General features: G+C 49.5%; 11 protein-coding genes across 20 annotated transcripts; 4 read left to right on the plus strand and 7 right to left on the minus strand.

Annotated features, from left to right (window-relative positions):
- Positions 1-514: 514 nt before the first annotated feature.
- LOC143428503 (spondin-1) lies at positions 515-112,605 on the plus strand. The gene is made up of 7 exons (XM_076903434.1): positions 515-718; positions 6,376-6,610; positions 85,579-85,892; positions 86,457-86,636; positions 105,363-105,535; positions 111,510-111,874; positions 112,162-112,605. Exons 2-7 carry the CDS (start codon positions 6,376-6,378, stop codon positions 112,371-112,373), a joined length of 1,479 nt encoding a protein of 492 aa, XP_076759549.1. The 5' UTR covers positions 515-718; the 3' UTR covers positions 112,374-112,605.
- Positions 112,606-124,427: 11,822 nt separating this feature from the next.
- On the plus strand, positions 124,428-131,055 carry LOC143428349 (galactoside alpha-(1,2)-fucosyltransferase 2). 3 transcript variants are annotated; one of them, XM_076903151.1, is made up of 4 exons: positions 124,428-124,856; positions 124,975-125,093; positions 125,934-126,288; positions 126,363-131,055. In XM_076903151.1, the coding sequence occupies exons 2-4, from the start codon at positions 125,021-125,023 to the stop codon at positions 126,901-126,903; spliced, it is 969 nt and encodes a 322-aa protein (XP_076759266.1). In that variant the 5' UTR covers positions 124,428-124,856; positions 124,975-125,020; the 3' UTR covers positions 126,904-131,055. The 3 variants fall into 3 exon arrangements, with proteins under 3 accessions (XP_076759266.1, XP_076759265.1, XP_076759264.1); XM_076903150.1 differs by having other exon boundaries at positions 124,437-124,856; positions 125,665-126,288; XM_076903149.1 differs by lacking the exon at positions 124,975-125,093 and having other exon boundaries at positions 124,437-124,937; positions 125,665-126,288.
- Gas8 (Growth arrest specific protein 8) lies at positions 128,737-130,567 on the minus strand. Of its 2 annotated transcripts, XM_076903140.1 has the most exons (7): positions 130,362-130,567; positions 130,030-130,291; positions 129,699-129,959; positions 129,463-129,630; positions 129,307-129,393; positions 129,022-129,231; positions 128,737-128,952 (listed from the first exon to the last, which is right to left on the minus strand). In XM_076903140.1, exons 1-7 carry the CDS (start codon positions 130,517-130,519, stop codon positions 128,737-128,739), a joined length of 1,362 nt encoding a protein of 453 aa, XP_076759255.1. In that variant the 5' UTR covers positions 130,520-130,567. The 2 variants fall into 2 exon arrangements, with proteins under 2 accessions (XP_076759255.1, XP_076759254.1); XM_076903139.1 differs by having other exon boundaries at positions 128,737-129,231; positions 130,362-130,552.
- Positions 131,056-131,233: 178 nt separating the features above from the next.
- Positions 131,234-135,916, minus strand: Fbl (pantothenate kinase 3 fbl). 6 transcript variants are annotated; one of them, XM_076903146.1, is made up of 10 exons: positions 135,892-135,916; positions 134,209-134,386; positions 133,691-133,869; positions 133,437-133,610; positions 133,191-133,358; positions 133,030-133,106; positions 132,774-132,950; positions 132,561-132,696; positions 132,359-132,472; positions 131,234-132,260 (listed from the first exon to the last, which is right to left on the minus strand). In XM_076903146.1, the coding sequence occupies exons 2-10, from the start codon at positions 134,348-134,350 to the stop codon at positions 132,207-132,209; spliced, it is 1,221 nt and encodes a 406-aa protein (XP_076759261.1). In that variant the 5' UTR covers positions 134,351-134,386; positions 135,892-135,916; the 3' UTR covers positions 131,234-132,206. The 6 variants fall into 6 exon arrangements, with proteins under 6 accessions (XP_076759261.1, XP_076759260.1, XP_076759263.1 ...); XM_076903145.1 differs by lacking the exon at positions 135,892-135,916 and adding an exon at positions 135,301-135,446; XM_076903148.1 differs by lacking the exon at positions 135,892-135,916 and adding an exon at positions 134,956-135,192 and having other exon boundaries at positions 134,224-134,386.
- Positions 135,902-143,031, plus strand: LOC143428350 (ubiquitin domain-containing protein 1). Its single transcript, XM_076903152.1, has 5 exons — positions 135,902-136,052; positions 141,293-141,503; positions 141,941-142,300; positions 142,385-142,503; positions 142,593-143,031. Exons 2-5 carry the CDS (start codon positions 141,422-141,424, stop codon positions 142,752-142,754), a joined length of 723 nt encoding a protein of 240 aa, XP_076759267.1. The 5' UTR covers positions 135,902-136,052; positions 141,293-141,421; the 3' UTR covers positions 142,755-143,031.
- Positions 136,206-137,078, minus strand: Rtp (MORN repeat-containing protein retinophilin). Its single transcript, XM_076903153.1, has 4 exons — positions 136,938-137,078; positions 136,663-136,846; positions 136,482-136,591; positions 136,206-136,410 (listed from the first exon to the last, which is right to left on the minus strand). Exons 1-4 carry the CDS (start codon positions 136,945-136,947, stop codon positions 136,262-136,264), a joined length of 453 nt encoding a protein of 150 aa, XP_076759268.1. The 5' UTR covers positions 136,948-137,078; the 3' UTR covers positions 136,206-136,261.
- On the minus strand, positions 137,160-141,028 carry Mms19 (MMS19 nucleotide excision repair protein). Of its 2 annotated transcripts, XM_076903137.1 has the most exons (9): positions 140,889-141,028; positions 140,397-140,635; positions 139,985-140,317; positions 139,311-139,905; positions 138,950-139,231; positions 138,152-138,873; positions 137,814-138,071; positions 137,589-137,753; positions 137,160-137,505 (listed from the first exon to the last, which is right to left on the minus strand). In XM_076903137.1, exons 1-9 carry the CDS (start codon positions 140,983-140,985, stop codon positions 137,305-137,307), a joined length of 2,892 nt encoding a protein of 963 aa, XP_076759252.1. In that variant the 5' UTR covers positions 140,986-141,028; the 3' UTR covers positions 137,160-137,304. The 2 variants fall into 2 exon arrangements, with proteins under 2 accessions (XP_076759252.1, XP_076759253.1); XM_076903138.1 differs by lacking the exon at positions 140,397-140,635 and having other exon boundaries at positions 140,889-141,014.
- Positions 143,032-145,718: 2,687 nt separating the features above from the next.
- Positions 145,719-148,018, minus strand: LOC143428347 (heme A synthase COX15). The gene is made up of 5 exons (XM_076903141.1): positions 147,825-148,018; positions 147,612-147,738; positions 147,248-147,380; positions 146,536-147,160; positions 145,719-146,366 (listed from the first exon to the last, which is right to left on the minus strand). Exons 1-5 carry the CDS (start codon positions 148,005-148,007, stop codon positions 146,112-146,114), a joined length of 1,323 nt encoding a protein of 440 aa, XP_076759256.1. The 5' UTR covers positions 148,008-148,018; the 3' UTR covers positions 145,719-146,111.
- A 513-nt stretch (positions 148,019-148,531) lies between these two features.
- LOC143428498 (xaa-Pro aminopeptidase ApepP) lies at positions 148,532-151,057 on the plus strand. The gene is made up of 7 exons (XM_076903428.1): positions 148,532-148,548; positions 148,630-148,676; positions 148,780-149,941; positions 150,015-150,341; positions 150,421-150,551; positions 150,638-150,813; positions 150,890-151,057. Coding segments are annotated over exons 1-7 (1,968 nt in total). The 5' UTR covers positions 148,532-148,546; the 3' UTR covers positions 151,013-151,057.
- A 72-nt stretch (positions 151,058-151,129) lies between these two features.
- On the minus strand, positions 151,130-152,159 carry LOC143428508 (PRADC1-like protein). Its single transcript, XM_076903440.1, has 3 exons — positions 151,984-152,159; positions 151,750-151,889; positions 151,130-151,666 (listed from the first exon to the last, which is right to left on the minus strand). The coding sequence occupies exons 1-3, from the start codon at positions 152,066-152,068 to the stop codon at positions 151,220-151,222; spliced, it is 672 nt and encodes a 223-aa protein (XP_076759555.1). The 5' UTR covers positions 152,069-152,159; the 3' UTR covers positions 151,130-151,219.
- Positions 152,160-163,567: 11,408 nt separating this feature from the next.
- On the minus strand, positions 163,568-182,478 carry LOC143428014 (uncharacterized). Its single transcript, XM_076902580.1, has 3 exons — positions 181,758-182,478; positions 166,310-167,023; positions 163,568-164,881 (listed from the first exon to the last, which is right to left on the minus strand). Exons 1-3 carry the CDS (start codon positions 182,173-182,175, stop codon positions 163,605-163,607), a joined length of 2,409 nt encoding a protein of 802 aa, XP_076758695.1. The 5' UTR covers positions 182,176-182,478; the 3' UTR covers positions 163,568-163,604.
- Between the last annotated feature and the right edge of the window lie 19,508 nt (positions 182,479-201,986).

Genomic DNA, 201,986 nt, shown 5'->3' on the forward strand with positions numbered 1-201,986 from the left:
ACGCGAGAAAGCCTATTATTTATCGGTACGATTCTCGTGGCAAGTTTCAGCCAGTGTCGAGAGAACGCACGCGTCGTTTCGAACAGGCGAATGACGGTGCGCGGCGCGAACGCGACCGCCAATGGGAACGCGGGACGGGTAATCGGGTAGCTTTGGCGGCGTACGGTCAGCCGCCGAGTGGCGCGGTGCTCTCGCAGTACCGCGACGACCCCCGAGCTAAAAGCATCGTTGTGCCCGATGTTGACGGTGACCTGTGCGTGAATCGTGTCGTGAAACGTGAGATCCTCATTCCCCGTTTCGTTCTCGTGGCCCGTGCTCGCGGCCAAATTCGTGCGCGACCCGCGTCCGTGCGCCACCTCCTCCCTCTCTCTCTCTCTCTTTCTCTCTCTCTCTCTCATACTCTTTCTCTTTCTCACTTCCCCTGTCGAACGAACTCTCGAAAAGTTACGCGAATTCGCGACGGAACGCTCGCCACCGAAAACCGACCTCGCGACATTGCGTTCTCCCCTCTCTGCTGCACCCCCTCGTTTCTTCTAGAAAACGAACCCCTTTCGCGGTTATTTCTATCGACGACGGCTGCCCACGAGTTCTCAAGCCATGCCTGTGTGTGATATGTGAGGTGTGTTCTCTCGCCGTTCTTCTGCATCGACATCGTTCGTCCTGTTCGGAGGGAGAGAGGGAGCGACGAGCTGAGGAAGCCTCGAGTATCGAGAATAAGGTAACAAAATTCTAGCGATCGATTTTGTAATTGCTCTCTTTTAGTTTTAAGCGCATTAACCAGAGACGACGATAAATTATGACGCGCTTTCCTTCGAGAACCGTCGAGTGTTTCCACGCGCGTGTAATCACACTTGCCTTCCGGTGCCCTCGCCTCGGGGCTTCCGCGAATCTTCAACTAAAGGCAACTTTGGCTTGTAAACAAAGTTAATGGAAGACGTACCGCGCTACGTGGTCAGTCGCGAACACTTGGAGCGGTATAGCAGTCACCGGCATGCAGTGGCGCATATTCACGTCTGTTTCTCCTATCTCATACTATCGTGGAAGATCTGGACGCGTTCGCCGGGTGGTCGACTTGTTTATTGCGCAACGTCTAAAGTTAAAACGGGTAGAACGGGGAGACACGCGTAACGGAGGAGATTATACGGTCGCGCAAATAAAACACTTCCCTCTTAATGTCCTCGCAACCGCGAACCAGACACGTTTCCCCGTTCCATCGGCACGATTTACGTAATTTTGCCATTTTTGAGCTATCGATCCACGCGAGAAAGTCGAACGCTCTGGTAATAAGTGTCTACCGTTCCACGAAACACGGGCGAACACCGGAAAAGCGCAACTGCGCGTGCTGTTCTGCGGTAGATTTGTGGATTTGTTACCGGAGGCTTGTAACCTGAAACAATTATGTCGTAATTGGACCATCCTACGTGCACGCCTCTGTCAATAGACTGTACGGTTAGATGGTTGCACTGCATTATTGCCACGAATGTACTGCATTATCGGGCACGTTTGAATTTCGTGGCTGGCAATGGTAAGGGGACGTTAAAAAAATAAAAAGAGAGAAACCTTGAGCTTAACGACCGAGCGACAGTTTCGATCGCATTTTTCCCTTTCTCCTCGTAATCGCTTCGCGATCCGGTCTCGAGCATCATTTTATCCGACTCCACGTTTCCGACGGGTTGAAACTTTGTTTTTGCAATCATTTTCATGTTCCCGGAGGCGTAATTACCCTAGTTTGTAACGTGTAATGGGTTCGAGTGGTCGCGCACACGACAATGTCGCGAAACGTTTCTCGATTAAAAATTTTCCCGCTTAAAGCGGTATACTCGTGCTGGCTCGCGGCGACATTCGGATAAACGCGTGTAACGGAATGATCGGTAATTTAATGGAAGAAAAGTTTATCGAGCGCCAGGGAGATCTTGCCGTGAATTTGCAGTATTTTCCATGAATATTGTCGGATCCGCGAAATTTATAACGCTCCTAAATGGTCGATCTGTTATTTCATTACGCGTGTGACAAAATTAAAGGGAAGAGCTGCTTACGATCGTAATAGGTGTCCATCAATTAAACCATTTATCTTGGCATTTTTCTCCCGACGATGCAGGCGTTCGAATACGCCTGTTATAATAACACAGATATTAATCGATTCTCAATCAATTATTACCCGTTCGATATTATAGATTAGCCAAAGTGTAACGCTTCGTTGCCGCTCTCGTTATCACCTCTCCATTTAATTATCGCGAATGTATTAATTAATTGTTGACGCCGTTAGTTCCTGCGCCATTTCCCCGACCCCTTAACGCGCCTTTGTCGCTAACCCCCGTTTATCTACGTCATCTCGCTATTAACAATTACCGTGTCTCGTGACCGGTAAATTGGCAAAAATATCCCTCGCGCCACCCTCGAAGCAACAGTCGCTGGTAAATTAGTGAAATAATTGCCAGGCAATTTGCTGGCGCATTTTTGCGGGCAGACATAGTTGAACGCGCACATTCCGTCCGGTTTGGAACACGTGTTCCTTGGCAAACAGCGGTTGGATCGCGGTGGAAGTGGAATAGGGAAGAAGCGCAAGGGTCAAGAACGGGGGATGGGGTATTATGCTTTCGAGGAAAGTTAACGACTCGTCGAAGAGCCAGGGGAAAGAAGTTTCGCCCCCCCTTCCTGCGCTTTTAAAACTCGCCCACGCCAGACCGGAAGCGGTCGAAATCGGTCCGGTTCGCCGATTCTTCGTCGCGGCCGAAACTTTTGTAACGAATCCGAGGATACGAAGCTCTCGTGGAATCCGATTGAAATTGAATATCCAGCGAGAGAGAAAGAGAGAGAGGGACAACCTTGCTTTTCCTCGGTTCCTCTCACCTCTCGCTTCCGGTCCCCGTGCTCCGCCAGACGTCTCGCTTTATTATTGCCTCGACTACGTGGCAGACGGTCGCTGCTTATTCTCTCCATCGTTGTAAATCCTGCTTCGAACGGCAAGTCTAACCGAAAAACTTTTTCGGTCTTCTTATTCAAACGTTACTTAAAGCATGGCTGCAAGAAGAAGTATCGTTCGCAGCAGGACTCTGGGGGGCCGATCGAAACGTTCCTTTCTTGCGACTTTGAGTTATCTTCCCCTTCGCCAATCGTAATCGAACAGACGTAGACTGGCCGTGATAGCTTGATGGACGTGACACTTGAACCCTTGAAGAAAACGTGTAAATCAGCGTTGGTTCAGCACCAGAAACTTGCAATCGTACTCGTGAAATAGAAGTTTGTCGTGCTCGCGACTGCATGATGCACCGTGATCGTTTTATCACCGACAGAACGTTGCCAGAATTTTTCTTTTTATTTAATGGAAGCGCACCGCGCGGTTCCGGAAGTCCGCGCGCAGCGCGAAACAGAAGACTGTCCTTTAAATTCGCGTGAAATCTCTCCTCGCGGTCGACGAAGCGGGCGAACGGATGCGGAATCGCTGTTGCTTTTTCGTTATTTACGTGCCAACAAGTAATCGTGTTTACGACAACTTGTTGCTTACTGGAAAATTCTTGCGACTTGGCGGTCGCGGGACCACCGCATCCGTTTGTTCGCCAAGGTAAATCGCACGGTACCGCGCACGCGAGCTTCCCCGCTCAATTTGCCGCGATTAACCGAACGATTAACGGAACTGTTTCGACGATGGATTTTTACGAACGGAAATTGGCTCGCGGGACAAACGATCGGACGCGTAAACGAAATTCAGCTGTTATCGAGCAGCGTTTAAGTTGCAGGGTGTACCAAGGATGGTGGGCAACGTAACGCAATAAAATGTAACGAAAACGAAACGAGGGAGTGGTTTTCAGTTAGGTAATTCTCTATTGCACCAGCTCGTAACAGTGGAAACCTCTCCGTCCGGTGACAATAAACGAGATACAACTTCACCGGTGAAATAACGTCCCACGGCTCCGTCTATTTTCGCGCGAAAATGTCCCCGAGATCTGCGAGTAATGCGGAGAGCTCGTGCAGGGAACACGATCGTGGATTCGAGGAAATATAAATCGTAATTTCCAATTTTTTTTCTCTCTCTCCCTCTGTCCCTCTCTTTTTTGGACCGTGGAACGAGTTAATATTCTACTTAAATTGATTTTTCTGCAGGACACACGAGAGAGCTCGCGGATTCGTACTGAGTAGCGCGTTTATTTTTAATTAACGCGCGGCGTAACGATTATTATTCGATTTATCAGTGCAGCAGCTCGGATTTTTCCCCGATACTGCTAGTTGTATTTAATTTTCGTCTCAACGGTTGGCTTTCATTATCGTTTTTGTTCTCCATTAGTCTGATAATTATTGTTCGATGAATATTTTTAGTGTGGAGAGAAATTCGTTTGGAATTTAATGATCATCTGCATCGCGACCCTCGTGATTTTAGCGTTATTTGCAGCCTGCAAGGGATGAACCGAGGTCCGGACGTGTTAAATGTTCCTGTCGACTTTTAAAGGCTATGTATCGGTTTTATTTTAGTTTCTTGGTAATTATAGTATTTTCCTCTGATTCTGTAACCAGTTGCCGGGAAAACGCACAACTTTCGGATGTACGCGGTTCGTTAACGAGCTGTGTTAATACCGTAGCCACCCAGTTACTCGAGTTATTTATGTTTGCAAAACGGATTAACACGTTGCTCGACTCTTTCCAAAGTTTGATCACCCGTCGAACGACGAGCGAAAAGGTTTTGCCGGTTGCTAAAATCAGCCATCCCATTTTGTGCGATCACAAAAATCGTTAGCTCGACCAGTTAAGCCGAAGAAGGTAGAGTCGTAGTTCGAAATACAAAGCTCTGTTCTGGTTCTGATTAATTAATTCTTCGGTAGGATTTCGAACCCAGCGATAGAATTGTGGTAGCGAGGTTGGAGTTTCATCTAGTCGGATCGCTTACCAGCGTTATTTAATCGTGGTTTGATTACGAAGCTCAAACGACATATTCCACGCACAAAATTGGAAAAGTTTGGCGAGCGGAGGGCAAATTGGAGAATATGTATTTTTCTATAATTAAATTGCGCCGCGTCTATTCGGATTTTTGTTTTCCGTCTAATATTAAATTTAGTTGGCGAACAAATGATGGCTCGAAAACTAGTGCTGTTCGTTTTCCCGTTACCATTGTCCGCTCGACGAGTTGCAAACGCGCGCAACACGACGAACGCGGAAATGATACCTCACCGCATAATGGAACTATTGATATTCGATTCCAGCAGAGTATTTTTCACGCGGCAGGCAAATCCGAGAATTGTGCGAAAAAGTTTCCTCGCGTATCGAGTTCGAAAAACAACGTGTCCCGTGATACTAGAATCCCTTTTACAAAAGTTGCGCGTTTTCCATTCACGTCCTCCCTCCTGTTCCCTTTTACCGCCACCGGAATGTTCACCCTCCTCGAATGATCCTCTGCTTTATGAAACTCATTTCTAATATACCAACGAAAGGCCGTCGAATATTCAAGAGTAACGTTCGCGATTATCTCGAAATTGAACGTGGATACGTTTGATGATAAATTCGATTGGGAAATTCACGGTCAACCGTGGGAAGATCGGGCGTCGTTGCGGAAAATTTCGCGCAGACGACACCTGCGCGAATTTTGGACGAGCAGAGCCGGCTCGCAGCGATCGGAAGCGATTCGAATGCGATTTGAATTTTGAGTACACTCGCGAATCTGCATATGTAAACACCGCAGCCGCGCCGTTGCATGTCGGCCGTGATACGATCGCGCTTCGTCGTTCCTCGTGTACTCGTATACGTGCAATCATGCCACCTATACAATGTGTCCCGTGTTCATTCAACGAGACGATCCGAGGTCTTCATTATTAAACCACCGCGCGATTCATGCGATTCACCGAAAAACTCCGGTTACATTCTCTCCCCTACAACGCTCAATTTTCCCGGTTTACCTTCCGCTAGTTTTGCCCCCTCGTTTCATTCGCGAATATTTTTCTCGCGCCGATCAAATTCATCGGATACCCAGTGCGCACGATATTGCAATTAAGACCTGAAAAAAACCTTTCCAATCGTCGCTTTACAACTGATCGACGACGTAAAAACAACTCTGTGGGGCGTCGTCTATCTCGATGGAGACAGATTCAGCCCGTGAGTCGATTCCTCTTACAAAGCTTTGTCCCATGTAGGAACATGCGAAACCGAGGACATTATACATGTCCCCGCGACACGTGGACACATTCGTCCGATCGGTTGTAATTGAGATTGGTACTCGGACGATCGATCTATGGATCGCTAAACTTTAAAGCGCCTCGAAATTTATGCGACTGTTCGCAATTTGCGATCATGCAAATCCATCCGTCCTAGTTCGAATCTACCAACCGCGTACGTACCTCGAGAGGGTACCTTTCTATCGTTCTATTAACCTAATTGTCGATCAATTTTCAGATGCTTCACAGGATGTGGCTGCAGTGGTCGACGCTGCTGTTACTCTTGCTGGAAACACGGCTGCTGTTCGTGGTCGGGCAATGCGGATCGTTCGCTCAGGACAGGCCGGAAAAAGAGGAGAAACAAGATAAGCTGGCGCTGTATAAAGTCACTTTAAGGACTTATTGGTCGAGGGCGCGATTCCCACGGCATTATCCGGAATGGAAGCCCCCGGCGCAATTCGGCAAACTGATCGGTGAGACCGTGAACGCATGCTCTGATACACTTTTAGGGGAATCGTTTAACGAACGGAGTCGTTACGATCGCGACGTTCACTCGAGACTCGTAGAATTCGTCTGGGGCCCGAGATTCCTGCGGAAATTCGTTCCGGTTGTTTCGATGATCGGCGAGTGGTTATTTCTGAGCCGTGGCGCGTTTCGAGCAACGTCAGCCACCGGAACACGCCATTTCCCAGGTTTATTCTCTTCGACCTCCTTTCTCAGCCGGCGTGAGCAACGATAATTGGAGAAGTTAGAAATTATCGAACGACGACGCGCACGTTGTCGTTTCCGGTTGGAGTTGCACCAGGAGCACTCCTTCGTCGAATGATATACGGAATCCGGTAACAATGACGCGTGATTTACAACGCTTATTTTAGGGTCCTCGCGAACCAAGGACGGTTCGTTGTTCGATGGAAAAGTAGACGACAAGCGGTACATATAAATTTAACAGTTAATTTCGACAATATCGTCAAACAACCGCTGCGACTCGTTTAACCGACGTTATCCAGAAATAAATCACCGGGTAACGCGTCCATTCACCGTAGCTTCGAACGTTTCGACGCTACGAGACGAAGATATATAGCTCTACGCGCTGTAAAATTCAACAAGAACGTTCCGATCGGTGCGATGCAATCCCGCGCTGAAAAAGGAATTGCATGGATCTCTTCTTTCGGCTGACTGGCGCGATTCAACGCGGTTCGGCCGACCTATAAACAACGAGGATATTTCAAACGGTAATGCGAGGAAGGGAACAGGTGTCGCTAGTCCCTGACGGTCTATAAATTTTCTTCGCCGCTCGTAACCTCGCAGTTTTGCGCTTTCGATTTGTGACTGCGCGACCGCACGGCAACCATCGCGATCGATGAGAGCGGATCCAGCGGCGAATGAATCTACGCGAGCGTTCGCTCGTTCGTCGCCGCGTTGCATTCGAATTAGGGAGGTCCTCGCGATGTTTGGCGAAATTTCATTTCGCTTTAGACACCGTCTTTACGTCATGACTCAGGGTTGAAGAGCGACGCGGAAGGGGGATGAAGTTAGGGCGAAGGAAACGGAAAGGATGGAAAGGTGGATACGCGGGGAATGCGAATGCCCAGCATTTCCTGGCTCGACGACGGCATTTTGTTTTGTCTGCCCTTCGAACGGATTCCACGCCGCGAGAAACTTGCCGTCTCATCTGCCACGAATTTTTTCTACCCTTGTCCTCGAGCCAATCGACCAGTCAGTTTAGCGTGAAAATTCTGCTACCCACCGCTGACTTAGCGTTTTTTTTTTTTTGTACCACGTATCTTTCTCACGTGGTTTGGCCAGTACAGTAGGCCAGTATGTAACATGGTTAAAACCTGGCGCTGCTATTATAGTACGGTGAACAAATTGCCGCAGCCTTGGATGTTCTGTAACGTGGTATATAAATTTGAAAGAACAGAAGAGAACTGGGTGTTCCCCACTTGCGCACGAACTTTTGTGTGGTCAAGCGCAGTTTATGGTCATGCAAAAGGTTTGTTCTCGCGCTTTAGGACACGTACAGTATGCAATGAAGTTCATAAAGCACAAAACGCATTCTCCGCGATGCGTGGGACCATACCTGTGCACATCGCCTCGACGAGGATAGTTTGTCTGGCTATGAACGCCCGCCACTACTGTGCGCTCGTTACCCAGTCGGATAACGTAACGCTTTCGCTGCTACTGAAACGTTGTTTACGTACAATCATCCTTTCCGATGTTTCGAAAACCCTGCTCATATTCTCAAGCGTACCCGTTCGCTTCGTGTCGATAACTTCAGAGTTCGTTTGCTGGAGGAATAAGTCGACGCGAAGACGGCACCGGAACTAGATCGCGTTCCCGCTGTTGAAGCGAGAGGGGAGGATAGAAAATAGAAGGTGCGAGGTGCACGACTGGCGATAAACACCGAATAGGGGTGGCAAAGGGTGGAAACGAAACGGCGAGACGAACTCGAAACCGAAGCGAACGGAACGTGGCTACAAAACGTAATCGAAAATCCTTTACGGCGATTCGTCGTACGACGTGCAACCCCTGCTATCGGGGGTGGGTGGTGTTTTTTCTCCCCCTTTTTCCATCCTCTCTACATTCCGCAGGACTTCGACGAGAAAACATTTCCAGGATATATCCTGCGTATACAGACGAACGGGCACGTTCGATCGTTAACGGGCGACTAATGGAATGGAATTCACATCCAGATCGTCGGTTCCATCTCACGACCTTCGTCGACCCACCCCCGCATCGGGGATTGCTCCTTTCTTTTCCTTTCTCTCGACCTTTTTCCTCCCCGCTCCCCACTGCACCCTTCCAGAGGAATCGTACAATCGGCATCGACGTTCTCGTTGTTTTCCACCTGCAATCCTTAAACCGCCAGACTTAATTCGATTTTTTTCCCTCTTGTTACTTTTTTTTCCATTCCTTCCTCGGCTCCACCCTCCCCTCCTCCGACGCTTCGTTCGTGTTTCCCGTGAAATTCTCTCTTTACTTGTTCACGTCCGCTGGCAGACTACACTCGTGCAGGACGCTAAGAAATATCGACGGTCACGTATACCTGGTCTTCGTTATTCCCCTCGATATTGTTCCGCTCGGATGAAGCTCGACAGCTTTTGCATTAGGCGAGATTTTGTTCGCAACGCGAAATCGAGAGATTCAGGACCGCGGACGCTGGCAGAAATACGAGCAACGAGCGATGCTCTTTGCGCGAAAATTAATAAAACATCGCGAGCCCCTATCTCGCCTGGCGTTTATTTAAGCGAGATCGATTCGCACCAATCCTTGCCCCGCGCGATCGTCCCTCGACAGCTGCGAACTCGAAGGGAACAATTTGATATCCGAATCGATTTAACCGACTTCGATTTTCCATCGATTATGCAAAATACGTAACGCGAGAGGAAACTCTTGGCGTGTTTGCACGCGCGCGAAGATCGAACGTTCGCCTCGATGGGAAAGGGTTGATCGCGTAGTCACGCGTGTCCTCGGATCGAAGCGGACCTTTTGGTAGGCACGAGGGAATGCAGACACACCGTGGCGGGAAGGGAGGAGGCGGATAGAGGAAGTGGAACGCTTTGCACCACAGAGAGTTTTCTCTTCTGCGGAGGCTCCAAGGGCCGCTTCTAATTATTCTTCTCTCGAGACACCCGCTGCGCGCACAGTGTTCTCGTTATTTTTTTTTTATTTATAGCCGGGGAGCGACGGTTTGGAGCTGCGCGAAGCGGAAGGACAGAGAGAAGAGCCGGGAGGTAGGAGAAGAGATACAAGTCGAGAGGAAGAGTGATATAAGGGAAGGGAGAATAGAGGAGGACAGCGGGAATAGAGAGACTCGGGTTGTGCCCGAGAGCGAAGGGGACCTAGGTAAAGAGGAGAGGTATTTTTAGCCTGAACCGAGAGAGTCAGCGAGCCTCGTTTCGTTCCCGTTTTCTCCCGCCCTTTCTCGTCTACCAGCTGGACTCCGAATCGACGGTGAAAAGCGACAGGATCGGGAAAAAAAAAAAAAAAAAGAATGATGCACTTAGCAGCGCGTTTCACGACGCTGCCGCATTCGCGTGTTGCTCGCGCGTTTCCAGTTTAATTGCGCGCTCGCCTCTGTCTTCTCCGTGTTACATATTTCGAACCACCAACCACCTTTGTTTTCCATTCACCTTCTCCTCTTCTGGGTGCGAATCCATCATTTTCGAGGATCGTTGGACCGTCCATTTCCCTTTTGGTTTGCGGCGTGGGATGTCTGACGTGATACGGTTCCATTCCACTTGGGGAATCGGGGCAAGAAGTGGCTGCGGCTGTTCGGTGGCCGGCCCACGAGAACCGGAAGTAGTAAACGCGTGACAAGTAGCCTGCTCGGGGAGAAACATCGCTGAGGCAATTTTTAGAGTCCAAGAAATTCCATTCTCTCTTCCTGTTCGCTCGAGCAGACGCACACGGTTAAAAGTATTGGATCGTTCGCTTGTTCTTACGAATAATATTTACACGCTGCGTCGCTGCAAATCATCTGAAATATTTAGGTATTTATAAACGGCGGGTCGTCGCATCTCGCGCAGCACTTCACGCGGCTATTCAAAGTGCAAAGCTGCTAGAGTGAGTAAACCTTGCACGTTTCGAAATGTGACTTTTTTTTTTTAGCAAGGGTTTCCTCGCTCGACGAAATTCCGCGCCCACTTTTGTATCAAAGAGGCGATTCCACGCGCGCGTTTTACCCTAGCCGTCTCGACGCCGCGATATTCCCGCGTGTCTCGAGTCGCGATGCAGAAATGAAAAGGGTTCGTACACGTACCTACGTACGTTGTTCGTTCCTTTTTCGGTGGCTCTCCGGGTGTCCTCGTGCGCTACGCGGTGCGTGCGTCGACTAGCGGATATAAAAAAGCCGCGGCTTTCGCTACTTTTCCAAGGCAACCGGCCGTGGACGCGTTTATTAGGCCTGGCGGTTAATTAAAGCGAGACGCGGGGGCAGGTCCTTGGAATTGAAATTCCCGCGTAATATGAATAGGAACGCGGGGGATACGAGGAGAATAGCGGAGGGAGCAGCGCGTTCCTTTCGTCGTCGGCTCGTATCAAAGCGGTACATCTTTCCGCAGCATCTAGCTGTTTCGTAATTGCGCGTCGTCCACCGGGTTTTTCTTCCGCCCCTCCATCCGCTTTTCGTCCCGGTTAACAAGCCGGCGGTTGATTTCTTTAATCGAGCAATCCAACTGGAGCCTGGTCGATTTTTTCCACCGCGAGAGACCAAAGAGTTTCTTCGTTTCGCGATTAAAATGAAGCCTGGCTCGAGTATGCCGCGTGCACGCATTCGATTCCGCGGAAACGTTTAATAAAGCGATTATCCGCGTGTTTCGAGGAACCGATCGCGGCGCAGGCGACTCGAAATCGTCGCGAAAGGTATGACGCGCGAGCTTGCCCGCGCTCGAGAGGCGTTCCAATATTTTTAGCCGATAATAGGGAGCCCATCTGGCTGGTTTCATCCGTCTTAACGAGTCCCCGCGAACGTCAAACGCGTTAAGCCCCATCCTTCTTGCCCCGATCGGCTAGCTTTGCTTGGTCGATTCATCTTTTTAGAGCATCTCGATCCCCGTCGTTCACCGTGTACCCGCTTTTCCACTCGCGACGCCTCGTTTGTCCGTCCCGGACAGTTTGAAGTAATAAGGAGTGGAATTCCGTCCGTCGAGCGGCTTAGCGCTGTTATTTCAGAGCCCGCTGGTAGCATGGAAGTTATTAACTCTTTTTATTCGCCAGATCGTGGCATCCGACCGCGAACAGTCTCGATCGCGGGGTTCTGTTTCAACGTCCGTCGCGTTCGTTCATCACTCTACACGTTTTCGAGATCGACTCAGAAATCGTTAGGATCCTCGATCGACCGACAGAGAGGCTGAGCGGTTCACTTTGAAAATTAGTCGCGTTTCAGCTGCTCATATTTCCCTCGAACGCCAGGAGTTCCTCTCCTGGTTGGAGTCCCTGTCATTATCGCGAGCTCAGAAGCAACGGACAAGTCGTAAAGGGTGGTGAACGAGAGTGGCGGCGGGGTGGGAATATGGGTGGAGAGGCGGGTAAATAAATAGGGAGAAGAACCCGCGGAGATAGAGCGGGTAGAGAAGGAGGCGAATACGACGGAAAGCTTTCTGTAGCAGATGTACTACCCGCGTCTGAAAACCATCCCCCGTGGGGCTTTTGTTGATTTAATAAACGCAAGCCCTCAAGCTCACCGCTTCGACGACGCATTGTCGTGCCCTCCGCTCGTTTTATCTCCTCCTTGGTGTCTCCTTTTTTTTCCCTCCACGACTTATTTACTCTCTTGCTTTATGCACGCGTCTCGCCTGTCTTCCTTTTCCATTCAATTTATTTACTTCGCGCTCGTCCCTGCCTCTCACCCCCCTCGCTGCTTCCCTTTATCTGTACAGGATACATCGAGGTAAATTATTCCATTCGACTAATCGTCGATTAAACAATTCGACGTTATTTTTTATTCCCTCTCGTTCGAAGAATTCTAAGCACAATTCTGTATAACCGAGGGGATACTGCACGCTGCGTCTCGTGAAGCAAGCGCAGAGTTGAAGCGTCGAAGGAGAGGAGGACCGTTCCAGAGGAACTGTCGAGGGTATCCTGTCGGTGGCCGTTAGCATCCCGTGGAATGTGTAATTTCGTTGATGGCCCGTGATTTTATAGAATTTCCCGCGCTTTACCCGTGAATCCGAATCCGTTTGTGAATTTCTGGTACGCGCGGCAGAGTTCAAAGGTGGAAGAGCAACCGGTGTCAAGCGCTAATTTCCTGTGAAATTATTCAAATACCTTTCTCCGGTCGACCATTTGATGGTTCTGCCGTTCCACGTTTCCAGCGGCGCATCGAATGCCCCTCTCTGCTATTTGCATCATGAGCTTCGTATTAAAACGTCTCGCGGGGTCCCTCTTCGGTACCAAGATCCGAATCGTGTACATACAGCTCGAGAGAGAGAGGGACTCAGATTTTGTACGATCGGTGGTGAACGGTCTATTAAACGAGGCTTGTTGCATATTTCGTCAGTTTATCCGTACTATTTTATACGGCACTCGTTTGTTGCTCGTGACTCGTTGGATGGTAGCCGGATCAATGGTGGCATAAATCGAACTATCAATGACGATTTAACGGGACGCGGATAGAATTTCGTATCGACGATTAACCCGGTTATCCGTCGGTCCACGCTCGATGCTGGGTTCCGATCCGTCGATATCGACGGGGATGGCCGACTGCACGGCGTTTAAAAAATTGCTCGCTCTCTGTGTTTCGTTGGCGCGCCTCGCCTGGCCTCGCCTCGCTTCGCACACGTCCGTACACCCGGACGTAATTCGCTGGCGAGAGGGGAAATAAAAATTACGTTTCAATGTTCGCCTGGCGCCGGCAATTATTGCAATTTGCCCGGGCGTTTTGCTCGGCAATCTCGGCAAATTGGAAAGCCAGCTGTCAATCGACGGACGTGCGAGCGCGCGCGCGCGACGTCGATAGTTTGAATAAAATCGTGCTAACCGGGTATCTCGTATCGATTCGCGCGATCTAAGCTCGAGAGAGATCTTGCGAAAGAGTAGAAAACGGAAAGAGGTGACGGAGGTGTTTGTTCGGACGACGTTTAAACGCGAAGATCAACGGGACACGGTCGAGTAAAGGGGAAGGTGGTATAATCCCTGGAATCGATCGACGAAGAATCCGTTGACGCGTCCAAGTTTCAGCGTCCAAAGGAAAAAAGTGGAAGAACGAGGAAAATAGGAGGGAGATAAAAAGTGGGCGTGCTCGTTGCTTTGCTTCGCTTCGCGCGGATTACTTATATCCGATTTCACGTAATCCTTGGAGCTCTTTACCGTGTCGCTTCTTGCGTCCACCGTAACGTATCATTATAGCCCCCCCGTTAAAACGGAAAAACCAACCCCCCTCTCTTCTTTACACGCGCGTCCTGTCTGTGTGACACAGTTTCGAAGAACGCCGATTATACGAAAGCTCGCGCGCGTGTTGGGTCGCGAGGGAACGAGCGAACGAACGAAGTAGCGCTTGGCTAACGGCGAACAGTCTTCCGGGTATTTGGCGTTACCACTAACAAGGATTAAGCTGAATTTGTCCCATTTACCAAGACCGTTCTTGTAACGCGGCGCATTTCTGAATCCACCTTGCCCTCGTCGAAAGTAAAACACCCGGGACCGACTGTCGAGGGCGATCGATAGGGGCGCGCGATGCACGCGTTTGTAATGTTAATGCGGCGTTGATCGTTTCTTTCAGCCGGTCGACCCGTAAACGAGTCGTAAAATTAAAGCGCAACGAGATCCCCAGACTCGTCTCTGTACTTCATTACCGGTTTATTACACCTCGTCGTAAAGTCCTAAGAGGCATCCTTCTTTCGCGCGATACCCGTACTTTTTCCCATCTATTCTACCTTGTAAACAGTCGCTCGAGGCAACGCCTGGATTCGACGATACTCGAGTAACGACGTTTACTTTATCGAAAAACTTGGCTGTCACCGATCGTTTCAACCTTGTTCTGCTAATCATCCCCCGGTTCTACTCAGCTCGAAATCCCAAGTCAATCCACGGAGCTTTAATTAGACCCTTCCTCTGTGAATTCTGAACCGCGGTGACCGTAATCCAGGCTCACGAAAATTCCCGAATTAACATCTTCGCGCGAGCCTCGAGGGGGTCGTTAACATTCTTCGGGAATCCCTTCGCGGATCTCTTCTCGCCCTTCGCAGGAAAGTGGCCGAGGCGCGTGTTCGCGTGTGCGTACGCGCCTCGTTTCCCTCGCGTGAACACTTTACCAACGCAGGCGTGAAAGCACGTCTGCCCGTCGACGAAGGTCGAAAACGTCGTCCCCAGGGAACACGGGAGGCCGGAGTTGCCTCTTTTTTCCGCTGCTTCATTGACCAACGTTCATCAAGCTTGATTGCCGGGACTTTTTACGCCACTGGCAAGACGTGCACGCTGTGCACGCGTGAGTGTCTTCGAAAGACTTGGAATTAAGCAGTGGACGCGCCAAGCTACGTGTCTCGAGGTGAGCCTGCGAGATTCAATTTATTCGGGGGCGAATTTAGTTATTCATAGCGTTGGAATAAAGAATCCATAAACCGGGGTGGAAAAGGTGGCCGCCCAACCAGCCCAGTCATTATTCTCGGAACGTACGATTTTTCGTGGCTGCGTTTCACCGGATCCTCGGTGCTTTTCTTCCGACTCTGCGCTCGATTTCATGAATAAATTACGAGGGGTTGCGTTATGACGGCGCAGCTACTAGGTGCGAGCAAACAGACCGCGGTAACATCAGAAAACAATCTTCCGTTGGGCTCACCTCGCGCCAGGTTCCTTGTTAACCAATAAAGTCGGCTGAAAAATTTAGGGATCGCGATGGGTGCGAGTACGATCAGCAGGGGAGAGAAAGAGCGAGAGAGAGAGAGAGACTTAGCGGAGGCTTAAATTATGCAAAGTGCCTCGATAACTCGGCTTCCGCGGCTTCGACGTCGCTGGGCCACCTCGACTGGATTCCACTTAATATTTCTTTCAAAACTTGCAAAGCTACCCGTCCTTTGACCCTAGTTCCAGGCTCTTACCTCGTCGAGCACTTTCACTAGGCAGACTGCAGAGGATCGCTCGTAGCCTCGTTTGTTTCAAGCACTGGCCCAGAACGCCGTCTCGAATCAGCTGCGGAGCGTAACAAGAAACGGAAGAGGGAAAAGTGAGAATGACCGCGACCGAGGTACGAGGAACAGATTGCGTTCTCCTGGTAGCGAGCGTCTGCGCGGTCTTAGAAGGGGTTGAACGCGTGGAGTTAAGGCACGTCGCTTACCTTATGGTTGGGGGGTTGGCGAAATTGGAGAAATTCTTTTCTTCCTCTTCGATCTACGGGTACGATCGTTCTTCCGTCGTTTCGATCTTGTTAATTGGATGGCACGTGCCCAGAAACATCTCTCCGACTGCTACGGGGGACAAGTTTTCGGAGGCGTCGAGCGAAAACGTGTCTGCTCTGTTTTTCTCCCCCGCTGGCGCGAGAGCAATTAAAAGTTTTATCGGCGTAGCTCGTCGTTCGGGGGAGGCAAGACGAATGCCATCCCTTTGGTGCAGCAGGCGAGAAGATTGCCGGTTAATGTAGCGTTATAAAACGGCCCGGTTTTCGTGGCTCGTGCGAGAATTTCTACGTCACCCTCTCTCTCTCTCTCTCTCTCTGTTTCTCTCTTTTGCGTTCCTTTCGGCTGAAGATCCTATCCCCCGCCCTTTGGGATGAGGTTTCAACCCCCTGGCTGGAATAGTCTGTTCGCTACGTGCTTCGAATAAGACCCACGCTATCATAGAACTTTTGTCCAGCAATAAAGATCGGTATATCATCGAGGTTTTAGTGAAATTAACCAACCAGTCGAATCGAAGCGCGGGATCAACGATGTAGCGTTGCTTGCCGTGGTCTTCAACGGCAGTAAATTCGAGTCGAGCAAACATACGGACGCGGTTGGCGCGATCTTAATAAAATCATCGCCTCCACCAGAGAATAACAAACAGTTGTACTCGTTTATACTCACGCAGGGTATATTCTTATCACTCTGGCTGATTTTATTTGAACGCCCTGCCCCGTAGAACACTCGACGGGATGTACTGTTGGCGAACACATCGGGATAATGTCCGTCGATGTTGGCTGAAAATGAATATCGATTCGAAGGCGTTAAGCCGCGCTCGCCAGCTGCCAGGATATAGAGGGTTTAAAGAGGAAAGTCTCGAAGCGAGAAAAGTTTAATGCGCGATTCCCGTTGCGTGCCTGGGCACGCGCGACCCGCCAGACAAAGATTGCTCTCTCTCTCTCTCTCTCTCTCTTTCCCTCTCTCTGAGATAGAATCGGCCTCCGGTACATTTGCATAAGAATTGAACAAGCCGACACCGCGCAGGAAACATTTTTCCGCGCGGGACTAGGAATCGAGCGAAACGGAACGAATCGCGACAGACGGAGAAATTAAAAGCGAACGCTCTCTCCGGTGATTGCCACCCCCCTCTGCCTCGTAATTCCGACTAATTAATGGCCGCGACGTCGATCGTGCGAATCGTTTCACCGTTCTCGATAATCACTTTTCCGTTCGTATACAAGATAGAACGCGTGCAAGGCGCACAAAGACTCCCTTAACACGGTTTCATCCTCCTTGCTTTAATACTTAATTGCGCGATATTCAGTCGCGTTCTTCTTCGTTCGAAAAACGTCGCAAAGCACTCTCTCACCGCGAGCAAGTTCGCTCTCGGGACTTTACCCTGTTGATACGGATTATAGAATCCAGCCAGCACCAGTGACAGGGAAATTACTTAAGTATACGCAGGTCTCTCGTAAACCAGCTAGTACGTCTCTGGACCAACATTGAAATTTCCATGAAAATATTATCGCAGCGAGCTGCGCTACATAAATTATAGCGCATCCGCCATCTGGAAGGACATCGGGCCTGGCAAGTTTCAGCCTGGGTCAGCCAGCGCTTGGAATTGCAATCCGAGCAAGAGCACGATCCATTAGTCGAAATCGTCTGGCATTCTAATTCTTGTCGGATAACTGACTATCCCAACGGGGAAACAAAGAGCAGCTGTTTCGATATTTCCACGTCAATCGGCTTCTGAGATGTTCATCTTCCCCAGGAGGGAACAAGCGCCTCGTTAGCCCCTGTTCGTTCTTTTTCCGTTGCTTTTCATCCCTCGAACCAATCGCTTCTTTCAAGGCCAGTTGAGGGGATAAGAAAGAAGCTGGGGACGATTTGTCAAAGTACTGGAGGTACAACAGTTTCGATATCGAGGAGATCGACGAGCGCAGCCTAGCTCTTTTAAATATTCTTTTAGGAGAAGAAGGATTGGGATAAAGTTCACGGGTACCTCGCGCATGATAACGCCAAAGTCCCGCGGGAGGGCTCGTAAGCTTCGTTTTAGTATGCTAACCATAAAGCCGCGATAAAATTTCGGCCCCCCGGAATTTATTCAGGAAACTGTCCCACGGCTTTCGCGCGCGAGGAATTATCGAAAGTTTCGAAGTGTAAAACGTCGAAGTTCGCGGCGCACGTTTTTCTATCTCCGCCGTCGCACGGCGGCTACGGATTCTGGGGACGGTTTGTCGCGACCTAATCGATTCGATTTCGAAAAAAAAAAGAGAACGCTGACTAGTCCAGCCTGGACAGGAGGGCGAGTTCGATCTAAATAAATTAGAACTTCAATCTCTGGGATCCGATGTGTTTTCACTGGGAATCCGCGTCCGATATCGGACTTTTATTCGTCCGCTTTCGTCCACGACTTACCGATACCACTCGAACGATCGTTAACTTGACGAACGATGGAGCGAGAAAAAGAGCAGCGCGGGGAGGTGAAAAGGAAGGGAAAGGAAAATTCAGCGAATCGCGTCGTTGAATTTAATGTCGGTTTCGAGTGGCTGGAAATGGAACAGCGATGTCAAGAGGGTGCGTTTGATCACGAAAATGCCCGAATCGGCATTTACCTCGTCCCTACTCGTGACCCGCATCGATTTCATCTCGAGAACCGAAAAGGAGGCTCGTTAATTATGCGAGGCTTTCGTTGTTCATTCGTGGATTACCGGGATTGCTTCCCATTCATTTTACTTGAACTAACACGAAGTAGAAATCAGCTGAAAGAAGTAAATGTATATATATAGACTCGATCGTGTATCGCGATGATAGCGTTAATCCTGTTTCATTTGCTGCGCTGCGATATGAAATCGGTGAAAATAATTAAATGGTGGACTGTTCGAGGAAAGTGGCGGTAAATATCGGCGAGAGTATAAGCTCGGTGTAAGTCGGATCGTTGCACGGCTACGTATTAATTCGACGGTGCATAAATTACGGCATTAATTAAATTAAATTTGCGGCACGTAATTGCACGCCTGAAAATGTTTAATTTCCCGTTGAATCGATGACCTATTGCCAGGAGGGATAAACGATTCGAGTACAAATACCCTGGCAAGGATTATCGTAAGAAGCATTACGAATTTGGTGTCGTTCGTTGCGATCTACGGTGTTAATCTCTCGTATTTGGATACTTGCTAACGAGCCTTTACGTTCGTTCAAATTATCCACTCGTTGCGCGCGATGAGAATTATAACACGCGACATTCGCCGCACGTATCGCGTGAAACAATGAGATTCGCAAACCGAGAAATATCGGGAGGAATGTGATACGAGTCGGTGGATAAAAATCGATCATCCGAACACTTGGCCGGGAAGAAAAACTTGCCGCTACGTGTCCTCGATAAGAAACGTCAGTTTGAAAATATTCCGCCCCGACAAAGTTCACTGGCACTGGTACCGAACTCCGTCGCAGGGGTGCAACCCTTCGGTTCCAAGGGGCACGTAGCCCTCCACAAAGCGTGCTCGCGCTATTGACTGTTCAGATTCAAAGGGCGTGGATGAACTTCGAAAGGGGTGGTTAGAGCTCTAAAAAGGGCACAGAGATTCATCTCTCACTCGGTGACGCGAATAATAGGAGGGTCAGCGCTGGTGCTTCACCTCGGCGGGGTTCGACGACTGGCGTTCGTTTGCCAGCTACTTTGCGAAAACTTGCGCAGAATCTTGAAGGGTAAACCATGTCATTAAGGATGTAGATTAGAGGCCGACGGTGGTTGCCGTCGGATCTCGTACGACGCGTCTAGTAGGTCGCTCCTCGAGGGTACCAGCTGTGACGTCCTCTTCCCTCCCGTTTGTTCTCCGCGTGTCTCTCCACCGTAACCCCCTACGAGAGTAACTCCAGCTGCGTTGCAGGGAATACCGTTAGAGAGAGGCTGTAATAATAGCGATGAATTGTTGATAGCATCGTGCTACTCTGTATTTATGTACAGCGGCATCCCTCGAGTCGCTACCCTTCGTGAATTCCTCTCTCATCACGGTCAGGCGGGTCCACGGATATCAGTCGCCCCCTCTGCCTCTATCGTCGACGCACGGTTCACGGCTCTTTCTCGTTCGTAAAATATGCAACAAACGGTGCTCTCGTTACGACGAATTCATCGTGGAAATTTGTACATCGACGCCAGGGTGACGCGCGTCGCGTACGCGAAAGGGTTTCCGGTGAGGGTGCATTTTTGATGGGACGCCACGAGCGCCGGGGTTGGATACAGCGTTCTCGTATTCTTGAACCTGTGGCAGCTCGATACTGAAACTGTCCGGTCACGTCGCTAATCGGTCTCGTCTTCCTTGGTAAACAATCAACGCGACCGGACGATTAATCGATAATCTTGACGTTGATAGAGCCTGACAGACCCTTCTCGTTACCGAACCGACACGCGCAGACGTTTGACGTTGCGCAGGGTGCTTCTATCACTCGCGTAACAATATCTAGTCGTGTTTTATTATCCCAGAATTAGAAGAAACACCAACGGTAACGCACGAGCCGGAGGGATGATACTAAATATGCGGCACATGTTTCATATCGGAATTCCTTGGGGGGTTCTACGGCATCCTGGCTAGCCACTCTCTCCGTAGTATGCGTAGAGAGTCGGCGGCAAGGCAAATAGAGAGGAGTAGACGCGGAGCAGAATTCGATATCATAATCACAATAACAAACCCCCAAAGGCATTCCCTTTATTCCCTGCTCGAAGGGTAATACGGCGGGGGCGCGCGTCTCTTTCGAGTTACGATAGAAATCAAAGTCGACTCGTAGAACGTTTCCGCTCGTCAGCCTCGAATCTCGTCGGCGTCTAAGTAGCTTAAATCGCGACGTTAAGTGAACCGTGCCCTTTCCGCTCTGTTTCCGGTTGTCGCTCCTCCCTCGCTTTCTCATCCCCGTGGCGAGCAGAGCACGATAATTGATCGTGATATCGGTAGGGGCGTCGCGTCTGCGGCTCCTCGCGCAATTCCAATCTTGGAAGTGTTCGGCGCGTCGCAAAATTCCGAGATTACGCTCGTCGACGGAATTATAACGCGCTCGTGTACAGCGCCTCGACTCCGCGGAAAATAGAGGAAGTTTGTCGAATTGAACGAGCCACCGGCTCGCACGTGATAAGTTTCTAAACGCGATGAAATTTTGACGCGAACCACGCGAATCGTGCGGAATAATCTCTGGCGGAGAGCGCTCGAATCGTGGCTGGTAATGATTTTTTATTGCTCTCGAACCTGTTGCTTCCATTCGAAGTTTTGCAATCGAGGACTATGCGTTTCGCGCATTCACGTTGGCTCTCCGCCTCAAAGTACTCATCGTCGCTTTGATTTTCGAAGTCTCTCTGTTCTTCCTGCGATTGTCGAACAGAACGGTGGTAGGACACAAGCACGACGAACAGAAGATGTATCGTCGAGATTCTTAGCGCTCTCGCAGAAGCAATTACGGTCCAGGTTGCCTCTTAGTTCCTGGAGGAGGATTCTTTTTACCGAGAAATTCGACTGGCAGTCGAAAGAATGCGATTTAAATGCAAAAGAGACGGAGAAAGGTCGAAATTCAGCTGCACGAATCAAGAGCGGACGTAACTCGGGCCGAGTATCGTCTCTGATTTGCGCGAGTAAATCGGCTTACGCGGCATCAGTCCTCGTCGACGACGTCGCCTCGATGGATAATGCGAACGGTACACAACGTCGCCGAGATGAGTTCCAAAGGCAGTTAATGCACCAGTAACCCTTTAAAGGTTCCAGTGGCCCTTTTCTCAGGTAACTGTTTCTTGTGTATATCTTGGCTCAAAAGCGCCTTCTTGAAACGAGACGTTCGATGGAGCTCTTGCAATTATGGAATACAGAGCTCAGCCTCCGGACGGTCTTTGACGATCCCGTTCCAGTTTGCCAATTAAACCTTGCACCCAGCCGACGCTTCTCGTCCCCGCCTCTCTGTCGCTCTTCGTATTTTTAACGTCGACACCCGACCAATATTCACGCGAACGACGCACCCTTTGAAGGTTCCTTTTAATCCAAGACAGAGGAGACAGCTGCCTCCTCGAACGGTTTCAAGATTGGCAGAAGTAATTAGACGTTCTCGCGTTTGGCGAACGAAGGCGAAATCTGGGTCGACGTTGCTTCCTAACTCTTCTTCTAGCCGTTTTCAAGTATCCCTTAGCAGTTACAGCGACCTGAATTTTCCACGTTTCCTTGTAAAACATCGTGATCGTTACCCATCGCGACTGCTCGTCTTTCGTATCTCGAATCGAAAGGGGGTGGCGACCGCGCGGGTACAGCACTCTGCCAGTGATCGAGCTCAGAATTTCAAGCGCCAAGATATCCGCGAAGAGTATCGAGGATCGAGAGCATCGATGCGCACCGCCTCTTCGTTCAGGAATTCAATTCCCGACCCTGCACGTTGTTAACTCGCGCGAGGCGCGATCGCTCGAAGGATCATAAAAGGGGAAAGATTTTCGCTAGGAGGAGGAGGAGGAGGAAAAATTAGTCGAGTCTGCGGGTTTCCAGCTGGCGAGCACACGCGACCTCTCGTTGCTCGCTCGCTCCGTTGAACCGTCGAGCAGGTTGCAGTGCCGTTCTCGGCCAGCCACCAGGCTGTGCATCGGCTGCTGTAAAATCATAATAAATATCCAGCCGAGAAAGAGCGGTAGTTGTCGTTCATAGGAGAAGTTACGTAATAAAACGGGAAAACTGGAGGCGATGGAAAAGCGAAACGCGTCATTGCCGGGTGCGATTCGCTCGCGATTTTGGTCACGTTGTCATCGAATGGCGGACACGGAATTTACAGCCAGTTGCCCCGTGTAATCTTCCAGCGATACGCGTCGATCCGTTGATTGGCGAGTTTACGTAATCGTTTCAGGGAAGTTTACCTTCGTAAAACTTGGTCAAGATCTCGTGGGATCGCGATGGATTTTAAAGGACTGCCCGTGGAAGGCATACGAGACGTAATTTACTTTTAGGACGTAATCACGCTCGCTGGTTGACGAGTCCAGGAGGAGTCGGATAGAACGTAAAATTCTCAGTGTATTATAACGAGGAGCATTTTTGAGACACCGAAGGCAACGAAATCTAGAAGGATGAGGCTCGTTACTTCACCGCAGCGAGCAGCTAATCGTTCCAGATGGCTCGCGTGGGAACCAGCCGCCTAATCGCGGGCTAATTCAAAGTTATCTCGACGGGAGTCGTCTAGTTAGCATACAGAGGCGGTTATTCGGTGGATGTGTAGCGTCGACCTCGAACTATCTCCGAGCTGTAGTCGGCGAAGGGACGCGTAGCGTCGTGTGGCGTCGATTGGAGTGGCCGCCAACGGGGTTCCGTTGAGGGTCGTTAAGAAAGCCGTTAGACCGATGGAGTAGACGAGTAGAATAAGGGAAATTTAAATTGGGCTTCTTGCTGGAAGAAATGAAACGAAAGAGAAACCGAAAGGGTCGAAAAGGGGAACGAAATGTCGCGGCTGGGAAGGAAATTGTAACGGTCGAGGAGAGCAGTGAGAAAAGTGGCGAGGTGACGGAATTCTGAAGATAAATCGGGTGGGAGGGACAAACGAAAACGCGAACCGATGCGCCAGTGCACCACCTCTATCCACCAAGGAATTATAAACAAATGGTCTCGCTCGTAACACTGTTCCACTATGTCGGCTTCCTCGACCAGCTCCCACAACCTTTCCATGCCGTATAACGCGTTATTCGGCTGGTTACGAGGCACTTGCGACCCGCTCGTATCCAGAACACGCTCGTCCAGGTAGGACAGCCCGCAGTGTCCGCGCCATCGCCACCCTATCGGCCACTATCGTCCTCGAGGTATCCGGCAACTGCGTCCGTGGCTAACGGCGTCCGCGGCAGCCATTGTGGCTGCATAACGTGCCCAGGATATCGCGAAGGATTCCATTCCTAGGAAACTACACCACATAAACTGAAAAGAATCCAAATCCGTGGCATTTTTTGGAGAGCGTTCCTCGACGTCCAGCAATCACGGCTTGGTAAACCGCCCGCAAGACGTACGAACGGAACGTTTACTCTGAAACAAGGAACGTTTCCACCAGTGTTAGACAGTCGTATAATTAGCCAAGAGCAACAACTTGCGCCTTGAAGGATCCACGAAACGGAACAGCTGCAACGGTAGTTGCCAGCTAGGCGATAGATCAAGGGTGTACAGCGCGGGGATCACGTCGACTTCCGGCCGGAGGTAAGATCAACGGGAGCGGTAGTCGTTGGCCGCAGGATCGTGGGGTAGCGCGCGTTAAGTAACGCGCATGCGAGCCTGGTTGATGTAAAGTTACCGAGGAGGAGCGACGACTAGAGGGAATAGAGGGAGCTCGCCAGGATGCGCCTGTAGAATTAATACGTAGAGAAGGATCCGAGGGTCTGGCTGTGCATAGTTGGCTGCGTGCAGATATGGTTATGGCGCGTGCGGTTCGAAATTGGTTACATGCATCAGGGGATGCAACACCGCCGCGGCCTGGCGTCTTCCATTCTCCTCGTCTCTCTGTCCGATACACGGGCCCGTTCACGATAATGCCGCCCCTCTCCTTGCCTCTATCGATTAAGCATTATCTCTTAACTATAACGCCGCTGGAAGCCCGCGTTTCTCGTTAGCCTGCGGAGCTCTAGTGCCCTTCGCTTCCGAAACCTAGACGTCCCTAGACGTCCCTCGAGACATTCGACCAGATTCCGTTCCAACGGAGAACGGAATCGTGATGACCGTTCGCTGTTGGTGACGCTATCTCTCTCTCTCTCTCTCTCTGTTCGCCTTTCCTTTATCGTCCTCTGTGTCGGTTGGAATTGCTCTCGATAATTAGAAAACCTTCTAGAAGCTAGGAATTTAATTCTCGTTAATAGAGGGGGATGTTCGTTTGAAAATTATCTGGCTAAAATTTTATCTCGCGCTGTGTTAATTAAAGAGCCTCGCTCTCGAGGAATCTTTGACCCGCTAGAAAGTCTGGTCCCGTTCCATCCAGCGCGCGGCTGTTAACACGTGCCTGCACATTTATGACAAGCGTACGTCGGATGCATAACTTCCTAAATTCGCGAAAGAATATTCTTTGAGCCGACGAATTCGTGTCGCGAGAGGGGCCACGGGTTCGCTACGCTCGAATTCCGTTTCCGTACTGGTGAACAGTCGGTTCGCGGTGTCCTCGCTCGTTTTCCCACTATCCCGCAGACCTTATCGTGCTCATCGTCGCCGTGTTCGTCCTCGTCCTCGCCGTCTTCGTGCTCACTGGGTCGAGTGCACAGTTAAGAGGGCCTCGTTTATGTATAATAAGCTCAGGTTAGGCATCTACATCTTCTCAAGGCTTCATTTAAATACGACTCGTCTCTTCCTTCTGTTCTTCGCCCGCTTTCTCTCTCTCTCTCTCTCTCTCTCTCTCTCACTCACTCTCACTTTAGATAGATGAAGAAGCCGAGAGATCTCGTCGAAGGAACTCTTTGGCGAATAGACCATAAGCACCAGCACTCGGAAGGAATAATTTTAACTTCGTGTATAATAACTGATTCGAGATGTAATAGAAATAATCGAATCTAACAGGGAGTCGAAACTCGCCAAGTAGCTCGATAATCCTAGGCCAAAGGCAAACAGAGGATTCGAGTGCCGTTGGATTAGGCTCTGGTGGTTCCCAAAGAAAAACGAACCATTCGTACGATTAGAATTCCGCTCTGCGAAAGCTGTTCGAAGAGGCTCAAACCATTTCAGTGGATTTGAATTCTGCTCGTGGACGGTAGCTGCGGGAGAAAAAAAAGAACCGACTCCAGATTCACTACTGCCGCTGTCCCAAACGAAATTCCACCTCTGCGTTTTTACATCTACGTATTTTCTTTTTTTTTTTTTTTATTTTCTAACCGAGCTTTCCATCTCTTCGACTTAATCCAGACTTTCCTAGGCGGAATATTTTCTGGCTACGTCGATAACACCTTCGTGGCGGTATTTTCATAATAGACAACGAAAAAATGCGTAAGGGTTTCTCCCTTTCTCCGTTCCCCATCGAATGGACGAAGGAAGGAGATTCGTTTATTTTTTATCGCTCGCGATCACCTCCCGCCATGTCCTTTCTCTCTGTTCCCATCGACTTCTCAGCTGCTCGACTTTCTCGCCTCTTTCGAGTTATTAATTCGATCCCAGCAGATAATGTCAAGGTTACCAGCAGCCTTACTTTTATTTCAGAGATGATTAATCACCTCTACGTGCTGCTACGCTTGCTCTTTTTTATTACTCGACCTTAATGAACCACTTAATGTGACCGAGTAAAAGCGCAAAAAATCCGTTGATTACGTTTGCGAAAGAACTACGAGCGAAGTAACGATTGTCTAGCTCGTTTTTCGATCGAAACGTAACGGAAGAATATCGAGCTTCCGATTCTCGATAGAAGTCAAAAGTTTCCGTGGCGCGAATACTTCTCCCAGTCATCCCAGTTTGTATGTAGGTCTCCCCGTCCGCTTTGAAACGACGAAAACTCTTTCTCGATCGAGCAAAGCCTACAGGCGTTCCCGCTGAGCCTTCGCAAAGTCCCGGAAACCTCGTCGACGAGACAGTTTCCCGCACTCGTTCTCCGTACCGACCTCAGTGATTGGACACTCTCTAGCCGCGTTTCGCAAAGGTGGCGAACAACGCTGGAAGAGTTTTCGCAAAGGGTTGGCTTTACCCGGAGAATCTTTCCATTCTCGGATGGATAGAGTAAATCAAAATAATAGTAGACAGTGAACAGGAGGAATAGACTTGAGCGTGGACAAATGACGGAGGGAACGGGTCCCGAATTGCGTCGATAGTCGTTTGAAAGCTTTCAAGGGCTTCCCTGTCGATGACGTTCTTCGCCAGACGGAGGTCTATCGATCCTTTGAGTGGAAATTCTGACGCTGACACGGTCGGAATTCATTATCGCGTAAAAGGGAATTGTTCTTGCCGCTTGATAGCGTAAAATCGTTGCCCCGCGAGTATATTCGATCAAAACTTGCTCCGATAACATCGTCGAGCCTTCCGTTGGAGAACTTTTCAGATTAATTCGCGGACGAAGAATGACGATGCGCCGCGTGTGGATCTTAATAGGTGATATCGCGCGCGGAGGAGGAGAATAAAGCAGAAATACAGCAACGAGTGGTATCGATGTGTGGCACCGGGGAAAAAAATATTCCGCGAGCGTGGTTATATCCGCGCGGGAAGTGTCGTTATGAATTTTATGCTTATCGATTCGCGAGATATTGCTAATAAAAGGCGCCAGTGATACCTGCACCGCTGCTCTTCCATCTGGTTTGCGACTCTTCCATCCGTTGTTCGCACCTCGAGTCACCCACGCGGTTCCATCGTAGCTCTTCTCTCACTGATCGATCCGGGGCGGTAACACCCGCTATCGTAACGAATATGAAAAATCGATGCCTGGCAACGATCGCTTCTCGTTAAGTCCGTATTGCTACTTTCACGTAAGCTTTATCGGTACACGCGCTGCTTGGAGACTCGTCTTTTCGTAAATTATTTGGAAGAACCTGTTCAAGTTTCGTGTCGCGGAATCGTATCGCGTCGAATTGGATTCAGGGACCACGTTGACCCTTAAGAGACTCGCGGAGCCGAGATTCGTTCCTTAACTAAGTCAGCAACACGGGGCACGGTGCTCGAGGCGAGAAAACGGGACGGTTGGGCAAAGAACATTGGCCACGAACAGGCGTAAAGTGACAGTCCTCGAACGAAGATGCTCTCTCGACCGCGAGCACGAGTATGCACGCTCTGTTCCGGTTCTATGTACGCCCGTTCCCGTTTCCCCGTGCGCTTTTTTCCCTTCCGCCTTATTCTACCCGGGACGTAATGGAAGTTCCAACTAGAACAGTCGAGTTCGACCTCTCCTCGAGGGAGCGCGCGAGATTTCATCCCCTCCGGCATGGAAGGAGGACGGGAATCGAAAAAAAGAGGAAAGAGAGAAAAAAGAAAAGTCTGCACACGCTCGAATGGCTAAAGAGCAGTTCGCTCGTTTCCCTCGATCACGTCGAGTCATTATTTTATTTTCATAATCCCGACGACGAGCGATGCGCTGTTCGAGTGAAAGTGTATCGAGACAGACGTTCGATCGAGAACGGGATTGATTCAATCTCGGCTTGCCCATTTTAATTCCTCCCCTGGCGGGATCCTCGCGGAAATCCTCCCTTGACCCGACCTGGATACGATTTCTTCGCACAATTATCACGAGCAGGTTCTTTCACGTGCATTCTGGCTATATCCGATACTTTTCCCTCTCTTAGGAGGCAGCTTGTAACGATTGGACCCAGCGTTTGTTCCAGCGATCTCGTGCTCCTCGAGAATTCAGCTTGGTTCCAAAAATCACGATAACAGCTAGTACACAGTTGGACGTCCAGATCCCCTGTTTACTCTTTCAGCCACCCTCGTTTCGTATCGCGCGAGTGAGACTCGAACCAGCGTCCCAAAAGTGCTCGACAAGAAATCATTCGGTCCCAAAGGTCTCTATCTTTTCATCCAGCCCCTCTGAATCTCGCTTCAAGACGAAAGCATAAGGGGACGGAAGAGGACAAAGAGGCGAGCAAACATCAGGCGAATAGAAGGCCTCTCGCGGTGCCTACGATCCTTGGACAGGTTTTCTCTTCCGGCCAGCGCGAGGGTGCGTTCTTTGAGTTTCACCCCTTTTCGCCGGACACGCGACACGCGCACCCTCGCCGTCCAACCCAGTGGCGTTTTTGGATCAACGAAGCGTACTCGAGCCGTTTCCACTACAAACTTTGCGCGTATATATCTCTCGTTGTCGTACGATCCTCTTTGTCCCACCCGTGATTATTTTCTCGATTCGTAGGACTATAATTACAATCGATGCGATGAAAAGCTTCCCTTTTGTTCGCATTATTAATGACCCTCCAGTTTCGAGGGGAATAAAAAAAATCACGCGGCCCGCCATTTGTTTCCAAGCAGACAGAACCGGGTAATTCTCGTTGAAATGCAAATACGTTTTGAGTAATGCAATGCTCGCTGTTAGGTTAACTGTGTCCTCGGTTACGCAGCAAGAATTCCAAGGAAATAATTTCAGAACGTAGCGCAAATAGAGTCGGTTTGTTTCGTAACGAAATTTTCAATTACCCGTTTGAAGAGCCCCGTCGGATTCTGATTTTGTTCTATTTCGCGCGACCACCCCCTCTGTCTACGCTTCATCCCTGCCCGTCCGTTTCTCGTCTTCCCGTCCCTGCTGCTCGCCGCACTTTTCTCCGACTCTTTTCAGAGTCTCAGTTCCCTACCGGTTTCTGTCTAGTTGGCCCCGCATTTTTTCCCCCCTCCGGTCTTGCCTCCGCAGCTTTCACGGGCTGCATATAAAATATGCACGGTGCCCACCATCCGCCGTGCGGCGTCTACCTCCGTCAAATTGGATTTCCCAAAAAATGCCCGCGGACTGTATTCAACCCCCTCGCCAGCTCCTCCCCGTTCCACGGGTTTTTCCCTTCTTCCACCTTCGCCGCGAGACGCCGTCTCGCGAAGCAGACTGCGAGCATTTTCCCTGCCGCGCCGCCCCTTTACGAGCTTGTTAGGCGAAACTGCGTCGAGCAAACCGTCGTTCCCGTCGCTCTCCTTCGTTCTCGAGCACCTCCCAGAAAGATGAAAGGGAAAATCGAGAGGGATTGATAGAAGGAAATTGGACACTCTCCGCCGAATACAAACGATTGAGCGCGCGACGGTTGCTGGAAGAGGAGCCCTCCTGGTTCCACCCCCATTGAGAGTTTCTTAACGAGCGGAATCGCGCGTCGCGCGATTGTTACGCGATTGTTGCGCGATTACAATCGGATAACACGCGGTGGCTATTTTTACACGCGACGAGTAACCCCGCGTCGCGATTCCTCGAGTCTCCTTTCGCGGGATTCGAACGGGATGACAGATGAGGACGCATAACGCGAGGACGCCGCGCGTTACGTCGCGCATCTGCATTTCAAATCCGGCCAGGCGTCGAGGAAGTTTTTAACAGGATCAGGGTAATACGATGAAAAAAAATTGAAGCGCCGCGGAGCGTCCGACTCTCGAAACGGATTGTGCCGGCAAGCAGGCCGCGGATCGTTTTTAATCCGTTTTTCTCGTACGACGAGAACGCGTATATATGCACGCGACGTGCGCCAGACGAAGAAGCGCGAACCGTTCCGCGATTTTTCCGCACGCTCGACTTACGTTTTGTTCCGGTGGAATATTTTTGCCGGCGACGCGAAATTTTTAAAAATAGCGGACGCTCGCTGCTACAAACTGTGCCACCGTTTCCCGCCTCGTTTGCTTGCCACGTGAATATATTACGACACCGGTTGACGAAAAGCAGCTGGTCCTTTCGCGGATGCTCCAGTTGCCGTCAAACGAAAAATCGACGGTAATGGTCGTCGTCGTTCTCGAATAAATTCATCGGTCTTTCAAACGTCTGACAGGTCGTTGCACTGCGTTTCACTATTTTTTCGGGCTCCCGATCGTGACTGTGTTCGATGCAGTGTGTTTGCGTTACGCACACGAGCGAGAGTTCCGAAACATCCGTTGGAATCGCGATATTTTTCCGTATGCGTACAAATATTTTTTGTTCTCTCCTTTTTCCTGCTTTTTTTTCCCCCGACCGCAACGGCTGCGTGGTTTTTTATTTGCCGCGAATAATTTAAGCAACGGTTCTCGAAAAGCCGTGAAAATTGAACGGTCGATCGTGATCGCGCAATTTGTACGAAGTATTGCTTGGCGAAAATTGAAACGTTTCCAGTCGAGAGAGTTCATCTCGAGGCTTATCGTTCGCTGGCCAAGTTTCATGGTCGGCTCGCGAACGTTCTGCTTAGTGTTTCTTCCTCGAAACTTTCTCGTTAGCGCTGGCTAGCTGGATTAAAAATGAAATCAACGTTGAAGAGACTTTGGCAATTAACGAAATCGACGTTGAATTTTCGCCGTTCATTTTCAAGCACTTCCTCCTCGAGGCAAATTCGAGAAAGAATTTCCGATCGTTATCGGGGGTGCACATTTCGGACGGAAGTTGGATGAAACACCCCGTGTGTTTGCGAACGAATCGGAAGGAAAATGCCAGGGCAAACTTGTTCACCGAGTTTACCCTTAACCGACCCTTTCCGCGAACGCAAACTATCCTCAGAGAATATCCCTATATAGGAACGCACACTTCCTCTTCTAACGTTATACGCGTCCGTTCTCGCGCTATTCATCAGTCGTTGGTTTTCACGCGAACAGAGCAAATTTCGATCCTTTTACCTCGAGTTCTCGATCAGCGGTCGACTCTCGATCTCGTCGAGCGGTGTCCCGCTTGTAGGGACAAAAAAATACCAGTCGAAGAAAAGTCGGACGTTAGTCGAGTTGGGGTGGTGGGCCAAGGAAAGAGAATAAATTTGAATGCGGTGCTCCAGCAACGGGCAGAGGCTACGCTGGCTGTGTGGCAGCGTAATCGAATGATATTCAAATTTAAATGGCCGGCGCAATAAAGTGTTTAAGAATTTAAAACTTTATTTGACTTTCAAAGTGACTTCTCGACACTCCGCCAGCCTCGCCACCGTTGATCCACCCTCGGCAACGGCCGACCCCCGACTTACCAACCGCGACCCCGGGAACCTAACAGTTCGCAGTTAATTTCGCATTTCGTCGCTTTTACCGCCTCCCCGAGCGCTCGTTCCCCAGAGCTTCTTCTGGGTTCTTCCTACAGCAGCCCACGGGACGTTAATGGGTCCACCGAGCGGAAATGGCGAGCTTGTTCTTGCGAGTATCGCGTTATTTCCTCACCTCCGTCAGACACCGCTTTCTTTCACTGGCTCTCCGGACGCTTCGACGCTCGCTCTGGTTCCGGCTCTGATTCTCCTCGCGAATTCATTAACCACGCTTCCGCTGTCCACCGTTCTACGAGAACTTGAAATCGTAAAGTTGTCGTTCCTGTATTTTCTTCGTTTCAATCGTTCCCATTAGCGGGTGCCACGACGCGCGTACACTCGTTTCGTCCAATTTTCGGAAAATTACTTTCCACGATCCCACCCCAGCGTAACCGCAGAGACGAGCAAGGTCGAAGGAGGGAACCTCGAGGACATCCAGCCTATCAGCGTGATCCTGTTGCGCGAAATAAAATTAGAACACGTCCGTGATCGGACGTGACGATATATAGACGCAAATAAAATTATTCCTTATTATGTTACTTCTTACCCTGTTCCGGGGTCTGGATGCGTCTGTCGGGAAAGCTCGGAGCGGACGCTGATTGGCTCCGACTGCAGCCTTCTCCCTTTTACTTTTCACCCCGTCGCCCTTAGTTGGATTCCTTCGGGTTCGAACGACGACCTTCGCTGAAATATTTCCGCGCGCGCGACGAGAGGCAGACGCCCTCGGAATTTTTCGACGTCTCCACCGTTCGCTTCTACCCTCGCTTCTTCCCTGCCTATTTCTTTCTCCTCGTGCCGTTGTCGAACCCCACGCCAAGAACAGCAAGAATCCTCGCTCGTTATTGTAACGGATGCCTCGATTACAGAAGAAATTTAATTTCACCCGGCTTGATTAAATCATCCCTTAAAAACGTGCCTCTTAGTGGCCGTCCTTGATTGTGCTTCCTCTAAAGCATTCTTCCTTCTTCTTCCTCCTCTTCTTTCTTCCGACGTTCCACCATCTCGAGCATCGATTTTAAACTAAGAATTCTTCTTTCTCGAGGCTCGTTTCGATCATCATTCGCGATGCACTAAATTATTCGTCGTCGCAGGGATGATTCTTCGAGAGAAGAGGCGGACGATGGAGGAAAGCCAGCAAACGGAAGTCTCGGTTGACCCGAGGGAGGAGGCCGGTTGGTAGCAATCTCGAGCGGCAGGGTTCAAATAAAAAGATTGGAAGAAAAGGCAAACGAGCCGGTAGCGGCTTATTACCGTCTCGAGACAACTTCGCCCGGCTGTGGAGGCCGCGCGGAGAGGCAGGCATCGGGTAATTCGAGGGTGAACCAACCGAGGCACCAACCGGACGAGGGCGGCTGAAACGAGATCAGGGCCGGGCACCGCGGTGCATCTCGAAATCCCGCGGGAACCAGACACCCCGTCTCCCGTTTAATTTCACTTCCTTATCGCGGACTCCATATAATCTGACGGGCGCGGCGCAATTCTCCGCAGATCCTCGAGATTCCTCGCAGCTGTGTTTCGTCTCGAGATTGGCTGGAAGGGAAGAAGCGGGCGCTCGCGTCGAACGCGGCAAGCAGACGACCAGGGGGACCTTGGCTTTGGTTAACGTCGGCAAAATGGCACCCGTGCTCATGTTTATGTAAGACACCTCTCTTATCTGCGCTTATCGAGTGTCCTGACGTTCTCGCGGACTCGTGGAAATTAAATTCGCGACGGGTGGTGGCGCGAATGGACTCGAAAGCCGATCGCTTGGCGTCGCGACGAAACGTAGTAACGTATTCTGTAAACCTCGAGTCCACGAGATGACGCCTGGTCGGGGTGGCGAGGCGTGACTTAAAAACCAAGAGATAAATTGAAATTCCTGGATGGGAGCGGCGGTGAGGGTTCACGGCGTTCTCATTTGCTACGCGGCGTAGACCGGCGCCGAAAAACGAGACGTCGTCGAAGGGAAGTCGACGGGAGAAATGAAAGGTGGTTGCTGGAGCTTTCGAAACGTCCTTTAGGAGAGGAGAAGGCCTTTACGCGTGGCGCACAAGGGATGTTCCCATCGTCTTCTTGAAAACGGGAAACCGGCTTTAGAATGAAATCGAACGGCATAATAATGGAGCGAGCCGAACGGACGGGTTCAATTTTCAAAATGGATTCGCCCGTACCCTCTCGCGTTGCTTCGCGAGACAGGAACGAGAGCGATGCTCGTCGCGATGCTCGTTGATTCATTTGAACATCTCGACGGACACAGACAAGCACGGTGTTTTACGTGCATCTCGCTAAAAAGAAAATCGATTACTTTACCCGGGAAAACAAGTTCCGCTCGAGAGAAACGAAGAGGTAAAAAGAGAGAAGGAAAAAAGAGGGAGACTCGATGACCTAAAAAGGACGCTTCGAAGGGTCGCTTCGATTCGAGCATCGGGCACAATTCGTCGGAACTGAAATCGTGCACATTTCCAGGGCAGATTTCGAGAGACTCCGTTCTCTGCAGCATCGTTTAGCGACCGAAATTCGGCCAGAAACACGACGACCACGATAAACAAATTTAATCGCTGGGCTTACACGCTGGGATTACTCAGGGATCGCGATCGCGATTCGGTTTTCGCGCGCGCCTAGATTTGTCAAGAGGCCTGTGGCTACGAGCGGAAATCCGCGCTACGGCTGCGAATCGAGTTTATTCACGACGCTGTTGGGATCCATGGATTTTCGGAAAATCGCGCTCACCGTGGCCAGAGCTTCTCTGGATTCGAAACATCACGGATGGTCTTCGCGATTATCGTTCATCCCCGCTATCTTCCATTTCCATGGACTTATCGTTGGCTACGGAATTGCGATGCTAATGCGTCTCTACCCTCTCGCGAATGGACCAGTTTGTACTGGTGGATCCTCGAGAGCCTCCTCGAGATAACCTTCCTTCGTCGATACATCTTCCACATCCCATCGAATTCCCCTGTTTCATCAAACATTCTCGCCTGGGCGGCTGAGAAAATCCGGCCGTCAACAAATTGCTACGAAAAATATATGACGGAGGAATATATGAACCGCATGGTCGGGTGAATTATTCACCGTGTCGCGGGAATCTTCGTACGGTCGCGAACCAACGACCACCGTCGATGGTTGGCGCAATATCGTCGCATAAATTTGACGATCTATACACGGTGATGATTCCACGTGGCCGCGACGAAGAGGGTGAGATCGCGACGCGAGTGAATAGGAGTTAATTCGAGAATTCGAAACCAACGCGGGATCAGAGCCGAGGATGAATACGGCGGAGAACACCAGCGTCCGAGCAATTCCGCATCGTCGAGCAAATTGCACGCTTGTTGACGTCACGTCCGTTTCCGTCGCCAGCCGATTGTTATTGCTTTCGAATGATAGCCGACCGCGATCAGGAAACGCTACGCCGCTTCCTGCGCCCTTCCGTTTCGCCCCCTCCCACTTTTTATTTCCACCTGCTTATTTCACCCCCGCGGTTTTACGCGTCACACGATCCCCGACGATAACGAGTTTGATAATAGCGACCCGTCGACGAGCCTCGCGAATTGGTCGCGTACCAACGCGTCTCGAAATAAATCACGCGAACAGAGCGAAGTGAAGGCGGAGAAGAGTTTCGAGCTTCATTCTTAAACAGCGAGCCGTTCGCCAGACAGAAGTTGAAATAATAACACGCGGAGTGGCTCGTAATAAGTTATCTCGTCCACTCGAAAATTCCCGACATTCTTAGAACGCCAGCGGAGCACGAGCCGCCTTATTCTTCCTTCGACCCGTCGATCCGCCTCGCCTCCCTTTTTTTCTCGCCCTTCTCGAGTAACTCACCGCGTTCCACGGGCAACGGCGCACCGTCTCGCTGATAAATTATTCCCCGTCCTCCTCCCAATGTGCAGCTGTAATCGAATTGACGAACCCAACGGACGAAGTCGAACTCGTTTCGCTCGAGTTTACGCGGGACTGGTTGTCCGCGAAATTAAGTCTCCGGATCGCTAATTGATTTACGATCGACGAGCGTGGCGCGGATAATCGTGGCGCGTGGTCGACACCGACGGCCTGTTATATGAATCAAATCCAAACGTTCTCCGTCCTCCTCCACGGTATGCTCAGACTCCGCAGACTATTAACCAGTCGCATGGGGAATACATTATCGCGGATAGGGGTTGGAATCTAATGAGCCGGCGGGGCAGTCGACCTTCAAGAAAGATAATTCGAATCCCCAGGACACCGAGCACCCCGTCAAGGGGCGGCGGGTTTATGAGATTTGCAATTCACTTTCCCGCGCGCACAGACTGCCACGGGCCAATTTATCTGCGCGCGGATATCTCGGTCAATTAATGAAAGCTCGGAATATTCAACATCGGGGGCTGCGCACGCGGGGGTGGGATCGTTAAGTGGCCGCCAACCCACGGTATCAGACGTTACTTTCGAGATTCAATTAATCACGGGAACAGGGCGAAATTTATCGTTCCGCCGCTGGAGACCTCGTAATACCGATGAGGTCTCACTCTCAAGCCCTCGATCGATTTATCGATTTATCGTGCCCCGCGCGCGATGCTGCGTTATTATTTTCGTTGTTGTTTAGCAGTTTCCGTGCGATTTATGACGCGAGGGTGGCTTTTTCGAATAACAAGGCCGAGTCCATCACCTGTACGAGATTATAAATCGAGTCGGAATCGTCGATAAAAGTCCGACAAATTGCTCCTGTACCCGGCAACAATCGCCTTCGACGATAGGAAACGCCTGACGGCAGTCGATTCCCTAATATTTTCGCGGCAGCGAGGGTCAGCAAACGGTGTTGGTAAGCCAATCGACGTGTTCCCTCCGTAATTGGTCGGTTCTGGTACCTTTAACGGACAAATAAATTTACCCCGAGCAAGGGAGGGCCGGACGAGCTCTTTCTCCGGCTTCGTTAATTGAAGATCGTACAATAAAGAAGGCCGAAGTCAGTCGACCCTCCGCGTTTCTTTTATTTACGATCCTGCCAACGTCGATGGAACGAAATCTCGAAAGTTGAAACGTTATGAAGTAAATAACGAGGCAACACCGCGCTAGGCCTCTGAAATGAATCCGATTTAGTCGGATCGTCCGATTTCCAGGGCTAATTAAGGATACCTCTCCGCGCGATATCCCCTTTTCTAATCAACGTCCACTGGGAAATTAAGCGGACCGAACACTCTCGAAACTTGAATAATAAGAATCCATTATATCCGCCCTTGTTCTCTGGACGCTGAACAAGCGTCGCTAAAAAATTCAAGAGGAACACCACGCGACTTGGCCCATCTTTTCCGTCGTCTGCGCCTTCGCTTCGCAAGTCGTTGGATTCGCAAACTGTCCTCGACCCTCGTCGAGGCCGTCCTCCGCGTATTCGTTAAACGGGAACGCCCCACGCATCCCTGGAGATTCCTCTTCTCCGCGTTCGCTTCGTTTCCACCCCTGGCTCTCGTCGAACGCCGTTGACTTTCGTGGCCAGAATCCCTGATCCGCGGTCAGGTCGACAAATTTCACTGGCTGACGCGAAAATGATAGCTCTCACCGCCCCCTTTTGCCGCTCGTGTTTCTTAGCTTTCCCTCCGCCGTTTTGCCACGACCTTTTTCCCTCTGACGTCGAAAACCGCGTATCACGGGAGTCGCGAGTCGCCATAGGGGTTGAATCGTAAAGTTCGCCACTTGGAGCAACTTGGACCAACTGGTTCTCCACAGAACGCGATGTTCGTCGATGAAACGAAACAGATCGTTATTTCACCGTGATTTCGAGGGATTCGTGCTCGATAGAAGAATCGGAAGATTCGATTTACGAGGGTAGATCTCTCCCAGATCGATCGAACGATTTTTCATCGAGCAATTTTTTGATACGTCGATCGTGTGACGCAGGAACAGCGTTGGAAAATCGCGCGACGTTTCGATTCTGTACGAATACGAGGAAGGGATGAAAAAAAAAAGAAGGGAGAGAGACAACATCGTTAACTACGGAACGGCAGCGTTGCAGGTTTCTGCAAATAGCAGTCCGCGATCTGGCAATATTTTTTTAAACGGTGGCGCAAGCCCCGGTCCTCGAAGCGAAATCTATAGTGACTGGTGGTGGCTGCGCGCAACGTTCCCGAAAACAATGTCGCGTCGACTCGCTTGTTTATGGAACAGTTTATCCAGGAGACGACAGCCGCGAGCTTGCAACGAGAATTTGATTTCCCGTTTTGTATATTTCATTCGAAACTCCCGTGCCATCCGCGCGTATCCAACGTGTACCGCCACCCCTCTTCTTCCGTTAACCCCCTCGTCGAACGGCACCCCGACAATTGCCTGTTTTATTCGCCGCGGCACGCTCGTGTATTTTCGGATTAGCTTAATGAAAATCGCTTCGTCGGGCGTATTAATAAGGTTACAACCGTCATAGGGCTTTGGTCGATTGGTTTCGGTTTGAATTTTCCATTTTAAATGATCGCCCAATCCTGCACGCCCCCTCCTCTGGTCTCTCTCTTGGAGCGACGCCGTCATCAGAGGCTGGCAACGGCCGGCCCGTCGGGATAATTACAACGCGCGAAATATAAAGCGAAACGAGCGGACAAAGGGCAACGGAGACAGTTTCGAAACGGGCAAAAGAATAAAACGCGTGTGACAATTTTTCCAAAAACCGTTCATTTGTTCCTTCGTTTATTTATTCCTGCCTGTCGGCAAAAATCAACGCGTGCCCCCCCTCTCGCTTCTCTTCAAGGCGAAAATTACACGGCACCCTTTGGCCGGCGCAACGCACCGGTTTGATAAAACAAAATTCAAACCAGGGACGAACGGCGCGAATTGCGATTTAATCGAAGTGTTCGATGTGTTCAAATGTAATTTATACTGTTCGCCTTTGCCATCAATTTTGTCGAGGCAATCACGCAGCTGGGCCAATGCGAATCGAGCACGCTCGACCCCTGGCAGAAGAGTATGCTTTCAAAGAGAGATTAATAAAAATATCCTAGCACCAAGCGTGTCTTAAATAACCGTTAACATAAAAGGCCACCGCTTGGGGTGGCGGATCGTTTCGAAAAGGCTAGCACGCTATTTTCCATCGGTCTACTTTCGCCCGATCGATCGTCCTTTCCCAGGGAACTTTCTCTATCGGGCTTTACGCTCGTTTCCGCGGGGAGACGAGAACTTTTTGAAAACACCCGTACCGAACCGGAACACCCCTCAGCCGGAAAATTCGCAGCCACGACTCGGATTGACGTACACAGGAGGAACGAGACGACGTTGCGGTAGTCGCATCATTTTTTCTAATAATTGTCTGGCAACACGGTACACAACCGCGGTTCGTGTCGCCATTATTGTCCTCGACGTTGACCACCACGGAGATTGATAGACACGTTCGAAACGTGGTCGAGTAATCCGCCTCCTGGGGGATGGTTTCTGGCAGGCTTTTTTTCTTTTTTCGCGGACAGATGAGGGTGGTGGTAAAGGACAAGGGAAGAATGGGGGGAAGTACTTGCTGTACGATTCTACACTGCGTGGCGAAAGACGAAGGAGTAATTTATACGGTTATCGTTGAAGTGACCACTCGTTATATCGATAAACACGTAATGTCACGCATCGATGGAAATGCGGGCGGAAAATCACTGGCATTCACGCCCCTCGATGACCGACTGTTTTCAGATGGAATATTCGACACTCGCCAATTTCTTCCGCGCAATCAATAGCCATTGTTCAGAATTCGTGTACAATTTGCCGCGTGCTGGCGTGCCCCATCGCGGCCGCTATTGATTTCTGCATTCTCACCTAGAGAGCCTCTCGAACCAATTCGCTCGAGTACTCTCTCCCCCTTTTTTAATCCCTACGCAGGCACCACTCTGAACATTTGTGCCTCGTGCGATCCCTCGATGAAATTCGAGAGTTCTCTGCGCGGATCCTAAAATCACGGTGGCTTCATCGCGACGATCGCACTCGGCCAAATTTCCACGCTGGGCGTTCCCCCCCAAAACTTGCGCATCGACGCGTCTTCTTCCACCGCCCGCCAGTTGTTTGCATAGCTGGGAAAATTCGCCGCGCAGGAAGAAGCAATTAGAAGCGTATTCGTAGCGCGCGACGATTGCACAGCTTGGTCATCCTCACCCTGTCTGCGACGCCGCACCCCCGGCGCAGCTCTGCGGCGCGCGTAATCCCGCCGAATGAAATGAATTATTCATCGACGTGGGACAAGGCGAGACTTGCCCGAGGCGAGAAGATGAGACCCCGTGAAAAATACTAGAATCCGTTTGTCCCGCGGAATCGTACGGAACGCTCCAGTCGCCCTCGTTAATTCATCAACCCTTCGGTCGCGACATTTTTCGCCCGAGTTCCACCGAATTCCAACTTTCCCCGTTTCCCGTCCGAGGAGCACGATCGAATGCGGAGTTACTCGCGAAGCGTACCGCTGGAATCAGCGAGGTACGAACAAAGGGAGAGAGAGAGAGAGTAGCTTCGTTTCAACGGGGAAATTGGGTCTGTTTTTGTTAAAGGAGGAAGATTTTTAACGAGAAAATGGCGCTCTGCCCTAGTTGCATGCTTTCACGACTAGTTTCCAGGTGGTTGGAGGTGGCCTCGCCAAGGATAGAGAAACAATTCATCCTCCGAGGGGAGCGAGCAACTGCGAGGAGGAGGATAATCCGCGAAAGACGGTGAATTACCTTTTCGAGATCCGTGACTTGGACTCGTGATCGGGCGGCGAGCAACGCCCAGTTATAATTGCGAGAACAATTCCATACAATCGAGCGGTCTATTATATCGAATCGACTGAAAATCGTTAATCTTTTCAGCCATTAATTCCACGATTTTCTCACCCTCTCCCTCTGCCCTCATAAAATCGTCGCTCTGTCCTCGTAGAAATGGATTCATTTAAATCAATCCAGCTTACCTTGGAGCGAAAATTTTGCAACTTTCGCGGCGTTTCACCTCGAGCCTTCCAACGTCCCTTCTGGCCACGATCCCAGGAGAAAGACAGTATTCGAATCTACGTTAGAGGTCGTCGTAGCAAAAAGTAGATCCAACTAGGAAAGATCCTCCCCTGAGGGCAATTAGAGAGTCGGTTCGGTCGAATCGCAAGAACGGTTCTTTGGCAATTAGGGGGCTAGACCGTACGAGCCCGATATTCGCGTAACTCGGCTCGATAAAAACGCCACTGGCCAGGTTCGTGGGTGAGGGGTGGTTCACGCGCCTGATGCACCTTCATCCCTTGCCTTGGCGCTCGGTTTTTCGTGGGTACCAGACGGAGGCTGCGCGTGGTCGACGAAAAGGGTCCACGGAATCCCTTGTAATTACCTTTTCCCAGGTAACGAGCGATCGGAAGTCGAGTTTCGTTTCTCGAAGTTATTCGAGAAGGCGAGTGAATGATATCGGGAATACGATCGGCTCGGAGAGAATGTCCTTAATAAACGCGGGTTTCGGTCGTTGTCTGAAAAAAAGGAGGACGTGGAAATATGGGTTCGAATTTTCCCCGGGACAGGGCGACGCAATTACGTCCGAAACGGGCTTCGAAGAGGGGCTTCGTAATTGGACGGGATGAGAAAAGATGCCGCGCGGAGTCTCCGTGACGATTAAGTGGCGGCCGTTTGCGACCACCGCGTCTATCTGGAATTTCGCTAAGAAGAAACGACGATCGCCATCGTGGCTCGTAATACCAACCGACTCCACGGTTGCGAGGGTCGAACCACGGGCCACGCTCTTTTCGATAATTGAATACCGTCGCGAAGACTTTGCTAGAAGCGTTTGTCATCGTCGAATCATACAGAGCGATCAGCGATCAAGGAAACCAGAATCGTGGCACGCTGAAAGACCGGATAACTGATTAACGTAACAGTGTTCCCTTTGTGGTTTTTTTTATTCCCACGGTTAACCGTCAGAGGGAACAAAGCGACGAAGAACAGAGCACGGTGTTACCGTTTTATCTGGCTCAAAGGATGCGCGGATGTAAAGCGAGCTTTTCCATCTTTCCGGTTGCTCGCACCGCCCCGGGCCGGTGCGATGCGCCTCGCAAACAATGTATTTCATGCAATCTCAGGTCGTCTTTAACAATATCAATTGCGTTGGCTTTGCGAGGGAACGTTCTTGCCGCGTTCGCCAGACCACGGTTCGGATGTTTCGTTAGCTAAACGCGCTTCTTTGCCGTCGTTTCTCGTAGAAATCACCCGGCCCAACGTTTCTTCCCGAGGTTCTCTTAGAATGTAATTGGTCGCAGGGTGGATTCGAGCTAGAGCGCGCTAATTAGAGCGTACGATCCTAATAAAATCGGTAAACTCGAATCGTCCCTGGGAAAGCGAGTCGAAATTCAAAGGCTGCATCGCGGGGGAACGTTCGTACGCGATGCTTTTAGTCCGAGTAGAGTATTTAAAAGCTCGGCTACGAAGAAGCCAGAGAGCCAGAGGGCGAGAAACGAGGCCGCTGCGTTTCTCGCGGAATATTTTACGGCTGTGCGAGCGATGGATCCGAACTTTGAGAGGGTTTCGGGTCGGTTCGTTTTTCTCGACCGACAATACGCTTGCCTGGCCAGTTCCCTCGATCTTATCCACCACGGTAGACGTATAAATATGAACATAAAATGGGCAGCAACGCCATCGAGGGTGGGATCGAGTTATTCGAGGGGCAGTGGCCGCGTCAGCTTCTGTACTACGACCTCGTCAGCAGTCCCCACCGGAAGCGATGCTTCTTCGCGCGCGACACTTCCACCCACGACTAATTTCCCATTAGAACTATCGAGAGGAACGACGGCGCTGTTTTCGAAATCGAGAGTGGCGATCGCGGCTGTGGAACCGGGTCAGAAATAGAGGCGAATCGAGGGCGAAAATAACTCGCGAGTCGTGTAATACGCTGGCGCCATGAGTCACCGTGAAACTATTATTCGCTCCGCGAGGAGAGTCCGTCATCGGTGCGGATCCACGTAATCGCGTATCGCGCGTCGAAGCGTGGCGTCGGTTCCGAAAAGGTGGTCGAATTTTGTAATTCGACGGTGTATTCTTAAAATAAACGTGACACGCGAGAGGCAGGGTGGACGCGACGCTGGCGAACGGCCCTCGATATAGCCGAGTGATTCACTTGCCGCGTGCGTGCCGCGCGGAAACATTGATATAATTAGGCGTTTATTGTCCGTTAATAGGCGGGCATCGAAAACGCGAGCGGACGGCAGAGAGCGCGTAAGGTCCGCCGGGTAAACGCGGCGTTGATCATTTTGTTGGACCGTGGGCGGCAACGAAAATGCGCTCTCCCAGGCAGGGTGAACCCCTTCGGTTGTTAATTCTGTCGCATCGAACGCGAAAGCTCTCCCTTTTACGATCACCCAACCGCCAGCCACCCCCGACGAGCGTTTTGTTCGCGTGCTTCCTCGTTACGAAAGCGAGACAGCCGCACAGGCTCGTGGCGCAGTCTGTTATCGTGGTATCGATGTCGATGTCGTTATCGAGTGGCCGTGTAACGAGCCCGAAGGGAGAGCCCTTTGCGTAATTTAGCGAAATTAGCAAAACTGCTGTCTCTCTCTCTCTCTCCCCCTCTTTCTCTCTCTTTTTCTTTCGTCCGTCCACCATTTTACTAGGTAGATAGAATACATTACCCGTGACCGTTCTCACCCCCCCATAGAAACGGCACGAACGACACCGCGACAGCCAAGTCCGATAATCACGCGCGAAAATGATAGGAGCAGGATCGAAGGGCGATGGCGATTCAGCAGGATCGTTAACGATCGACTGCCGCTTCCGGGTAACAGGATTAACGGAATGCCGCTGAGCTATTAAAATCTTGATAATCTTGTAGCCGTGCCATTATCGACTGATTCGCGGCATGCGCACCGCGGGCCTCGCTCATGAAATTATGATTCTTGATAATTACGATCGATCGGTTGGTAAACATTGGCTACCCTCCCCGGTTGCTTTCCTCGAGTTACGAGCCGGACGTGTGCACGCATACGCGGACTATTTGTCACGGCGATCAGAGTCCCCACCCTCCCCTGTGCTTCCGACGAGATATGGAAATTACTGTTTCGAGAGGATATCTATTCGTACGGATCGCAGTATCGAGAGTGACGCGAGAATTAACGCGTTCGAAAAATCGAGGGCCTCCCTTAAGAAGCGAGCCAGAGAGGAAGACGCGTCTACGAGCGTGAATCGACGCGCGAAACGGAAGGGACGCGACAGGACACGAGTTCCTGGTGGCTCTGGTCGAGGGCCATATCTCTCTTACACTCGAACGCGAGTGAATCCCCACAAATTTATACGAACAGTTAGTTCCGGGCTAGTTTCCATCCCTTTTGGTCGTGATTCGAGCTTGGCTCTTGCACTTATCCGCGATCGTGGCTCGACCTAGGCGAGTCGCTGCCTCGGAAGGTTGAGCCAGGTCGGTCGTAGGTTAAGCCGGGATAAATACAGTCTCATAACTCGCTGCAGCTCTACCTCTTGCTTCCCTCCGCCAGTTCCACCACGCTCCGCCATTTCGTTCGTTCTTTCCAACGTGAACTCGGCTCCATATTCTGCTCGCGATCCTAGAGATTTCGATCGAGTCTCCTGGTCACCGTTGTCTTCGAATCCTCCTTCTGGTCGGATTTTCAAAATCCTCCTGATCTCTTTCGGTCTAATTCTCCCTTTAAATTGTTCTCTGTCCCCAGTACTTTAGTTTCAGCGCGATCGTTCGCGGCTTCAATCACCTGTTCGCTCTCCAAACTTTCCCAATGCGATCTCCGATTTCTCGATTGCGAGAAGCGAACGCGATACCCCCTTTTTCGTTGCACGTCCTCGAGTTTCGAGCTACGTTCGACCAGGATCGACGAAATCCCAGTTATTCGTAATTTTTGGTCAGAGTTTCGGTATAAGATCGCCTCTTGGCGCGCTGGTCGATGCGTTCTGTACCAACGCGACTTCTTGGACTTTGAAAAGTGTTCGTTAGCGTGCACGGAGTTGAGATTCGATCTGTTTCCATTCCGGTGTCTCCATTGATAGCATCCCTTCGTGGCTCGTGAGGCGAGCAACAGAGTCGACACGAACGGATTTCCTCGTGGCAGCCGCTCGGACGTGGCGTTAGGGTGTTCTTGGCACGATAGGCGAGCCGCTCGAGCGGAAAAGTGGCGTTTGAGGCGCGCAACGTGCCCCGCAAGACAAATTAAGGCTGGCCCGGGGTCTCGACGGAAAACGAGCGGAGATTTAACGACGTCAAAGTGGCTGCCAGCTACTCGACCGTGAATTATGCAGAGTTTCCTTGAGACTTCTTTACCGGCTCGGCTCTAGCCGGTCTATCGAACCGGTTTCATTTGGGATTATGCTCGGACGATTAAAGGCATCGAGCGCATAGACGCGCTCCTGTATAACGCAGACCGCGATTCCTCTGACGTAGACATTTTTCACGGTATACATTTCTAATTACACCTCGCTCACCTGTAATTTATATCTACCACGGTTTTTGCCTTCCGCGCTCTCTATACCCGCGTTTCGATTACAGTTTTCTAATTACGCGTGTTCCAGCAAACTACCCACCACCACTGCATCGTATAAACGTTTCGCTGTGCGAACAAAATCACACGCAAACGAGTTTCTCCCGGAAGCAACCCCGTGATGGAATAATCGAGCGTGCGAGCGAGCGAGCGAGCGAGCGAACGAGCGAGCCAGCGAGACGGAGCGTGGAGGGTGGCGGTTTAATTCCTCCTGGTTCCGGGACGCGCGCGAAAGGAAAACGTTGATGGAAACGCGAGTCTGGGAACGAGGCTTGTTTCTTTGGCCGTTGGACCGTGCGCGCAGCCTGTGTAAAACCGGCATAAAGCTCCCGTTTAAAATTAACGATTCCAACTCACTCTCTCTCCCTCTCTCTCTTTCCACCTTTGTTCCAAGCTACCCACCCTCCCGCGGAGCCGTCCTCTTTTTCCTCGGCTGGTTCTAAATAAAATAAAAGACCGTGGGCGAGGCGCGCGTCAAAATTTCGCTGCTCGCGAGCAGCTCCGACTGACCCATAAACAAAAGCGAGGGCAGAGCCCAGCCTGGGACCGTGAGGAAACGAGCTATTAAATTATTTAACTCCCGCTAAATTAGATCTTACCGAGGAGCGCGAGCTGCGCGTTGTTCCGCCTGCGGAAGAACCGGGTGGAGCGCCGCGAGCTTCCGCGCCGGCAAAAATCCCTCTAACCCCCGTCTTCCACTTGCGAATAAAACGGATCCAATTTACTCTTGCCAGCCGCTTGGTGGCCCCTCGCGCAATTACCGATACCAATTCCAACGGGGTTCCCTTTAAGCGCTTGTGCCGTAATCGCGCCGCGAAAAAGGCTGCTCCACGATTTTCTGACGCGGCTCGCGTACGATCGGTTGCTGCGTCGTCGTCGAGTATCGCACGAAGCGGTTGAAAAATGTAACCAACCCACGCGCGATCGTTGAATCTCGCTGGTTGGAATGTCGAGGATGACATAAGGGTCGCGGCTCGAGGACGCCCTCGCGGAGGATGTCTCCGTGCACCTCAAGAAATCTCGGCCGTCGGATGGCATTTAGCGAACGCGGCGTTGTACACGGGTCTGGCTGGCGAACGAGCACCTCGTTGCATTCCGTGCACACGTCGGCGCATATCAAAACCGGGGGAAGGGCGGGTTCGGTATGCGGGGGACCGTTTAATTTAATCGCCGCCAGAGATTCCTACGGGGTCAGAAATTATCCGCTGCTGTCGCAGCATCCCGGCCATTCTCCTCGTCATCTTACAGGCAATAATACGGGCCTTCCCTCGAGAAAGTTTCCGGCTGGCTGCAGCTGCGACCGCGCGATTCGTCCTCGCGGAATAGGAAAGTTTCTCTGCTCGTTTGTCAGGCATCATTCTTCCCTGCGCATATATTATTATGTACACGCTTCCAAAAAGGACGTAGACTGTAAAAAGGTGGAGCAAACCTCGCGGAAACCTTTGGAACGTTCACTCCCAGGTTCGCTTTCTCTCGTTACTCGCAACCTGATATCGATGTTACGTAATATTTCTGCCATGTTACGTAAGAACATGGCAGAATTTCCATCTCTCCTTATTTCATACAATTGTCCCGTGAAAAATGTGTTTCGATCAGTGATTCATCCCCCAGACCCTTGTTCCGGGTTTATCAGAAGTTCTATCCCTGAATTCGGTGCGAGGAATGGCAGTCGAACGATCACCCAGATTCGACTATTAGGCTTTACTTACCGAGCACCCCTTGCGAACTTCCAATCAGTTCATTGATTTCCTTTGTAAAGAGGATCAGCCGTCCGGATTGCTGAACTACTGCGGAGCAGGATTCGAGTCCAGGATCCTGGTTGGAACCGTTGGAGGGATCCAGGCCACCTCGCGTCGTTTCACAATCGAGAGTCGCTCGTCGTTGGATAAATTAGACGAGAGGGCGATGTATATCGCGAACGAACCAAGGCTAACACAGTCATCGCACACAGATATAGCCATCGACAAGACAATGAAACCGATGCATTCTTTATGTTCCCACGTTGTAACTAACGCGGGTTGGTTTCAGGAGGGTGGTCCCTAAAGGGCGGCCAGGTGTTCGTCGAGGCTGGTTGGGCGCTTGGTAAACTCCTGCCCTCCACTGCTCAGGGGGCGAAATATTTCATGAAGGCGGCCGCGTTTTCGTTTCCCCGCGCGCCCCTCCGTATCAAGCCGCCAAGACTGGAGAAATCGGCGGCCCGCTGCTCGCTTCACGAATATTTCATTCCAACTACGCGCGCGCGAGTCTTGCTCCGGCCTTCTTGATGGAGTGCCTTTCGAATGGCTGGGAAAAAATAATTCTCTTTTCCTAAATTATTCCGATCCCTCCGACGCGAGGCTGTTCCTGGCTGGCATCTCTGGCTGCTCTCCTTCAAATTTACGAAAGGACCTTCGTTACCTTACGCGTATACTCGCGTATTCTCGTCGCGTATCCTCGAACGCGCAACTATTCGCAACGAATTTTTTCTATGGGTACACGCTCTAACTTCTCCTGACTAACTCGATTTCTATTGGACGACGATTACTCGATGACTATTACGCGTTTCCAACTACGAGCTGGAGACTTCGTTTCCCAGCTGTTTTTCCGGAAAGTACCTGGCAAAAGCGTCGAGAACAAACGGCGAACTATATCCTGTCTCTAAACAGAGTAACAACATTATCCCCGAGCCAATTTACGCGGGAAAGTTTTGACGCGGACGGTGATGTACGATTTTCCATGGCCCCTCGGGTTAGCCTGCGAATTCCGCACGTGCCACGGAAGTCTTTCGCCCAGCTGGTCAACGATTACACGCGCTGGATCACCGGGAAATACGTAGCTCGCGCGAGGAAACGCTCGTCTCGAGGCAGCCTCTTCAGCCAGTAGTCGTAGCGAGACTTCGATCAGACGCGGTACCGAAACGAGCATCGATCCTCCGTCGCCAGGTCGTCGAGAGATTTTACGACGAATCGATGATGACTCGTTCCGATTCCCCGGCAAGAAGCTACGTCGATCCGCTTGTCGTCGAGGAGCAGGATCGTTCGACAAGTTTGGAACTGCCGCTGATCGCCGGATTATCGACTTTCGACAGCCACCGTGGAATTTTTGCCGAGAGGAACTGCACGCTCCAGTTTACTCTCGCGAAAGGAGTTTACGACTATTCAGGAGTCCTCGACTGCGCTCAGCTCGGCTCGATGGTTAATCAAATAGCCGGTTAATCGCGAGAGACGCAGTCGTGAAGGGGAATTAGACTCGTTACGAGGCTATCGTCCGTTGCAACGCGGAATCCACGTTGCGAAATGGCTCGTACGTATAATAAGATGAGTAAACGTAACGTGACCCGGGTGGCCATTACGCGGCGCTTAGCCAGAGGTGCAGTGGTAACGGTCAGGCTGAGGTCAGCCACGCGTGCTGGTATATCTTCTTACTCCAACGAATCGACTTCGTTTCCCCGTGGTCGATGCGTCTCGTTTCTCGATGGTGTCGAGGCGGTTATAAAAAACGATCGACGGTTAATTATTTATTCGAAGCAAAGAGCGAGACAGAGAGAGCGAGAGGGACAGCGGTGTCTCTTTGACCGCGCTGATCTGCACAGGTCCCGATACCTTTCATAGCCGGCTGGTTGGCAGTGTAGCAGAATTAAACCATTAATCGATATCGGAAAGTGCTTGGGGCAATATTGCTGCTCCGTGGAATATGGCGGGAACGGTCGTTACTCTGTCAAACGTACCGAGCAGAAATCGTGGCCGTTTCTCCCCAGCCACCGTGCTTGCAGCAGAATTTCTTGGGGCTTCCTGCGAGGAATTGGGTAACATTATCGAGAAGCCAAGAACTCGCTAGCCAGGCCTCGAATCTCGTTCGATCGCACTGACGTTGACACGAAGATCGCGAGAGACGTGTGTCCGGTGTGCCAGCGTCGTCGATCGACCCGACAAGAGGTTGCCTCTTCAAAGGAGACTCGAGCGGCGTCCATGCTCCATCGATGGCTGAAAGTCCTTGAAAATAGAGGAGAATCCTCCCCTCACTTCGATCCTGAGGAATAATCGCGCGTCAAACGGTACGGTTTTCTTAGCGTCGACGAAAAAAAGGCCAGCCTTCCGAAGGGAGTCGATGTTAAAGTAGTCGATGCAAAAGTAGAAGAGATCGAGTAGGAAGGTAGTGATAGAGCTCGACGGTTGGCCAGCCAAGCGTGCCAGACTCTCTATCCCGGATGGAAATCGCGTCAAGGCTGCACTGGCTAATACGAGGAAATTACAAGGAGAGCGTCGATCGCGTTACCTGTGACCCAGTTGCGAAACTGCCGATCTCGAGCGATTCGACCGCGATCGAACCACTCCGAGTCGCTGGATTAATATTGGCTGGACTCCTGTTTTCGCGTAGCCCGCGATAAATCAAACAATCGTACGGCCGGAACGGCGTCCGATCGAAATTTCCGCCGATTCTGCGGACCCAAGCCCTTTCTTCCAGCTGGTAAACAATAGCAAGCTCCTGGACACCGGCTGCCCTCCGAGTGGTGGCTCCTTGTTTGCGCACGGTCTTAACGGGAACGATTTGGACCTCTCCATTGGGCGGATGAAACAATGGACGGAACGCTAGCGGGGAAATAGAGTCTTTGTTCGTCTCGATTGAGAGCCGTTGTATCTCTGTCATCGATGGAAAAACCGGTTCGTTGGAATCTGCTTAGTCGAAAATGAAGAAATCTGAATTTGCTCGATCGCACGAGGCGAGCGTCGTTCGAGGACACGTTCCTCGAACGGAACGTACAAATCCCTTGGGAGATTCGGTTCGCGACAGGCCCCTCGGGCTTTTCAATTACAATTTGTCACTCGAGTCGGCTACACAAGCTGATCCTCCGTCAGCTTTAAAAGACAGCACGAAAAGAGGCTGCCACGGCCGAAAGAACGCACGAAGAGAGGAGGAGGCGGAAGGGGAGGAGGGTGGCAGAGGAGGCATGTAAATGCTCCCGACACCGATGCTTAAGGCGAGCGTCGGGGACGCTCGAGAGCTCATACGGGGGTGACAGGCGACCCTAATATTTTCTTTGGATGGTGCTTTAAGGCACGCCTCGCCACGGCTGAAGAGTTGAAGTGCCGGTACTCTAACCGCGGCAACGATACGCGATACTCACGGAGCTGCGGATAGCTGAAGAGTACAGAGTGTTTCAAAAGAGCCGTCGAGATGTTGCGAAAGAAACGCGGCTTTTTTTGAATCTTCGCTCGCCTTCTGCCTTTTATAGCTTCATTCAAACGCACTGACGCGCGTTACAAACCACGCATCCATCATTTGGGATATCTCTGAATACAACCAGCGACCAATTACGAACGAAATTATTCCATCTGGTTTCGCGCGACCTCTTCGCAGTCGTTCCATTTCCCGCAAGGGGGTGGAATCGACTCCAGAGCGCGGCGTTTCGAAACTTCCGATTCGACAATTGATAAAACGATACTTTTGAGGCGAGCTATATTCTTAGAATCCGTCGAGGGTACTCTTGACGGAAAAATGAGTACCAGCCATGGTCCGTTTGCCAGCGTCTGCTCGCCTCGAGTGGACCGTTCCAGTGCTCGTCTTTCATTTCTTGCTCAGTGATGCAAAAAATATTTGCAATCGTCGTCGTGCGGAACCAGTCGACCTCTGTGGGTTTCTATATACCAAAATTCAGATCCCATCATCCCCAGCCGGTCTCGCTCGGAAGAGACTCCTTCAGTCTAATAAAAAACACTCTGCTTTCTCTATCGACTGGTGACTCTAATCTCTCGATGAGCTCGATAGAAAATGAAGCGCCAGAGCGCAGCTGACTCGAAAAACGGACATTTTTCGGACGATTCCCTCTTGGAAGGGGAGGGACAGGGGGATAGTTGGCCAATAAATTCGTGACGGCGGAAAGCTGGCTGGGGTGACGCGAGCCGAGGGCCCTGGGCAACCCTCGTCCCGTCTGGCCGATAGTCCCTTGGATTTTGCCGAGGACACCGAGAGCACGATTGGTCGTCGACGACCGCAACGCGACCGCCATCACCGCGATCATCGCCATCCTCTCCGAGTTCCAGCACGTTAATGGGTATTGCGATTGGTCCGGAAGATTCGATCCTGATTTCCCCAGGCCTACCACCCACCAAGGTGAATTGCTCGCCGGCAGTAATAACGAGGATATGCGGCTTTAAAGCCGACTCGTCCGTACCCGACGCGCATTATTGCTTGGCGCGTGACCGATCGAATTGGCTCGCGACATTAAATGGACAGCGCACGAATTACCAGTTATCTAATTCTGCAATCGCTGCTGCTTATTTCGTTGGTTACCGTGGTGTTGGTGGTAAATTAGATTCTCCACGCGTAAGAAGAAATCGAACGTCAGAGTATTGCGCAGGATTAGCTACGTCGCGGTGGATGTCCATCAATCTGGTTGCATTTAACGATCACGCGGTATTATTGCGTAAATCAGGTATTCCATGATCGCGATGTCTCGTTGCAACTGGTTCATTAACTCTCCTATACTTTGATCGATACGCGAAGATTATTATCCAACATCGAAACTCAGTAATTAAGTCTTCTTTCCCTCTCTCAGCTCCTTAGTATATCCTGCTGCGATCGGTAGCCAATTCGAAGCGCAATCTCGCCGCTTTCGAGGAATTTCGTTCGCCGAAAATTCACGTGATCCCCGGTATATCCGTTTATAACGACGCCGTCTAATGTTATTCATGGGCTAGGTCGATCGAGCGCTGTAACAAGTACCGAACGACGATCCTCGAGGAGCGTCCTGGCAAGTATCCTGGCGAGAATCGAGAGCAGATTGTCGCGCGCGAGAGGAACAGCTGGAGTAGACGCGCGACACAGCCGCGACCGCGTGTTACCCGGCCCGATCGTATCGCGGAGGCGGCGAAATTTAATAAAGCCGATTAGTGAATTGCCACCGTGAACCCTGAGCGAGAAAGCGTCCTCGTGGAAGGTAGAGGAGACCCGTGTAATGGCACGATCCTCTGCCAACACTCGAGTATAAACAGCCCGTCCGTTCGAAGAGGACCGGATAGGTGTTTACGGTCCTCGTCAATTAGTGGAGTCCGCGAACTCACCCCGATCCAGGGATGTTTTTCGCGTAATAGTTAGGTAGACGGCTCTGGTGATTAGTTTCGTCGTCGCTGAGTTAAAGGGCACGGTTTTCCCTCTTGTTTGATGTTGGATAACGTTCGAAGGGCTGCTCGTCTCCTTTGAGTTCGCACGCGGATTCAACAGCGAAGGGGAACCCTCGCGGGAGCGTTTAGAACGTCAGGTGATCCAGGGTACAGGGGTTGAAACCGTCCGCGTCCCTTTGAGCTCCCCAATTCTCGAGTTACAAAAATCCTTGCATCCCGCGTGAATGGTTAATGAGAAATCCATTGATGGGATGCTTTCAAGGGAGCGTAATCGTAACGACAACACGGTATCGATCAACGACGAGCCTCGTGCGAACGATTGAAGCCACTCGACGGCGAAAAGAGGCGAAACCGCAAATTGGTCGAGCGCAACGCGACGTTCGACGTGACTGCACCGTGGCCTGACACTCGAGCACGCGCGCGATCGATACACACCCCCTCGGCTCTCCTATCTAATCGGCGATTTGCAATACCTACGTACGATTTCGAGGGTGGCGCGAAGCTACAAATTACGCGAGCGCCTCCCCCAGTCGAGATTATCCTCCGAGCGGTCGATCGATGTTTATGAAAAACGATCGTCGAGTAACGCGCGGAGTAACGCTCGATTCGCATAAACTGGCGAACCGCGTCCCTTCGCTCGATTAACTATCAAACGCCGCGAAGGCTGCATCGTCGCTGCTGGTCCCGTTTCCGGTATCAAACAATTCGTTGAACCGTGATCGTCGAGTCGCTCGTCGTTACGTGAACTTCCTGGTGAACTTTCCGCGACGAGACGCGAGCCGTTTATCAGCGAAACAGCCTCGCATAGAGGATACTCTCGCGTCTCGTCGGCCTGAGCCCATCGGGAAATCATCCCCCAGGCCCTCGACTCGAGCTAGTCACCCGTCCCTCGCACCCTCCACCCCTCCTCGTAGTCACGCGAATTGCTCCTCCAGCCGTGCTCGCCCTTCGGCGATTGATACACGGAGCTTAAATTATACATGGACCCGAACCCCGACGCCGCCTTAGGCGGGCATCGTGCACGGATCCGCGTCAGATTCCGCGCGATCAGGCGAGCAACGCGCTCGATCGCGACGCGCCCACCACTTTTCACCCGATAATCGAACCCTGCGTCCGTCGATCGATCGACGCGGTTCATTTGAGCGGAGAATCGAGCATCCGGTATGTTCAAAGCTCGCGAACGTGTCTCGAGATCGAACTCTAGAGACGAAGGAACAAGTTCCCGGTGTATTCAGCGTTGAATTCTTCGAACGAAATATCGAAGGGGGTGCAAAAAGCGTCGCGGAGGGAGTGCAGGTGACCAGTAACGCGATGGTTCAGACTTTGGTCACGATTATCGTAATCCTTGCACGCGATCGTCGATATCCGGAGCTAGTTGCGTCAAAGAGACCGCGTTCGAGTGGAAACCGCAAGGTACACTCGAATCGTTCGGGAGGAGACTTCCCTGAGGACACGAGACACCCATGCGCAGACTGAAACGCTGCAGCTCGACAAGATAATTTATCGTCCTCGAACGTCAGGGCTATTGTACGACGTCTCCGTTAATTCAGAAACTCGACTGGAATATCGAGGATAATCCTGAAGGGGGGAAAAACCGATGGTTTTCTGCCGGCGCTCGCAAAGTTGGTGCCCAGTTTTCGTGGTTCGCGGTCTCGAAGACAGGACTTTGTCCTACATCCGTGGGAATCCGGTGAATGTTTGAAACTTCCGCCGCCGCTGGAAGAGCCCGAGGAGAGTAAAAGCTCCGTGCGGATCGCGGTCTAGCTTTTTCTCCGTGTCTCGAGGCGGGACGATAAGCAGAATGGAGCGATGTTTGGTTAGACATCGATCGCATAACGCGGAGCCATAGACGGAGGTTATGCTGACGCGTTATGGTGGCTGCGTTAAGAAGCACCATTCAATTAATTCATCAACCACGAGGCAGCGAACGGTGCAGTGTTTGCAAAGGGAAGTAGAAACACCCGCGACGACGTTAACGTCGCGTAATTGGAGGTTGGGCGCCATCTTTCCGGCGGGGAAATCCTGACTGGCACGTTAACAACGATGACTGACGACCCGTCGACTAGACGAGTTCTCCTTCGCACCTTTGGCAACGACGCTGGCGTCGTTCCCCCGTTGTCGCTCGAAAGGGCAAGCAGGAAGAGGTCTCATCCGTTACCTCGCATCGACTAGACGTCGAGGTTCACGCGTACGCGCGTTGCACCCCCGTCCACCCTCGTCGAGCTAATTTTGCCTGCGTGGATTGATCGCGTCGACGTCTATCACGTGGATTATATCCTACTTTCTCAGACGTTATCGAATTTACGATGGAAACGGGGCAAACCGCGAGGGGTATCGTGGTGACGACGATTCGACGATCGACGATAACACGTCGATTGGGTGGTCGCGAATTCGGCAGCCGTAAGTTAAGACGATTAGTCGCGGATTACGCGGCCCTCGTCCGAATAGACCCTCGTAATGGGCGCATACCGAGGCACATCCAGTGAATTTCGATTAAAGGCGGATCATCGAAATCGCGCGGGTTGCGGGGAACCAACAGCCGCGTTCATACACGCGCGCACCGGTTCGATTATAACTTTAAATTAGTTCCGTTAAGTTCGTTACGCGATTACATATCGCGACGCATTCTTAGCACTTGGGCTAATTAAGCTGCCACCCCGGCGCCGTGGCTGCAACCGGCTCAAGTTTTTCCTTGGAGCACTGATACGCGTGCTTTAACGTCGTCGAGATAGTTGCCACGGAGGCTACCTTTATTCGCGACGATTACGAAGAGATAAAAAGATTTCGTTGCAGGGAATTATTCCATTTAAGTTTAATTAGAAGAGATACAGAAGGCGACGAGGAGTTTGAAATTCCATCAACCTGAATCGAGGGTTGATCGAGAGACGCAACCTCGTTCGAGGGACGATTAGGCTTCGAAGAGGCAGGTCTAAAGAGTCGAACCTACGTATGTAAACCGTACCCTAAATTTAGCGTATACCAAGCTACACGAGCCACGTTCAAGGGGACCAAATGAACGAATACGAAAGTAGACTCCATCCATCATTCACGCCCCATCGAATCCACCTTGTTCATTGAAACACCATCCGCGTTTACTGGCGCACCCTCGCCAGCGAGAATCCTCGCGATCGGTAGGAGCCGAAGAGAACTCGAGATTCAAGAAGATCGACGAAGAATCGAGTCTCTGTAATTGGCAAAAATAGAAAGACAGAGAAAAAGTGAAAAAATTCTTTCCTCCCGCAGAGTAGTGTCCGATTCGTCGACTGAAACGTCGAAGTCACAGGGCGGATTTTCGATTAACCGAACTATCAAAATCAGGAGAGACGGTGTCGCGCGGTGCGGCTCGCGAGCCGCCAGCACCCGCCACGGGCCCTGGATCACAAGTTTAAATTAGTTTTGTCGAGTTGGCCGCGCGCGGCGAACCTGCAGCCCTAATGCGCGTTGCCGGTGATTTTGAATTATTGGATGTACATAATTCCCCCGGTGACGGATGCTGGTGACGTGGGATGGGGGCTGAGAACAGGGCGTCTCCGCGCGGTCCTTCCTAATGGATACACACCGAAGTACATCCCCCTCAATTTCGATTAAGTGCTCCATCAAAATGGCAACCCTTGAGAGAGCAAACAGTTAGAGGGTACCGTCTGCGTCGCGCCTTGTAATTGGTTACCTCGACGATCCTGCCCACTACCAGCCAGTTCCTTCTTAATTGCGCTCTGCTCGAATTTTTTCATTGCTCGAATTATAGACCAGCGTGGATAACTGAGTCCTCCGGGCGACTCGCGTCTTACTTGGCTATTCTTTGGATCGTCTGTCGCAGGAGCGAGGATATTGTTGGAGGAAAAAGTCACGTTGGAGGGTGAGAAGAAGGGAGAGAAGGTGGAACAGACGAAGACAGCCGACTTTACTTTCGAATCTTTCGACGTGGCCTTTTTTTATCGATGGAACCGCAACGACGCCTGGCCCAGGGTCTTTGCTGAAACCGAACGGGAACCGCGTCGCTGTAGCCTGACTCCGCAACCCCTTTCACAGATTTCTCACACCCCCCCAGGCGAGTTTTGATTTACGATCGTCCATCGACCTTCCACTCCGCGACGTGGCACCGCCCTCGAATACAAATATCAAGAAATTTATACAGCAAGTGTGCAACAGTGGCGGAGGAGTTCGCGTTGGGCAGATATTAGTCGACGCTGGAAATCAAATACACGAGAGATCATGGAAATAGTAGAAAGAGACGTGGAACGGTGTTCTCTGTTTCAGAAATAGCATCAACTTAGTAGTAACTTCTAGTCTATCGTCTAACATGCGAAGCGAGACGAAGAGTGGCTGTTGAACCATTCACCCCTAAGTTCATCCAAGAAAGCATCGTTCCTATGGAATCGCTGGCTGATCCTGGATCTGCGAAACCCAGCCAGGAGGGGTAGTCGCGTCTGAACGACGGTAAATACTCGCGCGACTTCCCGTTCGGCATACGTGGAGCGAACCCCGCGTCAGATGCCCTCATAAGATGATGCAGCGAGGGGGTTGGGTTGTAATTATTTCTTGGGCAAATATTCCTGGCCGCCTGGTTGGCTGACCCGGCCGCTTGTTTCGCTTTTATTAAACTCTCTCGTCCAGTCGTTCCCGTTTCCCCTTCGCCGTCGCCCCACGGGGTTTTAATAAAAGCCGATATTAAAGGTATTAAGTGTGAGTAGTCACCGTGGGGCTCCTGCAGAAACACAGCCGAACCGCTTTCAATTTCTTCCATTTATCCTTCTCGCCGTCTCTTTGGTCAACTCTGTCGAATTATCGCTACCTTTGCGACTCGTTAGTTTGCTCGCGTTTTTATAGGTTTGTCCATCGATCGCGTACGCGTGCGTTTCAAAGTGCGCTCGTTTGACTCGCGCATACTTGCGCGCGTATTCTCCTGCGCCAATCGTGAGAATCGAAATCCATCTCGCACACTCGAGCGAGCCAGAATCGTTTCGCCAGGTCTGTCTCTCCCTTCGAAGGCCTTCAGGTCGCTGTCAACTTTCCGTCGAGTCTATCAAAATACCATCGATCATCCCCTCGGTCGAACAATTTCAAAAATATCCATCGAGCGTACCCGAAACAGCCGAGCGTGTCCCCTCTTGCGGAAGGGACGGTCCACCCTTTCCACATGGGACGAATAGATTGCCCAGAAAAAAGACTATCAGCCTAGTTTCTTTCCTCCCCTTTGACTCGAAAGTCTCTCGTGAAACCGTAGCCGCGGGTGGAACTGGCCGACGATAAAAAACCAACCCTTTTTGTCTATCTTCGGTGCCAGCCAGGCCCTCTTTCACCCGTACCCCCCCTCTTATCTGTAAATCTTCTGCCGGCATCTTACTCGGTTGGATTGCACGTCATTAATATCGAGCCGAGAAAACGGGGGGATGAAGATTAAACGTGTAGCCAGTTCGAGGCGAGGTTCGATAAGAAATCGCGGTATAGATCGCACTCCTGCTCGATATTTCCACCGCTTTTAGTATCGGGTATCCAACGATAAATCATCAACGGGTGTAATCGTAATTCGACACGAAGCGAAGAACCAAAAATCGTGCTCGATCCACGTTAGAATAACTCGTGTAAGTGGAGTAGATCGCGTTTGGTCGGACGTCCGTCCATCGATCGATATCCAACCGTACGTTCGACCAGACGATCAATATTAATAATTCGACTGGAGTAGAAGTCTGAAACGTCAGACGTGACAACGGATTTAGGAGAGTCGCGATCAGACGCGAAGCGTACAGTTCCATCGAGGAGCAGGTCGGAACCAGCGACTACAATTTCCGCGTAGAGCCCGCGGAATTCCATTTTCGCGGCGAACAGTTGCAGACGCGGCGGATCAAGGGCCGCGTTAATTTCTCGGTGGAAGATCTCGATTAGGAACTAAACGCACGCTGTGTGTACACACTCGGTGGCTGTTAGTGATTCGGTTACAAAGGCTGTCGGAGGATTCGCGGGCTCAGACGGATCCCAGCTGGCTCACCCCCGCTCGGATCAAGAGGTCTGCGCGCGTTCGATGAGCATTCGAGGGATGCGCCGCGCCGGCTAAGGGGGGAAACCCGCAGCTTCGAAATCAGCCAAACGAAGAGGCACCGCCGCGGAGAGCTCGAGGGAAGCTTGTTAAATCGGTAGAGCAGCGCGAACAAATGAGTTTGAGATTCGAGAGATGAGAAAGAAACGATTCGCCGGAGAATTTTGGATTTCCAACGTGGATTCCAGTGGAGATTCGAAAAGTAGATCCAAAAGAAGGACTATGCAAATGGAGACAGAGATAGATAGTTAAGGGATAAAAAGAATTTTGGATTCACAGCGAGAGGGGGATGGAAAGACGACGGGAGAAGAACGCGAGGGGCGAACGGGCGAGGGAGGATCGACGGGCTGTGGAGTAGGAAGCAGACTCCCATGAATCACTCAGCGAGAATTGACAATCGACAAACAAAACCCGTTTCGAAATCCCACTGCGTTCGGGATATATACCCTTTTCTTCGACCGATTCGCGCTCTTTATTGCTGTGTCAGCACTGTTGCCAATGGTTTTGCCTTTTATTCGTTTGTCGCCGGCTGGCTGGTCCTCCTGGTGTATCCCACCGTGTCGTTGCCCCGCACTGGAATCTCGTTGGCGGACGAAAAATATGCTTCGCGCGATCCTCTTCCACCACCCCCGTCTCTCCGCGCTCGAAATGAAAACGTTCCCACTTTCAACGTTATTGGACGCCATCGTCGTCGACCCTTCGACCGAGCGTTCGCGAGAGCTTCGTTAACCCCTTCGTTAATGTTATCTCCTCGATAAATATCCTTAACCGGTCCCTCCTCTCCGCCCTGTTGCAACGGGTCCGCGTTTCAATGCCAAAGGGGACAATGCCCACAGAGAGGATTGCCTGTATCCTCCAGCTCGCGATAGTCAAATGAATTTTTTATACAAATTCGCAGGGGTGAAAAAGTAACCGTGGCGCCCATCAGCAAAATGGATTCCCGCGCGCGATCTTGTCCCTCTTCCCTCCTCAACAGCGGGATCCTCTTTTGCCCATAAATTCCTGCTCGTCTGTCCGCGGTCTGCCGTCTCCGATCCCCCTTTTCCGACCGTGGCGTCCAACGAGAGAACTGTCGTCATAAATTTTCATCGGTGTACTCGCTCGCGAGAGTCAAGGCCAAATAATTTATTCCTCCGCCCTGTATAGTGGCCCCCTCTCCCTCTCTTTCCCTCCCTCGTGACGGGACCCGGGGTATCATTCCCCGATGCTTGGCCAATTGTTATGCAGATTGAAGTAACACCAGCCCGTCAGTTACCGCGGCAATTTCGACTGATACTTAGCCGGATGGTGTTACCCGGATTCAAGCCAGCCTGTAAATAACGACGTTTCCGGTTCGACGGGCACCCCGGGAATCCGGTCTTAATTACTCCAACGACTCGCTAATTAGTCGATTAATCGTGGAACGGCTATTCGAACGGATCCCCAGGATTTCTTCCCCGGCGAAGTTTCACGGAGGGAATTGCTACTTGGAAATAATTATCCGAGACCGGCAACGGGATCGTTCGAGGTAGCATCTTGACTGCGAGGGAGGAAACTGGGTCACCGTATATAGAATTCGCTGTTCCGTTTGTAATTGCCAGGATGCTTATTGTCGATCGACGCAAAGACGGGTCCCGTTGTCCTGAGGGCGCTGGCATCCGCGTTTAATACAACCACGGACGTGTATTATCCTGCAGGGTTAATCGCGATCGTATTAACGAAGACGCGTCGGACCATTCCATCGCGAGCGTCGCGAATGAGTATCGATCTCCGCGTTGTTCCTCTCTTTCTGTAACAATCGTTGTCAGTTAATTAGCTCGCTGGCGCTTGCGATTCAACGCGAAGGTGCGCGTTCTTTGATCAGGCAATTATCCGTCGACGCTCGAAACGTTTCGTGGACCTCGATCGTACTCTGGTATTATTTTCGTTCGATGAAGACCAAGTATTAATTCGACGGTACGAAAAGATGGTCCAAACACTGGTAAACAAGGCGACAGTGATTGCCAGGCGATTAATTGGCTTTCACGTTGAAAATCGACGGCGTCCCGATCGGATCTCGTTTGCCCGCGAAAGAAGCGTCCCACGAAGAATAGCGAAAGACCCCAAGGGACGAAGATTAATGACGGCTTTCGTCAGATTACGCGTAATGAGCGGTCCGTCCGGTCCACCGTGAAAAGCGGTTCGATCTAACGACTAACTGGGACCAGAGATTATTTTGTGTCCCTTAAAATGGCACTCCAAAGGGGAAACCGGACTCTGGCCAACGTCTAGATAAACGTGCCTCGCAATTTTTCGTTTTTATGAGAGAAGGGGCCTATATCTGGCCCTATCCAGACTCCTTCGATACTTCCACGAGACTGAAGAGCGATTAATTCCAACCGATAGCGAACGTGTTGCAACGGTAAACTATTATCGGTTAGAAACTACTCTCGAGTCAGAGGGATTCGCACCTGAATCGCAAAAACGACGGGTATAACCAGTCACAAAGGAGCTCAAAGGAAGTTGAAGCAGGTTGAGGCAGTCACTCCCGCCGAGCCGGATCTTAATTACGCGGCGCGTGTGCATGGCAGAGGGTGGGATGGGGGAGGACCGTGAAAATCGGGCCGCGTTGGCGCGCGTGCAAAGAGGGTGCGCCGCGTCGACAGAGGCCCGTTTGGGCTGCCTAAAAATAGCCAACCGTTCGGGTTAATTTGCCAGGAGCCGGGAAAAGGCTCGCAGAGGAAGGGGTTGCGTTTGAGAGTCAGTTGCGTGCGCCCTCGCGCCCCGCCGTTTAAACTTCCGATGCTGCGTCGAAAAGTCAAAGCCACCCGAACGTGTGGGCAAGTTTCGGCTGTGTTTCTACAGAGAAGGAGCGAAGGGTCGCTCGATGTTCCGGGTTCTCGCTTCGTCGCGTCCCACGTGCCTCTGGGACAGCGTCTTTCGACGTTGATCGACCGGAAACCAGTCCAAAAGTCGATCGAGAGGGGTTGGCGTAACGCGCGACCATTTTACCTCGCGCGGAACTTTTGGTTTTCGTCGAACCGCGGCTAAATGTTGACTTCGTGTCGTCATATTTTTGGACGGTTGCAGGAAGTGGTCCGAGCTTGCGGGAGTCGATGGCGATTCGGTGTTCCTGTCGAGGGAATTTCCCGCCGGAGTCAGCTTCCATGGGGACGCAAAGCTGTCGCAGACAGGGATCGTTCTTGATGGCGTTTTGGTGACAGTGTTTTGAAGGATGGCTCGTGACGTTGGATCGTAAAGGGCAATTAAAATGGCAAAGGATCGATGAACAAACTCTGCCGTTTATTTCCACTTGTCGTATCGCGTTCGTGTCGCCCATGATCCATTCTAAACCCGTCTGCGGAGATAAGTCGGCTTAAAAATCAAAGACCCGATGGGTCGCAAATATTTGCGACGTCGCCTGGGGCGCGTTGATCGAAAATAATCATTTTCGTTTGCCAGACGGGGCGAGAAAGGGACAGAGGATCGCGAACAAGATTTAATTATGCAAACGAGCGGGAGGCGCGGTATTCGTAAGACGTTCCACGGTAATCCTAGCTGACTTTATCGACTACCCGTCGTCCTCTGGTGAGCACGCTCGCTAATTACAAGCCACGGGAGAATGATGTTTCGCCGTTCTCCTTGCGTGACGGCATTATCGCTTTTATTAGAGAGCTCGTCGCTCCTGGTTAATCCGGGGAGCCGCCTCGTAGCTACTGTCAAATTTAACGGCTACAAATTCCGCGGTACAAATCGCAGCGGCGCGAGCGACGTCGCCGGGATGAATTTCCATTTCGCGCGAGCAACGGCCATTTTACCAGGGTGAAAAGCTGAAAATGATAAAGTACGAAGAAGGACGCGTCCAAGAAAAATAGCGGGGAAGAAAGGCAAACTGAAACAGCGGCGGGGTCCACGACTCCAGGTAGACTCAGACTCGAAGTAAATTCGTAGACGTGCCACGGCATCCCCCGCCGTGTCTCGAGACTTGGAAGGGGCTCAAGGGCAACGGAAAGAGAGAAACTTTTCCACTCGCTCGGGATGCTCCGCTCGGCTAACGATACAAAACGAGCTCGACCTTCCGCAGTAAATCCGTCGCGCCAGGAAACCGGAAGCGGAGGGTAACCGAATCGTCCATGGTAGAGCTCGAGAAAAAGAGAAGAAAGAACAGCAGGGAGAGGAAAAAGAAGATCGTTGTTAATCCGCGAGCGATTTCGTCGCGAGGGAACGACAGGAAACGAAGGACGACGCGTGACGCATGAACCGGAAGTCGAGGACGTGTATCTGCCATTTCAGCCGGCTCGCTTTGTTCTTTCATCGATTAAAGAACATGAGCTTGTCGAGCGACGCTGTTTCGCATGCGAATGCGAAAGAAGATCGTTAACGGACGCGAATATGTGGTCGAATATATCAGAGAAATAACGCGCGCAGACAAGAACAGACTGATTGAGTTAAACGCGAGTTACTCCGCGAAAGTCGAGGACTGCGAGCGTATTAGACAAGACAGAGCGGAGGAGGCGCGCAGGAAGGGACGTTTGGATGATCCCCACGGGAAAAGCAGACCGATCTTTCGACCACTGATCAACGACGACTCTCCTGCTTTCGTAGTTTCGTTCCGCTAGTTTACTCGAATTTCTATAACCGTTCGAAAATCTTCTGATACAAAGACAACCGATCGATCCTCTCCTACACTTTTCGTCGTTTCCAATTATCGAGTTGACGAAGTCGAACGACGCCAATTCTATTTATTAATTATCCCCGCGTGGTGGGCAGCCATTAACGGGTCGCGCGGTCCAAGCATAGAGAGGAGACATTTCGAGGCGGGAGTTTATAAAGTGACGCGCGAAACGGGAGTCGAGCCCAGTAGGGGAAAACCATTAACGTTAAGGGGTTGTTGCCTGGGGTGGTGTCCGCGTACGGAGGCTAAGGGTAGACGAAACCTCCGACCAGCCGTTTGTCCGCTGCATAAACAACCGACGAGTCAATTTGCAGATGACCGACTCCACTCACCGCCTCCGTCGAGCGATCGATCCCGCCTCGCGACGATTATTTCGATCCCGAGCCGGTGTTAACGAACGCGTCAGTCACCGCCGCATTAAACGAGTTTCGAATACTCCCGGTTACCCTCCCGATCGATCGAAACTTTAAAAGCGACTGAAATTTTTACGGCAGGAGTATTATAAATGGAACGAGGCTGGAACGGCTCTCGAAATAGCCGGGATTTACTCGAGCTGAAATTTCGGAGACTAAATAACATCCGACGGTTCCCAATTAATTTCCAGTTATTACAAAAGTTATCGCGTGATTCAGATGCCTCCTCTGTCGCTATTAATCGTAGAAAAAGACGCGAGGATGACTGAAACTGAAAACTCGACGAGTGTCGGATTCAAAATGGAATTGAGGATGCTCGCGATGTTTCTGAATCCTCGAAGGCGTCACGATCGAGTGAAAGAAACGCGTGCAAATTAACCTGAACCCCTGTCACATCGAAGATGGGATCGAGAGTCGAAGGGTCGTCGCTCAGAACAAACCAATTTGCGGCAGCAAACAATTGCCGCGAAGATGCAAGTAAACCGATTGGTGCACGGGCGCAGATTTCCCTTTAATTCGTCTACGAGCGAAGGAAACGCGGGTGGGTTTTCAGGAGGCGTGTTCGAGGAAATGAAAGAATCGTCGGACGATGGTTGAAATACGATACAAACGAGGTAGAACCGCCCCTGAAACGAACCAAGTGTCTCGCGTTCACGTAACCGTGCGCGCGTGTTCTAATCGACGCTCCCTCGATGTTTTCGTTCCTTTTTCCTTGTACGTTCTCGCTTCCCGGGGTGTTTCCACGCCAAGTTCGCGCCGAGGGAGCACGGAGTTCCTTAAAACTTGCAGTCGTTCTCTACCCTCCTTCTCCCGTTCCGTCGTGGTTCGAGGTTCCCTCGAGAACCGGAGAAAGAAACGCGTCATTAGCGCTGGCGCGGCAAGTTTTGATCACGTTCCCGTTGGAATTCCTCCCTCTCTTTCTCTCTCTCCCTCTGCCAGTTTCTCGCAGTCCCCCACGTTCCATCCCCGTCGCCACGAAACAAACCGTCCCCGTTTCCCATCGAATATGTAATTCAATTGGCCCGAGGGATTACGCGAATTAGAGGAGGGGGCGGACTCGATTTCTTTTTGAGACTGGTTCAAAGCGTTCTTTAATTATCATCTCAAAGGAACCGCCTGGAGTGTGCACACAGCCGCGCGCAGGGTGGAAGTCTTAAGCTTTCTTCGATCTCCTTTATCTCTACCGCATGATTCTTTCGCAGTTGAAGTATGCTGATCGCTGGTCCGCGAAAGCACTCTCGATGAAGGGGAGAGACAGTTGCAGGGGGCAAGCTTCGATAATTCCTCTGGTTCGAAACGGAACTCGAAGATAGACGGAGACAGGATGGAAACGAAGTGGAACGCGACCTCGATTCTTTTCATCGCGAGTGTCGAGCTTTCGCAACGTATCGTATATGCCTCTGCATTAGTCGCGATCGCAAGGATCGCGCAGCCGGCAGCGAAACGATCGTTCGCGACGCGTCCCCATCGAGCACGATGATGGATAAGCGCGACGATGATGATGGCGGCTGGAAACGTTCGTCGTGGAAAAAATGTCTTTTAAGCGGGTTCACGCAAAAACCTCCAGCGAACGGGGGTGAAAAAAGTCTTGCATGGGAGACTCGAAGGGTGGTCGTCGACCTCACCCCGTCGCTCGCATTACCACGCGAATTCGTATATCGATACGCATATGAATAGTCGTTTAGACCCCTGTGCGTTTCGCCGTAAAGACCGTTTCGTTGACGGGTGCGCCAGTGAAATATTACCCCTTGGCGGAGACAATTTTCGAGAGAGATTTGAGCACCCTAATGCCGCGAGACTGTGGAGGTTGGAGATGGATCAGTGAAACGGGAGACAGTTGATATTAAAGTCCAACGGTTGAAAAAAGGTGGGCAGATCGAGGAAGATCGAGCAGATTTCTCATTTTTCTCGCCGCGGACACACCCTGTAGACACAGACGGCCGCGGTGGAAAGGGTGGTAGCGGACGCGTCGGACGCAATGTGGCCTCTTGAAATATACAGGGGCGTGTGGGCGGAGGGACGCCTATAAACCGCGGCTGGAGTTTTCAATTGCTTCGTTCGCTCTTTTATGACCGGGCAGGGCAGCCAGTGTCGCGTCACGTGTGCGGAAAAATTCAAACGTGACCCGTGGTCCGGCCTCGACCGTTCCAGGGGGTGCACGCAACTTCCCCGCTGGCTGAAGCGCCGTGTCGAACGCCTCCTCGCGCGTACCCGAGAGAACGAAACGCGAGCGTTAAAAACTAGGTCCAATCGCGGCTGCGAACGGTTCATGAACTATGGAAAGCCTATCCCGCCGACACGGTCGACGGTTCTAATTAAAAGTGGGGACGCGCTCGTTTCAATTGCAGGAAGTGGGTGTTTGATGCGCTACAATCTAAACCAATCGCGCGAAATGAATTTCCTGTAGCTGGCGCGAGGCATTAAACGGTACGTGTACCCGAACCGGGTCGAAGAATTCGCGAGTCGCAGCGGCGTATCCGTGGATCGCGCCGCGGCGGGGGACTGTTTAATTAAACGGTGGGACGCGTCGATCGAAATTTGCCGAGCGTCGCGGCGACGTAACGGTGAACGCGTCGGGTCATGCGACGTCCTAGCACCAACGATTTCGCAATAATATATTCGAATCGACATACGCTGCATTACCGTTAATTGCGACGAGAACCAAGCGAGCCCCCCGCCCCGAGACCAGCATATTAATTACATAAATGGAATTAATGGATCCGCGTACGATTTCCGACAGCCGCGGCAGCCCGATGCAATTAACAATTACGGATATCGGTTGTATCCGGTATCGATCGACCGACGATGTTTACGCGAGCTCTGTCCACGGTGCCGTGGACCTCGAAGACCTCCATGGAACACGCGAAAAACCGAGGAATCGACGACGTTGTAACGGTTACAAACGAGAACCAAACAGATTTCATTTTCGTTCGCGACTATGGTGGAAGGACATTAGCCAACCCAGTTCCAACGTCGGAGAGTATCGCGTGCAACATCCAACTGTCTGCTCTCACGTGTCACGGGGGAAGGTTTCCTTTATCAAAACTTGCGCGAACTTGCGCGATATTACATTACACGCGACTGCGTAGCCGCGCGTTCCGCGTTTCCAGCAATTCCCCGGCGTTTCGCGGAGGTGTTGCTCGCAGGTTGCCCAAAAATACCCGACCGTTACCCGCCGCTGTTAATCTCCGCGTAATCGTTCTCCAGCCGCTGTTCTGCTACCCTGGGTGAAATAATAACCAGGGGAACCAGCCACGAAATTTCGACTCGCTGGTAATATTATTCAGCCTAGCAGCCGGCTTAACGCTCGTCACGATCGACAGATCCGTGATCAATTACGGCTACCGAGGACTGTCGCGCGAAAGTCGTCCGTCGATCGACGTATATAGGCGAGGCAACGGTGAATCGAAGAAAGGGATCGTCCGGTGATATATCGTGGCCAAGGCTGTCCGTATCGAGGAGGAGGGAACCCCGTCGACATAAATCAGTGTCGAGGCGCGACGGGCTCGATGAGAACGTAGCGACAAATTGGAGGCTGGAAGTTTCGTCTTCGATTTCATTTCGTACACACGGCCGCGCGGAGGCTACGTGATACTCGTGGCGGAATTTAATTTGTCCAGCCGGAAGTAATCGAGGCGGCTGGGCTCGATCCTCGCGTCGAGCAGCTGGCGAACCGTCTGATCGGACGCTGACTCGATCCACTGTCGCGGATTTCTACTGCTCGCGAGACGAGGATTCGAAGCGTTTTAAGGATTATTTGTGCTTTAATTGGGACGACGTCGCATCCTCGAGGAGGTGTCCTCCTTTGGAAATTGAAGTCGCGTTACGTTTTCTGACACCAGGCTGCATTTTTCTTTTTAACGAGGCGAGCGTCCCCTTTCCAGCCAGGCAACGGCTTTAAATCATAAATATCCCGACGAGACAAGCGACCGTAACAAAGAAACGTCGTCCGGAAGCGCGCGCGGCCCAGAGAAAAATGATCGTTGACGGTCAATTTTTTAAACGCTTCGAGAGCATACAAACGATGTTGCTGCTGGGTGATTGTACGAGATGTACAACGCGAGAGACGAGAGAAAGAGAGAGAGAGAGAGGATTCGCGTAGGATGCCATCCCCTCGCGACGAGGACGAAAAGAATTCTGAAATCGTCTCTCAATCGGCTTCACTCTTGTAACCGATGAACTCCGCCGGGATAGGGTGCCGTGATAATCCACCCTCCTCCTCGAATCAATCCCCGTGATCCTGTTGCCGGTCGTTGTCAATCAACGTTGCATTATTCATCCCGCGGAACGAATTTATGAGTGGCGAATTGCCCCGTTGTAATCTCGGAATCCATTTAATGGATTCCTTCTCTTCTCGACCCGCGCGGCTGAGAGTGGAGAGAGGAGAAGGCTGGCCCGACTAATCCTGTCCGGTTTTAATCGATTTCTTTATTAGCCGGCTACCGTAACAATAGCAGCGGAAAACGGAGGAGAAATTTCTGGCTGATTTGTTTCATCCCAGACGCGATCGAAGAGGGACGGAATTTAAAATTGTAACAATTTCGAGTCGCGACGAAAAATTCTGAGGGGGTAGTCTCTCGCGTGAACGCAAGATTTCGCGTCGTTCTCGTCGTCGTCGTCGTTGGCGTCGTTGCCCTGTAGCTGGTTTAATTGAAATTCTTAGTCGAAGACGAGGTCCGGGCACGTCGAACCGCGCGAGGCTACGCTCGTAATCCGACGCGGTAACTCGCAGGAAGAAAAATGACGTAGGAAGCAAGGATGAGGAAGTAAAAGGAGAAGTATCGGGGGACAGGCTGGTGGTGGCCGGTGAGAATAAGAACGAAGGAAGGGGCTGTGGTTCTCGGATTGCAAGAAAGGGTATTTTATGTTTCTCCCGACCCCTGCCGCCCGGTAAGCAGCAGCGGTCTCGAGGTACCACCCTAACATTTCCAAGGGTGCACGCCATCCGAAACTTCGTTTCTGTCGCGCAGCCAGCCTGGCCACTCTCCGCCGTTTCTTTTGTCCCTTCTTTCGTGGAACTTTTCCAGTCGAGATTGCCGCGTAGAAACTTCAAATGGATGCAGTTCCTCGTCGACTAGCCCTACCCTCGTTTACTGTACATTTGTATTTCCAAAGTTTCCCTCCTTCAGTCATCAAATGGAGCAAACGAACCTTCGTGCTTCCATACGCAACCCTGGAGAGCATGATATTTTGTAATTTGGAGGCTCTCTCCTTCTCTCTGTCTTTCTGGTAGTACCATTGGCAACGTAAACGGAAGTGATTCCGTAAATCCACCACAGGGCCATTTCCGATCGAACATCGAGGAGGAAGAGCACCCTTTGGCGACCCGGCAAAGGGTTTCTCGTTTCCAAAAGTCCCGTCTGACGTTTCGCGTTACAGCACCGCGGCGTGGCGTACACGACTACGAGGGCTCGTCGAGGGAGAGGCAACAAAAGCAGCCGGGAAACCGCGCCCGTGCGGATTCCCCAAATAATTCCAAAGCGAACTTTTATAATCCGTCGAAATTCTTGGCAGAGATTCCACGCCGCGCGGAGGAAAAACGGCCAGTGTTGCAACGCTGCTTTTGATATTCGAAAAAAAAGAAAGAGAAACAAAAAAAAAAAAATGCCAGCCTTTTCGCCGGAAATTCCTTCCTCGAAACTGGAACTACCGCCCCAGCGCGCGGCGCGCACGCAACACACACACACACCCCCTTCCTCCACAGAAATCGAACGGTGCTCTTCGACCGCGCAAAAATCCGTCCGATTTTAGGCTCGCGTCCAAAACGCTTCGATTCGAAGTCTGTTAATTTGACCGCGACAGCCTGGCCAGGCCAATCGATCCGCTCGTCCGGAATTAAAGCGACGCGGCGTTCTGTCGCGTGTCCGGCAGATGTTCCGCGAAAAATTCCCGCGCGACAGTCGTCCCGCGTTCCAGTTGACGCACGTGGACGGTGATCGATTCCGCTGTCTACCGCGAGTAAATTAAACGTACATACGGGAACATCGCTACACCTAATAATTGCCACCTCTGATACGTGATAACAATTATTATTAATTTTCTTCTCAAACTCTCTATCTCTATCTCTCTCGCCTGAAACTAAATTTATCGGAGCAGCAGTTGGAGGGAAACGGAGGTCGCCTTGTAACGCGGTCCACAGTTTGCTCGCCTTGATAGAAGATCCGTGACACGATAAACTGTCCTGATTCTCGCGGCGGTCCGAGGCCGTTCCCGAGTAATCTGCAAATCAAATACTCGAACGCCCCCCGCCTCCACGAGCCCGGGAAAAATCCTACCCTCTCAGAGCGGACCGCAATTAAGCGATATCAATTACTGAAACCGACCCACTTCCAACTGTTTATGCATCTCACTGGGCCACGCTTTCAATTATCGAGCAGTATCAGTTCCCAGTTACTGACTGCACCACCTCGATTCGATCGCCAATCTGCGTCGATCCGCAGAGAAAAAGACGCGAGAGAGAGAGCGTCTGCCCTCCAAATTTCCCGCGGCTAGGCGGATCGAGCATCAACCCTTGGTAACGAGGCGTGGGCGGCGAACAAAGCCGTGGAACACGGGACGTTTGCACCGCCTCGAACGACGGGAGTATTCCCGTTAACGGTGGCGGAAGGGCTACCGGGATACGCGTGGGCGCGGTGTCTACGTGGGCGTACGTGTACTATTCACCTTATTCACCTTGGTACACGGCCGGAGGGGAAGCGTTCGCGTAGAGGTGTACGCGCGCAGGAGGAATGTCGGAGGAATGATGTATTGCGTCGCAGCCGCCTCGCCAGACGAGAAATAAATGATAGAGTTCTGGGCTCGGGGGCGAGAAACAAAATTCCCTCGCTCGTATCCCGCGACCCGTACCGATGCTCCGCCGTTGCTACGCGTCACGCGAACTTTGCTCGTTGAAAAAATGATCGCAGCCAGTCCGCGAATGCCACCCCTCGCCCTCGGTGTAATTTTCAACTTGGACCCACTGTCGAGCTCGCGGATGGTGGTAACCTTCCGAAGAGCTAGACAGGGGGTAGTAGCGGGTGTGTTTTCGAAGGTGAGAGAGAGATTGCTCAAAGGATAATGAGCGGGGGGATGGGAAAAAAAATTGGGAAAAATTGGACGGTAATCGAATTCGATCTCGTTGGCCGTGTTCTCGCGGGACGGAAGGGGTGGAAGGGGCTGGAAAATTGGTCGGATGGCGGGGGTGAAAAAAACAAACGCGACGTGGCAGCCGGTCGGCTTTGTCGTTGCGGTTTCAATTTACTTGGTAACACGGCTCTATCGATCCTCTCGTCGCGCTGCTTCGTACCGTCGTAGCCGACGCTTACTGAAATAGAAAAACGACGAGTGGCTGACACGCTAAGAAATTTTAATAATCTGACGCAGGACTCTGTCACTCTCTCTCTCTCTCTTGAAGGGGTAACGGTTCATTGGAAAAGTTGCGAGTTCTCTGGCTTAAGAGACTCCACTCGATATCGATCGGTCCTCTCCGCGCTAACGATTTTTATTACCGTTTCAAGTATTTTATTTGCTCGGCTGGAAACAAAGGGTGGCTGTTGGTTGAAAAATACGCGCGACGGGGACCCGATTTTTTCTCTTTTTCCCAAGCATTCCAACTGTCGCGCGTCCCCGTTCGTAACGCGGGTATCCATGTTTCCGCTCCACACCTCGTTAACGCGCGGACAAAAGGCTGATTACCCCAGTTGTGTATCGCAGCGAACTCCACTCGACCACTCCTGCTGGCCTCTACTCCGCCAACCGATCGGTCGATTGCGCGTACCACTGACCGATTCCATTCGATCGACCGCTCGTTCGCCTGTTTGCTCGCGACGTAATCGCTACTTTTTTGGGCGACTTCGAGGCAACCTCGAGGTCCAGCATCGACGCTCAGTCTCGTTAGAGGCGACTTTAACCGTTGAGACGGACGCTGCGCGAAACGTACGGGTCCGTATCGTTGATGCTAATGGGCTCGACTCGACGTAGTCTCATTAGTTTGAAGGAGGCACGCGCACAATGCTCGCGATGCGTCTGTTGGCCTCGTGAAACGCCGTCAAGTGTTATCGAGCTTAACAACGACTCCGTAGACAACAACTCGGCCCGTTGCGCAATCCGCAAGCGGAGCAACTGTACTCGAAGGAGTCCCTTTCCACAAGGCGAGGCAATAATTCGTTCGTACGGGACGCTTAAAACAAGGCCCCGTTCCATCATCCTTCGCGGCGATGAATTCCCAAACACCCGTCTCGGTTCAGCGGCGAGAAAGTTGGACGTAACGCGGGAAATATGGCCCGCGAGCCACGGTTAATACTCCTCGTAAAAAGCCTCCTGGCCGGATGGTTACCTTCAGCCACCGCCGATCAATTACCAATACCGATTTATCGCCAGGGTTATCCGACGCGAAAATCTTGCCGCGATGAAATTTTCGAAACTCGCCGCGAAGAAGTTGAAGCGCGATGAAAAAAGTTGGCGATCGTAAAAGAAGAGGAAAAGAGGTAAAGGCCAGTCGACTGGGGGGTGGGGGCAGAAAGTTAGCCGGATATTTACGTTCCGCGAGCGGAATACTCGCGAAAAGGAAATTGATCTTTTAGCTTCCAATAATCGAGTGGAGGGGAGATAAAAAAAAAAAGGGAAAGAGGAGAGAGCCGATGGAAAAGCGGAAGGAAGGAAGTTTCCGAAATAGTTCTCGGTTTATTAATTTCCCAGCTGTATTTATCGAGGGGCGCGTGGAGAGGAAAAAAAAGAATTCCCGGACGCGGAGGAGGATGAAGAGCGATACCGATGCTCCGATTGTATCGGCTGGAACGCGCTGAAACGCTTAATTGAAAAGTGCTCTCGCGTTGCAGCTAGGAACGCGTGCCGCGATATCAATCGCCTTGCTCCTGAACCGTATCGGGGTAAACGTGGCACTGGCTGTAATAATGAAATTCCCGGACAAAAAGCTGCCGGTTCGAACGGTCCGCTCGCTCTCGAGGAGCGACGATTTTCATTCGCGTCAACGGGGATTGGCAAACAGCTGTCGCGGTTATCGTTCGATCGAAGAGAGACGCACGCGCTCCTGGGCATCGTACACGTCGGATACTTTGGTTAATTGATCGACGCGACCAACTCGGAATCGACAAATTGAGACAGCTTTTTCCGGCTCCGACTATGATTCCCAGAGCGATGTTGACGTTCCAACGGACGAATACGTATCGTCGGACCGCTGGTGTCATCTGTTGAAGGGGATGATTCGCGAATTGCGGTTCCGTCGTTCCCGTCGCTCGTGTTTTCCGGTTGGCTACTATCGTGACGAACTTTTCGAGAGTCCACTTCGAACCGTGCAAAGCTTCAGAGCGTTCTATGAAACGACAAATGATAGATCGAAGAGAGAAGGGAGAAGAAGCCAGGTTTTATCTCTCGTTTGATTAACGGAGGAATCAAACGCGCGGGAGTAGTTTAATCGCATAACACCGAGGCTTAATCTCGCGATACCAGAGTGGATTAACCGTGAGACCACTTCGAGGAGAGATACATTTACATTCCGCTGCTTAATTAATTCGACCGCGAACCGTCGTCAGCAGTTCTTCGCGCGGCAATTAATCATCCCCTGGTCCGAAAAATGTGTCTTCGTTGGTCAGACGTTCGCGCGAGAGAGGGTCGGAGAGGGAACATGACTGATTCGTGTAGAATAATTTTCCTGAATAATGCATCGAAGCGATAGAGAGAAAAGGAGGGTGGATGGATGGAAAACAAGAAGGTAAACGGGACGATCAACAAGAGTAACAGCAACGAACGACGAATGCAGAGAAGGAAAACATCTGGAAGTTTGGAGACGAGAAAAGACACAGAAAGTCACTCGGTCACGTGACCAAGGAGGAAGCGGAGGACAGGGAATCGTTGGCGGGAAGAAAGCAGAAAGAATGCACGCACTCTATCCTGCTGGCGAAGGAAATTGAATCAAGCAAAAGTGTCCCGAAGAATTGTGTCTTGGAGCGGAAAAAGAAAAATGAAGAGAGAGGAGGATCGATACGAAAGGAATTCGAGTGTCGAGAAAAATTGTGTAAAAAACGAACGCCAGTGAAATGCGATTTCTCAGATGAGATCCTAGGGCCTGCGATACAGTCGAAACTAGTGCTACAGAGAGTAGAAGGGTTGCCAGGTTTTCTTAACGATCTTCGAAGCTACGATCGATCTTCCAGAGGCCACTGGATAGGGTGGTGGATAATTTCTGACCAAGAAAACGTAAGACAGTCGTCAGGCCTCTTCTCTCACTTCGACCGCAGCGTTTCGCCGCCATTACGTGTTCCGTCTTCTCTCTGACCTTCCTCCAACTCTCTATTGACAGCTGTGCCAGAGAATTGGGTCGTTTCGGGGCGGAGGGTTGGTCTCGTTATCGCGAAAGCCCTCTGACAAACACACAGAGAGACGCTAGACCCCGACCCCCTTTGCTATTTCGATCCTGTCGTTGCTCGCAACGACAGACAGACGGCTGAAGGTGAGAAAAGCGACCCGTGTGTGTCTACACCAACCAAACGAATGCGAACGCGCGTCGAAACCTCTGCTAATCGCGTGTCGTCCGAGGAAAATGTCGACGTCCACGGATGCCGCGAGGTAGAGCAAGTCGACGCGAACGTCGAAGCAGCCACGGTCTAATCCGACTCAGGTTTCCACAGAAAACACCAGTAACGGCGTCCATCGAGTGGATTGATCGCGTAACACGCGTGTGCACCGACCAACGACAGGACTGAATACGTCGATACTGCGAAATCATTTCGCAAATGGCCTCTCGCGGGCGAGGGTCGCGGCTTTCAGTCCGACTGGAGGGTCTTTTGAGACGCGCATCGCCAATGGATAATCCAGAGCCGTCTTTGTCGCGATGCTTGGCTCGAAACCTCCGAGGTAGGCGACACGGAATTCCCCGCAGCATTAATTCCAGCGGAGGCACGCGTCGATACGATTGTTCGCGCGCGAGCGCAGCCTCCATTCGAGGAGCCAGAAGAGAAATCCTATTCTAAGCTGGCTCGTGGGACTGTTCGTAAATATTGCAGCATCTCGCGGTCCGATCTACGTGCCTGTAATTCCATCAAATTACCGGGAAGTATCGTTACACCCGATAAAGTACGACTGGCGGTCATCGAGAATTCAGGTCTCGACTCTGGGAAGAAACTCGTTCGAGCGTAAGTATGTAAAGAGCGATGGAAGGTAAATTTGCGTACAGTGGCGGCAGGTGCTCTCTGCGGGGTATCGCGCGTTACAGGGATCAAAGGCGGACGGCGGAGTTGCAGCCTCGAACGTAAGAAAACAGAATGCATAATTGGATGTACTCCGGGTCGACCATCGTGCCCGATTGGCTCGAGCTGACCGAGTAACGCGTTTGAGCCGGGCAAACACGTCCAAGGATAATTCATCGATCCTGCGGAACTTTCTTTGAGCAACCGTGACGTCTGTTGAATCCATCAAAGATGGATGGATAGATGGCTCCTGCGCGGGGAGTCGAGGAACCGTCGACCTCGATCCGATAATTCATTTAGCAAGAATTTCGTCGACGGGAAGACTCGAGAACGCGGGACCAAGCAACAACCAGCGGGATTCCTGTCTGCTCTCTTGAAAAGTTTCGCTTCCGCCAATTAGCTAACGAAATATGTACACCAGCCCACGGGGAATTCAATTACCGAAGATAAATCGCGGTTTCTCGCGGTCGAGATTCAGGAAAGATAACGGAGCGACCCAGTTCGATCCTCGATTGGCCGTGGCCACGGTCGAAATCGACGCGGGGCCACGGAATCGGCCAGCGGTCGAGGATGAACGCGATACTTTGGACGCGAGCAAATAATTGGAGCGCGGGCGATCGGTCGGTTAATTGGACGGTGGCTTCACGGTGGAAAGTGGCCATCCTAGCGATCGTTAAATGGCACAGTCGACTTAAGCTCTCCCTGGAGATAAGACGGTCTCGCGTCGAACGAGATCACCCGTTTACTTCCCCTCGATTCTTTAAACGAGACGAACCGTGATTCCTCCTCGTCGACCGCGATTAATCGCAGCTCTAGACGAAAGGTTATTCGCTATTGTCGTTCATTCTGACGGAGGGACATTGCACGGGGAGCGTCCGCGGAAACTGTGACGAGCGGACGTTTTCTTGGAGAGATAAACGACGATCGGAGAGAGAAGTAGGTGCAGCAATTGGTCGCTGTTTTCGGTACCGCGGCTGAATGGCGAACGGGGAGACGGTTACTCACCTCTTCGCGTTAATTTCGTCGCTGTCCGGACGCGGACGGGGCAAAACGAAGGGGAGAAACGACACGACGCGTTTCACGGAAAGCCCGTCTCAAAGCCCGCGCGGCCTTTTCCCTCCTCCGTCCCGTTTTCCCCGTCTGTCGGCGACTGTTTTACGATTTCGCTGTGAGATTAGGTCACTCTATAAATACCAGGCGCCAACACGACCGAAACTGACCGTCCGAGGGAGCGTTGCGTAATTATCAGAAGCGTCTCCGGTGCGCTTCGACGTCGTGGACGGTGCCTCGAGAGCACCGCGCCGACGACGACGCTCGGCAAAGAGAAATATTCATCGACGCTACCTCTGATCGAACCGGAACCCGATGAAACGCTACATCGACGGACGGACGCGGGGTAAACGCTTGATTTTTAACAACAGCCAGTAAACACGGGAATTTTATCATTATCCGTGATCGAACGGTTCGCGTATTTTTCGAATTATTTGCCGTTCGTTATTGGAGCCCCCGTTTCGATAGCGCGGTTCGTCGAAACGTGCTCCGATTGCACGGAGTCTGGGCGAAATTTTGCGTTTCAGCGGAACGGACATCCGCTGAGATATTATTTCGATTTTGGTAGGAGAGTCAGAACGGGGGGGGGGGGTATGATTCCTGGGCGCGCGATTCGATTATCTTTCAGGCGATCGACCAGGGCGGCGGGCAGACGAATCGCGACGCCATCGATGAATATTCATCGTCCCGTCATTTATAAAGCTTAATCGAATAACCTGCCGAAGCGGCGACAATATCATTTTAATCCATTGCGCGAACTCTCGCTACCAATGACCATCAACTGATTGCGCTTCGAGGATCGGGCTCTTATCGGCCTCCCCGGTTAACTCGGTTAATCGCTCGCATTTTTCACGCTCGAATATCTCCTCCACAATTCCTTCGCCTTATCGATCGCTGTTATCGTAGTCTACATCCGTCGCGCTTCTCCCCAATTGTCCTCGCGGAATAATAGGAAACTCGACGCGAGCGATCTAATTAATGAGCGCGTGTAAACGGCGAAAATGTGGATAGAGAACCGATGCGTGCGCCAATGTTTCTCCTATCGATTACGCCTACGTGTGCGTGTTGCCTTGTTCGTTTGTCGCTGGTGAAACGACATCGACGGACGCGAGTGCGGGAAAAACGGGCCGTTTTCATCGCCAGTATATATAGCCCCGACGACACGGTCGACGCAACGTGGACAAAAGGCGTATCCAGCAACACCGGAGGATACACCGTCGTGGCTGGTAACGATATTAAACAAACCGCGCCCCTGCGTTTCGCAGCCCATGGAAAACGTAGTCGACGTATCGATTTAGTTAATCGTTAAACTCGTTGAAACGAGTCCCCCCGCTCTCCACGTGTACGCCCGTCGCGCGCGCGGATCGTGACCGAATATACTTTTTCCAATTTACTCAATTTTTCCCGATAATATCGTGGATGGCTCTTCCGTCGAATTTTCCATACAATTTCCACGGTACCGAATAATGGTATTAAACGGTGGCCTCGTTGTTCGAACATCGCTGCGCGCTTCCCTCTTGCAGCTGCTCGTCGCGTCGCGGGTATCGCTTTCAACGGCACGACGGTCCGCTAATTGGACATTAAGCGAGTCCTGCCTGCCTGTCTCTCTCCGTCGCTCGTCTAATTGACAGGTTCTAAATTCGTAAATATTTCGCTTCGTTAGCGGACCGGCCAATTAATTGGAAAAATCGCCGCGTCGCGCGATTATACGTGGCTTCCTCTAAACGATACACCCAGAAATGAATTCGACGAGCAGTTCGCCAAGCAGCCTGGACGAAGGTGCGCGAGGTCGCGCGCGACCCAGAGCAAGCTCAAGTTAGCGGGGACAAACTCGGCGGATCTAATTAAAAGTAATAATTAATGCGACCAGGAGGAAGCGTGGTCCGCGCGGTGAATATCGCGAGGTCTCGTCGCGAAATAACCAACAGACTCGCGACTTACGGGAACCTTCATTTCCTTGGTCGTCGCGGAAGCACACTTGACCTGAAAAGAAGAAGAAAAAAAAAATAGTAAAAAGTGTGCTCCCGACGAATCGCTGCCACGACTGATGTCACCGGTGCGAGGGACGAGGGGAACGTAATTCCACCCGTTCGCCTTTCTCTTAACAAAGAGTTGAAAAATTCTCGCCAGGCGAAAAAAGCTTGCGCGATATTGAATCGAATTTGCATTTTATTAGCAGACGCCGCGGCGTCGCCTCGCTCGACGACCATTCAACCTGCGGCGATTACTTTCGAGCGCCATTTTGAATCCGGGATTAAGAGCTCGGGGTGAACCGCTTCGACGAATCGTTTTTTATACCTTTTCAATGAATCGTGCGTACACGGTAGCGGGACACGAGCCCTGGTACGGTTCTTTAACGAGGGCCAACCCCAATTTACGAGCCACCCCACGAGCACGATGGAACAAAGGGAACGCGAAACTGTAGTCTCAGACACAGAGCCGCCACTCGTCGAAGGTACTCCAACGAAGGTGTATCGAGTTTCGACCTGGCCCTACATGGCGGACTCGTACGGATCCGTTATTTGCGAAGCCATTTCGCCGTCCATCCAGCTGTCCGTCGTAGGTCGACGGGATCGGCTAGACTCTCTGGTTCTTTTCTTTTTTTTTTTTTTTTCACCACGTAGCCGGTCCTTCCACACCGTGAACGAGACAGGATGTTTCTTGGGGACGGACAGGGTAACGAAGCGGCGTAATCCTGCCGCGACACTGTTTGACTTTCAGCTTGAAAAGCCGCGCTAACGAAGTCCTCGCGACTTGTGACCCCTTTCGTCGAAGCTTCAAAGCGGACGCGAAACTCTGCCGACGAGACAAACGAACCGGAATCGTTTAGTTAATTTCGCGACACCCGTTGCGTGTCGAGTGGGAACTGGGAATTGCAGATGTTTTTTCTACGTTTCTTCGAAAACACTCGAAGAGCAGGAGACGTATCCAATCGTATTAAAGAATCAACGCGAGTCTACGTATAGATTCGGTAATAGCAGAAAGTCTCCAGTGGACGAGGATCGTATGTTCCATGGAACGAGGATTAAAACTGGGTTACCGGACACGAGCGTTCGCGAGGGTTCACCTTCGATCGTTAATCCATAACTATCAAAAGCCCTCGCTGACACCTTTTACGACCCTCGAGCACCGCTGCACGCGCTTCGAGCCAACGAGGCGTCCGCTAACCCCTCAGGGGTGGCGTTCAATTTCAAACGGTCGGGTTAACTGCGAAAACATCAAGTGTTTCCGGTAGCAACCCTCTTCTTTTTCGTCGCGCTCGCTTCAGCCGTTCCGCGACGGCAGGTATCAAGGGTGCTGGTCTGTTCAGTGAAAGACATTGAATGAGATACCCGCGAGCTTTCGATTACCCGTTTCGCACTTGCCACCCATTCGTCTATTCTAATCGCACCCAAACAGGACGTGGAACCGAGTCAACCAGTCGTTATTCATCCGCACCAGATCTTCGCTAGCTCGCTTCGCGCGACACCCTCTCGTATACCTTTTGAAAGGTGGATCGATTCGCGAATTTTCTCGCGAAACCCACTGGACGGTCGGTTAATCCTCGCGGAGGGAGCGTGGCAAATTTGCCACGACAAATCCGGGCAAAAGAACACCGGGTGACTGGTGACCGGGAACGTTTGGCTTCCCCTGTTAATTCGCCGACTCGGAAACGAGACAAGGCGGGCGGGGGCGCGATTGCGGTGGTATTAGGGCGAAAGTGGCCGGCACGGGTGAACAATCCGCAGGCATTACGGGCCTGGTACGGTTTCGGATTCGAAATCCTGCGAAACGGCCGGGAGGAAGCGTCGCCGCGGCTAATGCGTGCCATTTAAACGTTTCACGGGACATTGTGCCCGGAACACGGTACTTGGCGCGAACACGCCGGTTCGTTAGAGCGCCGTTTGTTTGCACGGCTTCGTGGGACACTCGTTCCGTCGGCTCGCAGCCTGAACGATCCGCCATCCGGTTGTCCACCCTGGCTGGGGGGTGGTTGCTCGAATTTTACGTCACCCAGCCGAGGCCGCGACGAAACGGGGACGCGATGGATCGTTCCAGTCGCGGGATAATAGCGTCATTTATCATCGTTTCGAATCGAGACCTGACAAGCTACGAGTTTTCCCCGATAATATATTAAATTTATCAAGAAAAATATAATACGCGCGCACGGCTCGATCGGGTGCCGCGATTTCGAATGGGCATCCATTCGTCACAAGGATACGTCGCTGGGAAACGAACGGTGGAATCAAACAGAGAGAGAGAGAGGGGGATCGAGATCAGACGGGGTACGATTTTTACTGGGTAATACATTGAATCAAAGAATTTATGGGCCCGCGATGCGCTGCGACTTTGGGTGTATCGTACATCAAGGCTGTACCGAAGGGAAAAGAGTGTCGGGAAGGGAGTGAATCGAACGGGACGAGAGATTCGAGCCTGTTACCAGGGGAATGGAGAGAGAGCCGACGTGCATAATTTATGCGGCTTTACGGCAAATTAGTTATTGTGCCCAATAAATTCGATGGCCTGGTAACTGCATTACGCGTCGCGTTCCGTCGATGCCTTCGTACGCGAGGACGCGCCATCCCCGACGCTCTCTCCTAGACCGTTCGTCGATGTTCGCGTTAACGCGCGCAGAAACGCGTCGATACTTCGCATTGTAACGCTGTCACTTTGTCTATCTTCTCGCGGATGTCCTCGATCCCCTCGCATAATGCATCGTGTCACGATCGGTTGATTCTGTGACCGACGACAAAGGGGTTAATCGAACGCGATAAAACGGGGACGAGGCAATTCGTTTTTCGTTTGAAACGATTTTTACGAAGTTTCCTTTCAGCGTTGGCAAACGCTGTCGTTACACTACCAAGCTAGGTGTCCGTCGCCCCAGGCTGGGCCAGCGTCAAACACGTGTCACGAGTTTGTTCGATGCAAACTAATTGCCGTTTCCGATAAATTCATTAGTAATCCAATTATATCTGGTGCGGCCCCTCGGCTCTAGAAAATCCAACCGATCTCCTTTACCCCCGCCCCAGTACGAAGCGTCGTTCGGTTACTTGTTCAATAATCGCTCGTTTCCCGTGGAATCTGGTCAAGTGAATTTTCATTTCCTCTCTCGACGACGCTCCCTAATCCCTTCGCCTGGCTCTTGACGAAGGGTAACTGCCGCTGGATCCCAGTGCCATGCAGATTTTCTGCCTCGAAAGTGTCTTTGAGAGGCGCGCCAGCCTTCATAGCTCGTCGTCGAATTATTATCCTCCTCGTCTCGTTCGCCAACGTAAATTTCAGCGAGCGATCGATGGAAAAGTTGGCAAGTGGCGGCGTCAAAACAAGAAAGGGTCAGCGACCAGTGATCCCGGCGCTGTGTGCACGCGAAACAACCACTGGCCGCCGGCTGCGCAACCCAGGCAACCCGGAGGAAATTGGGTTATCCGGTTCTCCGTGAACACGTCTCGGTTGCTCGTGTTTCGAGCGGCTGCTGCCGCAGCTAAGATGACGTCTAGGCTTCGCACGTGCCGCACGACCGACTCACCAGCGGCTTGTTACAAAACTTCTGCCAGTTGGATCACCTACACGCGAAGATTCCCGACTCCGTTCCTGGTATTCCTCCCCCGTCTGTCTTTCAAACTGTCGTTCGATTTCCATTCCTTTTTCTGTACGATATCGTGACCATTCCGTGAGACGTTCAGCTACTCTGCTCTCGCGTCCCTGGATACTATTCCAACTGTCGCGAGAGGGAACGTTCTGTCATTCGACGACAGAATAGAAACAGCGTTCTCCCGTCGTCGACAGTTAACGATCGTCTTCGTTAATTATCGATCATTCGATTGAAACTCGAACAAGCCTGTCGCAACGACGCCGGATACGCGAGAGACGCGCGATTCATTTGGTCGAACGTCCGAGCAAACCGCGCGAGGACGTCTTCGAGGTCGAGCGGGCAATTTCTAATTGATCCTCGTGCAAAATTCACCGATCGATTACGCGAGTCACGTTCCTGGGGTGTTCGATTATTAACCAGGCCGGTGTCGGCGAGCCGGCATGAAAATTTCAGTAACAATCGCTCGAGGGGTGAGTCGAGGGCCGATCGAACTCTGCTCACCGCCGAACGTGTGGCCGCACGTGCCACCGGATTTGTCGGTATTACCCACGGATAGTTCGCCGTCGCTGCCGGAATCTGGAGGTCCTGCGGAGGTCCATTAAGTTACTCAAAGACGGCTGAACCCGGGAGTTCGTTTCGGTCGGGACCGGATAAGGCAGAGTTTCCTTCCGCGCGTACGAGATATCGCGAGCGCAGGGGGGTGAGAACTTTGTTCACAGGACTTGGACGGCTACCCCTCGCCTCTACCCCCGCCCCTAACGGATGTGACTTTGCTGAGCTATTCGTAAAACCTGAACAGAATCTGTCGACTCACCGCCCCGGACGCGTACCAGTTTTCCACGACTTGGTCCCGCGCGTCCTCGCGCCCGTTTATTTTTCCACCCCCACTTCCGCTGGAAAGTTTCCGCGTAAAAATGTCTCTCTATCCACGCGCGTCCTCGTCTGCTCGCTCGATCCGCTCGATTTGCCTGCATAATTTCGTTCGCGACCATATTCGCTGCTCCGTGTTCCTGGTAATCCGTTTAACGCGCGACGGTCACGATGGATTCGCGGAGGAGACAGGAAACGCGCGACGACCTCGAACTGATTCCGCGAGGATCGTGAAGGACGGAAGAGTCGTACGCGACGGAAGAGGGCGATCGTATCGAATGGCAATGGTCCATAGACACCCGTGACACGAGGCTAATTCAACGGGCGTGGGGTATAAATTTCTTTGCCGTGTGCAGCCGGAATGCATAATCGTCGAACGAGCTGATGGCGGGCCCGATTCGGTCGAAGACAAATGATTCTGGCCTGGAAAGTCGCCCCAGACGATTTGTCAGGGCGAGCTCTCCGTTGTTCCGGTCCTCTCTCTCTCTCTCTCTCTCCCTTTCCTCGTCCTCTCCGATATCGGAGCCCTGGGTGAAAACGAAAGAGACCCTCTCGCACACCGACACGGCTACTAATTAAAAAGGTCCCGTATTGTCGGGGACGAGGGCATTGTTCGGACCAGATCGAGGGTAGTGGAATTCCTGCGAGCGAACAGTGAAAGCAGCTTTGTTCGCGGGCACGCTCCGGCTACCTGGCCCTGATGGATTTCGAGCGGAAAGCCTCGCGGCGCGGGCCTCGACTCGATCGTACGCCGCGGTTCTTTTCCATTCAGACACGCTGCCGGGTGCTTAATCGAGTTTCTTACTTACTCCTTTCGGAGCAGCCACCTTTCTCTCAGCTGACCCACCCCCCGCTTTCGAAGCATCGAGTGATTGCTCGCTTATTTGTCGGCTAGTTTCGCCCTGTTTGTTTCGTCACGCTCGCGCTCGTCGCTGGCTGCAACTTGTTTGGCGCTGGCTCGAATTTCGGGCGAAGAATGGCCGGAGAACGGGCGGTTATTCATTAATTTAATAACCTAACACGTCTGGCTCGTTTCGCGGGATAAATGATATTTTATTCAGTTTTTTGTTTTCCCTCTCCGACAAAAGAGATCCCAGGTTGGAGTAGAAAAAAAAGCGGAACGGAATAAAACAAACCGCGTAATCGTTTTCATCGAGGTCGCGAACAATGACGAGGCGATGTGGTACGGGATACGCGGGATATAATCTGAAATTTATGAAGCGCGGAATAAACGGGGTATCTGGTTTTTTTCTAGCGACGTTATAAAATTCAGCGACACACGCGGGAACGGGATACGTCACTAACGAACATCTCCCGGCGAAAAACAAAAAGTTACCCGTACACGTATGTGTGTATATTTATTCTCTCCCTCACCCCTTCACCCGCCATCGCCGTGGCGAGCGTTTAATCGCGACGATGCCTCGTGATCGATTTATCAGCCACGGATATGTTGCAGCGGAAATAAACACCACTCGCCGATGAATATTCAAATCGACGTCTTCTAAATCTTAATCGCGTACGTCAACCAATTTCCCGATCGAACGTCGTCCCTCTTCCCTCTCTTTTTATCTCTCTCTCTCTCTCTCGAGCACTCGTCGTTTCTCGTCGAAGCCTCCAGTCCAATACCTTTATCCCTCGCTAATACTCTCATCGATTAACCCGTTAACCTAGCCGAAACGTGGCGTTACAGTCCACTTTATCTGCTAATGATGTCTCCTATCATCGAGAGCGAAAAGGGAGAGAAGCACGTCGCAGCTGATCGCGACCCTCGAAAGTGTCCAAGATTCGAGTGAACCCTTGCCGCGTGACGTTCAACGGAGAATTTCCGGCGCACGGTCCATTTCCCCCGCGGTTTTCCCTAATTTTGCAACTAATTAAGTCTCTTTGAAACTCGATAGAATAGAGCGGCGGGGTTGCTGCGGCCTTTGAGAAGCGGATTTCGCCTAGCCAGACGGAGAAACCGCAGCCGGTGTGCGCGTGTCGTTTTGTCCGACAGGTTGGAAAATTGAGAGCGCGAGCGAACGTTTGGCACGATCCAACGACGATCTCGTAGGTGGCTAAAAATTTTTAATCGAACCGAGGCTTCATCTTCGCGTGATATTCGCGAACGTATATACGACAGGGCGAGCCCTTTCTGTCGGTGCGTGTAATTTTTCACGAGCCACCGACAGCCGGATCGATCCAGGCTTTTATGGGCGAAAATGTTAATAAAGCCAGTCGTTCGCGCTGTGTGTTTCGATAGCCGTGCAAACGTCATTAATCCTCCAGTTTATGTATTCTGTGACAAGATATTGAAAATTCTAGCTACGCGAACGATCGCCCCGTTCATTAATTACGTTCGAAAAACGCCCCCGATGCTCGCGTGCCCCTCGCGCCAACGAGAGTATTCTGATAAAAGTCTGCTCGAGGGTTCCTCTTTCTCTCGACCCGACTGGCTGTTGTTCGAAATTTTCCCCTGTCCTCTCGCCTCTCAGCTTAAGATTTCGTTAATCCTCCCAGCCAGCTCGTCGACGCGGCGAAGTTTCTCAGACGACGGGATTGAATTATGATCGCTCGTAATCGGAAGTTGTTCGAGTTGAAAAAACGATATTTCGTTAAGCGCGCTGAATCCTTCGAGGATAAGTCTTAATAACGATACCATTCACGAGATATTGTTTCACCAAGTGAAACTCGATCTCGATTAAACGTTCTTAGATCGAGAAACGCAAAGTTTCCTACATCTAGCGACGTGGTGAACGAATTGACAGGTTTTCGAATGTGGTAACAGCTTTCAACTCGAAGATAAATGCTTCGACGCGTTACATTGGTCAACGAACCAACGAATTTCTGCTAACGCCGTTACATGCACGTTGGCTCGTCTCGTCGTCGCAATTATCGTGGAAATAGTCGCAAAGCGGGACGATAAACGAGAAATCTAAATTCTTCGAGGAACAACCCCCGACCCTGTTCGCGAACAGAGTTAAAACCGTGGCTGGTATCCCGGGAATCTTATCGTTCTTTAGCCGCGTTGTCGAATTCCTGATAAAACGCGAACTTATAGCCGACGCCTCGGCTCGCCCCACAGAATGAGAAACGCCTTCCTGTTTTCGTGCACGAGTTCCGCGGCGGTGCTACGTGTCCGGCATGCAGAGCACGGCTTTTATATATTTTATTATGCTTTACGATATGTTCTTATCTTATTTCGGCCGCGTGTCGAGTACGAATTCGCGCGGAGGAATTTTTATGGGCGTCGATCGATGATGAGAGCTCGTGGCGACTAGGGTTCTGGTAAAACGCTGCTCCTCAACCGCTCCCCTGGTCTATCTCTTTTATTCCTTTTTTTTCTGTTCACGATGAAAATGTTCGCCTATCCAAGCGCAGCGATTATTATATATCAGGCGCAGCTATCCGGTTGTTTCGGAAACACGAAACACCGGTCGCGTCGAGGGGTGCATTCATCGACCATAAATTCGCTGTCTCGCGTAAATTTGGCTATCGCGTCGGAAGGGATGCTCGCTAATGATCCCCATAACCGTTTAGTCTGATCCTCGATGCTCGCCGCAGACCAACCGCCGGGTTTTGCGAATAAAAAAAATCATCGAGTCTACCCCCGCGCGTGAACGCCGTTTAACGCGACTAATTTACCGTTACCCGTGAAATTAACGCGACGTTCGTTTAATTAACTCGACGATGATCAAAGGCACGGTCTCCTACAATCGCGACGATCTCGTCGTGAATCGAACAACGAAACCATGTATTATGTCTCTCTGCAAATGTTCGAAGGCGAGACGAACGGTCTAAAGACAGCGTTTCCGTTGGTTGCAGGTCGAACGCACGACTCCACCTACACCCTGTACAGATTAGGCGAACGATTGTCCAGCGGAGTGAGACTGTACGTGGAGACCGGAAGAACCGACGGGCTGGACGCGGACGGGGACTCGCCCAACAGCCTTCACTCGTTCACGGGTCCGCCTGTGCCGCAAGGCGAGGGTGCCAGTATAGCCAGAGCGTTTTTAGACGGCAATCACACTCTGATAAGCATCATGGCGCGCATCAACCCGAGCCCCGACTGGTTCGTGGGGGTCGATTCCTTCCAGCTGTGCGTCGAGGGCAACTGGGTCGATACCGTGACCGTCGAGGTAATTATCGTCGACGGGGATCATTGATTTCCCAGCCGATACCAGGAATTCAAACGACCGGCCAACAATTTCAATCCGACGCCGCCTCGGTTAACGAGACACGGGCCTGAATTAGGCCGCCGCGCGCCATATGGAAAATTAGACCGAAACCACCCGGGAGGATATTGCATTCATCCGCCCGTCGAACTTCCCCTCGAGTATCGAACAAAAGCCTCCTCTCTCTCTCTCTCTCTGCAGAGAGGAGGCGAACCTTTTTATCATTCGGATACAGCGCGAGTAGCCGCATTAGCCGAGCGACCCTTCGTTCATTAAAGCGTTCGTTCGTTTCACCTGCCAAAGGATTTTTTCAGGGTAGACGAGAGGAGAAAAAAATAGGCACAGACACGTTCGAAACGCCAGCCATCGGGAATGATATATATATATGTATACGTATATGTAAATAGGTCGCGTTCTATTTTAACAGTGGATTCTAGTCCCGATTCTGAGCCATCTCATTAAAATCCACCCAGTACGCCATTAAAAATACCCCGACTCTCATCGTACGTTCGCCTCTTCTTTTCTCAGCTGGATCCGCTGGACGGTGGCACGGATAACGGGTTCACATTCACGGCTGCCAACTGGCCGACGCAGCCCCAAGGAATTGCTTACAGGATCACGTCACGGTACCCGGCGCATCCCGCGGGAAGCTTTTATTATCCGAATCTACCTCGTCTGCCGCCGATAGCGACCCTCACCTTCACCAAGGTAATTCACAGCTTCTTCTCTCGCCTATCGATCGCTTTGGAACCCGTACGAGGGGGTCTGCGCGTCGCTCTCAAAGGTGGACGACCTCTCCGCTTTGTATTAATCACAGGACGCTCGATTTCGATGCGTCGTAAAATGAATCGCAAGGTTTAATCAGAAGTTGCAGGTCTCCTCGTTTCGTCCAGTTCAAATATGTACCTCCGCGGACTGTTTCGTTCGCGCGATGACTCACGGGTACCCTCGAATTGGCACGGTTACGTCGCACAGTCTCGAATCACCCAACATTGTCCCATCGAAGATCCAGTTCGTCCCAGAGCATCTACCGCGAACGTGGCTGACGTTCTCGCCTCTCGAAGCCTCGTCAATATTTATTTCCCAGAATCAGCGCCAACTTTCCATCCGCTTCTTTCTCCTCCGCTTGGTCCCGTTTTCCTTGTTCGCGACCTCGCGTCCCGAGGAGACGTTCGAACGAAACGCGACAGCGACGGTAACGAGATTCAAGAGACAACGACTCGTGTTAAACTTGCTAATTACGTCTTCCAGCCATCCTGTCCTCCTTTCCTTCGACTTACTTTTTGGCCCGTCCCACGATCCCTCGTTCGACCACCGTTTCAACCCAGTGACAGCTCGCTTTCGCCACGCTGACTGTCCAACGCGGTATCTCGTCCAGCGCAAAACCTGACCCGCTTACTCGCCGGTATAATTATCAAACTTTTATCGGATTTCTCACCCCGTCCCTTCCATTTCGTTATCCCGTTCCCTCCTCTGGCCACGTTTACGTAATCCAGGCCGACTGGTTTCCACGAAGTTGCCTCGTCAGCTGTTTCGAAGAGGCGTCCGGAGGCAGGAAACACGAACTCGAAGAACGAAATCGTCTTCGTGACGCAATACGGTCCTCCTAAAAATATGTACAGCTCGAAGTGAACCGCGCGCCGCTGAATCGCTCGCGCACCCTCAAGTTTCTCACCCCTGATTGTCGACATTCACGCGCCTTGAATGGAGTCTGATAACACTCCGTAACTAGGTTTAATCCCGTATCGAATCTGGCTACGCGGATTAAACCGATACTTGCCCTAATACGTACCAAGTTCTCCGCAACGCTCGCACCCTCGTCACGTACCCGCCGACTAATACGATCTATTCCGCCGGCGCTTTTCGCGCGTTTCAACCGGACACCGTAAATTCAGCGGGCGTCACAGCGAGCCGCATCATTTTTCATAAAACCGATTCGTCGTCCGGTCGAACTATTTTTCACCGTTTCGTAGGGACCACGGTTTGCTGGCCAACACTGTCACCAGTCGGTGTAATTTACAGCTGATTAAGCTCTTCCACTCTCCTCGCTCTCCTCGACGCCTGGAAACCGGCGGTGGAAATCGTTTCGCGCGTTTATCGAACCGCGAGACATTATTCATTCACCCCTCTTCTTCCCCTGTAACTCGCGAATCGAAGAAATGAGACGCGTGAAGAGAGAATGAAAGGAGACGCAACTATTACGACCATCTTAGGTACTCCATTTAAACCAGAAATTGGAACGCACGATGTTCGCCCCGGTATCTCGCGACACGTGTTCCATTGCCGCGTACCGATCCCTCGAATCGATAATGTTTATGTCCTCGGACAGGATGGAAAACGCCTGCCGTTCGCTTCGATTAATCGATCGTGGGGGAGGGAATCGTCGGATAAATCCGGATCACGGGGACTTGATTGAAACGCGAGGGCACGCTGGAACGTCTGCGAGATTCCGAATCGGTTCTGGAGAACGGAGAAAGACGAATGGAAGACGAAGAACGTTGAAAGCGAGAAACCTACCGTGATAATATCGTTGATGCATCGATGGTCGCCAGGTGGTCAGCGTTAATTGCAAGTTTTCCGTAATGTCCGTGGCCCGATGACCCAGTTCCCGCAGGATGGTCGCGCGCGGAACGCACGGAAATTAATATCGCAAGAGCTCGGTGGGAATAAATAACGAGCAGAGTCGCGGTCCGCCGCGACACGTTCGAGAATCACGGATTCGGCCCGGAGAGCTCCGTTATCATTTACGCCAATTAAGTTTGTCCCGCGTAATGCTACGATATTAGCCTAACAAAGTGGCGGTGGTTGCTCGCGCGTTTGTTTTCTCCCGTGCCGTTTAATGCCTCCGCAGGAATATTAAAGCGCGGCGCTCGTCTGGGGCCCTGGGGAACATCGGAAACGTAGTTAAGGCACATTAGTATTAAGGAGGCCGCCGGTCTCCGCGTTGTTCTCCGCTCCGTTCGCCATTTGTTACCCTGTGCGCAATCTCGTTTGCCCTCGCGGTTCTCGAAACGCCAGCCAACGGACGCCGCGGTCCTGCACCGTCCAAGGACTTCGTCGTAAAAATCGACGGACTCCGATCGAAATGTGGTCGAACGTTTTCGAACCTGGCATCGATTATGCCTCAGATCGTGCCTGATCGTAATTGCTCCCCGTAGCACTGGCCCTGTATCTCGCGGGGCTCGTTAACGCTCGTAAGCCGTGAGTTAGTATCGTCGAGCGTGGATAAAGGGAGAGACGCGGCGTTGGTTGGCGGCGCGGCGCCGACCGGATTACCCGAAGTTGGCTGAAAGCAATAGGGCTTGGTTAACCGTGACACGGGCCGCGTACAGCGGCATATTTCGATGTTCTCGCGTACTTTGCGTAATTACCAACTATTCATAGCCAGCCGATTATCTCGGCTGTTCTCGATTACGGTCTCCTCTTACGGTGTAATTTGTCTCGAGCGTCGGCGCGCGCCGATCCACGGGGCAAGATCTGGGAATTAATTCGAATCGACTCACGGTTAACTCTCGCCGCCGTGAATACCGTTAATTACGAACACCCGTGGGATACTTTCAGCCAGCGTATCTACGCGCGACGGGGACATTTGTAATTTCCACGCCCTTGTTAACCACCCGCGCGGGATGTTCGCGAGGATTAATCCGAGTTAAAGTAGAGTTATGGGGGCGAGCGCGAGGGTGGATCATTCGGATTAAGCCAGGGGCGATTCGAATGATCGTTCGCGACCCTCGTGACCGATACGACCCCCCGGGTATCTCCGTGTCAACGCGACGGCGTCGAGATAAGCGACGTTGTTCCCAAGACGAATGCTCGTCCCTCGAAATCTCGCTGCGACTGTTTGCTCGACGTCCGCCTCCCTCGCCAGTGATAGGCGTATCGATCTTGTTCATCGTTCAACCATCAATCCACGGCCACCCCCTGTTCGTTCTCTCCTGGCGTCTGGCCAAATTTTTAGCGACCATTTCCCTGGATCCGCGATCTCTCTCGAGCGTCCTCCGCGCGCGCGGCTAAGAACGAATCCCCGGAGCATCGCGTCGTTGCCTTCCGATCGACGAATTTCCGATCCGCAAAGGGCAAAGGGGTTCGCGCGACCAGAAAATAAAACCGTAACACCGTTCGAGACCCTTTGTTCCGGCGAAAGTATCCCACAAAAGGGCTGCGAGAATTCGATTCCAGCGAGGAGGAGTCGCGCGCGCACACGCGTGGCTCTGTGTGTGTCTGTGGGCGTGTAACGTGCTTAAGAACGACGGTAAGAAGCGCGGAGAAATTCCGAGCACGCAGTTCTGGAGTAAACAGCGTAGACGCCCGTCGTCGAAAGGAAGCCTCCTCCGCTTCGGCCTTTACCGAGGGCCGTGAAAGGACTCGTTATTATTTCGCTTTCTCGTAGCCGCGTACGTAAATAAGCGAGTATATTAGATTCCAAGGACCGAATGACGGTGGAAGTGTGTGCGCGCCGTGTGAAAATATCGAGAGATTCGCCGTCGCCAGGGCGAATCCCATTTTCCACGCCAATTTCCACGGAACACGCTGCGTGGATATAATAAAAACCGAGCACGAGGTGTCTGTACCCGTAGGAAGCTTCAGCGACCAGTATCGCCGTATTGCCGTAATCATGAATAATCAGTCGCGCGATTGTCACCGGAATCCCCGCGACCGATAAACCGAGGTGGATCCTTTCGACGACAAATCGAAGGGAAACATTCGTTCTCTCTGTCGTCGCGACGACCACGTTCCAACTCTGCGAGCGTCATAGAAAAGAGAGAGAGAGAAAAAGAAACACTCGACGAAAGGAACACGGTGGGAACGTGGAAACTTGGGTTGTTCCTCGAGAGCCTCGTCTAAAGAGGATCCAAGCTCGATAGGAAGTTTCACGGGACCCGAAGTCTATCTGGGAAGAGAACTGCGTGCTACCATAATGTAGAAAGGGAACGAGCCTCTGGAAAATAGACGTAAAGATAATAATATCCAAGGGTAAGTCTGTCCCCTGTCCAACTTGATTGTTCCGTCATTCCGACAACATCTGAAAATGTCGATGGTATTGAATAAAAAAAAAAAGGAAGAGGAAAAGAAAGCAACGAGCTGGTAGATCGCGAGCAGAGATGGATTAATATTTCCGAAGAAAATGGCCCGGAAGCTGAATCAATTTTCCGTGGCATTGCGCGAGGGGAAAACATCAATGGGAATCAATGAGGATTCCACGATCGGCCGTCGATGGTAGAGGAGATAATTTACCGTTCGATGTTTGAAGCAGAGGCGAGCGATCGACGAGAGAACGTTGGTGGCGTAAAAAATTGGTGGAAAGAAAGTTGCTCGTGGAACGGTGGGGGTGGGGGATGAAATCTCAATTGACGCGGAGGCGGTGCTCGAAGGTGGAAAAAGGGGTGAAGAAGCCGAAAGAGGGTGCGGTGACAGAGGACCGCGAACTCCCTTCCGTTCGCAGCCACTATTTCAAACTTCTGCGGGAAACGTAAGAATTTATAACTGGTGACGCGTTATGCGGCCCTCCAACCACCCGCGAAACCTGGCCAATGATTTATTTGTCGCAGCCGCTTTTTCATGCACTCCCCGACGCTTTCCAGCCGGTCGAAAAGCTGGCGTGCCTTCTTTCGCGTCGCAGGTACGCCCAGGCGGAGCCCTTTGCCCAAACAAACGCGAAATACTTTTTACAAACGCTCCGAGTGCCAGTGTTTATAAGTAAGCTACGGTTAAAACAGCCGAATGGAATCTCGAAAGGAATGAAATTAAACGAACGCGGGCGAAACTCGAGGCGAAGGGACGGTGGAAACACAAAGGGATGTATTTAATGAACGATGATGAATATTTCACAATTAGCCAGCTCGAGGGGATCAAAGGGCACCGTTCTTTGAACTTGGAAAGTCAGTCGGATTTTCTTCGAGGCTCACTTTTATATTGTGCTCGTCGATCTCTCGTTAAATTTCGAGGACGGAAGAGTTCGCGTTTTATTGCCGGGGGGTCCAGAGGCAATCTCGTCGCGTCCCAAAGTGTCGTAATTTGACTTATACCGGTCGTTTCCCGAAGAATCGTTCCGTCCGGCTCGTCGCCGTTGGAGGGCTCGTCAGTCGTATAAAAGTTTTGCAACGTTAAAAAAATTCCCAAATGCCCAGGGTGCTCGATTAATATCGCAAAAAAGCAAAAAAAAAAAAAAAGGAACGTAAAGAGTCTCTTCGTCGATGCTTGAAATTTGAAGAGACGAGACGTACGAAAGTTAGAGAGGTGGTCCAACCACGCGCGGTCCACTTCTACTTAACCGCGCTGCCAGCTGACGAATTCTCTGCGCTCCGAAGCGAGATCCGCGGCAGAACCGAAACCAAATTTCCAGTCGAACATATGGGTTGGTCCCTTTTTCCTCTCCGCTCTCTGCCAATTGGAATAATCAAAACTATCTCTCCAATTATTCCGAATTAGTCGCGCGAAATGGCCGGTTCTGGACATCGTTACCCCTTTTCTCTGAATAATTCGCGTCCCAACAACCGCGTGAAATACGCCCGCGGGCGACAATTCGTGTAATTCTGACTGGTGGAAAAACGCACGGAATCCGTAGAATGCTCGTCCATTTCGTCGGGTCGTGCATACCGCGGCCAATAACGAGGAAAACGTATATGTTCCGGGGAGTCGAAGGCCGGGAATCAGAATGGCCGACTGGCGTGTATCCGCCGGAGCTTTTTATCGTGCAGCTGCAGCTGCTCGCAACGCTGAAACGAACTGTTAAAAGTTTGCTTCGTTTCGAAACGGATACGCCAGCCTCCCTGGTAAACACTGTTCTATTCTCTGCCTGGTCGTTATTTTGCTTTTACCCACGCGGTATCGATTAATCGGATCAGCAGCGCGCGACTGGAGCCAGAGAAACGGAATAGCGAAAATCTGTTTAGCCGAGGACACGCGACGTTAATTACTTGGCAATAGTTTTTCGAAATTTCCATCGCTTTTGTCCACGTCCCTCTGATTCGGGGCTCGAGTAATTCGAACGGTTAATTATATTTATCAGACGATCGACTCGCCGATCCTAGCAGACAGAGAGGGTGCTCGACGCCACGATCTCCCGAGTGAATTGATAATAGCCCTAGAAATTAACAAGGTCTCGTTGAAACCTCGTCGGATATCGCGTAATTACGACCAGAGAGCACCGAGAGCGCGTAATCGATGTCGTGGCAATCGCAAGAACGCGTGCAACCACCCGCTTCGCATAATAATAGCCACGTTACGAATGAAAAACGTGGCGTAATCAACCCGCGTCCCCTTTAATCAGATTCAATCCACCGATCGTCTAGCGTTTCCATGGATATAATTTCACCTCCTTTCCAATCTGGACCGGTTGACCGGAACGCAAAATCTAACCGTTTTTCCTCTCGGTCGACGCCGCGGCTAATCCATTGACCGTGTCACCATCCCCCGCCTCGCTCTTTCTCTTTCATCCCAAACAGAACGGCCTCCCTCGGCGTTGGTTTGTCACGCTTGTCCGATTATCGACGGATTAACCAGCGGCTCGCGGTGGTCGGTAGTGATGCAAGCGATGCGGTTGGCCATCTATTCCGGACGCGTCCCCGTCGCAACCCCGTCGCAACCCCGTCGCGACCTCCCGAACGTGCAGAACGTACCCCTCCCTCCATCGCGCCCCGCTCAGGTAATTATAAAATCGCGATAATCAACCGAGCGACCGGTACTTTAATTACTCGCGACCGTTTCAGCCGGGACGGTTCGCGAGAGCCGGTCTTCGGGTTCATCCGATGGCGCGGTCGGGAGGGTAGGTTTTGCGAAGGGCTCGGGAACACCGGCAGAAAGGATCGCTGAAAATTTCATCCGGCAATCTGGGAACGTTGATTAAATCACGCGATCGACTTCCCGCCGGGTCTCGAAGCTATTTTCCGGCGTATTTCTGCCGATCGAACGGCGAGAAAAAAGTCCCGGGGCCGCGTTGGTACACGCGATGGGGAAGTTTTACGCCGCGCCCGGACAGAAATCGAGTTACGCCGCGATTTCTCCGCCTTATGAAAGGGTATCGATATCGATAACAGGATAATGGAATTCCTCCGCTCCGTCGAGCTGTTCGTTCTTAGAACGAGATTCGTCCCAACGTAGCAGAAATTGATTAGCCGACGTAGCCTTGACGGAAGAGCGATCCGGCGCGCCCCGTGCCGGCGTTGGAACGCGGACGCTGCTAACGCGATAATCCGTAGAAATATCGATCCCCTGTCGCGCTTGGCCGAGGTAACGCTCGATAAAATGTGATCGAGCTGCGGTGGCACCCGGTCGCCACCGGCTCCGGATGGAACCGTGTTGCGGGCACCACGGGCATGTTTAACGCGGGCCACGGCTTCTAATTACAGGCTGAGCGGAAAAGTTTCGCCGGTAAAATTAAGTCGAGGGTTTACGACGCGCGCCGTGGTAACCGTTCGACGCGTAACGGTCTAATAAAGATGAGCATTCGAGGGAGAAGAAAAAAAAGGAGGGCCAAGTTCCACCGTGCACGGAGTATCGATTCGTCGAGACGATGGAAACACGTGGCGACTGGGACCCGCTGTGCACCGCACCGGAACCGACGCCGGTTAAACGAACAACAACGAAACGCTGTTTACGCAAATATTTGCAGAAACCACCGACTACGTTTCTTCTATGCGTGTTCCTTGCGTACGATTACGAGTCGCGCGTTAAACCGCCAGCGTTTGCTCGTTAGCGACGACGCAACGCAACAGTCCTGCGGTGATATCGCGTCAGGTACCAGCTCGACTTATCTTAATAAAATCCACGTGAGCGAAGGTGGCGGGTACCAGAGTGAAGATAAAAGACGGGGAGGCTCGTTAACAGCGACGACGATAACGCGCGACGATAAATCTCGGGTGCGTGCAGTACCGGGTAAAAAAGAAAATCGACTTGATACGCCTTCCCTCGCGGTACCCTCGCGGTACCCTCGCGCGTATCTCCGCCCGTATAATTGCACGTCGCGCGGACCCCTCTATTTCAGCGAAATAGGCAGGGATTTCGCGACGCGGGCCCGCAACGCGCGGTGGCAATCTGTAAATTCCCCGCGGATATGCCAGAGGGTCGAGGGGGGATGGTGACCAGGTGGTTTTCGGGGGTTTCTCGAATCCCGAAAATTCAAGCGGTCGACGTTCGATCGCATCGAGAATCGGTTCGCCGGCGACAATTTGTCACGACTCCCTGGTCGTCGATCGTATTAGCCGGCGGCGGATCCAGAGGGGTGTCCGCGACGGGGACCCACCCCCTGGCGACCGCTACGTCTAGCGTGGAAAGTAAACGACGCGAGATTACTAAATTACCGTCAATTATTTAATTACCGCGACGACCGCCGCGGTAATTATCGCCGCCGCTGTACGGATTATAGATTTTACGCCGGACAAATCCGTTTAACGCCGTCCGGAGCCGCGTGTACGCGCTCTCTTTCCCTCTGTCTAGCGGCGACGGAAAAGCGCCGTGTATCGATCGGCGAGGCTCGTTACGCACGGCAAAAACGAACGACGTTTCTCTTTTTTTTCTCTCTCTTTCCTCTCTGTTTCCCTCTGCCCCTGCTCGTGACGAGGCGTCACGCGTGTGCTCGCGACCGGACTGTAATTCCGGCTCGCGTCCGCGCGAGAAACGACCTGACGTTCTTTATTAGCGGCGTAAAGAACGGTATTGCCGCGGGCACGAAGCCTGTGTTCCAGTCGAACCGAATGAATTACACGCTCGACGTGGACCAGAGGGGCCTCTCCTCGGTGAACGCGATCATTGCGCGAGCGGCGCTCGCGACGCAAAGTAACCGATGCAACGTAAACAGATATCTGGGTGCCTGCATCCCCATTTGTATGCTATTGCACGCGGTAGGGCTTCGCCTGCAGCTTGTTGCACCGAGGACTGCATTATGGATTTAGTAATTACCGGTCGCGGAATTTTCGGGTCCGCGTGTCGTGCGATCGGTCATCGTTGACGGTACGACGCGTGTATTTTAACCCTGCAGAGTTTCGCAACCCCTACCAAATTTCATAAATGTTCGAGGATCGCGAACGAGGGTTGATACGTGTCTGCAGAGTGTATTACGAGTTAACGAGTCGATGAACGTCCATTCGACTGATTGCATCGAGCCTCTTGCTAGGCTTTTTACGACACGTTACGTCGAAAGCGTACGATTAATTAGAACGTATCAATTACCCCTGTAATCTACGGTCCGTTGCGTCACCCTTGCCTCTGGCACTAGGGATGCCTGGATTAAATATGAATAAACTCGACGGTCGTCGATAGCTTCGCGTTCGTTTCCATTCGGTCGCGAGCTCGTCTTGGTGTCTGACGGCGCGAACGAGCATGGCTCGCGTGTAATCGAAACGGTTAATTTAAAAGTTCATCAGGCCAGGAGCCGAAACGAACGGCGACAGCGGCGGCGGTGGCGTCGGCGCTGGCGACGCGGGGAATAAAAAAAAAAGCAGGAACCGCGGCGGTGAGCAATTACTTTTGCAATTATTTTTAATAAACTCTCAAGAATTAATTGCGTTAACCCGCCGGTGGGCTGGTGGCCGCTAACGAAACACGAGGCGGCCGGCACAAAGGCTTTTCACGCGGTCGAATGCGAGGAACTCTCTCCAGCCCGACGCAGTTTTTCGACGCAGCTCGTAAATTGCATTCGAATCCAGCTGCGTATCGCCGTCGAGAATACGCGTTTCGCTCGAATAGAAACCGACCAGGGTAAAAATCGAAGGAACGATTAATAATCGCCGGTGAAATCGCCTGGATAAACGAAGTATCGCGGCGGAAGCTACGACGACCCTTTGATTTTATGAACCGCGAGGAGATTGGGGAAATTCGCCGGCAGTTGAATTACGGTGGAAGATGTTGAAATTATCGTGGCGGGTCGTGCAGAACGAGCCACGAATTCGGGCGAAACGAAAACCACGGATACCGTCGGCTGGGCTCTGCAGCGTCACGTTCCCCACGGCGAGTCAGCTCGGGACACGTTCGCGGCGCAGCTGCACGTGGATGCACTCGAAAAGAGCCTCGCAGCGAGTTATTGGTTTTGGACAAATACAATAGGCGCGCGCGATTGACATAACGATACTCGATCCTCTTCCCCGCCCCTCGGCGAACAAATTGCGTGACAATTTTCCCTCCGCTGCGCCTCTATTTCCTCTCCGCGCACCCTTTTCCGACTCTCTCGAGCAGAAGCCACCGTCGGATACGAAAAAAAGAACAGAAAACACAGCGAAAACATTTTTCAATCTCTCGTTAATTGCTTCGCACCTCCTTTTGTTCTCGTCGAGTATAATCTCACTACGGAAGCGACGAACTTTTTGGGAAACGATCCAACATTCGCGAGTCGTTGGGTCCTCGCTCGTCAAACCAGAGATTCTAAAGGATGATACACGCGTGATCGTGACGATCGGTTCTGCGTAACGCGCCACGGACGAAGCTGACTCGCGCGCGCGTTAATAATGCGAGGGCTGTTGCTGCGACGCTAATTCCGCGTTGGTCGTTCTAATTGATCCGGCCGTTCAATTATTTCCCCGGCATCAATGTAATCGCGCCGTCTGCCTCGATCGCTCGTTGCTGCTCTGCGTTTTCGATATTACAACCAGCGATCGTCGTCGTTCTCGCTGTTTCCATCGAATCGACGGTTGTTTCGCGAGATCGACTGGTTCTCGATGATGAAACTCGACGCACACCCTATCGCGACCTACGCCACTTCAAACGAAATCAACTCTCCATTGGATCTTTGTTAATTCAGCGTCAGTCTGAGTCGAAATCGCCAGAATTCTCTCCTCGTCCTGGTGACACGTGCGCGAGCTAACGCAAGAGGGTTTCCCTCAGCGAATTTTCGAAGGTAAGGCAAGGAAGCGCATATGGGTTTCGGACTGCAATAGCAAGGGCCAGCTCGTTCGAAGAGGAATGGCGGTCGCAGGACACACGGCGGACCTCGGTGACCGCAGATTTATGAGGGCCGAGTTCACCGTTGCGACGAGAATTTCGAATGTTTTGCGGCGTGACCGGCGGAAAATAATGCGCTTGACTGGGGCTCGCCAGTTTAATTACTTTCGCGGATAATTGATTCGGGGATAACGTTCGTCCGCGACCGCCAAGTGGCTGGCGTTGGTCGACGTTACACTGTGCAGTTAACTTTAACGCGTTGGAGAAGAGGACGTGTTCAACGAAAGTGAAAGTTTTCAATAGGCCGCATCAAGCTTAAAAAGCATAACCCATGGTCGTTTGGGGGTAGAAAGTTCGACAGGGATAATATTAACGTACATCGCTTCGTCTGATTGTTAGTAAAAATTCTTCGACAGCAGCGCGTTTGAATTACAGCGAATTTTCGGTTACTCGTTATCGGGTACAGCACCACGGTCCGAATATTCGCGGGAGGCTAGAGAGGAAGGATTTGCATCGAAAAGAAGGTACCCCTTTTTTGCCCGTCGCCGCTCAAGCCGCATTAACCGTCCCGCTAGACCGAGGGCAACAAAAGAAGCGAATGATTTAATTCACGGACGGAATTAAAAGGGTTAAGGGTTATCGCGTTCTCCCCCGCGAACTGGTCGTAGTTAAAAAGCGAACGGAGTCTTGTTTACGCGTTACCGTAACGACGACTCGAGGGTGGAAGCGTCCTCCGCAGTGCGACAGCGTTCTCCAAAGATGCCGCGCGAATTAGCAGCTTATCTTCGTAACAATTACACTTTGGGCGCGCAGGAAACGCGGCAGGGTGGTTCGTTTAAATTAGTTAGCTCCGGTGAGATCGCGTGTGCATCGACTCCACGGAACGTACAGGTATATACGTGCCCAGCTGCGCGGCATATCGCATTTTCCAGTTGGAAAACTAACGCCCGCGAGGGCGCCGCCACGGAATAGAAATTGGTTACGTCAGATGACCGACGAGCGTGTCCAAAAACCGAACGGGAAAATTTATGCGAGTTATTCGAGTTACTCGCAAACTAAATTTCCCAGCAGCTGTCCAACCCCCGTCCATCGAACCGTCGCTCCCTGTTCGTGATCGAACTTACCGATCGCGGACCGGCGCCGTTGTAACCGAATCACCGACCTTTTTTTTTTTCCTTCGATGAAAACCCCGCCCGGGGAGGGCAAAAAATATTTCTCGAGAGTAATCGCGTTCGCCGCGCGGGTTGTTTCGATCGATTAACCGGCCCTCGAAAGAGAGAGAGAGGGGGAGAAAGAGAGAGGAACCGCTCTGGCCACCTCGCCGTGACGGGGACCATCGATTCCCGTGTACAAAGACGTTGCAGGAAAAGAGCAAAAGGTTGAACAACCAACGAACGGATCGTTCGACGTTTCTGTAGTTAGCGGAATGACTTGGCCGAAGGAGTCGAAGTTAAATCGGATTATGAAAGTTGCAAAATCTACGCCGCGGTAAATGGTATGTGACATGAAACGTGGAAGACCTCGTTCGAGTTCGCGTGCATAAAACTTTTTACGACGGACATCCTGAGATTCGCCACCGGGGGGAAAAATTCATCTTCGAAGCTGAAATCTATCGCGAAGGACGGAGAGGAATTATGGAAATGAAAGGCGTGCTGGGGTTTGTTTGCGTTAATGGGAACGTCGTTTCTCTAAACGAAGTACACCGAGTTACAGAGAGATAGAGACTGCTTTTCATTTTCATATTACTTGGAAAACTCGGTCCTACGATCGTTTTCTGCCACGCTGGGAAAACCGTCGACGCAAACGTGCGAGATGAGAACCTTTTAGGGGTTTCGATGCAACTTCGTTTTTTAACCGACGGCCACGGTCGATGCAGCTATCGATCAGGTCCCTATCGAAAGCATTGGAACGACGAATTACAATTAGCGCGAATTAACGAACTCGTCGATCATCGACGGGACCATTCGGTTACGGTTAATTGTCAGCAAAAATATTCAAATATTTAGCGGCAATAACGAGCGCCATTATCACGTTACACAGGCGGAAGTGTTGCCTGTAACGCTAGACCGGCGCATTAATACGCGATTGCGCGGAAATTAATATACATGGTAGAGCTAATTTACAGAAAGAGCTACACAATAGAATACATCGTGTCGAATGCATTTATTTACGAGCCGATCCGCGCGAACCTCTCCAACATTTTACGCTGCGGGACTCGCTTGTTCAGCGGCTCGCGAATCTATTTATCCAAACCAGAACCCCTTTTCCCGGTATTACGCAATTAACCGCCGCGGGGGCAAACTTTTCGCCCGTGCAATTAAGTCCTCCTGGTCCGCGGCCGGTGAAATTCGTTACAGATGTCCTCATAAGCGGCTGGGAAGTCGTTGGCCGAGATGAGGGCAAAAAGTTTGCGGATGAACCGGCGGAACGGCGGCGGTTCATCTCGGACGGGCGGAGGAAACTTCCGTGGAAAGACTTCTGGAGACGGTTTGGCTCCTCGGTTGGACGTCGTCGGTGTGCGTCATCGTCTAATTTTGAATTCTCGTCGCGATGGATCACGTGATGCCACGGCGACATGCAACTCGCGGGCCACCTTCGAGGAACGTGTGTTCCGGAAGTAATAGCGCAACCGAAACTCGTGCAGTCGTGTACCGACGCGAGTGTTCGGGGCGGGTGGAAATTCGCGGTCGGACAGGCCAGGCGAGATGGTTGGCGGCGAAAAAGGAGATGCGGAAACTCGGAGGCACGCTCTTTCGTACTCGAGTGAGCGTAAATTATTCGAAACGTTACTACTGAAGCTCGCGCGATGGTTTAATAATGCTGGTAAATTATGAATTCGTTTAAACGAAGACTACGGTTCGCGCGTAAACGACGCGACGCGATATTACGATATTTCCGTCGCTTAAACAATTCATACGAACCGCAGAAACACTTGTAATGATCCGGTTACGCGTATCCGCGCTCGCTATCGATTCGGTGTGTGCATTGGAAATGCATCGGACGCGGGTATCACGTGTTGCGCGTTTATTACAAGTTTCCGGGACGGTGCGGCGTGTAAAACAAACGGAACGTTTCGCCCGTAAAATCGCGCGCAAAGCCGAATGTAACTTCCGGAATTATCGTAGAAGTTGTATGGAGTGCGCGTGCATACCGAACTCTATACAGTTTGCGAGCGCGTCGGAGTCAGTAGAGAGAGAATTTCAGTGTCCGTGTCCACCGGGTTTCACGGACACCCGATTTCACGGGTGGTGGAAATCCGCCTACCCAGAAGATCCCTCGGTTCAAAAGGGGACATCGCGGAACTTTACGGGGGCGTTCGAGTGCTAAAACCTTAAAGTGCACGCTGCACACCCGATGGCGCGAGATCGCGAAGAAAAGAATATCGGCGAAACGTCCTGTGGGTTTCTGAACCGCGACGACGAGGAGGATACAGCCGGGTTTCCGGGTGGACCGCCAGAAATCTTGATTCACTGATGAAAACGGATGAATAGAAGTAAAACGAAACGAGAGAAACGCAATTTAGGGAAAAAATAGTAGCCGGATCCGGTTGAATGGAATATTGTGAAACTCACGTGGAAGCGGCTACAAACAACGCAATTTACAGTCCAATCCCTCGCATCTCCGGTGCTCGTCGGGGGCTGAAAAAGCAGCGGTAGCAACAACGAGAAAGGTCGCTGGGAAAGTAGCGCGCGGAAGGGTCAATTCGCTGGTTGGGCGGGCGACCCAAAAACTGATCGTCGAAATTTATGCGAGTTGTTCGAGTTGCCCAGGGGTAAATACCGTGCATGCTCACCCTCCCTATCTCCCTCTCTCTCTCTCTCTCCGCCGACACACTCGGTTTACTACCTACGCCAGGATAGGTCGAGCCACCTGCACGATCCATTGGTTTTGCGCGGCCGTTTCTGTGTAGCCACTGTATATTCGCGTAGATTAGGTTTCGCGCGACACGGAGCGCTAATGAACGAGAAGGTATCGTTCGCACGGAACCGAGGAGGGGAGAAAATTTTCAAATTTGTGTTTACGCCCTGAAGCTAACCCACCCCTTGCTCGCCGCCCTCGCTGCGCTCGCCGCGGTGGTTCCTCCTCTCGCGGCGACCGCAGCTAGCCTACCCCGGAGCAAATGAACGCGTAAATACACCGCTCGTAAATACGAGCGAGAGATTTATTCCCGGCGTTCTTTCTCCTCTTCGATTTTTCATCGCGTCCAACCCTCCACCACCGCCCTTCATCAATCGCCGGACAGTTTTTATTTAGACGCGCGGAGAACGATAACCAAAATATCCCCTCGCCAGTTTGAACTGGCGAAAAGTCGCGAGGAATTAGCCATCCTTTCGCGCGACAAAGCTTTCGAAGCAAAATGCAACCGCCGTTGAAAGAAACCCGGTGCGGGTGTTGCCAGTCGCGCGTTTTTCCGCGGACGCGCGCTCGCACCCCGCGGGGACGGAGAGTCGCGCGAACAAGAGGAAGACGGGGCGAAGGCAGCGGAGGCGGTGGATCGAAATAAGCACACGGGAGAGTGGTGCACGTGAAAAGCTCCGGGCGAAGAAGCGTTGGTGCGCGAGGGCAAACACGCGAGCGCACTCCTCCCCGATATTACCGTGGGCCGTGCAATGTATATCCGAGGTAATTTTCTCAGTCACGTAGAGGTTGGGATGTTTTGGTTGGTAATATCAAGCCCAGCGGAGAGAGACCCGGTGCTACCGGCCGCAACCCCCCATTCAACGAGCTCTTTTCTCCCTGGCCAGCCACCCCTGGCCTTTTTGTCCGCCGAACCTCGTTGACTTCTGACCATGAAAGGGGAACGAAAAGAGTGGCGACAAAAAGGGAGAGAGAGAGATAGAGAAGAGGAGAAAGAGACGAGGGAGAACATAGATATTTCGCGGCTCCTTACTTCCGTTCTCCTTTCCAACTCGCGCGAACGCAAAGGAACCAGCCGACGAACGGTGGTTGTCCCGTGCTTTGTTCGTAACGTGGTTTGTTGTTTCGTTTAACAGAGTGAACGGAAACGGGTTACATTCTTCAGCCTCGTTCAGTTGCACGCTCGAAACGGCTTGAAATAGTTGGCTGCACGCGTTGCTCGCTCGTTCAGATTCCCAAAGACTCGACGAACTAGCATTAATGGATAGCATAGGTGGTGGGCTCGATCAAAGGCTCTCGTGGCCATTGTCTACGGCGAACGAGTTATCCCGTGGAATTGGGACCTTTCGCTGAAACCGGTTCGTCCCGCATACCGTGCGCGCATACATATTTCCAGAGAAAACAGAATTCGGTAGCGCCCGCTGCGTTCTCGAAGTTTGCAAAGGGAACACGGATCGGATCGAGGGCACGTTGCGAGCGGGGGCACGTTGTAAAGTTGGGGTAACAAAGGTAATTCGCAGGCAGCTACGCATTATTAGATTCTTTCGCGTCGAACATGTTGACCCAGACCGGAGAAAGTTGGCTCCTCTATCGCAGGACCACGTCGCTAACCCGACGACCTACTTCAGCCCTCGTTACCAATTAATTGGACGACCGTCGTCTTCCTGGCAACGATGTTAATTAGAGGTTATTACTAATCGAGCGTCCTTGTTTTACGACGGGAAGTTTGCTCGTCCCAGAGAGAGACGGGGAGAGAGAGAGAGAGAGGAAGACTTCGAAGAGCATATTAAAGGAAGCAAACAGGCTCGTCCTCTCGTCTCCTCTCTCGGCCCTACTGCCTTTGCTCGAGTGCATTTGCCATTTTCCACGGAATCGCGAAGTTCTTTTCTCCCCGTTTCTTCCGTCCCTCCCCTGCACTCCTTCCCTCTCAACGCTATCTTTATCTTCATGTTTCGTTCAATAGGAACCCGTACTTTTACCGCAAACACTGATAATCGATTGGAAACCATAATTGGAAGCCGCCACCGTACGTGAAACAATTAATTAGACCTTAATTAGCGCTCGGCCCAGTTTCAAAGCCCCGACGGGTGGATAGGTTCTAGAGGAACCCGGGACTTCGTCATCGTATTACCCTCGAAAACTCGTGGAAGAGATAAAAGGACAGGATTCCGTTTAATCCTTTTTCACCAGCCACTGACGAGACCTTATCGCTACGTAATTATCCTGCCGCGCGGTAAAATACGATACGGCTAATTCCAACCTCTTCGATAAAGTTAATTCAGCTGGTAGCTCGTCGAAACGTCGTCCTCCCCGCTCTACCCATGTACTCGTGCACATATGTAACGCATACAGGTGTATCCGTGGAAGTACGCATCGCTCTCGAAACGCTTCGAGAGACCCCTAGATGTTTATTCTCACCCTTGTACGTATCGTCCCCAGCAGGATACACCGGGGGGTGGCTCGATAAGATAAAGAAAAATATTCAAAGCTATCTGCGACGAGCACTGTATCGTCCTTTATCCCGTTAACGACGCGAACGCTCGCGTGGATAACCCTGGCGAACTTTCCTCCGGTTTTTTGTCCGCTTCCGGTACACGCATTCGACAGAAACAGCCTTGCTTGCCACGGTTAATGGAGAAAGAAGCAGGGTACGAGGCAAAGGAGACGAAAAAAAAGGGAAACAGAGCTGTGAAGTCGTCCCTGGCCGTCCCCTTTAATTCGGTTAGAACCGATCGACCTGATCAATCGCGACTCCAGCCCGATACTTGGACGATGTACGCCCTCCGGGGGATACCCTACGCGGACGGAGAACTAATCACGGTGTGGAAACTCGCCACCGTTCGCGACCAGTGGCCCGGTTCGATTGTCGCTTTTGAAAATTTCATTCGACAACGTTGGCCAAGCATTTCCGCCTGGCTGAAATCGAGTTTCATACGATACTCGGAAATCTGAATCAATTCGACGCGGAGGTATCGAGCCCCACACCCTATTTCCCCTTGCCGCCGCCCCTCCGCAATTGTGTATCGTTTGTAAAAAGGTGCCGTTCTCGCCCCGTTGCTGAGCTCGCGATTGTCGTTACACAGAACGTATCCAATTTGAAAATACTCCATCAACCATCGACTCTGTGCACCCGTACAAGTGCTCGCGCGCGCTTTCAAGCACTTTCCGCGCCACGCGCAAACGGGAGTATATGGCTCGTAGAGTTCATAGCTAGTTACACGAAACACTGTCCCACGATTATTCCGTTTAGTCCGATCGGTCATCATCCTCGCGGTGTTCCGAAGTAGTTTCAGCGGGCTTTGTCACGCGAGAATGCGCAAAGTTCGCCGCTGAGCTCACCTTGAAACATCGTCTCTATTGGACTCTCGCTCCATCGATACAAATTTCGAAAGCGATGATGAAGCAACGCGCCGCGGAAGTTGAGCCAGTTTCGGAACGACCGCTTCCGTGGCACTTGGAGCACCACCGGACCACCGTGTGTACAGAAGCCCTGCTGTAAATCTATTATAAACTTCGAAAGAGGCCGGGAACGCGCGAGAAGCCTCGCGCAAAGTCTGCTATTGCGATAAATTACCGTTGCGACTGATATATAACGAATCGAGAAGACTCGACGAGCGCTTTTCTATCTCTGTTCGAGGATTCTCCCAGCGGGAAATGCTCGTTGAAGACGTTCCTCGTACTAACCGTGTCCCACGTGTGTTGCAGTTACGGGAGTACACGTTAACCGAAACGTATCACGAAGACGACGTCGAGGTGGAGTTCGTCAGCAACGACAATCTACTGGCGAACAGCCCGACCCCCAGGGGGATCGATCCGAACAGAGACCTGAACGAGGCCATCGCCGAGGAACGAAGGGAAATGGACACGCAGAGATACAGGTACGTACCTCTTTCTCTCACTCTCTCTCTCTCTCTCTTTTATTTTTATCCATCGGATACCTCTCCTCGGATTGCGTCCGACGACGCGAACGACAAGGGACCGGAAAACAGGGAAGACCGGCGGGACAATTTGAAAGTCTCCGAATTACCATCAGTCGCACGTGCCGACAATGGGAATCCTCCGAGTAACGATAAAACGTTCGCTGCGAAAATAATATCGACAGACACGTCGAAGCCCGCTACCGGAGCGTCTGGATAAAAAGAATAGGGTTTTGATACCGAGAAGAGCTCTAAACGTCCCACGTGAACCAGTTCGATTCTGCTCGCGACAATGGTGGCGGTGAAGTTTCAGAAATAGGTCGTGAGCAAGCGAATACTTCTCTCTCTCTCTCTCTCTCTCTCTCTCTCTCTCTCTCTCTCTCTCTCTCTTATATATATATATATAATAGATGGTTTAGGTCAGAAACCTGGAAAACTCATTGAATGAACGCTTGCGCATAATGGACAGCCCCGGTCTGAAGGGTTGAAAACCGCGCGACAATATCCAGGGCGCGACGAAAGGAGTCCTGGAAATGGGGTATCATCGGGAGAGTACCGGCTGGAGAGCAGGTTCCACTTTAAGCACCTTAGCTTTTTCAGGGTTCTTCATAGAGGAACGTTCGAGGATCCATCTTACGTTTCCCTTCCCCCGCGTTACTCTGGATCTTTCGCTCTCGGACCCGTTCATATCATTACGAAATCCTTTCCTCCGTAACCTAACCCCCCTTACTCGCTCTATTTCCTTCTTTAACTTTTACGATCGAGCCAGCCGATTTCACCGAGGAAGTTCATCTTTCTCCGCCTCCTGCGCCCTACCGTCTATCCGGCTTTGTGTTACGTGAAACGCACGCGGAATCGTTATTTTCCTCATTTTACTCTCTCTCTCTCTCTCTCTCTCTCTCTCTCTCTCTCTCTTTCTAATCTATCGAAGGGATTCGAAAAACTTCCCCAGAAGTTGCGCGCATTTTTCACTCCGCGAGCTCTTTACATCCAGCGAGAAATCTGACCTGGTATCTCCCCAGCCGCTCCCTGAATTAGACTAATTGCACCGCGTTCGCAGTGGTGTAAGTACGGGGAACGCAATCGACCAGCGAAACCGACGTTCGACTGGCCTCCTTTTTTCCGTGCACGCGCCCCAGCTCGTACATTTCCAGCCAACCTGGACGCGATTAAATAAGAAGGACACCGACGCCGCTTTTCTATCCAGCCGTGAACAGGATTTACGGCCTTTGGAAATAATTTCGCGACACGCGGACCGGTAACAGTTTAAATCCACCGTCGATGCCAGCCCACGTTCGATCTCCTATCTGGATACATCATTCTCCGGGATATTATTTATCCGTCGTAAAGCGGAACCCATGAAAATGCAATAAGAGGCGACCGCGAATCAAATATGTTTCCTGCCGCGGCGGACCGATTCCCCCGGGTCAGCGTATACATTTGACATCTGATACCCGATAACGATATTACTTTCCACGGGCCGGCCGATTCGCGCTGGCAATTTCTGCGATACGCCCGAACAAAGTAGAGTGCCCTTATCGTAGTAATATCCGGTCAGGGGCCAGACCAGAAGCCCCCGCGCGACCTGTCCGTCCGTCGACGTGATCGTCTTGAAACGAACGAGCGCCCGCTCGTAACTTTTCCCTTACTTTATACTTCCCTCTTTATACTCTCCCGCCGAGTCTTTCATCTGCGGATCTCCCCAGTTGCTCCTCCGGATACTCCCGGATACTCCAACCTGTCGCCCCCTTTTTCGGCGATTTTTATTTAATCAAGTCCCTCCCCGCGCTATCAGACAGCCGACGTTCATTGTACGTCGAAATCGAATCGAGCAGCCGATGAACGTTAAAGGCGATTCCAGGTATCGAGAGATCGGGTAGAGATTCGGGTGGGTCGATTAGAATCCACCGAATTCCGATTCAACCCTACGCGCCAGGGGCTGGAACGTTCCTCTGGCGGCAACTGCCATTGTCATCTTAATGTTTCATCGACGTTCGCTAGGACGTGGTGGTAGAATTCATCGTTTTTGGAGCGCGACGAGATCTTGGAACGAAAACAGATCGGACAATTAGATAGGCTCGAATCGGTAAACCGGGGAGTCACGGTTCAAACGTTATCGGAGAAAGGCCGCATGGATCGGTTGAATACATTTTTTCCTTTTTTTTTTTTGTTGTTGTTGTTTTATTTTTTTATCCGTACTGCGGGGTATTGTTTCGACGAGGTGAATAGAAACACAGCCGCGATACCGCCTGCTTCGGCAGCGACGAGCATAAAATACGTTGCTCCGGGCGCGAAACTTTTAACCAAATTGGAACACCGTCCAGCGGAAAATATATTTTTTTATTGTTTTTCGGGGTTGATGTACGAGCACCTTCGCGCTGATTACTCGGAAATGGCCAAATCTACCGTGAAAGAACGATTTTCGATCCTCGACTCTCTCGTACACTTTGGCGTTGCTCTTTGGAGCCTCCGCTCGCGTGATATCGTAACGCGCCTTTATTCGCGGCGAGAGAACGTTGATGACAGGCTCCATGGAAAAGGGGGACGCTGTCGCGTTTGGCGCAACAACTCATTGAAGCAGCAGCTTTAGAAACGTTTCTATAGCCGTCGACTACCCGCGCAAGGATGCATCGACGATGAAAAAAATGGAGAACCGTTGCCGGCCAACTACGAGGCCATGTCGAATGATAAAGTTGTACGCTGTCCCACGTAGATGCTATTCACTCGAATGACCCGTTTTCCTTTCCACGAGTATATTCTCCTGATTATTAGAGCGACGAATCCCAACCAAGATACCAGTTAGAAACCTGTCGTAGGATGTTAGTCGATGAAAAACGAACGTTCGACAGTTGGACTAATCCATTCTCGACGTCTCGTGCGATGTGCATAGATAGATACAGTTTGGAACAGAAGAAGGGCGGAAAAGGGAGGAAAATACGACGACAAAGATGCCAGTTATGATGCCTGTTGGGAACGACGCGCGTTTGGAAGGGCGCCAGCCCCGCTGGTGGAGGAACGATTACCAGAAACGACGATCGGTTCTTGCATCGAGCGGCCAAATAGTACCGCGTGGAATCGAAATCCGCGATAATGTCGAGAGGAGATTGCAATCGCGTTACATCTCGATCGTTACTGCGTGTCATCGACTTCGAACTTCGTCGAGCCGCCCCTTTCCTTCGCGATACTCGTACCTCGCGAATTATCCCAACAGTATGTAATTGTTGTTCCCACGAATATCTGCAGCTCGCTGTTAATTGTCGAACAGAGGTCGAGTGCCTTTTAGCGATCGAACAAATCGAATTAAACATCGCTCTCGTTTCTATCCGCGGGAGAACTCTGAATTTCTACGGAATTAACGTTAATACGCGTCCCATTATACGAAGCGCGAATTATACCCAGCGTTTCGATGAAAAACGTTGGGAAACAGGCCTGGAAATATTCCAAATTCGTGACCGCGATTCGCGATGAATATTTGAGGGGGAAAAAATACTCGATAAACGTAGATGACACCTTCGAGGACTCCACGCAGCGGTACTCGCAAAGTCCCCGGAAACGAACTGGAACCGGAAGCGGTCGGGATCCGGGAATTTACGTTGGCTGTCGGACACGAATTTATACCATCGCGAGCATTTGCATTTTAAAATTGTCCCAGCGGACCGCGGTAATGAGCGATATGAATTGCAAATTCGGATATAATACCCTGCTTTTCGTAAATATATTTTCAATTGCCCGCGAAGGTGAAGTTCCGCTTAATTGACCGTCCCGTTTAAGCGACAAATCGTTCGCCGCGTTTTCGTACAGTTCTCCCGTCAGCATCGATTGATATCGTTTCGCGAATTCTCTTACGCCTGGCCATCGCGTCGTAGGTCGCGAACAATCGCCATCCTTGCTCGAGGCTTTTTCCTCCCAGATAAAAGCACGATATTTTTAACTAAGCTTAACGATCCGCAACAAGCTACAAAAGCTCCATTGTTGACCGAGCCAGCCGTTTTTACCGAGAAAATGCAAAATTTTCGTCGGTACCGAAACGCTACCACGATCGTAACTTCACGCCAGCTCGACTTCTTCTTTACCACGGCTTAACGTGCTCGGCAATTAAGACGAGGGACAAGATTATTGCGCGGCGACCTGAGAGTTGTTGAAAACGTGCCACGGTGGTATTAGGAAAACCGAGCAAAAAACCAGGTTAACGGTAAATCACGCGAAAGAAACGATTCCCTTAAAAGACGAGGCGATGGATCGCGCGTTGCGACCGCGAAAACGCGGAGTCGTCTCCCCCTTGGTGCGTTCGCACCACTTTCCCTGCGGGTGGCAAACGAAAAGCAACGACAGTTAATTTAATTCCAGCGAAATCGTAGTTTATTTCGATGCTTGGCGAGAGGTTTTTTAAATCCCGCGGAGCCGGGACGGGGAAGGACGAAGCGAAAAAGTAGTTTCGCCGGATCCGGCGTAAATGTAAATTATCGCTTAAGGAGGACAACGCCGTCAACAATTTTTAATATAAACGAGATCATTAATAATAAGGACGACGTAAATGAGCTACGCTGCTTCCTTTCCCTTCGTTTCTGTTTTTTTTTCTTTTTATTCTTTTACCTCGTTGCGGCAGAACGATGCTCGTCCTCGTTTCTTGAAATACGCGTACTCCTCCCTCACGGCTGGTCGACGTTCCTCGGCTGAAAAATTCATTTCCACGTCGCGATCGCGTCGTCGGGACGCCCACGGCTCGTCGGCCGGGAAAATCGCGTCTCGATCGATCTTAAGAGGCCTCCGCCGCGACGAGAAGCGCGCGCGTTCCTTCCGAGTCGAGGCGTTCGCATCTCAAAAGGCAAATCTCCGGTTATTCCCGTGGCGGACGATCGAGCGAACGTACGAATCGCGCGAAACGCTCGGCTAATGGAAACGGTGGAAACAAAATTCAGGAGCCGCGTGAAACGTCCGCGAAGCGAAGAGACCCGCGCGAAAAAATCGTCGGACGAGATTGAAATCATGCAAATGCCAGGGAAATAAATTAAAACCGTACACACGGCTGCGTCAGCCTGCGGGACGTGTGCGGTCTCGGTAAATTGGAAAAGCATCGGATCTTTGGATATCCTCGTCTGGTTAGGTCAGGTTAGGGACCTCAGGTTGGCATCGGATGTGAAATTGCTCTGTCTGGATCACGATGTAGAAGGGCGCGCGTCTCCTGTTGATTTTCGAGTCTACGGATTGCTCGTCAGAAACTCGAGGTTGCGAATACCAACGAGAGACGCGACTCTCGACGATCGAACGGTCCGGGGAAGAGGGAAACGAGGTTGAACGAATAAGTTTCGATTTGTGAAACAGGAGTCGCTGTTTCCTTCCACCTTCCACCGCCGTACTGTCTGCCGCTCGTTCCTCTTCGCGGTCTCATTGTCCGTTTTTCCCAGCTACCCCAGGGTTGGGCTATGGACGTCGCGTACACGCGTAGACATAGCAACCGTAAATCAACTCTCGAAATTGTTTTCGAGTGGCGGGCACCCCCCGTCCCGGGTTCGGCAAACTCTCCCCGATGTCTGGAAATTCAAGTAACGACTCACGGTACGCGGACGAAGCGGAAACGATGACGCGCGCGGTACGTTCCCGATAATTTCCCCTTCCGTGGGAAAATAACCGAACCGTCGGACGAGATGCACGGCTGATATACGCCGGCGTACCGCTCGCGGACGTTTTCAATAGATTTCGCGCTCGAACGCGATAGAAGAAGTTTCCACGGAATCCGTAACCGGCAACTTTTCTCCCACCGGAGGGTATAAAATGCCAAACTTTGCGAGTCCCGCCGCGCTGAGGCAAACATTGTTCCTCGTTTAATTATCGAAGTTGAGTACCCGCATAATTAATACAGTAACGATGGTACGGAACGAGGCGAGACTAACGCGTAAGAGAAAAATTGTACGAGCGTGACCGTTCTTCGTCTCAGGTACTGGACGACGACAGGAAGCGGTCAGGCGGTGACTGAACTACCGCGGGACAATAAAGCAGCGATCATGGACAGCATCGCCTCCTCGTACGCGTTGCAGAGGCCACGGTACACCGCGACACCGCCTTCCGGCAGCTCGAAATTCGACGGGAAATCCGGCTGGCCTTACTATCAAAAGTACAAACAGACCGCGGAGGCGCAGAAGGCTCAGATCTTCGAGGACATTCAGAGGAAAATAGCGAACACGACCAGCGGGAACGGTCTCGTCCACTCGTGGAACTCAACCGACATCACGACCCAACGTCAGCACAGGCTCAGGATGAAGCATCATCGATTAACGTCCAAAGGGAAACGCTTGAGAACGCGTGAGTAGATCATTCTCATTCAGCGTACTTTTAGTGCATCGATGAAAACCTTCGATTGATCGCCGCGGTATTTCCATGCACGATGAGCGTTTAACGATCAGACTGCCTCTAGCCATCGGCAATATTTACCGCGCGAACGATCAAAGGAGGATATATCTCTATGCCTAATTGATATTACCCCTCTAATTCCATTCAGACTCGCGTAGCATCGATCGTCCTTTGATCGTCGTTCGATCGTATCATCCTCGTAGAGAAATTTCACGAGAAACTCGTTTCGATTGTGTCAGGTCCTCCGAGGGATTGCAAGGTCGGTGAGTGGGGCCCGTGGAGCGCGTGCAGTCGTAGCTGCGGGGTTGGCGAGACTCAGAGGACGCGGAAGATGACGATAAAGCCGCGCCGCGGCGGTGCACAGTGTCCACCGCTTAAAGAGACCAAGTGGTGCGGTAGCGCGACCCCCTGCTTCGACGGGAAATCCATCGTGGACAGCTATCAATGGTAGTCCAGCGGTCGTCGATGAAACGATCGACGTGAACGACGAAACGGTCGGACCGAGACGATTTACCACCGCGAATAAGATCCGGAGAAGAGGATTCGAGGGGCACAGTCGCGAGGAAAAACGCGCAGCTGGATCGTCGTTAGCGGATCGCTGTAATTGCGTCGCGATAGATCGCGTCATCGTAGTCGTACCACCAATGATTTCGAGGTGTCGCGCGGGCGAGGACGATCGGCGATCGTTCGAACCGTTGCACGGCTCTCTCGAAACTCGAATCCACGAAACATCCTCCTCGAACCTTGGCCTACAAATCGAGTTTTCCCTCTCGCCAGCGAGCTCGTTCGTGTTCGGCAGTGCTGCTTAATCGAGTCGACATATTTTCTGGCAACGCGTTCGAACGGAACTCCGACGGAAACGGTGGAAGGATACGAAACTGACACACGAACGAGCGTCGAGAGGGATCGTTCGAGCACGGAATGGCGCTTAATTTTCGACGACTCTCGAGGACCGGAGGGGCTTCCCGATGCGCGGCCTCGATCGATCGCCAATCGACTCCGCGTTTTCTGCGCGATATTTCCCGTTAGCCTGGAACGAACGCGAAACATCCGTGTCTGATCGATCGGCTCGAGCTTATTTCCCGGCTTAACTTTCAGTCATCCGGCGTTTCACCGGCGCGCGCCGTGAAACTTGTCCCAAATTGTTTTTGGTACTTGGACGCGCGACGAGACGAGCGGAAGGGTGATTTTTTGTCTCCGGTACCCGGCGACGTCAGTCACCGTTGGAGCGTCGAATGTGCGCGTATATCGCCCGATCGATCGTAAACGAGACGAACGTTGTCGCGAGATTCGAACTGCAAAATTCCACGTGAATTCGTGCCGGTTTACGGATTATCCTCGGAGGATAAAGCGAATTTCCGAACGAGATCCACGGCTAGAGCTCGGATACGAGCGTCCTAGTTCCCATCGTTGCCGGATATCCCCGATCGAACGATTCGATCTCGCGGCTAAAGAACAGGACAGAGAGGGAACAAGGAAACGAGGAAAGTACAGAGTTTCTCGGGGCCTCGAAAAATTGCCAGCAAATTCCCCGAGGCTGAGGCGTTGAACGCAATTAGCCCATTGGTCTCGCAAGAACCGGAAGACCGTGGACGTTCGCGTGTACGCGTGTCGTTGGACCGTGTATGTACGTGACGAATGGACGGACAGGATAGCCGAGAAAGTTTCTCCGTGGAAATTCGACGGTTGGCTCGCGTGTCGATCGACGGTCTTAGAAGGACTTAGTCGCCGGTTCCCGGATATAATCCTTCCGTTTCGAAACTATTAGCTTTTGCATTTGTTCGCGCGCCACTCGGTGTCCGAACGGGGCCACGTATCTGGTGGTCGAAGCCGTTTATCGATTCGACGCCGCCGTCTGCAAATTCTGGGCGAAACGCGCGCCGCCGTAGCGAAATTCTTTGAATGGAATCACAATCCGGAAACGGAGCCTGTTTTACGTCGCGCGGAATGAAGCGGATCGGGTCGAAGCCCCGAATTTGCCGACGATGATGTATCTTCGCTTTTCCCCATCGCTTCGTTGCCGCCGTTACGTTGCTACCGCCAACCCTTTAACCGAGTGCAGGTCGCTTTTCAAGTGGAGCTCGCGTTTCCATTCGAACGGTGAAAGAATTTATCGATCCAGATCTCCTCGGAAGTTTCTACCGCCAGACGAAAAATATCAAATGCCTTATCCCCTCGAATATTCCTCGAAGCTAATTACGCGGTTAAAGGGTTCGGACGTGTCCCTCTACGCGAAAGTCCGATCGATATTCACAGAAGAAAACGATCTTGCGACGTCTGTCTCGCCGTACGATCTACGAAGCGGGAGATGAGAAAGGAAAGAAGAAGGTTCGTTCCGCGATAGATCTTTTCCCCGCGCCAGTGCCACGATGTTCGCCCTCGTGGCGAGGGATAGGGAGATTTTTACGAGAGAAAAATGAAAAAAAAAAAAACGATATCATCAGGTACGTCTTAGGTGAGTGTATTATATCTTAGGCGTAAATTTAACGATAATAATTAACAACTAACGTTTAATCGTAACTGGTTAATTAATAGGCTATGGTATTATGACGCCCGTGGAGGGCTCTGCGCAACGGCTTGTCCTCCTCGCGTTCCCTATCGCGATTTTGTTTCGTAACGGGGGACGCTGCAATTATGCGGCCAACGTTGTTTGTCACGAAACACTCTCTGTCGTGCGGTATCGAGTATCGTTTCCCGAGTGATTAAAACGATCAAAGAGGAAGAACGAAGGGGGTGGATGGGATGCAATCGGAAGAGAAAATAAAAATGCCCTTGCATCGATCTGTAGTAATAGACGGAGAATCGAAAGAGTACAAAACGGTCGGAATTTTTAGCCAACTTCGACTACGAGGAGCGGTATGAATCGCGCGAGATAAACAGGGGAAACGTTTCGCGAGCTCGTTTAATCCACGGATCAGAAAGTGGGATCGTGAAATTCTCTCGCGGTACAATACGCACCGACAGAGACACCAGAGGCGTAGGGCCTTTCGTTTCAACCGGGAAGAAGGACCAAGCCGTCGCAGTTTTAGCAGCATTAAGGATGAACGTTTTATAAACTAAACGCTCGAGGGGACGCTTTCTTAACGAAAGTTTCAACGACGCGGAGAGAGAGAGAGAAGGAGCAGCTGTGCTTCGCCTAAGAAATGAAAGCGCGAGATAACAAGGAGGGGAAACGTTACCAAAGAAACGCTCGTGTAAATGTATATCTTATCCTTTCCCCGTGTTTCCCTCGACCAACCCCTTTACGTTTCCCTCGAAACTTTTTTCCTCTTCCCCCCACCGTCTCTCCTACACGTGAATGAATCTTCCGTTGTCCCTCTGTCCCCTCTCGACCCTTAACTCACCCACTGTCACCACCGGTGTCATTTCTCTTCTCCCTCTTCAAGCCTGTCGTATGCATACACTTCTTCCTCTCTTTCTCTCATCTACCCCGGACGCGTGATACGGTTCACGCCGAGGACAATGACAAATCAACGAGAGAAAGAGAGAACGACGAACGGGATAAAAGGAGGATGATTCTGTACAAGTCACTGTGCATTCTAGCCGATAAGGATCTAGCCGATAGGACCTAGCCGGTAAGCAAGAACATGTAACAATGTATAACACATAAGTTTATATTACATAATAAAATCTGTCGATAAAATCCGTTCGAACGATATTTTTCACTTGTGACGTATGATGAATGGTACTCGTATCAATAATAAAGTAGCTATTATTTCAGGAATGGTCGTACGATTTTCGTATTCCCGCAACACGTATCCTCCTCGTCGTAACACGAACAGTCATCCGCTGCGAGAGCATCGTAGCTTCCGTCCCTCTCATCCCCTTTCCGTTTTTTATCAGCGCGGAATCAAAGCACCGCCAAGAAGAAAACCGCAGCGGCATTGTTCACCGAAAAAATTCACCGAGGTAAAACCGGCACGAGGGTTAGCGCTCCTCTTTCCGTTAACGATCCGATCCCTCTCCGCCAGCTAGCCGACAATATTAATAATCGTCCCAACGGAGCAATTCCGGCGGCAGGGTGTAGAGAGGAGAGCTGGCGGCAGCGTTGGTTGTTATCACGCAACATTACCCGAAAATAAAGGACGCGGTGCGGTTTGCTGGAGGAGAGGGCGAGTGTACGAGGGACAGGTAGTCGGAATACAATACCTAGAAGGCGGTACGATCTCGGAGCCCCTCCGACAGATAAGAGGGTGGAGGCAACCAGCAGCAGCGGCAACCAGCGGCAACCACCCTTTGCTCGACCCTCGACTCTCGAGGACGAGACGAGTGCAATGATGCTGCACGAACCTCTCTCCCAAAGTTCCGCCCGCCCTCTTGCCCGTCCCTCGCCGATCTTTATCCGCTCGCGTACAGTTAATCGCATTAATGTCCCTCGTTTCTTTGGCGGGGGGACTTTTTGCTCGGCTCGGTCGATCACTCGGACGAGATACGTGCTCCCGCCGGGAAAGAGAATTAATCGCGACAACCGCGGCGTAGGAAATCCGCGGAGCGATGCTGCGAAAGCGGATGAAGAGAAATGCTCATCGAATCGTTCCGTTTAATGCGTCGCGTGCGGAAAGGATCGCGTTGCGGTTGAAGATTGGGATTAAACTGCATAGTAAGCCGGCTCGTTGAATTTTGCCGGTCAAAATCCATTGAATCCACGCGGACCATTGTTCGCCGGGTACCGAAGGGAAGTTCCGAACTCGACAGTGCAAATGTTTAAACGAGAGGGAAATCAAAGGACCTGGGGGTGTCTTCTGGCTTGTTAGACCAGCCCTCGACGCGTAAACGGTTCCCGTGGAACGAGCCCCTTTACCCGACGCTCCCCACTTTCCTCGAAAGGCGGCCCACGGATTAATTATATTAACGTTTTAATTAATCAAGCTCGGACTCGAGGAGCGGAGACAAAGATAGTTCCCGCGATCTAAACGACGCTGACGAAGACGACGACTACCGAGCGGGTGAGACATCGACCGAAACGAATCTTCTTCTCTCGTTAGCGTGTTTATCTTACTTTCGTCGATCTTTCGCGGAGTGATAAACGTAGCTTTATTAGAGGAACTTAAAGAAAATAGACACCGTCCCGGGAAGTTTGCCACTTTCTCCTCGCCCCGCCCGGGACGCGGCTCTGGTCCAGGGATTTAACTGGTCGCTCGTCGGAAGTTAATGAAACAGAAACACTCTATAATGATAATGATAAGGAAACATTTTCTCTGACCTGGAAATATAATTATATTTCTGTACCACCGCGGGACGCGAAGGGGATTGATAACGTTACCGTTTCGCGAGAAGTTCTATCTTTCGCGCGGCATCGAAATTCTCCTCTCGGTCGGAGAACTTCCGCCAGGCGAATCGAAGCGCTTCGACGGAAGCAGAGGCCTTCAGGAGCAGCTGCAGACACACCGCGGCACTTAAAACGATCGTTCCGGTAACGTCGGTCGTCTCCTCCGCGTATTTCCACCCGGAAGAGGCGAGTAGAACCGCGATTCAAATGACAGGTAATTGAGCGTGAAGACCGGAGAGGCAACGATAATGGTAGACGACCGTGTAAGGCGGATCTGGTAGATCGCTCGCAGTCCGCTGTAATTGAGATATTGTCAGCGGAACACGTGCGCCCAGACTAGAGGCTAAGGCGTGCTGGGTGTTCATAAAATTAATAACCCATAAATCCAGGGGAATATCGGCGGGAAAATTGCCCGAACATATATTACAGCTGCCGCGCCGTCGACTCTCCAAACCTCCGGCCCCTCCGCCTCTTCCTGTCGCCAGTATTCGATGGGAAAACTTTCGCTTCGGGGGCTGAAATAATCAACGGAACGTGTATAAATTGCTCGAAAAATCTGGCTAAATCTGATACGCAAACGGGCCCATCTCGTCGGGAAACAATGTTAACAGCGCGAGATTGTAAATGGCGCGGATATATCGGTTCGTTCTACTTCGAACGGGCGGAAGGAACGCGAGAATCAATGTTTAGTCTACAAACAAGAGTGTACACGGCTGCGTTCCTCGTGCCGTGCATCTGTTACGATCACATTGTTCTAAACAATGCCCAGTGGTCTCGCTGTTCTCAATCAGACGGGCTGCGCAACTATCCTACGGGGTAGTTTTCCGCTTTCTCAAATACCGCCTTTCTCTCCGGCTCCCGTGACTGTGTTCCAACCCTAAAAGCGTTGGCGTTTTCGAATTGGAAAAACTAGTCTGTATATCCAAACGCGAGCAACGTATAAATCGGACAAACGAAGATTTGAGAGCCCCAGCGCATCGTCCAGTGGATCAACTCCGTAACTGGCCAGACGTATCTCCTCTGCGCTATACGATGGCCAGAAATATTCACGGTATATTATTTAAACCGATCGAGATCTCCAGCCTTCCGATAAATTCTACGTACCGCGTACACCGTATCTAATCACTTAGCAGACCTCTTGGATCCTGGTCACGAACACGTAAACTGCCGCGAAGCTCTCGATACGCGGGAACGGGGTGATATAGAAGCCAGGCGTGAGAAGTGGAAAAAAATGGATATATGCAAGGGAGGATCGTTTCTCCGTAGATAGGATTAATAAAGTTAGCTGCATCGCGACACGGATCTTTGCTAAAACCTTTCGAATATGTATCGGCAACGAAATCCCCGTGACCCAGAAGCACGCCCGTTTCTGCATACAACGAGCAACACGAGTCGATGTTTCCTACTAGCGAGTCAGCTAAAGTCAACAACTAACAATAAGTCAAATATTCTGGCCTCGCCTTCCCGTGGCGCACTCGTACTTCGACTTTACATTCCACGGGTTTCCTCGTGAATGGCTTTCGAAGGTAGACGAACCGGGCCAGAAATTCGCGAACGGAATATAACCAGAGAGAGAGAGTTTGCCTTTAGTAATACTTAATCGGAATTTGAGCGGCGCTGAAGCCTATCGCTTTATACTATCTAATGGAAACGCGAGAATACCAAAAAGCCGCGGCGAAAAGGAGGCAACAATGGAAGAGTTTGCTCGAGCACGCTCCCTGTCTTCGCAATCCAAGGGAGCCAGGTTGATTTTACGTTTGTCCGAACGTGTCTCCCCTCAAATATTTACTCTCAGCCGGCCTTCTCGCGCGTAACGTGGCATCGATCGAGAACATGAATCGATAATGTCCGGGGAACCTCGCCGTTCTGTCATCGTTCTCGGTAAACTTTCCAATCCGCGTTACCGTTCGCAACGCGCGAATATTCCAATAAATATTTCGCGTGCGCGGCCCCCGCGTTCTTCCGCGGTGCATCGTTCGCGTTGGGAAATTCATAAGATACTCGACGATCGTAAAGAGTTGAAAAGCATTCTCCGACAGCGCAATATACGGCCCGTATATTGAATGTCACGCGAACGGATGCGACAATCGCGGGGGTGGCGCGTCAGCCTGAACGGTGTCGCGAGAGGAACCGAAGCTCCTCGCAGAGGGTGAACGGCGCGATTAATTTAGCAGTCGGGTGAAAGTAATATCGGCCCCTGTGAATAATGAACCGAAACACGGTCCCGCGTGTACACGTGGACGAAAATACACTCGATTTAACTTTTAATTAATGGATTCGTTAGGGTAATTGAGTCGACCCTCCGACGGTGTAACTTTTACCACCGCAACCAGGGTTCCAGCCCCGCCACCGTGTTCCAAACCTCGTCTCGAACATTGGTTACCAGTGTACTCTGAATTATTTAGCGATTTTTTTTGTTCCGAAGCGAACAAGGGAGGCTCGTGCGAACCACGGAAACATAATTCTTGATTACGCGGTCTATTAAAATTACACGCGTAGAAGAAGAACTGGGAGGGAGGTGCAGGGTTGTTTGGAGAATTAACGCGTGCGAGGTTAAGAAACACGGGAATAGTGAACAGAGTCGGCGAAGTGATCAATATGTCGGAGGATTCGTTGAATCGGCAGACATTGCGGATGAGTAAACGACAAAGGCTGGCTTTGTTCTGTTCCCCGAGCGTGCAATCGTTGGTCGGTCAGAGGAGGAAATCGAAAGTGCGATAGCCCCTCTGGGACATGGAGAGGTCTCTGTGCAGTCTGTCTAGCGCAGCCGGTGCATTAATGCTATCCGATCAGCAAAAAAAAAAAATGGATACCAGAGACACTGCTCCACCATCCCTTTCATTTTTTACCACCTCGCGGCTGAACAGGATCCGTCAGCGTCTTCCTGTCGTTGTCAGCGTCACTGGCGGTGTTATCAATTCAACGAACGATTCCGTTACCCGTGGTTATGATATAATAGATTCTCCCCCGTACACCCGTCGAGGCACGCCTTCCTTTCATCTCGATAACCCTTCAGCGGCCTCTTAATCAACGCGATTCGACGATCTGGAGGGCGAGAGGCGAAAGAAGCAAACGAGAACGAAAGTGAACAACGTCCGATGACACGCGGAACGATGGAGAGAGGGAAAACCGTGGCCGGAAATGAAATCGAAATTATTTTTCCCTTTTTTCCTTTCTCCCCTGTTTCTCCGGCACGGTACACGCACGCACACTCGCGCGCGTACGCCCGGTGTTCATCGAACGACTGAAAACTACCACAGAACGGGGGAAAAAGAGCGACGACGAAGGTCGAAAAAAAAAAGTAAAGGGCTGGGGAAAAACAACGATTCGCGAGAGGCTGAAACGTTAGCTCCTCCTCGGGTTTTTCCCTCCTCCAGTCGGCAAAAGCTTGCTTTTGCCGCGAAAGAGCGCGTTGCGTAGCTACTAGCTGCGGTGGAGTACGGGCCACGATTTATTCCGTCGTGTTATTCCGCTGCGTTCCATCACCGTTCGGCTAACCCAGCGAATAACACGGCTCGAACAAACCAATAGCACGTGCACGCATTTACTGATCGGGCTACGAGCTATAACGCCCCATAAAGATGCAAATAACCGATTGCCTCTCGTGTCGAGAAGCCAAGAGGCCGCTCGATCGTTGGCCTTCCGCGTCTCGATCCCGTCCAGAGGAGCCTGATCGATCGCTGGATGATGGTCCACCGATGAATGCCTAATTCCAGCAGCATTGTTACTCCTAATCTCTTATCGCGCGGAAATAGTTGTAAAATAGTTACGAGAAGTCGTCCCCGGAGAAATTACACCCAGGATACCGATAATGACATCGATTCTCCGCTAATTGCCGGTGTAATTAAGTAAATCGTCGTGAAACACTGTCCATGGGAAGGAAGTTCTCGGAGGGGGGTGAGAAGGACACGGTGCTCGATTAACCGAGTTCCAGCCTCCAAGTGATTACGAATCGACCATTCTTCGCAACACCCAACCCTCTCGCGCCGATACACGTATCCGGGTCACGTAAACAAACTTTCATTCTGGTAATTGCAACGGATATGGTTCGAACCATCCAGGTCCGTGTAACGGTGCGTCATTCGATACGTTGTTAACGCGATATCGACGGTCCTGGAATAACGAAGAAGAATGGCAGTGTTGGCAATTTAATGAACACACGGCTACGACCGCGAATAAAACAAAATATCAGACACGGCCGTTCCTCGAGCTCGTGGACCGAGTTGGAAATAATGGTCGCGGCGAGTAACGACACGGGACACGGCAGGGATCGATAGATCGGAGCCACGGGTGAAGGGTTGAACGCGGAGTCCTCCGAGGACGAGCCAGGATGAAACCCGGAAAAGGGACGGAAAGGAACTCGAGGGGAAAAACAAGTTTTCCTCGCAGTTGGACGGAAAGATACGTAAAAACGGACAACCCTCGAAATCTCAAAGCGACCAACGTCTCCCAACGTCTGGCAAGGGGGAAATTAAGCAGTCTCGCGCAATTAATTAAGATTCGCGCAAGTTTCGGCCGTCTCCCGGCAAAGTTTTACCCAAAACCCGTGGAAAGAATCTGCCGTCAGCCCCCGGTGGACAAGCCACACTCGCCGAGTCCCTCTGGCCAGCGTGCAAGCAAGTTTAAAGTACATAAGCGCTTTAAATATTCCCAACGCGGACACTTTCATTTCCGAGTACTTCCGGTCTGGAGAAATATCATCGTAGGAAATTGTCCGCGAGCGAAACGCGCCTAGCCAAGGGTAAGCTTAAGCGTGACCGAGTTTCGGCGAGTATCGCTGGCTTTCCGAACGTCCATGGAAAGCTGTTCCCGACCGTTTACCCTGCTTCTATTCTGCCCTCGAAAGCGGGCATACCGAAGCCGCAGCCCTCGGAAACGGTTACCCCCCTTATTCCTGCTCGCATTGGCAGCCCATTTAAATAAGGGAGACATCTCCGACGAGACAGAGATAACCCGTGGAAGGGCGCGAAGAAGCCCGCCCCTGTATTCTATTGGGTGATAATCTTCTTTCCCTGGATTCCTCCCCATGTCCTTCGATCATCCCATAAAACATTACTGTGTATATGGTGCGTCGTAAATAATCGATAATACCTTCGATATCTTCTCTTCCCTTTGTCCTATCGGTAGTTCATCGCGAAATATATCTCGAAAAATGGGGAAGATAAGCATACCCCGATGGTATAATACAGACATAAACCGTATATCACCCAGGTTGGCTGTATTAATAATAATTGGCTTTGCTCGTGTGAAATGTTGCCGTAACCGTCGTGCGTTATGCCACCATGCCATTTGGACATCGCGTCGTCTCGCAGTTGTAACGCAGTTTTCAGAAAATATGCGAACAAGTCCGGGAAACGTATAAAGGAAATAACAGTTAGTACATAGGGAGTTGGTAAATAGAAAATTAGCGAGCTCGGAGACACGGCTTCGTAGACATGGCGCGGGGGAGAAATTCGTTACTACCACTTCGTAGAAGGGTGATAGGCGACGAGGAGGACGAGAGAGATAGAGGGGGGAAATACTGGTTTGGCATCTACGCAATTTCCTTCATTAGCATCGAATTTCCGCAAGATACCCTTCCCCATACCTTAACCCATCTCCAACGATCCTACGGCGAACTACCAGCAGCTCTTTCTCCAACCCCTTCCACGGCTTACCCCTTGTGTAAACCAAATCTCTGACTGTGCATAGATACAAGAAGGTATACCCGTTGTCACCAGTCCCTATAATTTCGTTAGTAAACCGAAGCTGTTTGTATGAATTCATTAGTTATTGCATACAGTCAAAGACATCCTTTGGCCTCCCTGTTCTCCGCTCGCCTTTTCCTTTTTGCTCGAACGCTTATCTCGGTGCAGAGAAATGCAAACTAAACTTTCCTCCCTAACTAGAAGCGGATCCTACCGGTGAACCACAAGGCAGGATAAAAGGGTGAAAGTTGCATTCGGCCGCCAAGCTTTTTTTATCGGGGATAAAACGACGGGAATCACGTCGAGCTAAGATAAAGGTCGCCCGTAGACCGCGGTTTTACGGCTGGCCAAGTAACTAAGCGAATTTTATACGCCCCAGGACTTTACGCGTCGAGCGACGATGCATGATCCCTTTTTTTTTCACGATCCCAACTTTGCCAGGACCGTAAAACTCCCGCCTTAATCACTTTGTCTTCTAATAGACCATCTAAACGAGTTATCTGTTTAATCCAACTTCCTTCTGGCCAGAGATGGCCAGGCTCGTTTTTAACCAGCCACTTTTGCCCTACCTCGACGTCTTTTATTCTTTCCTTTCCGACTCACTATTGGCAGCTCTGGTAAATTATTGAAAGCGCGCAGATGCACGGTTTAATGATACGCCTGCCGTCCTTATCGATGAAAAACTTCTGCCGAACTCCATTTCCAAAAGTTCTAGCCATCGACCCCACTCCTGCGAATAAAGTACCCTACACCATCGGGGATTGCCGTTACATCGAGAGCATGAATCTACGGGGAAGAGCCCAGCTATACTGATAAGCTTCCTGGTAGACGATAAACTGGAAACGGATACCTATATTCTGCAATGACTCGAATTCCCTTCTGTCAACGATGGTGCGCTACCTAGTTTTCTTTCCGTCGCAAATCCGATGGATTTAGTTCAAGCCCGATAGAAGCTCAAATGTTACCAACGCGAAATTCAAATTGCACGATATCGATTATCGTATCGGGAAAGCGAGATTCAAGTGGCGCCATCGCGTTCAATTTCACTGAACGAGCTATCACGGACCGGAAGTTTTGTTACGCTCTTCGCAATTTTGAAGCGAACAGTTTAAGAATTATGCTTAATCCCACCATCGATGTCGATAAAATCCGCTCACATGCGTGAATATACTTCATACTTCGAACGAATCTTGAATATTTTATATTTTTAAGTCTCGTTAAATCTGGCGCGCAACGCGTCGACGCGCAACACTCGACGCGCAACTAAAGTGGAGAGGGAAGCAGCGTTAGTATGGCCGCCGCGCGTGCCTCGAGAGGATGGTTCGGTTTTGTGCGTGCTAATGTTACGTGTTCCTATCTCGAACTTTTAAGGAATCAAGATTATTTCGACGATACTATGTGCCTTCGTGCGTGAATCTGACTAAAGGATATCCTTGGACATCTGTTGAATCAAATATACTGTGTCAACTTTAAATCGTAGAGGGCACGACAAGACCTCTGCTTTCCAGGTACAGTCGGTATTTCAGCTCGCGTAACATAAAGTTCCATAAAGTGATAGATCTATCCTTTGGCTCATCCATGGTGTGCAGAGGGCGCACTGTGCAATAGATGGCATAGTAGCATTCTGCCATATCCAGTCGGCAGGTAGTTTGATCGACATTGTGGGAAATTAAAAATCTATACATCATACTGTCCAGGGGTGACGGTTGTTCATGACGTCATCCGTCGGGACAACATCCCCCATTCCAGGATGCAAATTCTGCTTGAAAGAGACGTTGTTGTCTGTTCAGCAGCTTGTTCGAACAGTTTCGCCAGGAGGGAGAGTCAGAACGACGTTGAAATACGAAAAATGAGTGTACTGTGATTATCTCGCGTCGGAGAAGCAACATCGTCGGGAAACGTAATAACATCCCGTGTAGATACGCAACAAGCGTCAATGCACGAGATACGCATCGATCTCGCCGGGAAAACATGAACGGTAGAATCGCGAAAATAGTGAACATAAGCTTCATGGATAGTAGTGGATTTCGAATGCAATGCCAGTCATTGTTCGGGACAGGTGAGCAAATATTAAAATATGTTCGTTCGTGTTTAAGGTAACTTGGTTCAAATGCCGAGCGTAATCCGATTGTTCCTCTTACGATGCGACACAAACGTACTTACTTTTCACTAAATATGTCTATCATGTTCTTGACCATTTTTTTGACACTTCAGTGTAAGTACTTTATCCTTACTATTTTACGTTTTCTACATTTTTACTCCGCTGTACGTAGCTATAAGAATAACAAGAATACCGCTTTTGTACATACATACATATATCAACATTCATGTAACATCCGAAGCTCACCACCTGTTACTATACCTAACAGCGTCATATAACACTGTAATATAATTTCATTAGATTCGAAATGGATAAATATTAATAAGCAGTTTACACACACATCGTGCTTTGTATAATAAAACCTCGCTAAATTAGCAGCTTTAAATACAGTATACCAGGCCATGTCCTTTTCACTGTCCGACCAACATCGACTTATACTACTTAACAACGTCAGCCATCACGTTTCTACTAGACGAGAAACTTAATTTATTTCTTAATCGTAAAATACAAAATACACCACTGCCGTTAATCGTAATAAAACGAAATGTATAATATTTTTCGACAAATTTTTCTCCATTTTTCAATCAGTTTTATTATCATCATTAATTACACAACCCATACCCTTTTATCATCTACAATTAAGAAGCGTATGCTCTTCAATAAAAATAATATTATCATTGTAAAGATGTACGACGAAAGGCAAAGGACATGGCACACCTGTAGATACAAAATGCCGGACTAGTGGAAGTTTGAAGAGTAGAAAATAAATAAGCAGAAAGTCAGTAGAAGATAGAAAAAGCAATTGATATCCATACGTAGCGACTACACAGGAGTTAATAAGGATAATGAGTCACGCTCAGCAGCATGTACTTGCAAGCGCAATAGTTCTTGCTCTGATAGTGGTCTTCTGCATCCATGTCTTCCTGTTTCCTATGTACACATCCAACCCACCAGCTCGCCATATAAAGATCTCAACATACGAGCAAGCTCTATGCCGCACCACGTTAAAGAACATCAGAATACCACCAGAGTGGAGAAATCCATGTCCCAAATATGGAATAGTTTCTGCGGTACAGGGTGGCAGGCTTGGAAATCAAATATGGGAGTACGCTTCTGTATGGGCCACTGCGAGAAGAACCGGTCTAGAACCATTTATGCCGCGTTGCATACTAAAAACTCTTGAGGAATACTTTGAAAATCTTAGCATTCCGCCACTCAGTTACATTGGAAAATGTAACTTGGACATCAGTCAAGTTGTTAATTCTCTTGGACAATGGAACAGCACAGAACAGAATATCATCATACCAAGGTAAATTAACCACGTCGTCTCATCTCTCATAGATAACAATACTGTTTCTTTCTTCAACATTCCTGTGAACGCAGACACGCAGCTTATTGGTCTCTTATTTTGATGTGGTTGGATGATGTACGAAGAGAATTTACATTTAAGCCAAATTTAAGAGCTTACGCGGAGAAGGTGTTGAAAGAAGTAGCAGAAGAATTTAATTTGTCCGAACCAACGTTTGTGAGTATACATGTACGAAGAACCGATTATGTGGATTACCTGTGGCAGAAATTAAAGATCAGACCTGCGCCAGTTAGCTATTATTTTACGGCAATGGATTATTTTATTGGCAAGTATAGTAATGTAGTATTCGTAGTGACTAGCGATAATATAGTTTGGTGCAAGTATAATTTGCATAGCAAGCGACATAGAATCAAATTCGTATCCGATATGGATGCACGAGGTCCCGGCAAAGACCTCGCAGTTTTGTCAGCATGTAATCACAGTATCGTTGATTACGGTACGTACGGTTCGTTTGGCGCAATTTTAGCCGCCGGTGAAACCGTTGTATACAATGTAACAACATACTTTTCTACGTTAATTGCTGAAGCTTTGCCAAACTGGAGGATAATGAGTTGAACAAAAATCAAAAAAACTTTCAATGGATCTCAGATTTAAAAAAATAATGCATATATACACTTTTATTGGAAGATACTTTTTATAAAACGTCAAACGATCGGTTTGTTCGGTTTAATAACACAGATCGTATTTTCTATATTTCTTTCAAAATTGAAACTGCTCAAAGGACTTTCTAAGACGGCCTTTTCTTTTTTAAATACAAGCATTTCTTTATTGCTCTCGTCTTTTTTTAACAAAATATTCCAAAATGTTAATTTACCATTCCGATACACAGAGCACACAGGACTAGTTATAATTACTATAGAGGCTGAAATATTTGTCTTTGAAAAGTTTGTCGCATCTTTTTAAGAATTTCTAACAACCCAAATGAAAGTGTAGCGTTATATTTTACAATATTTATACCGAAATGGTGTAACGCTCTGATAATGCACTTAGAAACAGTATGCATAGTTTTTCACTTAATTGCAGCACTATTACATGAAAATGTTAGAAACCCCCCCGTGCACCTTCAATGGTAGTGTATACATATATACTTTAATGAATATATAGAAACTTAACGTACATATAGAAGAGGGATACAATGGAACAATGGACCACTAATGTCTAAAATTATAACAAATGCTTATTTTTTTTACTATTAACTATGATTCACTTTCGTGCGGCCCTGAGAAATTAAATAGATTCAATATTCTTTTGGCACGACGAACCAATGAACTGAGTCTAATCTAAAAATTTTCGGGAAAAATTTTACAGTGGTCGGATTAAAATACAAAGATTTTTAGACATTCATATTATTATTTCTGGAATCATGATCTCGTGACTAATTATTTTGTGATGTAACGTATAACAATCGGAGAAAAGTACTAGCTAAATGGCAATTACACACTTAGGACGTCAAATAAAGACGAAAGTTACAATCGTACTTGCAGATACAGAGAAAAAAAAAAAAAGAAAGGAAAGAAGTATTAAAAAACTATTACTCTTATGATGTACAATGATTTCAACTGTGATTCTATTTCTTATTGTGCCAAATTCTTAATATACATATACGTGTAAAAAGATATATATGTATACATACGTATATATAAATTATATGTGTGTACAAAGAATATATACGCACTCGCTTGTCGCGTGTGCACATATATACATTCTTAATAAAATTATATCTATACAAAATATTATATAATGTTTTCAAATGTGTAAGACAAAGAAACAATGAGTTATTTCTTCACTTGATAATTAAATGTTTTCAAAACTGAGAAGATCAATAGATCCGAGGGAAAGGTATTTTACATAAACCCTATATATATATTATATAAGTGTTTGAACTTTATTAACCACGTGACCTGATATATTCAATTTATAATATTTTATAAATTAGATTAGTAAATGTGTCTATGTCTATATATTAATATATATATTAAATCTATATATGTATATTATATATAAAGTATCTTCAATATAATCGTGCCTGTTAGTTGTAGAACAATTATAACAAAACGTGATAATTGCGATGAGTTTCAACAAATGACAATGAGATCAAATAGACGATTGGACAGACAGATATATGTACAAGTATACAACTATCGGGCACCTGTATGATCTACTCTGTACATTCTGTGATAATTTTATGTAATTTATAAAAAAAAAATAAAACAGATGCGCTGAAACTTAAATGTTTCAAAAAATGAATATACTCCGCATCGAAGAATTGTGGAATTTTGTTCCGCGTTAATCTTACTTTATTACTTTTACATTTCACTAATTGCTAGTGAAAGTGTACTGTACGATTGGTTGAAGAAAGATGAGTATTGTTAAAATCTTATGTATAGATCAGTGATTCGAAGTAACAAGACCAGCAGGTCCTAATCCAATTTTTGTAGTTATCGATTTTGCTCTCAAGGGTTGAAAACCAAGTTCACTTTTTGGAATCCCGTATTCTTGTAGTTTAGCTTCGTAAGTTCGAAGTAAATCGTCATGCGCTTTACAAACTTTGGCTAATTCATACTGAAGATCTTGTATAGCGCTATTTTTCTTATTCAGCATATTCTGCGGACAAATTTTTATGCATATGACACAAAAGAAAAATATATAAGGAAAAGAGGAAAATGTACAAACCTCCAATTTTTTATTAACATTAATCACAGCCATTGGATCCAATTGTGCTGCGGCAAGCACTTCGCTAATTTGCGCTTCGCGTTGTTCCAATAAATCCGATAATTTTTCAAGTTTCTTTTCTAAGATCACGTTCTTCAAACCTGTCTTTTGTTGCAGTTCAAGTATTGCTGAGACAAATCTTGAATGTAATTCATTCCTTTCAGACTGGCACTGAACAAAATTTCAAATTTCGATTAGAATAGAATGCATGCAAGTTTTTCTGTTAAAAAGATATCTGTTCCCTACTTTTTCGAAACGTAATTCCAATACTTCGTTTTCCCATTTCAAATTCTCAAATTCTTTAAGAGTTATTGCCAATCTTTTCTTGGTATTCTGAAATTATTAATATTCGACGTATACAAATAATCTCAACGGAAAGAGGAAAAAATGATAGATACTGACGATTAAGCTTTGCTTGTCTTTCTCGTAATTTTCAAGTTGTCGGGTGTAATTCGCTAAAGATTCCTCATACGACTTTACATCGGCAGTACATTTCTTATTTTCGCTTGTTAATTCCCGTACTTGTTTTTTCATGCGCTCCTCGTTACTTCTCATTTCATCCATTTGTTCCTACAAATCCGGTAATATCATTAAATGAATAATTTAATTGTCTTTCACTTGTTTTCAATAGATTGTACCTTCATACTCTTTATCAAGGACAAATTGTTAAGAGTAATGTCATTATAGTAAGTTTTCATTTCTCCAAATGCAGTTTCATGGTTTTTTATCAAATTTGCAATTTGTGTATTTTTCCTCTCTTCCACTTCAGTTATCTCCATACGGTGTTTTAAAGTAAGAGATTCGTATTGACTTGTCAGCTTCTGTTCATACTTTTGTTCCAATTCCGTTGCCTCGCTTTCAAATTGTTTTATCAACTTATCTGTTTCCTCTGCTTGTTGCTAAATAATCAATTTTAATTTACAGAAAGTGCTTCATTCTAATATAGAACATTTAGTATTTTTCTCATACCAGCTTTAATGCTTTTATTTCATTTAAGTGTGCTAAATCTTGTTCCTTTTGTAGTCTTTTCAGTTCCCTCTTGTCTTTAATTAATTCATTTTCTTGTAGGGTATGATCATCTTGTGCCATTTTAAGAGCAACCATGTGCTCAGCTTTAGTTTCTGACAAATTAGTCTGATGCTCGTACATTAAATGTTTTACTTTTTGCTTATATAATTTAAGCTCTGCTTCATGTTTATCCGATAACTCTTCTTTTTCGCGTTCCTTATTTCTTTTCAAATAATAAATATTTGTACAATTTTTGTAAAGCATTAAATCTCCAATCAACTGTACAGAAATACCTGACAGTCGCGTGCGCCTCATCCAACTGATGTCTTGTAATTTCCCAATAAGTTCTGATCTTGTCTCGTTCAAGCTGAAAAAAATTTCTCTCCTCTCGTTCACGCTCCATTTCTTCAATTATTTTATGAACATAAATCTCAAGTTGTTCTCTATTCATTTTTGTTGTATCCACTCCCTCAACAGTGTGAGGAACTTTTGCCTTCTTAGGTCCCTACAAAAATTGAAAAGAAAAACAACTCATACATTTTTGTGTAATTGAAATTTTATTAATTTGTTAAAAATTTCAAATTAACAAACTCACCATCTTTGTCAAATTAAAAATTAATTGAGGAAACTGACGCCAATCACGATAGTTGAGTGATCAAAGAACAGAATTCAGGAAAATGAATTGTAAAGAAACAGCTATATTAATTATTACTTTTAAATATATTGATAACTTTATTATACAATTTTATCGGTATAAAAAACAGTGCACGATTTCAACATGCAGTTATAGTGTTTTGACAGATTAGTTGCTAAGTAACCGAAACTCAACTTGCAGTATAAAAGGAAACACGTAAAATACGTAGTATGTACAATATGTGATACAATAAAAAAGCTACAATTTCATTTCTCGATAACGATATATGTGAAATGCAATAAAAATAGTTTAAACGCATGGAAATGTATTTAATATGATCGTAACATGATTTTGCCGTAATAGTTCAATGTCTTTGATACCTCATCCCCAATATATGATTATTAAATGTTAGATTACACTTATTCCTGTTCCGTAAAAGTAAACTTATAAATACACCAGTAGATTTTTTTTCTTTTTTATTTTTACAAATTCATGTATAAATATTAACCATATTATATATAATGTCAAACGTATCGTTTAGGAAAACCATCTTTTTAATAGTATTATTATACAATTATTCATTACATTTTACAAAGTACCCTATAAAAAATGTCTAACAATGCGTTATCTGTGTACGTGTCTACATCTTGAAGCATCTTATGTACAATACATTAAAAATTCGCGATGATATCCAACATATTATCCTATATATTTTTTCGAATAGCTAAAAAATGCATGTGAATAACCTGTGAATGTGGCCACTGACCAATATATTTTTTCATCGTTTTAATAATTATCATAACAAATCACTAATCAATTATTCTTTTATCGTGGTATACATGATCAAAATAAAAAGAAGATGTTAATAGTAAATTCAATAATAAAAACAGGCATTAATATAAGTGCTTTTTAATGGAATCTTTTTTTCGTTTTTTTCTTTCTCCAATGGACAACGATTGGGAAATTGTACGTATAAGAAATATCGTGCCGCGTATGTAAAATTCTAAGCATATATTTATATAAATATTTAGGAAAGTAAAATATATGAGGTAGACTCATTTTACTCATATAAAGAATACGTAGCTAATATTGTATGCGTTTGAGTTTTGGTCCATTATAATTTCCTGTACAAACACGCGTTCAAGGTTTGTGCCCACATTAGGTCTTTATGCAGTAATCGCGTAACGTGTTTTGAAATAATAACCTATTATACTGTGCTGGTTCATTGAAACTGATTAACGTGGTCAGATTTGAAGACAATGCAATCCTGACTTTGGATTTCTGCCATTATTAAAATTTGATTGCAACATTATAACTGCATATACGACATATACGTATAATAATTCCTGAGAAATTAAATATTATATAACAAAAATAAATATATATATATATAATTATGTTAAATAATTTATATAACCATCCTCGTGAAAAAGATTCATTTGAGTTAAAATATCAAATGGAATGCTATATATATATATGTATATATATTTGTTTTCCTATAATTTTAGTTTGTTTCACCATTAAATTGGAGCAGACATCCTACTGCACCAAAATAACCCTACAGTTGGAAAAGAAAAGAAACATATTTTTAATATTTTCAAGCTTATGTTAAGAACACATTGTATGTATATATATGTAAATGAATGTATATACCACCTCATGTTCTAAGAACAAAGCTTTCATTGTTCCTTTAGACCAATAATCCATAGCATATGCCAGAAGTTTCATTGATATAGGATTTACTCTCAGGAAATTTCCTACAAATACTACCTAAAAAATATCAATACAAATATCGTCAATATTATTATTATTATGAAGAAGGAATAGAACAAATACAATAATTCTACATTTTTTTTACCCTTTCAATTTTTTCATTTACAGCACACATACGCGCGATAGAACCAATGTTGTTTGTAATCGTAACAAGTGTTGCACGCGCAAGGTCCTCTTTGCTAACTGCACTTCGTCGATCTTTGGAATTCATCTGGCCAAAACTGTAACACGATAGTTAAAGTAATATATTTCGAATACAAAATTAATTATAAGGACATTTAATAACAACCAGTAGTACCTGCTGGCAACAAGATCTCCAGGAAGACCAAACGGCCCATAATCCCCACCATAAATATCTTTAACTAATTTATCCACCCTAGTATTGTCACCCCCAGTTGCTAATTCTATTGCTTCTTCAAACGTATTACATCCAGTTAATAAACAACATAATCCTAAGAATGTGCCACCACCTAGACTAAATATGAAATACACATATTATTATATGTTCTTAATTCAGTTTCACATATCTATATATTATCAAATACAAAACACACCTGGTACCAGATATTCTCTTATAGTTTTCTGGTCCGTATACTGCTAATATGCTTACTCCTGATCCTATATTTACAAGCTGTAAAAGATATTTCTAAAATATAGTAAATGTCACACATGTAACTATTAAACATGCATCAATATTCTAAGAAATGGACTGTACCAAAAATGGATAAGGTTCAGAAAAATCATAAGGAACCTTTTGGCATTTACTATCATCTGTAGGATGAGACCAGTAATAACATTCACGTGGATTTGTTGTTTCTATATAAAGCATACCACGTATTAAACTATCTAGTTCATCAAATTTTGCTAAATTCATATTTACTTCCTGCAAAAGAGATACATGATTTATTTTTAACTGTATACAAAATCAAAATGTATTGCAAAAGGTACACAGATATCTTACTTGCTTGAAGTTTTTTTCAAATTTGTATGCTCCGCCACCAGTGGCACATACTGTTGTTACAAGATTCGCCATACCTTTCGATCTTGCCAGTGCTAGAAAGTTTCCCATTTCACTTGTAGGAAATCTAATAAAATGTAAAGTGCCACGCCTACCCCTAATGCAAACGTTATCCATCTGTAACAGAAACAACAGAACCATATTTGTAAGTGTATCAAACCTAGAGCATCCATCGGACTCCTATTTTTGAAACATACTTGTAAGTGCGTGTCTCTATGTCCTGTTTTACCATATGCTGAGTTTTTAGTTAAATATCGTCTGATATTCTTTAGAGTTTCTACTTCTGCGTCTGCTTCGTCCCTTGTAATATCTTTAGGCTCAAAGTATACTAATTTCGATAATGTACCTCCTATATCCATGCCAAACCATGGCATTGCTAACAGAGTAAAAAACATTGTTATTTTAAATGGCATTGAACCGATCAAGTATAAACATTAGAAATATTTCAGTGTCAAATAATCAAACAAAATGCAGTCAGTACAGAATAAAATCCATTTGCTACGTATAAAGCGCACAAAGTTTATGTACACAGTAAAAGAATATAAGTTACAAATACATTGTTAGGCATTCATAATTTTATCACTACAGTGTAAAGCATTATATTGTAAAAACTGAACAAACTAAAACAATAGGTTCATAATCGCTATTTGATACTTATATGATACAAAGTAATAATAATTAAAAAAATAAAAGTGGCTATTTTAAGCACACATACAGTTGAAAGACTCACAAGGTGATGAATGGTTTTTGGACTCATTAATTGGAGTCTCACCACCACTGTAACCATTAGATGCCATAACTTTTGCTGTGATATGATTTTTATAACTCTGAAGATTCATTGTCGACCTTCGAGTCATTTATGATTCCCTTTAACATAATATTTAACTCTTTAACTGAAAATGAAAAATAATATTACATTAATAGTATGAAAGAGAAACTAATATCTTTGCGTGCACAATATTTATTTTTAAATTACTAAAAGATCACCACAGATGATTGAATAACTTATATACTTGTTGGTAGTAATTGAAAAACTTATAATAAATCACATATTCTACCCTACTTTTTCTACTACTGTAAGTAGCAAAGGTTACTCTTTCATTATGCATTATCATGAATAAATAAATACGAATATATTACATTCGAACATCCAGTATATTATACTGAATAATAATTGTAAAATACTATCGTTGAAGAAAACTATTTAAAATTGTTCAAATTTAATATAAATAATTTGTTCTATGCATTGTGCTCTTATCACTAATTGAAATTAAATTGTCATTCCGTGACTTAATTATACTGTACATGCTCGCTCGATTACTTAGTAAATGATACTATAAATTCGCTAATTAGAAGTGTAATTACATTAGAATACGCGTGAACAACGTCGTTATTAAATCGATACTTGTAACTAGTGCTAATTGATTTCGAATCATACTTAGGTAATAATCGTCAACATTACTTGCGAAGTAACGCGCCATCGATGCTGTTGGCGATCTGAACGACGAGCCATAAGACCGACGGTATGGATTAATGCAACCGATGAAACTATCGTAGCGACGTAAATGCGGGCCGAGTCTTTATTAAGTATTAGATAAAATGAAGGAAAAAAAAAATAGAACGATATTGACACTGAATAGATATTGACTATCGATTAATCAAAACGCGAGAGAGAACGATATAGAGGCACCATCTCCATGCTAGCCAACGATAGGAACGAAGCGATATAAAACTAATAACTGTACCGTGTACGGTATTGCAGTGAGAAGTAAAAGTAAGAAATATTCGTAAGAAACGATCGCCTTACCTGGTAGCATTATTGCAAGCTGTGATTAATTCTTAGATTATTGGAATCCGTAATTTGAACGATCATCAAATTTTATGAACAAAATATCACTCGATTGTTTTATTGTACAATAATATTCTCATTCCTTATCGACAAACGAATGTACTGTTGTTCGAAATATTAATTCATAGTTACAAAGCAGATTTTGTTCCCATCCTTAAGTATGTGAATTGAACTTTCAAACAATCTGTAAAACTTGCATTACAGTTATCGCTTATTTAGGATTTTACAACATCGCGTGATAACAGCTGGTTAATACTGTCTCGAAAATGTGTATTGAAAATTTACTAATACAATATTCTTTCGCTCTAATACTTATTTGCCTTTTAAATGTTTGAGGAAAAACGCAATCGACATAAAAGTACAGCGGGGAAGAAATATTAATTTATGTTAATTTCTTACTATAACACGTATGACATTAAATAGTTGACGTCATAAATCAATGTTACGAAATTATACACTGATAGTTTCACCCAAGCACACGAAGAAAAACGACATTAATATTGCGAGTAATGTTAAAAAACATTGTAGATTTGAGATTTATCACTGTACCCAAAATCGTCTATGGATGAGTTACTGAACAAGTTAAATTATGTTCTCCAGCATCTATATATATATCTACTACACATAGTATTTTGCAATCCCATAATCAGACCAATTTTGTTGATTTAAGATGTAAATTGCGTAATTACGGGTGAATCTTACTAGAATGAGTGAGTGTGTAGAATAAGAGAGAACATTGGATATTGAACTCTAATATTTAGATATATATTACTTTTCACTTACATAATCCACGCTTAATATTTTTTTAAATTTCAAGACAAAAGAATAATATTCTTGGAACGAATAAATAAATGACCACAGTCTCTTGTACTATATACTTTTATTAATATTGAGTACGACTCATTTTTCTTTTTAACATTTAACTGCATTGGGCACGAGCCATCATAGAGATCTTCTGTGCCTTCTGCACTATGTCTGGGCAATGTCTACGACGTACAAGTTTACAATCTTGAAAGAAACCTTCATTTCTAGGAAAACCATGGGATCCGTCAGCATATGTAACTAATCCTAGAGATTATTAAAGATAGCGGTTTATCCTTGCAATGTAAAAGACTTGATAGCATTAATGCGTCACGTACCTAGGCCCCACACGCGACCACCACGAAATTCTCCTTCAAATTTCATTCCATCCGCTCTCCAAAATACACCGTGGCCATGAAACCAACCTTGCATAAATTCACCTTCATATCTAGCACACGGAAAACATTAAAAAGCTGATGGTAATGAAAATGAAAATATCATTGATCTTGTAATAGTTACTTTGCTCCATCGGGAAACACTATAACTCCCAATCCAGAACACAATCCATTTTGAAAGCCACCATCATAACGCGTTCCATCAGGAAGGAGTAAAGAACCAGCACCATGTTTCAAACCCTTTGCATTCCAGTCCCCAATATATTTTGTACCGTCTTCATATTTGTATGCACCATTCTTCACTACACCTACAAATCAATTCCTATTTACACTAAAAAAGTTTTTTAAACTCATAAAAGATGAAAGTGAGAAAAAAAGAAATTGTATCGCCAGTCTTACCATCACCCATGCTTCTGGTATACTAAATGCATTAAAGAGTAACTTTTAGGTTTCAATCCCATTACAGAAATCAATTCTTTATTCAATTATGTACATTATGTACAATATAGAACAAACACAATATGATGAATCAGTTTCTTTACTCTTACAGGAAAAAGTAGTACAGTGAGAGAAATCATTTGTTTTTTTAACATGTACGTATAAACGGGTATATAAAATTAGATTCGTATACGTCGATTTAAAAGTATAAAGGACAATACTATCACTGAATTTATCTCTACTTGTACGAAATAAAAATATATCGATTTCTGTGTAAACTAAAAAATATTTTATTGTGATCAGTTTACTATAACTTAAAATAAACAGATCATTGCTCTTTAATTCCTCCTGGCGCGTCAACCAGAAACCACCGTCTTCTTGCTTCAACCGCGGCTTTTCGTACCAAACGTTTCCGATCGTCAATCGGAACCGCGAGCTTCTCTAATACGTCCTGTTTGTACACGTTGATCAAAGTCGTTGGGTATTTACAGTAATTTGTTAGACAGTCCAAAGCTGCAATCCTAACTCTCTGTAATATTTAAGAGTACCAAAAATAAGGATGCAAGATAATGGTGTGTTAAGCAAGTATTTAGAAATTTTATAACATATTACCATTGTGTTATATGTAGATAATGTTAAGAATCTTGGAATAAAATAATCTATTTTATCAATAAAAATAACATGTTTAGTCTCCAGTAAGAGCTTCAACGTTGTTAATGTTGAAAAAATTAACTGTTCATTGTCAAGAGATATGGATTCCATCAGAAGTGGACCCAACTGAAAAAAATATCAGTTATTAACATAAATCTTGGTACCTATGTCAACAATCATCAATACCTTGGTTAAATGCATTAATAAAAGTTCCATGGGTACTTCTTCTAATAGCTGTATTAATGCTGTTAAATAGTTCTGTCTCGAACCATTCTCGAATTCGGAATTCTTTTTGATCAAATGCTCAAATATCCTTTGCTTATAAAAGATTTTCACATTGCAGAAGTTCTCCTCTATCAGACTGTCTTCGTGTCTATTTGTTAAAATTTTATACTCCTGCGCTACTTGTTTACCGACTTGGTCGTGTTTTAAAGTACTTGTAAGCTGTAAAATAAGCATTGAAAAAACATGAAATGTTAATCACGAGTTATGAAAAACATTAAGTATTGAATATTGTTACGTACTTCATTCAAAAATATTTCAACATCGCGGGAACCTTTCGTAATCATAGCTTTTACTAGCCATACTTGTAAAGAAGCCGTAGCTTGCTTTATTTCAATATCAATATCCGAGTTCAAATTGTCTCTTATCTTTTCTTTAAAATACGATAAGATATGTTGAAAGTGCTCATTGTCATCATTAATTTTGTTTAATATTACGGCAATAAACTTGCATGTTATGAGTCTTATACGTGAATGGCTGCTGTTAAGTGCTAAATAGCAAAGATTTTGTAACAAATTTAAGTCTATTGTTAGGTCAACGTTTTGCCGTAAAGGAATGAAAATATTCATTACATAAACAGCATCAATTTCCGAAACTTGTGCGCTTAAACTCGAAGAGTATTTGCTGACAACATTTCGCTGTTCTTCAAGTGTTAAATTTCGTACAATCAATCGGGATATGTTTAAAACTAAATCCAAGTTTTGATCCGTCGAATCGATATTGAGGTCAGCTAATTTTTCAATAATATTACATTCATGGTACAGGTAATACGAAACATCGTAATCAATATGTTTAGTAGCAACTAGCCTGTGAAGACAGGATAAAGCAGTAAAGCTTATCTCAGAATTAACGGAATTTATCTGCAACACAATTTGTGGAAAAACCTGAATACCTAATTGGTGCGTTTTAGCAACAGCCGCTAATACTTCTAATTTACGAATTTGTACTTCTGTTCTCTCCTCACCTAAAATAATTAAAAATAAATACGTGAAAATGGTGATGAGAAATTATAATACGAATATTAAACTTTAAGAATTTACCAGTTTCTAACTGGAATCTTTCTTTAATCAATGTTAATATTTCATGTGGATACAGTGTAGCAAAACTTAAAAGTGCTGAATGACAAAGTGATCTTATTTCTTTGCAACTTGTTTCACATAAGCTGCAAATTTTTTCATAAACGAGGGCGCGACGCGCTTCGTTTAAATTCGTTCTTTGTACTGTAAGCCCCAACAATATTTTCGATAACAACTCTGTATTGTCTGTTGACAGTTCGTTTAAATACAGTTGAGGTATATCTGTCCATGTTAATTCTGGAACATCTAAAAAGAGTAAGAGTTTTACATTAGAATTGAAATATTTTTCAATACATATATTTTAAAAAGTCTGGACAATACTTACCTTTGATGTTAAATCTATGATCAGAAACAATTTTAATAAAGCTAGTCAATGTTTCAATTAGAATTACTTTATCAATTATCGAAGTCTTGGTGGAATATTGGCCTAGGCATAATGGTATTATTATTTTTAATACTTGTATACAGGATTCTTTATTAACCATTGCCACAGATTCCAGCAATACCACAGATGGTCTAAACATACTGAGTTGCACGTCATACAAAGATTCCCTTGTATCTGTGATTATATCATCGATGAAACTTTTGCATACTTCTGCATCACTTGATAAAACATCAATTATAGATGTGACTGCCTTCAAACTTGCATTTTTCAATTCTAAATCTCCACCAGGCATAACTTCCTTTCTTAAACCAGACCATAATTCACTCACATATGGTTCAAGGCCAATCACGCCAAATGTTTGTGCACTCATACATAATAAACTCAAAGAATCCAGCTTGGCTTGTTTGATGCTGGAGAATAACTTATCGATTATAAGCGGTACACAGAATTTGGCGAATTCTGGTATAGCACAAAGACAAGGCGCCAGTTTCTCTGCCAAATCATTGCGTGTTATTCTTATTCCTCCTGTGCTAGACTGAAAAATGTCAAGTCATATTACAATTCACATTCAGAAAGGATGAATAGTTAAAATCTTGATTGTTTGATGAAATTACAGGAGTGTAGTCAACTGGAAAGTAACATGAAATGACTTCAAACATTTCTTCAGTTAAATGGCCCAGTGAAATTTCTTTTATAAACTTTGGAAGTATGCTAAACAACAGCATCAGATTTTTAGGATCCTTTTCACCATCAATGGCACTAATTACTCCGTAAATAAAATCTGGGCCCATTGCTTTTAAATCTTCTATTCTATTCTCCAACAATATTCCAAATATTAAATATATAGTGTAACGATCAGAGAACAGTTGTGATTGGCACTGAACATTTTCAAAGAAGACTCTAAACAAACGTTCGGGCGAACTCTTTGGCAAATGATTCATTTGTACCTGAAACAATCGTGTTGAACAATTTTCACTTCATCTTTAAATGTAATCATAGCACGAGATGCTCTCTATCCGAACCTACAATTGCCAAAATTCCTTTTAATACTGCTGGTATAACATTCTGATGGTCTTTTAGTTTCTCGCAATAAAATGCTGTTATAAACTGTAATTCAGATTCGTTCAGAAAGTCTCTTGGTACATGGGATAAGATGGTAGAAAGAGTTAAAATTCCCTTTTCTCTTATATGAACATCTTTCTCTATTACAAAAGGTCGAAGTTCTTCCACAACGGCATAAAGTTTTGCACGTCCAGACTGTATTTCTAAATGGGAAGAAAATATAATTGTTTTCAGTACACTGCAGAGCGAACAAATAATTATTTATCTAAACATTTTAGAACTGTACGACAAGTCTGAGACAATCGAGGTGCAATTTTTTTCCCTCGCGTTAATACGAGTAATATACTTCCGCAGTACATAAACAAATTTACATCGCGCGTTTTCAGTTTAGTATCGAACATCAAGGCCAATCATCAGCATGTGTAGGATAGAACAATTATGGTAATTAATACGCACCTAATGCGATCTCTTGGCATGTTACGTTTAGTGTTGCGTTCTCCTTGAAAGCGGTAAGAAACCTTTCTTTAAAATCGGTATTTGTAAGTAAAGCCATCGTACACCATGCCTTCTATACGATGCCACTTAACCTCGGTGTGTTTATAAAATGCAACTTTATCTAGTTCGGTTGCGATTAATTTCTTTTCATTGAAAACTGTTAAATAAAATCTAATCGGAAAGCATTCGTCTACGAACGTTCTGTCGCGTGATACGTATCAGCGGAATATTACATTTACTGAATACTTGTTTGCATATATATACGTGTATATGTATATAGGTACACATATGAAACTTGTTTTATTTAGATTTTAAAAACTCATTTAAGTACAATACCTATACGGAATGTTAACATTTCAGGTTAGGTTACTAAGGATCCGATTATAGCGCCTCTAATGGGACCGATTTGTAATTTACTGGATAAGATGGATGAAAATGGCATGTGAGGTGTTGTTAAATTTCAGTGAAATGTTTGGTTACACCAGCCACCTAGAATGGGAGGCTGTATAGGCATAACGAGGGCAAGAAACGCCTCCGTTGACGACACCACAGGAAATTCTACGAGAGTAAATTCAGGTAAAAAACAGTATTCCATCATACGCGTAGGAATTTCAATCAACAACAGCTAACCTTGAAGACAGTCCAGCTTTTCCATTACCTTCGTACCTAGCGTTTATTACGTGTTATGCATCGATATTTGCATATTATTTATTGCACTGAGTGTTTAATAATTAGATGCACGGGTTACGATAACGTGTGATGTTAAATGATTCTATCAGATGTATCATTGTGCTTGATTGCTATCAAGAGTTCAATTTCAACATTGTCACTCTTCTGACATTTGAAATCAGTATATTACACTGTACGATCTGAATTGATCTTTTCGTTTAACGCAATTACCTCGGTTTTCGTTGATTTTTAAATGTACCTCATAATTTCAACAATTTTGTAAAAATGATCCTGCAAAATGCACTTTCACTGTTGCAAAAATACAATGTTCTATGTTTTTACAGGAAACTCGAGGAAAAATCATCCACTATGCCATGAGGTAATCAGGTGGAAGTCAGATGTACCTTTAACGGAAGGACAGTTGAGAAGTAAAAGAGATGAATTTTGGGATACCGCACCTGCGTTCGATGGACGCAAGGAAATATGGGACGCGCTAAGAGCTGGAGCAACAGCAGCAGAAGCTCAGGACTATCAATTAGCACAGGCTATATTAGATGGAGCTAATATTTCTGTACCAAATGGCTTTTTGACAGAATGTTACGATGAATTGGGAACCAGATATCAGGTCCCGATTTATTGCTTGTCATATCCGATTAATATTGTAAAGGAAGATAGTGGAAGGGACTCTCCTGCGGATTGTTCAGGTAGTATGAACCGAATGTATCGTTAAGTGTAATATATTGTATGAACTTCTGCGATTAACTTTCGTCGTTTTAACCTGTCTGCAGAACCTATCGATAGCGGAGTTGAGCAAACATTGAAACTCAGATTATCAACTACATTAGGAGAAGTTAAATTGCCTGTTTACAGTAAAGACACTATCGCTACCGCTAAAAAGAAATTACAGGTTTGTATAGTTTCTTGATGTTAATTTTATTCATATGTTTTACATTAAATTATAGTTACATTTGCTCATACAAAATTTATCCAAAACAGAGTCAGGAAGGTTTAGAACCATCGCGCCAAAGGTGGTTTTTCGGCGGCAAATTATTAGGTGATAAAATGCACATAGAAGAAGCAAAGATACAACCGGGCTATGTAATACAAGTAATTGTAAATCCAGAAAAATTGGATGACAGTCCAGTGAAAACAAGTTGAACTGAATGTTACATAAAACACAGGTCACTCGCTAAACCATCTTTTCCTGAAAAGCACATTCTTACATACGTTCAAAGTAAGAATACATTTTCCTCTTCTGTTTCTTCTTTTTTTTTCTGGTTCTTTTTTCTTTTTTTTTAATTCTTTATCACATTATTGTTAAGGACAGAGCAGCAAGTCTTGAAACGATTTTTTACAATATAAAATGCACTTACACGATAAAACTCTCGTAACACGGATACATGTTATAAGAATTAAATAATATTGCGTTTAAAAATTGTGGGTTGTGATTATTTAATTTTTTTGTTAATTTTTATATACTAGACCAAAAGAAAAATACAGTGCACTAACTACATTGTAAAAGTAAAATGTTAAAGAATTCTGATTTGACATTGATTTAAAGTTCAAAAATATTTTCGAAGAAAAAAAAAATGTAAACACGATCAGTGTTAAGATAACATTTACCTCGTAGCGGGAATATCATTATATTTATTTGTTACTACCAACGACGGTGCTGGTGCTGTAACACTTGAGAAACTAAGTATACACGTAGAAAATGATTCTATGCTGCTTATTAAACCATGTTGCATAATTGTAATGATGTAAGAGGAATTAAATCATACGCGTTAAAAAAAGATTATAATAATGATAACAATATTAATAGGAGAATTACATAAATATTGAATATAAAAGATACAATGGACAATAGTGAAAAAAGAAACAAGGTATATGCTGCTTGTTGCAACGCATTTTTTTCTTATTTTACTTATTGATTCCATTTTAATGGCTTTCTGAATTTGTAATTGATAATTATAATTTTCCTATAAATCAAATTTGTAGAAATAATTATTAACAGTTTTTGTTGCATAATATATAGAAAAATATTATACATTTCTATGATACTTTGGTTTCGTATAAATTCGTCAAGTGCTCGTAAATCGTGAATTTCCATAAAGCATAGGTTTGGATTGTTTGATAAAAGTACATGTTTGGCCTATTAGTGGCCTAAAATCTACGATTCCTTCCTATAAGTACTAATAAGATAAAATATAAGGTCTCCACACAGCTGAATAATGCACAGGAAAGAAAAAAAAAATGTAAGACTAATAAAGAAATTACATGTGGTGCAGAATGTATAATTTTTATACAATTTTATCAGCACAATCACTTTCACAGTCTGTGTTACTTGTGCTTATGATAAAACAATCAACACAGAAAAAGTCAGTACTGCTAGTTAAATTTTAATAGCACTTAATTCTTCTACTTCTGCTCCGCATGTTGTGTAAGAAAAAAAATTATCTAAGACATATAGTTATACAAAATGACATATGCGTGTGAATTAATTGACTGTACTAACACAACAGTGATAAAGTTTGTTTTTCATATGCATTGATCATAAAATTATAATATATAGTATTGCGTGTGCGTGTATGTATAATACATAATATATAAAATATGTATGTATACGGATACATATGTTGGTTCCACTATTCTCAATTTGAGTGTCAAAGCAGAAATATTTAATCTTGTATAAGTAACTTATTTATAAAATTGTGAGGGATGGCAGAGAGGGGAGGGAGATGGATTGCATACGAAGTTATGCTGATAAAAATATGACTGGAAGCAATCGTTAAAAAGTACGAACGTAAAAGTGTATAAAACCCTGTTTCATATAAAGGATATACAAAATTTTATGTTAACTACTATGTGCATTTCTTTGATACATTATAAAAGCAGTGCAAGTAAAGAGAGAGCACTTATTTCGAGTCTATGAATTTCAATGTTCCACGTGTACTATTCTTTTAAGTGTTAAGTAATTGTGTTCAAGAACTAGCACTTCTCTGTGCGAGGAACAAATCATCTTGTACAATATAATATCTATAATGTGTTACTAGCAATATTACAATGAAAAACGATATTTTTGTTTGATCAGAACATCCAATTTTTTTGGTGAGGTAGTAACGTTGCCTAAAAAGTATTATTTTAGATGAGCTTCAGCTTAGAAACACACAACTGGCAGTCGTTGATCAACTAAAGTATCGGCCTAATATCGTTCGTGTGAGACTAAGCTCAGGTTCATAAGTACAGAGATAGGAATGGTAATATTGCATTTACGAGGAGATAAAGATTACGTTCTTTACCAGCAACTATGACATAAGATTCTCAATGGAATGATAAATTCTATCAGACTGATATTAGTTATTGCAATGTAGGATTTGAGTTATCTCCAATGATACTGAAAAAGAGACTGCATTTTACGTTCTTTTTGATTGATATTCAAACAATACTGGAAAATTATTTTGCGTACAATATCAATTAAATTATATATATACATATATATATACTTCACGCATATTCATACAAAGATTTTAATATAAATGTTGCGTTTTTTTTTTTTAAGTGACGTATATATAATTTGTATTTGTGTGAGTGACAAAATACAATTTCCTTTAATACTCATGTCCGTGTAATATTGAGCAAAAATGTGATGCGGCGCAATCGCCATATGAAAAAAATGAAAATATGACGTATGTAAATAAAAAAAAAGCGTTACAATAATGAAAGTGCAATTCAGAACGCCTATTAAATATTGCTACTGCTTAATATTAATAATGCTATGTTGGACCAATGCATATAAGGCGTTTTAAACGAAAAAAGATACAAAATGATCGAAGAACGACTGATTGGGGATGAGGTAGAACAACTGCCAATAAAAATAAAGCTGAAATACACTGTGTTTGCTAATTGGAAGTTAGAAAACATTTAAAACAAACTGGGATGTTAATGAAAAATATTATTACAACTAGATAGCAATTATTGATTAAGCAGGGTTTACACATTTTTTAAACTAATTGAACAAATATAATATTACTTACTAAAGCTGGTTTTTGAGATTAGGTGCCAGTACTAACATCGTTAAATATCTAATATGTGTTAAGCATAAGGTGATGTTAGTAAATTACGTTTCTTTTTTTTTCTACCAGTTATATATAATCCAGTCAGGTCCATGTATACAATATAATCATAAAAATTCTGCAACCATTTGTTTAATATTTTCTTAAAATGAGTATTTATTTTTATTCTTTTTATAAACGCAAAATTAAAAATACTGTTTCAAAATGATAATAAAATTACTTGAAGTTTGATTGTAATGTGTATATATATATTTATAATATAATATATATATATGTATTACTTTAAACTAAACAAATGTAAATCAATTTTTATGAATATTGATTATTATATAACTTAATGCATTGTCAAATAAAGCATAATGTTGTGAAAGTGTTGCGACATTCATTCCATCAATTTCCAAATCGTATAAAATAACAAAACGTTTCGCGATATGGATACATTTTATTTAAGTACATATCTTAAATGTTTCAATTCGTGACACAGCCAAATCATTGTACTCAAAACGATCAGACTGCCAGACTGATGAGACGCGGCTAATGGTAGAGGCACATGGTGCACTAACGTTGTTATTCCTAACAAAACTTGTAAATAGCCAGCACAGAGCACTGCTATTATGGCTTTCCTTGCGTTACCGGGAAGTTTGTATTTACGAGACACAATCCCAATATAAGTTATCAATGATAAACTTGTGAGGCCCTGTAAAATAAGTGTAGGCATTTAAAAAAGTTGTAGCTATAGTTGAAAGAACGGGAGGGAAATGTATCCTTGCTTTTCAATTTTTGAACATTTAATAACAAACGCTCGATTTTCATCGTTTATCTCCCGATCTTTCGATTGAATTTGAACCTTAATCTGATGTACGTACCAGAATTCTATGATTAAATTGTACAGTAGTTGGATTCTCGGTAAGATTCTTCCACTTGGGTGATGCTGCGAGTATGTCGTCCGGTATCCATTTATTTGCCATCTTAGGGAATGTATTATAAATGAGACCTGCATCCATTCCAGCTACGAATGCACCGGACACAGCGGTAAAAAACACCAGCCCTTTCGTCGAATGAACCACCATTCTAAATCTTTTCAACTTCGACTTCAGGTCGCTAGTATTAACATTTAAAGTACTAAGACTTGGTTTCTCAGCAGGAACCAAGTAATCTAAAGCGTTATACAAAAATCCTGTGTATATAATAAATGCCATTCCTAAATGCGTGGCTAAGCGGTACTGCGAAACGCGGGGCACGTCCGACGGCTCCACAAAACGATCCTCCAAACCCGATTTGACCATGTACCAACCCATAAGTCCTTGTAAGCCAATCAATGATCCCAAAACGGCTACCCTAATTTTCATTCCCGGCTTTAGCATACCTTTCGCCCAAAAATAAGTTGCTGGAGCAATAAATACAGCACCTATCAAACGTCCCCACATCCTGTGCAAATATTCCATCCACCAAATGCGTTTAAATTCTTCCAGCGTCATGTTTTGATTATTGCTAGACATACAAATAAATTTATATGAAAAAAAAAACATATGCATAGCTCGACAAATGATACGATTATCTTGCATTGTAAATCCTTACATTTTATATTCGGGAAATTGTTTGTAACGTTCAAATTCTGTATGCCATTGATTTTCAGTGGTAGGCATCTTCTCACCAAGTAATTTCCAAGTAACCATGGATAAACCAGACTCTGTGAGTCTTGTTATACCTCCTAAGTACAGAGGAAAGGTTAAATAATTATGAGCATTTCTTTCTATACATTTTATTTATCTATATATTATGCTTTATAAGTACTTAAATATAATTGTGTACAAATAACAACTACTAATTACATATGTATACTTCCGAATTCGTTATCAGAATTATTTTCCATATGTATTATCTACAACTATTTTTATAACAGTACGAGCACAATAGTAAAAAAAAGTATACAGAACTATACCTAGAATAACAGCCACAAAAACCATGCCACTGCAAGTTAACAGCCATTTGCCCACAGCTTTATCTGATTTCTGAGTTGATTTTGATGCAAAACCTAATGCTAGGCTGATACTTTTCTTAAATAAATCCTAGAAAAGTATTGGATAAAATTACTTATCATTGGTAATTGTTATCTTGTATCCAATGTTGCATATACACGGTTACCACATGATACCTTGTGCAAATAAACAGAATTTCTTTTCGTTAATGCAAGACCCGTATTTGTAACTATCAATTTTGGAGTATATGCATACGAGTCTTTCTTAATCGGTAAAAGTTTTATTTTACTGTTCCTCGTTACTGTTGAGGTACAATATCTCGACAAACTCAACATGCTAGAAAAGGGTAAAAATTCCATGGTAAATTGTAACAATTAATATCTACTTAATACGCATACTTACATTCTGAAGTTACAATTTATGCTTAGTATAAGTATCTATCAGTACAGTGAGCTCACAATCCTCTTGTAATTAATGCAGATAAGTAACCAGAGGCTCGTCGTACATGTTGAACCTATAATTAAATACTTTAATACTAATTATAGTTTAAGATGTATTTTAGTGAGTATTGACAAGTTTCGAGATACAATTCCTTTATTCTTTTAATTGTTAAATCGAACCTTAATCGAGTAAGAAAACTTTATTTTGCAGGAGGCGAACGTCGTGCGGATTATTGTTACGATGATAACAGGGTAAAGAACAGTTGCGATTGCTTTGAAAATGATTGTACACAAAATCCTAGACGACCCGGCTTACCGTTATAGTTTGCTTAATATCGCGAACGTGTCTAACCTCATCTACAATCAAATGGTTGACACTTTTGGTACAGTTGACACCGAGGCGGTAGAGTACTTTTAAACTCGCAATTGAATTTGATATTTTCGATAACGAAGAAGAAATGTGATTATTTGTTATATCCATAAAATACTCGACACGTTTATCTCGTCACGATAAGATAAACGATGTTATAATTTGCAGCAGGCAGTGGACAAAGAGATTGTTATTCATCGCGTGCAACGCGTACAAAGGTGAGTGCGTGAAGAATAAATATTTCGATTGTTTCGCCGTCAATTTCGAACAGGTTGAGAGATCTAGATTTACATCGAATTAAATGACATTTTCTCGTTTCAGTAAATCATAGACGGTCGTATCAATCTTGTCGGAATACAAGCATCGATATGACGCACAGGAATGGCGCGATTAAATTAACTAAGCTTCGAGAATTAATGGGAGCTGCTCAAGTTGGAGGCCTTCAAGGGAAAGGTATCCAAGCTCTGATTGTAAGCTCTGACGACGCCCACCAATCGGAATATCTGAGGGAACGCGATAAGAGGATCCGCTTTATAAGTGGTTTCACTGGTTCTTTTGGTACCGCGATTATCACGGCGAACGATGCTTTACTTTGGACAGATGGAAGATATTACGTGCAAGCTCAGGCAGAGTTCGATCCACCTGATGCGTGGACTTTAATGAAGGAAGGTTCCTTGTACACGCCGACGAGGGCTGCGTGGTTGGTTTCTAACTTGCCTCCTAAGTCTACTGTCGGCGCAGATTCCAGTTTAATGAGTTACACAGAGTGGGCAGTTTTGCATACTAGCCTAACTGCTGCTGGCCATTGTTTAATGCCTCTCGAGGAGAATTTGATCGACTTAGTTTGGGGGGATGAACAACCCGCTCCTACAGGTAACACCGTTTTACCTCAGCCGTTGCAATTCTCTGGGTGCAGCGCAGGGACAAAAGTGAAGTTATGCAGGGAGGTAATGAACAAGAACAACGCGAAAGTTCTTGTGATCACAGCTCTAGACGAAGTGGCATATATTTTAAATTTAAGAGGATCCGATATACCTTATAATCCAGTGTTCTTTGCGTACATCATTCTTACATTGGATGATTTGCATTTATTCATAGATAAAAATAGACTTTCCGACAAGGCTCAACAGCAGCTGATTAGCGAAGAGGTAAACGTAGTCTACCATCCGTACGAAGAAATTCGTAATTTCTTGAAACAGCTGGCAAACTCGTGCGTGAACGACGAACAGATATGGATAAGCAATGGTTCTAGTTACGCGTTACACGCTGCCTGCGGAGAAGCAAAGAAACATACAAAAATTACCCCGATAAGAGTGATGAAGGCGGTGAAGAATAACGTTGAAATAGAAGGGATGAAAGCGGCGCACGTGCGGGATTCGGTCGCGCTTGTAAAATACTTTGCATGGTTGGAGGACCAGATTAAGGAGAAGAAGGAAACGGTGACAGAGATATCCGGAGCCACGCAGCTTGAGAAATTCAGACAGTAAGAGAACTTCCTCGTGACGTTACTAATTTCAATGTAATCAAGATTATCTGATATGCGTATTATTTGAAAGGGAACAGGAGCATTTTGTGGGACTCAGTTTCCCTACGATATCGTCAGTTGGACCACACGGAGCAATAATCCATTATCTACCAACACCAAAGACAGATGTGCCAATCACAGATGCGGAAATTTATCTCTGCGACTCTGGTGCCCAATACCAGGACGGTACTACGGACGTTACGAGAACATTACACTTCGGGAATCCGACGGACTTCGAACGCGAATGTTTTACGAGGGTATTCAAAGGGCAGTGCCGTCTTTCATCGGCAATTTTCCCCCTAATGATACAAGGAAATTACCTCGATACGCTTGCTCGGGAAAATTTATGGAGTGTCGGGTACACACATTTATTTATTCGTTTAGCATTTTGTAAAATAGAAAATACTATATATTTATATTCAAATGTACAATTACAGTCTTAATTACCTTCACGGTACGGGTCACGGAGTAGGTTCGTATCTAAACGTTCACGAAGAACCTATCGGTATTTCCTGGAAACCGTATCCTGACGATCCAGGTTTACAACCTGGCATGTTTCTTTCAAATGGTACAAAGTAAAAAGATTCCTTTCCGCTATTTATACATATGTATGCGTCTTAATAATATCAATATAATAATCGATAAAATCACTAGAGCCAGGATACTACGAGGACGAGAAGTTTGGCATTAGGTTGGAAAATATAGAATTGGTAGTAAAGGCAAACACACCATACAATCATAAGAATCGAGGCTTTCTTACCTTCGAGACAGTTACACTAGTGCCTATACAGACTAAGTTACTTGACGTCTCGTTATTAACGGATCTCGAGGTACATATTTAATTTATTTTTTATTATTTTTTTATTTCGACTGTTTTAAAATTATTGATCGCGAATTTCTTTCCAGATTCAATACTTGAATAATTATCACGCGAAATGCTTGAACACGTTGAAACCTTTATTGCAAGGGCCAGAGAATATTCAAGCACTTAAGTGGCTGGAGAAAGAAACTCGACCTATCGCCAAGTAATTTGCCAATCCGGCGAGAAACAAATTACAAAGTCCATGTATCTAATTTTATACAACTATACAATGCGCAAAAAGTTATTTGTATAATTATTTCGGTTGGGAATAATTCTATTTCTCTTTGACAATTATGTTAGATCTTTGAAGTTTATTTGTAAATCAACATATCATTGTCATATGAAAATCAGTGAGCGGGAACTTGCTGAATCCATTACCAGAACAACCAAGGGGGTTGATGCAATTTATCCAATGAAGTGTAAGTTAAATTCACTGGTATATTGATCAAAGCGAATGGCTGGTTCAGACGTTTCAAGGTTTGCCGTATCATTTTCCCGTTCTTACCGAGTAAAAACCCGGCAGGGATATTTACCGTCTTCGACGATGGTATAGTATCGTCGCGTATCATTTCCACGTAGTAGTAATCGGCCCAGAGAGAGTTTGTTATCGATTCTTCGATAGAGGGGGAATGATAATCCGCTATGATTACGGCTTTCGCTCCAGCCTCCTCTGCTATTATACTTTTGGCAAAGAAACTACACTCTCCTCTTTCGACCAGTGCGATTCTATCTTTCAATTCTTTGGCGTTTATCGGTATCTGACAACCATGAGGGGGCTCGGTCGGGACCAAAGGGATCTTTTTCTCCAGAAAGCTTGCATTCTAAAAGCGGCGCAAGTTAAAGACAAATTAACGCCTCGCTAGTTACACAAAATTTCTCTTCATTTTCGAGTACGTATACTCACGAAAGGGGCTCCGAAGTCTTTCGCAGGTCTCAGTTTGTACGTGTACTCCAATTCCGGTGGGTATACAATCTCAAAGAACACATCCGAATCAACACTAGCATCGATATAAGAACCGATCGATTTAAACGTGAGCGAGTGTCCTGAATAATTGCGCATAGTTACAGATAATTATTAATTACATGAAATACATTAATCTGCGATGGAATATCTCGAATATCTCGCGATCGTACTAACCTCCACCGATGCCATTTGATATCCCGACATTGAGGAGAACAAAAATATAGTAGGAACTGAGTAATTTTATTCGTCGTATTTGCATGATGTATTCACGTTGCTATTGATGTCATTATCGAAAGGAACATCGTAAGTACCTCGATCCGACTGACTTAACAGTCATAATAACGCCATTTTTAAAGTTTCATTTAAACTGCTTCTCGAATGGTGGCGCCATCTCTGCGAAAAACGCTCAAACTGGTCGCACATCGTTATCGATAGCGAAGTGAACCATCGACCAACTAGTGGCGCCATCTCTGAGGGAACCTCAGAACTATTCGACGAATAGTTTCAGGCTTCCTCTAAGAGATGGCGCCACCAGTCGGTCGGTAGTTCACTTCGCTGTCGATAATTGTGTGCGACCAGTTTGAGCACTTTTTACAGAGATGGCGCCAGGGGTTCTACAATAGAGTCGGTATCATCTGTCTCACTCTTTCCTATAGCTATATTATATATCTTTCCCTCTCTCACCTTTAAAGCGGGAGATATAGTTTGTCTTACTCTTTCGATTCAATGAAAATTAATGAATTTCTTTATTTAATCAGCCGTACTCTAAAATTCTGTAATTAAGATGCGAGAGAGAAGTTAGGAAGGCAATAGCTATCATATAGATAGAACATTGTATTATAACTATTTGTAGTATATAAAACTTAAGTTTCATTGTAATTTCTTGTATATTCCATTAGTGTTATTGTAATTTCTTGTATATTTCAATAGTTTTATTGTAATTTCCTCTACATTTCCCGCTTTAGATTTCCCAGCAATATAAATTAAACATAAATCATAACACTTTGTTTAATTGTGTTGCACATAATGTGTTGATTAGATTACAAAGTTTCTCCTTTCTGTTACAGATTTTTAATACATGGAAGAACAGGAAAAGAGCTTTCAGACACCGATGAAGTAATCTGATTCATCCCTCAACCCTCCAGTACTTGTTCTTTACATTTTCTACTGTTAATTACCATAGTATATTTAATTATAATAGTAGATATAAGATACATTGTATTATTAGCATAAGCGCTATAGTTAAATAGAATGTTATTGTAAATTATTGTACATTTCATTAATTAAAATAAATAAACTAATTGCTTAAAAGATATGCAGTAAGTTTCATTATTTTCCCTCAATTCCTATCGAAGTCTCCATTCGAAATTCCGAAATTTGCCAATGTCTTGGGAAATGACGTCACTTCCAGGAATCGTCGAAATTCCAGGAATTCTCGATGACGTCATTTCCAAGAAGTGGCACTATTCGGATACCTCCTATGACGTCATGTTCTCCTGATACATTGGCGATTTTTCGAACAAAATCTTGAAAATTCTACTTTGTATCAGGAGAACATAAGTAGTGAGGAGGTATGCGCGCCACTTCTAGGAAAATGACGTCACTTCCAAGAATCGCTGAAATTCCAGGAATTCCCGATGACGTCATTTCCAAGAAATGGCAAAACTCGGATACCTCCTATGACGTCATGTTCTCCTGATACATTGGCGATTTTTCGAACAAAATCTTGAAAATCCAACTTTGTAACAGGAGAACATAAGTAGTGAGGAGGTATGCGCGCCACTTCTAGGAAAATGACGTCACTTCCTGGAATCGTCGAAATTCCAGGAATTCTCGATGACGTCATTTCCAAGAAGTGGCACTATTCGGATACCTCCTATGACGTCATGTTCTCCTGATACATTGCCGATTTTTCGAACAAAATCTTGAAAATCCGACTTTGTATCAGGAGAACATAACATATGAGGAGGTATCCGAATAGTGCCACTTCTTGGAAATGACGTCATCGAGAATTCCTGGAATTTCGGCGATTCTTGGAAATGACGTCATTTTCCTGGAAGTGGCAAGCATACCTCCTATGACGTCATGTTCTCCTGATACATTGCCGATTTTTCGAACAAAATCTTGAAAATCCGACTTTGTATCAGGAGAACATAACATATGAGGAGGTATCCGAATAGTGCCACTTCTTGGAAATGACGTCATCAAGAATTCCTGGAATTTCGGCAATTCCTGGAAGTGACGTCATTTTCCTAGAAGTGGCGCGCATACCTCCTCACTACTTATGTTCTCCTGATACATTTCCAATTTTTCTATGAAAAACCCCATTTTTCGACTTTGTATCAGGAGAACATAAGTAGTGAGGAGGTATACGAACGTGCCATTTCTTGGAAATGACGTCATTTCCGGGAACTGTCAAAATTCCAGGAATCGAGGCCTGCAGATTCAAGCTTGGAGTTAGTTTAATTTGGTGCAGGACTATTTTTTACGAGTACTTTTCTCGTTTATGGATCGGAATTGGTCATTCTAGGAGTGCTGGACAGGTCTTTAAATGATTACACATTCAGTTAACAATAAGTAAACCATTTATTGTAACTTGTTAACAATTTTTAAACAATAGAAGCATACAATACATCTTATACAACTATTATTTATGTAAATTTATGTAAATTTGTAATTATTACATGGATTAAATGGTAAAATCAATTTTATAAAAGTTTCTTTGTCACTAGTGGCACCATCTCTGCAGAAAACACTAAACTAATTTGATTATTAGTTTCTGCACTACTTTGTCACGTGGTACTAGTAGTCCTGGGTAGTTTATTTCGCTGTTGATAACAATCGACGACCAGTTTGAGCATTTTCGGTAGAGATGGCGTCACCAGGAATAAAAGAAAGTTTGATTTAAATATTTAAATCTTCTCGTTCTCCCGCTCTTTCTCTTCTAATGAGTTCTCGGCGAGTGCAATGCGCTTCATACGATACGCTGATTAATTAATCGCTTCTGTATACTGCCACAGACATCCCAGGAAGGAGAACAGAACCTCGAGGAATCAATGAGATCGAATTTCTTTTAACTAGCAGCATTACGACTTAAGTGGTCGAAGGTATCGTCGCATTACTTTCATTCTATCAGAAATTTGAATCTCGATTGGAAGATCCCAAGACTGTACTCTGTATCGATGAAATGTAGTCTCCTCTGATGTTCCCTGAGTGTTCCATGCATGTGAGGGCCTTAAAAAAACGTGCGCATACCATCAGAATTCGCTGAAAATAAATCAATAACACCTCGATATTAACCAATAGAATTGTACACCGTGTAACACTGCAAATATAGCTGATGCTCACGTAGAAAAGAGTGCGTCAGTTTTCTATCAGCTGTTGATAAATCAGTATGTCTATAGGCGTTAATCGCGTACGATAATTAACATTAACTCTTTCTGTATTCCCATGATTGATTACGAATACGAAGAGGTGTCAGGATTAAGCGCGAACAGCTTGCCTTCTAAACGACGAGGAGGATACGATCCGCGTTCACCACGAAAAAGAATCTTGTACGATGCGAGAGAAGATCTTCTCCGATCGCTGTAGACGATCGGATGGAACGTTCGAACGCGGCTCGAACGAGGAACGATTTACTTCTTACCGATAAGAGCGTGCCGTTTAAAAGGGTTCTGCGAAGGGCAGAACGATCCTCGAACATACGAGACAGCTGTTTCGGCAATCGGTAAGGCGTAACATTTGCCAAAGGCACAGAGGGAAGCGGAAACGCGCGCATGCGCGTCGCGGCGTTGCATTTTATGAATGGATGAGCAAAGTGAATGAACAGACGTCAGCTGGGTAGGTTCGGTGCACACACGTACACGCCCACACGCGTAGAAAATATCCTGACGTGAGCGTTACGAGCGGCCGCAAAAATGCGAGGGGTGGTTAATCGTTTCGAAGTCGGTCCCATTGGGATATCGCGAGGAGTATGAATTTCCGCGATACTTCTGGCGCGACACGCGTCGTCGCGAATAGATTAACGCGTTGAAATAAAGAAAAAAAAAGTAAAAAAAAAAAGAACGCCACCGTACTCGTACTCCTGCGTGTTGCGTAATGTTAATTATTCTTACCCCCCTCGCGGGGATCGCGAAGCTGTTCGCGGATAGCAGAGTTCTTTCACGAGATGCGCGTCGTGACGTAAATGATAGAAAGTCGGACGGTAATCGGGTTTTCTCGCTTTTCATTCAACGGCAGAGAGAACGAAACGGCAAGTTACGCCGCGTACGTTTCCCGCCCACGAGTCACGGATCCCGTCCCGGCAGGGTTGGTTGCTGTTGCGGTGCTCGTAAAATATTTTAATGAAACGTAAACCATTCGAGTATTAACTGGCTACGTTTGCCCGGTGTTACGCGGTACTTTTCTAAGCTATTTATCGCGGTCGAGCCGGTGAAACGGGCCGTAACGCGTGCATACAGAGGGAACATTGAATGGGGGACCGTGTCCCGATCGTTGCCAAGAGACCGCGACGTTCGAACGGTCCCGATTTTATCGGGGCGTAAATAATCTGCAGGAGTGATCGCGATAAATTCCGGATATCATCCAGGACGGGGCAGGGGCGTGTCTGCGGGCGAAAGTATCTACGCGCACGACGAGCAGGTGTTTGCCGACGACGGTGCGCGTTAAGTGCGCGGTTAGAAATCTAAAAGCAACGGTGGCAACCGTCGCGTCTCGATCTCCGGCGCGATCGAGGGTGTTAATCAGATGTAGACCAGCGTCGTTCGCGGCTCGACTGGAAATCAAACGGTGCGCACAAACGCCGGATAAAACAAGAAGAACGCTCGCGACCCCGGTAAAAATACCAAGCCGACGATAAACGCAATTCCTAAAATATCCACGACTAACGTACGAACGGGCTATTTTAGTAGCGGCTGTTTGCAACCCTACTCGTATCCGTGTACACGGGTGCAGACGTTTGCCAGGGGCTCGCGGCGGATAACTTCACCCCTCCGGATTACGAGAGCGTCAGCAGCGGCACGGTCTGGTGGGGATGGACGGGGTAGAGGGTCGTCAGGACGCTCTCCCCGGACTCGAGCGGTCAAGGGCACTGGCGTCGCGTGACGTCATACGGCGCTGCAGTGACGCAATCAGTCGCCAGGGGCAACCCGTCGGCTGACGGTCGCCTGGCAACCCTGTTGTTACCCCCTGCCGTGACCGTTCCAGCGAGGCTCGCGGTCGCGCTCTTATCCACCGCACGTGCCGTTCCTCAATGAACCCCCCTCGCCCTGCCGCACCTCTCCTCTCATCTTCGCCTCCTCTTCACCCCGTTCGCCGCGCGCGCACATACACCGCCGCTTTTACGCGCCGACGTGACCCTAACCCCCAGCGAGGACTTCTCCGTACCCGCGACCCTGTCCAACGATCCTTTCCGGTTCTTTCCGCGATCCTCCGCGTGGACCAAAGCCGCCTCGCATCGATCCGCGCGTCGAACGTAACCGCGATCTATTTCGGTCGGAATGCCAGCGCTTTTATCTCCTCTTTGTCTCGTTCCGGAAACCATCTCGACCACTTCACCGCGGGACGTAATCGTTTCGAGGTTCTCCTCTCTTTTTCTACGTACGTACCGCGAGGCGAATCGTTAACCGTCGCGGAACGGACTTTCGTTCGTGTGTGTCGTTTCTGCCGCGGATGCGCCCCTAACGCCGTCGTTTTCATCCCCCCCCCCGCTTTGGTCCTCGTCGAATTGCGTCAGAGCGTTACCGTAGACACGAAATTCGAGACCCCGCTGGCTTGTTATACGCTCTCGCATCGATCTCCGTTGGATAACGCGAGAGCGGTGGGAAGCGTGCGTGAGAGAGCGATCAGAGGGCGAGGGCGACGAAGGTGAACGCTTCGAGAGCTTTTTCACGACTTTTCGCGTGAATCCTTCGTAGAAACGAGTTCGATCGGAGTCAGATGGGTTCCGCGAGTTTGCGCGATAGTTGGAGGGTCGTGCGAGATAGGGACGCGTCGTTTTCAGAGCGTTCTCCAGCTTAGATTCGCAGCGAGACGTCTACGTGTACGCGACGACGGAGTCGTGCCACGAGCGAATCAGCAACAGGTTTAATCGCGTCCGGATACAGCTGGCTGGCCGGCTTCGCTCATTCGGCTGCTCTCCGCTTGATGCTGGTTTAGAAGATCGATGCGACACACGCAGGAGCGCTCGTTTTCCGTTCGCGCGCGGAGAACCTGAACGCCTGGCCTGGAAATTGGAAACACAGGAAGCAAAGAGAACGGGAGGAGGCAAACGCGGTAGCTCTCTCGATGATCGCGGCTCTTCTTCCCGCGCGAAAACAGCGAAAACGAACGCGTCTCGCGTCCGCCATCTTTAGGGACGCGTGTAGACGCGACACGCGTACAATTATCGTTAACAAACGCGAGAAAACACGAGCAACCGCGATCAACCGCGACAGCCATCGAAGAGAGGCGTCGCGAGGTTCTCCGGAAGTCGCCAGCTACCGTGGCGAACGAACGGCGAACGGGGATGAAGGAATCAAATTTCAGCGACACCTACCAACCAGGTCCACCCGCTCGCGAGACCAAGTTACCTGACTCATCCGGTCGTTCGATCGAGCCGGTCGCGCGCGACCCGACGCGCATTTTTCTTCTTCGAGGGGCCTGCTGCTGCTCCTCCTCCTCCTCCTCCACCTCTTCCTCCTCCTCTCCCCATAGCTTGCATATCCACGGAGGAACTATATTTTACGACACTTTGTTTCTTTTTTTTTTTTACTCGACCGTACGCGCGCGCCAGGCGTATATACGCGATCCTTATGTGTCGCGCGAGAGGATCGCGTCGTCGTGCTTGTCAGTCGTTAGTGGGAGGAGGGGTTACGCGTCTGTCGGCGGGTGCGAGAGCAGGAGGGAAGGTTCAGAGGCGGCTAGACGAGGACGGGTGGCGAAAGGGAGGCGGCGAAGAGATTCGTCGATTCGTGGGGAGAAGCGAAACGGAGCGATCCGTGGGGAGAAAGCGGGAAACGGGGGCTGCGAGGGATAGAGAGGAAGAGAAGGAGCGAAAAGAGGACGGAGCGAACGAGGAGAACGGGACGGTCGTACGCGGCGCGAGCTCAGTCCCGAAGAGGGACGAAGCCTGAGCTAAGGAAAAGAACGCGCGGTAAGAGGAAAGGGTGGAAGAAGGGAGAGAGAGAGAGAGACGAAGAGCCGCGGCGGCTGCGGCGGCGGCGACGGAGAGGGACAGAAGGTATCACGAAGTGCAGAGGAGGCCTCATCTCGATCTTGGTCCTATTTATAGACGTGCTCTCACAGCCTCACTCCTGCCCACTTCTTGCACTGTCTCTCCTCGTATAGGTGTGCATACCCACCTATGTAGTGACCATTGCACGTTCCTCAACACAGCCGAGCGCCAGCGTGCCGGCCAAAACTGTTCGTCCGAGCGCGAAGAATCGATGACGTGGAGGTTCTCTCGCGCGAGCGTCGGGACGCTGGCTGGCTGGCTGGCTCGCACCGCAGAAGGGGCCTCTATCCGCGGTCCTCGTTTTCCGTTAATTAGTCGATTACGGAAACGGCCGTTTCGTCGTAACCGGTAGCACGAACCGGGCGCGGCGCGTCGCTTCTCCCGGCTCCTCTGAATCATACGGATGACCTTTTTTGGTCGAGTCCCCGAGGCAACGGACGAGACGGAACTGTTTTCCTGTTTTTTCTCTTCTTCTTTTCAATCCACCGCTCCACCACCGTGCATCGAAATCGTCCCTCTTTTTATTTATTCTAGGAGACATTTGCATAGCCGTTCCGCGGGACGCGTAGCCCCGCATGGAAACGCGCTGCCTCGAGCTCGAGCGGAGCGCGTGCGGCTTTTCGTCTCGCCGCGAGGTAACGAGCGAGATGAATCCTCCTCTGGGAAAAGGGGCACGGGATATCCTCGAGCGAGGGGTTGAGGTCGGATTACCGGATGAAATCCACCGCGGAACCGAACGCTGATGGCAAGCAAGGGGGGAAAGAAAAGAACGGGCACGCGCGAGCGTTGCTAATTGACGGTTGTTCGCGATCCGTATCGCGTCGTGGAGGGGAAAAAGCCGAGATAACCGCGCGGTCGGAAAGCCCGATCGGCTCGCGTTTAGGCGCCAACCGCGTGTTTACGGTGAAAGGTTGCATAGAAAACGCGGCGAGCGGCGTGGTGTCGCGCGCCGCGGACCGGTCCTTATTAATCTTGGTGGCTGGCTTTTAAACGCGCACCTCCGGGAGGAACAATAGTCCGGGGCCGCGTAGGACGCGGTTCCCCCCTCGGTATCGCGGACCACGATCGTCGATGCCCTATTCGGTAATTGTCGATGATCGATAAAGATGTCTGCGCTCGGACGCGCTTTAGCGGGGAAAAAGTGACGGGCGAGTAACGACGCCCGAGAAATCGTTCAACGTGACGAACGACGCTATATCGCGGGCCATTATATGCCCGTGAACGTATTATAAATACGCGTCGGGAACGATTTACGGGTGGTACCTTTCGCGTAGATCGCCGGCCGCGATTACCGCGAACGGACCGCCGCACCGGAAAGTCGAGCTGCGCACGGAAAACGAGACGAAACGAGACGAGCTTTCGGCTTTAACTTTCCTGTCCCCGTTTTAAACGCGACGAGGGCCGCGCCGGGGCGAAACTTTGACCGCGTCGGACCGGTCGATGATTTCGTTACCGTTCGCCATATTGTTCGGAGAGCGCGCGCTGGTCCCGCGCGTCGAGGATGGTACGGAGGAATTAAACACGACGTAGCCGTTGCTGTTCAATGTTAACGTTGTATTTTTGTTAATAATCGTCGTGGAGAACCGGCCAGAAGAAACGGCAACGATGATTACAACACAAATATACAGGTAGTTTTCTTTCGGAGAGATTCATCTTTCTGTGCATCGCACACGGAGCACCGTATTGTATAACAGTTACACGTAATTTATCCCAACTATAGCGTAATTATGTTCGTTCGTAAAAAAAGTGTCCTCTCCATCTTCTCTCCTTCGTATCTCTCTCTCTCTCTCTCTCTCTCGCTCTGATCTCGTTCTCTCCCGCGCACTCACGCATCGCACAGGCACAACAGCAAGCTCGCACACACGAAAAATTTCTCTCTTTCTCTCTCCTTACTTTTTAATTCCACGGGAACGCGCGTGCGCGCGCGTACACGCTCTCCTCTGCCTACATATTTCCCGACCTATCTAGAACAATAGCGGATAACATCGCGCACACGCGTCGGTTCGACCATCCTCCGATAGGTACACAGACCGCGTAAGAACGCACGGGGATCCATAAGCTGCGCGTGTCTCGCGCGTCTTTCGTCATTAATCATTATTGTTATTCATAGAATTATAATATAATAATCATAATAAAAATAATTCTTTAATTTTAACAATATATATATATATCTCCTCTTTTTTTTTTCGCGCGTACACACACGCACACACGCACATATATATATATATATATACTATAATTTTCATATATAGATGTGCATATATGCATGTACATTTATATATATATATATAGAGAGAGAGTTTTCTTGTTAATAAATAGAGCAACATATACATAATATTAATCGTCGCTAAATTCATATTTTATACACATAAACGATCACGATGTAGAGGGGGGAGTCCGAGAAGAGAGGAGGGAAAGTAGGGCGGCAAGATTAAAAGAAGGAAAGTGAAAGATTTTACGCGTTCTCCTTCTCTATCCCTCTCCTTCTCTCCTTCTCCCTCTGTCCGCGCCACGGCGCGATTCGATTAGACGTAACCTATGTGTACATATGTATAATACCTTATATACATATTTACAAAGGAAAATTCCCGATCAACAACGATGATTACGATTAATTACAATTTGTTCTGGTGGGGTTCGCTGGCGGTGAAATAGTTGTTGATTAACCGGGGAAAGGCGACGGGGATTGGATACCCTCGAGAAGCTAATAATAAGGGGTGTCTACCGGCGAAGAGACGAAAGGAGAGCGAGGAGGGTTTGTGACAGAAGGTGGGTTCGGCAAGCGGGAAAATCCGAGATTTAGCGTGTTCGGAACACGAAGAGCGAACGCGGTTCGGAGGTAGAGGACGGCGGGGCAAGAGTGATAAGCGATTATTCGATTGTATGATTGAAAGACACGAGGTTCGAGGACGCAAAGTAGCGTGCGTTTGTACAGTGGTTACAAAAAGTACCGTTGCGTACACCACCCATGCTTTTACAACGGGGTGGTCGCTTTTGATTCGATTGCGCGACTAGTCGTCGTCGTTGAGTAACACGCGTACGATACACTCGGGCGTACAGAATAAATACGGTAATATACAAATACTTTTCGTACTCACTGTATACCGTCCAGTGTGTGTGTGTGTGTGTGCCGATCGATCGCCCCTCGCAACGCTTACCCAATTTATCGGTATCCACGCATCTTTCCCCTTCGATAGACGGAACCCATGGATTTTGAGCATCGTCGAGCGTTCGACAATTTATAAAAATACATAGAAAATATCCGGGCGACGTTCCCGGGGTTTAGTCGAATCGGACGCGATCGGAATTCGATCGAGCGCTCGGTTAAAAAAGAGAAGAGATCGAAAAAGATCGGCCGGTTTCGATCGCGAGGGGAAGGGAGTGATCGAGAGAGGGAGGGAGAGAGAGAGGGAGAGAGCTCCCCGGCAAGGTTTGATACGCCGAACCCTGATCGTTTCAACAAGCGCGCTCGCGCGCACCACTTTTCTTCTTTTTCTTTTTTTCCTTTTTTCACGCGCTCGTTTGCATGCGATCGAGAGAGCGCGCGCCGTCCCTTTCTCGCTCTTTTCCCACTCTTTCCCCTTCGGTGAATTCCTCCCCGATTCCCGGAAGCTGCGGGCGGTATCGATTCTACGCGCGGTTCTCGCTCGGGAACGCGGCTGCAGTGGGTACCTCGCGACGACCAGAGTGTTTCGTTTACGTATCTACGCGCCGTTCGACGCCGATTTTCGCATCCGCATCTGGTTCCCGATCGCAAACGAGGGCGTAAAACGCCACAGCCGTAAATAACGATGTCCGACGCGTCGTTCCCTTCGAATATTTGCACGCTCTCTTCTCTCTCTCTCTCTCTCTCTCTCCCTCCATTCCCCTTGTTTGCCGTAGAAGACATCGCGTGCGAGGATCGATACCGAAGCGACCACGCGATAAGAGACAAAGTTGACGAAGCTCGAGTCACGTTTCTTCTTGTTCTCGCGGAAAGCTCGCGCGACGGGCGTGGAAACCAAAGAGCTCGAAGGGAAAGCATCTACGAGCGAGAGATCGCGTCGAGGGAGCTCGTCGGCACCGGACACGGGCACGTTTAACACGTCGAAGAGATTAAAAATTCTATCCACGATTATTTACAAGGATTTGACGGGAAATCCAACCGCGATTGATTCCTTACGTACTACTCTATCCAAGAGGCTCGGTATCACGCGTCGTTCCACGGTCGAGAAGCGGCGTCGATTCGCCCCGCGTGGCCAATCCTCGTCGAGCAACCCGCCCGTCTAGAACGCTCTGGCGTGCCGACGACGATCGATGACGGATCAGTCGGTGACGGCAGTCTGTGTGTTCCGCCTAAAGGTCTCCGTCGTTTCCTCGTCGCCTGGCGAAAAAAGGCGAAGAAAGCTGCTTTGAAGCGCGGCGAGCAACGATTGCCGAACGATCTCGGCGAAGGTGTATCATAACGCGCATGGAAATCGACGTCCTTCACGGATTCGGCATTGATCGTAGTTTTTTTTTCTTTTCTTCAGAAGGAAGAGAACGCGATTCCTTTTCTCCTCTTCTTCTTCTTCTTCTTCTTCTTCTTCTTCTGTTTCCTCGTTTACTGATTGCACGGCGGGGAAGCGTGGCTCTGCGGATGATTCCTGGCGGAGGCATGGGTGGCCTCGCGCTTCAGCCTCTGTTTCAGGTGCACCTTGGCGTGCCGTTTCTTCTCGTCGCTCCTCGCGAACTTGCGCCCGCATTGATCACAGCAGAACGGTTTCTCGCCGGTGTGGGTCCTGACGTGGGTCGTCAGGTGATCGCTCCTGGAGAAGGATCGCATGCAGATGCGACACTGGAACGGCTTCTGGCCGGTGTGGATGCGGATGTGCCGGGTGAGCTCGTCGCTGCGGGAGAACCTGCGGTCGCAGCCGTCGACCGGGCAGGCGTACGGCCGTTCGTGGACGGGCGTCTTGCTCGGTCGATTCGGATACTTTCGCGGCTTAACCGGGACCAGCCTGAGCGGCAGAGCGCTCTGCTGGTAAACCTGCGAGAGGATCTCGTGCCCCTTCGACGTGCTGGGGTTGTACTCGGCCAGCTGTACGCCGGTAGTACCAGCCGACGGTGGCGGTTGTTGCTGCTGTTGCTGCTGCTGGCTGGGCTGCGGTTGTTGCTGCTGCTGTTGCTGTTGGACCGTAGGCGGCACGTAACCGCTGGTCCCGGTCGGTTCCTGTTTCAACGCGGTCTCTTGATGATGGTGATGGGGATGATGATGGGAGAGGAGGTTCGGATCCCCGTAAGCGTCCTCGTGCGTGGTTAACCACGCGGTGGTGGTGGTGGTCGGTGGGTCATGGTAACCTGGTAGCGGGGGTGGCTTCGATTCGACCGGCAAAAGTTCGACGGTCTCGCCGCCGTACGGGGTCTGGTGGAGGGTGTGATGGAGGAACGGTTGACCTGGCAGGGTCAAGGTCGGGGAGGGTATCGTACTCCAGAGCTCCTGACCGGGCTGTTGTTGTTGCTGCTGCTGCTGCTGCTGCTGCGGCTGCTGTTGCTGCTGTTGATTCTGTAGAGTGTTCAGCGGCGAGGACTGGGTGCAGGTGGTGGTGAATACGCCGCGGTAGTGAATGTTCACGCTCGAGGCGGGCGCCGTGGACACCGATGGCGTGGAATGAGGGGACGGGTAGAGGATCACGCTGCCTGGCAACACGTTGCAACGGTCCGCGTCCTCTTGGGCTTGATGATGACGCGGTGGACTAGTCGAGGACGGTGCGCCAGGCGTGCCCTGATCCTGAGACTCTTGGTGATGATGGTGCCGGTGATCCCTGCCCGCTGTGGTCGCCGTCTCATCGTCCTCCGCGGTTGCCTCTTCCAGGGATAGGTCTTCGCCCGCCAGGCTGCCTACAAATCATCCATCAAGTTCTCGATCAGTCGTTTAAATCTATCGGTGCTGCTACATATATACTACTAGTAGAGTATATTAATGGTCGGAAGGCGCGTGCGTCGAAGCTGGTCGCGTGGAGGCGCGCGCGCGCGCGCGTGTTCGCGCGAAACAAAACGCGGTGGCGCGAGTGACAACACGCGCGCATCCAACGACCGAAGCGAATCAACAGGAAGGACCGCGCGATACGGGGATGACTTTATCTGCGCGGGCGGAGGGCATGCCCGGCTGCCTCTATCTATCGTCTGCATCCTGCCGTCCCGTTACTTCCTTCCTACGTACACAATCGTTACTTCCTACCGCAGAACAAGTCCGCAGACAAGTCCCAGAACTGGGAGAAACTCGTAGCCATCCGATTGTTCTATTCGGGGTACTCTCGGAGCGACGGGAGATTCCTCGAATCAGGCATCGAATCGCGTCACGCGCCGACGACGACGACGAACCGACTGCTCTCGTCTCATCGTGGCCGGTTTCGGTTGGTGGAAACGCGCGTACGATCGTCCATGAGACCAAAGATCGGAAGCGAGGAAAAAGAGAGGTGTGCGAGCAACAACAACGACGACGACGACGACGATGACAACGACGACGGAAACGATGCGCGAACGTAACACGTCCACACGTTCCTGCTCGCGAGAAGAGTCGCGGAAGAGATGACTACCGGCGCGGCGGCGTGGCGGAGGGTAGTTGTATCGGTCCGGATGGTCGAGGTGGTGGCTCTTGGAAGCATGAATGAACCGGCGAAGGGGTGGTGGGAGGCGGTGGCAGAGGCAAGAAGCGGAGGCGGAGGCGGAGGTGGTGGCGGGCGGTGGTGGAGGGACGGGGGAGGGTTTCTGAATGTCGGGGTCGTTGAGTATTGATCCGCGACAGGCGGGCAGGTTCGATATTAGCCGTTTTCGCGAGAGAGAGAGAGAGAGAGAAAGAGAGAGTGTGTGCCAACCGAAATACGTCACAAACACCGGCAGCCAGCCCGTATCGGCGTGACGCGGCGCGGCGGTGAGCCGCGACGAACAGCCGCGTCGAGTTCTCGCGCGATCGCACGCGGAATCGCGTCGATCGGGGAAAGTTTGAATTTTCGAAAGGGGTGCTCGACGCAGCCACGAGGGTAGCAGCAGTGGCAGGAGTTGGCAGATATGCGGAAAGCGAAAGTCGAGGACGTTCGTGAAACGCAGCAAGTGCAAGGTCGACGTGGAGTTCGATTCCGCAGCCCTATCCGCTATAGGGGATAGGTACTTAATCGTTGTACCGCGTGCGTACGCTCAGCTGGGCCGTTTCTATTAAACACGCGGGGGATGGAAATGAAATAGTCGACTCGTACAGCTCGCTCGTAACGCGTAGCCCGATCGGAGAGCAATTTTTGTTTCGTTTAAAGGACTGTTGATTGTAGGTACCTGAAATAGGAGGTGGCTCGACGAGCGCGGAGGGGCCGAAGAAGGACGGTAAATCGCTGCTGGTGGTAACCGGCGTGTTTAGGTCACCTGGTTTATCCTTCTCGTTGGACTCCTGAAGGTCGTCCCTGCACTCCCTCGAGCAGTCCTTGTCCTCGTTGACGGCCTGCAAACGCCGCTTGCCATCGGTGGTGTCGCTCGACGGCGACGAGGCGTCGACGTGCCGATGATGCTGGTGCTCGTCGAGCCGTTGATGGTGATGATGATGATGATGGTGGTGGTGGTGTTGTTGCCGGCCATGGTGATCAGGCGAGTCGGTGTTGTTCTGATGCTGGGTTTGCAGGGGCGCGCAAGTGGCCAGCGACAGGGTGGGTACGCTCTTGTTACAGCTGACGGAGGACGTGCAAATGGTAGCTGGCGGCGTTGACGTCCCGCCAACGCCGCATACGATCGAGTTCGTCGGTGTCGTCGAGTTGTACGGTAGACACGCGTCGAAGCTTAACTGCACCGTTTGCACGCCGAAGGTGGCGTGCGAATGATGATGGTGATGCCCGAGGGGTGGCGGCGATAGAAAAAACTGGGGGCTGGTGGCCGCGTGGGGCTGCGAGCTCACCACTTCCATTCCGTCCATCGTCATCCTCTGGAGCTGGTCGCCTCCTTGGCTAGCGGCGGCGGCGGCGACGGCGATCTCCTCGGTACCGCACTGCGTGTCCTCGCCTGCGGTTGTATCGTTCAACGCTATAATTATGGTTAAAATGTTGTCCTTCCTCGGTTTCCCCGACACAATTAAGCCTCTTTCTCTCTCCCACCGATACGTCTGTATATATATATGTACGTACGCACGTAACTATATATATACATATATGTGTATAAGTGCGCGTGTAAGCTCTACGCGAGTTAGCCTTTCCTATCGCAGTCTTGGCCTTTCGATCGCTCTCCTTGTTCTTCGCGCCGTCCTAGTCCTTTTTCCTCTGTTCAACGACACCGGGGACAGGTCGCCTGGCCGGAACAAGAAACGAGAGGGTCGCGATGCTGCTCGCGAGAACAAAGTCTCTATCCGCAGACACGAGAGCCCCGGTATATACGTGTTTACGCGAGATCGAAACGTCAAGCCCGTTGAGATCGGTCGCGCGTCCGTCGCTCCTTCCCTCTGTATATAGCTCCAGTCACTGGGTTAGTAGTCAAGCGGACGTAGCACGCGCTCCCCCTTTTTTATCCGTCGCGCGGCACGCGCCGGGACTCTCTTTCTCGGCCGATGTATACACACGAGGGAGCGGACGCCGGGCGGCAAAAACCGTGTCTCGATCCGCGAGCCTCTCTGTCCTTCCTTTTCTTTCCCTCTCTCTTCTACCTTGCCAGAGATCCCTCTCTCCTTGGAGCGCGCGCGCGCCTGCGATCTGTAGCCGCGCCGCGGCTGGATATGCACCACCGCGCGCGCACAACCACCACCGACCACCACAACAACAACAACAACAACAATAACAACAACAATAACAACAATCAAAACCACTACCACCACCACCTAACAATGCGTGGACGATTTCTCGGGACTTTCTGGGAGATCCGATCTTCGTCGCCGGCCGGTCTGACTACCACCCGGTTCGTTTCCCCGCTGGAACGTGGTTCCGCGCGCCACGAACGAACGAAGTTCCGCGAGGGGATGGAAACGCGATGGAAAACTCCGACGGTCTTCTTCTGAATTCGATCGCGGTTGCGGTGGACGCTCGAGGAGCCGGCCGACCGAGTTCGAGATTACGCGTTCGAGAGACGGTGTCGGCGGGGAAAAAAAAAAAGAGCAGCCTCTTTCACTTCGCGAGTTCTGTCGACGATGATCTCGCGCGCGAGAGGTCCCGATGCGTAGGTGCAGGCGCGCGCGAACGCGCGCCTATTTGTCGTTCCGTTTGTCCTCCGTCCCTTTCTTTCTTCACCGTCTCTTCTCCTTCTGTATCTCTCTCTCTCTCTCTCTCTTTCTATCCGCTCCGTCGGGTTTATCGCGCGCCTCTGTAGGTATGCACTCCTCTCGGCGGGTAGGTGTGCGTGTTAGGAGGCAGCAGATCGCGCGTTCGGATTGTCGGAGGACGCGCGATGCGTGGGGGTCGCGCACGAACTGAGCCGAGCGACGGCGCGCCCCGTAGTTTTATGAATGGACCGCGGAGACTGTCCCATATTTGGAAGCGGCGAGTCGACTGCCAGCCAATCCTCGCTCTGCGGTCCCCTATCAACGCGCGCCTGTCTGCGTCCCGCGTACAGAGACGCGCGCGTGTCTGAGTGCCCACGTATACACGCGCCGTTACCCCCACCCGTGAACGTGGTACGTCGTCACTGCGAGCCGCCGCTCGCAGGCATCTCCGACCCCCACCACGTCGCCCTTCGCGCGCTCCTAACTTCCCCTAACGCCCCTCCCACTACCGAACCCACCGTTCCCCCCTCTAACACGCGCCGCTTCGGTTCTCCAGTGACGTAGACCGGCGTGACGTAGAAGAGGCGCGCGCCTGCGCGAGACGACAGCGTTTGAACGCGCGCTCCAAGGTTCCACGGAAAATAAATCGCGCTGGGAACGGAACAGGTAGCGAGTTCTCGAAATGTATCGAACTTGTGTCGCTTTTTCCGTTGGCGAACGCACTTCCGCGTCGTCCCTTCGGGGATGATAAACGCGAGAGAAAGAGAGAAAAGCGTTGATCTCTAGCGGATAAGTCCAACGAGAACAGAGATCCACCACCCCTCGTTCTTCCGTCTGCGTAAGCTCGTGGTTGCTGACGCGGACGGCGCCGGCGTATCGACGTCCCTCTCGGTGACAGGCGTCGGTTTAACGTTCGAGAGCTTGCGGCTACCATCGTTGTCCCTTCTCGCGGGTACGGTTATCGATCGTAGCGCGTCCGTTTAGGGATGAAGCTTCGCGTTAGTTCCTCTCGTAGATTATTCTAGAGTTCATGGAATTGCTCCGTCCGTCGCAGTGGATTACCCAGGATCCGGATGTTACGCGTTTGTTAGATATCCATTGGCAGTTCTCTCTGATCGTACACACGTAGACGTGCACGAGATGAGAGTATTTTTTATTTTAATTTCAACGAACAGAGAATGAACAGAGAGACGTTTCGATCGAATGCTCAGCTACGAACACAATACGCTGGTCTTGCGACTATCGTGGCCTAACGGAAGACACTCGCGGAATCTCTAGCTGGCGCCGATTAGTGATCGAAGCGGAGCGAAGGAAACTGTTTGAAAACAGACGCGCAACAGGTGAGAAGCAGATTGTTCTCGATGGACCGGTGGTGGCACGTGTCGAATCTGTTCGAGAGGTAGGTTCGATCGGTTGGGCGAATAATCCGGGTGAACGGCGGCCTGTATAGTTCCGGGGCCGGGTTTACCACGGTAAAGGAGCAATTTCCTGTGCGCGCTGGTTGCCACCACCTGTAACAGCGCGCGCGTGCCGTTCTCGGTGTACACGCGTACATATGCGTGCGTGCGTCCGTCCGCTTACGAGAGGCACACGCGCGTCTGCGCACGCGCAAACGATCTTTTTCTCGCGGGCGTCGTGCAACCACCTGATGCCCTATTTGGGGCCACGCACGGCCACGCGACCATTCCCCGACCCTCTCTTTCTTTTTCCACTTGCCCGCCTCCGTTCGTCTCTCTCCCTCCCCCTCTCTCTCTCTCTCTCTCTCTTTGGTTTCTTTTACTCTCCTGGTTTCTCCTTTCGATCCAGGATATCGCCAGTCTTTTCAATTTTCCACGATTCGCGCGGTTGAAAAGTTAAGCCGAGGCGTTCACCAACGCCACGCTCGGTGACGAACAGTCAGAGGCTCGAATAAAAGAGCGGTGACTAAAAAAGGCCTTTGGATTTACCACTGTCAATCCCCAGGTAGTAAAAGACACACCGTAGGAGGCGAGAGATCGGTGTAAAACGAGCGTGTCCGTGTTTCTCGATTTGGCTATCACTTCGGTGTTTCAACTTCATTCCTCGCTCCTTCCCTCCTTCCAAGCCGGGTTTTGCGTTCCACCGCGCCTTTTCTCCTCCCTTCGTTTCTCCTCTGCCTCCACCGTCCGCGTCCTACCCGGTTTTGATCAGTTTTACGAGCGGATTCGTGGCACGCGCTTGCGCGCCTCCAGCTTCTGACGCGTAAACGGAAGCGATTTGATGCAACGGAAGAGTACTTATCGGGCAACGCGCGCTCGCTCGTCGCACGGACGGGACGAAGCTGTCGATGACTTCCGAGATAGCGTCGATTTTACAAACTGAATTCAACCACGGAGACTTCCCTCCGATCGGAGAAATCCCGTTCCGCGGTCTATCGTGTTGTAATTTCGTTACACCGCCTAACGACTTCGCTGACATTATCGCGATACGTTGCCGCTAAAAACTGGCCGCTCGAAATCGATGGCTGAACAGTCGCGGAGACAGGTTGCGCGATATTATAATGAGTCAGGGCCATATATAACTTTATCAAAGGCCGCTCGCGCGGCTCGAGCGCGTTTAGCCGCCGCCATTTTTTCACCGCGGCCAATGTATCCTATCCGTGCGTATCCCCTTTGAATTTTCGACGCCGAGACGCTTATCTAACTCCGGCTCTCTCTCTATATCCGAGCCAAGAAACGTGCGCCGCGACGCGGATCTCGAGCGAGTACCAAACGGAATCGGGAAAGCGGTTCGAAGCGTTTAGCAGGGAAATTCAGCGCAACGATCCGTAGGCGCGGTTTCGCGCGCGCTACCAGTGCCCAGCACGAGAGGAGAATAGGCGAAGAGAGAAGAGAGAAGCGGCACGCGGTCGCGTGTGCAGCCACCGCATTCTGGCACGAAAACAAAACGTTCTAAAATTACCAGCGGCCGTTTGGAAGGCGGTGGGCGCGCACTATTCGCGGCGCGACTCGACGCGATTTTGCGCGGGCGATCGGCTCTATTTCGGGCCGCCACGCAACCACCTGAGCCACCCAGCATCCCCAAATACCCGGGATGACTAGCGCGGCGCGCGTCGAAGACTCTCGTACACGGCCACGGTGAGTCAGTCAACCGATGTGGACAATTTTTGGCATCCCCCGGCAACCCCCGCGATCTTTCGCGTCGATGCGTGCCACTGGTACCAAGCCATCGCGCGGCTGATCGTATCACGCCTACGCGCTCCACGCAGAGTCGTATTCGATCGAGCGCGATCCGAAAACCCGACGCGAATCGACACTTGTTGATATCGAGCGCGACGACGGAACAACCCCATTTCGACGCTCACCCCCGTTACGGATCGAGCTTGTTTGGGGTCTGACCCTGCTAACTCGCCTCTCGCGTGATAAACGTGGAAGATGATCGTTGGGTTCCCTCGAGGAGGAACGAGACGGTGAAGGAACGGCCGTACGTTGAACGAGGATCGTGCGCGGCTTGTTAGCCGCTATGACAGCGCAAAGTTAGGTATTTCAAGCAATGAATAAGTGGCGGTTTCGCAACGACCGGTGCACGCACGGCTTCGTGAATCGATGCGCCGCGTTTTTGGCAGGGGTCGATATAAATTCCGCCATCGGAGTCACGGGAGAGAAAGAGGGGACGGGTGGCACGAATCGCGCGATTAACTCGCCCTTTTCGTATAATTCCTGCGGGACGATAAAGCACGCTCGACGCTCGTTAAACCGTGGAACGATACCGCAGACGACTCTCGTGGAAAGACCGCCGGCGTCAACGGCAACGCCTCGAGAAAATCGATTATCCCCGATCCGCGGTTCGCTTTCCATTTAGAGCGGTTGTCCCGCGGACGGGGTCACGACCAAACGGTTCTAACCAAGGATCTTTCTTGAATTAGAGACGGAGAACGAGGATGACTCTGTCCTCTCCGCTCGCGTATCGATTGCTCAACGCTCGGTGGACAGCGGTAATCGCCAGGACGGTTGAATAAGAAGTTGCAGCGCGCGTCTGTAACGCACATCCGTACGCAATTAGGGACGAGCGTGTTTCGGTTTGTAGCTCGTCGTGCGTAACACGGCCACGAGTTACGATCCACGGGATGTAATTGTACTACAAAATCTGGCTACAAGGTTACGGCTCGTTACCATTATCGTTTTCAAATAAGACCGCGGAACGTTACACCGGAAGAGATCGTCCATTTAATAGGCTTGTGACAGGTTTCCATAAAAAGGTGACAAGTCGTGGCTATTAGTCGTCGATTTGTCGTTGACTTGCACGTTTCGCTAGCGCTCGAACGCCATTAACACGTGAAACGTCCGGTTTCGAGGCGATGCGAGCATTAACCGCCTCGATTTTTCAACAGTGGGACGGAAAGGATCGCGCGTGGCTGCGAATTACAAACGAGGCCGAAATTTCGACGTTCCGCGGCGTTATCGAGTTGGAATGCCAGGATGATCGATAGCGTCGGTGATGGTCACTGCGAGTAACGTCCTTTTTAAGACCGCTCCTGCTCGCGAGAGCCGGCACCGCTCGCTCCATTGGTGAGTCACGGCGAGACGCGCGAGTCTTTCGCACGTTTTTGCGCGGCGATCGTCGATTAACGATCGTTTCCGGCCGAGCAGCGCGTTCACTCAGGATTCCGCGGCGTTCGCCGCCGGCACGCTTCCGGAACGTTGCGCACTCGCGTCCTTATTGCGACGTTTATTGCATCGATCGTCTTGATTGTTCTTTTCCTTCGACGATCTTTCTATCCGTTCCTCTTTCGCTCGCGTCGTCGATAGTCCTATTTCGCTAGAAAACGTCCCATTCGCCGCCACCTTGCTCAGCGGCTCGCGAGCAGAGACACTACCCGAAGAATCGAGGACCGAGCAGCGTCGAAACTCCGCGCTACACTTTGGTAACAGCGACGATGACTTCATCACTGTCGAGGCTGGATGAGCTAATCCTCGCCGAAAGGGGAAACGGTTCGCGCGACACCACCGACGGACGTCGATCCATTTCCTAAAACTTCTTCTTCGAATCTACCGACCGATACGATTACGTAACACCGGCGGCAAGGTCGCGATCTCTAAACGATTGAAGCAGAAGAAGAAGAAGAAGAAGAAGACGAGACGAACGCGAAGAACGAGAAGAACGAGAAGCAGAAGAGGAGGTGTAGCGGGAGGAGAAGAAGGGAATGAGGCACTTTGGACGATCAAACAAAACGCAGGCGATTCAAGGGCCCTCGTAAAATCGTTGCCCGCGGCCGGCTGCCTCCGTTATCCATCAGCGTCGCTCCGCGGCTGCTTCGGTCGGGGATCGAGATTTTCGTCTTAATCGTCGGCCCATTAAGGAAATTACGTGGGCCGCACGCGACCGCCGGCAGAGGTGGAAAGGAACGGGGCTGGTTTTCTCCGGCTTCTTTTTACCTGGTACGGGCGAACGACGACGCGGTCCGAGCACGCGAGGGAACGCGGCGTTTCGTTCGCGGCCGGGCGTCTATTTACAGGAAATAGGTCAGTCGTCGTCTCCGCGAGAGTGGAACGCGCGCGTCTGTTCTTTTCGTGGCGGAAAAGTCGGCCGGATGGCTGTGGCTTGGGGGCCTGCTCGCGCGAGGAGGACCACGGAGGAGGAGACGACCAAGGGAATCTCCGCGATTAACGCGATCGTTCAATGGCCGCGGATAAGTTGATAAGACACAGATAGGAGACTAGGCGTACGCTGTGTAACGGGCGATATTAGCGTGCCCGTAGCACCGGGCTCGCGTAGTTCTTAAAACGGCGACACTTGATGTTTCCAAGGAGGCCTGTAAATTTACCGTCGCGGAGGCGTAGAGGTGAATTTACCATCGGACCGGCGAGCGTTTCCACGGCCGTAATTTACATCGTACTTCCTCGTTTCTCGACCTTTTAATGCGTAATCTCGTTACAATGAGCCGGGCCGGGACGCGAGGGACACGGCGGCGGGCTCGGACGGCCATCAGGGAGAATCGACGCGCTCGTTAGCGCCTGAGCCCCTCGTTCCTTACACAGCCCCCATCTCGAAAGCCTGACCGCGGCTTTTCCTTCCGTCGTTCCTCGCGTCCCGATCCCCCGATGATCGGCCGCTGTTATTTTCGCGTGTACGGCAAGGTATTTTCGTGCCCTCCGGTGTCATCGTTGCGGATATTTCAAACACCGGGCGGCTCTTCGATCGGGAAAAAAGGTGTACGCGTAAACCGCGCCGGCTATATTTTCACCTTCCCTGTCTTTTTTCGTTCGTCTCCACTATTAATAAACGATCGCGGTAAAACGGGGAGCATCGGGTGGCGCGCGGGACAAAGTTGAACCGAGGAGGCGATCGCGTATTAATAAACCTCTGATAACGTCAACGTGGTGTTAAAAAAAAAAAAAAAAGTAAAAAAAAAAAAACGCGAAGGGAAAAGGAAAAAAAAGGGGGGAGACGAACCGGACTCACTAAAAATACAATCGCCACAGGATACGCTGGACGTGAAAATACTTGATGTAAAATACGGTTTAAAAATAAGCCGTTTAAAATAGTGGAGAGTTGCGTGTAACAGGGAATCGGAGAGAGCACTCGGCCGAAACGGAAAGGTGCGACACGAGACTGCCCGCCCTGATATTTCGACGATCGAATCGAGGCGATCGCCGCATCGGAACCGCTTTTAAAAATCTAAGAATAAAGAGTCCTATATCCGGCACACCGGCTCGCTTTTTGTCCGCAACGTGGATATCTTCGTTGCACGCGACCGATCTTTATTGTCCAACAGATCGTCGGCTACGTCGTCGACCAGTCGCGTGCACGTACGCCCGGGTAACCGATCGCGAGATGTTACCTGAGAGTCGATCGTCCTGCAACGTCGATTAACTACGATTCCTCGCGGTCCGCCCCATCCGTTCGATTATCGTGAACTCCCATGGGGGGCACACGGTTTCACCGCGACGCGGCACAGGGATCGTCGGGAACCGTCGCGTTTAAATAGCCGCTCGGGCGCGCTTCTTCGAAGGCGCAGCATCAATCGGACGAGGCGCGCGTACCGTCGGTGGAATTCGACTGACGATCCAACGGCCACGCACAATCGTCCCGAGACTATTTCTGACCCGTGTCCTATCGATCTCTCTCTCTCTCTTTCTCTCTCGCGCGCGCTTTACCGCGGTCCGTTTCTCGTGGCACGCCACGTGAGCAGCGGGTCCTCTCGCCCTAACGCAATGCGATCAACGGACGAGCGAACGAACCGTGGAAGCGGCGCCGTTTACCTCGACATTGCGCCCCGTTTTCGCCGCGGACAGATCCGCCGGGAGGAGTCGAGCTCGCAGACTTTCCGGCTGCGACGATCCACTTTCGCTTCCTCCTTCGCTCGAGGTAAGCTAAGAGGCGCGATCCGTCGACGACGACGACCTGGTTCGACCACTGTGCGCCTTTGCAGTTTTGAAATTGTTGTCGAACAAAGTTTCGTATAACGCGAGGAAAGCGCGAGTTGAACAGATTCGGATCGATGGGGGGGTGCATCCCGTTCCGTAGACCGTCGCGGAACAGGGTGTCTATTTCTGTCCCGCTATCGATTCATCCCTTTCTCCGTTCTACTCGGCGTGGGCACGTCTCGCCCGTGCACTTGGACGTTAACGACGACGTGTGTAACGCGTTGCACTCTTATCGGTCGATGCTGACGTAGAACCAGCTCGCGCCTCTATAAACCATTCATAGACGATAACGTCGGACCTACATTGTGCGCGCTTATTTTTGCTCTTCGCGTTACTCGCCGGCTTCCACCCTCCCCTGCCTCTCCTACGTGCGCGATTAAAACGTCCAGGTCGATATTTCCTAACGGGTACCGGGAGAAAAAGTGGTTCGAATTCTGCGCGGAAAGGAATTCGAGACCGTTCCCTGTCTACGGATCGATGGAAAACGATGGGACAGCGGAATCGGAAACTCGATGCTCTCGAGAAGAAGCGAATCATCTCTCTCTCTCTCTCTCTCTCTTTCTCTCCATCGAGGAATGCATTCGCGGAGGGATCAGCCTGAAATCGTTCCCAGCGATCGTCCTCCGCTTTGCATAACAATGTGTTTCGTATGAAATCACAAGGATCGCGGATTGATCGAACCGCGCCTGTACCGCGCGACCCACGATTTCCGGGTGATTCCCGGGGTGCTATCCCCGTTGCGAATACGTTTTCACGGATCGACGTCCCCGAGGCACGCTCACGCCGTGTCATTGACCGACGATACCAGACGGGGAGAACGTGGCGGAGATTTTCGCGTGGCCAGCGAAAGAAACACGCCCGTCGAGAGACGGAGGCGACGCGATGGAGTAAGCGCAAACATCGCGCTGCGTGTACACAGGCTGATTTATGTAATCCAACGGCTCCCTGTCGATCATCCCGCCGCACTACCGTTATTATCGAAAGTTAACCGCGCGCGAGTGGGGCACCAGGGGAAAGAGACGAACGCGAAGCTGCCAGAGTCATTCCTCGTACGAGATCGCACGCGATAAAATCGTTGATGTCGAATCGTCGAGGACGATCGAGCAATCGCGGTGGTGAGTGCCGTCGAATCGAGAAGCTCGAGAAGCGCGTCGCGGAAGCGTTCTAATTAAGCACGGCGCGGGGTGCGTACCAACCCCTGTTGCCGCTCGACGCGAAACGTTTCGTGCGACGCGCTCGTCGCTCGCGTATAAAAGCTCCAGGGTAAAACTGAGCGAGGTCTGCCGTTGGGAGTTGACGTTCGTGGAAATTGGTTTACCTGCGACGGAACTGGGAATAACGCGATCCAACCCGAATGCCCACGGGTCGTTAACGCTGCACGCGCGAGCGGCTCGACTTTCACGGTTTCGACGATCCTAAGTACCTGCTAATACTAAGTCCCGTCGTTCGACGATCCATTCCCGATTCGTTTAACGAGTGGTCCGCTATCGGAACTGGCGACGAGCTTCCGTTTCGATCCTTCGAACAGCAGTGACGCGTCGGAGGAAACACTTTCCCAAGAATTCTCCGATCGCCACCTCGAATTTGCAAGCGACACATTAATGTCGCGCGATCCACTAGGAAATCGTTAGCATTGCTTATTAGTACTTCCGGTAAGGAGCGCGTCGAGCGACGTCTTCGAGAGCGACGTGTCGCGTATATCAGAGTTCAACCAAGGGAATCGTGTTTCTTCCCTTCAATTTAGATTATTAACGTTTGCTTCTTTTCGCTGTTACTCCACGTTACGGATGATATTCAATCACCATTACCGTCCTTTTAAAGTGAAATGCCAGTCAACTTCCACTGGTATCCGCGTTGGATTAGAGGACGACGAATCGCTTTTATCACTCTTGTGGTCTGCATGACCAGGAAAAAAGTCACGCGTCCACCATTGTCATAATTGAAACAGTTCTTTCGCTCTCGCTCGCTCTTTCTCTGTGTGAACTCCAGACGGCACGCTACGACCGCGTAATAACTCGGTTCCAGGAATCTCGTAAAACTCGTTCCGAAACGTAATCATTGATGGGCAACGACGCTGGCTTCGCGTATCATCGCGACGGCTAAATTCTCATCGCGCCGCGTTGACCAATCGGATATAGAAAGTTGTTCATCTAAATGGTATTCCGTATTATTTATGCTAACGAATCTATTTCGGAGGTATCGCGGATAACATCGACGCTCGCTTTTGGCGTAGTGATTCAGACGATTCTATGACGCGCGCGAACAACGCTGTCCAATTTCGTGACGTGTACCATATCAACGATGACGACCAGGATGATTTTGGCGGCACGAATGACTTTCTTTGGACCGCGAGCCAACTGTGACGAGTTGGATGTTTAGAAGCGCTACGGCGAACTCGTCGACCGCGCGAGCGTTCCCATGCATCATCCCCCTCGGATCGTATCGCGAAGGGATGAAAATTCATCCACGATCGCACGCTGCGAGCCTTTAAAAACGTAATTACGCGGATGAAAGAAAGGAAGATTGTTTTCCCGGGTAGATCGGCGAATTTTAATGGCACTTGGCCCAAAGCCTCGCGCGATGATTCACGCTGGCGTGTATATACGGTGAAATACCGAAATAAATCTCGTAATCGTAGCGCGATAAAAACGCGGCTGTGTAATCGCCAGTGCGTAAGTTCGATAATAGGGCTTTTACGATCGCTCGTACTACGGTTCTATCTTTACTGGTTGTCGTCAGAATTGACGTTATCGTCACGCGATATCACTCTTATCGAGCCTACATCTGGCTGTTATCGTCGATACGTTAAACGCATTCTAAATTAATGGGACAACGTCATCGATTCCGCAACTGGACCTCGTCCACGTAATTGGTTACCAGGAAATATTCGAGATCCTTGGGGCGCCCTCCTCCCGATTGGGTAATCGCGTCTGGCGAGGTATGCGCGTGGCCACGGACGTGGCAAATTCGCGAAAACATCGAACCGGTCGTGTCCAATTGGTCGGGGATCGCCGGTTGCGTAAACTGGCTGGAGTCGGATCAACGTCGAATCTCTCGAGCCGCGTATTTCTGACGGCTCGCGGCGCGTTATTACGGGAACGTAGGTGGCGAGCATGGAAATCGCGGCGCGGTTACGTAAACGACGACGCGGAGGAAACTAGGGTCCCGGGAAATTTGGCAGAGGCGAGCAGCCTCGGGGCCAAGATCGACGAACCTGCTATAACCACGCTTTAACGCGATGTAACGAGGGTAGACCGTGATCTCGAACGATCTCCATCGACTGGACGATCGCGACAACGAACAAAATTTTGTCGTTCGCAGAGATAAGGGGTCACGCAGACGGAAAGTGGAATGCAAGTAGAGATCTCCTCGTCTAGACGAGGAAAACGAACCGTGGGAGGCGAGACGATCGTCTCGATCGATTAACGCGCCGTCGAGAGGAAAAGCGCGCTTGGTTCGAATTTGACCGTCGTCTTTGAGGCTCGAACGATTCGGGGAACAATTTGGAATTTCGTGACGAGTCGACGCGGGGAAAACGGAGGGTGTATCGAACGCTTGGCATCGCAGGGAACGCCAATGAGCCCGTACGATCGGCGAACAATTTGGAATTTCGCGACGAGTCAACGCGAGGAAAAACGGAGGGCGTATAAACACTTAGCATCGCGGGGAACGCCAATGAGCCGAACGGCCGAGAGAAGAAGGTGACTCGTTCCCTTTTACCCGCCCACCGTAGGTTCGTGCATGATGTACGATTTCCTGTCTTACGGGTCGTACAATAATAACGAAATGTCAGGAGTGTACGTACGATTTACTCCGCGTTACCATACAAAGCCATGACACTTTAAACAATGATCTATGAAAGCTTGCTGCCCGCTCGTCTCCCCTCCCGTACGCCAGGCTGAGAGAAAAAGTACCCCGTATCCCATTCGCTACCTGCGTAAGCTCGCTGGGAAACTGTGAATGGCGCGATTCCATCGCGCGCGGACAGGCATTCGAAAACTTTGGCGAATTATCCGACCCGACTGGGAACTCTTTGTTTTCTACGCTCGATTCTTTTCTACGGCGACTGATTGCCGGTTTATGCGGCATGAATGGTCCGAGTTGAATGAAATTATCGATGAAGGAGTGTCGGTAAGCTGTCGGCGAAGGGTGTTGGCAAATTCCGCGTCTTCGAGAAGACGACGGAGATAGCTTAAACATCGGCTATTAATAGCCTCGTGCGATCTATCCGCAAATGCTACTAATTGACAAGAGTGTTGCCTCTCGACACGCTAATCGCGTAATTAAAAGGTTAAGCGAGAGCGCAAACATCGGCGAACCTCTCTCGATCGGGACCACCTGTTGGCGTCCGTTACGAATTCCTTTCTCGAGTAAAAATCGCTACGAGCGTCGCATCGAGACGAACAATTCCACTTCTGTGCGAAGCTTGAATTAGGCGTGGTCCAACAACCACCAACAACCACCATTCCTTGAATCTTTCTTTTCGTACGAACTCGAACGAACGGCGCCGACACGCGGTGAATCGCTCGTTCTTTCTACTCTACCCTTCGAAAGATCGTATAAATCGCGATAAAACGAAGTCGATCGAGGAACCAGGAAACGTTCGAGAGATTCGCTTCGTTTCTAAACCGAGAAACGCATGGAGATTCGCGGCTCCTCCCAAGTCTCCGTTCACAATCGGCTCGGCCATTGTCTCGCAGCGACTGCGGCTCGCGCTCGAGCTCGTTTCGCCGGCTTTTTACGCCACTGAGGATCGAGCCTCTCTCATTAATCGCCACGGTCGGGATCCTTAATGACATTACGGCGCGTCGGAAGATCGAAGACCGCGCTGGCTGACCTCTTTTCTCGTATCGTTCGCCCCTGACGCGTGCACGCGGCACCTCTCCCCCACGAAATTTCCCCATCAACGTTCACCGTGGTCTGTCGGACCTCCTGGTAGAACCACGACCACTTTTAGACCCGCGGTTCTTTATTTAACCAGCCGCCTCGGCCATTCTGGGTGTTATTAATCTACCCGGCTTTCCGCAACGGCGATCGGTTGTTAGAGAGAGCGGCCACGTTGAAAAAGATGAAACGAGGACCATTAAACGGCGGTATTTATTCGCGGCCACTACCAGCGCGTCGACGAGCGTAAAATTGGAACGCGTCTATTCCCACTTTGCAAACAATAGACCGGTACGAGCGAAGGGTTAATCGTTCAATTAATCACCGGTTAACTTTATCGGTTAATGTTATCTCGAGCGGTTGGTCGATCTTCTAATAATACGGAACGGTGTGATAAAATAACAACGAGCAGGGGTTCGTCGGTTGTCTCGTCAACCGATTAAAGAGCCCCTCGGTCCTCGCGATCTACGGTTGCGGGCTGTCGTTCGAGCCAGCGATCTTCGCGATCCGACGGCAAGATCGCAACGCCTCGCACGCAGCTTTCGATGGTTCTCCGCTCGAATCGACGGCATCCGTCACCAGCTGGGCTCGCGAGGAAGCTAAGCGTTTTGCGTGGACAAGCGGAAGCGACGCGACGTGCAGTAAGCGATTATTTTCAAGCACCGGGTGTACTCCGCTAGTGGTAGCACCGAGAAAGCTTCGAGATTTTCTTGCCGGAATCTCTCTCCGGAGAACCGTGTCGAGGATCGCGTGGACGGTTCGTGGGTGTCATCGCGTTCGCGCGCAGGAAAATGCGTATCGATCCGGTGGCATGATCGGTGGGTTTCGCGGGCAACAGCCGTCGTCGACACCGGCGTACCCGGAGGCCCCCTCGAGCCACGTTCGAGTGGTGACAAGGAACTTAATAGCCGGTCTTGAAATACAGGTTTCGACGTGCCGCTCGTAAAGATCGATTATCACCGAGTGTTTAGATCGGCGCCAATACCGGTAGCAGCGCGCTGCCGCGCACCAACGGCCAGACGCTCGATTCGAATCGGCGAGAAAAATGCACGCGCGCGGTATACATCCTCGGTTGACGTTCGATCGCGTAAAGAAACTTCCACTGGCGAGCCGATAACAGACGCGGAGCGGGTTCTCGGGACAGGCGCGCGACAAATTGTATCCGGCATCGGGACGCAACGCGCGCGACCGGCTCGCAAAGATAATCGACGAACGGAGACAGACACCTTCCACGAGGGACCGTCCACGCGATCCGTGAGCGCGTCCGTGTCCGAAATGTTACCTGAGGGTGGTGGCGGCGGCGGATGGTGATGGTGATGATGGTGATGATGGTATCCGAGCGCGGGCGGTGGCGGCGGATAAACCGCTCCCCAGATGCAAGACGCAGCCGCGGCTGCCGCCACCTGTTGCTGATGATGGTGATGGTGATGCTGCGTCTGTTGCTGTTGCTGTTGTTGCTGTTGTTGCTGTTGCTGCTGCTGTTGCAGGAGCTGCTGCACCTGAGCGATGTCTACGAACTCCTGTAGCTCGCCGTCGGGCTCCGGGCCGGTTTCGCGCAGCCGTACCTCCGACGACGAGGGCACAACCGCGAACGGGTTGCCGCTGTTATGCTGCAAGTGGTCGAAACCCGCGAGCGGATTCGCGGGTTCGTAATTGCTGCGCCCGGTGGTGTGTTCGCGGCGCATCGCCAGTGCCAGCATCTTTTCAACCTGTCGCGCCGCCGGCCCTCGTCGCGGTGCCAGTCGTCCACGTGCTCTCGCTCCTGCTCGCGGCTCGCTTCCCTTTTTCCGGCACGGCTGCCAGCAAACGCTCCCGTCGTTGTCCCTTTCCTGTGGTCAACGATGACCGCGACGAGGACGATAACGGAGAGGGGGCCAGGCTATCGCACATGTCACGACGTCACCGACGACGCGAGCGTCACCGTCGCCGCGTCGCGTCCGGTTTGATCCCTCCGGCGAACAATCGAACGAGGGTCGACCCCGGGACCTGACACTGTCGCGCGATCGATCAGGTTCTTCTTCGCGCGTCGCGAACGAGACACTCGCGGGCTACCAAATCGAAGTCGAGGGATCCTTTTTTCGTTCTCTTTCGACTGGCCGGTCGTTGGACGACAGGTAGAAAGCGCGCGGCACACCGGTGGATCAAATTTCTCCCGGTGAAGCGAACCAGAGAGGAAGATGAAAGTGTCGGAGAAATCTTATCGCGACGGTCGATGCTGGTTAGCGAAAAATCGTATCCAAGGGTACGCGATCCGTTGCGCAATCCCTCGCAGAGTCGCCGGTGGAAAATCCAAAAAATCCAGGAGGCGATCCGTGGCGAATCGAAGCCGGAGAACGGTTTCCCGAGCGTAGCTGTTCGAAATCGCGCGCTACAGTCGGAAGTCGAAGGTTCGCTCGTAGTTCGCGCCCGATAAACCGACGTACCGGCGCGCGTGCTGCCCGGTATCGTATCACTGGAGGATCCTGCTCTTTCTCGCTCTGTTCGTCCTCCTCTCTCCTCCTCTTCTTCCACGACGACGAGTCGATTCTCCCTCCCTGTTGTACGAGCGGGCTGCCGGCGTTCCTCCGTCTCGCTCGCTCCCGGTCCGTCGTTTTCCGGTCTCCGGGGATCTCGCCAGCGCTAGCCTCTTCCCCCCTTTTCTTTCCCTCGGGACGGTAAGAATCCTCCCGCGGTGGTGAACGGGCGCTCGGAAACGGCGGTTAAACGGTCCGTGTCGCGGATGCTGGATCCGGCGTGGCGGCCAAAGGGGTTCGCGATGGTCCGCGGTAGACTAATAAAGAGCGGCTCGCGCGGGAAGTGGTCGGTCGCCTCGAGAGAGCGCTCGCGCGCGCGGAGAGAGCGCGCGAGGAGGCCGCTGCTGCCGCGGCTGCTGGTGCTCCTGGTGGTGTTTGCTGCGGGTGGCGGTGACGGTGGCGGTGGCGGTGACGGCGGCGGCGATCCTCGCGACCGGCGGGACGAGATTCGCTGGCGTCACGTGTCGTCGACATCACCCCGTGCATACTCCCGATACTGTTCACGCTGCTCACCTATACGCGAGTCTCCCCTCCTCTCGGGCTCTTCCTCGAGACGCCCTGACCCTTTTCCCTCCTCTCTTTTCCTAACCGCGCGGACGGACGCACGCACGCACGCACGCATACACATACACGCACGGACACACGTATACGTAGACGCTCTTTCCGTCTTTCTCTCCTCTCCACTCTTTTCCCTCGCGACGAGAAGGCAACGCGCGCAAACATCGTCTCCGTCTCCGCCGCACCTTCGGAATCATCCGTCTCTCCCGCGTGTCTCTCCGCGATTTCCATTCATTCCTTTCCCCCGCCCTTACACTCCGGGGCCTCGCCGCCGCCCCTCTTCGTCCGCGTCTCTCGCCGCTCGCGATCCTCCCTCTTCGAACTCGTCGTCGTCGTCGTCTCCTCGCGTGCTTCTTCCTTCCTTCTCCCGTTTCCGATTCGTCCCCTGTTTCGCTCTCGCTTCCTCCCACACCATCATCCACGTTCCCTTCCTCCTAGCGCGCGCTACGACGCCTCTTTTTCCCCTCTGTTCTTTCCCTCTTTCTCGCCCTCGCGGAGGCTTCAACACCAACGCGTTGATCGCTGGTAACACTGGCCAACGTTCGCCGGGTGACGTCACCGGCGTGGGCGCACCCCCACGCCAGAGAGAGAAAGAGAGCTCATCTTTACCTCTCTTTCTCTCTCTCTCTCAGCCTTGTTCTTTCTTCCTCCTACTCCTCCTTCTTCTTCGTTCTACCCCACCTCCTTCATCTCCTCCTCCTCCTACTCCTCGCGCCGCTCTTCCTTCTTATTCTTATTCTTCTTCTCTTTTCGCGTTTCTCTTCGGCTTCACGCTCTCGCGTCCCGGTAACGCCACCTCGACTTATCTCCTTTTCTTGCCGGCTCGCTCGCTCGCTCGCTCGCTCGCTCGCTCGCGCGTCGGGGAACACCTACCCAGGCCAGGCAGGGCCTCCGTCGCTGGCGACACGACCGATTTCGACGCCGGAAGTGCCGGAATCTCGCGGAAATTTTGCGGTCCGGCCAGGCTGCGGCGCGTACCGCGACCTTGAAATTGGAGCGCCCAAGGAGAGGGACGGGGTCCCGGGCCGTGCGTGGAGAACGCCAGAAGGTTGAGGTCGATACTCTCCTGGGTTGGATGACTTTTACCGTAAACACCGCTGTGCTGCCCCCGCGTGCGTCGCCTCGACCAAACGGTTCGTCTTCGGCCGCGTTCGATCCCGCTCGACGCCGCTTTCCTCTTCTTCAAAATCCGCTCCTGCAAAATAACGTCAAGCGTTAGGCAACAGCCACCTTGTACGGTCACGACGATACGCCAAATCCAGCGTGGGTATTCTAGCGTCTCGAATCTCTGTAAAGAGGACACGGAATGCTTGGCACCCTGAACACCTCGGACGTCCGTACCCCCTTGCCACGCGAGGACACGTGTCCCGGCCGGAACAACGGAGGCACGTTCGCGGCACGCGCGAAACGGGCCGTCCGCGTACTTTGAAACAACCCGCGCGGGCATTATAGTTACGCGCGTAAGGATAAATATCTGGTTGGCCGGCACGTAATATTAGGGGCAGGAGTCGTTGGTTAAGTGCAGGTTTCGACGCGTGCCAGGAGCCCGTCACGCGTATCACGGTTTGAAAGACAGCGCGCGATGCTGCGTATCTTCGGGCCGAACGAAGCGCGGAGAAACCGCAAAAAGGCTCGCAAGAAGCGATACAACCGAGCGGAAAGCGACACTCTCGGAAGCTCGTTTTTACGGTAACAGACCAGTCGGGGAAGGGAGACGAGGAACGCTTCCGAGAGCGGGGTCTCGTTTTTCCACGAGGATCCCTCTGGAACTATGTGTGGCAAGGTAGCTGGATTATTGTCGCATCGAATTGCGCCGAGGATTCGCTATTAACGCCGGCTGGAACGATGAACTCATTCGATGTAGTTTAAGATTACGACAGAACGGAACGAGAGGGCCTCGTAAAATATGGATTCCATTCTTTAATTGATACGCTGTTCGAATTAAAACGGAGAGCGCAGAGGATGTGAGTTACGAGGATGCGTTTACGAGTAAGGTAGCCGCAACTGTAAAAGCTAACGACGTCCTTCGCGCTAGCTGGAACAACGTTCGATACGATTCGATCTTAATCTTTCCTGCGCTCCTCGTCTCGCTCGGCTTTCTACCTCTCTCTCTCTCTCTCTTGTTCAGCGACGCGACAATTTTATCATTACGCGAGGCAGAATTGCATGCGATGTACCAAAGATAAGACCGGCTGAAGATGTCCTCCAGCGAGCATAGAGGTATCGAAACAGGTCAGTCCAGTTTTTGCAATTACGTCAAAACGACTATTCCGACGTGTATACCCTCTAGCTAAAAAGGGTTGCAACTTCCCCTTGGAGGTTTTAGCGATGTCTGGCGTCGCCTCGCCAATCACCGCGCACCGGTCGTACCGGCGCAGATCTACATACGTATAGGCCTGCCGCTCTCGTTGCCACCATGACCGAATAAAGATACGAGGTCGCGAGTGACCTCGACTGACTGGACTGAAGGGAAGAGAGAAAGGAGGAAAGAATGAAAGAAAGAAAGAAAGAAAGGAAGAAAGAAAGGAAGAAAGAAAGACACAAGAGGAAGAGGACTCGTCCGTGGTGGGACGGAAATTCAGCCGGAGAACCGATCGTATACCGTTGGGGAGGGACGCGTACGGAGCGTCTCACCTGATCGACCGTTTAAAGAATCATAAATTTAACGATAATGATTTCCACGAGTGGCGAGCAACACGAGATACCTGACACTATAATTTCTCGGTCTTCGATTACTCGAGGAGAACCTTTCCTCTCCCCTCCCCCGTCGCCCTTCTTTCTCGCTGGCCCGAGTTCTCCATTAACCGGTGTACCCTCGGGCGTTCGTACAATTTTCAAACGAACAAAAGACTCACGGCGTTATTTCGGCCTCGGGATCGTGGCAGCAACATCGGGAACAATAGGACAGGGCCCAGACACGGGAGGTGATCCGAGATGGAGAACCACCGGACACATCTCGCGCACGTATGCGCGTAGCAAAGCGAGCGGGGAGGAAAGAATTCGATTCGGGACTGGCTTTTGCGGCCGGTCTAACCGTTCTCCTTAAATCGGCACGGGGTATCCAGCCGGCCGGGTGTAGAGAACGATGCAAAAGAGGACGATGACGGCGTGACGGCGATATGGTGGCTACGACGATAACCGTGGTGGTGGCCGCGGCACAGGCACACGCCATATCTGGCGAGACTATCCTACGTGGGCTCGATCCTCGCCTCGGCTTCGCCTCCCCCTCTCTCTATCCCTGTCTCACTCTTTCGTTCTCTCTCTCTCTCTCTCTCTCTCTCTCTCTCTTCCTCTCTCTCTTCGTAACCGAGCAAACACACCTTTTTAGCGGCATTACATTAATATCGTAATGGCACGGGATCAAGCGAGCGAGTCCGCCTGCCCGAAGGCTCTCGCACTCATCTTCGAAAGCAAACGAAAAGAGAGAGAAAGATCGTCCTGGGTTCTGCCCTCCTCTTCTTCCACGACGTCGACGACGCTCGAGCCTCCCCGCGGATACGCTAACTGTCTCGCGTCCGAGAGGATCATTTGTCTTCCTCAGGGAAGAACAACTGCGCATATCGCGGACTCCAGGGATTCTCCGTCGATTGGCACGAGCCGTGGAGTCCGCTTTCGAGGCCTAGACCCCCTTCGCGCCGCACGGAATTATACATCCCGTCGAGTACCTAAAAGCGCAACGTTCCCTTATCATCGGTGTCCTTTCGAGATTATGGATACAACGACGGGCGAAACGTGTCCGATCTCTCGGACGAGTGCGAGAAAGTGTAAATTCGATACTTTATCTTGTATTCCAGGACGCGTAAACGGATGTCGACGTTTAACAGCCGATAATCACCTGATCGGAGAGGACTAGAATCGATCGGTCGTCTCGAGATCGTGGCAGAGGCGAGCCCCGTCGGTGAAGACGGCCCTGACGGGAATATATCCGCTCTCTCGGAGAGACATAATTCGAAATTGTCGGATGGGTCAAAGGGCAGGGCCCGGCTACTTAAGCGAGTTGACTCTGCCGGTCTCGGAGGTCACGTGCCACGGCTTCTTTACTTCTTCTGACGTTACCTCTCCTCGCGTCGGGTCTTCCTTCGAGTTTCCACCTCCCTGCGCGAGCGACCGGTCTCCTCCTCGAGTCTCGTGGCGATCGTTCGGCTCGTTATCGCTCAGCCGGTCGTTATCACCGTCATTAGAAATCTCTTCATCGAACCACCTGAACGGCTGGAACGGGTGTAGTATCTGAATCCCCGATCTTCGTGTTTTCCCGCTTCGCGGGAACCTCGCCACGGCGTCCGGCTTCAATTTCCCTTGACGATCTTTATCGGCGAACATCGTCGCTCGGAATAAAGCAACTCGAAACGCTCGCATTATCGGGTATCTGGCGCGAGTCGGCGGGCTGGAAGAAATAGTAGAGAAACGTAGAGGACACGAAGAGATCCGAAGGTGGAGGAGGAGGAGGAGGAGGAAAGAAACGGGCAGGACAAGGCACGAGAAGTCCGAACCGCGGTCCTGCAGCAGCCGAGAGTCGAAGTGACCTCATCGGATGTGGCTCTGATTCGCTCAATTCGTCCACGACGTTCCAGAGAGCTCGTGCGCGCGGTCGCGCGCGCATCAACGCGCCAAGACACGGACGTGTCGCGCGGAAAAGGAGCCTCTGCGCGATTGCTATCGTCTTTGCCTCATTATTCCATTATGATGGCGTGTGGCGTGTGCCGTACCCCATTCGCCCTGATTGCCAGCGCTCTATCCCCACCCCGGGTTGCTTTCCTGCGTTCTCGTCTCTTTTTCCCTCGATTGTTCCTCCTTCTCGCTTCCTCGACTTCGCTGGCTCTCCGCTTTCCACGAGGCCACGTTCTCTCTCTTCCTTTCCTTCCCTTCCCTTCCCTTCCCTTCGCTTCCCTTCTTTCTTTCTTTCGTTCGTTCTACTCCTCCGTGGCGGATGCTGCGTGCACGCTTCGCCCTCTCCTCGAACGTCTTCGTTCGTCCCTCGGTTCCAGCCGAGCACGCGTACACATCGCCGTGACGATGATGTGCGTGATATTACGCCGGCTGGCGAACGTGAATCCCCGACAGTGCGAGGGTGAGAGAGAGAGAGGTCGTGTGGTTGAACGGAGAGGTTCGGCAGGCTGGAAAAGAGAGAAAATGAAGGTGAAAAGGGGGCAGGGGCAGGGGCAGGGGGCGGGGGCGTAGGCAACGGGGGGCAAAGGGAGTTCTGGTGGCGAGAGGGGACGAAGGTGGATGGACGACGGGACAAGGTAGGGCAGAGACTCTCAAACGGTTCGGAACAGGTTCCAGGACCGTTGCTTACCTCGCCCCGTCCGCCGGGTGGGTGGAGAACGAGTTACAGTACGCGCGCCAGCCACGGAAGACACCTGGTTTTCGGTTAAGCGCGACTCGAGCGCGGCAACGTCGGACAGAGAGAAGAAAGGAGAAGAGAAGCGCCTATACGCTCAGGCTCCGAGCCGAGGCTTTTGAATATGGGCCGTGGCTCGATCCTAACGCATCTTTCTAAACCTACAACCTCGCCTCTTCGCGCGACTCTTCCGTGGGTTCCGTGGGCCCTTCTCTCTTTTTTCGACGCGCATAATAGCCGCGTTACGCAAACGCCGCGAATATTCCGATTCGACGACCCGATTGGGAAACGTCCCGCTGGAATGTTTAAAGGGGTACTCGAAAACCAGAGGATAATCCGGATAGTCGTAGAACGGGGAGGTCCGGCGCTACGATCTTCCCTCGCGATCGTCGATCCGGAGAGCGGAATGAAATGAAGCGAAACGCATTACATCAGAAGTCCCTCGTTAATGTCCAATTACATCGGGACTAGGCGACTCGAATACGCTCGTTACCAGATCCGACGACGATCGATCCCCCCCGCCGCCGTCCAGCCGACATTTCGAACGGCGAGTCTCTCTTTTGCTTTTTTCTTCCACGTTTCGACGCCGGCGAATATCGTTTGCCACGTAATCGGCTGGCCGAGCAGGTCGAATAGAGCGGTCCTCGTGGCAAAAATACGCGTACAACGTCGATCGTGTACTTCCGCGGATAGAAATCATCGGCGAACGGATGATTCGCCGATCCCACGATGCCCGATTGCCGCCCGAGAACAATGGCTACGGATAATGCGGAATAGAGTGCGCCGCGCTCGCTCGCACACCGATAACCGATTGTAATAACGTTATGCGTTCCGGGTTTACACCTAAAAATGATCGTGGCCCGTTGCGCGGACGCAAAATGCACGATAAATCAACCCTCGAGCAGAGAGACCAAACTCTGCCCGCGCGTTCGTTTCGAGCTTCGCGGACAATTAACGCTTCCTGCCTTCTGTCCGCCCTTTTGTTCTTCGGTTGTCTCTTGAGAGGCGTAGAAATCGCGAAACGAGACCTCGAGGCTCGAAACGAATCCAACACACACGGTTTCGACGCATGCCTCGGCTCTAACGCAATCTGTTCGCGATCATTAAACGCGGGGTCCGCGTCGCACGCGTCCGATCTATTATTTTCGTTCTCCACTTTCGTTCGCCGGCGTAATAACCGGACATATCGCAACGAGTATTATAATTAAACGGCGAAACGACCGCCACGCCGGCGAGGCGAATCGCGCGAGAACGTGGGGGTACAACTCCACGGTGGGATGACAATAAGGGTAGACCGGTGTTTCAAACGCGGCCCGCTATCTCGATCGCACCCGACACCACCTACGGCCGCGTGGTTTGCGCAAATTTCTTATTAAAATATCCGACTGTAATCGGTGTACCTGTAGAAACAAAAGAACACGGGCCCAGTCTGGGGGCTACTTTCCCCGGAAACGTGGGGGAACACCGCGACAGTGTCGATAGGCTACCGGGCTTGAACGCGCCCGTTCTATTCGTTCGTTCGTTCGTTTCGATTTCTCGAGCGATCTTTCTTTCCGCGGCTCGAGCGTCGCCAGTTTCAGCTATTTCGGTGGTCCACGGTTCGGGGTCACCTTTCCGCTCGACTTTTTAAGAAGACGTTAATTCCGCCCGAGGAGTGGACGACAAAGGGGTAAATCGACTTGGTTACGCGCACACAAAACGCTTAATTGACACAGAAAGTTATGTGTAACGCCGTAACCCATCCTCGCCACGTTCCCCTGTCGCGTTTAAGAACAGCTAATGGTACACGCGGCGAATCGATTCGTTTCGCCTGGATCGATTGAACACGCGCGCATGCAGGTAAGGTCCCCGAAGATTAGACGAGATTAGAAACTGGGAGTGTCGAACGGTAGTACCGTGGACGAGGCGACGTTTACGACGAAGCCGTTTCGACATCGGCTTCGAATTCGTTCTATCCGGCGCCGGAGCGTTCCAAGTCCTCCTCCCGTCGTCCGGATTCCGAGCGGCGTTTGATAGTTGACATTTACGCGGCCGTACAGACCGGAAAGAATCCATCGAATGAGATACGTCGTCGAATATTTTCGTTTCCTGGATTCCTGACGTCCCCCAAGTTTTTCCTCCGCGTTCTCCAGCGACGCTAAAAGTATCGGTTTGTAAAATATCTCAGTCGAGTCCGTAACACGGGGCAGCGGAAAATTTCCATTTATTCGTTAGTTTTCCAACGTAAAACGTCATTTCCATCGGTATGCCGGTAAAGATAAAAACTGTTTACGATTCGAGTCGGAATCGAATTCGTAGGAAACGAACGAAAGCGAGCGCGACCGCGGATTTTCCTCTCGATGTGTTTTACACGCGCGCTTTCGTAACCGTGAATATTTATAACCCGAATACACGGCTGTCGTTAATCGCTTCCTGATAAGTAAAACCGAAAGAGTTGCGCGGCCGCTTAAACGTACCAGTTAGGGCACCGAGTATAATTTACGGCGTTACACCGGCGCGGGTATCGCGCTTACGGATCGCTCGCCCGTAATTACCTACGCATCGCTAACCTATATTTAATTCAAGATCTTGCAAAATTCCGCGCGCGTCCACAGCCGGTCTATACGTGGTCAAGATCGTCAGCAAGAACGGCTCGTGCAAATTGGACTCAATTGTTAGCCCGTGTCTCAATTGTTGCATTTACATTCTCAGTATACTCGGAATGGTGGCGTAGTTTCGCGAGGACGTTATTCTTTTTTCTCTCGTCTCTCCTCCCGTTCGTTAGAAAACCGCGTCGATCCGTTCACGGCGGGAGCGCGTCCCCGGATGAAATTGTAATCGTTGAACCTTCGATTCGATTCAATTTATCGACTCGTCCCGAACAGTCGGACGCGCTCGTCTCCCCCTTTTCCCCTGCTCGACGACGGGCTCCTGCATCGTTCCACGAAAATGAAAACATCACGCGTGTCCAATTTGTCCGAGGCGATCGAGCGATACTTCGCGCACGTTACGTAGTGCGTAAACGCGGTAATTAGGCTGTTCTCAAGCCCGGCTCGGCTGTAAACGGCACGGGCAATTTATCCGCGTACCTTTCTCCTTGTTCTCCGACGGTAGGCATCCGAGTATACCTACGCTATCTCGATTCCTACGCTATTAGTTTCTACACGCTCCAAGTAGCTACTTTATAATCTGGATACCGATAAACAATCCGTTTCTTCTGTAGCAATTTGTTTGACGGCACTTTGGGGATGGAGGAGGGGGAGAGGTATACGTTTCTCATCAATTTCGATCCGTCAATGGTTAATCCTTAATCGCAGCCCGGTCGATGTCCCAGGAGAGCAGTCGTAGTAATCGTTTCGCTATCAGAACCTGCGGAGAACCTCGGAAGCTTTAACACGATTACGTTATGATCGAATAAAATGATTATCCTAGATTTATTTCTTTATCACAGCGTTCGGGAAATAAAATTACCTGGTAGCCTGAGAAATTACACGTCCGCGGTGAAGTGTTAGCGCTAAGTGGTTGCGTCGATGTTGCAATGGTAAATCTGGTACGCGAACGGTACACTTATTACGTCCCGGCGTTACGTGCAATTTTCAGTTTCAATGAGAAACGTTGCGATTGTATCATAATGAAATCATTCTTTTAACCTTAACTCTCTGTATTCGTCGCCAGGCGCGGAGAAACGCCGCGTTACATCGCGCGGTGGTAATGTTCCTCGATTATTTTCAAATGTCATAACGTTAGATGATTTGCAAGTTGTACCGTGAAAACACTTACCGCGTCGCGGCGGAGACGAACGAGAGTGTTGCCACGAATGACTGGATCCGCTTCTTGCTAGCGATGATATCATTCGAGTGTCGAAACGGTAAGAGCACTCTCGTATTACGTGCCAAACTCCGTAGAAAATCTCCCGCGGCTTTCCGTTCTATTAGACACCGTCCACGCTCCGGACGCTTACCTAGAAAACGAAGCCGTGTCGATCATCGAGGCATTCCTTGCCGTTCGTCGATTCTTTGCACCCGTTCGAGCGCATCCTCGATTTTCGTCAACGTAGCGTCGTTGAGATTTCGTTCTATTACCTCTGCGTTCGACTTTCGACCGTTCCAAATTCGATGAACGGATAAAGGAACAAACGGCGAGAATCTGTGACAATGGCACGACAACGGGCCCAATGCTTTCCCGCGTGACGACCGCGATTTCAATCGAACGGTGGATTCGAGCATATATCTCTCTGTGAGGCGAGTTGAGAACCACCGCGAGCGTGGCGAGGCACGCGACAAGGCAGAGCGCGTGTCCCACGCGCGCTCGCTTCGAGGAGAGCTCTCCTCAAATCAAATCACGTAACTCGCCACGATGTATATCTCTCCTCTCTTCGCGGCGAAATCGTCGAGCCGTTGAATCACGGAGCGGGAAACAGGAGGACGGTGTCTCGGTGTGTCGTGTGCGATTGGCGAGTCGCAAAAATCCGCCATTAAAATCCGCGACCGACCCCGAGCTCCTCCCATCGAAGAGCAACTCCGAGACGTGGCTGTTTCGAGAGATCGCCGAGAGATCTTCGACCGATCGCTCTCCGCGTGGGCGCCACTATTTTTTTTTTTTTTTTTTCCCCTCGATCTCGCGCCATCGATTTTTCATCGATCGTCCAGCCAATCCGCCGCTCGTTTCAGAAGACGATTCACCGGCCAATTTCAATCTGAATCATTCGACGTGCATGCGCTCATTTATTAATACTCTCATCATATTTAGAGGAGTCAATATATATATATACCTTTGCGCGTTTCATTTCAACCGAGAGTAGAAGTATACGAGTGTAGTCGCGCTTGTTACTCAACATGATATCCATTGTAATAAGTCTGGAACGAGCAATTGTTGTCCTTAATTATCGCCCATCCGAGAAGATCAATTTCTGCAGGTTCCTGGGGGGGCGCTTGGTGACCGAGGCCGAAGCCGGCGCCTCTAGCGTGGCGAAAACGGCGAGGAGGGGAACCTTAATTCGCCGTACATTTCCCCTTATTTGGACTTCCGTGCTCGATCCGCAGCCGGGAAGGGAGACCGGTGACTTGGGAGGGACCGAGAGGGTCGGGCCTACGAGTTATACACACGGGACGCTTGCTGAGTGACGAATGTGTATACCCGTCTTATTCACCTCCTACCGTATTCGGCGACAGGCTTGCAGATCGTTCAGGATTAAGCCTGTAATTCTAATCGGCTTCGCTGTTCGTTCCGCCGTGGCCTCTTCTCTCTCTCTCCATGGGAACCGTCTGTTTTCTCAATTACTCGCGCTCCACCGGCACTCCCTCTGTCTCTTCCTCAGGGGTAACCTTAGAACTGGATAATTCCACGCATCATTGTCCCATAAACATTCCTCTAGAGTTTCCAAGCATTTTTTCCCCTCGTTCGTTAACAGTCGATACTCACCGTTCGCACCGTTCATCACGGATCGCCGATGAAATCTGAACAGAGACTTTACGGTTGCTATAAAACACGTCTCGCATTGTATCTCGGCCTGCTCCTTCGTCAGTCATTCACTCTATTCTTCTCCCGGTATGCCGAGCAGCGCGAATTTCCTGGAGCACTCGTCGAGACTTATACCGCGTCACGTGACGTCGCGTTTTATTACAAGGTATTTCCTTCGCGCGAATTCCTCGCTCGCGTCACTTAAACTCTTTGGTCTAACGTCCCCTCCGATGCTTTCTCCATTCGATGTCTCCTGGCGGGTTCCAGAAACAGTATCGAACGAATGAATGGACGAATGAACGTTGGGCTTTCGTCTCTAGCTAACGAAACAGGTACAGGATGTGATATCGGTACGCGTCGAAGAGTAAGAGGACGTGTGTTACCCCGGGTGGAAAAACGCTTGGGATTAGAACGCGTGGTTCGGTAGGTGTCCGGTTATCAGAGGCCGTCCACCCTAATGATCGCCCATAGGCGAGCTTTCAAATGTCATTCCCGTGTTCGCGATCTGTCCGTGAACGCAGCGGCGGGACCGAACCGCGCGTCCAATAATAACTCGATCTCTAACGCGAGCGTTACACCCCTATTATGTTTTATGTAGATCCGTGGCGCGAGCATAAAAGTGGCCAACAGTTAACAGTGCACCGTGCGACCTTAGAAAGGCGACCGTTTATTGTTCGCGCGGCGCGCACGTGCGCGGTAGAGAGGCCACAACAACGCGGGCGACCAGGCGAAATGAACTAGCCGAGAGAGGCTAGCCGGCGCGCGCGGCTAAACCGCCTGTCTGGCCGCAATGAACGCGACACATTCTGAGAGCGTTCCGCGATTGACAACAAAGCGGTGCAACGTACACGGCGTTAAGATTGATTTGTGAGCGCCGCGGGACCGGGATCCTATTCACGTATCAAGCATATTGTGACGGATATCGCCTGGAGAAAATTGCTCAATTCAGAGCGGCGCGGCTACTACAGGCGCGATGTTCCTTTGCTCCCGTGCACGCTGGATCACCCAGTGATGTAGCTACCGCCGGGAACGCCCAGACGCGTGCCTTCTTGCTCTTGTCGGTCCTTCGATCCTTTCCAATTCGTTCCAGCTTACGCATCGGTGCGGCTCGTTTCCAAGCGAGCCCCGATTTCGCGTCTTCTCTTCCCGCAGAGTCGTACATTCTCTATGTCGCGCAGTGCGGCGACGTTATTCCGCTATTTCTCTCTGTAGTCTTCTCGTACACGGGGAAACATCTTCGAATTCTGAAACGAGACAGCTGATTAGATAACGATAAAACGATGGACGAGAACGATATACAAACGGATCGACGTAACTTGCTCGCAGTTGATGATCGGTCCCGGGTACGGTTGAACCGAGTCGTCCGTGAATGGCCGTCATCCAGAGAACGATCGTCCGCGAGGTGACGAATTCCATGGCCAATCGTACATACGGGCGAATCAACGTTTTAATTCACTGCCGGTTCATTGAGGCGCTTCAAACTACGTTGACCGACCGCAGTGGAATCCAGCTGAACCACCTCTTGCGGGATACCGTCACGAGTTAATGTAGTGCGTATTACACCATTACATGTTCCGTTTAATCATGCCCCGCTAATGGTCCTCGGGCTTCCTTTATCGGCGAACGTCGTCTCCCCGTCTGGAATGGCAAGTGCAAACCCGTCAATTTTTCGCACCGGTACGTTTTCCTGCCTACTCTCTCGTCGCGCGTTTTCATTACGTCCGCTTCTTCTCCTACTTCCTCGACTATACGCGCCGCTCCTCGTGAAAATTATGTGCGTTCCACTTAACAACGAATCGATGCCGGATAACGTCTACGATAAACACCAAACATCTGGTTCGTTACTCAACTCTACGCGTATCTACGATCTAGTCGCGCAGTGATCGCATCGACCTTGCGGTGCGATAATTGACTTCCACTCTTGGCGTCTTCTGGGAACGCTTCTCGCGATTTCAAACGATATTCCAGCCGACGCTCTCGAAAGAAAAACGTAACGATCGCAGCAGAGATCCCTCTCGGACGGTTGCGACAGCGCGACGGCCAGCAATGCGATTCGTCTCCTGGAATTTTCGAATAATTTTTGCATTCAGTATACGGTACAGGAACTTATGAAAAATTTGATTTATAAGTCTAGTAGTAAACGGTATAAATACCACGATAAAAACGGCCGTTCATAGCTGGTTTAACGAATGGACAGACGCTTTACGTCCCTTTAGACATAACTCCGAGGCGTTACGGCAGCAGGACCCTCTGCGTTTTCCATAAATCTTGAAAATACCGGAATGGTAGTTTGAGAAGGAGTCAAGCACTTCATAAGCGTTCATTCGGGAGGGCTTTTTCTCCCCCCTAGAACAACCTGCTGGACGGTCCTCGAACAATAAGTTTAACCGGCCGGCTGTAAATCAGCTCTCCGGCGTGCAGGGTGGCCGCACCAAAAATCGAGCCTACCTAATTTTCCGGCCGGGAATCACACGTATACGTTGTAACCGTGTAGTGGTGCAACGAACAGACAGAAACGAGGTGTATCCGGCTCGATAAAAACCCGAGTGAACGTTCCCTCGTGGCCTAATACGATTTCGTTCTGGCCATTATGTCCTCCTCCATCTCGACCCTCTCCGTTCTCCTGGGTTCCTTATCGCGTCAGGCCGCGACAAGCACTTCTTTTTTCTTCTCTTTTCTCCTCTTCCTCTTTTTTTCTTTTCTTCCCTTTTTCTTTTTTTTTCGGGAACAACATACGAACGGGGTCGTTCCTGCGGTCGTGTCCTCGTCGTCGACGACGTTCGTCGATCGTAACCCTCCGGTTCTCCGTCTCCGTCGTACCGATCGAAATCGTAATCCTCCTCGAGTTTCGAGCATACGGGAAAACGATCTCGTATAAGAGGGAGACGATCGAGCGTGATTTACACTCTGGATCTTGTTTCACGAAACCGCGCTTCTACCGGTGATCGTGTGGGAAAGTGATACGTACGTTTCGACGCCGGTCGGACAATTACGTTTCCGATCAAGATTTTCACGTCGAAGTATGGGAGGCATCGCGGAGATGGCGGTCAGGGCTCTCACGATCCGAACTCGCCGGCGGTCATTTAAAAGAATTAATTTTCGAGAGAACGGTTCTCCGCTAGAAACCCGTTTCATTAGTATCAATTGGTCGAAGCGGACACGACGCATGAATCCTCGCCAGATGAATGGCTGGTACAACTATGTCCTTACAAACAAGAAGCCCCTTTTCCTCTGTACGCTCTCTGAAGCGTACATCCATCGGCGAACGAGACGTAGTCGTAACCGTGGCTCTTCCAACATCTTGTCACCGATACGTCAACGCTGGCCGGACTTGCGTCACGCGTAATACATCATTCCGGAAAAATAAAATTCGACGCGGCCGCCTCTCTCTCTCCCCCCTCTCTCTACCTCTCTCTTTCTCTCTAGGCCTATACGTTACAGCTTCGTTGTTCCGCCATTGATCCCCGTATCCTTGCCGGGGCCCGGAGAACGAGTCGAATAACGACGACCATTAATTTTCTCGACGTTATATAGCGGACATCCTCGTACGACCGGCTAGCTTTACAAATGGCGAGTGCTACGGTATGCGCGGACGCTGCCTCGAAATTTTCGACTTTCTTGGCTCGTTCGACCCCTCGAACAATTAGCGGGGTCAACGGAGCGGTCCGTGACAAGCTGGTTTCCGTCGAACGTCGGGTGGCGCGCGCAGCCGCGACGATGATCGAGCGATTTTTAAATCCGCCCGACGATCATCCGGATGACCGCGCGCGTCGATGGTCCGCGCGTTACCTAAAATTCCATTCGCGTCGCTTTACGCGTCGAGTACGAACAATCGCGTCGGGATCGCGGTTGAAACTGTGTTGGAGAGGAAACGATTTTAACGCAGGGTAGAAGTGGATCGCTGTTAAACGCGGTGATTAACTCCGTGGAAAAAGCGAACACGTTCGCGAGAGCTACCTCGAATTATAAAATCGCCGCTAGCGAGGAGGAAACAGTCGCGATGCGAGGCGTCGCCGCGGCGAGGCGTAATTACGATACGGAAAAGGGGGAATCGTCGATGAAGCGATTCAATCTGAAGGCGCATCGACGCGACTTATGTTAGTTAATAGCCGGCGAGCATCTAATTCGATACGGACCGCTCGTACACGGGGCGCCAGCTGGGAAAAGTGTCCACGTGCATGGGGTCGCTTAACGGTCCTAGAGACACGTACGTACGTATGTAAAATCTGAACACGAATTTTCGACTTTCTTCGGCCGCGCGCGTCCCGTAAGGAAACGCTGCCTCTCTTTACGAGCAGAAGGGAATCATTCTCTCGTGGCGCGCGCGCTCCGCGCCACACCGGACAGAGGGAGAAACGTGGCGAAGACGCGGAGGGAGCGACGAAGAAGGTTAGAGACACGTCCAACGGAGAGGAGAGCAGAGACGATCTTAAGCAGCGCACTCGCGTCTAATGGTCGACCGTGTACGTATGTCTCGTCATGTACGCGCGTCCAAGGGAGACGGATCGAGCGTGATGAAGAAAGAAAGGCGACGCGAGTCGAGCGAAGCAAAGAGTCCTAAAAGGAAGAAGAGTGTAAGAGACGAACGGAAGAGCGAGCGAGCGAGAGAGAGAGAGAGAGGGAGGGAGAGAGAGACAGATAGAGAGAGAGGCTACTAAATGTTGGTCCAAGCGCGTGGGATGCTGGTTGCAGTTAGGCTCGTGCCTACTCCCTCTCTACCGGTCCTCTTTCCTCCTTCTTCCTCCCGTTTCTCTTACCCCTTTCCCTTCCCGCGCGAGTTTCTGACTTTGAATACCGGTCGGGTCTGTCGTGCGGCTGTGTTGCGGTCGTCGAGTTAACCGCGGTACTCTCACACGCGTCCCTCCCTTTTACACGCACGTATACGGGAAACGTTCCACACGGGCATAGAGAGAAGAAACGTTCCTGTACGGTTAACGGGGCGCATACATAGGAAGGGAGCACGCGCGTTACCAACACCAGGAGAGAGCCCTACGAGGAGAGACTTCTTTTCTCCTATGCGTGAGCTCCGTATGGTATGCCGTATGTAGATAGATTCGGATGGTGCGTGGACCAGTCCCGGCGTGCGCGAGCTGTACGGGCGGACAATGCTGGAGAGAGGTTCGTGCCACACCTCTTTTCTTCCTTCTTTTCCATCTCGGACCCTCGCCGCGCCCTTGCAGTAGATCTCTCCCTCGCTTCTTCGTCTTCCTTTTCATCCTTCTTCTCCCTCTCCACCTTCTTCCTCTTCCTCTTCTTTTCCTTCCACGTCCCTTCTTCTGCTTCGACGAGGTATCGGCACCAAGCCTTCTCGCTCGTATTTCGTCGCGTCTTTATGCGCCTCCGTTGGATTTACTCGTGTATTCCCCTCGCGTCCTCGCTCGCAGGGACTCGTCGAGGTTTCGTTTGGCTCGTGTGATAAGCCCCGTCCCGGGGATCCTGAATCTTGGACAGATCGCCGTGCGTAAATATGGAAGATCGACGGCCGTGGATAAGTCGATCGAAATTGGAGACCGGCCCGGGATACCTTCTCCCGGCTACGATAACGCGAGGCGATGCCTCCAACGTCCAACGACACCTTGTTATCGATAAGTAACGAGAAAATGCTAATAATTGCCGGGAGAACATGCGTTCGCACCTTCCTTCGCATCGTCCCACGATGAATGAATGTCCCCGAAAATCTGCAACGTTTAGATCAATCTATATTTATCGCCCCGTCGAACAACGTCAAACGGAGTACGGTGTAATTCCTCTCGATACTATTCTTTAAAGGGTTAACCGGTAGGGCTAAAGTGTGAACGCGCGTCGATGTGGTAGAGTCTTTAGAAAGGAACGCTCGAGTTTCCGGCAGAAATGCACCGAAACGCGCTCAAATTACCTCCGGCCACTGGAAACTGGCACGACGCCGCGCGTGCACACGCGGCCAAACTCGTTAGACGCGGGTCAAGCCGGCGAGCCGAGAAATGATCGTCGCGTTTGCACGCGTCGTGCCTTCGGCACCGTTGTCTTCGGCTTTACCCCGTACGAATTGTCGCACCGGAGACCGGTGTGCTGCTGCTTCCCCTCGGCATCTGGAAATAAAATTCAAATATTAGTTAATAAATATCGCTTCGTTCCCCCCGCCGTACACTGGAACGGCAAGTTTCGCGCTCCGAACAAAGTACGGTTCCACGACGGGTATGATACTAATATTAATAACAGGATCGCGCCGCCGCCACCGGCTCCGTTCGAAAGAACCTGAAAACATGCCGGCGGAACGAGCGCGATGAAAAACCAATGGACGAAAGCTTCTTGTTCGCGCGGTTAAGTACCTCTTACGGCGAACAAATTAATAGCCGGCTGCGCAGCGCCACGGAAGCCCCTTTTATTTTTCTTTTCAGTCCCGTTCCTCTATCAGCTCGCGATTCCTCCGACGGGTGGGTTTGATTATTTTATCCCCGGAACCAGGCGGTCGAGAGGGGACGGTCGCGCGGATGAAAAAGCGGACAGGGATCGCGTATAGCTCGTGCCACCGTGTACATAACACGCGCGTATCTTTCGCGCTGGAACGGCGAGCCTTTAATAATCAATTTATGAATGAACAACCGAGCGCCGCGGTGAAAGTCTTCTTGGCCTCTCTTCTGTGGCCGGACAGAGAAAGAGAGAGAGAGAAAGAGAAAGAGAGAATCAGGAGCTGTTCGGCGGAAGTGCGACAGAGATAACGCGAGGGAGAGGGGCGAACGAGACGAATTAAAACGAATAGAGGCGATCTATTAAACATTTTGAAATCGAGGAGATCGCGCGAGAACTGAGCCGGACAAGATCGACGGTGTATAATCGATCGGCGTCGCGGCAACGAAATTAATTTCCAAATGGATATTCATCGATCGTGTACGTCGCCGTTTGATTAATCGATCGGACGGGGAAGCGACGGTGAAACGAAATTCCAGTAGCCGTGGAAGCTGCGTGTTTCGGCTGGTACACGCACGCGAGATACCACTTTCGTATAACGTAAACCGTACGTACACAGGCGCGCGGAATTGCGTGCAACGCGCGTCTAAAGCGTTCCTCCTGCGGACCTAACAATATGCTAATCGGGTCAATTAAGATAAGGAATTATACGTCCTCCTGCCAAACGCAAATCAAACATAGATATGCGACGGTCGCTGTAAGCTAGTAGTATCTTCTTCGAACGGGAAGGAAAAAGAAAAAAAAGGAAGGAGCAGAGAGAACAGCGCGAGCGTGACAGAGAGAGGCGACGTCGGACGAAAGAGAGAAGAATGATTGCGACCGGTGTATGTCGCAAGTTTCTTCTCTCGTCGATAATAATCTACGAGGCGGATTATGGTAGTCCAACGATGGCAACCTTGAGGAGACTTATTGGTGAGACTGTGCCGGTGGACGTCGATGATTCGCCTCCGTTGCCGTCGTCGTCGTCGTCGTCGTCGTCCTTATCGTCGTCCTCCTTCATCGTCGCCGTCTTCGCGTCGAGTCGATGACGCGAAAGGGAGGAAGGCGGACAAACGAAAGAGGAGGACGACGATGACGTGGTAGCCCCAGCAAACGAGCAAGCAAGCAAGCACAGACGTGTGCGTCTCGATGAAATTAAGACTGGCCGTCACGATTATTATATCAATTAATTACGCGGTCTTGGACCCCATGGTCGTGCCATCCGGTTCGGTAA

This window comes from Xylocopa sonorina, chromosome 10, assembly GCF_050948175.1.
Source record: "Xylocopa sonorina isolate GNS202 chromosome 10, iyXylSono1_principal, whole genome shotgun sequence".
NCBI lineage: Eukaryota > Metazoa > Arthropoda > Insecta > Hymenoptera > Apidae > Xylocopa > Xylocopa sonorina.

Bases quoted from the DNA above. Each gene is read 5' to 3' on its own strand.
- LOC143428347 (XM_076903141.1), bottom strand. From the start codon at position 148,007: ATGGAATTTTTACCCTTTTCTAGCATGTTGAGTTTGTCGAGATATTGT. The intron at 147,739-147,824 runs GTATCATGTGGT...ATACTTTTCTAG, and splicing joins ATTCTGTTTATTTGCACAAG to GATTTATTTAAGAAAAGTAT. The intron at 146,367-146,535 runs GTACGTACATCA...CTTATTTTACAG, and splicing joins AATTTAATCATAGAATTCTG to GGCCTCACAAGTTTATCATT.
- Gas8 (XM_076903139.1), bottom strand. From the start codon at position 130,519: ATGAATAGAGAACAACTTGAGATTTATGTTCATAAAATAATTGAAGAA. The intron at 129,394-129,462 runs GTCAGTATCTAT...TAATAATTTCAG, and splicing joins AAGACAAGCAAAGCTTAATC to AATACCAAGAAAAGATTGGC. The intron at 129,232-129,306 runs GTAGGGAACAGA...AATTTTGTTCAG, and splicing joins TGGAATTACGTTTCGAAAAA to TGCCAGTCTGAAAGGAATGA.
- Rtp (XM_076903153.1), bottom strand. The intron at 136,592-136,662 runs GTAACTATTACA...TCCGTGTGCTAG, and splicing joins GTGTTTCCCGATGGAGCAAA to ATATGAAGGTGAATTTATGC. The intron at 136,411-136,481 runs GTACGTGACGCA...AATAATCTCTAG, and splicing joins TGGTCGCGTGTGGGGCCTAG to GATTAGTTACATATGCTGAC.
- LOC143428014 (XM_076902580.1), bottom strand. From the start codon at position 182,175: ATGCTGGCACTGGCGATGCGCCGCGAACACACCACCGGGCGCAGCAAT. The intron at 167,024-181,757 runs GTAACATTTCGG...ATACAACCGCAG, and splicing joins GCCGCCGCCACCACCCTCAG to GCGAGGACACGCAGTGCGGT. The intron at 164,882-166,309 runs GTACCTACAATC...GATGATTTGTAG, and splicing joins CGAGCCACCTCCTATTTCAG to GCAGCCTGGCGGGCGAAGAC.
- LOC143428498 (XM_076903428.1), top strand. The intron at 149,942-150,014 runs GTAAGAGAACTT...ATTATTTGAAAG, and splicing joins CAGCTTGAGAAATTCAGACA to GGAACAGGAGCATTTTGTGG. The intron at 150,342-150,420 runs GTACACACATTT...GTACAATTACAG, and splicing joins GAAAATTTATGGAGTGTCGG to TCTTAATTACCTTCACGGTA.
- LOC143428350 (XM_076903152.1), top strand. From the start codon at position 141,422: ATGGGAGGCTGTATAGGCATAACGAGGGCAAGAAACGCCTCCGTTGAC. The intron at 141,504-141,940 runs GTAAAAAACAGT...ATGTTTTTACAG, and splicing joins TTCTACGAGAGTAAATTCAG to GAAACTCGAGGAAAAATCAT. The intron at 142,504-142,592 runs GTTTGTATAGTT...TATCCAAAACAG, and splicing joins CCGCTAAAAAGAAATTACAG to AGTCAGGAAGGTTTAGAACC.
- LOC143428349 (XM_076903149.1), top strand. From the start codon at position 125,825: ATGAGTCACGCTCAGCAGCATGTACTTGCAAGCGCAATAGTTCTTGCT. The intron at 126,289-126,362 runs GTAAATTAACCA...CTGTGAACGCAG, and splicing joins CAGAATATCATCATACCAAG to ACACGCAGCTTATTGGTCTC.
- Fbl (XM_076903146.1), bottom strand. From the start codon at position 134,350: ATGACTCGAAGGTCGACAATGAATCTTCAGAGTTATAAAAATCATATC. The intron at 133,359-133,436 runs GTAAGATATCTG...TCTCTTTTGCAG, and splicing joins TTGAAAAAAACTTCAAGCAA to GAAGTAAATATGAATTTAGC. The intron at 133,107-133,190 runs GTACAGTCCATT...TATCTTTTACAG, and splicing joins CTGAACCTTATCCATTTTTG to CTTGTAAATATAGGATCAGG.
- Mms19 (XM_076903137.1), bottom strand. From the start codon at position 140,985: ATGGCTTTACTTACAAATACCGATTTTAAAGAAAGGTTTCTTACCGCT. The intron at 139,906-139,984 runs GTAATTTCATCA...GACATTTTTCAG, and splicing joins TTCCAGTTGACTACACTCCT to TCTAGCACAGGAGGAATAAG. The intron at 137,506-137,588 runs GTAATATGTTAT...TAAATATTACAG, and splicing joins TATCTACATATAACACAATG to AGAGTTAGGATTGCAGCTTT.
- LOC143428503 (XM_076903434.1), top strand. From the start codon at position 6,376: ATGCTTCACAGGATGTGGCTGCAGTGGTCGACGCTGCTGTTACTCTTG. The intron at 86,637-105,362 runs GTAATTCACAGC...CGTGTGTTGCAG, and splicing joins CGACCCTCACCTTCACCAAG to TTACGGGAGTACACGTTAAC. The intron at 105,536-111,509 runs GTACGTACCTCT...TCTTCGTCTCAG, and splicing joins ATGGACACGCAGAGATACAG to GTACTGGACGACGACAGGAA.
- LOC143428508 (XM_076903440.1), bottom strand. From the start codon at position 152,068: ATGCAAATACGACGAATAAAATTACTCAGTTCCTACTATATTTTTGTT. The intron at 151,890-151,983 runs GTTAGTACGATC...GCAATTATTCAG, and splicing joins ATCAAATGGCATCGGTGGAG to GACACTCGCTCACGTTTAAA. The intron at 151,667-151,749 runs GTGAGTATACGT...CGCCGCTTTTAG, and splicing joins AAGACTTCGGAGCCCCTTTC to AATGCAAGCTTTCTGGAGAA.